Source organism: Lynx canadensis, chromosome B4 (genome assembly GCF_007474595.2).
Source record: "Lynx canadensis isolate LIC74 chromosome B4, mLynCan4.pri.v2, whole genome shotgun sequence".
NCBI lineage: Eukaryota > Metazoa > Chordata > Mammalia > Carnivora > Felidae > Lynx > Lynx canadensis.
In genome coordinates, this window is record NC_044309.1 from 116216440 (window position 1) to 116469273 (window position 252834).

Sequence of the window (252834 nt, forward strand, 5' to 3'; positions counted from 1 at the left end):
TTGGGATTGATCACAGAAGGAAATTTGTATAAATTCACTTTTGAATACTTATGAAGTTACTTCTTCTTTTCATAAAAACCAATGATAATATTAAAGAATGACTTAAACATTTAACTTATTTGCTTATGCTTATAACATTTTATTGAATTAAGACAAAATCTAGTTTTAACATTATTATTAGTCAATCACACTGGGCAAGAGGATTATAATTTTGACTAGTCTCATTATGAATAGTTTTCTCCCTTTTTGTTTAATACTGATGTACATGTAATGTACATTATTTGTACAAAAAGTACTATAAAGTATGCCTTTGTTGTGTTGGTGTGATGGGATGCCAGGAAAAACGAAATTACCTTGGCTCCATTATGAGGGTCAGAAATGCCCATATTATTAAAACAATTTAAGACCCCAGGTTAAAATGCAAATCTGGGGGAGAGGGGGATAATTTGTTAAGTTCCTATTAGTTTGTTGTTGTTGTTGTTTTTCCCCAAGAAAGCTCCACGCCCAACATGGGGCCTGAACCCATGATTTCAAGATCAAGAGTCACATGTTCCCTGATTCTTGAGCCAGCCAGGCACCCCAAGCTCCTAACAGTTTTAGTATCTTATTGCAAATTAGTGAATTAGATAAATTAACAGTGCTGTGAAGATAATGGGAAATAGGTTTTTAAATTTGGGGGATGACAGGGAAAATGGGAAACACGCATAGATATTGTGTTGCCTTGGAGAGGCCTGATTAGGAGTGGAACAGCATCAGGCACTCACTGGGTCTTTGGGGAAATAGAGGAAATCTGAATGAATATAAAATGTTTTATGTTAAGGGGCACCTAGGTGGCTCAGCTGCGTAAGTGTCCAACTCTTGATTTCAGCTCAGGTCATGATCTCCTGGTTGGGGGATCAAGCCCCACTTTTGACTTTGCGCGAGGCATGGAATCTGCTTGAGATTCTCTCTGAAAATGGGAATTACAAAATTGATTCAGCAGATTCATGTCGTTTTGAGGATTATGTAAATGCTTTTATAAACTATGAAGTACTACATGAATTCAAAGTCAAACTTAAGTCCAAAACTTAAGATAAATGATCTTTCTATATAATTTGCAGATTTTTTATTGACACCAGTAAAAATCAGAATTGTGGTATTTCTACTAGCTGCTACTATGCATAACACAAAGATATAACAAAATTTTTAAATGATGATAGTTCCCAATAAATGTGAGGTGCTATCGGGGCGCCTGGGTGGCGCAGTCGGTTAAGCGTCCGACTTCAGCCAGGTCACGATCTCGCGGTCCGTGAGTTCGAGCCCCAGGTCAGGCTCTGGGCTGATGGCTCAGAGCCTGGAGCCTGTTTTCGATTCTGTGTCTCCCTCTCTCTCTGCCCCTCCCCCGTTCATGCTCTGTCTCTCTCTGTCCCAAAAATAAATAAACGTTGAAAAAAAAATTAAAAAAAAAAAATGTGAGGTGCTATTATTATTATTGAATCTTATCCTATCCTAATATGTGAGGTACTTTGTTGCTAAGCTTTTCTGCTTCTTCTAACATTTCTTTGTTCTCTTCCTTTTCACTGGCTCCTAAACCTCTGCTTTTAAACATCCAGTTTTCCACATCTTGAAAGAAATCGCTTGATGATAGCTTCCTGTCTCAACCCCTTAATTTCTCTTCTCCCTTATATCATCAATGAGAGGCTTATATCAGTAGATCTCAAAGGCACAGAGATAGTTGCCATAGTTCCGAACATAAATGATGCCGACTGGTGATGCACTGGTGCAGCTTCTGGGAAACCAAAGTCTTTGGATTTTGGTTGGGCATGGGAGTGGGGGAGGGGCAGGGGGAGAGTATGGTTGCAAAGCTGAAACTTAAAGGAATTGGCAGAAGGTTGCCACCAGGAGTGGAACCTCCTGCTTAATTTGACTCAACACGGGAAACCAAAGTCATGGACAGGATTGACAGATTGATATCTTTCTTGATTCTGTGGGTGGTGGTGCATGGCCGTTCTTAGCTGGTGGAGTGATCTGTCTGGTTAATTCCAATAACGAATGAGACTCCGGCATGCTAACTAGTTACAAAACCCCGAGAATAGTTGCCTTGAAACCATGTTTCATTACAGTCAATAAAAATTCATTTTTCTTCAGTCTCCTGTCTACTTAGAGCTATGGTTTGCCTCCCCCTGCCCCCTTTACCTATCAGTTTTAAATTCATCATCAATGTACTCTTTACCAAATAACCTCGATAGTTTTCTACATTGTCAACCACTAAGAACATTTTGTGAGTTAGAACAATGGCAACAAGACAATCTTAGTAATTATTTTTCTCAATCCTAAAACTCTCTGTAAATGAGAACTATAATAAAAAGCCTAGAAATATAAGTCCTCTGATTTAAAAAAAATCATCATGACTCTATGATAGTAATTGGTGGATGTTGAAAATGCCTGGTTTATACCTGCCATCTCCATTTTCTTTTCATTAGCCACCTACAATCAGGCTTCTCACCTTACTGCTTTGAAAATATTCTTTCATTTCTTTCGTTTACTTATTTTTATTTTTTTTTTATTTTTTTTTAATTTTTTTTTTAATGTTTATTTATTTTTGAAACAGAGAGAGACAGAGCATAAACGGGGGAGGGGTCAGAGAGAGGGAGACACAGAATCTGAAACAGGCTTCAGATTCTGAGCTGTCAGCACAGAGCCCGACACGGGGCTCGAACTCACGGACCACGAGATCATGACCTGAGCCGAAGTCAGCCGCTTAACTGACTGAGCCACCCAGGTGCCCCTCATTTACTTATTTTTAAATGTCTATTTTTGAGAGACAGAATACGAGCAGAGGGGGGCAGTGAAAGAGGGGGACAGAGGATCTAAAGTGGGCTCTGTGCTAACAGCCAAGAGCCCAATGAGGGGCTTAAACTCAGGAACCTTGAGATCATGACCTGAGCTGAAGTCGAATGCTTAACTGGCTGAGCCACCCAGGTAGGTGTCCCTGAAAATATTCTTTTAAAACAAGCTCCCCAGCAATTTCTTCCTGGTCAAATTCAAAAACCATTGATCTTCCTTCACCAAAAATATGCTAACGTTGATCACCTTTTCCTTCTTAAAATACACTCTTAGATTTTATTCTTAGACCTGTACATGATCCCCTATGTATCAGGACAGAATGATAACTATGGCTGCTGCTGCTGCTGCTGCTGCTACTATTATTGCTGCTTTCACTTAATAGTTAGCTTATAGTCACTGCTTACTGTAATTCTCACAATTGTCCTAAGGAGGTCAGTATTATTATCCTCATTTTACAGTTGAGGAGGAAACATGTTCAGGATTTAATCAATTTATTTATATTCACACATCAGACTAGGATCTTCTCTGGAGGTGTTAGATTTAGCAGTGGAGAGGCAGACCTAAACTGGATCACGACATGCTCTGTTCCCTATATTTAGAGAAGGAAAGTTTATTTGTTTTATTCCATTTATTTATATTTTGAGGGAGTACTGTACTTTGTTTGTGAAGGTGGCATTTCAGGTAGTTTTTTTACACAGGCTATTCATCCACAATTTTATCAAGTGTCCTTTGAACTCAGTTTTCACCAAAATCAGAGAAAGTGGATAGAAAGCAAGCTGTGCTAGGTTACTGATATTTTTCTCCTTTTCAACTCAATTGGCTCCAGTAGGAATGGGAATGCAACTTTGGACTTGTTGAGTCTAGGCAATGCTCTAACCACATACACTAAATTGCAGGGTATAGTTATCAGAATTTGATGAATGACAACATAGATTTTAAATTAAGCTATGTAGGGGCGCCTGGGTGGCGCAGTCGGTTAAGCATCCGACTTCAGCCAGGTCACGTTCTCGCGGTCCGGGAGTTCGAGCCCCGCGTCAGGCTCTGGGCTGATGGCTCAGAGCCTGGAGCCTGTTTCCGATTCTGTGTCTCCCTCTCTCTCTGCCCCTCCCCTGTTCATGCTGTCTCTCTCTGTCCCAAAAATAAATAAACGTTGAAAAAAAAATTTTTTTAAATTAAGCTATGTAGTATAATTTGCTCAAATTTTGACCAAGTAGATTTTATTGGAGCCTTTGCAGTGATACAATAGGATTTAGATACATTAGTTATATACATGTTTTAGTTTCTCAAATAAATGCATAACAGTATAATCTAGCTACAAAAGATTTCCTTAAGGTTTTTGTTGGCATTTCAGTGTTAACAATTGGGACTTGAGTATTTTAGATTTCATCTGAAATTAGTGGTTCACATACAAAAATAAATGGTTTTCACAGTTGTCAGCTTTGATTAACGTAATATTAAACCTCTTGAGTATATTACACCACTACTTTTGTTTTTTAACTGACAGATCTGGAAAATAATAAAGACGGAGTATGTCTTACAAACACATTAAATGTATATATAGTCTTTGATTTTTTTCATTTAAGATACCCTTACCTTTTTTTCAGAGGCATTTGGCTTTCTTCTTTTAGCAGGTTTTGTTACTAAATTTTTTACCTGTCTACCAAAGTACTTTCAAAAATTTTTTTTGTTTATTTTTATTTGTGTGTGTGTGTGTGTGTGTGTGTGTGTGAGAGAGAGAGAGGCAGAGAGAGAGAGAGAGAGAGAGAGACAGAGGGAGAGAGCATGAACACGAACCGGGGAGGGGCAGAGAGAGGGAGACACAGAATCCGATGCAGGCTCCAGGCTCTGAGCTGCCAGCACAGAGCCCGACGCAGGGCTTGAACTCATGAGCCATGAGATCATGACCTGAGCCAAAGTCGGACACTCAACCGACTGAGCCAGCCAGGCACCCCATCTACCAAAATACTTTCAATCGTTTGATTAACAAATCTAAGGGAGGGAGGAGAGGATTATGAGTTATCTCAAAGATATATTAAGGACCTCATATCTATATAAATAGATTGAGGAAAGGAGGAATTGTGCATTAGTTATAAAGCCTTTCACTGCAGACAATTTATATCTCAAAGAATTTTCACATTATCTTTCTTGATATTTATCATTATATAGCTGAGGAAATTATTAAGATATTAAGTGACTTGTCTGAAACCACACGGCATTGATCAGACCTGGGATTAGAAAACAAGTCTTCCTATGACCAGCCATTGTTCTTCACAGCATGCGTACCTTATAGATACCATTGTTCTCTGCAGTGTACTTTATAGATACCATGGAAGTGATTTCTTTTGAGAGATAGTTATTAAAGCACTTCCCACCTCTCAACTTGTCTACTTTTGAAAAAAAGTCCTTAAACCTGACTGTCTAAATTAAACAGAAGATAGTGTTAGCATCTCCAAGCAGACTTTGTATAAATATAATGAGAAAAATTGATTTAGAGAATTTTACCTGTAGTTTATTTCCTGCTAGATTGCTTCCTTGCCAAGCTAATTTGATCTACATTTAAAGGTGTCCAAATCAACTGAGATGTCATTCTATCATAATTATAGAAGCTCTTCCACCAAAATGTATTCACTCATAAATAGGTAAACTCATGACCTTGGAGAATGGACAGAAAAACAGATAAGACAGTCTCAAAGAAGAAACAGAAATGTATGTGCTTTCTAAGCTACTCATTGTAAGATGGGTGTAGGGATCAACTGGTTCATAATTAAAACTTTACTCATCTTCCTGATCTGAGCTGTATCCTTATTTACTCCATCTTCATTTTATGTGAAATGCATTGATGGTCACGAATCTGTTTCTTTGGTTATACTCAGTGATACAGGAAGTGTCCTAATAAGCACTAGAATCTGAATAATAAGGATAATGGCTTTGGTCTGAAATTTGCAGATAGGACAGTGGAAGCTGGGGCAAAATGACTGGTCCAGAGTCATACAATGGGATACATAGCTCCCTGGATCCCAAAGGACAGCTGTTTCCTCCAAGATTTGGTGACTCAGAAACCTCATGTTTTTAGAAAATTCTCCCTTAGGGCAAATAAAAATTTCTTTACTTATAATATTTACCATCTGGGACTATTTCTGCCCTGCAGGGCCTCACTGGACAACCTGCTTCTGTACCCTCTCTGCCCCACCTCAGTCTCTCTTTTTTTTTTTTTTTTAATTTTGTTTTTCAACGTTTATTTATTTTCGGGACAGAGAGAGACAGAGCATGAACAGAGGAGGGGCAGAGAGAGAGGGAGACACAGAATCGGAAACAGGCTCCAGGCTCTGAGCCATCAGCCCAGAGCCCGACGCGGGGCTCGAACTCACGGACTGCGAGATCGTGACCTGGCTGAAGTCGGACGCTTAACCAACTGCGCCACCCAGGCGCCCCACACCTCAGTCTCTTTTATATCTTGTACAGCTTAGGTTCAGAAGCTGCTTTATTTCCTGAGGAAATTTCTCCAACCAAGAGTTTTCAGTATTTTAGATCTTTTTCTCTCTCTTTTTATTGACCACTTGTGCCTACTTGCAAAAGATTTAACATGTCTTTAATACCTTTTGTCCTTCCTTCTCCCACTCCCAGTCTCCAATCTCTTCTTTTTATTTTACTCCTTATTTTAGATAATAGAATCATCATCTAGTCAACCATTTATTTTAGATACCTTAGGATCATCTTTTATTCCCCAACCCAGCATTATCCATCACATTGAATGAGGGGCCAAATCTTGCCAGTTCTATCATTTAAGTGTCCCTGAGACCTATTTCTCTTTTCAATGCCACTGCCCCAGCTCTCATTCTTATCATTCCTTGTCAGCGCTATTATAATTAGCCTCTATACTCAATTCTCTGCTTCTATTCTCTCTGTGCTACCCTATTACATATTACATATTACCCTCATTACATAGTCAAAAACCTTACAATTTGATGAGAAAAATGAGATATGTGCATAATAAAAAATTAGAGAATAGCACAAGATAGAATTTATAATCCAATGCTAAAAGTTGTGTATTGGCCACTCAGTATTGTGTGAAGTCAGGAAATAGCGGTTATCACTCAAAATTTCTAGAGAAATCTGCCTGGAAATGGTTTAAAGGACAGGTGGTATGCAGGGAGAAGTTGAAAAAATGCTCCATGTTGTAATGAATGAATTCACTAATTTGTTAATTAACAATAACAACAATAACATAACGACCCTTTAATTGAACACCTATAATATGCTAGTTTGCAGGATAGGTGTTATTACCTGCCCTCTTAGCCTTTCTGATCTGGGTTACAGGTGAAGTAATTGAGCTCTGAAATTTTAAATAATATGCCTGACATCACAATAAATTTCAGAACTGACATCTAAACTCAGGTGTGTTTGGTTTTAAAGCTCAGGGTTATTTCACTGTTTCACTAAAATTCATTCAGATTATCTCTGACAGTGTGGAAATTAGTATAGAAGTGGTGTTAAAGGGGATTGCAAACCCACATATCTGAGTTTGAGGTCACTTTTATGGCACAAAGGACTATATTCATTACCTTCAGCATTTATAATCAAGGGATAGATTAGAGATCAATAAGACATTGTTACTGCCTTCAAGGAGCTCGATGTGCCGGGGAAGACTGGCAATACAGTGTGATCAGTGTTATAATGATAAGAAAAGATCAGGGAAACAAAAAGTTGAGGTTAATAGACCTGTTGTGTTCTAGCCCTGCTTCTGACATTAACTAATTTGTTGTTGTTGTTATTGTTTTTTTAAGTAGGCTCCATGCCCAACATGGGCTCAAACTCATGACTCTAAAATCTAGAGTCATATGCTCTACCAACTGAGCCAGCCAGGTGCCCCTGATAGTAACTAGTTTAGACAAGTCATTTAACTGATAACAAGTTTGTTTTTTCTTTCTTTTTTTTAAAAATAATTTTTAATGTTTTATTTATTTTTGAGAGAGAGAGAGAGAGAGAGAGAGAGAGAGAGAGAATAAGCAGGAGGGGAGGGGCAGAGAGAGAGGGAGACACAGAATCCAAAGCAGGCTGACCTGAGCTGAAGTCAGATACTTTAAACGACTGAGCCACCCAGGTGCCCCACAAGTTTGTTTTTTCTTCTGTAAAATGAAGGGGTATGACTAAATAAAGGAACTTCTTCGTTATTGAAAACTCATTGCTTTGTTTGAAAGTATTTATTTATTTTTTTGTTCGTTTATTTAAGTAATCTGTACACCCAACATGGGGCTTGAGCTCACACCCTGACATTGAGAGTCACATGCTCTTTGGACTGAGCCAGCCAGGTGCCCCCTCATTGTTCTTTTTTTTCCTAACTTTTAGTTCTATTTTTGCTTTTCCATTTCATTCATTCATTGAGTCACTCATCAGTCCTTCATTCCATCCATGTGTTCCAGGCACTACGTGGTACACTGGGAACACAAACATAAGATATGGTAACCCCTTCCCCCACAGGCTTGAGGTATGGATAGGTAAATTCAATGTAGTGTCACAATAGAGGCATTTACAAAGCGCTATGGGAAAATGGTGGAGAGAATGTGGGGTGGGATGAGGATGAGGATGGGGAGCAGAAAATTTGACAAGGAGGTGACATTTACAAAGACTCTCAAAGAGTCAGTAGGAGATTGCTAAAACAAGTGCACATGGGACTTCAAGGCCAACTTTTTTTTGGTGAAGCTGTGCTTGTAGTGTCTGTGATCAGCTGCTTCTAGGATTGATTTAGCTAATTTGGCTGGTTGGACAAGCATCTTTTCCGTGTTTCTCACTTCATGTTTTCTTCCCCCAGAAACTATTCTCTTTCAAAGAGGACTGCCTTCCCAGACACAGTTGTATTTTATAAGTCTTTATCCCTCTAAAAGTCTAATATTCTAGCATGAATCTAAAAGATTGTATTAGAGGGGCACCTGGGTGGCTCAGTTGGTTAAGTGTCTGACTCTTGATTTTGGCTTTGGTCATGATCTCACAGTTGTGGGATGGAGCCCTGAGTCAGACTCTGTGCTGATGGTGTGGAGCCTGCTTGGGACTCTCTCCGTGCCCCAACCCCCCTCTAAATAAATAAATAAACATTAAAAAAAAGATTGTGTTAGAGTATTATGAAATGTTATTGTATCAAAACTCTGGAACGAGGTGTGACCAGGAAAGATTTTCAGAGTATTAATTAGAAAAAAATTTCAGTGATTTTGGAGTCAAAACAGACCTTCATTCAGATTCCCTTTACCTGTGAAATGGGTGATCTCACAGAGTTGTTTTGAGGATTGAATGAGCTAATATATGTAAAAATAGACGTAGCCAATTACTTAGGTGCATGATAAATGGTATGTGTTTGCTGATAGTGGTGATAGTACCTTATTATGGTGATGTATTTTGTTGCTGAAGATAGCAATAGCTATAGTAAGAATGAACTACAGAGTTAAAAGTACTAGATTAGAGGGTTGCCTGGCTGGCTCAGTTGGTAGAACATTCAACTCTTGATTTCAGGGTTTTTAAGTCTGAGTCTCATGTTAGGTATATAGATTACTTAAAAATAAAAAAATATATACATATATTTTTTGAGAGAGTACACACTTGCACACAAGCAAGGCACAGAGGGGCAAAGGGAGAGGTAGAGAGAGAATCTTAAGCAGGCTCCACTCCCAGTACAGAGCCCAATGTGGGGCTCAATCTCATGGCCATGAGATCATGGCCTGAGCCGAAAGGAGTTGGATGCTTAACCAACTAAGCTACCCAGGCACCCCAAAAATAAAATCTTGAAAAAAAAAGGTACTAGATTAGATGGTAGCAGATGATGATTTGTAACTCTGACAACCATTGTGCCTTATTATAGAGTAGAGATCAATTTCTTGATGATCCAATTTAAAGTTATATTGGTCATACATCTTTATTTATTTGTTCTTAAATTTTTTTTAAGTTTATTAATTTTTTTTAGTAATCACTATACCAAATGTGGGGCTTGAACTCATGACCTCGAGATCAAGAGTTGCATGGCCTTCTGACTGAGCCAGCCAGACGCTGCTGTTTGCTATACATCTAATATAGGGACAAATGGGTAATTATTTCTATGAATTTTTGTGTAATTTTCAAAAAATGTTTATTTATTTATTTTGAGAGAGAGAGAGTGCACACGTGTGAGTAGGAGAGGGACACAGAGAGGGAGGGAGAGAGAGAACCCTGATGTGGGGCTTGAACTCAAGAACCATGAGATCATGACCTGCGCTGCAATCAAGAGTCGGATGCTTGGGGCGCCTGGGTGGCTCAGTCGGTTAAGCGTCCGACTTCGGCTCAGGTCATGATCTCACGGTCCGTGAGTTTGAGCCCTACGTCGGGTTCTGTGCTGACAGCTTAGAGCCTGGAGCCTGCTTCAGATTCTGTGTCTCCCTCTCTCTCTGACCCTCCCCCCCTTCATGCTCTGTTTCTCTCTGTCTCAAAAATAAATAAAACATTGAAAAAAAAAAAGAGTCGGATGCTTAACTGAGTCACTCAGGTGCCCCACTTTATGTAATTTTTATAGTTAAAAAATGTTAAAGGAAATCATGGTGGGAAGAAACTCCATTTCTAAACATCTGTCTCCACACAGTCCAGGGGAGGAATTCTTCAGGGCCAGTCTGGCATTGGAGAAAAAGGGAGAAGAGAAGTTTGGGTTACAGAAGTGGGTACCTCACCTCCTGAGGTGCTTATATTTGAAAGTGAGAAAGTTTGCATTAAGAAGCCAGGGAGGGGCACCTGGCTGGCTCAGTTGGTAGAACTAGAGCATGTAACTTTTGATCTTGGGGTTGTTTGAGCCCCATGTTGGATGTAGAGATTACTTACCAATAAAATCTTAAAAAAAAAAAAAAAAAAGTAGCCAGGGATTACAGGGCTATGTCTTTACTATGTAGATAGTAAAGTCCTGGGAAAAAAAGATAATGAAAAAGAGGAAAATATAGTTTTTCATGGTATCTGTCATCTCACCTATCACACTGAAGAAGGTGCAGCTCTAAACCTATTCCTCAGTCTACCAGACTGTGAACATAAGATCCTCAACCATGGAAAAATATACAAGAAAAAAATATTTAGAAGGAATACGCCAAATGTAATAGTTCTTTCTTTAATTGTTAGGATTATGGGTGATTAATATCCTTTTTAAATTCTTTGTAGTCATTTCCACATTCTACAATAAGCATATATTGTTTTTATAAAAAAATTTCATTTAAAAATATTTAACAAGTCTATCACCTATCCAGTGGGAGCTATTGTGTTAATGGTATCTATTATTTCATAAACACTCGCTTTTATGCCCAGGGACTATGCATGCAGCTTTGTAAGTATTTTGTCATTTAATCTTCACACTAAGCCCATGAAGTATATACTGTTATTCCCATTTAGAAATGAAGACACTGAGGTATGGAGATCAAGTAACTTGTTTTAGGTCATGTAGTTAACAGGTAGCAACACCAGGATTTGAATCCAGGAAGACTCCAGAAATTCCTATGTATACTTACTTCTACTATGTACAGTGCTTTGGTCTATACATACACTGAGACAACTGGCAGCTCTCAACTTCGGGTCTGCTTTTAGGTATGCCACACACAACATCTATTTGGTGGCTTATAGCTTATTTTAATGTTAAGAGCCTTCAGATGCTCTGATAATATTTTTGTTTTTCTTACAATTCTTAGGAAAACAGGTGAGTATTTCATTAGGAAGATAAACTAGAGAATTGAATTCAAATATATACATAAAAGTTTGTTTCATTTCTGAACAAGCTGAACAATGCTATAAAATTCTTTTTTTATGTCATTAGTGTAGCTTTTGCTTTTTAAAAACATTTTATTTCACTTATTTTTTTTAAGTTTATTTTTTTAGTACTGTCTACACCCAATGTAGGGCTCCAACCTCAGTTTGAGAGTCACACGTTCCATTGATTGATCCAGCCAGGCCCTCCTATAGCTTTTGTTTTTAAGCCACTGTGTCCTAGAGCTAGGTTTCTAGCTCCTGTGAATGAGTGTTTTTAGGAATACAGTTAAACTTTGGATTGGAATAACTTGTTCTGCAAGTGTTCCTTAAAATGAGCAAATATTTGTAATAAATTTTAACTTGATAAATGAGTGATGTCTTGCAATGCAAGTAGTATGTGATGCTGAATGTCACATGATCACAGTGGGCCAATGGTTCTTGAAATTTGCTTTGATATGCAAGTGCTTTGGATTGCAAGCATGTTTCCAAAACTAAACTATGCTCACAAACCAAAGTTTTACTGTAATTGCAAAGAAGCAGAAAATGTGAACATTTTTTCTTCAGTTAGTGCAACCACTGTAGGAAGATGCTTTTTTGGAAAGTTGAGCAAGAGTAGTAATGTAGATCAAGAGTATGATTTTTTTTTTGTTTTTTTTTGTTTTGTTTTTGTTTTTGTTTTTAAGTAAAGTCTATGCCCAAAGTGAGGCTTGAACACACTACCTGGAGATCAAGAGTCACACACTCTACCAACTGAGCCAGCCAGGTGCCCCATGAGTGTAGTTTTGGTATAGAATATCCTTCTGTAATTGTCTAGCAAACAGTTTTCATACCAAAAACCATAAAGTACCTAGGAATGAACCTAATCAAAGAGGTGAAAAATCGATACACTGAAAACTATAGAAAGCTTATGAAAGAAATTGAAGAAGACCCCCCAAAATAGAAAAACATTCCATGCTCATCGTTTGGAAAAATATTGTTAAAATGTTGATACTATCCAAAGCAATCTACATATTCAGTGCAATCCCTAAAAAATAACACCAGCATTCTTCACGAGCTAGAACAAACAATCCTAAAATTTATATGGAACCACAAAAGACCTCGAATAGCCAAAGCAATCCTGAAAAAGAAAACCAAAGCTGGAGGCATCACAATTCCAGGCTTCAAGCTGTATTACAAAGCTGTAATCATCAAGACAGTATGGTACTGGCACAAAAGCAGACACATACATCAATGGAACAGAAGAGAGAACCTAGAAATGGACCCACAAACATATGGCCAACTAATCTTTGACAAAGCAAGAAAGAATATGCAATGGACAAAAGATAGACTCTTCAGCAAATGTGTTGGGAAAACTGGAGAGCAACATGTAGAAGAATAAAACTGGACCACCTTCTTACACCATACACAAAAATAAATTCAAATGGTGTAAGAAGGTGGTCCAGTTTCATAAGTAAACATAAGACAGGAAGCCATCAAAATCCTACAGAAGAAAACAGGCAACAACTTCTTTGACCTCGGCCACACCAACTTCTTACCTGACATGATTCCACAGGCAAGGCAAAAGCAAAAATGAACTATTGGGACCTCATCAAGATAAAAAGCTTCTGTACAGTGAAGGAAACAATCAGCAAAACTAAAAGGCAACCGATGGAATGGGAGAAGATATTTGCAAATGACATATCAGATAAAGGGTTAGTATCCAAAATCTATAAAGAACTTATCAAACTCAACACCCAAAAAACAAATAATCTGGTGAAGAAATGGGCAAAAGACATGAATAGACACTTCTCCAAGGAAGACATGCAGATGGTTAACAGACACATGAAAAAATGCTCCACATCTCTCATCACCAGGGAAATACAAATCAAAACCACAATGAGATACCACCCCACTCCTGTCAGAATGGCTAACATTAACAACTCAGGTAACAACAGATGTTGGAGAGGATGAGGAGAAAGAGGAATCCTTTTGCACTGCGGTAGGAATGCAAACTGGTGCAGCCACTCTGGAAAACAGTATGGAAGTTCCTCAAAAAATTAAAAATAGAACTACTGTATGACCCAGCAATTGCACTACTAGGTATCCAAAGGATACAGGAGTACTGATTCAAAGGGGCACACGCACCCCAGTGTTTACAGCAGCACTATCGACAATAACCAAAGTATGGAAAGAGCCCAAATGTCCATCGATGAATGAATGGATAAAGAAAATGTGGTATATATATATATATATATACACACAACGGTTATTACTTGGTGATCAAAAAGAATGAAATCTTGCAACAAGGTGGATGGAACTAGAGTGTATTATGCTAAGTAAAATAGGTCAGTCAGAAAAACACCAATATCATGATTTCACTCATGTGGAATTTAAGATACAAAAGAGATGGACATAAGAGAAGGGAAACAAAAATAATATAAAAACAGAAAGGGAGACAAACCATAAGAGACCCTTAATACAGAGAACAAACTGAGGGTTGCTGGTGGGGTGTTAGGTGTGGGGATGGGCTAAATGGGCAAGGGGCATTAAGCAGGACACTTGTTGGAATGAGCACTGGGTGCAACATGTAGGTAAGGGTGAATCACTAAATTCTATTCCTGAAATCATTGTTACACTATATGTTAACTAATATGGATTTAAATTTAAAAAATAATTTTAAATAAAATGCAAATAATTTGAATTCAATAGTATGTAAACCATGAAAAAAAGAGAATCTGACGTTTTAAATATATCTTAAATCAAAAGTAAAAAATCAAAGTTAAAAAAAAAGTTTTCAGCTTTGGAAGAGACCTGATAAAGTCCAGCCAAGTGGTTGACATCTGGACATCTTTGAGTGCCCTCCTCATTTCCCTCCCATCATCTTCCCTTGTCCTATGATTCTAGTAACAAAGGACTCACAGTTTCCAGAGGCAGCCCTTCTGTTTTAGGACTGCTGGTGGTAACTTTTTCTGATGTTGAGTAGAAACAAGTCTTCTGGTAGCTTTTTATTTGTCCTACAAATGATTGAAAGAACAATTTTAATAGATCTGAAACAAATTTTAGTCTATTTTTATTATGTGTGATGGCAGAAGTGAACCCTCAGTATGCTCTGTATCATTATGGATTTATCAGTTAGTGTTCTTTATACGAGACTTTTGTTTCTCCAAGTGTTTTCTGTAGAGTACATTGTATTTTGGCTTACCCTGTCATCTGAGAGGAGGCTGGGATAACTCAAGTACACACACACCTCCTTTCCTAATCCTTACAAAGTAGATCTTATTATTTCCATTTTACAGATAAGGAAACTGAAGTTAAATAATTTCAAAATCACAAAACTAGAAAATAGCTACATTGGCACTTAGATCTTAGGGTTTCCAAGGGATTAATGCCTGGACTCTGAATCCTTATACTTTACATTGTAATTAATATGCTAAATATCAGATCAAGTGGAATATTTGTGGTAGCAAGGTAAAAGACCTGAGAAGGTCACAGAATTTGTTTGGAGTTGGAATCAGTCTTGCAGTATATCTTGGTTTTGTTTCTACTTGTTTGTGTAGTCTACTGGATGTTATTGGCTTGAAAATATAAATTTGGCTCATTTTTTCCTAAGTGCTTGTACACAGAGGTGCCTGTTTGATCCTTTGATTTAAAAAGAACCTGTTTAGTACCTTTAGGACTATACGGATGGCATACTGCTACAAAATTAGACTATGCTTCTATTTTGAGATGATTCCATTCTAGGATTCTGGTTAGATTGCTTTTAAGACATAGTATAAAACTTTCCATAAGTGTGACCATTTCTGAAGAAGCCCAGTGCTGAGACAAGTGAATATGGTCATTTCCCCAGAGGATTAGGGAGAGTATTTTGGTACAAGGATACCTAGCACCATCTTCAAATGGACAGGATTTTTGCTAATAAGTTAATAAGTCAAATTTAATTAATAGATGGGAAGGATAGGAGTAACAGTCAAAAATAAAAGCCTTTATTTTCCAAAATATCCTAAACTCTAAACTCCCCAGAGATGGTTTAAGTATATATCAAAGCGTCTTCCATCCCTAATGGGACAGAAATAAATCACAGTTCTCTGAATTCTCTTTTCTTTCAGGCTCACCTGCCCACACTTCAGAACTTTCTGAATTCTCAGACTTTATACCGATGGCAGACCCCAGCTCCACTCATCCAAAGCTTTCCATTTTGGTCCGTTTGAATCCCTATGAGGCAACTGCTTTCAGAAGGGTAGGTATTATGAGCTCACATAGGGCTGTGGGGGAGGGGTGAGCTGATCTGTGGGGACTCCCCTATTTAGTAGCTGGTCACTCCACTTCAAACAAATCTGCATCACACTGAGGGTTTCCACCCCTTTTTCTAACCCATTTGTCCCTAGTGCCTGGGGTTTTGGGTCCTGGGGAGCCATTCTCATGTTATCTTCTCTTTGTTTTTAGGTTGCATTCTGCCTTAACCATAATTGTCGTTTATTCTGTACCTTTTAGTTTGGTGGGGAATGCTGAAGTTTTGCTAGCCTTTCAGTTGCTACCACTCAGGTCCTTTCTAAAGGACAGAGGCTCAAATATCAATTCCTTGATCTGTCTCTGGCTGGCTGAGAAAATCTTAGTGTTGGAGGGGGTTTCTGAGCCCAAATTTCTCTTTCAATTTTTTTTGGTGAAAAAAAAGCAGCTCTTCCCATTTCTGAGTCTTTCATCTCTTAAACTTCTTTGAGGATCGTTCTATCCTCAGAAAAACACAATTTTAGAGGTTCACAGACCTTCCAATACCTAAGAATATACCATCTCCAAATTAGGAACCCTGCCTGCTCTAGTGTCTTTGTGGAGTCATATGGGTTCTGGTCTAGTATGAAGGAATAAGTGATGAATGTGGCTTTTAGGAAGCAATAAACTGATTTCCTCTCAATTTTTTATAATTTCCATAAGCACTTTCAGCCTCCTGTGTTTGAAATTCTGGGAGCACTCTGCACTGTGGCATGGAAAGACATGGTAATTCCCAAGTTGTTTTCATATTTTCTTAGAACTTTAACATCAACACTTTATTTCATAACCATTTTGGGGGAAATGAAACTGAAATTCCCTATCCATTGCATGTGGCAGTAAAGTGACCTCTAGTGGACTTTTCTGGTAGTTTCCAAGAAATTCTGGAACAAGGAGCTGGAGGGGCAGTCCACCAAAGTTAGATTAGCTATTCAGCTACCTAGTGCCCTGAAGTTCAGTTGGATGCATGGTAAGCTTCAATGCCAAGGCTGAGGCAGGTGAGGGAGGTACTTTTGGATGAAGCAAGGTTCATCACTGGTAAAAGTGGCTGCAAGAGACCTTGAGTTCTTTGGAACTAACATTTCTCTAGAAAAGGAAGGACTGAGGATCACATTATGAACGATGAGTCAGGACGAACCCATTGGATTGATTTTAGAAAAAAAAAGTTGTCTCTTTGAAATAATGAATAGTGAGAATGATATGAAGTCATGATAGACCTTTAGGCAAAGTGAGGGAGGAAGTGTTCCACATTTTATGTTTTGTGTGTTTTTTAAAGACACATGATGAGGCAATTTAACAATCAACAGCATGGGTGCAAAAAAAAAAAAAATCTACCTTAAAACCCTTTGTTGGAATACTTTACATTTTCTACAGAAGAGAAACTAAAATAATCTGTTTACACTTAGTCACAAATACAGTCCTTGAGTTTTTTGCCCATGTGTATGGACGCATGAGTATTGTCTAAAACATGTCTTCTTTGTATACAGCAGCTAGGCCCTGCCACCACTGTTCTTGGCTGAGTTCACAAATCTGTGGTAACCTGTAGCTTCCCTGTCACTTCTCTGGCTTCCCTCTCCTGCTAAGCTTTGTTTCTTGGCAGTAATTAAAACCTTCTGCCACTGCCATAGCTACTGCTGCTGCTGGAACCACCATAGCCACCTTGGTTTCATTGTTTGGCAAAATATTGGCCTTCACCGCCATAGTGGCCAGAGCTTCTGCATCCAAAATTTCTTCCTTTCAAGGGTCCAGAGTTTGAAGACTGATTGTTATAATTGCCCAAATCATTATAGTTTCCATTGCTTCCATCATTACCAAATCCATTATAGCTGTCTCAACTGCCACCATATCCACCACCACCTGGACTTCCACTAAAGCCACCAGCTCACTGAAGTTTCCTCCATGACCAAAGTTGTCATTCCCACCAAAACTACCTCCACAACCACCACCAAAGTTTCCAGAACCACTTCAACCTCTTTGTCTGGATGAAGCACTAGCCACCTCTTGCTTAGATAGGGCTTTTCTTACTTTGCAGTTGTGGCCATTCACAGTATGGTATATATATTTTGAGAGAGAGAGCACACATGAGTGGGAGAGGAGAGAGAGAGAGGGCATGTGCGAGCGTCGGGGAAGGGCAGATATAGAGAGAAAAAGAAAGAATCCAAGAAGGCTCCACACTGTCAGTGCAGAGCCTAACACAGGGCTCCAACTCACAAACCATGAGATCATGACCTGAGCTGAAATCAAGAGTTGGATGCTTAACCCACTGAGCCACCCAGGCGCCCCAAAGTGTGTTACTTTTGAAAGACAATCTTGTCTACGGAGTTATAGTCATCAAATGTTACAAAAGCAAAACTGTTCTTGGCACTGCCTTGGTCAGTCATGATGTCAGTCACTTCAGTTTTCACATACTATTCAAAATCTCTTAGATGGTGTTCTTCATCACCATCTAAGAAGATGGTGTCTTCTCTATTACCACCAACAAAAATCTTTTTCACAATTAAGTGGGCACCAGGTCTTTGAGAATCTTCTCTTGAGGCAGCCCTCTTTGGTTCCACAACTCTTCCATCCACTTTGTGTGGCCTTGCATTTGTGGCTGCATCCACCATAGTGGCGTATGTGACAAACTCAAAGGGTCTGCGGTGCTTGGTGTTTGGATCTCTGATTACCACACAATCCATAAACATTCCCCATTGTTCAAAATAGCCCCTTACACTCTCATTGGTTGTTTCAAAGCTCAAACCCCTGATAAAGAGCTTCTGCAGCTGTTCAGGCTCTTTGGGAGCCTCTGACTTAGACATGATGGTGGTAGGAGGGGAGACTTTAATGATGGTTACTCGGTGGCATCCAGGGGTGGAAAGCTTTATGTTCTATTGTTTTTTTTTTTTAATGTTTATTTATTTTTGAGGGAGAGAGAGTGTGAGCTGGGGAGGGGCAGAGAGAGAAAGGAGGACAGAAGAACTGAAGCTGGCTCTGTGCTGACAGCAGTGAGCCCCATGTGGGACTCGAACTCGTGAACCATGAGATCATGACCTAAACTGAAGTTGGACACTCAACTGACTGAGCTACCCATGTGCCCCTGTTTTGTTTTGTTTTTTTAAAGATTATCTACTTGGGGAGAGAGAGGGAGAGAGAGAATCCCAAGCAGGCTCTGAGCTGTCAGCACAGAGCCTGATGCGGGGCTCCATCCAACAAATCATGAGATCATGACCTGAGCTGAAATCAAGAGTCAGATACTCAACTGACTGAGCCACCCAGGTGTCCTTTTATGTTCTTTTTTGAGTGCTGCGACTTCTTGTTGGGAGGAAGAAAAGGAAGCGAACATTTTAAGAGTTCCAACTTGGAGCTAAACAGTCTGTCGATCTATTAGTCTCTGTCTCTCTGTTTCTGTCTCTCCCACTCTCACCCTGTACCTTTTATCCAGCCCTACACAACAGCCAAAAAATGGGCAAATTCCATATATGGTCATTGCCCAGGGCCTACCCTGGCTCCTTTACTGGCTCTAGATCATGCTTTCTTTCCACTGGACCTGCACTGATCTTGATTACCTGGCTTGCTACTTGGAACTCTTCAAGAACATTTACTGGGACTTACCTCTCAGCATGTACCAACTCTTGGATGTTTTAGGGAGGTTACCCTGCCCCAACTCTGTCAATGAGGATCCAAACCCTGGCGGTAGCTGGCCCACTCTTACACTGGGGAATAGCTGTTTTGGACATTTGGTTTGTTTGGGCCTTCTGTCTAATAATAATCCCCTTGCTCCCTTCTAACCTGGTATTTAGTCTTGTACCTGTGAGCCTATTTCTCAAGTCACTACCCCCTGGGTTTGGTCCTATGTTGAACACTGAGGTCTCATCTAGCTGTAGGACTAAGGCTTCTAAGGACTTAGGGTTGTAGGCCTGACCTTTTTGGAACTCTGTTATGATGGGATTAATATCATGCCCTCAGGATAAGGTGATTATAGATTAATAATGAGGATGTTTTCTCAGAGGGATATAGAAACTCAATATCGAATATTCTTTTGATTAACATTTAAAGATACTGTTAAACCAAATTCTATCATACATTTAAATTTAAATGCTTTTTTTCTAATGTTTAACACAAGAACACAGAGATGTATTCTTAACACATATAGAAAATTTGGAGAATCTAAATAATGAGTTAGAAAACCATAAAAGACTCTTTATGATAGAGAACAACCCAGGGTTGATGGGGAGAAGTGGATGGGGGATGGGCTAAATGGGTGATGGGTATTAAGGAGGGTACTTGTTGTGTTGAGCCCTGGGTATTATACGTAAGTGATGAATCACTAAATTCTACTCCTGAAAACAATATTACGCTATATGTAACTAAGTAGAATTTAAATAAACATTTGAAGAAAAAAATGTATAATGGATTAGAAAAACAGAAGTTATGTATGAATTTCTGGTTGTGCTAAATTATTATAAACATTTGCCTGCTTGGGGCAGAATTATCTCATTTCTTGTCTTTCTAGCTTCAGCAAAAACCCACCAGAGAATCACGCTTATAGCTGCGACAGTTCATGATCTATCTTAACAATAGGACTTAATGATTCTGTTTAGTAAATAACAGCTCATATGGCACTTGTAACATGTATGGGTTATGAAGATGACACCCAAGAGGAATTCAGAGGCTAGTGGGTATGCATGGTTTAGTGAAAGATGGCACTTGACAAAATACTTCAAGTTCAGCTGGTGGTAGAGGAAAGCCATTTGAGAATTAAGTTCAACAGAAGTATAAAAACTGGGTTAATTTAGGTTTGCCATTATTGGGTGAATCTAAAGTATAGGATTCCATGTTCTAGCATGAAAGGAATTATTTTTGAAGTAGTAAATAAATCTATCTATGAAGTGAAATGAGACTGTTCTTTTGAGTGGCAAGATGATTTCTAATTTCCCAACAAAAATAAAGAAAAAGGGGACCTGGCTGTCTCAGTCAGTAGTTCATGTGACTCTTGGTCTTGGGATTGTGAGTTCAAGTCCCACACTGGACATAGAGCTTATATTAAAAAAAAAAAAAAAAAGAGGGGCACGTGGGTGGCTCAGTCGGTTGAGCGTCTGACTTCAGCTCCACTTCGGCTCAGGTCGTGATCTCACAGCTCCTGAGTTCGAGCCCCACGTTGGGCTCTGTGCTGACAGCTCAGAGCCTGGAGCCTGCTTTGGAGTCTGTGTCCCCCTCTCTCTCTGTCCCTAACCCACTCGCATTCTGTCTCTGTCTCTCTCAAAAATAAATAAACATTAAAAAAATTAAAAAAAAAAGAAAAGAAAGAAAAATGAAGAAAAGATCTTACGAGTGGAAAAGCAATATTTACCTCCGTATACTGAAGGTTTGAAACACTTTTTTTTACTTTTCCTACGGAAGCACTTGCATTAGTGTGTTTGCCATAAGGGGGTGCTCTGGGCTAATAATTTTTAGCAAACAGCTATCTTTTCTGCTCCGCTACCTGAAAAAAAAGCAAACATAGATTTGTTAATTCTGTTAATTCTGAGGGTTAGTATAACTAACCCTCAAAAGGTGTCAATTTAAATTAAAAACGTGAAAAGAATGTTGAAAACTGTTTAAAATGTAAATAGCCAGTGTCTGGCTTCAAAGGAAAAGACAGACATTGGAAGATGTATTTTTTTTTTTTTTTTTTTTTTTTTTTTTTGTAGACCCTTGTTACCTTTTAAGGGATTTGATTCACAATAAACCAAAGCTGCACCTGAGTTCTGCTAGGTTGGAAAATGAAAACCATATCTCAGGGATTAGCATTTGCTGTTTCCTTTAGGTTTTTTTTTTTTTTTGTTTTGTTTTTTTTGCAGCATTACTTTCACTATGTCTTTGGCCAATGCTGTGGTGATATAGTTGAAATTGCTTTCTTCCAAAGTTGTGTCAGTGTTTTGTGTTAGTTTATTCTTAAGGCAGGGGGTTAGGAACCAAGAATTTCACAATAGTTTCACTGTCACCCCTGTAGTATTTGTTGATCAATTCTTAGGTTCTATTCTTGCCTCTCTAAGGTTGGTGAGGTGGGGGTTGAGGCAGTGAGGAGGAGACTCCCTTCTGTATTCAGACTGGAAGGGAGAATCAGAGGCAATCATAGTAGCTCTTCCAAGTATAGAATGCTGTGAAGGGGAACTAAAGAGTCAAGGTCACAAACAGGACATTTAGAGAAATGGCTACAACATCTGGTGGCCAGAATGGAGGGTCCTCACTGTTTTGGTCTAAGTAACTCATAGGGTTCTGCTGCAGATGTCTGTTGACATTGGCTCCTTCCTGCCTGGGTGGCAAATGGCCATGGCATATAGCAGAAGGATAAAGAGAAATGTTACATATTTGAATATGAAAGATTATATAGTCCCTAAACTCATCTCCTTAGGCAAAAACAGGAGAGGCCTTTTTAGTCCTGTTTATGACCATTTAACTCTCTATATGCAAAAGGGAAATTTAGCTGAGGATTTGTATAGTATAACTTGGGAGATTTTCTTAAAAGTTTATTTATTTTGAGAGCGAGAAAGAGTGAGTGGGGGAGGGAGAGAGAGAGAGAGAGAGAGAGAACCCCAAACAGATTCCACACTGACAGTGTGGAGTAGGATGTGGGGCTCGAACTCAGCAACTGTGAGATCATGCCCAAGCCAAAACCAAGAAAGAGCTTGCGGCCTAACTGACTGAGACACTCAGGCACACCTTAATTTGGGAGATTTTATTTGAGAATAATGTCCAGACATCAGTCTTTAGTGCACTCTTTATACACTACATTAAGTGAAAAAAAAAATATATATATATATATTCATATCATCTATATTTTTATTTACTTATTTTTAAAAAACATCTATATTTAAAAAATACATTTTCCTTAAACATGTTTTAGGTTCTGCTTTCCAAATTGGTTGCCTTTATGGCTTTTCTTTCTAGAGGTGATGCAGAGGAAAGAGGAAAATGAAGACTTTTGAGTAAAGGAAAATGTACACAAGCTTTCCCCTCCACTTATTTTGATATTTAAAATTATATTTTTCTTGTTCTTTTCTAATCATAGAAAAAATAACCCAATCTTTTCTTAGACTCTTGATTATAATAGAACAGCCTAAGGAAAAGATTTTCTTTAAGAGTCTAATATTAGACACCATCAGAGATTACCAAACGGCCAAGAACTAAAACAGAAGGAAAATGTTCTCCAAGATTTGTTTTTGTTTTTTCATTTTTCTCGTGGCCTTCCCATCTATAAGTTTAAAAGATTTAAGGTTTAAAGTAAGCCATAAACTCCATATGGCTGATAGTTGTCTCATACATTTTGTGAGCTGATGAAGCATCTGAAGGGGGATGTGCAGTCACTAGACTAGCTTCTGACCTGCACACACATTTTTTTTTTCATTAATCCTTTGCACAGAACAGATGCTCTGGGTGCAGTTTTAGGCCAGAAGAATGTCCAAAATATGTGGGTGTGAATTTGGCCAAAGGGTTAGTTGAATGTGGAGCACAGATACCAGCCTGGAAACAGGTCACATTTTAATGAAAAATGCACATTCAGCATGGCATTGTGTTTTTCAAAGAGGTGGTTCCCAGCCATGGAGAACACAAGGGAGAAATAGGCATTCATGTGGAACTGCTTTAAAACAGAATTCTTGTGTATCCTGGCTGGTGGGGCAGGGCTCTAGTACCCCTTGGGAAATGAGATAATGGAATTTTGCTAGGCATAATTGAGTTTTTTGGAGCATCAGTCGTAATTCTTCAAAAAGAAAAAGAAACCTTTATAATTGAATAAAGGAAAGACTTCATAATTATGACTGGCTATGCTAGAAAAAAATCTTTCTGAGAGGGGCAAAGGTGTTGTCCCATTCACATGCTGAGAATGTGACTAAGCAGAGAAACAGAATTTTCCTTGCCTCACTAAAAAAAAAGAATAGTGAAGAAAAAAAGTGGCCAAAAAATCTCTACATGTTAAAGAGTGAAATATAGAACTCACTTAGATATATGTTTTACTAGAAGTGATTTTATTTCCTCTCAAGAAATGTGTGTGTGTGTGTGTGTGTGTGTGTGTGTGTGTGTGTGAATTTTAAACCATTTGAAATGAACTGTAAGTACACAGGCAACATAATTAAGGTTACTTTTAAGAATGAGAGAAATATAGGAATATTAGACTCAATCACTTTTAAAATAGGAACAAAATGCTATTTGCTAGTGTTAACAAATAGATATTTAATTTTATGTCATTATTATGATTAGTTGTGGATGGCATGCAAAAGCAGCAATGAAAAATAGGTTCTCAAAAAACAAATACATTAATGGAGGTATTATATGTGAAGTAAAGAAGGTGATGGTTTATTCTACTTTCTGCTGGTCAGTTAGGATGATGAGGGGATATGAAATTAGGACATCAAGAAGAATGAAAGAATCTTAGTGTTATTTAGTGTGAAGAAGGCAAGATTAGAAAAGTCAACAGGAGGAAGAAGGTTGCTTCTGGGTGGAACTCCAAGTCGAATTTTGTTCAGTAAATGGAAAAAGTACAGAGCAGTCAAATTCAATATTGAGTCTTCAAATTAGTTGACCATTGGGCAATAATGTTGCAGAGAAGATTCAAGTATGAAGGTGCCATGACAATAGGATAGAGTCTATGAGATAGAGATATGGCCTCAATTCTGCCCAAACCTTGAGGGTAAAACACGTCTCAAAACTCTATTTATTTACAAAGATAGCAAAAATAAAGAGTTAAATGTGCATAATCTTTAGGTATAAAATAAATGTTATAAAATATTTTACTTCTTAAGTGTTTGTTGAATTGAATTACATTAAATGTTATAAATCTAGGAATATTTTTTATCCGTTGTTTTATTTTCAATATAGTTTAAGCCTATTTTCTATACTATAAGTTAGGCAAGTTAGATATCTGTTTTAGATAGAAAAACCCATGGGGCACCTGGGTGGCTCGGTCGGTTGGGCGTCCGACTTCGGCTCAGGTCATGATCTCGCGGTCTGTGAGTTCGAGCCCCGCGTCGGGCTCTGTGCTAACAGCTCAGAACCTAGAGCCTGTTTCAGATTCTGTATCTCCCTCTCTCTGACCTTCCCCCATTCATGCTCTGTCTCTCTCTGTCTCAAAAATGAATAAACGTTAAAAAATTTAGATAGAAAAACCCATTTCCACATTTCAGCCTCATATTACTACAACTAACAATTTAAAGAAATCAACTCTTTTGAGTTTTAGCAACTTTTGGAATAAACTGAACCCCTTCTTGTTGCCTTCTCTATGAGCTGAAAGCAATTGAGTTAAGGGCTAGAAGTTTCCTACACCTACATTAAAAGAAAAGAAAGAAACAACTCAGAAGAATTTCTTCTTGCTCTGGAATATTGGTGCTGGAACAATTGGGTATCTATATGAAATAAAAAGAAATTGAGTTCTACTTCATAACATAGACAAAAATCAATACCAGGTAGATTCATGACTTGGGTATGAAAGTCAAAACTATAAAGCTGTTAGGAGATAATATAGCAGAATACCTCAAGGGTAGTAAATGATTTATAAACAAGTCACAGAAGGCATTAAACATAAAGGGAAAATTGACTACCCCCAAATTGTCAAGACAGCCCCAGGAACCTCTTCAGACCTGCTTTCTGCACCCAGCTCTCAGGTGAGCTCAGGAAAACGGCTCCCAGCCCTGCCCTCCAGCTGTGTCATGAAGAGAGTGACTTGGGGCCTTCTCTTCACACTGGCAGGGCTGCCTGCCTTGGATGCCAAAGTCCCTTCTACTATGACAGGGAAAGCCTGCAGGTGGGTGGGATGATTTTTGGAGGGCTCCTGTGCATTGCTGGAATCTTGATCGCCATGAATGGAAAATGCAAATATAAGTACAATCAGAAGCACAGCCCCTTACCTGAGAAAGCCACCCCACTCATCACTCCAGGCTCTGCCAGTACTTGCTGAGCACACGGCCAGCTTCGTGGCACTCTTGGTAGCAGCTCCAATGCTGTTCTCTCCCCACTTGGAGGCTTTACCCTTCATGATGGCCTTTCTCTCCAAGGGTGGGCCTTTAGGCTCCCTTCTGATCAAGAGGCTGTCCTAAAATTTTTTTTTTAAAGTGCCAAAAGACAGTACAAAAAGAAAAGGCACAGAATAGAAGATTTTTGCAACCTGTAACATCAATCAAGTACATACTAGTATCCAGAATAAAGAACTTCTTAAAAAAAAAAAAAGACTACCCTATAGAAAAAAGGGCAAGAAAAGTGAAGGGCATTTCACCATTTCATAATAAGGGATATCTAAATGGTTGATAAAATATATGAAAAAAGTATTCAGCTTCCTTCCTAATTAGGGTGATTTAGACTAGTGGGATACCAATGTATACATACCAAATTTTTGAAAATTAGAAAAATTTGAGGTTGGTCAGGATAAGAAGCAACAGGAGCTCTCATACACTTCTAGTAACAGTGTAAGTTGGCACAACCACTTTGGAACTTAGTTTGCATTATCAATAAAGCTGAGACACTCATATTCTATGACACAACAATTCTCCTAGGAATATATTGTGTGCTTATGTTTACCAGAGTTCATGTTTAACAGTACTTATAATAACAGCATTGTTCATAATGACCCCCAATGGAAACATTACAAATATCCATTAACTGTGCAAGGGAGGAATAAATTGAAGTATACTTATATCCAGAAATTAAAATGAACAAAGTACAGCTATCAGAAACAATATGGAGAAAAAGAGAGTATGTACAGTATGATTCCATTTCTATAAAGTTCAAAAATAGGCAAAACTAAATTCTTTTATTTGAGGATATACATATGGGTGGTAAAACTAAAGGAGAGCAATCCAGGATCATGACAAAAGTTAAGATAATGCTTAGCTCAAGAGGGATGGGAGAATAAAAAAGGATCTATTCTTCAGAGTTAGCAAGTATTGATGATTTCTAGAAGGAACAAGATATAGAAAGTTCATGAGTTAAAAAGAAAATGTGCCTAAGAGAAGTGATATCTATAAGTAAGTCATTCTCTAGACTTATCAGATTGGTATTTTGAAATGTTTTAGAAGATAAGTTAATATATAAACCTGTTAATATGTATTTATATTTCTGATTCATTTATTACCTGAAATGTTATGAAAGTAGACTATTGATAAAATTGAAAAATTGGCAAAAAAATTGTTTTTCTCTTGATTTTATCTCTGCCCAAATCCTGTGTCTCATTTCTAAATTGTTTAATGAAGATGGTAGTTGCTCTCTTGGCTTAAGGGATTAACTATTCCAGGAATTTGTATTTTAAGAGATTTTTTTAGAAGACTGAAAGTCTTTAAAGACTCCAAATAAAATCTCAGATTATGGAATTTAAGCTATTTTCACAAGGTGGTTCACTTTTAAGATTTTGTGAGTAACAAGCAGCCTCTGCTTGTAGATGATCCACCGAAGAAGAGACCTCCCCCTCTTTAGCTTGAAAGAAAGTTGGTTTCTTTTGAAGCTGACAAAGATTTAAAACTTTGCCTGAAGTTTCTGCTATGTGATTCAGAGGTGGAATCTCTACAAAATCTCTACTAAGGACTGTAAATAGAGATACACATTTTAGCTGCTCATGTATGAGATGACTATTCTCCGCTTAGTCAGATGAAATATAACCAACTGCTAATGTATGAAACTTAGAAGTCCTTCATAAAAGAAATTGGAAAAAAATTATACTCTTGGCTGGAATGGAATAAATTTCTTTGATTTATGAAGTATAAATTGTAAGATCACTAGTTTGGCAAAGTTAGAAAAGATATATTATTATGTGGAGGTGTAAGAATAACTTATCTGTTGAATTTGAAGTGAAGCCCTTAATTAATCTTAAGATTGGGCCATCTCTTGGGATGGAAATAATCATCAGAAATACTGAATAGGTAACTGATATACTTGGTAATTTTTGGAAGCAGCCAACAGAAGACTTTTAAATAATTTGTATTATATTCTGACTATTGAATACCCAAAATTTATTCAGTGACAGTACTAAGCCAACTCAAAACTGTAGACAAAAATAATTGCTCTTATATTGGTTTAAATGTTAGTGCAACAGTATTAAGTGGTAAAATATGTACATATACACACATTCTCTCAAGAGTTTCATTAGTTTCTTTTCTGAGTGGTTGGTGGGAGATATTTGTAATAGATTTCAGAATGGTTCTTTGAGCCTCTTGTTCTAGGGTAGCCAATCTAGTTGTCATAGTAGATATCTTATTTTCTATTTGTATTTTAAATTTTTTATGGAAATCTCACAAGTGCACAAGGATATATATATTCATTCATTCTCTGGAACATTTTAAAAGCAAAATAAAAAAAATTGGAGGCAAGCTAAAAACCCATTACAATGGGATAGTTGTTTTATGGTATAAGGATAAAATGGAATACTATCCAGCTGTTAAATGAATGAGCTACACTCATAGTGCAGATATGAAAGTATCCCCATTCCTACTGTATTGCCTTCTCTTTCCCAGCCTGTGCCTCTGGCCTCATGGGGACTTTCCTACAATCAGGTGACAGAGGAAAAGAAATCGTAGGCCTGGTTTATAGGTAGTTCTGTGCGATATGTAGGCACCACTTGAAAATGAACAGCTATAGTACTACAGCTCTTTTCTGGGACATAAAGGACAATGGTGAAGGGAAATTCTCTCACTGGACAGAATGTTAAGCAGTGCACCTGGTTGTTCATTTTTCTTGGAAGTAAAAAATGGCCAGATTAGTGACTATACACTGATTTATGGGTTGTGGCCAGTAGTTTGGCTGGCTGGTCAGAGACTTGGAAGGAACATGATTGGAAAATTGGTAACAAAGAGATTTGGGGAAGAGGTATGTGGATAGACCTTGCTGAAAGGGTAAAAAATGTGAAGATATTTGTGTCTCATGTGAATGATCACCAGAGTATGTCCTCAGTAGAGGAAGATTTTAATAACCAAGTGGATAGGATGACATATTCTATGGATACCAGCTAGTCTCTTTCTCAAGCCACACCTGTCATTGCCCAATGGGCTCATGAACAAAGTGGCCATGGTAGTGGGGATTGAAGTTATTCATGGGCTCAATGACATGGACTTCTACTCACCACAGCTGACCAGGCTAAGGCCACTGCTGACTGCTCAATCTGCTAGAAGCAGAGATTCCCCAGTGTGGCACCATTCCCTGGGGTGATTAGCCACCTACCTGCTAGCAGGTTGATTATATTGGACCATTTCCATCATAGAAGGGGCAGCATTTTGTTCTCACTGGAATAGATACTCTGGATATGGATTTGCCTTCCCTGCATGTAATCCTTCAGCCAAAAGTACCATCCATAGACTTATAGAATGCCTTATCCACCATCACTAGTATTTCACACAGCATTGCTTCTGATCAAGGAACTCACTTCACAGCAAATGAAGTGTGATAGTGGGCCAATGCTCATGAATTCACTGGTCTTACCATATTTCTCATCATCTTGAGGCAGCTAGTTTCATAGAATGCTAGAATGGCCTTTTGAAGACTCAGTTACAATGCCAGCAAGGTGGCAATATCTTGCAGGGCTAGGACAGGATTCTCTGGGAGGCTGTATATGCTCTGTATATTCTGCTGTTCTCCCATAGCCAGGCTTCATGGGTCTAGGAATCAAGGAGTGGCAGTGGCACCACTCACCATTAGCCCTAGTAAACTACTAGTAAAATTTTTTTCCTGTCCTTATGACCTCATGCACTCCTGGCCTCGAGGACTTGGTGGCAAATGGAAGAATGCCTTTACTAGGAGACACAACAATTATTCCACTGAATTGGCAGTTAAGACTGCCACCTGGTCTTTAGGTTCCCCATGCCTCTGAACAGGAAAAGAAAGGAGTTACTGTGCTGGTTGGGGTGATTGATCTTGATTACCAAGGGGAAATTGGGTTGCTACTTCACAGTGGAGGGGAGGAAAGGTATGTCTGGGATTTTAATTACTTATTTATATTTTTTATTTTTTTAAAGTTTATTTATTTATTTTGAGAGAGGGAGAGAGTGCGTGAGCAGGAGAGTGGTAAAGAGGGAGAGAGAGAATCCCAAGCAGGCTCTGCACTGACAGCATGAAGCCCAATGTTGGGGCTTGAACTCCCAAACCGTGAGATCATGACCTGACCCCAAAACAGGAGTTTAATGCACCCTTTTATTATTTTTTAAATTAAATTTGATTTTGTTTTAGTAATATGCACACCCAACATGGGGCTTGAACTCACAACTCCCAGATTAAGAGTTGTGTGTTTTAGGAGTGCTTGGGTGGCTCAGTTGGTTGGGTGGCCAACTTTGGTTCAGGTCATGATCTTGTGGTTCATGAATTTGAGCCTTGCATTGAATTCTGTGCTGACAACTTGGATCCTGGAGCCTGCTTTGGATTCTGTATCTCCCTCTCTCTCTGTCCCTCCTACACTCATGCTCTCTCTCTCTGTCTCTCTCTGTCTCAAAAAAATATATATATTAAAAAAAAAAAAGATTTATGTGTTTTACTGACTGAGCCAGCCAGGTACACCTGGCTATCTTTTATTATTACCACACAGTTGAAATTGATGGAAAACTGCAACCCAATGCAGGCAGGACTAGAGATGACCCAGACCCTTTAGGAATGAAGGTTAAATTACCCCACCTGGTAAAGAACCATGAGCAGATGAGGTGCTTGCTAAGGACAAAGGGAATACAGAATACAGAGTGGAAGAATAATTTTAAATACTAGCTATGACCAGTATTCAGTAATAATGAGGTCTGGAATTATCATGAGTATTTCTTCTTTATTTTGTTATGAATATGTTTATGTGTATGTGTGTGTAGCAAGTATCTTTGTTTTTTTCCCTCTTATCCTCATCTCATATAATATAAATGCTTTGACTTTACATCATAGTATTTAAGTTATATGATATCAAGAAGAGTGAACGTCACCCAAGGACTTTGCATTTTCTTCTGGGGAAAGGGTTAATGTTTTTTAAATTTTATTTATTTATTTTTAATTTTTTCTTTTTTAATGTTTATTTATTTTGAGAGAGAGACAGAGACGAGAGAGAGAGAGAGAGAGAGAGAGAGAGAGAATGAGTGGGAGGGGGGCAGAGAGAGGAGACACAGAATCCAAAGCAGGCTTCAGGCTCTGATCTGTCAGCACAGAGCCCAATGTGGGGCTTGAACCCACAAACCTTGAGATTATGACCTAAGCCGAAGTCTGATGCTTAACTGACTGAGCCACCGAGGCACTCCAGTTTAATGTTTTTTTTAGTTGTATGAAGGATAGTTGTATCATGTTAAGTAGAAGTATAACCACATTGTTATGGACTGAATGTTTGTTTCCCCTGAAAATTCTTATGTTGAAACCCTGTCTCTCTAATGTGATGGTATTAGGAGATGGGCCCTTTGGGAGGTAATTAGGATTAGATGAGGGCATGAGGGTGTAACCCTCATGAATAGCATTAGTGCCTTTATAAAAGTCATAGGAGAGCTTTCTTACCCTCTCTGCTCTCTGCCCTGTGAGGATATAAGAAGCCAGCAGTCTGGGATGCCTGGGCTGGCTCATTTGGTAGAGCATGAGACTCTTGATCTTGGGGTTGTGAGTTCAAGTCCCACATTAGGTGTAGATCTTACTTAAAAAAAAGTCAGCAGTTTGCAACCAGAAGATGGTTCTCATTAGAATTCAACCATGATGGCATCTTGTTCTTAGATTTCCAAACTTCAGAACTTCAGAAATAAATTTCTGTTGTTTATAAGCCACCCAGTCTATGGTACTTTTGTATAGTAGCCCGAAGATGCTTGTCTTAAACATTTAAAAAAATTTTTAAAGTAAACTCTACGCCCAACGTGGGGCTTGAACTCACAACCCCAAGATCAAGAGTCACATATCCTATTGACTGCACCAACCAGGTCCCCTAAGACACTTGTTTTATTTATTTAGATATCAAGTATGGTTTAAAGAGTGCCAAGTTGACAAGAGGTGGTCTTGTGATGATTAATTTTATGTATCAACATCTGTGGTGCCCAGATGTTTGGTCAAACACCAGTCTAGATATTGCTGTGAAGGTAGTTTTTAGATGTTATTGAGATTTTTTGTTAAGTTTATTTTGAGAGAGAGAGTGTGTGAGCAGGGGAGGGGCAAAGAGAGAGAGGGAGAGAGAGAATCCCAAGCAGGTTTCTTGCTGAGAGTGAATAGCCTGATGTGGGGCTTGATCCCACTAACTGTGAGATCATGATCTCAGCAGAAATCAAGAGTCAGACACTCAACTGACTGAGCCACCCAGAGGCCCATATGTGATTGACATTTAAATCAGTGGTTTGAGTAAAGCAGATTACCTTCCATAATGTACGCTGATGAACAATGCATACTTTAAATTCCATTTTTATTTAAAAAATCACATTCAAACATATACACACCTATAATTAAATACTCATGGAAAAGGTTCTGAAATTAATGCACACCAAACCAACAGTGATAACCTCTGGGAAGTGGGACAAGAGTTGAGGTGAAGAAAGAGTATATCTTTCCTTTTTTCTTTTTCCTTTTTAAATTTTTTTTCATGTTTATTTATTTTTGAAAGAGAGAGAGACAGAGAAACAGAGTATAAGCAGGGAGGGGCAGAGAGAGAGAGAATCTGAAGCAGGCTCCAGGCTCTGAGCTGTCAGCACAGAGCCTGATTTGGGGCTTGAACTCACAAACCTTGAGATCATGACCTGAGTGGAAGTCAGATGCTTAACAACTGAGCCACCCAGGTGCCTCTCCTTTTTTCTTTTTTAAGTTTATTTATTTTGAGAGAGAGCAGGCAAGAGAGAGAGAAGAGAGAGGGGGAGAGAGAGAGCAAGAGAGCAAGTGAGTGCACACAAGTGGGGGGGGGAGAGAAAGACAGAGAGAGAGAGAGAGAGAGAGAGAGAGAGAGAATCCCAAGAAGGCTCTGTGCTGTCAGTTCAGAGCCCAACTCCAGGCTCAAACTCACAAACTGATATCATGACCTGAGCCGAAATCAAGAGTCAGACACTGACTGAGCCACCTAGGTGCCCCTTTCCTTTTTAATTTTGTAAAATTTCTATAATTAAAAATTTCCCAATCAGAATGTATTACTTACATTTGTCCTTTATTCCAGAGGAAGACCCTACTTTTCTTTATTTTTATTTTCTTTTGGTTAGAGGATTAGTTATCACCTTCAGTCTGTCAAATTTTGTTTCCCAATGTTCAACTACACTGTATGCTAGAACTATTTCTGTGCTCTGTGTGTCAGAGCATAGCTATCCCATGGCCATCTTCTCTACATCCTGTGGACTATGGAAGTGTGCAGAATAAGACTAAGAATAATATAACTTGTTTGTGATTCCATATTTTACAAGAAGTAAATTAGGAACATGTATTATTAAAGACATAAGATATTTTGTGTGAGTAAAGATAGTCTTTTGTTAGTAGTTGACTTGCAGTGTTGAAAGTTGGGTTTCCCAGGCAGCAGACTCTGAGACAGAGTGAAGGATGTTTATTAGGCAGGGCCCTTGGGATCAAAACTTGTCAAAACATGGGGAAGGAAGCAGAGGGATAAGTCCAGCTGTGATGCGTACCAACCACAATCTCATCTGACCCCACAAAGAGCTCTGAAGCTAGACTAGCCCTTCAGTGGTGTCCTAAGTTGGCCCTAGATAGCCAAGTCTTTATACTCCAGCAGCAACCAGTCATTGGAGATGGGCTACCCTGGAAAAGGCGTGGTTTCCGGCAAAGCTGCTCTCTGCTTCTCAGACAATCTTGGAAGGGGCTGGCTGACAGCTGACGGCTGGCTGATTGAGGCAATTTCTGAAAGGTGTTAACACATGGTAGGGCTGTCTGCCAACAGTTCTCCTAGCAGCTGGAGCAGCAAGTCCTTCAGTGATGAGAGATCTGGGTGGTACATCATAATGTCTATCTCATTCACCCTTCTTATTCTTGGGATCAACTTCTTTTTTTTTTTTTTTTTAATTTTTTTTTCAACGTTTTTTATTTATTTTTGGGACAGAGAGAGACAGAGCATGAACGGGGGAGGGGCAGAGAGAGAGGGAGACACAGAATCGGAAACAGGCTCCAGGCTCTGAGCCATCAGCCCAGAGCCCGACGCGGGACTCGAACTCACGGACCGCGAGATCGTGACCTGGCTGAAGTCGGACGCTTAACCGACTGCGCCACCCAGGCGCCCCGGGATCAACTTCTTAAAACTGTTCATGTATTTTTGTTTTTGTTTTTGTTTTTTTTCGTATATAATATGTATCAGCATGATAATTCAATGAGATAATCATGTGGAATACTTATGGTACTGATTAAGTGCTAACTATCTTTATTACCAATACCATTATTAATATTATTGTTCTCACCTAGTTGGCAGATATCTTGAGAAAAATGTTTTTTTCTAAGCTTCATTTTTTTTTAACGTTTTATTTATTTTTGAGACAGGGAGAGACAGAGCATGAACAGGGGAGGGTCAGAGAGAGGGAGACACAGAATCTGAAACAGGCTCCAGGCTCTGAGCTGTCAGCACAGAGCCCGACGTGGGGCTCGAACTCACGGACCCCGAGATCATGACCTGAGCCGAAGTCGGCTGCTTAACCGACTGAGCCACCTAGGCGCCCCTAAGCTTCATTTTTTAAAGTGTATTAAATTTTATATTCACTTCACATGTATTTCAGCACACAGTATTATTTTGTGCTACAAAGATTTCTTTTTAATTCTTTAAAGTTGCGATTTATAATATTAAATCATTACATTATACACTTGAAACTAATATAACATTGTATGTTAATTATACTTCAATTAAAAGAATTTCACTGCATCTCAGAGATAGCAACTCTGAGACAGAGAGAGACAGAGTGTGAGTGGGGAAGGGGCAGACAGAGAGGGCGACAGAGAATCTGAAGTAGGGTCCAGGCTCTGAGCTGTCAGCACAGAGCCCAACGTGGGGCTCGAACTCATGAGCCATGAAATCATGACCTGAGCCGAAGTCAGACACCCAGCCGCCCCAGCAACTACAGTTTTAAGTGTTTTCCAAATTCATAATCTCTAGGCCTTTAAGAGTTTAAGCTTCATTTTTATTAAGCATGGAGAAGAGTTGGTAGAAGTGGAAATGAATATTATTATAACATTTCTGTTGTGCATACATTATATCAAGTTGATCCTGAAGAAGTTTCAAATTCACAGGTTGTTTTCCTGTAGTATGAGTGCTAATCTCTTTTCACATGATAAAAGGAATTTTATTCTTCCTTTTGCTTTTAAAAGATCTAATTCAGTGTCATTCGATGATTCCTAAGGAACTCTCTTTCCTGGTTTATTAGGGGAAAAGCCAGGCCCAGATTTTAAATTCATTCCCTTGACAAATGTAATCCCATCATAAATCATAACAATAAATGAAAAGCTGGCTTCTGCTCTAGAAAATAATAGTCATATGAGACTGTTGTTTTAATGCTGTTGACATTTGGTTTTGTACATTTGACTGCTGTACTGATGAAAAATATCTGTTAACTAGGGAAAAAAATAATAGAGGCTAACACTTACTGAGCATTCTGCTAAGTATTTCACCTGTATTAGCTCATTTAAGAATTGTATCAGTCTTATGAGGTTGATTGTGTTAGTTTCTCTCTATTATAGATTGTGAAATTTAGACTCAGAGGGCTAAGTTAAAGTAAAACGCAGGAATTAGAACCCAGGATAATCAGACTACAAGATTCACTCTTCTGGCCAGGGGAGCCTGGGTGGTTCAGTCAGTTCAGCCCCCAACTATTGATTTTGGCTCAGGTCATGATCTCACGGGTTTGTGAGTTCGAGCGCTGCATTGGGCTTTGTGTACTGAGGGTGCAGAGCTGCATGAGGTTCTCCCCCTCTCTCTCTCTCCCCCTCCTTCATACCCTCTCTCCCAAAGTAAACAAATAAACTTTATATAAAAAAGATTCATACATCTAGCCATTCCACTTTAGTGACATGAAGGACTTATTTGAGTCCATTTCTCTCAATTAATGAATCATTTATTGAAAACATACTATGAGCCCAGCCCAGTCCAGCTTGGGGATAATATAAAATTATAAAAGCCCTCTCTCCATGTTTACAATCTAGTTGAGGGGCTTCAAGATAATCAAGGGGAGTGTTTCCTGAGCCTTAATTATTCTTTTACTATTTTTCTTTGTTGTCATGTGTGCCACATCAAGTATTATTTCCCTATCTCTGAATGCTCTTACTTCCTGAACTTGTACACTCAAATCTCCTAAAAGTATTTTTTAAAACGCTTAAAAAAAGACTTAAAGATAGTCTTCCCTATATTTTTTATGCCTTCTTCTTCTTTTTTAGATTTTCTTTTCTTTTCTTTTTTTCTTTTTTTGAGAGAGAGAGAGAGAGAGAGAGAGAGAGAGAGAGAGAGAGAGAGAAAGCATGCAAGCAGGGAAGAGGGGCAGAGAGAGAGAGAGAATCTTAAGCAGGCTCCATGCTCAGCTCAGAGCCTGACATGGGGCTTGATCCCATGACCCTGGGATCATGGCCTGAGCCAAAATCAAGAGTCAGGACTCAACCTACTGAGCCACCCAGGTGGTCCTAGATTTTATTTTAAAATAATCCCTACACCCAACATGGAGCTTGAACCCACAACTCCAAGATCAAGAGTCGCTTGCTCTAATGACTCAAAGATGATTCAATACTTTGAGTATTTTTTTTGAGTACTTTTTTTTTTTCTTTTTGAGAGAGAGAGACTGTTCATGCAAACTAGTGGGAGAGGGGCAGAGTGAGGGGGGATAGAGAGAGAATCTTAAGCAGGCTCAATACCCAGCTCAAAGCTCGATATAGGGCTCGATCTCACAATTGTGAGATTATTACCTGAGCTAAAATCAAGAGTTGGAAGCTTAACCAACTGAGTCACCCAGGTGCCCCAAAAGATGATTTAATACTTTGGTCAGTACAATAAGAAACTGAAGAAAAGGAAAATGAAGTGGAAGAATGTTATGCCAGTGGTCATTTTTTCACTATTGCTATAGGTAATTTAATATTTCTTCCATTTTCTTATTATTTTACTCTTTAAAAAAATTTTTTTTAATGTTTATTTTTGAGAAAGACAGTGTGAGTGAGGGAGGGGCAGAGAGAGAAGGAGACACAGACTCCAAAGCAGGCTCCAGGCTCTGAGCTTTGAGCACAGAGCCTGACCTGGGGCTTGAACTCATGAACTGTGAGATCATGACCTGAGCCAAAGTCAGACACTTAACCGGCTGAGCTACTCAGGTGCCCCATTATTTTACTCTTTTTAAAAAATATTTATTTTTGAGAGAGAGAGAGAGATAGAATGAGAGCAGAGGAGGGGCAGAGAGAGGGAGAGAATCCCAAGCAGGCTCCATAGTGTTAGTGTGGAGCCCAAAGAGGGGCTAGATCTCATGAATCATGAGATCTAGACTTGAGCCGAAATGGAGTCAGTAACTTAACCGACTGAGCCACCCAGGTGCCCCTTGGTTTAGTCTTTTTTAAAATCGCAGTTGAGAATAATTGGTTAGCAGTGATGAACTTATTCTAAGGTTGATGAAATAGCAAAGTATTTCAAGATACAAGAAAAATAAGATCACTAAGATTCCATAATTTATCATAGATTTTCAAAGGGTCCAGTGGACCTTTATGGTAATTGCAAAATAGAATGAATTTTAACCTATTAAAAATAAAAAAGCAAAATTTCTCTTTGTTTTTTGAAGACATCTAAGATAAAACAAAAGTCAATATTTGAGGAAGACCTCTATGAAAAATCAATCCTTACAAACAGAACAGCGCAGAAAAGAAAATCAATAACCAAAAACGAGTCCAGTGGACACTGACATTATACCAAGTTGAATTTTATAACAATTTTATGATATTGGTATTATTATTATCCCCATTTACAGATCAAAAAACTTAGTGTTTACATTGTTAAGAAACTTGCAGGGAGTACAACTCTGGAGCCTGTGCTCATAATCACTATTTTATCTCCCAGGTCAGTGGTCCTCCTATTTTAATCTCTCATATCATCCTATAGTTTTTTTCAAAAACTATACATATGTATGTATTTATATTTTCTTACCATACCATAAGGACAAAAGCTATGTTTGTTTTACTGACCTCAGTATGTCATTACGTGTAGTGTAGTGTCTGGCAGAAAGTCAATATACAGTAAATGTCAGTTGAATTGAATAAATGAACAATTATTCAATCATCATGCTTAGCATACAATCAGTTGCCATGGGCAAAAGTATCTAAACACTTTCTGTATTGAGCATATTCCGTTTAGAGCAAGTTGTAGACGCTGGGAAAAGATCAAGACATAATCCTGCCCTCAAGAAATTTGCAGTCTAGATGGGATGTAGGGCAGGGAGCAAGAGCAGGGGCATAATAGGGTTATGCAGGTGGAAAGGTATAGACAAGTGACCTATAGAGAACTTCACTATTCCCTAGTAGTTTCAGTTTCATAGGAGACAGTCATCATGGAGGGTTCCTTTTTTCCAGGGAAGAAAACTTTTTCATATATTTAATTGTAGGATTAATATTTGGATTAAGGATTTTTGGAAAGAAATTTTTATTTCTCATTTTTCTAATCCATCATGTGTTCCAGGAAATTCTTTCAACCTAAATCTTATATGATTGATTTATTAACATTTAAAAAATGTGTATTTATTTTGAGAGAGAGACAGACAGACAGAGAGAGGAGAGAGAGAGAGAGAAAGAGAGAGCAAGCAGGGGAGGGGCAGAGAGAGAGGGAGAGAGAGAATCCCAAGCAAGGTCTACACTCTTAACACAGAATCTCACTGGGGGCTCAATCCCATGAACTGTGAGGTCATGACCTGAGCTGATATCAAGAGTCAGATACTTAACCAATGGAGCCACCCAGGCACCCCTTATATGATCAATTTAAACTGCCATCCTCTTTTTCTGTTCTTGGAGCATAGAAATTGGTGGTGAATGTTGATAGACTGCTTTGAGGATCATTATTCAGTCACTCTCCAGTCTCTTTTCTCCAGGTATATAATTTTATTTTTAAAAGTTTTCATCATAATTTTATTTTCCTATTCTCTAGTCCTAATTACTGCTCTCCTCTGACTTATCTCTAAAATTTTTAGGTTTCTTTTAAGTTGTGAAGCTGCGATTTGACCATGGTCCTTATAATGGGATCATTATTTTACTATTTCTGCCTATTTTCCTTTGTCTTTTTTTTCTTCTTTTTCTGTTCTTTTTCTTCTATGTTGGCCATACAAAACAGTTCTCTCTCTCCCTCTCTCTGTCTCTCTGTCTGTCTGTCTGTCTCTTTCCCCCTATGCTTTATTTTACAGGCTTATTAGCATCAACTTTTCCTCTAATTAATAGTAGCATATAGTTAACTTTGCATAAGTCACATCTCCTCTGTGGTAAACTGAACCATGGCTTCTGTACTCATCACCTGTGTGGTATTCTGTTGGATCTGGGCTGGCTCTACTTTAACCAAGAGAATTTAGAGGAAGTGACACTGTGCTTGTTCCAGGCTTAAGCCTTAGGAAGACCTAGCCTTCTGGGGAAAGCCAGCTGCTGTGTAATATGTTTACCCTGAAACTGCCATCTGTGAGCAGTTGTCTTCCACATGGCCTCTCCATGAGCCCAACCTAGCCACATGGAGAGACCATGAGGAGGAGAACCAAACCCTGGCCAACAGGCCCAGCTGATCTTCTAACCGACAGCTACACCAACTTGCCTGCTTCTGAGTAAGGCCATCTTGGAAGTAGATTATCTAGTCATAGTTGCTCTGCCCTAGCTGACGCCATGTGGAGCAGTGACAAGCTATCTTTGCTGAGGCTTGCCCAACTTACAGAATTGTGAGCAAATAACCAATTTTAAGGCACTATTTTTGGGGGGTAATTTGTTAAGTAGCAAGAAACAATGGAAACATCCTCCCTGGGCAAGACTTTGTTTTTATTTTTATTTATTTATTTTTTTAAATCTGTGCATTAGTTCAAAGTGAATTAGTTGGACAAGATACTCTGTACATACTATAAACTCTCTATTAGAGAGTGTGGTATACTTTGCTCCATTGCTGCTCAACTTCTGCCTACAGCCCTATGTTGGTCCTTATTGATGCTTATTTGATACTAATTTGTTACTGGTCTTGTTGAATTTTTTTTCTTAGATCCAAATCTCTAAATTGCCAGAGTCATTAGAAATAACTTATTTTGTCCTCCAGCATGCTAACACTGCTCTCAGCTTGGTGGCATGTCATTTCATGAGCTTGCCTTTTACTTCATCATTTCCTTCAGCAGTCTCACAGCTGCATTCTCACAGCTGGACTGGCTGATTCATTATCTTTTTTTGGCCCTCAGAAAATCCTACTGGCATAGTTTCTAGGATTCATAAACTTGCCTTTCCCACCATTTTGCTGTTTCTGGCTCAAGCATACCCTAAATGGGTCATTTTTCTAAGACATAGCATGCCCATTCCTGTGAATTTCTTGTGAATAATATGTGCTATTAGAAAGCTAATGAGAAAAGTACTACTCTTTTTTTTGTGGAGTCTTGGCTCAGAATATTTCTGAAGCAATCATCATCAATTAATTATGCCTCAAGACTTCTGTGATAGGGATATGAAACCAGTAATTCTTTTTTTCACATCACTTTGAATTCATGTCTAAGAATATTACAGCACATTTGCTCTCCTTGAGTTGAATTCATTCCAGAAGGAACATATTTCTTAGTAAATACTGTCCACTCATTTTTGAAGGATATTTAAGCTTGGAGAATATTAAAGTAATTGATTCTCAGCATTTTAAAAACTACTTTCAATTTTAGCCACTGCTGGCCATCTGTTTATTCACTTCAGAAAGAGTTCCAAACATAGCCTAGAGTCATCATGAGTAATCTTAACAGGCTCACTGGAGCATATGCTATAACCCCAGTCTTCCCAGGATTTCAGAGTGCTTTAGAGAAGAACTGCATGCCATATTAGGGCCCATTTATCCTGTCTCATACATGATATACTCAGAATAAGAGCTAAACATGTTATCTGAGGTAACAGCAAAATAGAAGAGTTGATCTGTGGAACAAGTAGCCTGTAAGGTTGGCACAATACAAATTCCCATGATGCAAGGTTACTAGTTTTAGGATAGAAGGTTGCTGTTTCCCCTTCCCACCAACCCTCTCAACCTTTGAAGAATACTAATTGTCAAAGGCCCCATATGCAGGTCTAAAAACTTTCTGGGACTATATGTATTACCTGATGTTATGTTTTTCTACTACTGTACTGGACATTAAACTTTTTTTTTTTTAATCCAGCATCTCTTCTTTACAGGAACTCCTCCTCCTCCACTTCCTATGATTCTGATGGGCTATAATTCCAAGGGCCTCACTCATCTGGCCATAGCTGAATGATGGTAGAGAGGATTCCTTCTGCAGAAGTTGCTAGCTTAGGATGTAACATGGAGTCACACATTATAATTTTCTGAAACCTCATGGAGTCTGTCTTATATTAGGAGAAAACTAACAAATGGGAGCAGGGTGGAGACAGAGAAAATAAACGTTGCCAATATTGGTCTGGCCTCAGGATACAGCTGTATTTGAACTTTCAGACAATCTACTCATTTGCTCTTTTGCTTAAACTCATTTAAATTGTGTTAGTCTCATTTGCAATCAAGAGTAATAATTAATAGCAACCTATTCCTTAAGGAAAATTTATGCAACCATAAAAATAGCTTTCTTATCTAGCAATTCCACTTCTGGATATATACCTAAAAGAAATGATGGGGCACCTGGGTGGCTCAGTCGGTTAAGCGTCCGACTTCAGCTCAGGTCACGATCTCGCGGTCCGTGGGTTCGAGCCCCACGTTGGGCTCTGGGCTGATGGCTCAGAGCCTGGAGCCTGCTTCTGATTCTGTGTCTCCCTCTCTCTCTGCCCCTTCCCCATCAATGCTCTGTCTCTCTCTCTGTCTCAAAAATAAATAAACGTTAAAAAAAAAGAAAAAAAAAGAAATGAAACCATTTTCTTGAAGAGATATTTATACTCCCATGTTCACTGCAGCATTATTCACAATAGCTAAGATACTGATTGATCAACAAATGAATGGATCAAGAAAGTTATATATATAGCACCAATATAGATGAACCCTGGGTGGGGTTTTATACTAAGTAAAATAAGCCAGACAGAAAAAGACAAATATTGCCTGGTATCACTTACATGTGGATCCTAAAAAAAAAAAAGGTCAAACGCATAGTAACAGAGTAGAATGGTGATTACCAGAGGCTAGGGGTGGGGGAAAAGGGGAGATAATTGATAAAAGGGTGCAGACTTTCAGTTATAAGATGAATAAGTTCTGGAGACCTAATGTACAGCATGGTGATTATAGCTAATAATAATGTATTGTGTACTTGAAATTTACTGAGAGTAGATCTCAAGTGTTCTTACTACACACACACACACACACACACACACACACATCATAACTATGTGAGGTAATGGATACATTAATTAGCTTGATTGTGCTAATCATTTCATATTTGTAATGTATACTTGTATCAAAACATCATGTTGTACACTTAAATATTACAACTTTTATCAAAAAATGAATGAACAAAATACATTGTTTAAACTGAAAATCACTAATCAAAGTGAGGAGATAAAATTCAAGTCCAAAAGGTGGGAAGGGAAGTAGTAGAAGGAAGGAGGAGATGGTCTTAAACTTTGAAAATTCTGAAGGATTATTTTAGTTTTCTTTGTAAGGATAAAAATATGTAATTTCAAAGCTGGCAGCTAGAGATGCATTAAAAACAAGTTTACTGATCTGGGCTTAGAAGTCTCCTTTTCACTGTTCCTGACACACCCATCAGAAAATAACTCATGCTCAGCACATTCATCACATCATCAACACAACTGAAAATCAATATTGCCTATCTCTACAGGCATTCCTAAGGAGGTACGGTGGCCAGGGTTTGTTAATTCCATTTATTTCTCTAGGTCCTATATTCCTAATATTTCAGGCTAAAATGAAGCTACAACTATATTCCTTGGGCTAAAGCCTCCCAGTGGGTAGCAGTATATTTTTTGGAAAAAAAATTAGGATGCAGATCCTTGTCAAACATGGCTCTACCTGTCTGGATTAAGGCAGTCACTTCCACCTACTGAAAAAGTATGAAATTATATGAAAATTCTGTTCTAAAATGTTAACAACTGTCACTTACATTTCCCAAAAAAAGCCCCTGGCAACAATTTTTCTTTTCTCTGTTTCTATGAGTCCTATATTTTATAATATTGCAATGAAATATATATATATATATATATAATATTCCATGATATCTGTCTTTCCATCACATTGTTTATCCATTCATCTGTCAAAGGGCACTTACGTTGTTTCCACACATTGGCTATTAGGAATAATGCAACAGTAAACATAGGAATGCAGATGTCTCCTCAAGACAGTGATTTTATTTCCTTTGGATATATACCCAGAAGTAGGTTTGCTGGCTCACATGGTAGTTCTGTTTTTAATTTTTTGAGGAATTTCCAAATTGTTTTTTATAATGGAGGCACCAATTTATATTCCCACCAACAGTGCACAAGGGTTCTCTTTTCTCCATGTCCTTTCCCATATTTGTTATCTTTTGACTTTTTGATAATAGCCATTCTAACAGGTATGCGGTGCTATCTCATTGTGGTTTTGCATTTTCGTGATGTTTAGTGATATTGAATGTCTTCTCATATATCTGTTGGCCATTTATATGTTTTCTTTGGAAAAATATCTATTCAGGTATGTCTGTATTAAAAAAAATTTTAATGTTTTTATATTTGAGAGAGAGAGAGAGAGAGAGAGAGAGAGAGCGAGCATGAGTGGGGAAGGGGTAGAGAGAGAAGGAGACACAGAATCCAAAGCAGGCTCCAGCCTCTGAGCTGTCAGCACAGAGCCAAATGCGGGGCTAGAACCCACGAACGGCGAGATCATGACCTGAACTGAAGTCAAATGCCCAACTAACTGAGCCACCCAGGTGCCCCAGGTATGTCTGTATTTTAATTTTCAAGGTACCTTAAACACATTTTGGAAGTACAGCAAATATACACTCATACATTACTAGATAAGGGTGGAGACTTCTATCAAATAGGAAGAAATATTAATGGATATGTGTATTGCATTTGAACTTTTATCCAATAAAAATCATTAGGCACATCAGAGAATCTAGTAAAAATGATTCTTTTGATAAGTATTTAGATTAAATTAACCAAATGTTGAACACCTGTGTACAAGGAGTCATGCCAAATATTGAGAACAAGAAGATTAAAATGATTTGAATCTTAGCCCTTAAGGAATCTAGTGAGGGAGATAGACTTGATTTCCCAGACAAGTAGAACTAATACTTCTTCCATTAGGCTCACATTGTACCTATCTCTATTATAACACGTATCATAATTATTTCTTTTGGGATACCTGCCCTGTTTTAGAATAAAAATTCTACAATGGGCCAATTGGCTGTCTTATTCACTTTTATATTCTCAGTGCTGAATACTGTCCTTGATACAGTAGGCATTTAATAAAAGCTTGAAGTTGATGCAACTCATAGAATATGAAACTCAGACTTTAAAAATGAGGAAGTGTGTTATTTTATATAAAAGGAACTCCAGTGGCAAGTTAGATCCAATGGTCTCAGTAGATCATCAAAACCAGAGGTTCTTCATACTGCTCTGTTCTATTTTAATCCTTAGGCAGTTTCCTCTTATGGTTGGAGGATGGATGATGGAGTGATTAGGCTGCATACTAATTTGGCATGTGACGTGGCAGGAGGCGGTGGGGGGGGGGGTACAGGACTACTGATCTTCTTAGGAGAGATGAAAGTTTTCCCCAAAGCACCTAGAAAACCTTTTCCCATATTTCATGGATTAGAGTTGCACATAATTGTGAAGGGCTATCTGTGCATTGTAGGATATTTAGCAGCATCCCTGTTTTTTTACCCAGTAGCATCTTCCCACCAGTTGTGACAACCAACCAACCAACATTGCCAAATGTCCCTTGGGAAGCAAATCATCCTGACTGCAAGCTATTATTTAGATAATTTAGGATTACTCCCTAAGCTAAGAGTGAGTCAGGTTTGTGTAAGGCAGATGGGGATATATACTTGAACCAATCAGGGTTCTGTCAGGAAGATAATAGATCTGGTTAGGTAGCTAAAATGTCTACATCGCATGCTAAACATAGAGGCAAACAAGTTCAGCATGCAATTTAAAATTTTAGTTTTCCTCCATCTTACATGCCCTCAAATTTCTGTTCAGTGAAATTAGAAGTGAAAAAAATGAGCTTATGTTGAAGGGATTGGTTCTTGTCTCTTAGCAGTTTCTTACAAAGTAATTGGAATCAGGCCACTTTAAGTTGGAAGTTATAGAAACCCAATCCAAACTGCGTATACAAAAATGGAATTCACTGGCTCACGATAATAATCATAGCCAAATTTTATCAAGTGCTTCCCCTGTAACAGGAGTTGTTCAAAATGCTTCCCAAATGTTAACAGATCTTATTCTCATAATAATTCTATGAAATCTTTACTATTATTTCCATAAGGAAAGTAGGTCATAGGGAAATTAACTAGTGATCAGCCATTAAATGGCCATACTTTGTAAGTGCTACGGGAGCCCCGAGGAAGAATTGAATAATTCTGACCTGTACTGAGAAGGTCTCATGGAAAAGGGGCATTTTTACTTTGCTTGGAGGGAGGGTACAATATTTATATAACTGCAAGTTGAGGGATAGAGAGGAGAAAATGGTCCCTCTCTCTGTATAATGCTCTTTCAGGGCTGTACTCTGGCACAAAAAACCTCTCTGGATTCCAAAAGGTAGAGCTCTACTCAACTTATAAGCCCCAAGCCATTTCCCCACAGGTACACTCACAGCTCTGTTGTGACAGGTTCAGGATGGATTCTGATATTACCTACAAAGTACTAGGGGCAGCACTCTGATTTACAACCTTTCTTGAAAACCTTCTAGACTCTTTCTACCTGTCTTCTAATGGGTCTCTTGCCATCCTGTAATTTGACCTTAGTCAGAATCAGGGTCATCACATAACAGCCTTGCAGGTTGTGCACTATACCACTCCAGGGGCATCATTCACAGAAACCTATTAAATGTCTGCAAGAAGCTACACACCTATGATTTTATAACTGCAAATACAACCTCTGGGGCGTCCAAGCCCACACTAGTAGGAAACTTTTTTTTTTTTATGTTTATTTATTTATTTATTTTTGAGAGAGAGAGAGAGAGAGAGAGAGAGAGAAAATCCCAAGCATTCTCCACACTTTCAGTGCAGAACCCAATGAGGAGCTCAATCTCATGAACTGTGAGATCATAACCTGAGCTGAAATCAAGAGTCAGATGCTCAACCAACTGAGCCACACAAGCACCCCCAGGCTGAGAAATTTTTGAATCTCCAAGAAGGACATAGTCTTCATTACTGATTTAAGAGGTGGTTACAGAGGATAATGGGCATGAAAGAACCTCCCAGATAGCAGAATCAGGGTGGATCAGAAGGGCGGGGAATTGGGCAGACTTACTCTCTGTCAGGGCAGGGAATCTGTGCGTTTGCTGTGGACCAGTGACTACTATATATTTCCCATTCTTTCCTTTTCTGACTTGGAGTTTTTATTATGGTTAACATGTCTTTCTCACACACCAGTGCATATTGGGTGCCTTAGTTTATGAGCCACTCTTCCAAAAGGAGCCACATCCAAACTTGATGGAGAGGACTAATTCTCAGAGATCTTGGACTCGGAGATGGGTGTGGTAACTTGGTGGGAGGTCATATTGGTTCTCTTGGGATGGAGGTGAATGTGTTCTTGTATATCAAAAGAGTATATATCAATATTTGGACAGCCAGAGAAGTGGTTTGTAGAAAAGCCTACTAATTGGCCTATGATATCCATTCTCTCAATCTTCCTTTTAGGAATAGAACTTTCAAATTTTAGTTAGACACATGGTTATCAAGCTAGAAACAACATTTTCTAGCTGTATGTAAGTGGGCCATAAAGCTATGTCCTGGCCAATGAGATGTGAAAAGAGATGATCTATGTCCTTAAGAAGATATCATCACTTCTCCTTTTACCCTTTCATACAACCTGCAATGTGGTAGTAAATTATTTGACTATGTGGGTGGGAGCTTCATTTAGTAAATTTTCTTTGCAGGGGCTGGCAAATTTTCTTAAAGGGGCTGATAGGAAATACTTTGACTTAAATGTCATAGAGTCTCTGTCACAACTACTCAAATCTGCCATCATAATTCAAAAGCAGCCACAGATAATACTTATACAATTGGGCATGGTTATGTTCCAATTAAACTTTATTTACAAAAACAGGTGTCCAGCTTACCAACTATAATTTTTCTATCCCTGATTTGATGGAACAATAAGATAGGTGAAATCTAGGTCCCTGGATGACCTCATGGAAGAAAGCAACCCTACATTCCTCCTCATCTACTAGTTCAGACTTTTATGTGGAGAAATAAGTCTTTCTTTCCTTTTCTTTCTTTCTTTCTTTCTTTCTTTCTTTCTTTCTTTCTTTCTTTCTTTCTTTTTAATTTTTTTTAATGTTTATTTATTTTTGAGACAGAGAGAGACAGAGCATGAACGGTGGAGGGGCAGAGAGAGAGGGAGACACAGAATCGGAAGCAGGCTCCAGGGTCTGAGCCATCAGTCCAGAGCCCGACGTGGGGCTCGAACTCATGGACCCTGAGAATAGTGACCTGAGCTGAAGTCAGATGCTTAACCACCCAGGCGCCCCTCTTTCTTTTTTTTATTTCTTTATTTCTCTCTCTCTCTCTCACTCTCTCTCCCTCCCTCCTTCCCTCCTTCCCTCCTTCCTTCATTCCTTCATTCCTTTTTCTCTCTCCTACCTCCTTCCCTCCCTCCTTTTTCTCTCTCTCTTTCTTTCCTTCTTCTTTTGAGTGAGAGGGGAAGGGGCAGGGAGAGAGGGAGAGAGAACAAGCAGGCTCCACACTCAGCACGGAGCCTGACTCAGGACTCAATCCCATGACTATGAGCCGAAATCAAGTTGGATGCTTAACCAACTAAGCCACTCAGGTGCCCCAATAAGTCTTCATTCTTATTTAAGTCACTGTTATGTTGGATTCTATTAAGGTGCTCAAAGCAATATCTTAATACAACTATATCTTACTGGAAGAAATCCCTAAATGATCCACTGTAAGCATTATTACTTTATTTTAATCATTAATCTATTTCTAGAAAAAGAAGTGATGATTGGAAAAGTAACTTTCTCAAAATCCCATGGCAAATCTGTGATGGTATGGGGAAATGCTCCCATTTCCTGTGATTCTGAAGATGTCCGTTAGAAGTAGCAACTAAGATAAAGTTTCTTTGTTTTTGTTTTTAACCCAAAATCATTTCAAAAGTGATTAGAAGATGTTAAATGACTGCTGAACCATGTATTTACGAGTAAAGGTAGAATGAATAACATTTCATTAAATGCATGTTAGTTGCAGGTTCCTACCTGCAATTCTGGTTAAACATAAATATCCTAAAGGCAGCATACTTGTAAAGGAAATTCCAGTATGTTGCATAACATATTCACATTTTACCCATCATTCAAGGCATTGTATGTACTATTATCAACTTCTCTAAGTACATTTTTTTATTCATAATCAATATGAAATTGAGAACACTGCAATACTTCTTTTCATGCTGCTGACAGCCCACTGTTTTCTGAAGAGCAAGATAATCAAAACAAAATAATTGGTCATTTTGAAAAACAAAATTACTAAATGAAGTAGGCAGTTGCGGGATGGCTTATAATTATTTTTGAGAAAGTTTGCATCAGTTGTTCATATTAAAAAGTAGATCTTTGGGGCACCTGTGTGGCTCAGTGGGTTAAGCGGCTGACTTGATTTCGGCTCAGGACATGATCTCATGGTTTGTGGGATTGACTCCTGCATCAGGCTCTGCACTGACAATGAGGAGCCAGCTTGGGATTCTCTCTTTACTTCACTCTCTGCCCCTTCCCCCCACCCCGCCCCCACTCACTCATGGTCTCAAAACAAGTAGATAAACGTGAAAAAGAATTTTTAAGTAGATCTTCAAAGTTGTCTTTCTCTGTTTTGCTTTCTCTCTTTAGTGAAGGTATCTGTGTTTACTCTCTTTATGTTCTTAGTAGTAATTACTTTCATTCATTTGCTTAATTTCATCTTTTGGCTCCATTGTTTTAAAAGTGCAAAGTGATGCATATATTGCCAGCTTTGAGTTTTGTAGCAGTAGATGCGGTGCAAATGTCATGTTTCTTATTTGTGTGTTATTTTCTAAACATATTCAAGGCAGCGCCCCCTGAGACAGCTGTGACAATAATGCCCCACCATGACAACAGAGGAACAGTGCCAAAGCTCAGCAAAACAACATTTACTTGGCAGGGGAGAGAGAAATAGAGGCTTTTCACAGCCTTTTGGAAATGCTAATAAGGTCTCAACCTTGAATCATGTTTGCTTTTTATCTGGGAAACCCTTTCTAGTTATGATACCATCTGTATAAGTAGAAGGAACAGCTTCCAATTTTGAAGCATATATCATAGCAGATTTCTGAGAAGGGCTAGTCCAAAATCCAGGTGCTTCCTTTTCACCTGGGAGAACAGTGCATTTGGGGACATTTAAAGCCCAAGATCTACTTCTTTGGGTCCTTAAACTGAAGACAGTCTGAAGCTTGGCAGGCATCACCACCAGGGGTGGTGTTGTGTTAAAGTGCACGAAATACATTTGCGATGTGTAAACAGTTGACTCAGAGCTCAGATTTTGTTCTCATGAATAGCTCTTTTAAGCTTCCCTGCCCTTTTTGTTCTATGTTGCATAGTTGGAAAAAATATTATTATTATTTGATAGCTCAATTTAAAGACCCACACGAAACCAACTAAACTCAGCCTTCACACTTACATCCTCCCTCTGATATCTGGCAGTAATCTTTTAAACATCTTGTCAGAGGAATACTGTTTTGTGGCTGTATTAAAACAGGTCATGCTGTATGTCCCAACAACACATGAAGGCTTAAATCCGGGTTGTTGGGTGGAAGCTCTCAGCTCCCTTTCTCCGCCTCATCCTCACTGGAATAATTATATGGATGGTGCTTTTCTTCTGTGATTTATCTGTGTTTTCAATGGCATAAATCCCATGAAGAGATGGGCCATTAAGGAGTTCTAAAAGTCAACACTTTAAAATATGTTTGAAAATTTCTATTGCTTCTTTGCTGTTTCTGAAAAACTTAGGAACTTGGGGAGTTATATATAATAAGCTGTAACTCTCTTTTTGATCATTTTTAGAGTTACTAATTTATAGCCCAAAGAATTATATGACACTGTTTACTATAAAGACAGATAATACAGGATCATGGGAAACCCGAGCTGTATTACTGCGTAGCAAAGGCCACCTGTTGGTTATGATTTACTGTCTTAAAATTTATCTTTTCCTATAGAAGAAGCAATATTATTATTAGCCAGCTCCTTTGAATGTTTACTATTATTACTTTTTAGTACTGGATGTCAGAGAATATTTTTCTCTTTATTATTTTCACATATATTCAAATAATAGGAAAGGCAGATAGAATAAAAACAACATAGGAATATTATTTATGTGTATGTAAATGCATGTGGCTTAAATAAACATGATAATTTAGTAATATGAATAATAATATAAATACACTTAGTAGTCTCTGTAAAAAAATGTGGAAAGTTCTGTTTACATGGATTTTCAAATTAAAGTGATTTAGGGACCAAAGAATACTTTAATAATAAAATCATTTCTCAGTGTTTCAACAAACCAAACTATATGTATGTATCTGTATATAAGTAAGAGAATGCTTGTTGTAGAAAATGTGGAAAATTTTCACCTGACATTTTATCAGAGATCATTACAAATATTTTTTTTTATCTTTCCAGTCTTTCTAAAGAAATGCACACAAGCATTTTCTCTCCTACAAAATTTATATCAAAGTCTGTATAAATCCAACAGTGTTTACTATTTGCTTTTCCTGTCACCATATATTTTCAACATTTAATTCTTTCTTAAAATATTATTTGGTAACATGATCTTAAAGCTTAATCAAATGAACATACCACAATTTAATCAAATTACTACTGTTGGACATTTAGATTGGCCTCAATTTTTCCATTTTATAACAACATCTAGCAGTTGAACATAAATCTAGTTGAACATAAATCTTAGATGTATCTTATTTCCTTAGGATAAATTCCTAAATCTAAGATTAATGAGTTCATTGTTATGGTCACCTCAATTTTAATGGGTGAAATAATGAAAAAACTTGTTATTTTCAAGTTTATAGTTCCTTTCAGCTTCTATGTGCGAGAAATGAATTGTCTAACAAAATAGTTTTGTTGTTTCTTTTAAGACAGGAAAGTTTCTTTGGGGTAGTCCAAGAAATGAAACATTATCAGTTTCATTTGTTTGTGATTTTGTAAGCATTGTAAATATATTTGGGTGACAAATTGGCATGGAGTTTTCTCCTGCTGCTGTGAATGCACCATTGCTTCATTCACAGCTACCCACTTGCAGCTATAGACCTGATATTATTACTCATGTCATTTGGGCAAGGGTTTAGAGGGTAGAGAAAGAGACAAAGACTGGTGACCAAAGATAGATAGGAATTAATACCAAGTCAGGCAAGAAAGACATAAGTAAAGGGTAATAACTGATGTTGGTCAGAGTGGGTCTGAGAAATAGAGTAGATACTTTAATCTGTTTTAAATTTTTTTTTAATGTTTATTTATTTTTGAGACAGAGAGAGGCGGAGCATGAACGGAAGAGGGTCAGAGAGAGGGAGACACAGAATCTGAAACAGGCTCCAGGCTCTGAGTTGTCAGCACAGAGCCCGACGTGGGGCTTGAACTCACAGACCGCGAGATCATGATCTGAGCCGAGGTCGGCTGCCCAACCAACTGAGCCACCCAGGCGCCCCTTTAATCTGTTTTAATGAATGCTAATCATCTGGCTTAGTGAAAACATCCTATTGATACGCCAAAACACAATGGCTTATACAAACATTTGATAAGCCATTCTCAAGTGTGGATACAGTTTAGTCATTAAGACAGATTGGATGGTTGTATTCTTCCTCAATCATTTACAGCACGCACACACACACACACGCACACGCACACACACACACACACTGCATGTACACATACCCAAAAATGTAGCTGTGTGAATAAAATTAATTATTAAAAGCATTTATTTTGCTGGGTGGTGCCTGGGTGGTTCAGTTGGTTGAGCCTCTGAGTCTTGATTTCAGCTCAGATCATGATCTTATGGTTCTTGAGTTGGAGCCCCGCATTGGGCTCCATGCTGACAGTGTAGAGCCTACTTAGGATTCTCTCTCCCTCTCTCTCTGCCCCTCTCCTATCCATGTACACACTCTCTCTCTTTCAAAAATAAACTTTGAAAAAATAATAAAAATAAAAACATTTATCTTAGAAGTGGTAGTATTTTGAGCACAAATGTAGTGATAATAATAAAAATAAAAACATTTATCTTAGAAGTGGTAGTATTTTGAGCTCAAAGGTAGTGAACAAGAAATAATCAAAGGCATTCTGCATTGAGCCCAGGGAGATGGTCTAAAAGCTATTTTATTCTTGCATTGCTACTTTGGGAAGAATGGGGAGTTTTTTTTCTTTTTTTAAGAGATAGAGGACCAGCCCACCCAAGAAAGTTGTCTGTTGTTACGTAGGACAGTTTCCCTAGTGGTAAAAATCCCTCTGAAACTATTCTTTTCCATCTGAAACCAGAGAGTAGGCATAAGTAATTTCTCCTCTCTAACACAGAGATCAGAAGGATAATCGAAACATTGTGAGTCAGAGTTTATCAGAGGGATGAGATGGTCAGGGATGAATGCACAGAGAGGGAGAGGTGATAATATTAGGACCAAACAGATGTAATCACTGTTTTCACTGACCCTGTGGCCCTCTGGGCAGGGCTTGGGTCTCTTACTGCAGTGGTTTCCACATCTGAGCATCAGCCACAACTGGGGTGTTAACATGTTCTAAGTTGGAATTTGGGGGAGTGGGACTTGAGATTCTATCTTTTAAAAAAGTTTTTCAACTCAGTCAGATTAGGAGCTGCTGTCTTGGAGTTTTATAACTTTTAAATTGTGAGATTGCTGATGCTGGACATCAGACCTAAGTGAGAGTTTCTTAAAGTGATAGTCTCCAAAGTGGGATGTCAGAAGAAAATATTAGAAGTATTTTATATATTTATATTTAAATTTTTTAAATGTTTATATATTTTTGAGAGACAGAGAGACAGTGTGACAGGGGAGGGGCAGAGAGAGAGAGGGAGACACAGAATCTGAAGCAGTCTCCAGGCTCAGAGCTGTCAGCACAGAGCCTGATGCGGGGGCTCAAACCCAGGAACTGTGAGATTATGATCTGAGCTGAAGTCAGACACTCAATGGACTGAGGCACCTAGGGGCCCCTGTATATTTATATTTTAAAAATCTCATTTAAAATGTTCTACTTTTTCATGTATTATGAAATATATAAGTATGTATTATATAATTTATAAATAAATATGCATATGGTGGGACTTAGGCTCAAATGTTTTACTGATAAGGTTGAGCAGTGAAAACAAAATTTGGAAACCACTGCCTTATAAGGCAGGGAAAATTAAAACTTAGCCTTAAGCCTTAAGCAGGTATCCAAAAAGAAAGTTGGCCTCCAGAAGTAGATGTAATGGACAGTATACTTCTAGAGTCATTGGTATCTTAGAAAATGCCAATCCAGATAGGACAACGGTAAAATGCCAGGAAAAGGAGGAAGTGGATAGGAATTGGGGCTCTGGCTGCTGATAGCTTGAGAGGCAGTATGACATAGCCAAAAGAGAATAGGCTTAAGAGTCAGCAGATCTGATCTTTGAATTCTGCCACCTCACGGCTGTGTTACCCTATCTCTCAGTCCCACTTTCCCCATCTGTAAAACAGGGATAGAGATACTTAACTGGCAGGAATGATTTGAGAATTAGATGAGATAATGTATGTATTTAAAAGAGTTCAGCACATAGTAGGTACACTATAAATGATAGCTATTGTGGAGCACCTGGGTGGCTCAATTGGTTAAGCATCCAACTCTTGATTCTCTCTTTCTCTCTCTCTGTACCTCTCCTGCTTGTTCTCTCTCTTTCCCTCTCAAAATAAATAAATAAACTTAAAAAAATGATAACTATTGTTATTGCAGCTATAGTTGGGAATTGTACCATTTATAGAGGCAATATAAGGCAGTGGTTGATAGTTTGGGCTCTGAAGTCAATTTGCCTGAGTCGGAATCCGGGCATTGCCACTGATTAACTGTTATATTGGGCCGGGTGATGGTAATAATAATAATAATAATAATAATAATAATAATGCCTATCTTCTGGGGTTTTTGTGAGGTTTTAAAGAGATTATATATGTAGGGCATGTAGCATGATGTATGGCTGATAATATATGCTTGATAAATATTAGTTGCTGTCATCATCATGGTCATCACCATCATCGTCATTGTCATCATAATCATCATCATCATCACCATGTTTGCACCAGGTTTTTTTTTTTTTTTGAAGTGAGAAGGTACATGATAATTATACAATTGTAACCATATAGTTACAATTCTGTAATTAATATGTAAGTAAAATGACCAGTAAATCTGTTGGTATGGTTCACATACAACATTGATTCTTAAATGTTTCTATATACTAAAATCATCAGTGGGGCTTATGAAGAATACACCTGAGTCCCACTTTAGATTTCCTGAATCAGATGGAGTCCAGGCAGCTGTATTTGCCACAGGACATATGAGCGCTTCTGATACATAAGAAAGTTCGAGAACCACTGATTACAGCGTTCTCCTTTTAATAGTTTTAGTTCTCAATTACTCAATTTTCCTCAAACCCCAAATAAATCATTCAGGTAGTGTTAAATTAGAAACGCCTCAGGGCACCCGGGTGGCTCAGTGGGTTAAGCGTCCGACTTCGGCTCAGGTCATGATCTCGTGGTTTGTCAGTTCGAGCCCTGCTTTGGGCATTGTGCTGACAGCTCGGAACCTTGAGACTGCTTCAGATTGTGTCTCCTCTCTCTGCCCCTCCCCCACTTGTGCTCTGTCTTTCTCTAGCAAAAATAAATAAATGTAAAAAAAATTAAAAAAAAAAAAGAAATGCCTCCACGATCCAATTGACCATCTGATTATTACTTGGCGCTTAGCAAATTGTACTCTGGATTTAGACTGTTAGGCCACTGGTTGGGAGTTTTAAAACGCTTGCCTTTCATTTGGAGGTTACATTTTACTTTTTATTTTCACTAAATCACCATCTAACTTTACTGCTGGAGATAAATGAAAATATTCTTAATCAGGATTGAGAGAATTTAGGGGTTAACTAATCCAATGTCAAAATTGCACTGATTAAGAGGCTATACTTTTCCCTATATCTAGTTAGTAGCAAAACCATCCTTAAGATTCTGTTTCTTGATTTCTGCCTTTGTGGTCTTTTTGTTACAACATGCTGCTTCCAATATTTTGATGACTTGATTTGGCACTGAAAAAAGGCATTATGTTCACCTTTTGGAACTCTGTTTAAGTCACTAAAAACATCATTTAAAAACATTCTCTCTCCTGCATCTCTGAAGACATGAAATGGCTAGTACTTTCAAAATGAGAAGAGTACTCTTGAAAACCTAATTTCTTTTATTACTTGTTCCCAATTTTTGGCTTCATTGTCAAATGAAAATAATAGAAAATTACTTCCCATTATCATTCAAGTCAGTTGGAGTGATCAATATACTTAAAATACCCACTGACACGTGCTGATTCTTTAAAGTACTATGTCACTGAAAACTTTTGACTTATTTGCATTTAACTACTTGGAGTAACTCTCATCTGACAGTGGGAGTTGGTCCATCAGTTGTCTTTAAGTTCTGTTGTTACTATCTCATAATATAGTCTTTCCCCTTTATAAACTTATAATTTAAGCATATAGAAAAGGTAAAGAAAATCATATGACAAGTAATATATACCCACTGTCCAGCTTTAAAAAGTCTTAGCATCTTACCACAGTTTTTTCGTATCTTTTTGTTTTGTTTTTTTGGAATAAGAGTACCAAAAAGTAAGATATAGTACCTATATATATCTGAAATACCCTGTATAGCCTTCCTCTGCCCCTCTCCTGTGATAACCACTATTGTGAATTTGGTGTTCATCATTCCATGCCTGTTTTTTTGCTTTTGTTTTTATTTTTGCTTATTTTTTTGTTATGCTTCTTTTTATTATATGAGTTATGCACCATAAACAATAGGTAGGATTGTTTGCATGACTTTAAACTTTATATAAACAGTATACTGTACCTAAAGTCTTCCAATTACTTTTCTTTTTTGCTTAACATAAAAAGATTTATCCATGTTGACAGGTGTTGCTCCAATACATTTATTTAAATTGCTGTAATAATGGAACAAAAAACTGCTGTATAGTGTTCTAGTGCTTAAATATACCTTAATTTACTTATCTAGTCTTCTATTGGTGGATATTTAGGTTTTTACTTGATATGCTTCATTGTGCACATGTGTGGGAGTTTTTCTATGGTATAAATCAAGAAATGAGGTGTAGCTTTAATTTTGTTAGTTATTGCCAAATTGCTCTGTTATACAAATTATAGTGCCTTAGAATTCCTATTTTTTCCACCTCTTCAATATCATTGAATATTATCAGATTTCTTAATTTATGCCAATCTTATATCTCATTCATTTTTTAAATTTACATTTCTCTGATAACTAGTAAGAATGAACATCTCTTCATATGTTTACTGATCATTTTAAAAAATCCTATATATTTTTTTCTAAGAGTGTTAAAGTTTTGCTTTTTATATTTAAATTCTTAAACTTCCTGGAACTGATTTGTACTCTGTGTGTGTGTGTGTGTGTGTGTGTGTGTGTGTATGCTGTATTTTTTCTAAATGTAAAACTACTTATACATGTTCTTTGTGTTAAAAAGTAGATCCTTTAGGGGCATTTGGGTGGCTCGGTCGGTTAAGCGTTCGACTTCAGCTCAGGTCATGATGTCGTGGTTCATGAATTTAAGTCCTGCAATGGGCTCTCTGCTGTCAGTGCAGAGCCTGCTTCAGATCTTCTATACCACCCTCTCTCTGCCCCATCCCACTCATTCTCTTTCAAAAATAAATAAACCTTTTAAAAAGCTATAAAAAAGTAGATCCTTTACAGTACCGGTAGAGTTGTATCTTTGCAGTCCCCCACCTTTTATATTTTAGTGATTCTGAAATTGCCAACTACCCATTAGAGCTCTGCATCAAAAATAATTTTTTACATAGTTACCATTTTATATGTAAATGGAAACTTAAGCCATGTATACAAATTTCTATAATCGGATTGTCACTTGGTTGAATTATTTGCATGATACCATAAATATTTAAATTTAAATTTGGGTCCCTTAGTGTCACTTAAAATAATTTTAAAAAGATTACACTTTCATGTAGCATTGAAAAGAAAAGTTAGTGTGTATTTGAAGGGCATGAAAATAGATCTATGGGATATACATTTTTTCAGGGAACAAAAGTTTGTCATTCTAAGATTGGCTTGCTGTCCATAGTTTCTTGGGTTAGCAAAAACCACATGCTTTCCAGGTTCTAAGAAAAGGAGCCACCCACAAATACTTTGTTTTATTTTGTGAGTGATGTGTGCAAAAGAATTATGTATTGTGGGCCTAGCAATGCAATTACAGGCAGTGGAAATTGCTAAATATAGGAAAAACTGGTATGACTGATTCAGATATCATGAAAGACTTGGGCACTAAATATATGTCAAAATCTTCTGGATAATATTCAAGGGAAGCTTGAATTTTCTGGATAACATCCAACTAAGAAAATAAAAACAAATGCAGAGTGCAGAACACATCCTGGTATTCTTTAATTAATCTGCTTTGAAATTATTCTGTTAATCCTAAAAGTGGTAAAGAGGATCAGCAAGTATAATGCCAAATCAAGGTCACTGATGCCATGTATTGTGCATGGCATGATCACTGTAAAAAGTGAATTGGAAGTATATGAATAGGAAAAGTCTTTAACTTTGACTGTAATACTACATAATACAGCATAATGTAATTGTATGGATAAATACATGTTTAGTAAACATTTTTGTGTACATTTAATATACTGGGTTTTTAAGTTTTTAGTTTTTTAAAAATATTTATTTTAGAGAGAGAGCGGGGAAGGGGCAGAAAGAGAGGAGGACAGAGGACCTGAAGTGGGCTCCACACTGACAGCAGAGAGCCCGACATGGGGCTCGAACCCAAGAACCCTGAGATCATGACCTGAGCTGAAGTGTGACACCTGACTGAGCCACCCAGATGCCCCTATATTGGGTTTTTTAAAAAAGTGCATTATTATTGATGGTCTCTCTGATAATTGATGTCATTTATTTATTTATTTATTTACTTACTGTGTTTAATGTTTATATATATTTTTGAGAGAGACAGAGAGACAGAGTGCAAGCAGAGGAGGGGCAGAGAGAGGGAGACACAAAATCTGAAGCAGATTACAGGCTCTGAGCTGTCAGCATAGAGCCCGACACAGGGCTGGAACTCACAAGTAATGAGATCATGAACTGAGCTGAAGTCAGATGCTTAACTGACTGAGCCACCCAGGTGCCCCTGATGCCATTTTAGAATCAAAGAATTTGAAATGCCTCTTTACCAGGTATGGATCAAGACTTCTCTGTCTGCTACCTCTTGCTTTTTCTTGGAGAGAGCTGTTAAGGACCCAGAGAACTACAGGAAAGGGGTATAGGCTTTTTTTTTTTTTTAATGTTTATTTATTTATTTATTTTGAAAGAGAGAAAGGGAGCGAGTAGGGCGAGGCGGGGGGGAGAGAGGGAGAGAGAGAGAGAGAGAGAGAGGGAGAGAGAGAGAATCCCAGGCAGGCTCTGTACTGGCAGCGCAGAGCCTGAGGCAGGGCTCAATCTCACTAATGGTGAGATCATGACCTGAGCTGAAATCAAGAGTTGGACACTTAACCAGTTGAGCCACCCAGGTGCCCCAAGGCCTTGTCTTTATCTTACAACAGAGGAGAGACTATTAAAAAAACTTGCTTGGACTTGGTGATGCCGAGTTTGGACTGTTAATGCCTAAGCTGTGATGTTATTTAGGAAAGGAATGACCCAGACTTTTGAAAATGTATTGAAGTGATTATCCTTGAGACTCTCAGAGCAAGAGCATACCTTTGTGAGTTGGAGTAGTGGTTTCCATGATGACAATGGGAATTCCCTTGTCACTCCTATCAGAAGAAGCATTTCCTGGGACTGGAAAAAAAGGCAGGACATGGGTGAGCCTTAGACTGAAGGCAAGAGAGAGAATTCTTCTCTCACTGGACCTTTTGGCATTTTGCCTAGGCTTTCTTGTATAGATGTGCTAGTACACTGCCAGTGGTGGGGGGTGAGCCAAAGCTTGCCACATTTAGGCAGGTTGAAATCTAGGCAGGGAGATACCCTGAGGGTCCGTGAATGTTGGCTCCCTGTCCAGAAGGTTCTGGGAGAAACCATAGCAGTTGTAAATTACTTCCCATGCCAGTGATTCAGATATTGGTGTGCAAGAGATATCTTGTGGAGCTTTTTATAGACTCAGATATCTGAGACCCACTTCCAGAAATTCTAATTGAATAAGAGTGAAGTGGGGCCCTTAACCTTGTTTATAACAAATATTCCAGATAAATCTAATGCATTTAGTTCACATTTTAGGAAATAATCTTAGGCTGCTTTCCATTTGGCTACTTTTGAACCTTGGTTGAAGTCTTGTTAGAGCTGCTAGTCTGCTGTGATGGAATACCGGAAGGGCCTGTTACATACTTTAAAAGATGTGGCAAAAGGGAGGGTGATGCCTTACCCCCAAGGCCAGAGCAGCAGGAGCAGTGGTGGTGACCAAGCTGAAGAAAGCCATGCTTAGTAGAGTAGCTGTCTCATGAGGGACATCATGGGAGGCAGTGGACTTAGTCAGGCTGCTGGGGAGGTGGCAAGGTTGAAGTCTGCAAGAATTTTTCATGGAAAAAAAATAACAGGAAATGATTTTGTAGTCAGGGTCCACATGGTTTGGGGTTAAAGGGCTTGAGAGCATAGAGTGGCTTCCAAAAGAAGAAATCCTTTTCCTTCCCTATACCACACCCAGATGTTAAATAGCTAGTAAAGACTGACTTCAGTATCCCTCAAGGGTGACAAGTAGGAAGAAAGGACAGAGTGTGACACTGCTGCTCTTCGGAATCATTCCTATCAGCCAGGGCTTCCCTGGTAGCTCCCAGTGGTGCTTCTGGTCTTGGGGACTTTTCTCAGGTTTATGTATTTGGTAACCACCCCTCACGCCCCTCCCCAAACATCCTCAAGCAACACAGTGACTGGAAACCTCAGTGTCACCTCCAGAGGGCGCTTGGGTCTCTACCAAAGTCCTGAATGGCCTTCACCAGTTAGGGATTCCACTTTCTTCCAAGAAATTCCTTTTTTAAAGATTACACAAGAGGAGGGGCGCCTGGGTGGCACAGTCGGTTAAGCGTCCGACTTCAGCCAGGTCACGATCTCACGGTCCGGGAGTTCGAGCCCCGCATCGGGCTCTGGGCTGATGGCTCAGAGCCTGGAGCCTGTTTCTGATTCTGTGTCTCCCTCTCTCTCTGCCCCTCCCCCGTTCATGCTCTGTCTCTCTCTGTCCCAAAAATAAATAAACGTTGAAAAAAAAAATTAAAAAAAAAAAAAAAAAAGATTACACAAGAGGAGTAGGACTGTGGAGTCCTAATCAGTCCTGTGTTCTCTGTATTCTTCAGTGCCAGGCTCAGGGCCAGCTTCCCTTTCTCTCCCTTGGCTCAGGAAACATTCTTGAATTTTCCATGGGTACCCCCTTCCCAGTGTTCTTCCTGCACTGCAGGGTGTTGATAGTAGAACCCATCACTTTCCCTTGGCACATCCTCAGGGATCTGTTGGCTTTGGTAACAGCCCTAATTAGCTCTTTCTGTGTTGCCTCAAGTACAGGACCATAGAGACAGACTGGGCTCAGGTACTAGTCTACGGATGGATCTCAGAGAACCTTAAGGTAGATTTACAGACTAAACCTCAAAAATCATCCCCAGGAAGCACCAAAAATATCAATTTCTAAACAAGAATAAGTAAAAAGAAGTTTTTCTGTGTTAACCTCAAAGAAAGGCAGTTTTGACCTTTTGTTCTCAATAGATTGTTTGCTTGAGTTAAGAAATGTTCACATGGAATAGTTGTCATTAATATGGGTGACCTAAAGGTTAATATAGCTTAGGGAATGCTTTTCACTGTTTTGTATTGTTGGTTTCCCTTTTGTGAAATTCTGTGGCCAGGGAACTGCATAGTTCCAGTGTGCAGTCCAGTAGCACATTACTAATTGCATTCTTTAAAATACAGATTTATGTTGGTTTGTTTGGCCATATCAGGAGAGAAACCAGTGTAGGGGGTTATAAAATGTCAAGGTCATAAACTTCATGGGGCTTTCAGGCAAATGAGGAATTTTTATTAATTCTTTAAATGCAAATGTCCAGTAATATCTCCATTTGTCACACCCCCTGCAGTGCTCCAGGTAGGAAAGGATTTCAACCTGCTCAGTTGGGGGCCAAGTAGAGAAGAAAAAAAAAATCTGATTATTCAGAGGCTCTCTGTTGTCAAATAGTATAGCTAAATATAATAATATAAAACATCCCCCCTTTTCCCCTGACTGTCCTTGGAAGAACGTATATCAAATACAGATGCAAAACTAGAGGAATCACTCTCATTTTGTACCCCCTGGAAGGACATATTTTAGAATGAAATCAGCAAGTACCTTGGCAGGCACCCAAGATATCAGGTAAATTGTTAACCATCTGACTATTCTTTTACAAGAGGAAAATTGAGTGTGATATTAAAGCAAAACCTCTTTATTTTAAACTAGTGGTTCATAGTCCCATTTTAGATGCCCCTAAATACTCCTTCCTAAGACCTTTTAAAAACACTTTAAAAGTGCTTTTTTTTTTTCCTTTTTGTACAATAGGAGCAAAAGTCCAAATCTAGAATGACAAATCATCATGTTATCAATCACCTTCCTATTCTGGTCAAGGGCATATTAGGTTACATGAAAAAGATCCTAAATCTGTCTTCTTGTGACTAATCAGCATGGGATGAAGTTTTCATACTCTACCACATAACCTGTAGCCAAATATTATTCTTGACTTGGGTTTTTGTTTATAGTCACACAGTAGAGAGTTAAAGAAGATTAAAGAAGGAGAATGTTGCTGTATACTAGTAATTTTCAACTTGTGGGCTCAGGACTCCTGAGAAACTGGGGAAACTAGAGACAGGGTTCTCTAATCAGCATGTGAAATAGCACTGTGTGTAGATCAATAAATAGCATGTCTTGCATATATATGTGCTTTCTAAGGTTGGGCGCCATATTGGTTTTCACTCATTTTTGTATCATCAGTGCCCACTTCAGTGCCTGGGACACATTAGACATTCTGTAAATAAATAAATGAATAAGGGAATAATGAATATTATTTTTCTAATATATGTGAATGCTGTCATGATAAATAAAGTACACACTTATTTAAAAAGCACTACTAAAAAGGGGCGCCTGGGTGGCTCAGTCGGTTAAGCCTCCGACTCCAGCTCAGGTCACGATCTCACGGTCCGTGAGTTTGAGCCCCGCGTCGGGCTCTGGGCTGATGGCTCAGAGCCTGGAGCCTGCTTCCGATTCTGTGTCTCCCTCTCTCTCTGCCCCTCCCCCGTTCATGCTCTGTCTCTCTCTGTCTCAAAAATAAATAAACGTTAAAAAAAAATTTTTTTTTAAAAAAATAAAAAGCACTACTAAAAAATAAAAAGCACTACTAAATTAATATTTTGTCATCATGGTTTCTTGTTTTTTACTATGGTAAACCATAAATAACATAAAATGTACCATTTTAATGATTTTTAAATAGACAGATCTGTAGCATTAATCATTATGTTTCTTAATGGATACTAAGAGCATGAATGCTAACCTGAGGGTCATAACTAAACTTCAAAGTGGTCCTCATTGTCTTACCAGGGTTGAAACCACTTATGTTCAGTTTTTCTGATAGGAAGTTATCTATTCTTGACAATTTCCAGTGTCATGCATCTCACCCGTTCAAAGAGTTTCATGATTGGGTTGATAAAAGTGTTAAAAAATGTTCTTGCTTGAGTATTGAGTTGAAATCTATCTTCTTGTACTTTCCCACTGGTCTAAATGATTCTAGTTTGAGGAAACAGAATCAATATATTATGCCTTCTTCCAAGGAACAACCCTTATCAGTTGCCAGGTTTTTAGGGTTTTTTTCTTTTAAAGCAACTTATTATAGAATCTGGATCACATCTAACCAAAATTCTGTCTTTTGAGATTTGAAATTGAAGGATTAAAAATTGTGCTGCTTTCTCTTAGTTCTAGGCCTTAACAAACACTAATAGTTATAAAAAGCATTTGTAGATTGAATGGACTGGGCTTGTCTTGTCCACACCCCAAAGACCAAGACCAATGGAACAGCTCAGCCTTTTGCTTGTGCAGGAAAGGCCTTACCCAAGACAGAGCCTCCTTCACTCCTCCTATCCATATGGATGAAGCACATACTAGGATACCCTTCATCTCTCCCCTCGTCCCCACAATCAACCCAGCATGTAGGAGATTTGGAGCTTCCCACTTCCCCCCACAGTCTTACACGTGCTAACTTTTTTTTTTTAAGTTTATTTATTTTTGAGAGAGAGACAGAGCATGAGTGGGGAGAAGCAGAGAGAGAGAGGGAGACAGAATCTGAAGCAGGCTCCAGGTTCTGAGTTGTCAGCACAGAGCCTGACGTGGGGCTTGAACTCATGAACAGTGAGATCATGACCTGAGCCAAAGTCAGACATTCAACCGACTGAGCCACCCAGGTGTCCCTATATGTGCCAACTTTTAAAAATGTCTTTGAACATAACACAATCACTATAATTTCCTTTCCTTTCTTTCTTCCCTTTCTTCTATTTTCCTTTTTATCAGATATTTGGGATATTTAAAAATAAAGCAAAACAAAAATTTTCTTTCTCCTGTCTGTTTTCTTCTTTTGTCACTCTCTTTTCTCTCCACCATCCTGCCTTGTGTTCAATAGACCACTAATTTCCTTTTGTGGTTTGTTTGCCAACAATAACATCTTTCTGAATTATCCATATTAATTAAAAGTGAATGTCAGTGTTAAAACAGACCCCTGGCTTCACATTTTGATGAAGAATTATTATACTCAGAACACAGTGGGCCTAGCACAAGGTCATACTCTAATGAATGCCCAAGATAGGTTGATTATTGAGTGAAAGACAAAATGACAAAACAAGCTAGTTGGGGTTGCCAGTCCATACTTGGCTGCCTCTTGTGTTTCCCTGATTACCAGAGCCAGAATTAGCTATGAGTGGGAGACCGTGCTTTCTTTTTCCAGTTCCCACTCCATGTTGACTCACATGGACATTTCAAAAGAATCCCCAAGTCCAAAATAATTTGTAATGAATACAAACACCTCATTTATAATTTTGGCCTTTTATTACTGTCTATAAAAAAATGTTATATTTGATGGCTAAATAATGCGTATGGGAACCAATATCTAAATTTAAGTTTTTGACTTGCTTCCAGAAGTCAATTCTTGGTCAAGATCTTGAAAGTTTATCTCCTTGGTAGTTATTTCTTCAAGTGATCCTTTGACAAAACCTATTCATACCATGATATAGAATCAACAGGGGCTACATTACCTTGGTTTTTTTTTTTCCCTCTTATCTCAGAAAATCTCTTATGCTCATTCAGAATTTATCAGTGTCATCCCTTTAACTCTTTTGGGTATTATTCTATTGAATTACCTGAAAGAATTGATGAAAGCCAACTAATTCTAGTTAGGACCTCAGAGTTGAATTTAGCCAAACCCATTTGGGCCATCAGTTTTAAGGGCAGTATAGGCTTTCATAGTAATAACTGACCTGTCTCCTTTCACTAGGTCAAGAAATACTCTTGTCATTTCTTATCAACAAAGAAGAACTTTTTTTTTAGGTTAAAAAAATTTTTTTAATGTTTTTATTATTTATTTATTTGGAGAGACAGAGGGAGAGCTAATGAACAGAGGAGGGGCAGAGAGAGAGAGAGAGGGAGTGAGAGAATCCCAAGCAGGCTCCATGCTGTCAGCACAGAGCCCAATGTGGGGATCCAACCCATGAACTGCGAAATCATGACCTGGACCCAAATCAAGAGCCAGACGCTTAACTGATTGAGCCACGCAGCACCCCAAAGAAGAATTTTTGGTTGCTCTTTAACAGAAAATGGGAAATTCTGTTGGTCATTTTCCTATGGTGAACATCTAAATACCCATCTAATGATAGGTCCCAGAGAAATCTAGGACTGGAAGAAAGCCCTCAGGTCTTATGATCCATTTCATGATAGTCCTTTATGTCCATCCATGTTAAAGAATCTAAGGCCAGCTCCTTACCATATTAAGTGGCATTTTCTCTACAAGAGTTGATAGTGTTAAGTTCCTCTCTTGGAAGCAGAAAACATTCCTCTCCTCTCTGAAAGCACTTGGAATGCTATAGTGCAAAATGTAGATTTGATGTTCTTTGCATATGGAGGGAATATTACTAACCTGCCATTAATAGAACATATCTTTCAAATGCAAATTTCTTCCAAATCCAAAATCATGGGGGGAAAAATAGAAGGAGACACTGTCACAGATAAAAGGGGACTTGAGAGCCTTATCAGCCAAGGGCAATCTATGGACTTGGTTTAGATCCTGATTTGAGCAAAACATTTGTAAAACAGATACTTTAGAGGTAGCTGAAAAATTTGACCATGGACTGGATTCCAGAGGATATTAAGAAATGATTGCTAGTTTCATTAGATATGTTCATTGTATTGGGTTATGTTAAAAAAAATTCTTTTCTGTTAGAGATGCAAACTGAAGTATTTATAGTTGAAAATGATAATATATTTGGGATTTGCTTTAAAATATTCCAGAAAAATAAGGTGAAATAAGATTGGATAAATGCTCAGTATTGAAATCGTATACATGACTTTCATTAGATTACTTGTATTAATTTTGTATATCTTTGAAAGTTTCCAAAAATACAAAGTTTTTAAAAAATTTTCTATTGTTATTATTCTAGAAGCAGAGAAGAAATATTATCCAGTGTAGGTCTTGCCTGTACTATTTTTTTTTTTAATTTTTTTTTCAACGTTTTTATTTATTTTTTGGGACAGAGAGAGAAAGAGCATGAACGGGGGAGGGGCAGAGAGAGAGGGAGACACAGAATCGGAAACATGCTCCAGGCTCTGAGCCATCAGCCCAGAGCCCCACGCGGGGCTCGAACTCACGGACCGCGAGATCGTGACCTGGCTGAAGTCGGACGCTTAACCGACTGCGCCACCCAGGCGCCCCTTGCCTGTACTATTTTTAATAATGATAAAATAATTCAGTAATTAATCACTAAATTAAATACAATGGCTGGTTACTTTTATTTTTAGGACTGTTAAAATATAGTAATATTTTAGGTGCTTCACACATATCTCATATAATTAATAATTGTGGAGTAGGTTATATTATTCTCCTTTTGCAGTTGAGGAAACTGAGGTTCAAAGAGGTTAAGTAACTAGTGCAAGGTTAATAGAACCAGCTAGTGATGGAGGCTGAGGTTTGGACACAGATCTAATTCCAAAGCTCGTGTTCTTTGCACTACTGTTCTACCACTCATTCTGTTTATAGTTTGGGGTCTTGCTGACTAGAGGCATCCAAGTCAACTGGCTAATTAAGAGTGATTTTCTTAAAACATAAGCCAGTATGTCACTGTGCCGCAAACCTCCCAAAGACTTCCCATCTCACATGGAGTAAAACCCAAAATGTTTATAGGATCCAAAGGGCCTTTCATGGTTGTCTCCCTCCTTGCCACCCATTCCACCTCATCTCTTTCAACTCTCTTTGCTAACTCTGCTGCAGCCACGCTGGGATCTTCGGTGCTTTCCCCTAAATGTACGGAGCATCCTGCTTAGTTAGACCCTTCACTTTGTGTTCCCTCTGTCTGAAATGCTCTTTCCCCACATCTGACATGATTCACTTTTTACTCCCTCCCCTCATATCCTTCAGACTTTCCTCAAATGTCATCTTATCAGAGAGCACTTCCCTGACCATCTAACTAGATGGGCACCCCCACTGAAGTTTTCTCTTTTCTCCTATCCTTCTTTTCCTTCATAGTGCTTATCACTTCCTGACGTCATGTACTTGTTTGTCTGTTTCCCCTCAGTAGAATGTAAACTCAGTGAGGAAAGGGATTTTGTCTATTTATTCACTACTATATCTCTAGCATCTAGAACAGTGCCTGACACATAGTAGTTGCTCAGTAATATTTGTGCTGAATCAGTAAATGACTCTCTTCCTCATCAGCCCAGTGATCTGAATCACCTGGTCACATACATCATGCCCAGGCTGGGCAACCTATGGGACTGAAATGGAATCACTGACAAAACCAGCACACTGTCTGATATCCTATGTTATAATGTGGACATTGTAGAAAGGTTAGCATTGCAGATCCAGCATTTCCTAGCTACCCAACTATGAACAAATTTCTTAACTCTTTTTAGTCTTAGTTTCCTTATCTGTAAAATGCAATAATAATTATTAGACAATCAGGATTATTAGATACTTATGTAGAATACTGAGCAATCTGTCCAGTTTAAATCTTTTTATGGTAAGTCAGAAGTTCCTCCTTAAGTTTCCAAAACTTTCTTTGCTTTCATAATTCCAGACATCTGATCAGGCAGCCAAGAGCTCTGAAAGGCCTTTGGCTGGAAACTGAGGATTTATTAAAGCCAATGTGCTCTCCCTCTTGTTTGAGCATGTAGATGACATAGAATAACCCCTCCGATTTATTGAATTAGCTTTTCCAGTGTTGTTTATGCTGCCACATGATCACTTCTCAATTTGACAAAAATTACTTTATAATAGGGATTAGATGGTACAGAAATGACAGTGGTCTCTGCTAGATCTATCACATTCTTTTTTTTTTTTTTAACCAAAAATCTCCAGGATGCCAACTTTGCACAAAGACTTACTGTTGTTATAATTTTACAGGACTTAATAAATTAGCCATTGTTATGAGATAACCTCAAAACATTAAGAGATCCTGGCTTGTAAAAAAAAAATTAATGGAGCAAAAGTATGGACACATTAGTAAAAAAAAAATTTTAATACCAAGTAGTATTTTTTTAAAGTTCGAGTGGAAAGTGGTATAACCACAGGAATGTACATTAACAAAAGCAATACACTAATTAAATAACACACAAATGTTATATTGTCTGGGCATTAATGCTTGAAGGTCATGTCTTAGTTTATAATAGTGAAGGGAATTTATGAAGGGAGGATTATTTGACAGGAATCTTTCTGTCCTACAAGTTATGTGTAGGTTAAGATAATCAACAATTCTTTTTTTTTTTTTTCCATATGAGTAGAACTACAAAGAAGAGAACTGTCTGCATTTATACATTCTTGCTTATTATATGATGATATTTAGCTCACAGGATCTTGGGAAGAAAAAAGAAGAAGGAAGAAGAGAAGAGGAGAGGACTGTACTCATGGGACATTAAGCTGGGGGTTAGTGTTCTAGTTAGTTAGCTATAGTAAGGGACACTGAGACTTGGGCAGGTTGCTGGGGTTTAATACCTAACAGAGCAGGAAGCAAATGAGCACTGAGCCATGTGGCACTTTTTCCCTGCCATCTCTAAACAAACATAGCAATAGTCCAAAAGCACAAAGGTGGGTCTGGCACATGGAACTGGGTTTCCTGGTGACTTTATCTGTGTCTTGGCATTTGGTCTGTGTTTACAGTCTAAGCAACAGATATGAGGTTGCTTGACCTCAACAGATATGAGACACAAAGGAGAAAAGCACAAAATAATGACCATAACATAAAGGTACTGTTTACTCTGAGCTTTTTGGAGGATGCAGGAGGGATGGGGGAATCAGCTCTACTGCATCTGCTTTTGGTTCATCTGTGGCCCAGGCTTGCTCCCTTCAGCAGTCACAGCTACCCAGTGTTGCTCCATAATTACTGGAAGGCAGTGAGGCCTATGAAAAGCATGTGATGTAATCACACTTTCAGGGAAATCTGTTGGGGCTAGTGATAATAACTGGGTGCCAAGATCTCCTTGATATTGGGCATAAAGAAGGTGCTCAATAAATATTTGAAGTCACTTGACTCTGACACAGGCTTTAGTCATGGGCTCCATTCCTTTACCAATATAACCGAGGGTGTCACAGGTCTGTGTTGGAGAAACTAAGAGATATTCAAGGCTGGTTTTCTCATGTGTCCCTGTTCCATCTGGGGGTGGTAGTACAGACAGGTGGGAGTCATGGAAGAAAGGCCAAGAACACATTTCAAGACGTAAGGCCATGTCCTGTCTCAGAGACCCAAATGACAGCATCAAGTGGCAGCTTTGAGTGTGACTCTGCTGTGTTCCTTTAGCTAGCTTCCCTACTGTGATATTTTAGGGCCTTATGCAAGTTAAATTCAAAAGGTTGTTAGGAGAAGCTATGAGATAGGATCTATATGAGCAGTAGGGATCCTCAGTGGAGAAAATGCCATGAACCACTCTTTGACAAAGGTAGTGCAGAGCCACTCTAAGAAGTGTAACTAACTCCTGAGGCAGCAAAGGACATCAGAGTTTATGAGAGCTTTGCCACGAGGGGGTTGCATGGCTGAAGGGAGCAGCATAGATCATCAGCCTTATACTCTGGCCCCTATTAGACAAGAGTAATTCAGTCTAGGTATCACAAACTCTGAAGTAATCAAATCATGAAATATTCTGAGAGCAGAGACCAGAGTTAAAGCTGCTTCTGAAGATGCCTAATGTAATGTGAGAACAAGTCAGCTTTGAGTGGCTCTGTCATCAGGTGGGCAGCATAGTTATTCTTTGCCTTATTTCCAGAGCAAAGACTGAAGAGACCACAAAAGGATTCTATGGCCAGCAGATGCAGCTAGATCCCAGGAGTGGTGCAATTGGAGAGAGTTCACGTGTCACTGCCAATTTCCCAGTGAGCACTATGGCCAGATGAAGTACTACTGAGGTCAGAGAAACAAATTTTTACTAAATGGTAGTGACTGAGAAGAGTTAGCAAATATCCAGTTCTGCCATATTTAGTCTTTCATTAACAGTGCAAATCAGGGTTAAAGCAAATACTTGTTTCCACCTAGTCTTTTGTGATTTGAACACTGATGTCATTGCTTCCTAGTTTCCAGTTTTATGATTTTCTCCATTCCCTGCTAGGACCAGTCAGCTAAAGAATATTTGGCTAGCAGACAACAGGAAAATACTATGCATAGCAATTGAAGAAATATGTGTTAGGGAAAAATATCATGGCCCTATAAAAATAACAGGGGAAATCCTGGCATTTAATCAATAATGACTTCTCATTTTAAACCATAACTCATTTCAAGTAATTCTTGTGTTCTAGAAACAACACCTGTTCATCTTGCTGTAGAAAGGCATGAGAACACGTAGCCCAGGCATGAGAACGTAGGAAAAATTTTCCAAGCCAAATCACTACGAAATACCAATGGTAATATTTCACTATGTGAGATATTTGTTGATATATTTGCCTTTTAGGCTTCTTAGAAAATGGTGCAGAATTGAGCCACATAGTAGACAAAATGGTTGCTTTTCAGGATCATTGCTTGCCTACACCCTATTGCTACCTCACCCCCCTGCTAAGAGTCACTAGAGGCACCAAATGGGAATTTAAGGAAGAAGAGCATTCGCGCAAGGTAGATATCCCTCAGAGACCAAGCCTGAGATGAGGACTAGAGCCTATGCTAGCAAGCTGGAGGCTACCACCGTGTTCTGAACTCCATGAACTAACTTTCAATGTGCTCTGGGAGAATGGACAGGAATGGGCTGGGGGAAGGAAAGCAGCAGGGACTCGGGGAACAAGTCTGAATAGCAACACCCTGGAATTGTGAACAAGTCAGGCTGTGGTTTCATGCTGCCATATGAAGGCCCATTGGTGAAGGAGTTTCCTGCATGGACACAAAAGGAAAGGTGATACTTCTAAATGAGTGAGTGCTGAGATGGAAGGTGAGGCAGAGGGTCAGGACCCAGATTTTGATTAGAAAGTTTACCGTAAGTCAATTAAGGTCAGCCAGGCAAGGAGAAAGCAGACAAGAAGGATTTTAATAGCAACAAGCATCAGAAACTTGATCTTAGGGAATCTAAGTCTCTCTGAGAGGTGAGGGTCTGGGAAAGAGGTCTGAGTAACAGATCTAGGATAACCTGCTTCTTTGTCACTGGTCTCTTCTCTCTCAAATCCATCTTACGCTGCAGTTAGAACCGAAAGTTGGTATTTATCACTCCTCTGTTCCAAAAGCTTTGAATGACTCACGGTTGTTTAAAGAACCAAGTTCCAGCTCCCTAGGCAGGTGTTGAAGAACTTCAGCAGTCTGGCCTTAAACAACCTAATAATTAATCAGTCACCATCCTATTCCCACTGTTCCTGACAGAATGGTGTTTTTAAATTTTCCAAACATAATTTGCTTTTCTGCTGTTGAGAACACAGGATGAGACAGTAGGGTCTTACCCTCTCACCTGTCCCAGTGTCCTGTTATGGAATACCTGGATTGCTGGGCCTTGTTGCCAGTTACCATAAACCTCTCTCTCTGTTCACATCCTATTTGATGTCTCAGCAACATCAAATGGTTTCTTTGAAACACTGTTCTCTCCTACCTCTCTTATTTTCTCTTAATTATTCTCCAACTGCACTTACTCCTCCTAAATCCTTGCTAGTTTTTCCTCTTCTAGCTGAGTGGTAAATGCTGAAGTACCTTGGGAATTTGTCTGAGCCTGGCTGTGTTAACTATCTATGTTCTTACCCTGGCTGATCTCATCTCTGGCAGACTAAATTATGGACCCCAATTTCATACTCTCCCTCCTGACGCCCCCGCCCCTGCCAATTCTTGCATCCAAGTTGTCATCACATACAGTCTTGGATGTGTAACTTGCTTTGGATAATGATATACTGGTGAAGGTCAAGGTGTATCATGTGTCCAGGACTTAAAAAAATATTGAGATGTAATTGACATGTAACATTGTGTTCTAGAGACAACACCTGGACCCCACAGATAGAAGCAGAGATGGTTAAATTGAACCTCTGCCAATCTGCAGATGTGAGCAAAAATAAAGTATTGTTGCTTTATGCCACTGAGTGGTGGGGAGTGGTGGCAGTAGTGACCATATAATCTATTTTTATATGACTTCCAATATAAATATTTAGCTTTTACCTCTCTTCTTCTGTACTCCAGACTTGTGTATCTGGCTGAATACTTGGCATCTCACTTGATGTTAATAGGAATGGGACTCTATATTCATCCCTAAATTTTCCTTTTCCTATATCAGTATATACATCATCCTTCCAGTTGTTCAAGCCAAAAATTTGGGAGTCATTTTTAATTCTCCTTTTCTTCATTTTGACATTTAATCCTTTAGCAATTTCTGCATAGTGTCCTACAGAGTCTGAGTAGAAATATGTCCACTTTCTAATCTTCATCAATATACTATCTTTTGTTTAGAAAAGTTTGGTAAATTTTTAGTTGTTTTTCTGCCTTCACTTTTATCCTTTCTTCACCCATTTCTCACATAACACCAGAGTGATCTTTATTTTTTTTAACGTTTATTTATTTTGAGACAGGGAGAGACAGAGCATGAACGGGGGGAGGGTCAGAGAGAGGGAGACACAGAATCTGAAACAGGCTCCAGGGTCTGGGCTGTCAGCACAGAGCCCGACGCGGGGCTCGAACTCACGGACCGCGAGATCACGACCTGAGCTGAAGTCGGCCGTTTAACCGACTGAGCCACCCAGGCGCCCCCAGAGTGATCTTTTAAAAGAGTAAATCATATGCTTTCCACTTCCTCCAGTGCTACTCATCATTACTTAGAATAAAATCCAAACTCCTGAAGGTTCTCATGTTTCTCATGTTCTGGCCCGTGCCTGCCTCTTCAGACTCACTTTATACCAGTCTCTGGCCTCAATGCTTCTTCCTTTCTGTACTTGGAAACACTCCCAACTTATTCTGACCGAGGGGATGTTATACTGGCTATTTCCTTTAGGAAGAATGCTTTCGCCCATCTATTTATTTGGCTGCTGCCTCCTCACTGTGTAGTTATATCAGCTTAAGTATTACCTCCTCAGAGAGGCCTTCCCTAACCACTTTGTTTTAGGTAGCAACTCACACTTACCTCATGTCTGCTAGGTGGAATGTGTACGGTGTTGTGCTGCCCTATCCTCCCTCATTGGAGGCTCTGCCGCCCCAGCTGCTGTGTGTGCTGTTGGCAGACAGTCTTCAGCTGTCAGCCCTTTTAGGGATTGCTTCAGCTGCAGAGCACAAGGCCACGCCCTTCCCAGGGTGGCCCACCCCCAGTAGGGTAGAGTGGTCAGGACAACTGTGAAGGGTCATTCCTCTTCAGCTTTCCCTGTGGGGTAGGCCGAGGCTGTGGTTGGGCCTGTTTTGCCACCACCTTCTCTCTCTGCCCACCTTCCAGTGTTTCTCCTCTATTACTGATGCTGGTTTTTTTGTTTTGTTTTTTAACATTTATTCATTTTCAAGAGACAGAGTGAGAGCAGGGGAGGGGCAGAGAGAGAGGGAGACACAGAATCCAGAGCCGACTCCAGGCTCTGAGCGGTCAGTACAGAGCCTGATGCGGGGCTCAAACCCACTAACCGTGAGATCGTGACCTGAGTGAAAGTCTAATTAATGCTCAACCGCCCCACTGATACTGGTTTAAAGGACCCTCCTTAGTAAACATTTTGAATGCTAACCTCCACCTGAGGGTCTGCTTCTTAGCACCAGGGAAGCATTATTTTCTTCATGGCGTTTAAAACTATTTGTAATTATTTTATCAAATCATCAGGAGGATGATCGTTTCTCTTACTAGAATGTGAGTTGCAAGCACTCAGAGACCTGCCTTCTTCACTATTATATCCCCAGTGTCCTGAAGCCTGGAACATTATCATCATCATAACATCAAACACCAAGTATTTACTATATGCCAGGAGCTGTTCCAAACACTTTACTTATGGAGCACCTGGGTGTCTCAGTCCTTTAAGTGTCTGACTGTTGATTTTGGCTCAGGTTGTGATTTCATGGTTCCAGAGATCAAGCCTCCCATTGGGCTTTGTGCTGACACCACTGAGCCTGCTTAGGACTCTCTCTTTCCCTCTCTATTTAAAACTATTTAAAAATAGTTTACTTATATTAATTTACTTCATGCTCACAACAACACTGTGAGTTAGTACTATTATTTCCCCCATTTTACCATTGGCTAGCTCAGAGTCACACAGCTGGTGACAGAACCAATATTTGAATCCAGGCAATTAGAGTCTAGATTCTTTGTACTTAATCAATCCATTATGCTATTTTTTTGCAGCAGCTTTCAATAAATGTGAATGATTGAGTAAATAAAGAAAAGGGAGTAGTTGGATATGCTTTTCTAATTTGGGGATATCACCTATTTATTCATTTGACAAATATTTCCTGAGCACCTACTATGTGCCAGGTATTATGGTATGCACAGGAGATACAATGTGAATGAAACAGATATGATCCCTGCCCTCAAAAATCTTGTACAATCTAACACAAGAGAATAGATTAACAAAATGTAAAAATGAGCAAATATATTACTTGCTGTCACTTTCCCTCCTTCTAAGGTGGTGGTCTAGAAGTATAACCAGTACCATTGGTACCCATGATGTCTGGTTTCCCTTTCAGATATATCCTTTCAGGCAATCAGAGTACCACCCATACCTGTTCTATAGGGTATGCTATTAGGTAATGGAGCCTTGATGACATTTCCTACACAGCAACTTTTTAAAAAAGATTAGAAGGCAGTTATCATTTCTTAGTTGTAGTAGGGAGAAGAGAATGGAGATGCTGAAGCTCCTATTGCTGTTGGAGCCTAGCTATAGGAAGAGTTACCAGGTCATTGCCTCAGGACTCAATCCCTGAGTCTTGTCAGCAGAGAACCAAAAGGAAGAGAGAGAGCCATGGAGAAGCAGGGTAGTTGGCTGTCCCTGCCGACTGAAAATGCACACGTGAGGAAGAAGTGCTGTAATATGGTGACTAGAAGCATGGAGTCCGGGGCTCAGACCTGGGCTTGTACTCTCACTCACTTACTGCTTGTAATACAATAGCCTAGTTGCCTACTTGAACTTCCTTTTCCTCATGAGTAAAATGAGTAATAACAGCACCTGCCTCAGAGGTTAGCATCAAGTTGTTGTGAAGATAATGCATCTAAAGCAGATCTCAGTGACAGCAGTATTTGGATTTCAGGAAAGTCTGGGCATCTGAGTCATCACAGTTGTTCTAAAATCACAATGCAGACTCTATCTCTGCCTGGTGAAATTCAAAAGCTCGGAGGTTGCTGATAGATCCAGTTAAAACCATCTTCTCTGTGGGGTTTTCTACAATCTCTTATTCAGGGCTTCCTCAGCACTGTTTATTTGTAGTTCATTAATAGTATTTCTCCCGGGGTGACACACTATTGCTTGTCTGTGTCATTTCCCCAAAACAACCTCTATTTGCTTGTGTTTGAATTGTATTAATCTTCTTCCTCTTCCGCCCCTCAATTTTTGGAATGAGGGCATCTGCCTTCTATATTGAAGGAAATACAGACTGAATCTGTGGCACAGTGAAAAACGGTTTCTCTTGTGGAAAGAGAGACCGTGTTATCTCTGCCATGTTATCAAGGTCAGTGCTTTTGACTCCTAATAACAATAGCCAAATTTGTATCAGTTGAAGATCCTCAGGGCCACTTCTTAATGATGGGAGAATTTTTTTCCTTTGCCTTAAGAAAAATTGGAGCAACTTCTTTTGTTTTTCTGTTTATTTTTCTTCCTTGCTTTGTAGAGGAAGAAAAAAGCAAAGAAGAATTAGGAGGTAAGCAAGAAGACATCTTCCTAAATAGAATCACAGATGAGAATGAAATTTTCAAGGGAGGTTCAATCAGGAGTGATTTGGGGGAAGCAGTTGGGCCTAGAAAAAAAACATTTGGCTTTCTGGACCTTGAAAACAGTGAAGACTTTTTCTATAACAGTCATAAGATGTCATGGATGTGGATTTCCAAAGCTTATGGAATAAAATATTTTGCAAAATTTCCAGGTCACAAACAATTGGCTCAGGGCTCTAGAATAGCAGTGCTTCATGTTGAGAATCTTCAAACTTCTGAAATCTGTTATTGCTTGAGGATTGTCAAAGTCTGAGGATAATTCACCAAATCACAGATTGACCTCCTATAGAATCAGCTTCTGGTTCATGATAAAAAAGGCAGGGAATTGGGGCACATGGGTGGCTCATTTGGTTAAGCATCTGACTCTTGATCTCAGCTCAGATCTTGATTTCAGGGTGGTGAGTTTGAGCCCTGTGTTAGGCTCTGTGCTGGGCATGAAGCCCACTTTTAAAAAAAAGCAGGCAGAGAATTTGCAGTTAATTACTAGGCCTTGGTCTAGTAAATGTACAAAGCACACAATGATGGCACTGGAGTTTTGACATGAGTGGAGGGACTTGAATTCTTTCACAACTGGAATGTGCTGGAACTTCCCAACAGCTTGAAAGAATGCCTAGAATTTCTTTTTCTATTATGGTCACTGTTATTTCTCACAGAAGCAAGTGAATCTCCCCGAGCTGCCCTGGTTCCAGTAGATGAGCCCCTAGCAGCTGTGGGGGAGCAAAGCTGGCCAGTGCACCATGGCTTGGGCACTTGGGGATCCCTATGTTTCTCATGTATAGATGTCAGACAGAGCTGTTGTGAATCTTTAAAGCCAACAAGAAAATTAAGGAGCACAGCACAGAGCAGGACCTTGTTAGCTCCATAATGGGCAGCGGGCAGAAGAATTCTATTTTCCTCTAAACGCTCAGCATAACTCAGAAACAAACAACAACAACAACAACAAACAAACAAACCTCTCCCCCCCCCAACCCCTCCTGCTTTGTGGTCATTATCCAATTACAACAGCTTTTCATTTGAATTTAGTCATTTATTGCTTTCAGTTCACCTGAGGGATAATGGTATTCAATACAATCAGGATAATGGGGTCTATGGCATTGAATTTTCCCTCAGTGATGGTAAAAGAATATTTCACTTAAATCATTCAGGGCAATAAATACCTGAGAGATAAGGCCTACATTGTGAATAGAGAGCAGGGATATTATAGCTATCTTCTGAAGTTCACCCCCCACTAGAATGCGAGCTCTAGGAGAGTAGGGATTTTGTTTTGTTCACTGCTATATGCCCAGGGCCCAGAATAGTGCACAGTGCATAGGAAGGTCATAAGATATCTCTGTGAAATTAATAAATAAAAGTCTGCAATCCAACAAATGATGTTGAAAAGTAAGCTTAGAACTTTCAAGCAGCATTATGCAGTTGAAGGAGCATAGGATTTGGAATAAGACAGACACCTGTTTTGGATACTTGGTTCTGCTTGTTACTGGCAAAAGTAACCTGGGCAAGTTACTTTACTCTTCTTAACCTCATGTTCTTCATCTGTAAAATGAGATAATAACACCTACTTCAAAAGGCTGTTCTGAGGATTAACTGAGATGAAGACTGTGATGGTGTTGGGCACTCCGAAAATGCTGGTGCTACCCCTATCCTTCCATAAATCAAGTAAGATTTTTATATGATGAACTCCCTATGATGGGAGAATAACATAGGCAGGCATCTATTTATTACAATAAAAAGATTATAAAGAACTTTTCTTCATGTTGTATGGCATTTATTATTTTTTTTCACATGTGCTATTTGATTTTTCTGCTTAAAAAGGGAAAACACATTTCATAAATATATTGAATGGGAATCCTGAAAAGTCAACTATGGCTAATATGAGACTTTACACATCACTTCTCAAATAGATTTTATCTAAGCCTAGTAGGATAACATTTGGGGACAAGTGAAACCTTGGAGCGGTCCTTTCCTTTCCTTTCCTTTCCTTTCCTTTCCTTTCCTTTCCTTTCCTTTCCTTTATTCTTATTTTTTTTTAACTTTTATTTTAGAGAGAGAGAGTGAGTTGGAGAGAGGGGCAAAGGAGAGAGAGAGAATCTCAAGCAGGCTCCACTCTCAGCATGGAGCCTATTGCGGGCTCAATCCCACAACCCTGGGATCATGACCTGGCATCCCGAAATCAAGAATCAGACACTCAACCAACTGAGCCACCAAGGCACCCCAAGAGTGGTCTTTTCTAAACTTGGTCTTCTTTCCTGAGACATTTGGTGAAACCTGTAAAATTCTGGAGGATGCTAATTAAGAGTTCTTTTAGATACCTTATTTAAAAAAATGTATTCATTGTGTTTTTCTTCAAACTGCTTAGTATAACATTTATCAAAGGCAGAGCACGTGCTGATAAAAATATCCAGTTGTGCATTCTCAAATGTTATAAAAAGCTCTCTAGGTTGTTGAAGGTCACTGCTGGGCAAGTCTCCATGAGTAAGAGGTTGGAGTGCATGTGTGTATGCAACATGAGTATTTCTGAGGTTAAGGAATTCTATTTGCTGTGATGCAAGTTGTGTGCATTTTCTTGAGTTTTTTCTTCATACCTATCAAGGAAAATGAATCCTGACTTTTATTTCTTATTTACAGGAATGGGAAAGAAACATGTGAAGTCTGTGTAGATTATTATTTTTTTGTGGCTTGAGTCCTCAGTTTTGAGAGAGATTAAGTTAGGCGGTCCCCCATGTTTTCCTTTCCCAATGTCGCTGGTTTTTCATCTTTCTCTTTACTTCATAAGCCTCTGACTGTGGTACAATTGAGTGTGTCAGCAAGACAGGCACTGCCTAAACAGATATTAGGAAGCTGCCTAAGCAGCCTGATTTATGAGGCATTGAAAGGCACATGTGACCAAAAATATCTCTTCCACCCGCCTGCCATCAGTGCTTGAAATTCCCATGATAAGAATCACCCATTAAAAATTTTCTGCAGTCATGCATGGTTTATTTGGGTCAATAAAGCATTGTGTTAGGGAGAAAGAGGGAGGTGGGAAAATAGGAAAGTATCTCATTAGAATGATTTTATCTTCTGAATCTCTCAATCTTTTGGTCAAAGGTAGCATCTTGACAAATCAATATTCTATTTAAGGATGTGGGGGAAATTGGGAATTGGAGTCTTATGTAGTATCTTCTTGTACACTCTGAGCAGTATGAAGCCAATGAGCCCTGAGGAGGAGATTGCCCAAAGTAGATTGAGGAGCAAAGATATCAAAGACACATTTACATATTTCACAGTTCTATTTAAGGCCAGATGAGGAAGTAGGGTACATAATAACTGAAGCGATCTCCTTTTAATTCCCTTTTCTACCACCTTAGTTCTTGGGTAACCATAACAAGAGTAATGATTCTCTTATTCATAAAATAACATTTTGATGAAGGCCAAGTAGATTTATGACCAGAAGGCAATACATTTGTAGAAATAGAACAAATGATTAATTCTATGACTTTGTTCAGACTACTCTATAAAAGTGCCTAGAGAAGTGTTTCTGGTACTTATTAAATTGTCCCTCCCTGGTCCCCACCAGACCTTCTGAAACAGATGTTCAGAGGTAGGAGTCTGGACTCTACATTCTAACAAACATGTCTGGTGATTTTAATGAACATTATTTGAGAGTTATTAGTTGAGAGCATTACTAGATTATAGAGGTTAAAAGTATGAGTCCTAAAGGATAATTAAGGTTCAAGTCCTTGCTCCACTACTTACTTGTTTAGTGACCTTGGACAAATTATTTAACCCTCTGGTTCTCAGTTTCCTCATAATAATAGTAGCAACTTTGCAAGGTTATTAAATGAGGTCTGAGGACATAAGTCATGTGAAGTTTAGCACAGCACCTGGCACCTAATAAGAGCAAAAATGATAATCATTATAATGATGAGTATGTATATTGAAAAAGACTCTAAGGCAATGCTTACTGATGTTAAATATTTTGTGGAATATTTACTTTATAAAAGATAAATTTAAAATTCTGTTTCAAGGTATGTCTGGGTTGCTCAGTTGGTTGAGCATCCGGCTTCGGTTCAGGTCATGATCTCGCAGTTTGTGGGTTGGAGCACTGTGTTGGACTATGTGCTCACAGCTCGGCGTCTGGAGCCTGCTTCGGATTCTGTGTCTCCTTTTCTCTCTGCCTCTCCCCCACTTGTGTTCTGTCTCTCTCTGTTTATCAAAAATAAATAAAATATAAAAAAAATTAAAACTTTTTTTAATGTTTATTTACTTTTGAGGGAGAGAAAGAGAGAGAGAGAGAGAGAGAGAGAGAGAGAGCGTGCGTGCACGAGTGGGGGAGAGGTGGAGAGAGAGGGAGACACAAAATCTGAAGCAGGCTCCAGACTGTGAACTGTCAGCACAGAGCCCAACGTGAGGCTCTAACTCGTGAACTACAAGATCATGACCTGAGCTGAAGTCTGACACTTAACCAACTGAGCCATCCAGGTGCCCCACATCTGATATCAGCTCAGGTCATGATCTCACAGTTCGTGAATTCAAGCCTTGCTTGGGCTCTGCACTGACAGCGTGGAGCCTGCTTAGGATTCTCTCTCTTCCTCTCTCTCTGCTTCTCCTTCTCTCTCTCTCTCTTTCTCTCTCTCTCTCTCTCTCTCTCTCTCTCAATATGAATAAATAAACACTAAAAAAATAAATTCTCTTTCAAAATATGATAAAATCAATTGATTTCCTAATTTCCTAATTATAATTACCTAAAGTTTCTCTGTTGCTTTATCATCCTTAGCTTTTCTGTCTCCTCAAACATAACTAATGGCAACAGACTTGGATGGAAAAATTCTGTAATAAATATTCAGAACTATCTCACATAAATCATGGTTATCTAGCAATGGAAGAATTGGTTAACTGAGTATGTTCTACTTTGAAATATTTCACATATTGTTACTAGAACAGAATACCTGGTTCCTTTCCCAGCTGTTGCTTTCCTTTTTTCTTATATATATATGTTTAATACTCTTTAAAAAACCTTTTATTTTTAAGTAATCTCTCCGCCCAGAGTGGGACTGAAACCCACAACCCCAAGATCAAGAGTTGTATGTTCTTCCCACTGAACAATCTAGGCACCCCTATTCTTTTATATCTTTATGCCTTGTTTCCTGCCTCTTGCTCTCTCTCCTTGGTTGACAAAGTGCCTACATTCTTTTTTTTTTCCTGTTTCCTTGTCTCTCTCTCTGGTGTAATTTCTTCTCATTCATCTTGCAAGCAGAATTACTCGACACAGCACAAGTCAGAGCTGAGAGAATTGATTTGAAATGCTACTGAATTTCATAGCAGCTTATTCAGAGTTGGTACTGATAAATGCAAGAGAAGATCTTATGCCTAAATAGATCTCAGAAAGCCAGACCAAGAGGAAAATAGCAAAGGTAAAAAACAGACATGTACTATTTTATCTTGGTATCAATTATGATAAACAGTATTATCCTAATGGCAATGTAAAAATGAGAAAGTTAGTAGAAAATTATGTAATTGCAGGGTGGAATAATGGGATACACTATAATTTGGAGTATGGAGAAGGAAAACTGGGAGAAATGCTGACTTTCAGGTGTTGTCCCCACATCTACGATCTAAAAGAAATAGCCAATGAGGAAAATGGTGCAGTTGGCATCACCTCACATGAATTCCTTTCTAAATGCCAGAATCCCTTTTCAGTGGTTAAAATATGAACTCTGGGAAGTATAATTCATGGATTCAAATCCAGGCTCCGCAATTATAAGCTGAGTGTTCAATTTAGCCAGTCTCCTTGTGCCTCAGTTTCCTTACTTGGGATATAGAGATAATAATAACACACACTTTAGGTGTGCTTAGGAAGATCAACTGGGAATAACACATGTAAAGCACTTAGAAAAGTACCTACCTTGAAGTAAACTCTCAATTATCAATTATTATCTTTCGTATTTTTTTACTTGCTGAGCTTGAAACCCTTGCTGGTATCCTGACTGAGAAGGAGGTGTCCAGGGAGTTTCTGGGCAGACCAATTTGCTCATACTGTGAGAATTTGCAGACAGTAGTTATTTTTCTTTCTGTGAAGCAAGGTTCTCTGCCTGGCTGATGTCCACCCCTTTATTTAGATAAGTATACTATGATTTGATCATTTCTAGTAAATCTCAGATATTTCTGGTTTTATAAATTAATTCATTGCTAGTGATCACACTTTGGAACATGGTATCCACCTGTGACTACAAATTAAGAAACTAGACATGTATTCACTGTGTACTAAAACCATCCCTTAATGGAACATGCATCTCAATTCTGGAAATATCTATTTGGCCTATGGCATATTTTTTTCTCATGAATAACATTCTGCTATTTTTGTTATTCAGCATATGTAAACTAATAGTAAATCTGGGAATTTGTCATTTAAAATATTGCAGGTCTCAAAACACAGTCAATAATGCTCAAAAAAGTAGAGAAATGTTTGCATCCTTTTGGTGAAAGTGTAGGAAAATAAGGAAAAGGGCATCGTTTTTCAGAAAGTATTCTCAGACAAATCATTCTCTGAGAGACTTAAAAATAATATCAGTCATGCAAGGCACACCCCTTTACTTCTATTCCATTTTTATCATATCAATCTCCCATGAAAATTGAAGTTGTTCATAAATATTTTCCTTCCAAACTGTGGGAAATAAGTCATGAGTAACTTTGGCTCTTTGATAAAGTTAGGTTAGGGGACTGCTTATCATTGAAACAATGAACACAAAAGCAATTCAGTCCTGGGGCCTCTGACAAAACTCCTCAATACCAAGGCAGTGCTCACACTCCTTGTTCTCAGACATTCCAGGGGAGTGGCTAAAAGGACAGCCAGCACAAGGAATTCTCAAAGTTCTTTTTCCCACCCTTCAGAGTTGTTAAGTCTTGATCTAAATGATCAGTTTAGAAAAGGATTTGTTCCGCAAGAACCCAAAGTATCCCAAAGAACTATGTTTACCCTAACAAGCCTTGCTCTCTGTTTAATATAGCCAGATGGATGCTGCTTTTTGGACTCGTGGTCACATCCCCACAGATTTGACCTCACTTGGTGGACACTATTAAAAGATTATCCTGTTATTGAGAATTTCCATTGCATCAAATACTAAATATTAGCAACATTCCTCTACGGAGAAAGTGATGTAATAAGAGGGCATAGTCTGAGTTGACCTCAGGCAAATTATACAGATAGGTATGTGGAGATTATGTAACTAATCTGTTGACTAATAACACCCAGTGGAACAGGGTAAAGCTCTGGGGGCAGAGACTTTCCCAGTAGCTCTTGAAGGAAGTGTTCACATTCATATAAAGCCATAGATGGAAGTTTTGTTTGACTTGGTGCTGTGATGGTTATTTTGAAAGACGCCAAGGAAGAGAAAGTGTATATAGGAAGTGTGGCAGAATGATGGAATAATGGAAAGGGAGTGGGGTCCTGAGGCAGCTTGCTCACACTTTTAAGGATGGGGGACATAGGGTTTCTTTTTTTTCCACTTTGGAAGCCAAATGATGCTCATAAGGAATGAAAACTTCAGTGGAAGGGCTGCAAGTGACCTAAGAATGAGGATATTAAGAAACGATTATAACAATGATCTATTTTTTTTAATGTTGCCAGAAAAGGCGTTGAAAGAGCACATAAGGAAGAAGATTCTAGTCAAAAAGGAATAGGAAGACATTAAGGACCCAATAATTTGGCGAACTACTTAAAACTGAACTTTTAGTTATAACTTTGCTTGAACATACTTTATAAGCAATGGGTTAAATTTTAATTGTCAAATAAATTACAAAAGTGGTACATGATCAATGAAAGAATATAAAGCAATACAGATGTATACAAAATAAAAAGTGAAAATCTCCCTCCTTCTTTCTGTTACAGGGGTAAATACTGCTATAATCTATCTTTCAGGCCTTTTATTTTATTTTATTTTTATTTTTATTTTTTATTTTTGGGACAGAGAGAGACAGAGCATGAACGGGGAGGGGCAGAGAGAGAGGGAGACACAGAATCGGAAACAGGCTCCAGGCTCCGAGCCATCAGCCCAGAGCCTGACGCGGGGCTCGAACTCACGGACCGCGAGATCGTGACCTGGCTGAAGTCGGACGCTTAACCGACTGCGCCACCCAGGCGCCCCTCTTTCAGGCCTTTTAAAACACTGTACATAATATAAATGTGTTTTGGGGGTGGGCTCTGTTACTATAAGTATTGTTATGTAGTTTTTTTAAGCTTAATAATATACTATGGACATTTTTCTACTCTTAAAAAATAGACATTATTTGTAGTCTCTTTTATAGGTAATACTTATTTAAAAAAATTTTTTTTTAATGTTTATTTATTTTTGAGACAGAGAGAGACAGAGCATGAGCAGGGAAGGGGCAGAGAGAGAGGGAGACACAGAATCCGAAGGAGGCTCCAGGCTCTGAGCTGTCAGCAAAGAGCTCCATGTGGGGCTCGAACTCACGGACTGTGAGATCATGACCTGAGCCAAAGTCGGACGCCCAACCCACTGAGCCACCCAGGCACCCCAGGTAAAGTGATATGGAAAACAAGGCTACTTGGCAATTCTGAAACTTAAGAAAATCCTATATTTGATGTACTTAAGATATTTTTCTTTTTTTTTAATTAAAAATATTTATTTATTTTAACAGTTAATTTATTTTGAGAGAGAGAGAGAGAGAGAGCGCGCGCATGAGCAGGAAGGGGGCAGAGAAGGAGGGAGAGACAGAGAATCTCAAGCAGGCTTTGCATTGTCAGCACAGAGCTCGATGGGGAGCTCCAACCCAGGAACTGTGAGATCATGACCTGAGCTGAAACCAAAAGCCGGACGCTTAACCGACTGAGACACCTAGGCGCCCCTGTTTGTTTGTTTGGTTTGGTTGTTTATTTATTTATTTTTTTAATTTTTTGGTAATGTTTTTATTTTTGGGAGACAAAGACAGAAAGCTCACATGAGCAGGGAGGGGCAGAGAGAGAGGGAGACACAGAATCTGAAGCAAGCTGCAGGCTCTGAGCTGTCAGCACAGAGCCCGATGTGGGGCTTGAATTCACAAACTGTGAAGATCATGACCTGAGCTGAAGTCAGATGCTTAATCGACTGAGCCACCCAGGCGCCCCTGTTTATTTATTTTTGAGAGAGAGAGAGACAGAAAGCTCACAAGTGACCAGGGAAGAGGCAGAGAGATGAGGGAGACAGAGAATCCCAAGCAAGCTCCACATTACTAGCTAGGAGCTCAACTCAGGGGCTTGAACCACAAACTGTGAGATCATGACCTGAACCAAAATCAAGAATCGGTTGCCCAACTGACTGAGCCATGTAGGTGACCCTAAAATATTTTTCTTGATGTGATATACTTACCCACATTTTTGATAAGTTGTTTGTAAATGATACCCTACTATATAGCATTCCACCTACCAGGATAAAATAGGAAAAGATAAGAAGCTGAGAGACATGTTACAGGTTATAAAAGCAGATTTCATGAGAGTATGTATAACATAATTCCAATTCTCTAAAAGGTATGTACATGCATAGAAAACAGTCTAGCAGAATAGGCACTCAAATGCTAATGCTGTCATCACAGGATGGTTTAAACATAGGATTTTTTTCCTGATACAATTTTCTGTATTTTCAACAATGAACTTCCATTGCTTTTTATTTTTTTATTTTATTTAAAAAAAAAATTTTTTTAACGTTTATTTATTTTTGAGACAGAGAGAGACAGAGCATGAAGGGGGGAGGGCAGAGAGAGAAGGAGACACAGAATCAGAAGCAGGCTCCAGGCTCTGAGCCATCAGCCCAGAGCCTGACGCGGGGCTCGAACTCACTGACCGCAAGATCGTGACCTGAGCTGAAGTCGGATGCTTAACTGACTGCGCCACCCAGGCGCCCCTTCCATTGCTTTTTAAAAAGGTAAATATAGGGGCGCCTGGGTGGCGCAGTCGGTTAAGCGTCCGACTTCAGCCAGGTCACGATCTCGCGGTCCGTGAGTTCGAGCCCCGCATCGGGCTCTGGGCTGATAGCTCGGAGCCTGGAGCCTGCGTCCAATTCTGTGTCTCCCTCTCTCTCTGCCCCCCCTGTTCATGCTCTGTCTCTCTCTGTCCCAAAAATAAATAAACGTTGAAAAAAAAAAAAAAAAAAAAAAAAAAAGGTAAATATAGTATAAAAATGCATTGCATCTGATAAAAAAAAATTTCATGTGACAGAAACCAAACCTGTAGCTTCTACTCTATCTCCATGCACCAGAGTAAGAGTCAAAATACTGGGCACTTGTTTGATTTTTTTTTAAGTTTATTTATTTATTTTGAGAGAGAGAGTGCAAGTGGGGAAGGAACAGAGAGAGAGGAGAGAGAATCCTAAATAGGCTCCACTGTGCTGTCAGCATAGAGCCCAACATGGGGCTTGATCTCACAAACCGTGAAGTCATGGCCTGAGCTGAAATCAAGAGTCAGACACTTCACTGACTGAGCCACCCACGTGCCCTGATTTTCTTAATTTAAGGAATTAGGTTTGTGTTCCCTCATTAAGAAAAGATAATCTTTAGCATCGTTGAAAGAGTTGATCAGGAAATGAGACAAAAATCAAGAGATCATATTCCTTTATTACATATATGAAATATAAAAAAAATTAACAGAGCAATATAATATATTATATATAATTTTTTTTTTTTTTGCAAGTCCACAGGACCTCAGGAAAAAAAATGTTCTGTATGTGAAGTTAATCTTATGGCACTGTGGTTCATGTTTTGTATATTCAAGTACAGAAGAAACTGTATGTATTGTGGTTATGCATGGGTACAGATGAATAATAATGAAGACTGTAGTTTGGTGAACTATCACATACATTGTGTCAAAAAAGTGAGCAAATATAATGACCATATATTGTTAATAAAGATAAGGAGAAAACTGTCTCAACATTCAGGTTTAAATACTAAACACAAAAATAAAACAAATTCTGTGTCTATAATAATTTTTGCAGTGTTTACAAGTGCATTGCAAATAAATGATCTTTTAAAAATTTAAAGTCAATTTCCTCTTTATCCAAGCATATTTCTACACTTATGATTTCTTCTTCCTCTAATTTTAAAGTCTCATCTTGTTTAGTTTTTAAAAAAATTTTCATCATGGTTGGTATCTGTGGAATCTAACCTCTAGCCTGAAGCTGAGATTTGATATGCAAACATGTTCTTTTAGGTTGTATCTTCACATATTTTTTCCCCAAGTGTTCAGAGTTAAAACGTACAACTTCCTTTTGTCCACATGTAGTGGCAGTGCTTCTGTTTCAGTAGGTTTTCTTACACGCCCTTTATTTTTCTTTCTGTCAACAACGGTTTCCAAATTTTCACAACACAAGTGGTAGGTAGTAAAGTGCTTTATACAAGGAAATACTATATACATGTGGAGAGGTTCCATTTAACACCCCACAGACCAAAGTTCACACACATCACGCAAAGGAAGGCTCTTTTTTAAGAAAACCTTTTTTGATACTAGGGTTGGGGAGTCCTTAAAATCTCCTTAATTGCTTTAAGTAGCACAAATATAAGTAACATATCTGAAGCTGGAAGGAGTCGTTGTTAGATGTACTGCCCTTAATGGATTACTGCTAAATATCACACTGCTGTTAAAAACTCTTAATAGTTACGAATTTCAGAATCAGTCCCATAGAAACCAGGTATCAGCATAGGAGTTTTCATTTGTCTTTATGAAACAAACTGTATTTAAACACGGCCTCCCAAAGAGTCAGGTTAGACAAGGCCTATGCATTGGAACATTTCTATATGTTTTGGCACTTAAAAAATTCCAGTTTCATTTTTGAGGTCTCCTTTCCATGAAGTTTGTGTTTCATACATAGAGAAGTGCCATTATGTGCTATACCTTTATTGCTACTTGCACTCTCTTTTAAAATATCCATCACTTTTCTTCCAAGGGATGCTTCCAGTGCTGGACAAAACTTTCATATTCACGACTAATTGCCTGTTCTTACATCTTCATGTCCTGCCACAAGGTACTCCAAACCTAAAAGGAACAAAGTTAGGGGCTATAGAGTATCATAATTTATTGAAGGAGAGAGATGTGACTCAGTAATTTTATATGCACGGTTCATGCTTTTATATTCATAGTCAAAATAGGGAGTCACAGGTAGTAAGAGCTAACACTTAATAAGCATTTACTATGTGCTAAATGGTTTACATGTATTATTTATTTAATCTTGAAAATAACCCCTAGAACTAAGTCTTGTTTTTTCTTCTTGTTTCACAAATAAGGGGACTGAGGCTCAGCAAGATTACACAGTTGTTCAGTGTCTCCCAGTAAATAGTTAACACTCCTGGACTTAAGCTCAAGTCCGTCTGTAGAACTTTTACTTTATACTGTACCACCCTTCATGGTAAGAAGTGAGGATTCTGTGCGTGCTTAGCACACTGCCATAAATTACTATTTCTTGGAGACTCACTATGTATGGTAGTGTATATTGAGGATTTATAAAAGTGAAAACCATTTGGGAAACATATTGGAAGAGAGTTATAATTATACAAAGTAACACATATTCCTATAGAAAGTCAGTGTTGGGGTGCCTGGGTGGCTCAGTCGGTTAAGCGTCTGATTTCGCTCAAGTCATGATCTCATGGTTCGTGGTTCAAGCCCCGCGTTGGGCTCTGTGCTGGCAGCTCAGAGCCTGGAGCCTGCTTCCGATTCTGTGTCTCCCTCTCTCTCTGCTCCTCCCCTGCTCACAGCTGTCTCTCTCTCAAAAATAATGAAGATTAAAAAAAATAAATAAAAAAAAAAGTCAGTGTGTTTTTGGGATATAGGATGATTTGTTTGTCATATATTAAAAAAAAAAACTTGAGACTTAACTGGACCTAGTGTTGACTTTGTAATTAAAAATTCTTTTCAGACTTCAAATAAAAAATTTTGGGTAACACAGAAACATTAAAGGATGGTCTCATTACCTATACACTATAAAAAGGAAATATGTTAATCTCCTTTAGGAGATGTTTGTAATAATATCAATATTGGTATTTTGAAATAATTTTCTTTAATATTATAGGGTAGAGAAATAAGTAGTTATGTTTATAAGACAGCTTCCAAGATAAAGAGACATATACTTAAACTTAAGGGAAAATAGTAGATGCTAAAATTAAGCTGAAAATACCAATTTAAACCTTGGGGCGCCTGGGTGGCGCAGATCGGTTGAGCATCCGACTTCAGCCAGGTCACGATCTCGCGGTCCGTGAGTTCGAGCCCCGCGTCAGGCTCTGGGCTGATGGCTCGAGCCTGGAGCCTGTTTCTGATTCTGTGTCTCCCTCTCTCTCTGCCCCTCCCCCGTTCATGCTCTGTCTCTCTCTGTCCCAAAAATAAATAAACGTTGAAAAAAAAAATTTAAACTCATGGCTTTATATGTACATATAAAAATTACTATATATTAATAAAATAATAAAGTAAACATGAATATGGTAATATATATATATATATATATAATATATATATATATATAAACACTGTCCACTGAAATGACCTAAAAAAAAGGCATTCAAGTAGCAGTGAACACCTATAATAGATATACTGTAGTCTCTAATTAAACAGATCTCACCCAAAACAAACAAACAAGGCTTCTTGGACAAATGCTATTGCAGGTCCAGGGCGGGAAGATAACAAGCTAGCATGGGACATCCTATTGTGCTAAAAGGCACAGAAGCTTTCAAAGATTAATTGGGATCAATTCAGAAGGACATGGGAGTTATCAAGAAAGGGTTACAACTTTTTAAAGTTGTGATAATCTGAGCACCAAGGGAATATAATAATTTGTACCTATTGGTATCTATCTATTTGAATCAACCAATATACAATAATTCCAATTGTCATCCTTTTTTTTTAATGTTTATTTATTTTTGAGAGAGAGAGTGAGCAGGGGAGGGGCAGAGAGAGAAGGGAGACAGCTCTGTTCGACAGCAGAGAGCCCCGTGCAGGGCTCAAACTCATAGAACCCCTGTGATCAATGACCTGTAGCTGAAGTTGGTTACTTACCCACCGAGTGACCCAGGCACACCCTAATTTGTCATCTTTGAGGAAGCTATTAAAACCATTACTTACTTTGAAAATTGGAAATTATGGGGAAAGAATTTAGCATTTATTCTGCCTTTTACAATAGGAACTATATTGAATGGTAACCTAATAGTTACCCATAGTTGCCCAACTACCCTAATAGTTGCCCAGTTTCAAAGAGACAGTCCCCTTACAGAAGCATCAACTAATAATGAGGAAGTTAGAAAACGTCATTTCTCAAACTCTAATGAAATTGTTGATTCAGGAAGATTACCAATCAATGATAATGTCATTAAATCAATAGGTACTGGGAAAACTGGATGTTTGTATCATGACTAAGTAATACCACACTCATTATTTTCTAGTCTCAAAAGGGAAAACAAACTGCCCAATGGAGAGACCAGACTATACATCACTCTAACTCAAGGATCAGTTGAGCAACCCTGATGGTGAGTGATCCGGGTTACATATTCTTCTGATATGATTTAACATGAAGTACACACACAGCAATATCTCTAATGGATTCTAGTCCAAATATTTATCTTGAATCTATCAAGCTTTTCTTTAGAGATTACATAGGCAGTAGAGGGGACAAGATAAATGACACCACAAGGAACCAACCAGACAATATAGAAGGTAATACGATCTACAGGACACTTGGGCTGGTTTCTTCAAACACTAATATTTTTTCAACAATGAAAAGAGGAACTGTGCTTGAATGAAAGAGACTTGAGAGTCTTAAAAACCAGATACAATGTGTGATCCTGGATTGAACCTGACAAGGACAAATCAGTCCTAAAGGACATTTTGGGACCAGTTGGGAAATTGGCATGTGGTCTGAGTATTATAGTATATTAAAATAAACTATAATTGAAGGCAAAGATCACTAACTGAATAAAGTAGGTTGCAAAACAGAGTATAGTATGAATTTATTTTGGTTAAAAATTATAATATGTACATGCACAGAGGAAGACCTGGAAGGATTTACACTAAGCTGTTAACAGAGAATCTTTGGAGGTAAGAAATGTGACATTTTAAATTTTCCCCTAAAATTTTATAATGTACATGTATAGCTTCTATAGAGGGTTATATATTTATTTTTAAATATTTATTTATTTTTGAGACAGAGAGAGTGAGAGAGTGAGCTGAGGAGGAGCAGAGAGAAGAGAGAGAGAGAGAGAAACAGAATCCTAAGTAGGATCTGTGCTGTCAGCGCTGTCAACACAGAGCGCCATGTGGGGCTGGAACTTAAGAATCATAAGATCATGACCTGAGCCAAGATCAAGAGTCAGACGCTTAACCAACTGAGCCACCCAGGCGCTCCTTAAGATTTTTAAAATTTTTAAAAGTAATCTCTATACCCAATGTGGGGTTCCACTCACAACCCCAAATCAACAGTTGGATGCTTCACCAGCTCAGCCAATCAGGTGCCTCAAGAGGGTTATTAAAAAATTATTAAAAGAATTCAGCACTAAACTTAAAAACAGCTATAATGGTGTTTTCAAAAAAAAAAAAAAAAAAAGAAAAAGAGAAAATAATGATAGAGATTTTAAACACACTGTAGAGCACAAATGTAAGATGGATTATAAAAATATTAAAATTCTTGGAAGAGTAACCTTAGCTTTTGCATGCAAAAAGAATCCCAATATTTAATTAACAGTCTAATTAAAATATAGTGGTCTTGATATAATATCATGTTTGTATCATCCTAAAGTAATAACATCTTCATTTAAAAACACAATACTTCCGATTCTGTGTCTCCCCGCTCTCTCGTGCCCCTCCCCCATTCATGCTCTGTCTCTCTCCTGTCCCAAAAATAAATAACGTTGGAAAAAAAAATTAAAAAAAAAAATAAAAACACAATACATAATTTTACTAGGAAACTTCATTGCTAGTCTAGTATTTAAATGGATTTACTTTGAAACGATAAACAGAACAAATCGATAGGGACTTGCCATTAATTTAAAGTATAAATATAAATTTGGGACACCTGGGTGGTTCCGTTGGTTGAGCATCCACCCTTGGTTTCTGCTCAGGTCATGATCGCAGAGTCATGGGATAGAGCCCTGAATCAAGCTCTGTGCTGAGCATGGAGCCTGCTAAGGATTCTTTCTCTCTCCCTCTGGTGCCCCTCCTTCCCTGCTTGCTCTCTCTCTCTCCTAAAATAAATAAATGAAAAAAATTAAAGTATAAAAATAAACCAATAAAAATGATACTGAATAAATCCATAAATTATGGAGCAGTATCATGCCAAAAATTAGCATGGAAAACAATGTTATCTGTTGCATCACTTACTAGCATTTACATTTTGCTTTCCTATTTTTATGCTTTTGACATCTACTTTTGCTACACATTTGAGGGCACAAGATTTATTTTGTTTCTTTAGAAAAAGAAAATATAATACTTTACTGCTAGTCTTGATATCCTAAATTGATTAATGAATGAGTAAATGTATGTATGAATGTAGGAATGAATGAATTTGCAGGGATGCCAATTAGATTGTTCCTTTTCAAAAAAGTAGCAGAGGAAGCAAGTTGGCGTGTAAGGTTTCCAAATTTTCTTATCAGCTTTCTTTGGCCTTGGCTATTGAACTTGTAAAAATGGAAAAACAAAGTGAAATGAAAGAGTGTCTGGTTTTGCTTTGGCAGGTTCCAGTCTTTCTTCAAAGCAAGTAACAGGTTTTTAAGAATTCTTTGAATAATTGCGCTTATGTTTTTCAATTGTGATGAACTCAGTTGATTCTTTGACTTCTGGCAGAAACCTGATTAGGAAGTATATTTTTACTTCCTGGAGGGTGGCTCAGATGGTCAAAGCTTTTTTTTTCTTTTAGTGGCTTACTAAAAGACTGGGCATATTTTTTTTTCTTTTGCCAAATAGTAAAAAAGTGCTTATAGGAAGAGCCTCTACATACAGATTATTAGGAAATAGAACTTAAATTTATGACCTCTTAGTTTCCTGTATTCAAATCCAAGATTCTAATTACTTCACTTGTTCTTGGAAACATATTATATATTATTTAAAACGTCCCCTTTCCTTTTCCTTATTAAAATTTAAATAACTAAATAAAATACTAAAGGGGTATAAAAGGATGTAAGAGATTAGTCAACGGGTCAAAACGTCAACAGTTTTAATTATTTTAGATTGTTTAGGGGGTAATATTTTATTGACTGATTTTCTCTTTTTCTCTGTCACTCGGTTATCTGTTTCTCTCAAAGTTATTAATCAAAGACTACGGTAATTTCTTATTAACATAACTGGGGTTTCCTGGACTTTTATTTTAAAGGAATAGATCCAGAGCATAAATTATGCACCTGTTTTAGCAGTGCCACTAAAATACAGATGGCAACTACATAAAGTGGAAATTACAGAGGATTTTTTAAAAAAAATATTTGTTTTGATAACTTACTATCTGGGTACTATGTTATTTTTAGGTACTAATGGTAGGTACTAGAGATGTTGTGATCGGAAAATCTAAATCCCATCCTCAAATTTTAATGAAGGAGGACAGAGAAATAAGCAGCTTATGGCACAGTATGAAAGTGTACTTGTAGAGCATAAAGGTAAGAATCCCATGCTTACTTACTTGTCTCTACCACTGTAGTAACATTTTAAAGGTGCAAATTCCCTTAATTTCCAGTTTTCTAAGATTCTACAGTGTTTTGTTTTTGTTTTTGTTTTTTTTTACATTTCTGCTGTTTCTAATTTGGAACCAGAATGATCATTTAATGAAAAACAAGATGATGAGAACTTGAGAGTTGTTTTCTATCCAGGAGGAACAGATGCTTCTCATGCAATCGTAAAAATGAATTCAGTATTATTTGCACAGATGGAATGTTGCATTTGAATTTCCTTTGGGAGAAAATTCTACCCAGGGCACCGTAATAGGACCTAGCTTTCAGATGAAGTATTAGTGGTAACTAAATTATGAAAGTGTTTTCTATGCTACTGGCACATGGAACCAAGCTAAGACTTCTCTTTAGGACAGAAAATATTATATTGCTGGATTTTAAAATGTTTCACTTTTTAGAACATTTGGAAGAGAAACAGTTGTTTGGATGTCAGTTCAAAGAATACCATTTGGATTTTCCCCCAGAATTCAGATGGTGAAAAGGAGACATACTCTTGGTGAGTTGATTTCAGTTGTGGTGTAGAGAATAAGACAAGGAGCAAAGCAGCAGAGACAAAGTAGTTACTAAGCTAGAAAAGTCTAATGCTTACCAGGATTGAGGATTGGACAAGTGCAGCCTCTGTTAGTCCACGATTCTGGATATAATGTTCGTTTTCCTCGTAAAATTTTCAATTTGGTAGATTTTAAGACTTTTTTTATCTTCACATTGACCTCAGCAATGAGATCCTTTGTCATGAGCTGATAAAATCTTTATTTTTAGCACTGTAACCACACAATTCCAAAAGTCAAAATGTATAGGATTTCATGTTACCTGTTGAACTCTGAATAACTTAATAAGCATTTCAGAGTATAATGGAAAAGTTAACTAATGATGATGCAAATGTGGAAATTGCTTTTAAAATCATTAGGTTCATCTTGATGAACAGTGAGTAATATGTAGAATTGTTGAATCACTATAGTATATACCTGAAAGTAATATGAAATGGTATATTAGCTATACTGAAATTTGAAAAAACTAAAAAAAATCATTAGGCTCACTAACTTTTGCATTGGCTTCACCTTATTTATCGATATTAACTATATTCTTCTTTCTTCGACATTTTCATCTGCTTCTGTTACTCCTATCATTATGCTAAGAGAAAATCAGCCATTTGCCTACTGCAAACATATCTTAACACATTCAGCTATCAAATCCAAATAGAAAAAAGATGTATAGGAAGTAGAATTGTTATCCTGGTTTTTATTTAGATTCTGATTATATTTTACTCTGCGGCTCACTGTGTATAAGTTATGACAAAAAACAAACAAATGTTACTGCCAGAATATATTTTACATATTCTAAAGAGATTAAATAATTAAATAATTAAATAATAAAAATAGAGTATTTAATCTTCTTCCCAGACGTAAAATACAAGCCAACTGGGGTTGGAATGGCTGTCCTTCTATATGATGGCAGAGCTTCAATATTCTCTATAACTCATGATTCTATTACGCTATGCTCTTCATCTATGAAATGATGTGGCTAGGGGTTAAGCAGTTGGAATAACTTGGGGTGAGGAAGAAAGTAGATCTATGGAACACTGGATGTATATTCTATACTATTAGAGGAGTTCTTACTGGCTCATCTATATCTTGATGGAAAATTCTGTGTAATGAGAGAACCCTACACTGGCTGGTTCCATTTCCTAAGAATACTGTTGTCAGATATCAGATATCTTTATAGAATCACCAAATTTTAGACTTCTAAGTGGTCTTAAGAGGTCATCTAATCTTGTTTTATGTATGAGGAAGCAAGTTATAAGAAATCAAGTGGGGGCGCCTGGGTGGCTCAGTCGGTTAAGCAGCCGACTTCGGCTCAGGTCATGATCTCGCGGTCCGTGAGTTCGAGCCCCGCGTCTGGCTCTTTGCTGACAGCTCAGAGCCCGGAGCCTGTTTCAGACTCTGTGTCTCCCTCTCTCTGACCCTCCCCTGTTCATGCTCTGTCTCTCCCTGTCTCAAAATAAATAAACGTTAAAAAAAATTTTTTTTTTAAAAAGAAATCAAGTGAACTTCCCAATTTGCATGACCAGTCAGTTAGAGAGGTATCAAATCCAAATAGATAAGATAATGCATGAAGGGTACGTAGTTCCTCACACATGGCTAATGCTCAGTAATGTTCACTGTTATTTTTCCACTAGACTGTATGGTCAAAGAGAACAGGGACCTCATCTATTCATTATTATAACTTAATAAATATTTTCTAAGGAATAAACAAATGAATCAAGTTTCTTTTTTCCACTAATAGAATGGAGAAGGGAAACCATTTTTCCCCCCAAGTCTATAGATGTGTTAATAAGAACAAGGTATTTCAGGATGTCTGGGTGGCTCAGTCAGTTGAGCCTTTGACTTTGACTTCGGCTCGGGTCATGACCTCATGGTTCATGAGTTTGAACCCCGCATCAGGCTCCGTGCTAACAGTGTGGAGCCTGCTTTCAATTCTCTGTCCCCTCTCTCTCCCCCGCGCCTCAAAATAAATAAAAATAAACTTAAGAAAAAAAAAGAACAAAAAAAAAAAAAAAAAAAAAAAACAAGGTAGAGCGTTCAAAGTTTCTTAAGCAAAAAATAGTACAATTGTATTAAAAGATGCCAGTGCAGTTGTTTGTAAATTCAGAGAGCTACCAAATATATGTAATATTGAAAACTAGTTGATATTTCCACTAAACTGACCATCTTTGAACTAAATTGTCCTGTTTTTTGCTTTTGATAGTAAATACAATTTTCTCAAAATGAATTTTTCTTTATTGGGCACTATACATTTCAAAAGTTTTCTTCTGTTATTTAGCCAAGTTGTCAAATGAAAGGAGGGAAATATGCATGTAATTTTAGATACAAATTATGAGGTTTTTTTTTTTTTTAGCATTTATTCATTTTGGAGAGACAGAGAGACAAAGCATGAGTGGGGGAGGGGCAGAGAGAGAGAGAGACACAGAATCTGAAGCAGGCTCCAGGCTCTGAGCTGTCAGCACACAGCCCGATGTGGGGCTCAAACTCAAGAACCGTGAGATCATGACCTGAGTCGAAGTTGGATGCTCAACCAACTGAGCCACCCAGGCGCCCCAAGATTTGTGAGATTTTTAACATTTACTTAAAAAAAAAATCTTTTATGAGATTAAATACAATGTTATCAAGAACCTAGGAGGAAAAAAGAACCTAAACACTTGGTTTCAGAGATCATGACTTAAAATTTTCTCTTCATTGTAATGTGTATTTCAGGCAGTATGAATTATGGAACAATAAAAAGCCTCAGATACTGGTGAAAAATATGTTGGCAAGATAAGGCATCTAGTATATTAATAGTAAGCATAAAGCCATTTAGAGTTTGAAGATAGGAACAGTCTTTACATAGGCAGTAACATTTCCCTTTGTCTGTATTTCCCTGGTATTGAAAAGTAGAGGAGTCTAGAATATACAGAGAGGGCAGGGAAGAGGCTTGAGTGGACAGCTTGTCTCAGTGCTTCCTAAATATATATCCTCTTCCTTCTCCCTACCAGTTACTGAGCATATAGTGTATGCAAGGTAATGTGCTGTGTGCTTTTCAAAACTCTCATTTTATGGGAAAGGTGGCACCATCCAATTTTATAGATGAAGTCTAGAGAGGTGAAGTTACCCAATAAACCAGAAATCCAACCAAGTAGGTCTGAATCCAAAGCTCGAACTCTTAATCACTGTGAAATAGTGTTTAAACTGATTTTTGCTTCATATTACTACATGATAACTGGCACAGGTTATTACTCGAAACTGGTAATACTACATAAAACTGGCACAGGAATCATTTTAGTGGCTAGGGACTTCGTTTTTAGGTTACTAAGACAAGAAGCATCCATAAGAAAGGGTTATGTGTGATGGTTTTCTTCTTTTTGTTTGCCTCTTTTCCTCATAGTAGGATGACTTTGCCTTTGCTCTAGCAGCCTCCTGCCCTCACTAGGACCTTTAACACCATCTCTATTAGGTATTATTATATTAAGACTAATGCTTTGATATTTTGAGAATGTCATAGACTAGACCTCCCATTTCCTAAAAACTCTTTGGATTTAGTTTGAATAGATTCTTAGAAGCATTCAGGATTTCAAACTCACCATATGAATATTTCATTCCACAGAATGCCTTGGGGTTTCCTAACACCTGTTCTTTACATTCACATTTACCTACAAAAAGTAAGTGAAAAATTGTGTCAGTTATTTACAAACAAGGAAGAGAAAAACAACAACAACAACAACAACACAAGTAAATCCAGGTAGCATAACTCATTTAAAAAAAAAACAACATTGAAATATAATTAACATAAAGTGTTATATTAGTTTCAGGTGTCAGGTAGCATAACTCTTTAAGACTTGAGTGATTCACATAATCCATAAATACTAAGAAATCATAACAGTCATTCAAACAAAGTAGAGTCACTTTCTGAATTGAATTAGTTATCATCCAATAAAGTACTGACTTAAGAGAAATATACAAAGGTAGAAACAATGATATATTTTAATGCTTGTAATTGATGTTATGATAGATATAGTCCAGTATGAATATGCCATGCTAATGGAAAAGAAAAACTAAATGAATAAACTATAGAAAAGACACTTTCTTTTTACAATTAATGTTCACTACAGCAGCAAAAGTCAAATAGAGTAAAATAACTGGGCAGTCCTTTGAAGGTAATGCCATCCAATTTAAAAGTATTATTTCACCTATTATGTGCAGGACATGGTGCTATACACTTCAGAGTATATAAAGATGAGCAATATACAATTCTTGCCTGAAGGCTTACAATTCAGTAAGGTGAATAAAGCAAGTGTATAAACAGTGTTCTAAGACATATACAATATGCTTGGGTGAGAGTCACATGTTTGGGAGGATGGAAAAAGGCTACATGGCTGAAGAAGGATTTGAAATGGACCCTGAAGAATAAGTAAGATATTTCCCCAACAGTTTAAAATTTTTTTTTTTTCAACGTTTATTTATTTTTGGGACAGAGAGAGACAGAGCATGAACGGGGGAGGGGCAGAGAGAGAGGGAGACACAGAATCGGAAACAGGCTCCAGGCTCTGAGCCATCAGCCCAGAGCCTGATGCGGGGCTCGAACTCACAGACCGCGAGATCATGACCTGGCTGAAGTCGAACGCTTAACCGACTGCGCCACCCAGGCGCCCCTCCCCAACAGTTTAAATTATGCATTACAATTATTGTGTGTGACACATTTGTCAGGCCCTGTGGAAGACTTTCGACATGCCTTTGTACATAGTCTATATATAGCATTCTTATTTATCTGTTTCCTCTCTAAAGTGTGATCCTTGAGGACAACAGTTATGTCTTATTTATCTTTAAATCCCTAGAAGGAATAGGATTTCCGTTTCTTACATATTTAATATTCGATATAATTTTATCATCCCTCCCCTGCTGCCTTCATGCATTACATTAAATAGGCATTGAGTGGTGTAAACATAGGTAACATTTACTGAGGAAGAGCTACTATGTGCCAGGCACTATTTAAAAAAATTTTTTTTAATGTTTATTTATTTTTGAAGGAGAGAGAGAGAGACAGAGCATGAGTGGGGGAGGAGCAGAGAGAGAGAGGGAGACAGAATCTGAAGCAGGGTCCAGGCTCTGGGCTGTCAGCACAGAGCTTGATGCAGGGCTTGAACTCACAAGCTGTGAGATCATGACCTGAGCCGAAGTCGGACACCCAACCGACGGAGACATGCAGGCGCCCCTGTGCCAGGCACTGTTTTAAGTGTTTTACATTTATTTACTCATCTAAGATTCTAACACATAGAAATTTGACAAGAATATAGAGATAAAAGTGTGAGTAAAGGGGGCGCCTGGGTGGCTCTGCCGGTTAACCATCCGACTTCGGCTCAGGGCATGAACTCATGGCTCATGAGTTTGAGCCCCATGTTGGGCTCTGTGCTGACAGCTCAGAGCCTGGAGCCTGCTTCAGATTCTGTGTCTCCCTCTCTCTCTCTTTCTCCCCCACTTGCACTCTGTCACTCTCTTTCTCTCTCCCTCTCTCTCAAAAAAAAGATTAAAAAAAAATTTAAAAAAAAAAGAGTGAGTAAAGAAATGTAAGAGAGAAAGGCAGAGTGTGTTCATGGAAGAATAAATGTTTCTGTTTTTCCTGGGTACAGATTGAGTTGTGAATAGTAGAAGGCATCATGGAGGACCTTGACTGATAATGCAATTAGGGCCTGAATTTAATTTGTTAGATAAAGGAGAATTTTTTTTAATTTGAGTACAAGTCACATACAATGTTACATTAGTTTCCGGTGTACAGCATAGCAATTCAACAAGTCTATATGTCATGCTGTGTTCACCACAAATGTAGCTACCATCTGTCACCATGCATGCTATTACAGTGTCATTGACTATATTCCCTATGTGGTGGCTTTTATTCCCATGACTTATTCATTACATAACTGGAAGCCTGTATCTCCTGCTCTCCTTCACCCATTTTGCCCATTGATAAAGATGAATTTTTGAAGTTTATCAGATTAAAGAAGTTACATGAATTAAATATATATACGTATATATATATACATATATATACACATGTATATATATGTGTATATATATATATATACATGTATATATATGTGTGTGTATATATATATATATATATATATATATATATATATGAAAATTAACCTGGCATTACCATATCAAAAGTACCGGAAAAGCAGAGAAAATGGAGATGGGGACCAATTAGAAGATGATGATATTGATGGTAACAACAGTAACTGAATTGAGTGCCAACTATAAGCCATAAACTATGTAAAGAACTCTATATGGTCTTGTTTAATATTTATAATAACCTTATGGGACAGGCTTTATTAACAAATGAAAACATAAAGGCTCAAAGAAGTTAATTAGCTTATCCAAGGCAGCAAAGCTAACAAGTAGAAAAGCCAGATTTTAAGCCAGGTCTGGGAGAATCTGAAGCCCCTGATCTTTCCACTGTACTGTCTCCCTAAGTCAGATGAAATGTAGGTCTGAACTAAAGAAATGGCTGTGGGTCTAGAAAAGAAGGAATATTAAGGGAGGATGCAGAGTTAGGGTCTACAAATCTTGTCAATGGATTGGATTACGGCAAGGGAAGAGGAAGCCTAAGGATGAACTTGGAGTTTCAGCTAAGATGACAGAAGACTAAAGTATTACTAACAGAAATAGAGACGTTAGGAGGAGAACACTTCAGGAGTGTGTAACTTATGGTTTTTGGTAGCAACCAATGGTTTAACTTAATTTTTGAAAGGATATGGAGTAGCTCATAGAAAGGAGAAAAAGCTGAAGAACCAGAACTCAGAAAAGACAAGAATCAGGACAGCGCCAGAGATCTAGGTACCAGGAACTGTTATACAGTCTCTTTTATGGCTGTGTCATTGGAATCACGAACTGTGATCACTTTCAGACTTTGTCACTTTCAGCTCACAATTTAAATTCCGGGGAGAGAACATCTGATTGGCCTCACCAAGACTTTACTAAATGGGGGAAGGCTGGTTCCCTAGAGAAAGTTTGGGTTAAGCTGCCACAGAAATAGCAGGAATAAAGAGGGGGAAATGGATCTGGGTAGGCAGAAACAACAGAGGTCTAGTATGAGGAGAATATAATGACTTAGAGTTGCTGACAGAATACGCAGGTGGAAATGGGAGTAGGATTCCGGTGAGATGAGGTTGGGTAGACATGGTAATGTGGCAAATAGTGACATGCTGACTCTGACTAAAGCTGTTAGAAACCAGAGAATGAGATTTTGCCAGTGGAAAATCACAGTGGAATTAAATAGTGGGAATGAGAAATCACAGGTGCTTAAAATTAGCTGTTGTGATTTGTTAAATAATATCGCGTATCAACTAAACATAGCAGAGATGGTTACTCCTTCAGGAATTGTAGTAACCTAAGTAGATAGCCCAGGGCCTTTGATAATTCCACCAAAGCTGGAGAGTATGGTAACCACCATGCTAAAAAAACCAACTGAGCTCCAAAGGGCATGTATTATTCCTTAACTTATGTTCTTTTTAGTCCTTCAGCCAACAAGAATATACAAAGTTCTGTTATTTGAAGATATTCTGTGGCTGCTTTCCAATACTCCCTTTTTCATGTTAAGAAATCAGACATTCAAATTTGTTTTTGAATGAATCTTGTTGATCAGGCTTTATTTAACCCAGAGGTGTTTTTCTTTTTTTAAAATTTTTTAACACTTATTTATATGTGAGCGCAAGAGAGACAGAGTGCAAGCGGGGCATGGTTAGAGAGCAAGTGAGAGAGAATCCAAAGCAGGCTCCAGGCTCCGAGCTGTTAGCACAGAGCCTGACATGGGCTTCAAACTCGTGAACTGTGAGATCATGACCTGAGCCGAAGTTGGGCGCTTAACTGACTGAGCCACCCAGGTGCCCCCAGTTGTGTTTTCTAAAAGGAAATCTGGAAGGGGAGAAAAACCGTTAGTTAATACTGGGTTATGAGAAACATCATTTACAGTTCTGTGGTACCAGGTAAAGCCAGTTGTGTTGAACAAATTCTATAATACTAGTTCAAGCCAGTTTTGTTATATAAGTTCTGTGGTACTAGTTAAAGCCAGATTTGTTGTACAGGAGGTAAAAGTATGTATCTAATGTTCTCTGTCTCACAAGAAGTGGTAGAAATTAAGGGTATCTTGCTGGTATAGTGCATTACACTTCTAGTTATGGAAACTTATGGTAGGTAAATAGGTAGGCAGGCACATGTAATCGAGAATGAACTGTGGTGCTTAGGAAACTGATTATCACTTCTTTGTTGGTAAAGGTGCCCAGGAGCACTATTCTATATCCAGTGGGAACTTTGCTGTTTAGCAGGAACTGAACATGTCTTCCTCAATCTGGAGCCCCTCCAGATGAATTTCAGAGACTCTCTGGGGATATCACAGACCTAACAGCTGTTGTGGATGTGAGTCTGGAGTCATTCTGATGCCAGCAAGTTACGTGCTTAATTGGTGTGTCGCCAGCTCCCTAGTAACTTGATTGGCTTAATGAATGTCCTATCATGCTAAAAAAGTTGATTTTCACAGATTTGGCTTAGCAGACAAAGTTGGATAATTATGAAAATCATTGTGTTAGAGAAATAGAAGAAAACTTTCACAAGTGGTTAAAGTTAAAATTATAGAATTCAGACTATTTAGCATTGAGGCAAAAAATTAATGAGAAAGATTTTTTTCTTTTTCAAATGCTGAAAAGATAAATATGACAACTTTGTGTTTCTTTATCTTTCCCACCTTCTTTCCTGTGTGACCTAAAATGAAAACATTAGGAAAAGGATCGTAAGATCAGGTTAAGTGAAAAAAAAAAATGACACAGAATTGCAAATACCAGTATTTCTCAAATTTGGATTCTTGATTCTTGAAGAGTCCATAAGTTCTCTATGAAAATGAATTAAAATTGTGGTTTCTTGCTCTGCCCCAATCACCCTGGTCTCTTTGCTCACCACAGGGCTTTTGCACTTGCAGTATCTTCTGCCTAAACTCTCTTCCCTCTTTTATCTGTATAGCTCACGCTTACCTTTTTCAGGTGTTCTTCTGCAAACATCACCTTCAAAAGACTTTCCTTGATCACCCTATTTAAAAGTATGCCCTCCCAACCATTTATTATTTCCCTCCTTGCTTTATTTCTCCATTATATTAGATAACATGACACAAAATTTTATTTATTTATTTATTGTCTTCCTCCACAAGAATGTAAACTCCTTGGAGTCTGGGATTTTTGTCTGTTTTGTTCTATTACTATATTTACAGTACTGACACATAGTATGGGTATGCAATAAATATTTGTTGGATAGATGAATGAATTTACAAAGAACTACTAAGTAGTGAGAAAATTACTAATTGGAAATACACAGAATAAGAGACCTGAATGGCCAAGAACCCGTGAAAAGCTACTAAAACTGTTAGTAATCAGGAAAATACAACTTATAATGGCAGGGTCCCATTTCACACTCACCAGATGGGCAAAAGTTGAGAGGTTTGATGAAGTTAACTTCAGAAGTCGGAAAATGTTAAAGGAGTTGAACTGTGCCTGAGTTAGTGAGGTAGAATAGTCCTTGGCCCCTCATATGTGTTACACACAAGTTTGTTACATAAATACGAAGTATCAGTGAGGATGTGGAACAAGCAGCAGGATGTCGTCTCTGGTGGTGGAATGCAAATCTGTACAACTGCTTTTGGAGAGCTACTTGGCAGTATGTGGTAAATCTGATAAAAAGCATACTTGTGACCCAACAGTGGCTAGGTTGTACCCTAGAAGAAGGCTCAGCAAACGTTTTCTATAAAGGGACAGATAACAAATATGTTGGCCTAAGAGACAAAATTAAAGATTTTGATGTAGGTACTTATGTAACTATTTATTTTATGTTTTTAAAGTTTATTTTGAGAGAGAAAGAGAGAGAGCATGCACACACATGAGAGAGTGTGAGAGAGAGAAAGAGGAGGGAGAGGAGAGAGAGAGAGCACAAGTGGGGGAGGGGCAGAGAGAGAGAGAGAGGGAGACACAAAATCTGAAGCAGGCTCCAGGCTCTAGGTTGTCAGCGCAGAGCCCAACACAGGGCTAGAACCCATGAGCCGTGAGACCATGACCTGAGCCAAAGTTGGACCCTTAAACAACTGAGCCACCCAGGTGCCCCACTTATGTAACTATTTAAGCTATAACCATCTAAACCTTAGAGCAGGTAGTTTGTGGGCTGTAGAAAAACCGATGGCAGGCCCAATTTGGTCTGAGGGACAGTTTACCAGCCCCTGCTCTAGTGAAAGTCCTTCTCAAGTGCACAAAGTTACATTTAAGAGGACATTTGTGGTAGCATTACATATAACAGTGGAAAATTAGGAATTGGAAATATCCTAAATGGCAATAATGAGAGAATAAAAAGTGATATATTCAAATAATAGAATGCATAAATCTAAAAAAATACATATTTAGGTCAAAAAAAAGCTTTAAAGGGATAGGTAAGTTATGTACATGCAGTCCTAAAACACTCTATGTATATGTGTAGTAAAATAGTAAAAATATGAAAGTGAATGATAAATACCAAAATTCAGGGTGGCGATTACTCTGTGGAGTAGGGGAGGCTAGTGAAGTTGGAGATTGATACAGGCCTTCAAATGTATGTATAACACTTTAAAATTTAAATGAAATATAAAACAATTATGGCAAAACTTAAAGTTTGATAGGTGTGTGTATATGGGTGTTCATAATACATTTTGGGCATTTGTAATGTTTAATACAAAGAATTTTTTTGGTGACCATTTCACAGTACACACAAATATTGAATCATTATATTGTACACCTAAACTAATATGTTATATGTGAATTATACCCCAATAAAAAAGTTAAAAAACTTATTATAAATTTCATTTGTATCATTTGGGGAGCTCTTTACAACCAAATGCTGACACAAGATCTCCTGCCCACATTTGTGTTTGTGGTGAATAGCACCACTCAACTTTCTACAAGAAAAGAATAGAGGCAGGATGAACACAGAAATCATGTATTCACACCAATATTACGGCATACTCATCAAACGAAGGAACAGATAAACATCATAGGAAAACTGAGAGGAAATAGTAGTATAGACCTGGCAGACTTAAAGAAACCATATTTATTTAGTGAAGAGTGCTTTGGCTTCAGTAAAAATTATTTTTCATCTTGAATTAATGGTGTTAATTTGAATTTTGTTAGTTTTATTGTCTTCTAGTTGTATAAAAGATATAAACATAAGGAGTTCACACCTGCCTTTGTGCATATTAAATTACACTAGGTCTGTAAGAACATTTTTCCTTTAAAAGGATCTCTACATTTCCAAACGTGATATATTCAGTAGCTCTCACCTCTGTAAAAGAGTGTATTTTAGACAGAGAAAGACACACCAAAACAGTAACAGCTTGGGTATGAGATTTGGATTTTTTTTTTTACTGTCATGTTTTGAATTTTCCAGATTTTCTATACTAATTATATATGTTCCTCTAATAATCAGAAAATAAACAGAAGCTTGTTAAAATACTCCTTAACTAAATTGAATAGTTCTATACTTACGGGAGTCACTACTTATTAACCTCAGAGCTAAAGCATCCCCCTCATAGGATACAAGAGTTGTTTCCTGGTTTGTCACAAATCACTGTTACTCAAGACCAGACCTGTAAATATGGTATCTGGTTATATCTATCATCTCACCTGAGTGTCGAAGTGCAGAAAATCCTTGCTCACCCTCCCACTCCCAGGCTGGTTCACTTTTATTGTTCATGGAATGGAGGTCAGGAATTTCATGATACCAGTCCATGTCTGTGCTGCTATAAAATAGAAAATGATGAAGTTAAGGAATTTCTTAGAACTTGAATGAAATGAATGTATTTATGGAGCTGTAAATCTAATCAGGTACTTTCCCATCCCTTTAGTTTTCAGAAATAGTGTTTTAAGGGACTATTGTTAAGATTAATAATTTATTTTGTAAAATGAACCAGACCATCTCGAGAATCTTGCAAGAACAAATTTGACGAAGATTCTTCAAAGAGCTGTGCAAATGCATCTTTGCTCCACTGACAGCATGTAAGACTTTCTAAGTCACTACTAGATCTTCAAAAGAATCCAAAGGACACAGAGACAGAGCAAGAGCCATGTGCACTCACCTGCTGATGCAATCGCCTGTGAGTGGGTCACAGCTCCCTGCACAGTCACAGGGCCTGCAGCCATAGTCTCCGAAGCCCCAGTACCCCACCATACACCTGTCACAATGTGGCCCTGCCACCCCAGGCTTGCAAGGGCAGTCACCATTGCTGGGGTCACAGAAGGTCACTGAGCTGAAAGGAAGGACAGCTGATCCCACTGGATGACAGGAACACTCTACAACAGAGAGGACACACAAGGACTGATGAGTAACGAGGTTATCTGTGAAGATCAGGCCTGGCAATCCTGAAATAGTTTCCCTTTACCACCCAGCGTACCTCTAAGACTCCTCCTTTAGCCAGTTGGTATATGCTGAGAATGAAAGCTAATTAAATTACAGATAAGAAGATATAATCAAGAAGGCAAATTTGCTGAAAAATGAACTACATTATTTATTTTAGATTAGAGGGCATTAAATGTGAATGGCTTTTGCTTGGGGTGTTGAGAATGAACCAGCAAAGGTAACAAAGAAGGAGCAATTAGCGAGAAAGGAAAAAAAGTCATGAGTGTGGTGTTCTGGAAGCTAAACAAGGTTTCCACATCACGTAGGCAACATTTGCTGGGTTAAATGCTGAGAGGCCCAGAAGATGGGGCATGGGGATATATTTTTGCATTTGACAACATGAAGACCATCGGTGTCCTCGATAGGGACAGTTTCACCATAATGATGAGTGGTGAGCCCATCTGAAGAGGATTAAGGAGGTCGGAGTAGAGGAATTTGAGCATGGGAACAGATAACTCTTTTGAGGAGCTTTTCTAGAAAGGCACAGAAATGTGGTGGTAGCTAAAACTGGAGGGGATAGGAATGCAAGTGAAGGTTCTAGTTTTTGCTTTGTTTATGGTAAGATGAAATAGATTACAAATGTTTGACATTGAATGGGAATGATCCAATAGAAAGGGGGAAAGAGGAGGTGTTGGCCTTGGGTAGGAACATGAGCAGTTCATAGTAACAGGATGCAGGGCAGAGCATATGGGCACTGATGCAGGAAAGTGGATAATACAGTAGTGGGAGTTAGTGGAATTGTTCTTCTGATTGCTTTTTTTTCTGATTTTTCTGGATGAAATAGGAAGCAAAGTCACCAGGTCAGAGCGATGAAGAGTGGAAGCAGGAGAGTGAATGAGAGACATAGATAGTGAAGTATAATTGCTGGGCACAGAAAGGCTACACTTGAGGTCAGTAGTCATGAATCTGTAGTGATAGTGATATAGCCAAGAGGGTTCAGGTATGGGATAGGGAGAAAGCTGGATTTTATTCACATGGTGCTGTGGACCCTTCCAGATTCATATGTTGAAGCCTAATCTCCATTGTGATGGTATCTGGAGGTGGGGTCTTTGGGAGGTTTGGATGCAGTCTTGAGGGTGATGAGATTGGTGCCCTTACAAGGGGATGGAAAGCTCAGCACTCTCTTCTCTGTGAAGAATGTGAAGCTATGATGAGAAGTTGGCAGTCTACAACCCAGAAGAGAGCTCTCACCAGAGCCTAGCTGTCCTGAACTTCAGAGGGATATCTGGGTCTCATAGAGATTCAGGAGGATGAAATTATTTTATTTCACTTTATTTATTTTATTTTATTTTATTTTATTTTATTTTATTTTATTTTATTAATGTTTATTTATTTTTGAGAGAGAGAGTGAGTGGGAGAGAGACAGAGAGAGAGGGGGATAGAGGATTTGAAGTGGGCTCTGACGCAAGGCTCATGATCTGAGCTGAAGTTGGACACTTAATCCCCGAGGATGAAATTATTTTAAATGAAATGACTTCAGCAAGGTACATAGCACAGTCTGACACTACTAGGCTAACACTTCCTGCTAAGTCTTCTCAATTAATATTGTAAGATCCCACTCCCTCCTTTATTCCCTTGGAAACATCTTTTTATTGATTATTTCTTTGTCATTAAAATCAGTTTGGCCTCAATCTGGCTTCAGATCTCAACTACTGGCTGTGACCTCTGGCAAGATACCTAGCTTCTAGTTATCCCAGTTTTCTTGTCTTTAAAATGGAAATGAGAACAATATCTACCCTCGTATGGTTGTTGTATGGATAAAAGGAGATCATGCATGTAGCATATGGCTACATTCGTGTAGTGGCTGGCACATGGTTAATTAATTGCAGATTAACTAACAATTTAATTCAAGAAATAATTCTTGTAGAGGTGTAGGATCTATGCTTGTATAAGTAATGGTGCCAGCCTTCCGGGAACTCATAGTCTTGTTGGGGAAACAGAGGAGTAAACAAAAACTTTCCATATGCTGTGACTAGGTACTCTAACAGAAGCCTAGGAGTGCTACAGAGAGCATAGAAAAAGGAAGACAGGCTGAGGGAGCCACATAGGAACTGCAAAGGAGGGGTCATTTAGACATGTGAGCTGATCCTAAAAGATGAGTATGAGTTTGCAAGCTGAGAAGGAGGGAAAGACAGGTTGTTGTTTATCCCAGTCTTTGGATACTCCCCCCACTGCATTTATTTAAATAATGAAAACAAAATTTAATTGTGGCCAAAAACAGATATGACAAATGTAGCATCTTAACCATTTTCAACTGTAAAGTTCATCCCCATTGCATTTTATGTTTTCACATTACATGTGGAAGCTTACTGCTTCCTGAAAATGTGAAGCTCTTTCCTGCCCCGGTGCCCCTTGTTACACCTGCATTGCCTTTCCCACCTTGTCTGTCTGGATCTTGACATGTTTCCTTGTCTGGCTCCCTCCAGACAGTTTACCATGTTCTCCTCTGTGCTGCCTCTGCTTTTAGTATATACTTCTATTTTGTGTGTATCATAGTACATCATTATTTGTTTGTATACATGTTGCCCTTACTACCAGACTTTGGACTCATTGACAGATGTATCTTTATCTTCTTATTTTTGTTTCCAGTCCCCAGAACAGTGTCTGGTATATGGCAGATGCCCACATTAGTATTTGTGGAATTGACCTGAAGGACATTCCAGGCAGTGGGAATCATATGTGAAAGGGCATGGCCTCCTTGGAGAGCATGAGAATTTTAGAATGTCCATTGAGTGGAAAGTAGTTGAAGCTGATGAAGCAGAAGAAAAAGTCAGAGTTAGGGTTGGAGCCAGATTGAGAAGGGCCTAACCCAAGAAGTTGATTTTTGTTCTATGGGTATAAAGAGACATAGGAGTAACTCTTTCTTCCTTTCTTTCTTCTTTAATGTTTATTATTTTTGAGAGAGAGACAGAGTGCAAGTGGGGGAGGGACAGAGAGAGAGGGAGACACAGAATCCAAAGCAGGCTCCAGGCTCTGAGCTGTCAGCCCAGAGCCTGACATGGGGCTCGAACTCATGAACTGTGAGATCGTGACCTGAGCCGAAGTCGGATGCTCAACCAACTGAGCCATCCAGGCACCCCGGAAGTAACACTTTCAAAGAGCAGAATTATGACATGATTATGATTTAATTTTGAAGATACTTTGGTGGCATTGTGTGAAATAGTCTAGAGTAGGGAAAGACTGATAAGAAATGACAGAGAACAAGGAACTGGACTAAGAGAGTAGATTGGGAACAGGAGGAAAGGTTGGGTGTGAAAAATCAATTTTTAGATTGAAATGATAGTATTTGGAGGTCATTTGAGGAGGAAGAAGAAACTGTTGAGCAACAAATAGAAATTGAGGAACATTTTAACATTTCTAGCTTATGAAAGTGGATGACTAATATTTCTCTCATGTTAGCAAGGCATTGTTGATTTGTTATTTGTTCTTAATTAATTAATTACCTAGGAAAGTTATATAATATGTACCACAAAATGTACCAAAATGTATCAAAGTGCTATGTGATGATACTACATGAGATTACATAATCCAATATAAACAGTGCATCATTTTGAGATGACTAAACCAATAGTTACTGCAATATTCAGTTCTAAGCTTGATTCTTCTTTTTTAAGAAAAAAATTTTAAATATTTATTTATTTTTGAGAGAGAGAGAGAGAGAGAGAGAGAGAGAGAGACAGAGTGCGAGAGGCAGAGGGGTAGAGACAGAGGGAGACACAGAATCTGAAGCAGGCTCCAGGCTCTGAGCTGTCAGCACAGAGCCTGATGGGACTCAAACCTGTGAACTGTGAGATCATGACCTGAGCTGAAGTCGGATGCTTAACTGACTGAACTACCCAGACACACCTAAGTCAGCTTGGTTCTTGACAGCAGTTAAGGGAGCCAGAAGAAAGACGTCTTAGACTTCCACCTATTGTAATATATGGTTTTCCACTGTCACCATTATCTTTTACTCTAATAGAAAATTCAAGCCTTTTTAGGATTGACCTCTGTGTACTACCATATACTTTAAAACTTACACATATTTCATGTGATTCTATCACATGTGCTGTGGATTTCTGTCAATGTGACTTTTTGCATAATTACAAGATAAAAATACCATTTGGAAACTATGCAGAACTAGCTCCAGGCAGATGGCACTGACACCTTTCACAGCATATTTTTCAAACTGCACACCAAGGCTTGCCTTGCATACCTCTCTCCTGAGTTTGTGAAACAGTCAATATTTGACACATAATCTACATTTCTTATTTTCTTCCAAAATGGAAATGTATTTTCATCTTGCTTGGGGGAAAAAAAGGTTCTGCTTAAATTCTGGTTGAGGTTCTGATTCTTCAACATATATTTCTCATTGGCTGTTGATTCTAAAGTGCAACCCAAGCACTTAACCTTTTACATATTCATTACGATGAATGTCAGTTACAACCCAGTTGGCATACCTAAATCCTTCCATCAGCTTTGTCTTCTTGTTGGAAGACAATAGAATAGTAAAGATTAAACTATTATCATATACTGTCATTCTGAACTTATTTTTCTTTCATTATAATTTTTGGTGTGTACAGCTATGGTGAATTGTCCTTAAAAGCCAAAATGGTGGGGCGCATGGGTGGCTCAGTTGTTCCAGTCTTCGACTCTTGGTTTTGGCTCAGGTCATGATCTCACAGTTTGTGGATTTGAGCCCTGTGTCAGGTTCTGTGCTGACAGCATAGAGCCTGCTTTGGATCCCCTGTCTCCCTCTGTCTCTCTACTTCTCCCCATCTCGTGCTCTCTTTCTCTTAAAAATAAACATTAAAAAAAAAAAAAAGCTAAAATGGTGCTTTGAGTGGCAGCCAGATGGCCTGTCTAGGTATTAAATGATTCATTATTGGAATAATTTTCATCCCTCCCAAACCTTTTCCCCAAACCACTTGCCCACTGCTGCTCTCTCAACCAAATTGACAGAATAAAGTTATTAAAAATGTCATTTTAAATTCCTAAATAATGTCACAAGGTTTCTTTAATAATGCAAATGACTACTTTTAAATAATACATTCTGTACTGATGTGTCCTGTTATAAGAAAACCTAAAATAATAATACAAAATATTCAAAACAGGTGAGGGAAATGGGTACTTTTACAAAAGATTTCATGACAGGTTCTTTTCAAATAACGAATATAAAATTGCTAAATATTATCCAAATTTTATTTACAGATATTTGTTTGCAGAAGTACATCTATTATGTGAAACACTGGCTCTCTATGAGCATTTGCAGAAAAGAGTTAGGACATGAGGCTGTTCTGGAGTAACTTCTACCAGAAAACATACTGTTCATGAAATAATGGATGAACACATTTTTAAATAACCTTGTTTATGTGTATGGCTCTGATATTAATAATTGTTTTAATCACAATACAGCTTGATTGGAATTTGCCTGTAAGATCTTTTAGGAAGACAGAAAATAAAACAAAGGTGGTGTAATACATTTGTAAGGGCACAAACTTAAAAGTCAGGCTCATGAGTCCAAGTTCTGGTTTACGAGGGTGATTCTTTACAGGATTTTGTGAAATTAACTTCTTCAAGTTTCCCTTTTCTTATTGATGGAGCAAGATTAATAATACATATGCCATAGGGTTCCTGTATGAGGACTGAATGAGATATTGTATATATTTAGCAATGTATCAGGCAGTTAGTACATCAAATGCCCAGAGAATGACTGTTATTATCTGGCTGAAACATACTGGTTAAAAATTTTTTTTTTATTAAGTAATCTCTGTGCCCAACGTGGGGCTCAAACTCATGACCCTGAGATCAAGAGTCATATACTCTACCAACTGAGCCAGTCAGGCATCATCAACATACTAGTTTTTAAAAGTCCACCATTCATTCACTAATTCACATCATTCATTCATTCATTCACGACCTTTGCCAAAGAGTTTTTGAAGTTTAGTGTTAACATGAGCTTTGCTAGAACCTGAAGATATAAAGAGGACTACAGAGTCATAACTAGCTCTTCAGTGAATCAAGAGAGATATGCAAATAAATGCACCGCCCCGGGGTGCATGGGAACACAGAGGAAACAGCAACAACTACCTTATTGCAGATATGGATTGTTTTAAAAGAAATTTTAATAATTGATTGGTTTCCAAAATATCCTGAAATTCCTCACTTTGCATCTGGGAGGAATTTGGTGGCAAACAGCTTTCTTGCCTACTTTGTCTTACAGAATTAGGTTAGCCTCCTATTGCATGTTCCTTTCTTTGGATAAAATAAATTCATCTGCTCTTACTCTCCTTTGTGGGTGAGAGCATATTGAAAAAGAGTAGGTCATGAGTCCATGATCCTGCTGCTTATAGGGAGATATTGCACCATGTAATTTAGGACTAGAGTCCCAGCTGTGAATCTACATGAACATAATAAGTATGTAAACATGAGTACAAGATGCCAGGGACAAAATGCGAGAGTTATGGCTTCCTTTATTCTGATGAAGTTGCTAAAGCTTTCACTGCCTTCCTCTCTTTATTTCCACCTTCACCACAACTCCAGAAGTCATTTGCACATCTTTCATTCAGAGAGTGGTCCACGATGCCAAGCTTACTGCAGAAACAACCAGTTGAGTTTCAGCATCGTACACCTTTTAAAAATTGCCAGGACTCCTTACTATTACCTGACGGCTGTAGCTTTTGCTATTCTGCTAGTAAAAGCTACGCTGGGAGCAAAACACCCTCAAAGTATTTGCTCCTGATTTAGCTTTTCTAAAACGAACTCAAAGTTCAGGCCCTCAGCTGGGAAACATGCAGCTTGTCAGGCTTTCACCACTGCCCAGTAGCCACTCCTTCATCAGAGCCTCCAGCCTCCCAAGCACCATCTTCCCCTGAAAAGGCCAGGTCCTACATAATTTCTGATGGGGAATTTTAAATCTCAAAATCATTTCAAAAGCTGCCCAGCTGCCTGCCGATTCTTAGAGGGAACTGGAGCTATGACCAAGACAATGACTGAGAGGTAGCTCTAACAGAAAAGATGCCAGTAGATTTGTTACTACTGTATCAAGTGTGTAGTTAAATTAATATAAAGTGTCTTGCTACCTTTTTGGGGACTGTTTTCTCCTTCTACTATCAATTATTTTTGCTAGTGTACAACACTATAGGAAAATAAAGAAAAGTTATAAACAAAGTAATTGCCCCATTTTTAAATTCTCCTTTATATATGATAGCATTGTGTTCAAATATAGCTATTTACCAATTCAGATGAATATTAATTTGAATAAATTATATGCTAGAATAAATCTAATAAGAAAAATAATTAAGACTTGCCTTTCACTTACTGAAATGCAATGTCTCTTGAGTTATTGTACTCACACAGTGAAAAGTAATCCCATGCTTTAAGAAAAATAAGGTATTTAAGTATATTTCCCGTGTTTTTCTATATACTTTAAATGAGTAATGCAAATAAATACAAAAGACATACCCTTTATTTTAATGCTTTAACTATGTGACCACTACTCAGACCCTCAATTTGTTCTGTATCATTCTTTCCCTGTTTACTAGTTGTAACTGAGCCAGTTACTATTTATTCCTGGGTATATCTAAAGATCTTAGATGGCTAAATAGCTAATTTATTTCCTGGGTTGCTACTTCAGTTAACTGGCAGAAAGTACTTTGTAGTGTAGAGATACATTTTGTTACAGGAAGACTTAAGTCAAGTATAATTTTAGACAACGGTATTTTGCTTTGAGGAATTTGTTATATCAAACATCTTATCTTTTTGTTGAGAAAGTCTTCTGTATTTCCATTCTACTCAGCCACCATCTACCAAGTGCCTCGCCAGGAACTGTAGTGCTCCCTAACTCCTTTTCTTTTGGATAAAGAATGCTTACTGACCCCATCTGTCTTCTCCTTCAACTGATGTGGTTCATCCCTGCTACATCTATCATGGTACCCTTTTCTTCTAACACTTATACAGTTTTAAATTACATATTTACTTGGATAAATTTATTATAGTCTGTTTCCATGGAATTAGGGACTCTGTTTTATTGTATATATACAGTGAATAGGATGGGACTGGCCACCTAGTAAGATTTAACTGGTTAAGTAAATCTGTTTGATTTTTAAAAATGGATGATTAATAGTCACAATGACTATTTGTTAATGATTGATGGTCTTTTGGCCTCCAGTTTAATCTCTTTAGATTTTTTTCACCTCCTGCTATCTATAGTACAACTGTGAAGGCCCAGAAGGTAGAAACCACATCTTTTCATCTCTGTATCCAAAGAGATGAATGGCCTAGGACCATGCTGAACCATTTTAGTGATTCAATCTTTGTTGAATGAATGTGCCTTGGAATGAGTGACAGCCATGAAATATGTTTTGATGAATCTCCTAAAAGGGTCATATTATTTCTTTTATAGGTTTTTAGTATTTTAGCACCACAGCATTGCAATCCTAAGATACTAGAAATAGAACACACACACACACACACCACACATACACACACCCCAAATCCAGAGAAAACTGAAATGGTTAAACAGAACAGATTATTCTGAATTTTCCTAGTGCAAGACGGTTCCCTACATTTAATGCTTCACTCAGTCAAATTTTATTATTTATTATTTGTGATAAAAGTTCTTTATTCCAACTCTGTAGGGGACATTCCCCACCCATAAATGCCTTTCACTGGCAGTGAATTTTTTTTTTCACATTAATCAATCTTTTTTCCTCACTTTCATCTAATTATATCTAATTACAACTCTTTGTTCTAGGGCAGTAAATTACGTTTTGCTGCTCCCTATGTCCCCTTACACCCTTTGAGTGTTTGAAGAAAGTTGTTGTATTCTTCTTGAGCAGTTTCCTAGTTGAGTTGAGACTATTTAGCCTCTTTCATATTTGTTCATTAGTATCTCTGTTTTCTTGATTGTTGTGTTGGCCCATGTGGAACACTCTTCAGTTAGCTCCATCTTTCCTGTACGAAGATTCCTTAAGATAAATGCAGCTCCTGAAGTTCAAACTTTACACGGCAATGTAGGATAATACATTTTTTCAAGAGGTTAAGGCCTTTAAAAACTATATTTGGTTCTAATACATATGTTCACTCATTTCTGCATTTAAAAACTCATTTTGTTTTCATCCACCAGACCACAGTGTAGAATCAAGTTCTTGAGATCTCTGTGTGTATTTGGATCAGTCTTTAAGGTCAGACAAACCTGGGTTCAAATCCCAGCCCTGCCTCTGACCAGCTGTGTGAAGTTGAACAAATTATATAATTAATTTAAGCCTCAGTGTCCTCATTTGTAAAATATAAAAGTCACCACCTAACTCCTAAAGATTGCTAAATGAGGTAAGTTATGTAAATTGCCCAGCACAGTGTCTGGCCCATAGTAGCCATTCAACAAATGCTACTTCTCTTCTTTGTACCCTATCTAATTTTGTCCAGGCTTTCTGAGAGTTTTGATATTTCATAATTATTTGCCTGATTATTTATTGCTTGTCCTCATGAAACACAGAATGGTGTATTGTTTATTTATTCAGTGAATTACACTTTCTGTTTTGGAAACATGGTAGAGAATCTCATGATCTCTCCCACTTCTCTTCCCAAATTTGACTGACTTTTATTATTCATCAGTTCATAAAATTTCTCCTTTTGAGGGGTGATTTTAATTTATGTCATTTGATCTTTTTAAGGGATAGTCCCAGTATGATTACTACAGTATGATATATGTATTTTTCTCTATCTTTTCCATTTCTTAACCCTCTGGTTTTACATCCTAGATTTTTTTAAAGCTGACATTAAAGTTTCCCAACTATGATTGCCAAGTGACTGGTTCTATTTAAAGTTTTCAAAAACAGTTACTTCATATTGATTCTATGCTGAAATCATTCACAGTTGCTTTCAGCATAAAACAGGAATGTCTAAGTTGTTTATATGACATAAATGGACTCATGTGGTTTTGCTGAAACTGTAATTTGAAAGAAAAAGCCCACCAAGCTACTATAGGAAGAGACTTTAATGACCCTTGGGAAACAATCCTTTTCTGATACGGACTGGAACATAGGTACAACAATGAAAAGTGGGGAAGTGCTGTGGGCTCCTAAATGTGGTAAGGTATCTGGATTTAATTATTTAAAAATTTTTACTTCTGATACAATTTGAAGGGAAAGTATAACCATCCTAGAGGTAGAATGAAATAATTAATAAATAGAGGTACAAGGAAGCAGACAAACACAGAAATTCTTCTTGGGAGCATGATGAGAGGGTGATATTTGAGTTGACTGTGAAGAATGGAAAGACAGTCTGCAGCAAGAGAGTCACCCATTCTAGACACTGTGTTTCCATCAGTTGAGCAGTTTTCACCTAAGACAGAAAGAAGAAAAGAAGAAGAAAAAAAGCAAGAAGGAAAAAAAGATAGATTTGGATGGATGACTGAGCTCTTTACAGAGATAGCTGGCTAGTCAGGGTAACGGTAACCAAGTAACAAAATGGTATCTTGGTAAACAGTTGGTTTGGGTTTTAGGGCAGAAGGACCAAGTTTATTTTTGTTCACTCTTTGCTGAAAGGCAACAGACTACATTTATTTTGGACCGCCAGAGAGGAAGGAAGGGCATGTCAGTTTTTCAAGAGGTTGTTTACTTTGATGGGGAATAAATTCTGCTTTCTTTTCCATTTGCTGATTTTTCTTTATGGAGAGAGACGATGCAATAGTTAAAAATATGTCATAACATAAAAGCCAAAAATTTATTGTAAAGGAACTAACTGGCTGTTTCCTAAAACAAAGAGCTATCCTATTCTTTAAAAAAATTTTTTTTAATGTTTATTTATTTATTTATTTATTTTTTTTTTTTTTTAAAAATTTTTTTTTTCAACGTTTATTTATTTTTGGGACAGACAGAGACAGAGCATGAACGGGGGAGCAGAGAGAGAGGGAGACACAGAATCGGAAACAGGCTCCAGGCTCTGAGCCATCAGCCCAGAGCCGACGCGGGGCTCGAACTCACGGACCGCGAGATCGTGACCTGGCTGAAGTCAGACGCTTAACCGACTGCGCCACCCAGGCGCCCCAATGTTTATTTATTTTTGAGAGAGAGAGACAGAGTGTGAGCAGGGAAGGGGGAGAGAGAGGGAGACAGAATCCGAAGCAGGCTCCAGGCTCTGAGCTGTCAGCACAGAGCCTGACACAGGGCTTGAACTCACAGACCAGCTCATGACCTGAGCTAAAGTTAGGCGCTTAACTTACTGAGCCACCCAGGTGCCCCAAGAGCTATCCTATTCTATAAGTCATTTCTTCAAACATCTATTTCAAACCATGTGTTGTATGGGAACATGTGTGTGTATGCAAGGGAAATTTTCTGTAGAGAGGTGTCATAGAATAGCTGTCAATATTTCACACCCAATTTCCCATGAATCTAACATTTAAGATATTCTTTGGTGTTAAAAGGTGGGGGGGAGAATGGGGCTTCATGAAGAACTACATTCAACGATTATTTAAATCCAACACAATAACATAGTAGTTTAGTGCACGTTCTGAAATATGTAAATACAGAAGTAAAAGTAAATTGTCAATGTAGTGGTAAGTTAATTTTATTATAAATTCCAGTCTTATTACACAATAATGAACTCTAAAATATGAAGTACTTATGGTAAATCAATGTATATACTATGAACAAGAGGGAGTTCTCTGAATGGAATTGCTAGATATTTATTTTGAAACTGTTACATGAAAAACAGGTATCTTAGAAATCTGCCATAATTTTTTTTTTTTTTTTTGAGAAAAGCAGAGGTTCTAAGTTAGACATTCTTTGTGCAGGGGCCATGCTAATCTTCTCTGTATCGTTCCAATTTTAGTATATGTGCTGCCGAAGCGAGCACCCTAAGTTAGACATTCTTAAGAGGGAAAGATAAGTGACATGAAAGCTTTTGAGCATTTATATCTATCACTGAGTCAGGAAAAATGTCTAGTCAAGAGTTTTAGTAATCCTTTAGGATTTTCTGTCAGAGTTATGGCTAATTCAGTGAGCAGATTGAGTTATAGATGATTATTAGCTCAAAATCTTTCATTCAAGGATGGAAGTGAACAGAGCGCACATTAGAAACAATGGTATATGTAATGGTTCTCAGTTGCTGGCCAGGAAACCAAAAGGCTGAATCAGAATCACCAACCTTGCTTTTAAAGACAAAAACAAAAACAAAAACAAAAACAAAAAACAGATATCTGCCCCGGATCCCTGTTGGAGATTTTGATTCAGAAGATCTAGGGAAAGGCTCTGAGAGTTTATATTTTCAGTAAGTGCTCCCAAGTGATTCTGATGCATACACGGGTTGGGGAACCAATGACTAGATTGGAGTAGTGCTTGAGATCAGAGAAAGAAGCTGTGAAGGTGGAGAGGCAAGACTTCTTTCAAAGGAGGGAAACCATTCCACTTGTGGTATAGAGTATGAGTCTGTTTGGGTTCCTGATTTGAAAATGATCTGATAGCTTGAAATTGGCCTTGGGGGAAATACTTAAACCATAGAAATTGGCCAATGCTATAAATCTGGGCATTTTCCCTCCCTAGAAAGCTAGCACACCACAGTTCAGTGAGGTCATTCTCATATTTTTAATATGTGTGCCAAAGGAAAATCTACTTAGGTGATAGGATACAACAGGTACATAAGTGACATTCAATATTTCAAGTGAGTTACTCTAAAAGAGACTGCTCTTTTAAAACATAGAGACAGTGTTCTTCAAAGTATCTTAGTACACAGTGATAATTATATTTTCCATTTTACTTCTGTACTTTAGCAACCAGCTGGTCTGAGCCTCCATTCTCCTCTCAACTCTAGATTCAGCTGGAGAGATTCACATTTTCCCTTGTGTTTACAGACCTTAAATGCACTGTCCTTTACATTTTTTTTTTCTGAGTTGTAGAAATAAATTTAGTTCCAATGATCTCCACTAGTCTTAAAAAAACAAACATCTCTAGAATCCTCAAAGTGCTTTCTTGGCTATGGAAATGTGTTGTTGATTGTTTGTGTCCCACAGTTGACCCTACTTAAGATTGTAATAAAGAGGAAGCGAGAACAGAGATGATTTAATTATAAATCTATTGGCCAGTAGATTTGGTTTAGAGCTCTTTTTATTCAGGTCTGATGAATTTATTACCATCAACTAAAAAATGTATATGTAAGGACAATAGCATTCAGCATAGAGCTTGTCAGGAGAGTGGAAGGGAAAAATAGCCTGGAACATCAATGGAGCCAATAAATCCTTGGCTTATTTGGCAGAGAGTTAGCTACCTAACTGTGAACAGTCTCAAGATTAATGTCACCAGTATTTGTTGGATGGAAAAATGTGTCCAGGTAAGTATTCTGTTAAATGTATATATGTAATCTGTGAGGAAGAATAACATCAGTTCATTTTATTTTCTAGATCAACTCATTAAAGTCAACAAAGGCAATCATTGATTAGAAAGTAGTACAAATATTGTGTTTCAGTACTTTTAGAGGAAAAAATAAAAACAGCCACCAAAGAAGTATCAGAGGCATCTCTTCAAGGAAGTCTTCCCTTAATTGCTTTCACCCTACCCTACACTCTCTCTAAGAAGCTTGATGTATCCCTTTCATTGCATTTGCTCATATAGTGGGGATAATAGTACCAACATCAAATAGCTTTTGTGGAAGTTAATACATATACAAAGGCTAATACATATACAGCCTTTTGAACAGTAAACAGAGAATAGTAGGCACTCAATAAATGTCAACTATTATTTATTATCATCACCATCACCACAGTATATTGAAATAATCTGTTACTTAAATTTCTCCCCATTTAGAATTAAAGATCTCTTAGGGAAGACCTTTTATCTTTACAGACCTAGTGCTTACCGCAATGCCTGGCATAGAGGAGGCACTCTGTGTTTCCTGAGCTAAACTGAGGTATAATTTATATACTTCTAGTAAATTTTGTCTGGGCTGCTGCCTCAGGTTTTCAGTGGTTCCAGCTCCTGAGAAGATAACTAGGAAATAAGGGAGAGATGTTTTCATAAATCATCTCTGGAAGTCCAACAGACTATATTGCCCTGCCTTACTTAATATTCTGTTTGTGATTATTTCACTGACGGAAATAGAGGTTTACTATTTCCTTGATATACAGTTGTAGGCTCTAGCACTTAGAAATGAGGAAGAAATATACAGAAGGAATATTCTAGGATATATCTTCCCAAGTGAAGTCTTTCCATAGATATGTCACTATATAATAGCGGTATTTTCCAGCATTTTCCAATATGAGGCATAGCTTGAGCATAGCACAGTAACAAAAAGAAAACAAAACAAAAATTTTAAAAGGTATTTATCTTGGCTCCTTAGACGCTCTGTAAGAAAAGCATTCTTTGGTTAAATCTGAGAGACACACCTCCAAGTTTTATAGGAGGTTTATAATGAACATTATTAGCATATGAAATGCTTGGAGAAATCCTGAATAAGTACTTGATTAATTCACCATTTCTTAAATTTTGAAAGTCATAGAAAAAATTTTCCTTATCTAATTCCTATTGACATCTCATGGAGTTAGTGTTGCATGAATCAAACTTTGGAAAATGCTGCACTATGGAAAAATATTCATCCAGATATCTATTTTTTAATCAGTACATCTCTATGTAATTCATTTTTATAAATTCTAAGTTCATATGCATACAAATAGAAATGCAAATCTTGGCTAACTTGGATGTTCTGGGAATGGTAGGATGTTCTAGCCGACTTAATTGTAGAGTAAGTGCTAAGATGCATTTAACCTTTGTTGAAAAGCATTCTGAGTGTGCCTGGCTGGCTCAGTCGGTAGAGACTCATGTTCTTGGGGTTGTGAGTTCAAGCCCCACATTGGATGTAGAGATTACTTAAGAATAAAATCTTAAAAAGACAGAGAGAGAGAGAGAGAGAAGCATTCTGAAGCAATCTTAAACTTTAGTATGATACAGTCATCTGGGAATTTTGTTAAAGTGCATATTTGGTTCATTAGGTCTGGGATGGGATAAGAAGTTCTGTATTTTCTAATCAGCAACTGAATGATGCCAACGGGGCTGGCCTGTGGACCACACACTGAGTTGCAGGTTACTTTTCCGCCTTGGTAAGCACAGTAGAATAAATATAATAAAATTGTTATTTTGAATAACATTGTACATGTTGATATAAGCACACACTGAGATAGTTTAAATTTTTTAATATCATATCATAATATTGACTTGTTTTCTTGATACGATCTTCCTCAGAAAAGTAGGAACTAATGGGGGGAAAGTTCTAGTTACAGCAATATCTCTATCAGCATCTAGCATGAAATCTGGTACGCTGTAACGTTAGTAAATGTTATCATATTAGTAAATTTATCATAAACTTTGTCAAAGTTAATAACTCTGAAGGTGGTACATAGACACATCTGTTAAGGAGATAGTCGATGATATGAAAATATTACTAGATAAAAAAATGAAAACTCTGCCAAACATGTTGACAATCAAACAATATATTACGGAGAGTATGAAGGTAGAGAAAAGAACTGGATGTACGAATAAGTATTGGGAGTTCCCCCTGGTTCAGAAAAGTTGAGAGAAGAACAGAAAGAATAATATTCTGGAAGAAGGTGCCAGTAAAGAAATCCATGCTAGGGAAGTTGACACAGATATCTTGTCCCAAACATATGCCAGAATAGCCATAAAATGAATGGAGATATGCTTTCCTCAGCTGTCTAATCAGTGGATCAGGGGGCTGTCCGGAGAAGGAAAGAAGGAAATATGGATCTTCCCTACTAATCCATCTACCACCTACAATTACGCTAGCAGGACTAAATTGGTATCAGTTATTTTCATAACTTCCTTACTTGGTGCATTAAATACTATGAAGGTATTTGTTTAGGAGTGATTAGCAATTTCACTTAGCAGTAGTATTTTCTATCTTTCAGTCTTTCAGAATCTCATGACAACTTAAAGAGTTGAGTAAGTCAGGCAAATATGTTCTAAATACCTCATAATATTTCAGGTTTTTTTAAATGTATTAATGTGGTCTTGATGGCGTTTTCACTGAAATGGCTTTGGTGCTTTATTTAGGTCTTCTAATACTTAGATAATGCCTATAAATATCAACTTGGTAGGGCCCAGGAAAAATTATGCTAAATGATATTTATTGGTTGACTTTCAACCACTTGTGGGTAGTGCAGTCAGCTCCATCTCACTGTCAAAGATGAGGACACCAGGCAACCACCCATATTTTCTACTATTATCATTCCCTTTTGTGTTGTTGCCTTCCCCCCTCTTTCTTGCCTTAATGGCCATTCTGAATTTTTTTCAGTTCTCAAAGTATGTTATGTTCTTTGTCCTTCTGTTCCATTTTGGCTCTGGTTGTTTTCTCTACTAGGAATAAACTTAACCGTGCTATGTTGATTCCTATTAAACTTCAGGCCTCAGGTTTTATCAAAACTCAAAACATTCAACTTGTTTTTTTAATTAATTGTTTAAAGTTTATTTGTTATGTAAGAGAGAGAAAGTACAAGCAGAGAAGGAACAGAAAGAGAGGGAGAGATTCCCAAGCAGGCTGCACACTGTCAGCATAGCCTGAGGCAGGCTTGAACTCACGAACCGTGAGATCTTGACATGAACCAAAACCAAGAGTCAGATGCTTAACCAACTGAGCCACTCAGGCACCCCAAAACATTCAACTCTTGTTAAATGCTCCTCCTATGAGCTCCCTCCACACTCTCTAACACAATACTGAGCATACTTACGTGATCTAACATACATGTGCACACATACATACCACTATTTGCTTACATACACACCTATAAAACAGACATATATACTTTTACACAAATTCTCACATAAATAAACACTGTGAAAAGACTGTGTCTCTCTTATGTGTTGTTAGTTTTAGCTACATTCTCACATTTTGCTTATGTTTTTATAGAACTTGTAGTTTGGGGACCAAAACCTGTAAATTCTTTTTTTTTTGTATGAGTCTCTAAAAGAGTTGTATAAGTAAAGTAGTGATCATTAACAAGGAGTCACTTTTTAACTAATCTCCTTTTTCATGATCTTTTTTGTAAAATTCTGAATTTAAAATTCTAGGATTTAAAAAGCTCTCTAGGATTTAAAAAGCTAGAGCTGGCAACCTTTTTATATTTTGTAAGAATGAGCCATAGCTTGAACATAACACAGTAACAAAAAGAAACAAAACAAAAATTTTAAAAGGTATTTATCTTGGCTCCAGGTCTGCCAATAAACCTTTTATATTTCTTTAAAAAAAATTTTAATGTTTATTTATTTTTGAGAGAGAGAGAGAGAAAGAGCGCGTGCGTGCAAGCTGGGGAAGGGTAGAGAGAGAGGGAGACACAGAATCCAAAGCAGGCTCCAGGCTCTGAGCTGTCAGCACTGAGCCTAATGAGAGGCTTGACTCACAGACTGCGAGATCATGTCCTGAGCGCAAGTCCAATGCCTAACTGACTGACCCACTCAGGTGCCCCAAACCTTTTCTATTTCTATTTTTAATGGTTAAAGAACTTTGTTTAGTTCCCTGATGTGTCCCTAGCTCTTGGCACTCAATAGGCACTCAATATATACATTGAATGTTTGAATGAACAAATATATGTTAGGTACATTGTACAACATAGTGTTTCAAGTCAATGCTATTTAATAGTATCTTTGAAAACGTATTTGAAAATGTTCCCCATTGGGGTGCCTGGGTGGCTCAGTTAGTTAAGCATCCAACTCTTGATTTCAGCTCAGGTCATGATGTCAGGTTTGTGAGTTCAAGCCCCATGTCAGGCTCTGAGCTGAGTGTGGAGTCTGCTTGGGATTCTCTTCCCCCCTCTCTCTCTGCCCCTCCCTTGCTTTCTCTCTTTCTTTCTCTCTCAAAATGAGTAAATAAACTTTTTTAAAAAGCAATAAAAAAGGAAAAATGTTGCCTGTTGTCCAACAAGAGAGTTACCTTATCTAAGTTACTCAATGATAAATTCCTTTTCTATATTATTTGCTTAGTAGCTAGTATATTCTCATTTTTAGACATTTCTACTAGTGGTCTGAGGATATGCAATACACATATATACATATCTATCTATTATAATTTTTAAATATATCTTTTCTTTTTAAACTTTTATTTTAAGTAATTTCTATACCCAACGTGGGGCTTGAACTAACTCATGACCCTGAGATCAAAAGTAGCATGTTCAGGGCACCTGGGTGGCTCAGTGGGTTAAGTGTTCAATTTCAGTTCAAGTCATGATCTCACAGTTCATGGGTTCGAGCCCCACATCGGGCTCTGTGCTGACAGTTCAGAGCCTGGAGCCTGCTTCAGATTCTGTCTCCCTGTCTCTCTGCCCCTCCCCTGCTTGCTCTCTCTCTCTCTCTCTCTGTCAAAAAAGTGAATAAACATTAAGAAAAAAAAAAAAGAGTCGCATGTTCTAGAGACTAAGCCAGCAAGGCACTGCTCTATCTATTTAAATATATCCTGTAGAAAATGGTATTAGGACTGAATATATTGTGAGTCTAAGCAATTTTATAAGCAGACCCTTCATTGAGCACTTGGGGCTGGGTCTTTATTTTATTTCCCAAGGTACTGTGGATTTTAAAGATGTAATTATCTTTGACATAAAGTGTTTTAAATCAACAAAGAGTAGAAATTCTGTAGCATTATTTCCCACCTTCTATCTTATAGGACAATAATAGCTATTATAATGCTAGTTTCCATTTCTTGAGAGCTTTCTATAAAGGCAATGTGCTAAATAGTTTACATACTTTATTTTATATAATTCTCATTACCACCCTATGGGGAGAAAAAAAATCAAAATCCAAACAGCTTTAATAGCTGGCATAAGATCACATAACCATAAGGATCAGGGAAAGCTTCTATTCCAGATCTGTTCAAAACCTATTCAAATGAAAGGAGCAGGAGTGAAATGGAATTCTCAGAGAAATATTAAGATGCAAATCTAAATTTTGGGCTCAATGTTGAAAGTGAGCTGTGCCACCTTCTGTCTTCTACAATTTAAGAGAGAAAGCTTGTAACAAGCAAGAGCACTCAAATTTCATGTAGATATCTCCTGTCTGATGTTAAAAATATGTATTTTTCAAGAGCAATAGAATTTTTTTTCCTTTAAATTAAAAAAAAGGCAAGATTTTAAATGATTCTTTCCCATTGTATTGCTCCCTTCCTGTCACTGTTTTTGAGCCAGAACATGGAGTCCTTGGTGGGGAAAGGAAATGCCTGATCATCAATCTCCATTAACAGTCTTGAGTGGTTTTTGTCGTCTAATAATTTCTGAGTTGATAGATGTATAGTTACTCATGTAGTTAGATGAGCTATTCATCCACATTGGACATCTCCTTAAGCTCTGACTGTGCCCTTCAGAGTCACATGTTTCAGATAATATCTCATTAATTGAGCAGGTCTTTTAAATTCTACTCTTTTTTCATATAAACGTCTTCTTGGAATTATGCTAACAAAAAAGCAAAATCCATTTTATGGTGTTTTGGGGAAGAGTAGGGGATTATTGTTATGTTCTAAATTAGTCTGTAATACAGGGGTACATTAAGGCAGTGTCAACCAAAGTATATTCATAATGATATGAAAACCTGTGGTTTTTCAGGTTTCACATTTGCTGTAGAGATGAAGCTAGAATAACCCAAGTGCAGATAATAACTCTTTATTTCATCAGTTTGAGTTCACTTATTGTCTAAGTCCTACTCATATATTTAGTCTTAAGATAATTTTACAAGAAAAGAAAACACTTTTCTTGGTAATCTCTGCACCAAATGTGGGGCTTGAACTCATGATCCCAAGATCAAGAGTCACATACTTTACAAACTAAGCCAGCCAGCATCCCCTTAAAAAATTTTTAAAGGGCACCTGAGTGGCTGGGTCAGTTGAGTGTCAGACTTCGACTCCGGTCATGATCTCACAGTTCCTGAGTTCAAGCCCCACATCAGGCTCACTGCTGTAAGCACAGAGCCCTTTTCAGATCTTCTGTCCCTCCCCCACTGATGCTCTTTCAAAAATAAGTAAAACATTTAAAAATTTATTGTAAATATATCTTTCTTTCAGCATCCTTTTTTTTTTTTTTTTTTATCTTGGGTCATCTAGTTTTCCAAAATGTGATGCTATGGGAAAAAATTTTACTTCATGCAGAGTGATAAAGGAGATTATTTTTATGAAGTTGAAAGTTCATGCCTTTTATCAATGAAGAAATGAACTAGTGCATGTCAGTGTATTGTCTGAGAATTTCATGACCTCTCTCCCATGGATCAGCATATAAAAGATGGAAAGATTCATCTCTTTTGTACAAAGCAAGTTTTTTTTTTTTTTTTTTTTTTTCAGTAACCACTAGTTGACTTACTTTTGCAAGCATCTGGAGCAGAAAAAGGTCTCCGGAGGTCCCGGTAGAAGCCTGGCTTACATCGCTGGCAATGCTGACCTTCTGTGTTGTGCTGACAGTCATTGCAGACACCCCCACTACGATTACCTGATGCCTCCCACACCTTAATGTCAAAGTGACAGGCATCAGCATGCCCATTGCACTTGCAGGCTGAGGGGGGAAAAAGGCATGGGAGGAAACCAAATAATTAAAAATAAAACAACAGGTTCTCTAATATTCAGGCAGTTAAAAATAGGGTAAGCTGATTGCTAATTTTTTAATTCAAATATAATTAACATATAGTGTTCTTTTTAAAAATTTATTTTTAGTTTTTTAAATAGTGTATATTTTCACAGTACATGCTCAAAACATATAAAGTATATAAAAGGCAGACAATGAGAACTCTAGTATCCCTATCCCTGTGTATCCTGTCCTCCCTATTTTTAACAGGTTACTACTTTTTTTTTTTCAGTTTCTTGTGTATCCTTCCAGTGTTTCTTTGTAATTTTTAATTAAAAAATAATTAAGTTTTGGGATATGCCTGAAAGTCAGCAAGGCATAGATCCATCTCCTTAGGCAGAGATGTTACTGTTTCCTTAGCAACTGGGGTTGACATTTATTGTGGAAAAACTATTTGAGTGGCTACCCATTTCCTCCCCGCCAAGGACCAGAGTCATCACTGTGGGTCCCCTGACCATGCTTAGAAAACTCCACATTGTCAGGCATTATTTGAAAATGAAAATTCATATTGCAGATACAGGTCTGAATTCATGCTCACTGAGAAGCCTAGAAGGAACCTTATGGGGACAGGGATTAGGAATTTGTCAGGTAGATTGATTTGTCTTTCATGAAGTACTATTCCTTAGCTATTGATGTACTGGTGAGTACAAGATAGTTTCCTATAGAAGCCTGAATTTTTTTTAGAGAAGAGACCCACATTGTTTCTTTTGTAACAATTTCTCTAAGTCATTTATAATATCAATAGCACCACGTGACAAGTCTCTGTGTTCTACAGGTCTTTAGATACGCAGTTGGTGTCTGTGGAAAGGACCAGGAATGGCACTCTAGGAATTTAGGAGAAATTCTTTAGATTCTTTTGATGAGTGATTTAGAATAAGAATGCAGACATTTTCGTGGACGTCAACCCGTGTTTGTGCTATTGTTTTTTCATTGTTTCCTTGATGTGTTGTTATGATATTTTGACCAGATTCATAATCTTTAAAAAGCATAAGATAATTCAGGATTTATGCCTAGAGGAAATCCTTTACTTTTCCTAGAAACTAAAATAAATCAATTATGATTCCAAATTATGTATGGGAAGAGACTTCCCACAATGTTACCCACGGTGCTTGCCTTTTAAATCCTTGTAAAATTGAAGTTTGTGAGTATAAACATTGTTATGGGTATGTGTATGTGTCTGAACATTTTGAACTGCAAAGAAAAAAATGGTTTTTATTCCCATATTTTTTACCCTTTTATCTAATCTTGAAACTCCCAAGTTAGCCTTGGTAATGTAGTCCAATTCTTGACTAACTGGCTTAATTTCAAATTTGATCTGTCATTTCAAGTATCATAAGTGAAAAGAAAGGCATTATGGCATTATTGAAAAAAAAAACACAAACATTTAATTTGGAGTCTGAAGAGCTGTGATCAAGTCCTGACAATCATTTACTAACTTTGGCAAGTTACTTAATCTTACTGAGCCTCAATTTTCTGATCTCTAAAATGGGATTAACACCATCTGCTTTATAGGTTTGTTTTGAGAACCAAACTGGAGATAGCTATTTTCATGGTTATAATTCAATATTTCAGCTGTGAGGGTAATTGTATGCCATAATCCTCCTGTTGCTCTTGTGTCTAGCTATGTTTTTATTATGTCAACTTCTCAAGAAGGGTGCTTAGATTCTGCAAAGCATCCAAGCATTGGGCAACACATTGTTGGTAAAATAGTCATATTGGCAACTTTGCAAGCAGCAATTGTTTCCAATGGTGGAGGTTTTAGTGGGCAGTGATATGGGCTATATTTGTGTAGGTTACAGTGCCTGTCATCTACCACTTTATATTGTATTTCTAGAGACCAAGGAGTCCAGAGATAAGTTTACTTTACAAAGAAGGCTTTTAGTCTTGTGGGCTTGGTACTCACTTCTGCACTCTTTAGGAGATCCTGTTTTGCCATCAGCTGCCTCCCAGGGGCGGTCATTGTATAATGGTGCACAGTGTTGGCAGTGGGTGCCTGCTGTGTTGTGCTTACACATACACTTCCCATGGACCTACAAAGAAAAATAAATAAGAGCTGTGAGGCACAAACAATGCTGGGAAGGAATATTCTTCCCATAGTCTTATCTCATTGGTTGGCTTTAGCAATATGATATTCATATACTTCCCTAAAAAAGCCATCAAGATGGGAGATCCTTTCTTTAGTTTGTCTTGTGATTAATTCAAAAGGTTACATAATATATTTTTCTTGGCTGTAAATTATGTGACCCTAATGAGCAATTCTTAGGTACTGGCTAGATATTTATTTAAATTTTTAATGCCTTAACGTTTTTAAAATTCTTTACACAAGAGTACTACATCCTCACTATAGAAAATTTGGAAATCTGTAAATATGATTATCTCATATCATAATCATAATCAACATTTGAAGTTTATATTTCTAGTACTTTAAAATATAATTATATAATTCTTTTTTCATATAACAATATGTTGACATCATCTTTCCATTTCATTAAATATTCTTGTACAACACACATTTTAATGGCTCCCTTGTATGGTGTACAACTTATTTTACCAATCACCTATTTTTGGTTAATTAGGTTTTTAATTATTTTTACATATATTTTAATTCTATAATGAATATCCTTGTAGCTAACTATTTGTGTACATCTTTGTTTGGAATGTGTTTTCTAGAAGTAAAATTGATCAATCAAAAATGTATATATTTTTGAGGCAGCTGGGTGGCTCAGTCAGTTGAGTGTCTGACTCTTGATTTCAGCTCAGGTCATGATCCCAGGATTGTGGGATTGAGCCCTGAGTTGGGCCCCACGCTGAGTGTGGAGCCTGTTTAGGACTCTCTCTCCCTCTGTTCATCTCTCCCGTTTGTGTGCTCTCTCTCTCTAAAATAAAAATAAATAAATAAAATAAAAAACTTTATAAAAAACAGACATATATATGTGTGTGTGTGTGTGTGTGTGTGTGTATAGTTGTTTAAGACTTTGAATATATTTTGTCATAATTACCATAAAATTTTCTTTTCATCCTACAATTCAGAGTAGTTGAGGATTAAAATAGTGTTTCTCACAGGGAGGAATACTTTAGTAGAATTCTTTAGGATCTGAGAGTTTTATGAGGATTTTAATATTTTTTGTATAATCTCACCAATAATTTCTAAAAATTAATATCTTGGATCATTTTGAATACTCCCTAGTAACTGTTGCCATGAATTCTAGTACCAGCATGCACTTACTGACATGTGATGTCATGACTGTACAAATGAGAGTTTTGTAAAGTAGCTCAGAATGGGGTTTCCAAATTTGGATCTATAAGGGTTTTTTTTCTTGAGAAACAGTAGAAAAGGTAAATTACCATGAAAGTAATAAATTATACCAACCAGTCAACAAATATAACTACCAAAATAGGCAATATGTTAGGCAATGTTTGGTACACAAAGCATTACAAAACATAATTTGTGTTTCAGAATAGTGTAATGTAGGTGGATAAAATATTTACATATAAAAATATTATAGATAAATAAGACAATAAATACCTAAGAAAACAAAATGATATGAGAATTTAAAAGATGCAGAAGTCATCAGAGATTAGCAGTTGTGGGGGCTTTAGAAGGGGGTTGAATTTTAAGCTGGTCCTTAAACATGGGCAGTATTTCTGACAGGCAGAAGGGAAGAGACTTTCCAGGAAGAGGAAACAAAATGAATCAAGTTGTGGTGCTAGGAGGCTACGGAGAATCTCTGAACAAAGTTTATTTCAGTACAGCTAAAATATTTTGATGGCAATGATAAAGGAACTACTAAAAATGACATGAAATGACATGTACTTGGGGTGGGCAGAATCAAAATGAGTCCCTAGAGTTCAACAAATCTGGAAATAGCTACACCAATACATTGATGAACTATGCCTGACCTAATTTAACCCTAGAGTAAGTTGTGTTTTCTTACCCAGGAGCCCCTTTGTCTTTTAATTCTCTTAGTGCCTCTTCACTAGTAGAGGCATTCTGGATTATGCATTATCCAAGTGTGTGATATGATTACTACAGACATTATGCTCACAAAAAGTTCAAGGAATTATATAGGCATGGAGGACTGAAGACTCCTTGTGAATGATCTGTATGAAACCTAAGTGTTATAGTCTGGAAAATTTAATAAATAATGATTTTGATGGCCATCTTGCTAAATTTCATTTCTTTGTATTATAATGTAAGTTTTTTTAGTTAATGAAAATTAATTATAGCTGCTCTTTTAGTTCTTAGGGATTAATTAAAGAATATAACTTTTTTTAAGAGGGTGGGATTAGCTCCTTAGAGTATGATGATGCAAAAATTTTTGTTGATTTTCCTTATAGAAATGGAACTAGTGTTATAGATTCAATTTACTGATTTGGGTACTGGAAAGCCCAAGTGTGAGCTGAGTTACAGTCACCTATTTCTTGGGCTTCTCTTTGTGACTATCTCTGCTAGGAGCTGTTTACATGTGAAGTTCCATGGAGTTGTAAGATACATCTCCATTTACACATTCAGGTAAATTCTAAAGACAAATTTGCACTTCAATTTGGAATCTGTAGGAATTCAATTTTTACTGCTCTATAAGAGTGTGGTCTTTTTATCCTAGCTCTTGGAAATCTGGTTTTTCATATATTCTGATAGAAATCCTCCAGTCTTACTGTTTTTATTAAATCTTTTAAATTCAACCTTCCTTAGTATGATGAAAAACAGAAACTCTATTATATAACTTTGGTGTGGTAAGATTCTCTAAAGGCTCTTAGTAAACCTGGACAGTTCTTTGTTTACTTGTGCTAGATGTTGATTTCAAGCAAAATGGAGTCTTTGGAAAAACTGAGAAAGAAAAATCTCTCAAAGTTGAAGAGTTTGGTAAAGTGAAGATACACTTATATAGCTGGCAGAAGTCGGTAGCATAATGAAAATAACGAGAAGAGTAGTTTTTTAATTAATTCCCTAAGTTCTATAACCTATTTTAAAAAAATACTACACACAAAACATCTAGGATACAAATATTTAATGGCATTAGAGTCAGAATTCCTAGAATAAGCCATCCCTAATTCACCACTGCTGTTATATGGAGTACTATCTGAGGGGGGCATTTTAGAAAATGTTAAGTCTAACTAACATAAATATGGTAAAGACCAACATCAACAAATGCTATTTGCGTAAAACTTCTTAGTCCTTGAGGCTGTGTCTTAAAGAACACATAGGATTTTCCTTAGAGACAAGGACAAGAAGATAAGAATCCCAAAGGAATATTCTAGAAAAAAAGTCAGTAAATAAAGAGGGCATGTGTTGGGGGATTGGTTCTATATAGATCATGAAGCACATTAAATATTAGCTTAGGATGCTGGAATTTACCCTGTAGGTACTGAAGATCTATGAAAATTTTTGTGTAAGGAAATGATTAAAAGGTATATTAAATACACTTCTTTTCTTCTTTTAAAAAAAAACTTTCTACCTCATTCTTATCTTGTCTGTTGTGTTCTTTCTTCCCCTTCCTCTTTTACTATTTTTTATAGTATATATATATTTTTATATATATAGTATATATATTTATATATATATATAGTATATATTTTTTATAGTATATATATATATACATATATATATATAGTCATTTTATACATATATATACAGTAAAACCTTGGTTTGAGAGCATAATTTGTTCCAGAAACATGCTTGTAATCCAAAGCACTTGTATATCAAAGCAACTTTCAAGAACCATTGGCTCAGTTGTGATCATGTGATGTTCGGCATCATGTACTACTCATACTGCAAGACATTGCTCGTTTATCAAGTTAAAATTTCTTAGAAATGTTTGCTCCTCTTGCAGAACACTCACAAAACAAGTTACTCACAATCCAAGGTTTTACTGTATATTTTTTTACCCCAGCTTATGCTTTCCAACAGTCAGTGGCACTCACAACTCACATATCTTTTCTGATAATGTTCAAAATTTTTCAAGGTTGTTAATTCTTACATTATTGCTTTTTAGCATCCTTTCTACTTTCAAACAACCACTTACTAAGTACTATATAAAGATAGATGCTACAAAGTATTGTTCATTCTCTTTGGAGGAACCAAACTATCATTATAGGTCAATTTATCAGGTTTGATCTTGGAATGCCCCAGACTTATAAGTAATTTCACCCAGCTGATAGGTTAGCCCTGGCCCACAAATTCCAGGCCTCAGGAGGCCACAGACATATAGGGAAACTTCATCAAACATTCACATGTATTACAAGATAATGGGGGCAGGTCAATTCCCTCTGGAGTAAGGATTTCAGAGCATTCCCTTGCTCCCACATGCTGAGAATTGGGATGAACCTCCCAGGGTCTGAAAAATGCCAGCTTAGCAAATTTTTCTGCACACAGAAAAATTCAAGGGAGCTGTCATTTTGAGAATTACCAAAAATAGCTGTAAATCAGTACCTAGACCATCTGAAACAAGAGTCCTTCCTCAGCAATACAACTGTTACTGTTCAAGCTTGAAAGATCACCCACTATTTGATGCTGTGGAAAAATGTGCAAGTAAAACTAGGTCTTTATTGAAAGAAAAGAAAAAAACAAAAGGAATCTTTAGTAACAAGTTAAACATGGCTCTTGTTTGGTCACCAAACATGAATTAGATAAAGGGCAGGAAAATGGGATTATGTACTTAAGGTTTAGTTGAAGAAGAGTGATGTCTGGCTGTCTAATTGGAAAAGGAGAAATTGACTTTTAATAACAAATTTATAACTCCTAATTATATAAGAAATTCCTTGGCATTTTGGATATTCTATGCATTTCATAACTTCCTCCCTTATACTAAGTACTTTATTCTATTAATGTCAAAATTTTTCCTACTGGGACGCCTGGGTGGTTCAGTCAGGTTAAGCATCCAACTCTTTATTTCAGCTCAGGTTATGATCCCAAGGATCGAGCCCCACTGTTAGTGCAGAGCCTGCTTGGGGTTCCTTCTCTCCTTCTCTCTCTGCCCCTTCCTCATGTTCTCTCTCTCTAAAGAAAACAAACATTAAAAAATTTCCTACTTGTATCTAATATTACTTATTTGTTACTAATATTAATCTATTTGCAAGTAATTTTTAGCATACTTATAGGGAAGGACTCATGCAAACTTTGAACCAGTAATTTGAGCAATTATTGGAACAGAATGCTCATTATAGCTATGCACTTCAGTGACAAATATATATTAGAGCCAAAAAGATAAGGAGGAGAAAATACAGTTTCTACATATTTGAGGCTCAAAATATAGGAATCTGGGTGGGGGCAAAATGAGGAAATTATTATCTTTCAAATCCATCCCTATAAGACAGATAGTCTTGCTTAGAAAAAGCTGCCTTCTTCATTGTTGCTTTTGAGGCAGAAAGCCTTCTAGTAGTCTGCAGCCATGGAATTGAGGAAGTTGGCCACAGCAAGAGGTTGTGAGAACTGGATATGACTGGTAGTGTCAGGCAAATGGGCTGGACAATCACTTATCAAGATGTCGTAAAACATTTAAACATTAGATGGGAGATTGCCTTAGACAACTTTTAGGGTCCTACCAGACTTAGGGTTCTATGATTTTTAAAAAAAATTATTTTTAACGTTTATTTATTTTTGATACAGAGAGAGGACAGAGCATGAAACGGTGGGAGGGCAGAGAGAGAGGGAGACACAGAATCGGAAGCAGGCTCCAGGCTCTGAGCCATCAGCCCAGAGCCCGACGCGGGGGCTCGAACTCATCACAGACCGCGAGATCATGACCTGAACTGAAGTCGGACGCTTAACCGACTGAGCCACCCAGGCGCCCCATGGGTTCTGTGATTTTAAGGCCTGCTTCTCTGTGTTCAGAATACTGAACTACTAAAGAAGACTCATGTGGCTGGGTCTTATTATCTCACCAATGCAGAACATTTCCAGATCATCTGAAAACCAAACAAGGGAGAGCAAAGAAAGTATGTATGTCTTCATTCCTGCAGCACTTCTTGTGACACAAAGGAAAAGGTAAATAAATGTTAATAATCTCTGAAGACAGACTTTCATTTGTTGATACTGACTATACCTAAGCTAACATAAATTCTGTTCTTTTTATTTTTCCTCCTCCTGTTCTCCTCCCCTGCCTCATTTCCCCCATTGCTTGTGACTAAAGATATCATAGACTAAATATCATCCTAGCTCCTGCCTTTTAAATAAAGATATATTTCATCATCTAGTATGCTTACTATAGACATTCACCATAATGGAAATACCCAGCAAAAAAATCAATCTGGTTAATTCTTTAGAGGAATCATATTAATTGAATTCTTTTAGGAATGCCTGATAAAATTGCTTCCCAACTGCTTTCCAAGAAAGAAAGGAACATGCTGTTGTTCGTGTCCTGCTAAAAATTACAAATGAAAGTTAGTGGACGGGAGGAGGAGGAGACTTTACAGCTAAGTATTCAGAATTCTTGAATTTCATAAATTAAGTAATTTCCTTTGTGCTATTTGTGCCATTATTGTTTACATATACATGATTTTATTTTCATTTTACCATTCAATTTTGAATTTTGATGGAAAAATGAGTCTTCTATTATACTGTCATTGGGACTTTAAAAATGTTTGTGAAAAGAGAATGCAAACAGTGCCTACTACTCTATGAACCAAAGGAAAATGCCCACTTAAAGGCAGCTGCAGCAATTCATGAACTCCATTTAGCTATGACAAATGATTTAGAAGTGGAATAATGCTATGCAGCAAGTTAGACAAATGTGAAGGCAAAACTGATTAATTTATAAAGAGATAGTATGTCCCTTTTAAAGAAAAGGTTAACTTTGAAAGAATGAAGTCTTATGCATGAAAGAGATAAATTCTAATAATGGGCTAGGCCTGTTAGAACCTGCTCCTCTAATACAGGACAAAAACATGGGCAACATGCTACAGCACAACCTTTGAATAGAGAGTATTGTCAGGAAACATGTCTTTTCATTACAAATAAAATATTCCTTTTCCCCATTAAAGGTTTGCATGTTTTAATTTAACAGAAGATGTGGAGTTCTATGGTGAATATGAAGCTAATAATTGAATTTGGTGGAAAAGGGGGCTTGAAACATTCTGTCGAATGGGGCAAAAAGAGGTTGAAGGCTGTTCCAAACCCTTGCCCAATATACATATAGCAAGAATGCAACCGAATTGAAAAAGTTTTACAAGGGCACCTTTTGGGATGAGCACTGGGTGTGTATGGAAACCAATTTGACAATAAATTTCATATATTAAAAAAAAATACAAAAAAAAAAAAAAGAAAAAGTTTTACAATCTATTCATTGGTCCGAAGTTGGACACTAGAGAAAACAGCTCTTGTGAGAAAGTATGGGCAATAAAATAAAGATAGGTATAGAGCAGAAAAAAATACGTTTAAAGAATGAAATTGGCCAGTACTTGAGACTTCTCTCTTTTCAGTTAGTCAGTTGCCTGCAATTTCTTAGCTTTTATATGGGGTTGTAGGTCCAGGAGCCCATACACAATGTACTTATGCTCAGAAGGGCAAATCCTTAAGTATTAGTAATAACAATCAGCTGGGATTATAACCATTGGTTCTCAATCCAAGAACTGGACTCAGAGTTGCGTAGATAGAGAACGAACTGGCTTCCTGATGGAGGGAAAGGGAATGTCTTAAGGGAAGGAGCTAAGACAAACTATGCTATATTCACTATCTTGCCAAGAATCTTGTTCTGGTTGATAGAACTGGAAAAAAAGCATGAATGGAGCCAATGTAATTTCACAGAAAATTGCATTTAGTACACTGCATGGTAATCATGTGTTTATCTGCCTCTCTCCACTAGATTGTAAGCCCTTGCAGGAAAAGAACCAGTGGGTTAAATTTCTTTGAATCTCTAGTAACTGGCATAAAATATGTTTTCAATAAATATGTGTTAATTTTTTCCATTCAGGAAATATATTTTAAGGGCACATTGAGACCTTAGTTATTGAATTTACTTCCATTTCATAAACTTGCCAAGAAAAGCAGGGTACCAATTATGCATTTAAAGTGGGAATGGGAAGGGTCACCTGGGTTGCTCAGTCCAGTTAAGCGTTCGGCTTCAGCTCAGGTCATAATCTGTGCTGGACAGCTCAGAGCCTGAAGCCTGCTTCAGATCCTGTGTCTCCCTCTCTCTCTGCCCCGTCCCCCCCACTCTCTCTCTCTCTCTCTCCCTCTCTCTCTCTCTCTCTCTCTCTCTCTCTCCCCCCCTCAAAAAAATAAACATTAAAAAAAAATTTGTAGAGTGGGAACGGGATACTTTCAGTTGTTGTCACAAAACAGTATTTGTGTAGAGTAGGATTGAAACACATTCAGGTTTGTCTAGAGTGCTTCCTATAAGGTATATAGTAGTTCACAACGGGGCAAGGCATGTTCGTAAATATGTTTTATCTATAGTAGTCCATCAATAGTGCTCTGGGAGATATGTAAGCTTAAGGAACCCGGGTCAGTCATGGAGGGAAATGAGAGTAATAATAACAATAATGATGATGAGGATAAATAATAACAAGATAATAACAACAATAGTAGTAGTAGAAGCTAATATTGAATAGCACTATGTACTGGGCACTGCTCTGGTTCATATATAAGCATTAACTCAAGGATGTACACAAGAACCCTATAAGGTGAGTACATTATCATTGCCATTCACAAAGGAAACTGAAGTTTGAAGAGTTTAGATGACTTGCCTAAGGTTACAAAAGCAGGAAGTGGTGGAGCTGTTGTATTTGAATTCTGGCAGTCCGTTATGAGTCTTCATCTTAATCCCTAACCTATGCTAGGATAAAACCCTGGGGAATAGGATTTTGAGAGATCTGCTTTGGCCAAGTCCCTTGAGGGTGTTACCTAAATAAAATAGCTGTGTTCCAGGGCGCGCCTGGGTGGCTCAGTCGGCGTCCGACTTCAGCTCTGGTCTGTGAACTTCTTCAGCTCTGGTCGTGAACTTGCGGTTTGTGAGTTTGAGCCCCGCAACAGGCTCTGTGCTGACAGCTCAGAGCCTGGAGCCTGCTTCAGAGTCTGTGTCTTCCATTCTCTCTGCCCCTCCCCTGCTCATGCTCTGTCTCTCTCTGTCTCTCAAAAATAATTAAATGTTAAAAAAAAATTAAAAACATAAAATAAAATAGCTGTGTTCCAAATCAATTTGTCCTTGAAGAGCTCTTCAGGACAGAAGCTGTTTTGGACTCAAAGTGAGCCATTTCATGGGTGTTCTGGCCTTGAGTGGATTATTAGTCCTATTCCTCTGGGAGAAGCCTCGCAGTTTTGGAGATAGGGGAATACAGGAAGATTGGCCCCCCATTTCCCTCACCTGGCTTGAAAAAGTTTAGGGTATGTTGAGATGGAGAATACTTTTAAAATCTCCTTGGTTCAATGTAAAACCTATCTGAGCACTGAAAATTCTGATGCCTCCTAGGGGCATCTCTGGGCCACTGCAAGTTTTACTTATCAAACTCCAGTGAATAAATTTACAAATGGAGATGATAACAGGAATGTAAATGAAGTCTAATTAAACATTTGCTCTTTGTGGATAGCACCTCTTTTATGTTATTTACTCTATTAGATGTGATGTGGTAGGGATAGTAATAACACATAGTGTGATGGTTTTTATAGTCAGTATTAATTTAGGTTATGGAGAATGGTTAAGGAGAACACTGCATAACCTGATTCAGATACATTTGAGATTCAGGTTGCTGGGTTATTTCCATTTTTTCATGCACAAAATTCCATAAGCCCCCAAACTGTGATTTGTATATCTAAGTGGCAGTTTATTTGTGCCATTGTGCATGCTCTTTACCATAAAAAATCAGGAGTATTCAGAAACATACATATAAGACACATAAATTTCCAAATGCTACCAACTTTGTGTACTCCAAATTATGGGCATTTATTCCAAGATTACTCAAAGATGTGGTTCAGCAGATCTTTTTTTAATAGTATTACAGCTAGAACTAAGAACTAAAAATCAAGTTTTGTGGGTTATCTTTCAACGTACCAAGACAAAGAAAGCAAAAAAAACCCAAAAAACAAAAAAAACAACAACAACAACAACAACAAAAAAACCAACCTCCCAAACCTACCTATCTGCATAAAAGAATGCAGAAACTGCTTCAGGGCAGAGAAAAGCATAATCTGGGTCTTTCAAATAATTGCAAAACACTTTTGTATTTAAAATATTGCTAATAAGTAACCTCATTTTAAAAGCCAAGTGAAAGAAGGTCTTAAAATATTCCCATTATTTTAAAATGTACTATTGTTACAATAGTGTTTTGTTTTTGTTGTAAGTGAGCACTTTAGTTTAAATTTTGGGTCCTTGAGTAATTTTAGGTAGGATTCTCTCTCACCTTTCTGAGTAATGCTTTTCTAGAACAAAGAGAAAAATCTCTTCTTTTTGCAAGTCCAGGAATAGGGACTACTTTTCTTTATTTCCAGGGGCTTAAGAGCTCTTCAGGACAGAGGCTGGTTTGGACTCAAAGTGAGCCATTTCATGGTGTCCTGGCCTTGAGTGGATTATAGTCCTGTTCCTCTGGGAGAAGCCCAAGGGTATCATCTTTTGAGACAGATGCTTTGCATCTATTTGTAAGTATATTCAATATTCTTGTCTGATATATGGTTCTTTGAATTTTCCTTTGAACAAGTTGTAACGTCTTCGCTAATTAATGAGTTAAATAAAATTGTTGACCTATGTTTATTTATATCTGTATGAGAGTCATGGCTTCACTTTTGAAAAACTTACCCTTTAACACTGCCATTTCTTATCCCACATGTGTTTCATCTATCCTAAAGTTCTTCTATCAAGACTGCTTAAGCATGTACTTCTAAAAGTGGAATTTCAACTTGCTTTGTATAGCTAAATGGGTTTTGAATGTCTTATATTTTCAAAGATTAATTCTACTAGCTTCCTCTTTTCAGTATCATCAGGTACTTCCTCTGGGGACTGTAATAAATATTTCTGCCTTAAAATTACAAATAGCATTGAACTAAATATTGTGATGCCCAGGAGGCTTATGAAGATTACATTTAGATAAGATCATTCTATTGTGTACGTATGCAATTTTTTCCCCACCATTACTTCATTGCATAGAACTGTTATTTATTCTCTGTTTCCAATGGATTTTAAGAATTACTTCTGACTACTGGGCTTTGAAAAATGATGTCTAATAGACATGTTATTGGATAATCCTATAAGTGAACAGAGCTAGATTATATGCATAATTTGGTTTGAGATTTGCATGTGTACAATGACAATAAAGTCAGACACTATGATTTTAAGACATTTATTTCAGTGTATCTAAGGCTTTCTTGCCTTATAATATCAAATTAGCTTCTCTATAACAGCCACAATTTGTTCAGCTGTAAGATATAGAACAAGAGAAGATTGGCAAATATTATTAGATTCTTGCTATACTTCTTGTCCTTAGGCAAAGTTTGAGTTTTCTATAAAACTGTATGAGAAACTATATCAGTGTATAGCTAAGTAATTTGAAATTTCTTTCAAGCCAAATTGCTATGTGGTCACTGTATTTGGTTTCTAGGATGGTTGTTACATAGCCATTTGAGCCACTTCATCTCTGTTCTTCATTTGATCTTAGTTAAGTCTTGTTTTTGTAACTTCACTTTGCACTTGTCTTTATACACTGAAACTTTCCCAAGGTGACAATGCAAATCAGTGATAAGATAGGGAACAGATGGGAATGCAAGGTGGTGCAGCCACTCTGGAAAACAGTATGGAGGTTCCTCAAAAAACTAAAAATGGAACTACCCTACGACCCAGCAATTGCACTACTAGGCATTTATCCACGGGATACAGGTGTGCTGTTTCGAAGGGACACATGCACCCCCATGTTTATAGCAGCACTATCAACAGTAGCCAAAGTATGGAAAGAGCCCAAATGTCCATTGATGGATGAATGGTTAAAGATGTGGTATATCTATACAATGGAGTATTACTCGGAATCAAAAAGAATGAAATCTTGCCATTTGCAACTACATGGATGGAACTGGAGGGTATTACGCTAAGTGAAATTAGAGAAAAAAATCATATGACTTCACTCATATGAGGACTTTAAGAGACAAAACAGATGAATGTATGGGAAGGGAAACAAAAATAATATAAAAACGGGGAGGGGACAAAACAGAAGAGACTCATAAATATGGAGAACAAACCAAGTGTTACGGGGGGGGGGGGTTGTGGGAGGGGGGATGGGCTAAATGGGTAAGGGGCACTAAGGAATCTACTCCTGAAATCATTGTAACACTATATGCTAACTAATTTGGATGTAAATTAAAAAAAAATAATAATAAAATTAAAAAAAAAATACAGGGGACAGAACTCCCAAGACAGTCCTAAAATATTAGAGGCTCCATCTTAGAACAGTGATGTAATCATGAGGATTCTTTTCCTTCCCACCAACACCTAAAATAACTTCTCATGATAAACTCTTTGAGGGGAAAAGGGATATCACTTCCAATTTCTTAGTACCTATTTAATTTTAATAATTTTAGAAAAAGATGGTGGAATTAACAATAATGACTTCTAATATGCTGTTAAAACTATTAACACATAACTATGAGACAAGAACCTGGGAAATTAAGTGAAGGTAAAAACTAGTGGAACTCATTTTGTAAGTAACTTATCTGTCAAGCAGTGTTTGACATGAGAATGAAGGAAGGATTTGTGAGGATTTATTCAATGTCTTTTTGGATTTAGATGGTTTTTATAATTAGTTGGGGGCCAGGTAAATTCTATTAGAAATGCTGTGGGGGATTAATAAGTACTTTTCATCCCATTGACATTCACTTGCTCAATGTGTTCACATAGCTTCTGGTTATATAAAGGAAAATTCCTTGTCACAGACTATTTTGCATTTTCTTACAAAGTTTTTTTTTTTCTTTTTTTTTTTTTAATTTAATTCACTCTAGTTCACATTTCCCACTGTTTTCCTTCTTTCTTGACAGCTCTGTTTGACTGTCACTCAGTATTCTATACAGTACAGAGGGTGTTACAAAAGTTGACTTGTTTAAGATAAATGAGCCCCTGATTGTAGTACAAGAAGCCAGTTGCTAGAGCATGTTTTCTTCCATAGTCTTTTGTTGTTGAATTAATTAATTCATTCAGATGCTTTTCATATTGGAAAAGTGCTTGTTTCTAGGTGAATCTTATAAAATGTAGTTTCATTATTGAGTATTCTCATATAAAAAAAAATATGCTTGTTTGGCAACTCTGTCAGAATGCAGAGTCATTAAAGAAACCTGTGATCATCTGTATATGGCCAGAAAATGATAGCCACAGCATTTAGAAGAATTAGTTTTCTTTAACACCCACCCATTCAAAGCTATTGCTTTTAAAAACAGTCAGCTTAATGACCAGGACTTTAAAAGAAATTCTGCAAAATTCCTATGTAACCAGCCATGGAGTTTTTCGTTTGTGTTTAGCTATTAATTTTTCTTATTATAATTATATTCATGTGACAAAAAAATTATCATTTTAACCATTTTTAAAGTATACAATTCAGTGGTCTTTAGTATATCAAAATGTTGTGCAGTAATTACCGTCGTCTAATTCCAGAGCATTTTCATCACACACCAAATAAACCTCATGCCCATTAAACAGTCACTCCCCATTTCTCCCTGACTCCTGGCAACCATTACTGTCCTTATGGATATGCCTATTCTGGACATTTCCTACAAAAGGCATAATGCAATATGTGGTCTTTCGTGGTCTTGCTTCTTTCACTTAGCATCTTTTCAAGGTTCATTCATGCTGTAGCATCAGTACTTCATTCCTTTTTATGGTTGAATAATACTCCTTTTTAAAAAAATACATAGCTTTCTTTGTGTGTGTGTATTTATTTGTTTGTTTGCTTATTATGTTTAATGTTTTTATTTAAATTCTAGTTAGTTAACATATAGTGTAATATTAATTTCAGGAGTAGAATTTAGTAATTTATCACTTAATCACCCATTTAGCCCATCCCCCTACCCACCTCCCCTCCAGCAACTCAGTTTGTTCTCTATAGTTTAGAGTTTCTTTTATGGTTTGCCTCTCTTTTTCCTTTCTCCTATGTTCATCTGTTTTGTTTCTTAAATTCCACATATGAGTGAAATCGTAGTATTTGTCTTTCTCTGAATGACTTATTTAACTTGGCATAATATACTCTAGCTCGAGCCACATCATTGCAAATGGTAAGATTTCATTCTTTTTTGGGGCTAAGTTATATTCCATTATATATCCATTCTTTATCCATTTATCAGTCTGAACATTTGGGCTCCTTCCATAATTTCACTATTTTTGATAAGGTAATATTCCATTATACAGATAAACCACATTTTGTTTATTCATCAGTTGAAGAATATTGGGGTTGTTTCCACTTTTTGGCTATTATAAATAATGCTGCTATGAATATTCATGTCCACAGTTTTATGTAGATATATGTTTTCAGTTCACTTGGGTATACACCGAGGAGCAGAATTCCTGGGTCATATGGTAACTCTATGTTAAACATTTTGAGGAACTGCCAGACTGTCTTCCACAGCAGCAGCAGCAGCAGCAGCATTTTACATTCTCATCAGCCATGTATTAGTGTTCCAAATTTCTCTATATCCTAGTCAACATTTATTACTATCTATCTTTTTTATTACAGTCATCCTAGTGAGTGTGAAGTGGTATCTCATTGTGGTTTTGATTTGCATTTCCCTAGTGACTAAGGATGTTGAGCATCTTTTCATGTGCAAATTGTCCATTTGCATATCTTCCTAAGAGAAATGTGTATTCAAACCTTGCCAATTTTTAAGTTAGGTTATTTGTCTTTTTATTTTTGAGTCATAAGACCTATTCATATATTCTAGATATTAGACTCTTATCAGATATATATGATTTGCAAATATTTTCTCCCATTGTGTGGATTGTCTCTTCATTTTTTTTTCTTTTAGACATTAAAAATTTATTTGAAATCTTTCTGCTTGAAATATGGTTGTTTCTCATACAGTCATCTTTCCTTTTTTTTTTATTTTAGGTTTTTATTTTAATTCCGGTATAGTTAACATATGGTGTCATTTTAGTTTCAGATGTATAATATAGTGATTCAACAATTGCATACATCACTTGGTGCTCTTCACAACGAGTGCACCCCTTAATACCCATCACCTATTTCACCCGTTCCCCCCTCTGGTAACCATCAGTTTGTTCTCTATGGTTAAGAATCTGTTTCTTGGTTTGTCTCTCTCTTTTCTCGTTGCTCATTTGTTTTGTTTCTTAAATTCCACATATGAGTGAAATCATATGGTATTTGTCTTTCTCTGATTGACTTATTTCACTTAGCATAATACATTCTAGCTCCATCCACATCGTTGCAAACGGCAAGATTTCATTCTTTTTTATGGCTGAATATTTCATTGTATATATATATGCCACATCTTCTTTATCCATTCTTCTATCAGTGGACACTTGGACTGCTTCCAGATCTTGGCTATTGTAAATAATACTGCTGTAAACATAGGGGTGCATGTATCTCTCTGAATTAGTGTTTTTATATTTTGGGGGGTAAATACCCAGTAGTGCCATTGCTGGATAGTAGGGTAGTTCTATTTTTAACTTTTTGAGGAAACTCCATACTGTTTTCCAGAGTGGCTGCACCAGTTTGCATTCCCACCAGCAGGGCCAGAGGGTTCCTTTTTCGCCACATCCTCACCAACACCTGTTGATTTTAACCATTGTGATAGGTATGCAGTGATATCTCAGTGTGATTTTGATTTGCATTTCCCTGATGATGAGTGATGTTGAGCATCTTTTCATGTGTTTATTTGCCATCTGTTTGTTTTCTTTGGAGAAATGTCTGTTAATATCTTTTGCCCATTTTCAAATTGGGTTATTTGTGTTGGGGGAGTTGAGTTGTATAAGTTCTTTATATATTTTGGATACTCATCCTTTATTGGATATGTCATTTGTAAATATCTTCTCCCATTCTGTAGATTGCCTTTTAGAGTTCTTGTTTCCTTCACTGTACATAAGCTTTTTATTTTGATGTATTCCTAATAGTTTGTTTTTGCATTTGTTTCCCTTGTCCCATGGGACCTATTTAGAAAAAAAGTTGCTACATTTGATGCCAGAGAAGTTACTGCCTGTGCTCTCTTCTAGGATTTTTATGGTTTCAGGTCTCACATTTAGGTCTTTAATCCATTTTGAATTTATTTTTGTGTATGATGTGAGAAAGTGGTCCAGTTTCATTCTTTTCCATGTTACTGTCCAGTTTTCCTAACACCATTTATTGAAGAGACTCTTTCCCATTGTATATTGATTCTTCTTTTGTCAAAGATTAATTGACCATATAATTATGGGTTTATTTCTAGGTTTTTTATTCTGTTCTATTGATCTATGTGTCTATTTTTGTGCCAGTACCATACTGTTTTGATTATTATAGCTTTGTAGGATAACTTGAAGTCTGGAATTGTGATGCCTCTGGTTTTGCTTTTCTTTTTCAAGATTGCTCTGGCTATTCAGGGTCTTTTGTGGTTCCATACAAATTTTTAGGATGATTTGTTGTAGTTCTGTGAAAATTAATTCTGCATTAAATGTGTAGATTGCTTTGGGTAGCATAGACATTTTAACGTGTATTTGTTCTTCCAGTCCATGAGTGTGGAAGTCTTTCCATTTCTTTGTGTTGTCTTCAATTTCTTTTATCAGTGTTTTATCATTTTCAGGGTACAGTCTTTTCACCTCTTTGGTTAGGTTTATTCCTAAATATGTTATCTTCAGTATAATTGCAAATGGAATTGTTTTCCAAGTTTCTCTTTTGGCAGCTTTATTATTGGTGTGTAGAAAAGCAACAGATTTCTGTACATTGATTTTGAATACTATGACTTCACTGAATTCATTTATTGGTTCTAGCAGTTTTTTGGTGGAGTCTTCTGGGTTTTCTATATAAAGTATCATGTCATCTGCAAATAGTGAAAGTTTGACGTCTTCTTTCCAATTTGTTGTCTGATTGCTGTGGCTATGATTTCAGGTACTATATTGAGTAAAAGTGGTGAGAGTGGACATCCTTGTCATGTTCCTGACCTTACAGGAAAAGCTCTCAGTTTTTCCCTATGAAGGACGATGTTAGCTGTGGGTTTTCATATATGGCCTTTATTATGTTGAGATATGTCCCTCTAAACCTACTTTATTGAGGGGTTTTATCATGAATAGATATTGTACTTTGTCAAATGCTTTTTCTGCATCCACTGAAATGATCATATGTTTCTTATCCTTTCTCTTACTGATGTGATGTATCACGTTGGTTGATTTGTGAATATTGAACCACCCTTGAAACCCAGGAATAAATCCCACTTGATCATGGTGAATGACTTTTTAAAATGTATTGTTGGATTCAGTTTGCTAGTATTTTGTTGAAGATTTTTGCATCTATATTCATCAGGGATGTTGGCCTGTATCTCTCTCTCTCTCTCTCTCTCTCTCGTATCTTTATGGTAATACTTGTCTCATAAATGAATTTGAAAGCTTTTCTTCTTTTTCTATTTTCTGGACTAGTTTGAGAAGAATAGGTATTAATTCTTCTTTAAATGTTTGGTAGAATTTGCCTATGAAGACATCTGGTCTTGGATTTTCATATGTTGGGACTTTTTTTTTTTATCACTGATTCAATTTCTTTGCTGGTAATCAGTCTCTTCAAATTTTCTATTTCTTTTTGTTTCAGTTTTGGTAGGTTACATGTTTCTAGGAATTTATCCATTTCTTCTAGATTGTCCAATTTCTTGGCATATAATTTTTCATATTTTCTTATAATTGTTTGTACTTCTGTGGTGTTGATTGTTATTTCTCCTCTCTCACTTGTAATTGTATTTATTTGGGTCCTTTCCTTTTTTCTCTTTAAAAAAAATTTTTTTTAATGTTTATTTTTGAGAGAGAGAGAGAGCACGAGCAGAGGAGGGGCAGAGGGAGAGGAAGACACAGAAATCTGAAGCAGGCTCCAGGCTCTGAGCTGTAAGCACAGAGCCCAACATGGGACTTGAACTCATGAACCATGACATCATGACCTGAGCCAAAGTCGGACACTTAACTGACTGAGCCACCCAGGTGCCCCACTCTCTCTTTTTCTTGATAGGTCTTATCAATTTATTGACTTTTTCCAAAGAACCAGCTCCTGGTTTCATTGATCTATTCTATTGTCCATTGTTTTCCTGGTTTCTGTATCATTTATTTCTGCTCTAATGGTAATTATTTCATTCCTTTTGCTCGTTTCAGGTTTTGTTTGTTCTTCTTTTTCTAGCTCCTTTAGGTGTAAGGTCAGATTGTTTATTTGATATTTTCTTATTTCTTGAGGTAGGCCTGTATTGCTATAAACTTCCCTCTTAGAACCACTTTTGACGCATCCCAAGTTTTGAACCATTGAGTTTTCATTTTTGTTTGGTTCCATGTATTTTTTATTTCTTTTATTTCCTGGTTGACCCTTCCATTGTTTAGTGGCATGTTATGTAACCTCCATGTATTTGTGGACTTCCTAGATATTTTCTTATGGTTGACTTCTAATTTTATAGTGCTGTGGTCAGAAAAAGTGCATGTTATGACTTCGATTTTCTTGAATTTGTTGAGGTTTGTTTTGTGGCAAAATATATGATCCATTCTGGAGAATTCTCCATGTGCACTTCAAAAGAATGTGTATTCTGCTGCTGTAGAATGCTGTAGAATATTCTGAATATCTCTTCATCCGTCTGGTCCAATATGTCATACAAAGCCATTGTTTCCTTATTGATTTTCTGTTTAGATGATCTGTCCATTGATATAAGTGGGTGTTAAAGTCCCCTTCTATTGGGGCACCTGAATGGCTCCGTTGGTTAAGTGTCTGACTTTGGCTCAGGTCATGATCTCATGGTTCACGAGCTCGAGCCCCACATCAGGCTCTGTGCTGACAGCATGGAACGTGGAGCTCACTTTGAGTTCCGTGCCTCCCTCTTTCTCTGCCCCTCCCCCACTCACACTCTGTCTCTGTATCTCAAAAATAAACATTAAAAATTAAAAAATTAAAAAAATAAAAATAAATAAATAAATAAATAAAGTCCCCTACTATTGTATTATTACCGGTTAGGTCCTTTATGTTTGTTATTAACTGTTTTAGGCATTTGATGCCTCCATGTTGGGTGGAGGCCAACTGTTATATCTTCTTGTATTGTCTTGTCTTGTATTGTATTGTCTTCTATATCTTCTTGTATTGTCCCTTTTATATTATATAGTGTCCTTTTTTGTTAATAGTCTTTGTTTTAAAGTCCATTTTGTCTGATATAAGTATTGTTACTCCACCTTTCTTTTGACATCCATTTGCAAGATAAATGTTTTTATATCCCGTCATTTTCAATCTGCAGGTATCTTTAGGTCTAAAATGAGTCTCTTGTAGGCTGTATGTAGATGGTTCCTTTTTTAAAAAAAAAATACATTCTGTCACCTTGGCTTTGATTGGAGCATTTAGTCCATTTACATTCAAAGTAATTATTGATAACTATGTATTTATTGCCATTTTATTACTTGTTTTGTGGTCACTTCTGAAGATTTTCTCTGATTCTTTCTTGTCTTTCTCTCTTTCATGGTTTGCTGGTTTTCTTTAGTCATATATTTGGATTTCTTTTCCTTTATTTATTTGCATTTGTATTAGTGGTTTTTATTGTGGTTATCATTAGGTTTGTATACAATATCTTTTGCATATAGCAGTCTATATTAAGTTGGTGGTCATTTAATTTTGAATCCATTCTTCACTCCTCTCCTCATTTTTAGGTATATTTTATTATATTTTACATCCTTTTATTTTGTGAGTTCCTTGACTGATTTTTTTTAGAAATATTTATTCTTATTCCTTATGTGTTTCCTACCCTCATACTGTCACTTTTGATCTTTTCTTTCCACTCACAGAGTCCCCTTTAATATTTTTTGCTGGGTTGGTTTAGTGGTCATAAACTCCTTTAGGTTTTTTTGTTTTTGTTTTTGTTTTGTCTAGGAAACTCTTTATTTCTCCTTCTATTCTGAATGATAGCCTTGCTGGATACTGTATTCTTGGCTGTAAATTTTTTCCATTCAGTACTTTGAATATATCATGCCAGTCTCTTCTGGCTTGGAAAGCTTCAGCTGAAAAATCCACTGATAGCCTTTTGGGGTTTCCCTTGTATGTTACTGTCTTCTTTGGTCTTGCTGCTTTAAAGATTTTTTTCTTTATCACTATGTTTTGCTATTTTAATTACAATACACCTTGGTATGCATCTGCCTTTGTTGATTTTGCTGAGGGTTCCCCGTGCCTCCTGAATCTGGATTTCTGTTTCCTTCCCCAGACTAGGGAAGTTTTCAGTTACTATTTCTTCAAAAAATTTTTTTGCCCTCTTTTCTCTCTCTTCTTCTGGGACTTCTATAATACAAATGTTATTACATTTGATGGAGTCACTGAGTTCTTTAAGTATATTCTCATTTTGCATAATTCTTTTTGCTCTCTTTCGTTCAGCTTGATTACTTTCCCTTACTTTGTCTTCTAGGTCATTAATTCGTTTTTCTGCTTCTTCTAGCCTACTGTTCATTCCATCAAATGTTTCTGACTTTGTCTATTGAGCTCTTTATTTATGCTATGTTATTCCTTATCTCTGTGTTAAGGGTCTCACTGGTGTTTTCCATTCTTTTCTCAAGTTCAGTGAGTATCTTTATGGTCATTACTTTAAATTCTGTATAAGGCATGTTACTTATATCTGTTTCACTTAGATCTCTGGCCATGGCCTTTTCCTATTCTTTCATTTGAGACAAATTCCTTTGTTTTCTTATTTTGTCTGAGTCTCTGTGCCTGCTTCTCTGTGTTAGAAAAGCCAGCTATGTCTCCTCTTCTTGACCTTATGAAGAAGAGGTTCTGTAGTGCCCTGTCCCCCAGGTCTGTCACTTCAGGGAGTATCTCGATATGTGCTCTGCTGTTGTGTTCTGGCCACTTTATCCTTCAGGCCAGTTGTCTGCAGAGTCTCTCTTTGCCTGTTGTGGTCAGTGTTTGATCCCTGGCCTGAATGTGGTGGATTTTAACTAGATGTGCTCTGGTCTGCTTGTGAAATGAGATCTATTGCCACTGCTGCAGGAACCTGCAAAATTCCCAGATTTTGAGACAGTGTGGGTGGGAGTTTGGTCTGGTCTGGGGGAGAGAGCCTGTTGCACTGGTACTAAGGCAAGTATGACTTGGAAGGGCAGTTCCACCAGAGCACTGTGGGGCAGGGCTGGATGTAAGCAAGTTAGGTAGTGACTACTGTACTGGTTCTCACAAACGGCCCTGTGCTTATGCTGCAGGGTGGGGGAGAAATGGCACCTGCCAGTTCCTTTGTTCCTGGAAAGGTGTCTTTGTGAACATTGCCCCTCTGGGACATGCTGGGAGATGAGTAAATAACCTGCCCACTGTGTGCCTAAGGGGTTCTTTAGATCGCTGTTTCCATGCTGTATGTCCAAGGGCTGTTTGCTCTGTCTTCTCTCCAAGAGCAGCCCCAATGCCCTAGGGGCTTTCCCTGAGCCAAGCCTACTGACCTTTAAAACTCCAGGCTTTAAGCCCTGCTGGTTGCAAGAACTCATGAAATTCAGTCCCTCTCATTTTTCAAGCAAATTACTGTGAGGCTTCTTCTTCCCTGTTCACTCCCCTGTCCATCTCTTACCCTTCTCCATGACCATGGCTCCCTCCCCACTGCAGTGGCCATGATCTCTTTCTCTCCTGAACCAAGTCTCCATACTTCCTACTTTCTTCATTATTGCCTCTTCTCTACCTTTAATTATGGAGTTTGTTCTGCCAGTCTTTGGGTCAATCTCTGGGGTATTTAGGATAATTTGATAATTACCTAGTTGTATTCGTGGGACTAGGTGAACCTAGGGTCCTTCTAGTTGGCCACCATCTTGCCCTCTCTGTCTTTTTACTTTTTTATTTATTTATTTATTTATTTATTTATTTAATTTTTGGGACAGAGAGAGACAGAGCATGAACGGGGGAGGGGCAGAGAGAGAGGGAGACACAGAATCGGAAACAGGCTCCAGGCCCTGAGCCATCAGCCCAGAGCCCGACGCGGGGCTCGAACCCACGACCGCGAGATCGTGACCCGGCTGAAGTCGGACGCTTAACCAACTGCGCCACCCAGGCGCCCCTGTCTTTTCACTTTTTTTTTTTTTAATTTTTTTTAATTTTTTTTTTTTTAACGTTTATTTATTTTTGGGACAGAGAGAGACAGAGCATGAATGGGGGAGGGGCAGAGAGAGAGGGACACAGAATCGGAAACAGGCTCCAGGCTCTGAGCCATCAGCCCAGAGCCTGACGCGGGGCTCGAACTCCCGGACCGCGAGATCGTGACCTGGCTGAAGTCTGACGCTTAACCGACTGCGCCACCCAGGCGCCCCTGTCTTTTCACTTTTAAGTGAATCTCCAAACCCAGTGTGAAGCTTGAACTTATAACTCCAGGATCAAAAGTTGCATGCTCTACCAACTGAGCTAGCCAGGAACCCCAATAGCATCTTTTGATGCACAAAAATTTTTACTTTTGATGAAGTCCAATTTATTTATTTTTTCTTTTGTTGTTCTGTGCTTTTGGTGTCAAATCTAAGAAACCATTTCCTAATCCAAGGTCACAGAGACTTACATTTGTTTCCCTCTAAGAGTTTTATAATTTTAGGTTTACATTTAAGTCTTTGATCCCTTATAAGTTAATTTTTGTATGTGGTGTAAGAAAGGGGTCCAAATTCTTTTGCATGTGGTTATTCTCTTGTCCCTGTACCATTTATTGAAAAGACTCTTTCCATTGAATAATCTGGACATCTTTGTTAAAAATCAATTTACCACAGATGTATGGATTTATTTCTGGAGTCTTTATCTTATCAATTTTTGTGTCTACCTTTATGCCAGTAGCATACTGTTTTGTTATTATTGTAGCTTTGTGGTAAGTTTTGAAATTGGAAAGTGTGAGCCCTCCAACTTCATTGTTCTTCAAAATTGTTTTGACTGTTTAAGGTCCCTTTCCTTTCCATATGAATTCAGATTGTCCATTTCTGCAAAGAAGGCATTTAGAATTTTGATGGGGTTTCATTGAACCTGTATATTGATTTGGGGACTATTTCCATCTTAGCAATATTAAACCTTCCTATCCATGAACACAGACAGGATGATTTTCCTTTTATTTAGATCTTTAATTTCTTTCAAGAATATTTCAGAGTTTTCAGTGTACAGGTCTTACATTTACTTGGTTAAATTTATGCCAAAGTATTTTATTCTTTTTTTGATGCTATTGTAAACAGAATTGTTTTCTTAATTTTATTTTTGGATTATTCATCACTAGTGTATAGAAACACAACTGGCTTTTATGTATTCTTTTATATCCAACTTTGCTGAACTTGTTTATGAGCTCTAACAGTTGTTTTGGCTGTTGCTGTTGTTTTGTTATTTTTTTTTCTTTTTGTGGATTCTTAGGGGTTTTCTACATATAAGATCATGTCATCTGTGAACATACATAGTTTTACTTCTTCCTTCCAATCTGGATGCCTTTTATTTCTTTTCCTTTTATTTTTTCTTTCTTTCTTTTTTTTTTTTTTCCTAATTGCCCTGGCTAGAACTTCTAGTACAATAATAAGTAGAAGTTGTGAGAACAGGCATCCTTGCCTTATTCCTGATCTTTGTAGGGAAAGCATTCAGTCTTTCACCTTTAAGTATGATGTTAACTGGGATTTTCATAGATGCCTTTACTCATGTTGAGTAAGTTCATTTCTATATATACTTTGTCGATTTTTTTCCCTTTTTAGTCAAGAAAGAATGTTGAATTTTGTCAGAATCCATTGAGATGAGCATGTGGTTTTTATCCACTGTTTTATTATTATGGTGTATTATATTGGTTGATTTTCTGATATTAAACTAATCCTGAATCTTAAAATATATAGTCATCTATATTTTTACTGCAATAAAATACTATAGCCAAGAATATGCTGCTCTTCTCTTTCCTTACTAGGGAAGTATAACTGCTCCTTCTAATACTTACAGTCACAGCTAGGTTAACAATGTCTAGACAAAAATATTTTAAGATTTTATTTTGATTAAAAAGCAAAATTAAACTTTCATAGTATAAAGGTGTTGGAGGATTTGAAAAGCAATCTTTCTGAATATCTAGTATAATAAATTAAGTGTTAATATTGTACTATTTATTATGTTGGGGGACAGCTGATATGTCACGGCAGTTTGTCTCTTAATATTTATAAATGTTATTATTCTGTTCTTCAAGTCATACAATTTATGCAAAATGGCTATAAAAGTTGTTGAAATTAAAAAAAAAAACTGTTATAAGATACCTTCATGCTATAGAAGCTCTTTGGTCTCTGAGCATTCCATTAAAGCAGGTATTACTGTGTTAGACTGATATAATTAATTCCTAAAAGTTGAACATTTTAAACTTTATAATTACCTATTATTTAATATCTAAACCACTGTGAGCAGGATCTTGCTTTCCATATATTGAATGATAACAGTTTAATTTTCTGGCAAAGCCATCTCAATCCCATTGTAATCTGAAGAACCAGATGGATTCACAGATCTCTTGTGACTTCAGGTCTTTTAGTAACAAAATGTAGCAGGTTAACTTAGTGGCATAGGTTAGTTACTTTGTAAATGGTTTTTTTGGTTGCTATATTATTTATAAACCAATGTTTTATGATTGGATAATTAAAGTTTTTTATATTAAGAAAAAAGGAAATTAAGATTGGAATGACATTTTAAAAATTAAAATTTAATATAGATGATATAACTGTGAATTTCTATTACAATTTTTTTCTGTATAACCAAGAAAATCATGTTAAAAATGTCCCAAAGCATTTTATGTCATCTATATTCTGAAAAGATTTTAAGAAAAACAATGGCAATATTGGAAATGGTCTCACTATGTGCTTCTCTTTTGCCTCAATTTTAAGAAATAAATAATTAAAAAGAAATACTGAAGATAATTTAGTTATTCTCTGAGGAAATGTGAGTCTGGATCAAAGATACAGTAATCCATCTGACACTCCTAGTATTTGTATGATTATGTTTATTACAAAGCTTGTTTGACAGGATTTCCTTTTCTCTAGATGATCTTAAAAGTCTTTATCTTATTGCCTTAATAAGACCACAATAATTATCAGTGAAAACAATAAGCACCTTAATATAGATGAAACTCTACTGAAGAGTTCTGAGATTTTTTTCCTTAGCATTATGAGGGTAAATGTGACATAAAGAGAATAAATTTTGGAATTAGATACATGGGGTTCCTAATCACTGCTCTCAATAATTTTGGACAAATTCCTTAAAGCAAGACCTAATTTCCTACCTATAAAATAAGGTAATAATAACAGCTCCATGTATTTGTTTGAGGATTTAAAGAAAAAATCGGGGCGCCTGGGTGGTGCAGTCGGTTAAGCGTCCGACTTCAGCCAGGTCACGATCTCGCGGTCCGTGAGTTCGAGCCCCGCCTCAGGCTCTGGGCTGATGGCTCAGAGCCTGGAGCCTGTTTCCGATTCTGTGTCTCCCTCTCTCTCTGCCCCTCCCCCGTTCATGCTCTGTCTCTCTCTGTCCCAAAAAATAAATAAACGTTGAAAAAAAAAATTAAAAAAAAGAAAAAATGTGTGTAGAAATGTGACACAATCAAGAACAGTCATTACTGTTAATATTATTGACATTATTAACTGAAGTGAATCTCTTAACTTTAAAATGCCATTGATTAATTAATTCACTTAGCAATTCAGGACTTTTTGAACTTATGTTAGACATTGTGAATGTTCCAGTATGTGCCATTAAAGAAGAAAGTAGCTTAGCAGATAGGGAAAGTTGGATATGTAAGAAAATAATTACAATACGGTGAAGTAAGTATTTTAATCAGGAGTAGTACAGGGGAGGGACGACGCCTGGATGGCTCAGTCAGTTGAGCATACTCAACTTCAGCTCGGGTCACGATCTCACGGTATCTGACTTTGGTTCAGGTCATGATCTCACGGTTTGTGAGTTCAAACCCGGTGTCGGACTCTGTGCTGACAGCTCAGAGCCTGGAGCTTGCTTCAGATGCTGTGTCTCCCTCCTCTCTGCCCTCCCCCACTCACACTCTGTCTTTCCCTCTCTCTCAAAAATAAATAAATGTAAAAAAAAATAAAAGAGTAGTACAGGGGACTGTGAGAGGCCTGAAGAATGATTTGAGTTTTGTTTTCAAGGCCACTAATGACCTAATTGCTTGATAGCATAAGCTATAATTCCTCATCTTTTATGTTAGTGAAATTGGGTGGCACAGTTTGGAGCACATTCCTCTTCAGTGCTCCTATGCCTGTGTAATCTCACAGAGTTAAGTGCCCACCCCCCCCCCTTTTTTTTACACATGAGAATTGAATTAAATGGCAAATAAGAATTAAAAGATAAATATGTTATAACTACAATATTTAATCTCTTTTCAGAATACTATGCTATGGAAATACTATGATTCCACCTTCTCTTTAATTTTAATACCTACCAGAGCCTTATCTGGGAACCAAAGAAACCTCTACCCTTCAGGAATTCTGAGAGCTGACTGAGCCAGCCAAATTACATGCCTGGTAGTGGTGGCCTTAGAAATGCAAAAATAAAAGGCAAAGGACGTCTGATCAGTGTTTACTCTTACAAACTTCATAACTGTTTGTATTATATATAAAATATTTAATAGTGGAACAAATGCAATCATTTTCCCATTTCTAATATGTGAACTCCTTTAAAGCTAAAAATATATTTTAGTTTTTGAAACCATAATTTTCTCTGTTTTTAATTTCTATCTAAAAAGCTAAAGTGCTAAAGAGGTATCAGAATTCCATATGGCTAAAAAAAAATCTTATTATGAGTTAATAAATACTACAGTCCTTTCATATCCCCACACATGTAATATTTTATTCCATTAACATATTTACATTGCTAAGATATAACACAATTGTAGTTTCAATTATAGCTTTAAGGCTTTTAATGCCAAAATTAGAAGACCTTGTTTTCCTCACTATTTGAAATAGCTATGAATTTTCTGTCTTGTGGAATCATTAGGACACTGTGTGTGCGCGTGTGTGTGTGTTTGTATTTTAACTTTGTGTGTCTGGTGACTAAAAATTCTTGTAAGAGGGAATAAGGACTTAAATTACAGCTTATCTTCTACTGAATGTAATTGTTTTAGGACAAATTGAAGTACATTTCCAGCTCTTACAGAATTGGCAAGACGCAAATGAAATACCACAGAGATATGAGTTCTGGGGTTGTGAACCAGAAGTGAGATATCTATCTGTAACCTCAGCTTTTCTCTTTCCATGTAGCTCCCCCCCACCACCACCACCTCCTCGTCATTATATTAGCAGTGAAACGGCAAGACTAGGCCTTGCAGACCCAGAGATCTCCCAGATATCTGCAGAATGGATCCAAAAATGCTACACTGAAAAAGAAATATTTATAAGAAAAATTTTCAAAGAGAGATATACCTTGAATATCTGACAAGTACTTACAGTAGGAAAAATGTCAAATTTAAGTTGTCTCTTCCCAAATTTCTACTAGTTGCTCAAACTTGTTAAAGAAACTTATTTTTGTATCTGAAAAATGCTCCAATTTTGACATAAATATAGATGTTTCACTTTCTGCAAAGCATGTTCATGAAAAGTTGAATTGTATATATATTATATTTTGGAGAACCAATTTCACGTTTCTATTGACTTATATTTTACTTTCAGAAATGTCAGCTCTGACACCAACAATTTAGTTTTCAGTTGTTTTTTCATTTAACCTTTCTGTGAAATAGTCAAAGGCCTGCAAATAAATATTTAAACATTCCGGGAAAACCTTTGAAAGGAACCCCATAGGTAATTCTTTCATGAGTGCAAAAATCGTTTTGTAATGAATGAAGTCTTCTGGTTTCCTGATCTTCAAATAAAAAGAATATACTTAGGCCACTTTTGCCACTAAGAGAAAAAGTATATCTTGCTGTCTTAAGCGAAAATAAAGCTAGATTACTTGGGAAGTTTTACAATCAAAACACTAACAATTTCCAGCCATGAACATGTTTTACTAGCTTGCCCTTCTACTAGAAAACACAAGGTAGTAAATGAAGTATAATCAACATTCTGTACACCTTCTATGGTATCTGTAGTTACTCATTGCCAAGGGACTAATGACAAAGCTATAACATAGTAACACTCAGGAACATTAAAATAAGAAGGTCAAGACCTTGAAATGGATTAAGGATAATCTCACACTAACTGTATCAAATTGGCAGGCTTTATAATAAGTTTGTTAATATTTGGAACACAACACTGTGCACCATTTTGGTGATAGGATTACCCTTTCCTCCAGATCCTAATGTGACAAATGAAATGATTGGATTGCTGCTGCCTTCATTACTGTTTTCAAGCCCTTGTTCTTTTCTTTAATTCCTTGAAGAGTTAAGAGGTTTCTAATTATTATTTTTGGCTTATTCCACAGCACATTTAAAATTTTTTTGAAGATGAAAAATGTAGTCTTAAACCTGTTCTGACAATATAAAACTTGATATATGAGATGTGCAAACATAAATATATAACGTATTCAGATTCAGATGAGAAAAATGTTTGTAATGAAACTATATGAGTAATTCTAACACTTGCCTTACAGAGTTAGGTAGCTAAGTGACATTTTCCTCAAACCCCACTATATGGTTCTGCATATGGTTTCAATGTTTACTCTTAGTTTTAGAATACACCAGTTAAAATATTGATACTCTTTTATAATGAGTTTCTGATTACAAAGGAAAAATCCACCTTAACAAGTATAGAGCAAGGTATTTAAACAATTCTTCACAGTATTCTAAGGCTTCTGTGGTATCCAATGAATGATATGTTACTAAAACAATGAAATGTTCCATGTTCCTTATTACCATCCATCATCCAACAGCTGTAAAATCACCAGCTGCTAGGAAAAAGAGAACTACATCAGTCCTTTCCAGCTGCAAAGAGAAAAAGCTTAAGATCTCCTTTTTGCATAACATCTGGGATCCAAGCAGGCTGGAGTCAAAGTTTCCTTGTCACAAACCCCCAACCTTGTGAACATGTCAAACAGCACATAAGCTACAATTTATTTTTGTTGTTATGGGAAGAAGTGTATGTGGGAGAAGAAGTAGAAGTGGCTGGGGTAATACAATATAGTAATAGCAAAGTCAGTAGTGGCTACTATATGCCAGGCACAGGCTATCATAATTTTAAAACTCACAATAACTATATAAGGTAGATCTTACTTTCTTGGGAAACTGAGGTTCAGTGAGACTGAGTAACTTAGCAAATGGTGTGGTGAATCAAATCCAGATCTGACTCCAAAGCTAGGGTCTTAATTACTTCACTGTTCTGCCTTCCAGTAAAATGAACAGATGAGAAAAATCTGAACTGGTAAAGAATAAATGAAATGTATTTGAGAATGTATCTGGGAAGAAGGGGAAGCATGAAGGTGGTAGTAAAAGACATAGGAGGAGTGTTTCAAAGTAAATGAGGGTGCCAACTTGCACTTTGTGCCTTTTTCTGCTCCCCTCTCTCACAGGGAGAAAATGACCCTAACATCTTAGATAACTTGAGAAATAGATTAAGTATCATTTCCATTAACTTCCTTAATTGTCATCGGCCATCAAAAATTCTAGCTCATAAAATCAGACTTCATTAATTAATTACTCATCCTGACAACAATATGAGCTGTAGATGAATTGGCACAGTCTATTAAGCAGCAGCTCTCAAACTTTAGCAAGCACTGAAATCACCTAGGCCCCATCTCTAGAGTTTCTGATTGAGAACTGATAATTCTAACAAGTTCCCAGGTAATGCTCCCAGTGCCACTGGTTCAGGACCACCAACTATAAGAAAAACTGTGCTACACAATGTTATATTTATACACACATACCTATGACAAACTGACTAGTAAAAGAATAATGTTTTTCAAGAGGCTACCTTCCATTGTACAGGCACAATTTATGAATCCAGTTATTTATACCTGCATATGTAAAATGAATAGTGTTCATACAAATGTGGGAGGACAACTGACCTTATGGCCATGTTATTAATTAATTACACAAGAGCATGCTTTGAATGTGCAATTTGCTCACCTAAGCAGTTATGGAAATAAAAATATCACATTTAAAAGAGGCAATCATTCCCAAATTTAATACCAACTCTTTATAATCCAGAAAAAAATACATAAAAATAAAATGCACTTAAGCTTAGGGATGGGAAAAATCTGAAACTAGAACTATTCCTATTTCCAATCATAAGCGTCTGCTGGTCCAATTGCTTATGGCTTAAAAAACAAAAATAACTTTTTTTAAGCAAGTAGAGACAAGGATTTTCATAGAACTGGATCCTGGAAGCCAACATACCATTGGCCACTTAGCCTGTTTCTTCTCCCTTACCCTGCCCTGGCTCTAAGTTTGACTTGATCTTGCCTGGTTTTGGCACATGCTGTAGTTATAGTACTAGGGGCTACCACCACTGCTGCTGAAATCAATATGAAAATTGGGGAGCAGCATGGCACAAAACCAGTATTATTTTTTTTTAAGTAGGTTTCATGTCCAGTATAGAGCCCAATGCAGGGCTTGAATTCATGACTCTGAGATCAAGACCTGAGCTGAGATCAAAGGTCAGACACTTAACCAACTGAGCCACCTAGGCGCCCCCAAACTAGTATTATTTTAAAAGGAAGTTGCTTCCAATTTCAGAGTGACCTGAGATTAGTAAGGAAGTGAAGTTTCAATCCCCTAAAGTCTTCTAGGATGGAGACTTCTCATTCCAACATCCTTTTAAAATGAAAAACACTTACTAAATAATCCCCTTTACTTGGTTATCCAGATCCTTTCTATAGGCTACCAGTTTTCTTTTTGGGGATGGGAAAGGTCATCCTACAGTAACTTTATTATGACAGAGAACCCAGGCTGCAATAAGTCTACATGATTAGACAGATGGTTGTTATCTTTCCAAAGGGTGAAGCCTGAGCCCAGCTGGCAGCACACAAGGTTAAAACCAAGGTCCAGAATATCCTCTTTCCTAGTATTACCCTGCATTACCCAACTCATGATGTGAGATGCAAGACTGTACAACCACACTGAACAGAAGTATGAGGTCCCACCGTGCAGAGGCAAAACCCAGTGGGAGAAAATTGAACATTCAATCATCGAAAAGGATGCTGAAATAAAGTGCAGTTGCCTACTCTTCCACTATTCATTGCTGAGAAAGACGAGGGTATGGGATGAATAGCAAATTATGTCCTTTACTCTTTAAATAAATAAATCCTGAGAAAATGGGGTTGATGGCCAATCAGGCAGTAGAACAGGATGAAAATCTAGGCTAGTTAGAGATCTTTGTTCCGTAGGCAAAGAACAGCAGGGATAAGGGAAAAGAGAGGAACATTAAAATGCCTGGAAACAGGGGCGCCTGGGTGGCGCAGTCGGTTAAGCGTCCGACTTCAGCCAGGTCACGATCTCGCGGTCCGTGAGTTCGAGCCCCGCGTCGGGCTCTGGGCTGATGGCTCAGAGCCTGGAGCCTGTTTCCGATTCTGTGTCTCCCTCTCTCTCTGCCCCTCCCCCGTTCATGCTCTGTCTCTCTCTGTCCCAAAAATAAATAAACGTTGAAAAAAAAAATGCCTGGAAACATTAAAAAGGGAGAAACTTCGTTCTCTTTTCTTAAACAAGATAGGAAACAGCATTTTTAATTTTCCTTGCTGCAGTGGCAGTAGATTCTGGTTTTCATAAAACACGATTTCAGTAACATGGTCTATTGATAAGATTGCTCAGTCATGGGAAGATAAACAGGCTGACCATTAACGTTAGGACTAGGTCTTCTCACAAAGCCTTTAACAAGGGCTATGTCTCACGCTGGGTCCACAGAGGAACTCTTAACACTATAAGGTGCTTCAGTTAAAGCTTCTGCGATATTACAATGGCATGATTGATGGTTTTCTTTTAAGAATGTGACTCTCTTATACATGTAAACTACTTTAGAAAAGTTACAGATAAAAAGCTGAGGGAGAGTTTGGTTTCAAGCCACACAGTTCCAGACACCAGCCACAGATGCCCCTGTCCTGTTTAACTACATGTTATTTTCTGAGCAACATTCATTCACTGAGTGGTTGAAAGAAATGATCTGCCAGTCACCTTCACCCTCCCTCACCCTGTGAATCTCACAAATACAGAGGCTGAAGACAGGACAGTTGACTCTGTTCCCTCTCATCAGGAAAATCATTTGGTGACTGAGTAGATGTCATGAGCAAGATAGCCCAGTTGTCCAAGATGATCCTTGCTACAAAGATGAGGCTGACCTTTGTCATGTAGATGAGAACTCCTTGGTCAGCTGCTCCACCTGTTTGGGCTTTAGCCCTGTGAAACAAAATATGCCAGTCTGGTCAGGGATGTGCTGCCCATTGTGGGAGAAGTCCTCCTTCTTGAGGTTGGAGACCAGCCGAATCTGCATGCTAATGATGCAGCTGGCCATGACTTGCGCTTAACAACCATTGTTTTTGAAAATCTAGATGGTCAGAGTGGTCGAGGCAACTCGGGCTCCATTGAGAGGAGGGTTGGAATACACGGGATGGATCAGTGTCTTCATCTGTGATTCCACCCCTCTGACTTCATCAGCATCTTTGCAGACCACAGTGAAGTCTCCCACACACTTACCATATAAGCCCATGTTCTTGGTATAGGATTGGCAGAGACAAACATTAATGCCCTCTTTAGTGAAGTGGTGTACAGCCTAGGCATCCTTGGTACCATCACTACTGGCAAAGTCTTGGTAGGCCATGTCAAAGAATGTAGAGAGATTCTTTTTGTCACTGCTGTTGCTATTTCCTTCTATTTCTCAGAATGAGGGTCCACTTCCACGGGATTGTGGGCATAGGTGTGCAGAAGAACACCTTGCTGTGGCATTTTTGAAATGTCCTCCATAGTGCTTGTGAAGTCAAAGCCACAAGTCTTGGCAGGCGGTGGGGGGGGGGGGGGCGGTCATAGTATTGTTAACCTTGCAGCTGCATGCCAGTGTGTCTGATGGTTTGGGTAGAAAAGACATCTTGGCTGATCTTAAAAAATCTATGCAGAAAACCAGTTTGATACCCAGGGCCTTAATTCCAGAAATGGTCTGCACAGTGATAATACTGGCCAATTTTCAACTCTTTGCTGTCCTCCACCGGGGTCTGTCCTATAGATGTCTTGCAAAATTCAGCCAGTCCTGCAATGGGCAGATATTCTTTGTCCATATTTTTTACACCAGTCTGGGCCTCTGCCTTCCAGATGCTAGAGAGGACATAAGGCTCTCCTATACTGGTAGACACCTCCTACCAGATTCTTTCTGCTACTGGTGTCTCTCTTACAGTATTTTGTGACTCTCGGGATGGGATCTGGAGGCCCCATCTCCACATGGGCCCACCAGGAGCTGACTCTTGCAGAGACCAGGTGGTGAGGCTGAGGTGGAAGACTGTGGTGATTTTGGAGAGGATGCTGTCAGAGTGCAGCAGTACCAGGTGGCAACAAGAGGTTCAGTGGGTAGTGGCAGAATGGAGTGGAGGGCCAGTGGTGCAAACATGGAGGCTCAGGCTCATTGCCTGACAGTTTTCTTGCTGGCAGAAGACTGTATAGAATAGTTCTATTTTGAGACTTTTATAGAAGTTTCTCATAACTCTGTATTTATCTCTTTTCAAGTTTAGCAAAGTTAATAGAATTCTCTCTCCCTTTTTTTTAAGTCAGAAAGCCATTTTTTAATTTCTAAAGCTCTAGCATATATTTCTAGGGTGTGCCGATGGTCACCTGCCACACCTGTACCAGGTTGTCTGGGTAGCCAGCAAACAGTCTGGCTATCAGAAGACCAGGTTGGGGAGGTACACTGGGGTGGCTCTGCCTTGCTGCTAACACTGATAACTTCTTGTTTCGGCTAATCTACAATGATCTTGACCTTAAAGTTCCAGATCTTAATGCTGTGGCGTGTGGCAACACAGAGCCACAGTGGTGGGGCCTGAATCACAGGGTATTGATGACATCCTTGCCATCTAGTGCATGAAGGTACTTGCCTTTGTTGAGGACCCACAGCATGACCTGGCCATCTCTGCCTCCAGAAGCACAGAGGAATCCATCCGGAGAGACAGTCACTACATTCAGGTAGCCTATGTGGCCAGTGTAGTTGGTCTTCAGCTTGTAGTTTTCCAGATTTTATCCCTTGACCAGCTTGTGGCTTATGAACAAAAGAAATTTACTTCTCACAGTTCTGGAGACTGGAAGTCTAAGATCAGGGTGCCAGCATAGTCGGGTTCTCATAAAGACCCTCTTCCAGGTTACAGACTGCTGACTGCTCTCTGTATCCTCACGTGGCAGAAAGAGAGCTAGCTAGCTCTCTCAGCTCTTAAGGCCACTAATCCCATTCATGAGGGCTCTACTCTCATGACCTACTTACCTCCCAAAGGCCCCACCTCCACATACCATCACACTGTGATTAGGTTTTCAACATATGAATTTTGGAGGGACACAAACATTCAGTCCATTGCAGCCTGCATGCTCTCCTTTCACTAATTCACTTAGTGGCAGAAATTTATTGGTGCTCTACTTCACATAAACTTTCTAGTTACAGTCTAGTAGATTGACATGTGTCTAGAATGTCTGGGTTTTTTTTTTTTTTTTTTTTTTTTTTTTTGTTATGTTTGCTTAGTTAGGAGAGGAGGGGCAGAGAGAGGGAGAGAGAATCCCAAGCAGGCTCCACACTGTTAGCATGGCGCCCCACCTGGGGCACGACCTCACGAACCAATGTGAGATCATGACCTGAGCTGAAATCAAAAGTCAGATGCTTAACCAACTGAGCCCCCAAGGTGCCCCTGGGTTATTTTCTATTTCAATCATACTTGAACCCAATTATCTTAGGTATTACAAATTAGTCCATCCTTTATTTGAAGCAATGTGAGTTCAGAGATCCATTAGTGTTTGCAAACTAGTTTGTTGGGTGAATGTTTCATTTTCTCCAACTTGGGAGCCCCAGTTTCATTTCTAGAGTGATAGCATTGTTTCTGTTTTTGAAACTCTGGCTGATTCCCTAGTCATTTTTGTTACCCCAATGTTGTCCTGCACCCCAGGGACTTAGCCCAGCAAACACAAACTGTCCTGCTGGCTAACTGGTTCATGCTCCCTTATGGCCCTTTCCTCTATCAGGGCTGGGAGAAAGATGACACATGTGGAAGTCTACTCTACAAAATGAAATAAGGATACTTTGAGATCTTCAAATTTTTATTTATTTATTTTTGCTTTGATCTGAGGTATCAGAGAAAAATATAAAATTTAAAAATTGAAGTGCTCTCCTACCTGTCTTACCCTTGCCTAATCCGCATTGCTTTGGGTGCATCCCAACAAGGCACTTGCTGTCTGAGCCACTCTGTAACCTTGTTTTTTGGAAGAAGGTGATGTGAGGACAACGACAATAGGTTTTGATTATCTTTTTATTCCTATGTTGCTATCACTCAACCAAACACCTAATTCTGGCTCCAGTAACATACCAGACTAAGGCAACAGAGATCACACAGTCCCTGTCATCAGGAGTTTGTGATCTCCTGGGAGATGCAGACAAGCAGAAGTTGAGAGGAAAGCCCAAGGAGATATGTGAATACAGAGGAAAGGGAGTTTAACCATGGTTTAGGGTGAGAGGGGGTCAGGCCAACTCTTCACAGAGGAGAATTATTATTTATTCTATTGGCTGAACAGCAAAAGATACCAGGCATTAAACTGAAGTTCTTATTTTTTCCACTTTAAAATGTCTTCAACAATGGTTCCCATTTACTGTCAAAGCTGGCTTCTGAGTGATAATGCCACTAATATGATTATGCCAACCTCTCTTACTGCTCACCTTACACTTCATATCTGAAGGTCATGGCACTAAAAATTGGCATGGATGTATTCCAAGGAATCTGGTTATCATACTTGACTATTTATAATTCTAAAATTGAAGACTAAACCACAAGTTAATTGGCACTTTAAAAGATGGGTATGGAGTCGGAGGAGTGAATCAGCAGAGGAAGAAACAGGGAGGACTATGGGAGCACAGACCAACTCTAAGGGAACTTCGATTACCAATGTCCAAAGCTGAAAGTAACTTATGGTTTGTTTTTCACAGGTGAGGAATTGTTTTACATACCACATGGAATGCTCCTGGGGCTTTGACAGGTCTGAAGCCATCAACTGGAACGCATTGATCCGCATGGCCGTTACAGAAGCAGCTGCCCTTGACAATGAAATCATAGATTGCATAATGTGTAAAATGTTGAGGCTTTGTGGTCAGGTCATTTCTCTGACAGGGGCAAGACTGTCGTTTTAGCAACTGCACACGGAGGTTGGTGATCTTCAATTGCTCCTGCACTTTGGCACTGTAAGGGTTCTCTGCATCATATGGTGGTGACAAAGCTCTGAAAATAACCTGTAAAGAAAGAAAAAAATACCATGAGTATATACGACTGTGTGCAAACCCCAAATTGTTTGCCTCATACGGTCTTGGTTTGATTTACACCTTTTGTCATCTGCAAGTGATAAGATAAGAGATTTTTAGACCTTGATCACACAGGTGTGCTGCCTGTTCAGATGCAGAAGTATAAATTGAGTAACCAGCAGAGACCTTACTCTTGAGATGAAGGCAGCCATGCAAAGATCTTGGGGGAAGAGCATTCTGGGCAGAAGGAACAGCAAGTTTAAAGGCCTTGAAGCTGAATCAAGCTTGGCTTATTAAAGGAAGAACAACAAGGCCAGTGTGCCTGAAGTTCAGGAAACAAGGGGACAGTTTTTAGAGAAGAGGACGGAGCCAGTGCATAACAGATCATGAATAGAGAGTCCTTTAACGGCCATGGTAGTTATTCTAACTGTAGTGGGAAGGCACTGGAGGGTCATATGCAGAGAGCTGATATCATCTGATTTACATTTTTTAAAAAGATAACTCCCACTTCTATAAGGAGAATGGATTAAAAAGGGGGAAGAAGAGAAGCACCAAAATCAAGATCCAGACATTTCTATTTCCAAATGAGGTGTGACCCTTCAAAGACTAATCAGTTATTAATTGGGGCCACTGTTGCTACAAATACCTTTGGTTCTCCTTTTCTGGATCTGCCTTCCAAGCTTGTGGTACATTCTTGGAATATTCTTATGAGTAGTAAATATATAGTCATTTCAGGGTGGATTTGATATCTGAAATCAGTTAAAAGTCCTTTAAATCCAAATGTAGAAAATAAAATGGCTGATCAAGTTAGTTAACAGTGTTTTGGTTAAATGAAAGTATAAGTAATAAAACTTTTTATTGTGTATGTTACAGATAGACTTGAAAGGCAATTTAAAACTTTAGTTCTGAGGAGGAAACCAGAGGGAGGAAGACTCAGAAGGGACGGACTTTGGGCATGTGTGTGTGTCCATATGTTATATGGGGGTAATAAAAGGGCCCCTGGGGTGGAGGGGTACAAACTTCTCTAATGGATGTCTTAACTTTCGGGGAGTAAGGCTGGTGGGAGAGAAAATCACTGCCAGTAGAAAGCAATGAATATAAAAAAAGGAATTCCAAACTATCTCACAACATAAAACAGTATCATAAGGAGACCAATACCAAGTTATACCTTATTATGCAGGTTAAAAAAAAAAAAAAAAACAGAACAAAACCTTAAGCAATCTTGTTAATTTATGTAATAAGAGACACAAAGCTCCCCTGAAAAAAATTTTAGGCATCTCTTGGCTTTTTAAAGATATGTTAAAACTCTACTCACAAGAAATCCAGAAATATTTTGATAACCGAGTAGTATGAAAGTAAAGTAATTATTAAAACGTAGGCTTTGGATAAACTCCCATTTAGAGAGAATGTATCTAAAAGTAGCTTTCCAGGAAAAAAATTCCTTAAGGAATACTTCAGATATAAAAATTTCATTTTAAGAATTGATTTTGCAATGAAAGGATGAAAAGGCAAGAATCAACTGTGCAGGATCACATCTCCAGCCATACTTAGGTGCAGAACTGTCCTAAATGAAATATAACTTAAGGAGGAGTGATAATTCAATGGATACTTGGCCTTCACGGCCAATTCTCCATCCAGCAGCTATAGTGATTCTCTATAAATAGAAGTTGGATCATGTCACTGCTTAAATCTGCCCCCACCCAAGGACCTCCCATTTCTCTCAGAATAAAATACAAAGTCCTTATAGCAGCCTGCCTCATTTTTGTTCTTAGCGCTTATTTACCAATTGATACATTGTAGTTGTACTTTAATGCTTTACTGTCTTCCTGGTCTAGAAAGTAAACTTCTTGAGGATAATTGCTGATCCCAGGACAGTGCCTAGCACAGGGGAAGTATTCAATAAATTCTTAGTAAATGAATTGATTGATCATAACATTGTTCTTGGCATTTAAGTAATAGGTGAGAATTTTAAATAACTTAATTTCCTTTTCTAAGGTCCTAAACAGATTCACACACTGAATTCATATTATAGCACTAGAAGGGAAGAGGTAGGAAATTATAAAAACAGTTAGAAATAACTGAATCATTAACCAACCTCTGCATCTCTAGCTATTTTTGAACTTGCAAACCTTGGAAAAAGTTGTATCCTAAACTTTAACAATGTTCTGCCCCATTTATTCACATGTAAAGTGGTGGAAAGCAACATATGGAATACTGTTTTCCAACAATACTATGTCACCTACTTGAAAGTCAATATGGAAGTAATGTCTCTTTTAATGATAGCCTATATCACAGCATGTTTTTACATTTTGAATCATTAAAAAAATTAAAAAATTGAACCCATTGTGAGTTTTATGTGACACTTATTTTTCAAATAACACCCCCAATACTGGCATTCTGTTAGACATTCGTGAAGGACACTTGCTCTAAATAAAATCAGTAATGTGGCCACCTCCTGGTTTATCAACCACAGTAATACAAGGACATGGAAAAGGGTCACAGTGCTTACCAAATAAGTATTCCACTGAAAAGCATATGGCATCCTTCTCTAAACCGTGGCCCACCCTTCCTTTTCCTCAACATTGGTGGTACTGTTTGCTCTCTCTGTTCCTATCACGTATTTATCCTTGACATTTACCCTAGTTCCCTCTCCCCCACTCCTTATAACCCCTGTCCTCTGAGAATTGTTTAGCATATGCAAGGCTAGAGGAAGATCTGTCAAGGTTTGTAGGAACTAGAAGCTCTTTTGCTTCCTGAACCCAGACTGTGGAAGCTGAATGGCGGCTCTGTGCTTAGTGTGCATGACACCACAGTTGGCACGCTGATATCAGCAGGGAAGGGACATCATGACCCCTGAGGCTGCGTGCTGGAAAGGAGACAGCAGAGTGCCACAGACACAAAGTGAACGGGAATTTAAACCATGAAATCTTTTTTCCAGAAAGGAGACGCCTTAATCTGATACTCTGGGAAATGGATCTACCCTGCGTCAGGAAACAAAGAGTGCGCCAATCCAGATGCTTCAAACTTCTGGCAGGTCGCCCTTTGGGTCCCACCCAGTTTTTCTTCAAACATCTCCAGAAGAAGCCCGCATGGCACTACTAAAATGAAGTAAGAAAAAGTGTAGAAGCCCTCATATATCAGCCTCTTCTGTTTTTGTCCCCATCAGGAACAGGATGTATCTATGGGCCCACCACTGTTCCTCTGTCTATGAGTGCGTCTGAAGGTACACTCCTGCAAGACATAGTTAACAAGCCAGAGGAGAACTAGGATCGAGCCTATTTCAGTGTTTCCAGCTTGTTAGTGCTATTGGCCAGGACTTCCTGATACTATTTTTCAAATTAAGAAAGTGGGTTATATTTCAGTGATTAATACTATGCTCATTACAGAGAAATCTGTCACTCAAAAATGTAGAAGACATTAAGAATCTACAGTGCAGTCCCAAGGACAGCCAGGAATACCGACTCCACAATATTTTCCCATCTAATCTTCTGTATATATACATATAGAATATAATGTAAACCGCTTTGTTTCAGCTTAACAATACCTTGTGAATTTTTTCCAATTCAGTGAAAATAATTCTACATCAGTGGTTCTCAAAATGTGGCTCCCAGACCAACAGCATCAGTGTCAACCTGGGAACTAGTTAGAAATGCAAATTCTTGGGGCGCCTGGGTGGCGCAGTCGGTTAAGCGTCCGACTTCAGCCAGGTCACGATCTCGCGGTCCGTGAGTTTGAGCCCCGCGTCGGGCTCTGGGCTGATGGCTCAGAGCCTGGAGCCTGTTTCCGATTCTGTGTCTCCCTCTCTCTCTGCCCCTCCCCCATTCATGCTCTGTCTCTCTCTGTCCCAAAAATAAATAAACGTTGAAAAAAAAAAAATTAAAAAAAAAAAAAAAAAAAAAAAGAAATGCAAATTCTTGAGCCCTTATACCAGGCTGACTGAATCAGAAACTCTGGGGATGGAGCCCAGCAATCTGGGTTTCAACAAGCCTTCCAGATGATTCTGATGCACAATAAAGTTTGAGAAACACTCTTTCATAATTAAAAAATCTGGTTAGGATTCTATTGTGCGGATATGACATAACTTATTTAACCAGGTTGCTGTTGTTAGGCATCTAGATTGTTTTCAACTTTTCGGTATAACCAACTACAGTGAACAATCTTATAGCTAAAATGCAGAAGTTTATAATAATATCCTGAAGATACATTTCCAAATGTGAAATCAATGGTTTAAATGAAATACATAATTTTAAAACCTATCTGAGCTTCTGAGTGAATCACAAACCCTTTCCTACTTAATCTTTGGAATTTTCACATTTCTCCGGTCTTGGCCTGCTTTCTAAGCCTGGAATCCCTTAAACTTTGCCTAAGGATCTGGACTTTTGGCTTAGGCTCTGCCATTTCTTATGCCTTAGTATAACAAAGAGATCCTTAAAAAGTTCTGAGCAGGTTAGAATTACCTATATGTTCTTTTCTAACTCTCAATAATAGTGAGAATTAGTTAAAATAGAATTCCATATGTCCTATTTTTACTGAGATGAAACTTTCAACAGAGTTTAACACAATGTGAACAGAATAAGAAGTAAATATTAGGTACATAATAGACAGGAAGTCTTTTGAGTACCAAACTCATATTTACATATTGCTCCATAATTAAAATTTTATTGCCTATGTTAGATCACAATAATTCAAGAAACTTAGTTATCACATTTTAAAATTTTTGTTTAGCTACTAGCTTGAGAAATATTTCAGGTCCGAGGTGATTGCCCATCTTGTGGACTCTGTTGGCACTTGTGTTTCCATGAAAGCACTTTCATGCTAGTACATTGTATTTTATTTTTATTTTTATTTTTATTTTTGAGAGAAAGAGCATGAGTAGGGGAGAGGGGCAGAGGGAGAGAGAGAGAATTTTAAGCAGGCTCCATGCCCAGCACAGAGCCCAATGTGGGGCTCGATCCTATGACCCTGGGATCATGACCTGAGTTGAAATCAAGAGTTGGACACTCAACCGACTGAGCCACCCAGGTGCCCGGATCATGCTAGTACATTGTTATTGCCTATTTACTTGTCTGTATTGCAAAACAGACTGCTCAGTAGGTTTGTCTGGTTAACAGCTGTGTCCCCCAGCCCGTCCCTGGCATATTATAGCATTTCATAATTACATTGAATGAATAAATAAATGAACTATTTTTCCAAATAGCATTTTTAAAAAGGAGAAGCCAAATAAGTAATAGGATTTAGAAAAATAAAAAAGGAAAAATGTTCTTACAATTATGTACTCTTGATGAGAAAGTGTATGAATACATACATATATGTATAAATACCTACATAAAAATATGTAATATATTTCAAATGGTTTTATGGATTCCTTCTCTTCAATAGTACACACGGTCTTTCACATTCTTAAGAAAAGGGATCAAGCAGGCATGATCAAGCACCCAAACACATACAAATATTACACCTTTTCCATGGTTTGTGGTCTAGTTTTCTTATTTACCAAAAATGGAAGCTTTAAGATCCTAACTGCAATTATTCTTTAGTGGTTTTTAAAATTCCCATATCTTTATGTTATCAAAACAGCAGCTTTTGCTTTCAATGATTTCTCTCCTGTTTTTCTATTTCATTTTTGCTTTTATTTTTATTACTTACTTTCTTCTACTTCCTTTGGGCTTAATTTTCTCTTCTTTATTTACTAGTTTGTTTACCAGTTTTTTCTCCCAAGTTTTTATTTAAATTAAGGTTAGTCAATATATACTGTAGTATTGGTTTCAGGAGTAGGATTTAGTGACTCATCACTTACATATAACACCAATGCTCATCACAATAAGTGCCCTTCTTAATGCTCATCACCCATTTAGCCCATGCCCCCACCCACCTCTTCTCCATCAATGCTCAGAGTTCTTTTGATTTGCCTCCCTCTCTATTTATATATTTTATTTTTCCTTCCCTTCCCCTATGTTCATCTGTTTTGTTTCTTGAATTACACATATGAGTGAAATCATATAGTATTTGCCTTTCTCTGACTTATTTTGCTTAGCATAATACACTCTAGTTCCATCTACCTCATTGCAAGTGGCAAGATTTCATTCTTTTTGATGGCTGAGTAATATTCCATTATGTAATACCAAACTTCTTTATCCAATCATCAGTTGATGAACATTTGGGCTCTTTCCATACTTTGGCTATTGTGGATAATGCTGCTATAAACATTGGGGTACATGTGCCCCTTCGAATCAGTACATTTGTATACTTTGGATTAATACCCAGTAGTATAATTGTTGGGTAGGGTAGTTCTATTTTTAACTTTTTAAGGAACCCCCATACTGTTTTCTAGAGTGGCTGTACCAGTTTGCATTCCCACCAGCTGTATAAGAGGGTTCCCCTTTCTCCACATCCTCACCAACATCTGTTGTTTCCTGAGTTGTTACTTTAGCCATTTTGACAGGTGTGAGATGGTATCTCATTGTGGTTTTGATTTTTATTTCCCCAATGATAAGTGATGTCGAGCACTTTCTCCTGTGTTTGTTAGCCATTTTTATGTCTTCTTTGGAGAAATGTCTGTTCATGTCTTCTGCCCATTTCCTAACTGGGTTATTTATTTTTGGGGTGTTGAGTTTGATAAGTTCTTTATAGATTTTTGAATATTACCCCTTTATCTGATGTGTCACTTGCAAATATCTTCTCCCGTTCCATAGGTTGTCTTTTAGTTTTGTTGATTGTTTCCTTCGTTGTGCAGAAGCTTTTTAACTTGATGAAATCACAATAGTTCATTTTTGCGTTTGTTTCCCTTGCCTCCAGTGACATGTCTTATAAGTTGCTACAGCTGAAATCAAAGAGGTTGCTGCCTGTGTCCTCTAGAATTTTTATGGTTTCCTGTCTCACATTTAGGCTTTCATCTGGTTTGAATTTATTTTTGTGTATGGTGTAAGAAAGTGGTCCAGGTTCATTCTTCTGCATGCTGCCGTCCAGTTTTCCCAGCAATATTTGCTGAAGAGACTATTTTCCAATTGGACATTCTTTCCTGCTTTGTCAAAGATGAGTTGGTCATACATTTGTGGGTCCATATCTGGGTTTTCTATTCTGTTCCATTTCTCTATGTGTCTGTTTTATGCCAGTACCATACTGTCTTGGTGATTACAGCTTTGTAATATCGCTTGGAATCTGGAATTGTGATACCTCCAGCTTTGGTTTTTCTTTTTCAATATTACTTTGGCTATTCAGGGTCTTTTCTGGTTCCATATAAATTTTAGAATTGTTTGTTCTAGCTCTATAAAAAAATGCTGGTGTTATTTTGAGAGAGATTGCATTGAATATGTAGATTGCTTTCAGTAGTATACACATTTTAACAATATTTGCTCTTCCAGTCCATGAACATGGAATGTTTTTTCATTTCTTTGTGTCTTCTTCAATTTGTTTCATAAGTGTTACATAGTTTTCAGAGGACAGTTCTTTTACCTCTTTGGTTACGTTTATTCCTAGGTATCTTATGGTTTTTAGTGCAGTTGTAAATGGGATTGATTCCTTGATTTCTCTTTCTGCAACTTTGTTATTGGTGTATAGAAATGCAACAAATTTCTGTACATTAATATTATATCCTTTAGCTTTGCTGAATTCATTTATCAGTTGTAGCAATTTTTTGGTGGAGTCTTTCAAGTTTTCTACATAGAGTATCATGTCTGCAAAGACTGAAAGTTTGGCTTCTTCCTTGCTGATTTGGATGCCTTTTATTTCTTTTTGTTGTCTGGTTGCTGAAGCTAGGACTTCCAGTACTATGTTGAACAACAGTGGTGAGAGTGAACATCCCTGTTGTGTTCCTGACCTTAAGGGAAAAGCTCTCAGGTTTTTCCAACTGAGGATGATATTAACTGTGGATCTTTTGTATATGGCCTTTATCATGTTGAGGTATGTTCCTTCTACCCTTACTTTCTTGAGGGTTTTTTATCAAGAAAGGGATGCTGCATTTTGTCAAGTGCTTTTTCTGCATCTATTGAGAGGATCATATGGTTCTTATCCTTTCTTTTATTAATGTGGTATATCAGGTAGATTGAATTCTGGATATTGAACCACCTTTGCAGACCAGGAATAAATCCTACTTGATTGTGGTGAATAATTCCTTTAATGTCCTGTTGTATTTGATTTGCTAGAATCTTGTTGAGAATTTTTGTATCCATGTTCATCAGGGATATTGGTCTATCATTCTCCTTAGCTGGTTTTGGAATCAAGGTAATTCTGGCCTCATAGAATAAGTTTGGAAAATTTCCTTCTATTTCTATTTTTTGGAACAGCTTCAAAAGAATAGGTATTAACTCTTTTTTAAATGTTTGCTAGAAACCCCTTGGGAAGCCATCCAGCTCTGGACTCTTATTTTTTGGGACATTTTTGATAGCCAATTGAATTTCTTTGCTGGTTATGGATCTGTTCAAGTTTTCTATTTCTTTCTGTTTCAGTTTTGGTAGTTTACATGTTTCTAGGAATTTATCCATTTCTTCTAGATTGCCCAGTTTGTTGGCATATAATTGCTCATAATATTCTCTTATAATTGTTTGTCTTTCTGCAGTGTTGGTTGTGATCTCCTCTTTCATTCGTGATTTTATTTATTTGAATTCTTTCTCTTTTCTTTTTGAAAAGTCTGGCTAGGGGGTTATCAATTTTGTTTATTCTTTCAAAGAACCAGCTCCTAGTTTCATTGACCTCCTTTCTATATCATTTATTTCTCCTCTAATCTTCATCATTTCCCTTCTTCTGCTGGTTTTAGGATTTATTTGCTGTTCTTTTTCCAGCTTTATTTGCTGTTCTTTTTCCAGCTCATTTAGGTGTAAGATTAGGTTGTGTATTTGCGACTTTTCTTGCTTCTTGAGGAAGGCCCGTATTGCTATGTGTTTCCCTCTTACAACCACCTTTGCTGCATCCCAAAGGTTTTGAACTGCCATGTTTTCATTTTCACTTGCTTTCATGTATTTTTTAATTTTTCTTTAATTTCTTGGTTCCATTCATTCTTTAGTAGGATGTTCTTTAACCTCCTTGTATTTGTGGTCTTTCCAAATTTTTTCTTGTGGTTGACTTAAACTTTCATAGTGTTGTGGTCTGAAAATATGCATGGTTTGATCTCAATCTTTTTGTACTGGTTGAAGCCTGATTTGTGACCCAGTATGTGATCTATTCCTGAGAATGTTCCCTGGGCACTTGAAAAGAATGTGTACTCTGTTGTTCTAGGATGAAATGCTCTGACTGTATCTGTTAAGTTCATTTGGTCCAGTGTGTCATTCAAAGCCATTGTTTTCTTGTTGATGTTCTGCTTAGATGACCTGTTCATTGTTGTAACTGGGTGTTAAAGTCCCCCACTATTATTATGTTATTACCAATGAGTTTCTTTGTTTGTTATCATATGACTTATATATTTGGCTGTTCCAAGTTGAGGACATAAATATTTACAATTGTTAGATCTTCTTGTTGGATAGACCCCTTTATTGTGATATAGTGCCCTTCTTCACCTCTTGTTATAGTTTTGGTTTTAAAAGCTAGTTTATCTGATATAGTATGGCTACTCTGGCTTTCTTTTGACATCCATTAGCATGATAAATGGTTCTCCATTCCCTCACTTTAAATCTTCAGGTGTTACTGGGTCTGAAATGAGTCTCTTATAAGCAGCATATGGATGGGTCTAGTTTTTTTTTTTTTTTTTTAATCCGTTCTGATATCCTATATCTTTTGATTGGAGCATTTAGTCCATTTACATTCAGAGTAATTATTGATAGATATGAATTTAGTGCCATTATATTACCTGTAAAGTTGCTGTTCCTGTAGACTGTCTCTGTTCTTTCTAGTCTTGGGTGCTTTTGGTCTCTTCCCCGCTCAAAGAATGCCCTTTAATATTTCTTGCAGAGCTGGTTTAGTGTTCACAAACTCCTTTAGTTTTTGCTTGTCTTGGAAATTCTTTATCTCTCCATCTATTCTGAATGACAGCCTTGTTGGATAAAGTATTCTTGGTTGCCTATTTTTCCCATTTAGCACGTTGACTATATCATGCCACTCCCTTCTGGTCTGCCAAGTTTCTATGGACAGGTCTGTAGCTAACCTTATGTGTCTACCCATGTAGGTTAATGGACTTTTGTCCCTAGCTGCTTTCAGAATTCTCTATCTTCGTATTTTTCAAGTTTCACTATGATATGTCTTGGTGTTGACCTGTTTTTGTTGATTTTGAATGGAGTTCTCTGTGGACTTCAATGCCTATTTCCTTCCCCAGATTAGGGAAGTTCTCAGCTATAGTTTGTTCAAATAAACCCTCTGCCCCCTTTTCCTGCTCTTCTTATGGTACTCCTAGGATATGGATATTACTGTGTTTTATGGAGTTTCTGAGTTCCATAAGTCTATATTCATGATCTAATAGTTTTCTTTCCTTTCCCTCTTCTTTTCTGCTCCGTTATTTTCCATAATTTTATCTTCTATGTCACCTATTCATTCCTCTGCTTCTTCCATCCTTATTGTGATTACACTCAGTTGGTTTTGCATCTTAGTTATAGCATTTTTTAATTTCAGACTGACTATTTTTTAGGTCTTTTATCTCTGTAGGAAGGGTTTCTCTGGTGTTTTCTCTGCTTCTTTCAAGTCCAGCTAGTATTCTTATGACTATTGTCTAAATTCTTGATCAGATATATTGCTGATAACTATTTTGAGTAAATCCTTGGCTGTGAGTTCTTCTTGATCTTTCTTTTGGGGAGAGTTCCTCCATCTTTTAGGTTTCTGTCTTTTGCGTGTTATGAAAGCTTGTTATGTTTTTTGTTGCTGAGAGTAATCCTATGTTAAGGAGGGGTTGTACACTGTCCAGAGACTGATGCTTCAGGAAGTATTTCTAGTGTATGTTTTGTACACTCTGCTGTTGTGTTTTGGCTACTCTTTACCACAGGTCAGTCCTCTGCAGAGTTCCCCCTTTCTTGCAGTGAGGAGTATTGCAGTGGACCTTTAACTAGAATGCTTTGATTTGTTTGTTAAAATGAGCCTGATTAAAAAAACATCCTGATCTGAGAGAGAGAGAGAGAGAGAGAGAGAGGGAGAGAGAGAAAGGGAGAAAAGGAAAAGGAACAAAAACAGACAAACAAAAAACTATAAGCCTGATTCCAAAGGAAAAAAAGAAGAAAGCCTGGTCCTATTTCCACCAGAACTGAAGCTGACACTTTGGAGCACTCTATAATCAGTAGACTTGGTGCATGCAGGGGGCCTGTGCTGATCCTCTGGGGGAGAGGCCCAGTGTGCTGGCCCATAGTCAGACCTGCCTTAGTAACAACACAACTGCAGGGGTGTAGGGGGGCAGGATTTGATGTAAACAGCTTCAGCCTCCACTGGGAGTGCTGTGTTGCTCACTGAAGTCTGACTGTGCTGGTGGGGGGGGGGGGAAGATGGCATCACTCTGTCACCCCGCTGTCTCATCCCCAGAGAGGGGACCTCACACCCACCACTGTTCAGGAAACCCTCACAGAAAAGTGAACAATCTCCCTCCTGTGTCTCAGGCTTACATCAGATCCCTGCCCCCTCACCCTCTCTGTGCTGAGCCATTGGCACACCTGATGCCATAGTTCCTCTATGTTTTATCTCTGGCACACAGCCAGGATTCAAAACTCCAAATCTTAAAGGACCAGGCACAGTGTGGACCACCTCCCTTCCTCCGGAGGAGAGCCTCACTGTGCTGTGTCTGGTGCTGTCTTGTGTGCCTGGTGCAAAGCAGCCATACTGCCATGCAGGTGGTTGGCATTTATGGTGAAGCACAGCCAGTAAAAAGTAGCAACCAGATTACCTGCCATCTGCATGCGGTCCTGTCCCTTGCTGATGAATGGCCACTCAATGGTGCCTGCTGTGTCTTTTGTCCTTATGGAGGCAATATACCCTCTTCCACGTGTACTTCAGGAAAGGGAACATTCTTTCCCAGTGCAACCCAGGGAATCCCTACACCATGCTGTCTACTCTTGGGTCTCTCTTGGGTCTACTCTTAGGTTTCCCCAGGAGCACTGCTGCCATCCCAGCTTGAATCAAGCAAATGGCAGGGACTTCTAAAATCTCAGATTTTGAGCTCTGCTATTTGTAAAAACTTGGTGATAGTTCCTCTCGATTCCCCAGTCAATGGTTTGGGGCAGTGTTGTTCATGTACAAACCCAACACACTTCTCTCTCTACCCCTCTCTCTTTTTGTCTTTCTCCTCTCTCCATGAAAAGGGCTCCCTTCCCTCCATGGCACTGCAGCTTTTCTCTTCCCCCAATTCAGGTCTCTGCACCTTGTACCTGACTTATTCTCAACCTCTAATTGTGCAGATTGTTCTCTTAATCCTCGGATCAATTTCCTAGGTATTCAAAATGATTTGCTGTTATTCTAGCTGTGTGCAAGGGATGAGGAAGCCCAGGGTCCCCCTACTACTCCACCATCTTAACCTATCAATCTACTAGTTTCTTAAAGTAGAACTGTAGATGATTGATTTAAGGACTTTCCCTCCCCACCAAATACTTCTTTAATTGCATCCCATAAATTTTGATATGTTGTGTTTTAATTTTTAATTCAGTTCAAAATCCATTCTAATTTCCCTTTTCATTTCTTCTTTGACTCATGAGTTATTCAAAAGTATGTTATTTAATTTCCAAATATTTGTGGATTTCCCTGATACCTCTTGTTATTGATTTCTAATTTAATTCCTTTGTGGTCACAGAACATAGCTTGTATGATTTGAGTTCTTCTACATTTATCAGTATCTGCTTTATGGTCTGTCTTGATAAATGCTCCTTGCGCCCTTGAGAAGATTGTGTATGCTACTGTTTTTGATGAAGTGTTATATAAATGTTAATTAGGTCAAGTTGGTTGACAGTGTTATTCAAATCTTCTGTATCCTTACTGATTTTCTCTACTTTTCTCCAATTTTATCAATTATAGAGAGAAAGGTCTGGAAAACCCAACTATATTTATCGACTTGTCTATTTTTTTTGCAGTTTTTGCTTCATGGGTTTTGAAGCCTGGCTATTAGGTGCATAAACATTCAAGACTGTTATATCCTCTTGATGAATTGGCTCCTTTATCAATATGAAATGTCCATCCTTATCTCTGGTAATATTCTTTGATCTGAAATCTACTTTGTCTAATAATATATCCACTATCAAAAGCTTTCTTTTGATTAGTGTTAGCATGGTATATCTTTTTCTATTCTTCTACCTTTGACTTAGTTATGTCTTTGTATTTAAAGTGAATTTCTTACAGTTGCATCTTTTAAGAATTTTTATCCAATTTGATAATCCATGCTTTTAATTGGAGTGTTTAGACCTTTTACATTTAATGTTATTATTGATATTGTTGTGTTTAAATCTGCCATCTTGGTTTTTGTTTTATGTTCTATTCCTCTTCTTTTTCTATCTGTTGAATTGACTAGTTTAGGGTCCCTTTTATTTCCTTTTTTTTTTTTATTAGTTGTAACTTTTTCTTTAAGTTGTTTTAGAATTTGTAGTATTGTTGCTTTAGAGTTTATAATATACATCTTTAACTTAATGCAGTCTACCTTTAGGTAATATTTATCACTTCACATATAGCATAAGAAACTTAGAACACTGTACTCCTTTTTCCTCCTCTTGACCTTTGCTCCATTGTTGTCATGCATTTGACTTCTATATGTAATATAAACTTCACAACACATTGTTAATATTTTTGCTCTAAAAAGTCAATTATCTTTTATTTATTGTTATTTTTATTTTTTTAAGTAAACTCTATTCTCAACGTGAGGCTCAAACTCATGACCCAGAGATCAAGGGTCTCATGCTCTACTGATTGAGCCAGCAAGGCTCCCCTCAATTATCTTTTAAAGAGATTTTAAAAATAAGAAAAAAAGTACTTTGTATCTGTCCACCTATTTTCCATTTTTGATGATCTTCATTCCTTTATGTAGCTCCAGATATCCATCTGGCATCATTTTTCTTCTGCCTGAAAGACTTCTTTCAATATTTCCTATAATGCAAGTCTGCTGGTAATGAATTTATTTTCTTTTGGCCTTTCTATGTCTGAAAAACTATTTCATTGTAGTTTTTTGAAAGATATTTTTATTGGGTATAGAATTGTAGGTTGACAATTCTTTTCTATCAATAATTTCAGGATCATGCCCCACAATCTTTTGCCTTGCATTCTGTCAAAAAGCTTTCATTCTTATATTTGTTCTTCTGTTCATAATGAGTTACTTTTTTTTCTCTTTAAGAGATTTGTCTCTTTATTATTGTTTGTTATGCAATTTGATTATAATATGCCTTGGGGTAGTTTTCTTCTTGTTTCAGTACTTAAGGTTTGTTGTACTTCTTGGATCTGTGGATTTATAGTTATAATCAAATTTAGAAAAATTACAGTTTTTCTTTCTTTCTTTCTTTCTTTCTTTCTTTCTTTCTTTCTTTCTTTCTTTCTTCCTTTTTTCTTTCTTTCCCTGTTCCCTTCCTTTCTCCTCTCTCCTTTGTGGACTTCAACAACACGTATATTAGACTGCTTGAAATTGTTCCTCAGCTCACTGATTTATTTATTTAAATAACTGATTTATTTATTTTACTGTCTCCCCCCCATTTCATATTGAATCATTTCTTTTAGTGTGTATCGAGCCTCACAAATCTTCTCTTCTGTAGTGTCTGATCTACTGATCCCATTCAATCAATGTATTTTTCATCTCAGACGTTGTATTTTTCAACAGTAGAAGTTCAGTTTGGATTTTTGCCACATTTTTCATGCTCTGCTTAACATGATCAATCTTTCCTCTACACTCCTGAACATAAGGAACATAGTTATAATAACTGTTTTAATGTTCTTGGCTAGTAATTCCATCATTCGTGTCACTTTTGGATCTATTTCTATTAATTTTTATATTTATTATGGATTCTATTTTCCTGCTTTTTTTGCATGACTTGATGGGCTGCAAGATACTGTGAATTTTATCTTGTTGAGTGCTAGGTATTTTTGTATTCTTGAGCTTCTTTCTGGAATGCAGTTAAATTACTTGAAAATAGCTCAGTCCTTTTGAAGCTTGCTTTTAAGTTTTGTTAGGTGGGACCAACGTATTCTTTAGTATAGGCCTAATTCTGCCCTTGTGCTGAAACAATACCCTTCTAATTACTGATGCATTACGAGGTTGAATTACAAGATTTTCCACTCTGGCTGACTACTCCTGATCCTACGTGACCTCTGAGGGTTTGCTCCCTTTCTCCTTTAGGGTAGTTCTTTCTCTGGTCTCAGGTAATTTTCTCATATAAATGTATTGATCAGTACTCAGCTGAAGACTTGAGGGGGACCATCTGTAGATCTCTGGAAGTCTCTTCCAGTGTACTGCTCTCCTCTCTGGTACTCTGCCTGCAAACTATAGCCATCTTTACTTCCCAGACTCTGAGCTCTTAAATTTAAAAAATCCATTAGACTCCTCCTAGGTTCCTGCTCCCAGAACTAGCCTGGAAGATGTCTCCACGTAATAAGCTGGGACCATCAAGGAGCTCACCTCATTTGCTTCTCATCTCTGCTGCCTGATGTCCAAAACCTGAAAACAGTTGTTTCATATATTTTGTCCATTTGTTTAGTTGTTTCAGGAGTCAGGGTTAGTCTGGTACTTGTTACTACATGTTGGCTAAGAGCTGAAGTCTAAAACATCAAGGCAGATTAACTTTACTGAAGTACAATTTATAAAACTGTAACTGGATTAAGCCCTTATTTTTGCATAAAAATATCATAGAAGTGACATATTGGAAGTTTTATAATGAAGCTAGTAGTTAGATTTAGTAGATAAAAAGTCCAGAAAAATGAATTCGTTTTCTTTTTTTTTAAGTTTATTTATTTATTTTGAGAGAGAGAAAGCAAGCAGGGGAGGGGGAGAGAAAGAGGGAGAGACAGAATCTCAAGTAGGCTTCATGCTGTCAGTACAGAATCCGACATGGGGCTCGATCCCATGAACTGTGAGATCATGACCTGAGTCAAAATCAAGAGTCATATGCTTAACTGACTGAACCACCCAGGTGCCCCAACAAATTAGTTTTCTTACTGGGCATTTCAAACTAAGAAATGTGAAAAATAATTTAAAATATAAACATCTAAACTGTGTAAGTTTATTCAAGCATTCTATTGTATCTTTTTTTTTATTTTTATTTTTAAAAAAAAATTTTTTTTAACGTTTATTTATTTTTGAGACAGAGAGAGACAAAGCATGAACGAGGGAGGGTCAGAGAAAGGGAGACACAGAATCTGAAACAGGCTCCAGGCTCTGAGCTGTCAGCACAGAGCCTGACGCGGGGCTCGAACTCACGGACCGCGAGATCATGACCTGAGCCGAAGTCGGCCACCCAACTGACTGAGCCACCCAGGCGCCCCTGTAATTTGTATCTTTTTAAAAAGTTTATTTATTTATTTATTTATTTATTTATTTATTTATTTTGAGGTGGGGAGGGGCAGAGAGAGAGGGAGAGAGAGAATCCCAAGCAGGCTCCACGCTGTCAGCATGGAGCCCAACACTGGGCTGAATCTCATGAACTGTGAGATCATGACCTGAGCCAAAAATCAAGAGTTGGAACACTTCACTGACTGAGCTGCTCACATGCCCCAGTAACTTGTTTCTTTTTAAGATGGGTAAACCCTCACTGTAACTTTCTTTATAATTTATAGTACCTATTATATTCTTCTATCTTACATTTTTTATGTTTATGCCATGTTTTGATTCATGTTTGTATTCCCATCTAATACCATGTCTTATAGATTCTCAATAATATGCATCAAAGGAGTGAATCACTATAGAATTATGTTAAGACAGCTTTATAATTTTCTGATATAAGAATAGCAATATAAATATAATAAAATTTATTTATATAATGTGCATTTTATTCACAAGAGAATATACTAGGTACATAGCATTTCATAACAAACTTTATCATCTTACAAAATATCTTATGACTAGTAAAATTTTACCTTATAGAAAAAATGAATATTAGTAAATATTAAAATGCTTTTTGAGTGCCAAATTTAATAACGCATTTTTAGTAACAAACTTACACAAACTTTAAGAATGACAGCAACACATTTAAAGAGGAATCCCTGGAACTTTGGCCTAATATAATCTAATGAAAAGACAAGTCACCTCAATGTTACAAATGATTCTATAGAACAAAAATAATCACACTTCTTCCTTACTCTGTGTAAGCCTAGTTAGAATAACATTTATTTTGAGGAACATTTTTAATTGTAGTCATTTGTTTTATGTGGTTGTTTACTAGTTGTTTACAAAAATAACATCTAGTTAATTCAGTGGAATCTTGTTCCACATTGACAACTGTTCTGTTTATTGTTAGGTAGGTGCTATACCGAAGACCTAGGCATGGAAACTGATACATTTGTCTCCATTTCTACTGTTTATTTAATATCAAAGTTGATATTAAATATCAAGCTCCTGAATTTAGTAGGATTCATGCATTCTAGTTTTGTACTGTCACCCCACCAACAAGGAAGGTTTTATGTTAATTGACTTCTGAAGCCAGTTGATGGCACCCCTTAAGTTGAAGTTGTAGGTATTTGAGATGAAAGAGCATAGATTCTTTGAATGAGTACATGTACCCTAATATGTTCTTGAAACAGGCTTCCTGCTTTTTTGATAGGCACCTGTGGGAAAACATGTGATGTTTCAGGCTTTTAAAGGATTGCAGCCAGTGGCAGTTTTGGGCTTCATGGAGAAAGAAGATTGGACAAGGAGAAGGTAGCATAATTGACAGGTGGGCGTCTGCGGCTGAGCAGCTGGTTGGTTTAATTTTAGAACACTCGCCCTTGACTGTGCCACTTTAAGTGGAGCACCTACTTGTCTTGAGAAGTGTGTCTGTCTTTTGGACAGGACCAAAATCCTTTTTGCTTACACTCTGGAGCATTAGGCACCCTGTTTCATCAGATAGCCCACCTTTTAAAGTGGGAGAGTCTTATCTGCTCAACTAGTCCTTCTAAGATAGGACAATATAATCTAATAAAGCTCTCAATGGAGCAAGCTGAGGAATGCAGTGCACTCAAGTGACTTGCTTGTACGATAATAACCTCGATTTGGAAGTACACAAAAGCCTCTTTGCATGTTTCAAGGGCATATTTACAGTTCTAAAGTGATGAAAGGCAGCTTCTTAAATATCTTTAGGGGCAAGGGAAGTGACAGAACTGCAAGGAGGAACAAGATACAAGACAGAAGACCAAAATAAAAATAAAGATTGAGGCTAAAAATAAAATTTAAAAATTCTCTAATATTTGGAATCCTAAGCTTTTCCTTTTCCCTCAGCACTTGGAGTCATAGGATTTGAGTGTCAAAAAAGTCCTTACCAATCAATGGTCTGGCCCAACTAGAAGAAACTGAGGCACAGAGTACTTAAAGTGACTTGCCAAAGGTCAACCTACAGGTTTGTGACAGAGCTACGACTAGAAGCCAGTCCCCAATATCCCACTCTATACTTGTCAGCTAGCCATTCCTGGATTAAAGTTAAATTTAAAATGTAGGACTAAACAAAATATAACATATGATTGATCACACCTCCATTCATCATCTTAATAATGGATAGGACTAACAGTGCCTCCTTTATTCTAGTAATGGAGAGACTAACAGGTAAAAGTAATGATACCTGCTCCCACTTGGCTCACAGGGATGCAGTGAAGATTTTTAATAAGGTATCAGATGTAGAAATGCCTTGAAAAATCACTGCTCTTTATAAATACAATTGAATGAAGAATAGCCTTTTACTAGGGATTTGCCTTGTTTTTTTGCCAATATTCCTTCTTTGGGCACTATCAGTGAATGCAGCCCAGTGGTTAGGATTCATCAACTGGCCTCCAAGATGCTAACTGTCTGTCTACCTGGGTAACTTCCCAATACTGATCACCTCTGTTTCTTATCATTATGATTGGCCCACAGTACAGAATACCCTTTTCATCTTGGATCACCAATACCTTCTGCTTGCCTGACCAGTGCTGGAAATTGCATGCATGATCTCTCTGCTTTCACTGCCCACTCTTGCTCCCTCTCTTTGTACTCAACTTTATATTCCAAGTATACTGAACTCCTTTCTGTTCCAAGAAAGCTCCATGGTCTCTCTCCCTTCCTGGTCTTTGCCCGTGCTATTCCCCCTGCCTGTAATACTTTTCACACCTCTTTGTCAATGACACCCACTGCTCCACCCCCTTACTTGGCCCACTCTTGCCTATCTTTTAGGTGTCATCTTAGAGGTCACTTTATTCAGGAAGCTTTCTTCACCATTCCACTCCACTGCAAGCTTAGATGAGATCTTCTTCCTATGTGCTACTTCAAACACTTATTATTTCTTTCACACTTAGAAGTTACCGGGGCTCCTGGATGGCTCAGTCAGTTAAGTGTCAGACTCTTGGTTTTGGCTCAGGTAATGATCTCACGGTTTGTGAGTCTGAGCCCCACATCAGGCTCTGTGTTGACATTGAGTAGCTTGGGATTCATTCTCTCCCCCCCCCCCCCAAATAAGTAAATAAACTTAAAAAAAAAAAAAAAGAACTTACCACATCTATTTTAATTGCTATATTCCTTTCTGGACTGTCAGCTCCCAGTGCAGAGGGCTTTGTCTGCCCGCCCATTGCTGTAGAGTCAATTCTGGCCACATATAAGAGTTAACACATGTTTGTTGAAAGATCATGGTTAATAATGATTTATATTTTATGAACTGCCTTCATTTTTATTTATCTCATTTCATCCTTTAAAAAAAATGTTTATTTTTGAGAGAGAGAATATGTGCAGAGGAGAGGCAGAGAGAGAGAGAAGGAGACAGAAAATCCCAAGTAGGCTCTGTGCTGTCAGCATAGAGCCTGACACAGGGCTCCACCTCACGAACCATGAGATCATGACTTGAGCCGAAATCAAGAGTGTGACGCTTAACCAACTGGGCCACCCAGGCACCCCTATCTCATTTCATCCTAACAGTAAAACTACTGTGTAGTGTTACTCATTCCCATTTTTCAGATACCAAAACACTCAGAAGGTGTTCATTGACTTGTCCAAGGTTACCTAGCTAGTGAGTGACAGAGCTAGTGTTTCAACTCAGGTTATTGGAGTCCAAGTTCCATATTATTATCATAATATCACAGCTGACTTTGTTTGGTTATAGAATAATTGAAGGTCTTAATCAGGTGATCAGAGGGTTGAAATGATCAGAGCTTCCCTTCAGGAGAATAAATCTCATGAACCATGAGTGGAAGCAGTGAGGGCAGGGTCGGCAGAACAGCCACGTGTGAGAGGCAAAGAAATGAATATCAGAACAAACACTAAGGACTAAATGCTAAGCTTTAGGGGCCACTCATAGTTAGAGTCAGGAGGAAAGAGACAAGCCAGAAATAATAATAAAAAAAAAAAATCAGTGAGAAATGTAGGAAAATAATGAAAATTATTTCAGAAACCAAAGGAAGTAAGAATGTAAAGAAAAAAATGTAATTAATAGTGGCAAAAGCAATTGGGGAACCAAGAAAGAAGAGAAAATATTTGGGAGGTTGGCTGGTTCACAGAAGACTTTTGAAAGCCTAGATGGAATAAAGGACAGTTTGTAGAGCTTTCAAGAAAGAATAGGGGACAAGGAAATGAAAGCAAGAAAGAAGTGATTGAAGAATTTTGGCAGTTTGTTTATTCATTCATCAGTTGATAGACATTTGGGCTGTTTGCAGATTTCAGCTATTATGAATAAAAGTGCTATGGACATTCACACAGAAGTCATTGTGAGAACATAAGTTATTTCTCATGGGTATTTAGGAGAGGAATTGCGAGGTGGTATGGTAAGAGCATGTTTAACTTTATCAGAAACTGCAAGACTGTTTTCTAAGGTGATTGTACTATTTTGCATCTCTACTAGCAACGTATGATGAAAGTATTAGTTGTTATACATCCTCACCAATACTTGGTATTGTCAGTCTTCTTAATTTTATATTTGATAATGAATGTAAGCAGCGTCTCATTGCGGTTTTAATGTGCATTTCCCTGTTGTCTAATGGTGTTGAGCATCTTTTATCTGTTTATTTGACATACATCTTTGGTGAAGTGTCTGTTCAAATCCTTTGCCCATATTTTTTCTTGTTGTTTTCTTCTTATCGAGTTATAAGAGTTCTATATAAATTCTGATATATAAATACATATTCAGAGACACGATTTGCAAATATTTTCTCCCAATCTGTGGCTTGTCTTTTCATTTTCTTAATAGTGTCTTAAAAGCAAAAGTTTTATATTTTTATGAAATTCAGTTTATCAATATTTTACTTTTATGATTAGTACCTTTTGTGTGCCATCTAAGAAACGTTTGCTTAACTCAAAGTCAAAAATATTTTATTCTGTGTTTTCTTCTAGAAGTTTTATATTTTCTGCTTTTACATTTAGGTCTATAGTCTACTTCAAGTTAATTTTTCTGTATGATGTGAACTAAGTGTTGAGGTCTCTTTTTTTTCTTTTTTCTTTTGTGCCTATAGATGTCCAATTATTCTAGCACCAATTTGTTAAAAAAAACTATCTTTTCTTCATTGAATCACCTTGACAACTTTTTTGATATTGTTTTCTTTATCATTCTTTTGTTTGAGGTAGAGCTTCTTAGATCTGTAGATTTATAGTTTCTATCAAGTTTGGAGAAATTTTGCCTCCTATCTCTCTCCTTAAAGATTTTTTTTGGTCCCTTGTTTCTCCTTTTAGACTTTAGTTACATGAATGTTAGACCCCTCAATATTGCCCCACGGTTTACCAATGCTCTTTTTCTTCAATTATCTTTTCTTTGTGTGCTTCACAAATATGCAATTTCTATTTCTCTGCCTAATCTTTTCTTCTGCACTATCTAATCTGCTGTTAATCCCTCATAGTACATTTTCATTTCAGATATTGCATTTTTCATCTTTGGAAGTTCCACTTGGGTCTTTTTTATATCCTCTATTTCTGCTTTCAACATATTTGCTGAACATATGGAGTATATTTATAATAGTTGCTTTAATGCCCTTGTCTGTTCAACCTACAAGCTATGTTATTTCTGGGTGTGTTTCTATTAAATGAGTTTTCTTCTAGTCAGGAGTCATATATTCATGCCTGTTAATTTTTGATTGAACATTAGACATTGTGAATTTTATGTTGTTGGTTGCTGGATTTTGATGCATTTCTCTAAGAAGGATTAGACTTTGTTCTGACATGCAGTTAATTTACTTGGGGTCAGTTTAATATTTTTGAGGGTTGTTTTTAATTTTTGTTAGGGTGAATCCAGTCTAGCTTTTATTCTACAGCTAATGTAATCCCACTACTAAGGTCATCTGAGGACTCTAACAGTGCCTGTGAATTATGAGATCTGTCCACTTTGGATGGTAGGAACATGAACTATTCCCTGTCTTGTGGGAATACTAGGAATTGTTCAGCTAGCTACTACTTTCTGGAGGTTCTTTCCCCACTCTCATAGACTTTTAGCTCATGCATATGCGGTTCATTATTTAGCCAAAGATTTGAGGAGATCTTTGTACAGGACCTGGACTTCTTTCTTTATGCTTCACCTTCTTCTCCAGTATTCTGCCCCACAGATCCTAGCTGCTTTGGCCTCCTAGAGCACTGATCTCTGTCTCCCAACTCAGTGAGACCATTCCACTCTGGTTTCCCTTCCTGTGCTGTGGCTTGGAAATGTCCCATTAGTAAGCTGGGCAATCAAACAGCTTGCCATGCTTGTTCTCCCTCTCTCAGAGATCAGTCTTATGCTGCCTGTTGTCCAAAGTCTAAAACAATTGTAACAGATGTCTTTTCTGGTTTTCTAGTTTTTTAATGTGGGAAGGTAATTACCATAGCAGTTAATCCTTCATGAATAGAAGGAGAAATCTCATTTCAAGCTGATAACGTCTAAGATGTTGCAACTTCTGAGATGCCAGAAATGAGAGAAAAGGAAAAACTTAATCTGATTTTAAGGAGATCAGTTTGAATACTTAACTTTCTTATTCCTTCTCTACCCATGTCCTTTTCCTTTCTACAAGGTAGAGGATCCTACTTGAGATTTTTCCCTTGAGCAAATGAAACTGCCTTTGATATAATCTGTTGCATTTGGAGGTGTAGTGGAGTATTTAAGTAGCAAAAACTATAGTGTTGCAGATATCCTTTTTGTCCAAAGTAGATGAAATTACAACAGCTCTGGGTGGTTATTTCACTTACTGAATTAACATTTCCTAGGATTTCATTTTGTCCTTGATATCATTCAACATGATCAGAACAAAGCTATTTATACTCTTCTGTGCTTGAGTCACTTAATTGTAATATCAAGATAATTTAATGCAGAATGTAAAATTATGCATATAGTAAAAAAGCCAAAAGATGAAAAAAAAAAGCCAAAAAAAGTAAATTTTCCTGCAGCAGGATAACAGAGATATTCCTTTAAATGAAGTGCACTAAAAGAGTCATCCTTGAATCTCCAGTTTACTTCTAAAATCTAGTCACATTAGAAAAAAAGATAAACCATAAACACTCAGTTATTAGTATCCAGAAATTCTCTGAGTCTACCTAACTATATCTACATTTCTATGAACACACAGTTCTTTTCTTCTTTTCTCTTAAGAGTAAGATAACTCTTAAACTCTAACAAGACCAAATGCGAATGAAATTATCCATTGGGGCAAAAGCATTCAGCCATTTTTCTCATGTTAAAGGCTTTAAAATAGTTTTTCCCCTTCTGTTTATTCCCTCAATTAATTTTTCTTATTAAAATGCATATATGTATACATTAAAAATAAACACTTTGTTAAAATATTATAATGTTACAAATAAACACCTTTTCTAACTGGATGCCATAGAAAACCACAGTTGGCAATTAGTTTGACTTCAAAACTAGCTTTCTGGTTGAACATGTGTGTGCCTATTGGGGGATTTCCATAATGCAAACCTACCCTACACTGTGCTTTCAACTTTTCATCCAAGACAACCAAAATGTCCTGATTAAGATTTAAAAAAATATAAAACTTTAAACACTATTACCCTGGTGGGTAGATCCTGGCTACCAAACAAATAGACTTCAAAGGGACCTCCCAACCTTCTGTAAACCACAGACAAATGTTTGCTATTACTATTGTTCCAGGTAGCCTTGGGCCACCTTGTCCTTCACTGGTAGGAGACCTTGAAGACAGGGTTAATCACTACCATGAAAAGTTTTTCCAGTAGAGATGAATCTCATATACCTTTTCCCATAAATTCCAGTCTGACATACAAAGATTAGTTGCAAGAGTTAAATTAAGGAAGAGAACCAAAAGCTGGATTAGAAGGAGAGACTTGCAGAAATAAACACCAGTAATTGGGTAAAAAGTAAAAAACATATATTATTTTCTTTACTTTGACCTATATGTAGTGAGTTACCATCAGTTCAACTAAAAGACTTGTGGCCTAATTTATGTGATTCATAAAATAGGAAACAATAAATTCTTTTTTTTTTAATTTTTTTTTCAACATTTATTTATTTTTTGGGACAGAGAGAGACAGAGCATGAACGGGGGAGGGGCATAGAGAGAGGGAGACACAGAATCGGAAACAGGCTCCAGGCTCTGAGCCATCAGCCCAGAGCCCGACGCGGGGCTCGAACTCACGGACCGTGAGATCGTGACCTGGCTGAAGTCGGACGCTTAACCGACTGCGCCACCCAGGCGCCCCAAAAACAATAAATTCTTTAAAATTAGTCTACGTTTCCTTCTGCTGAGGAGTAGGGTAGAGAAGAGCTAGAAAAACAGAGGTTTTTCAGGATGTTTAAACCATTGGGCTTACAGAGCAAAAAGCCCACAACAGAAATTCTGACATTCAAGGCAAAACAGGACAACAAATTAAATCTAACTTCAGTTTTTAAGGATTTCTTTGTTAAACATTAGATAAGAAAAGGGCATTTCCAACCTGGATAGACTGCAAGCTTGTTAATATAAATCCTAATTGTGTCTCTCATCATCAGTGTCATTTTTGTTTCTATATGATGACAAAGCCATGATTAAATAAGATAAAATTCCAGGTCTCTGTGACATTAAGCCTTTTGATAAAAGACTCACATTTATTAATTCACCATTGCTTAGCTGAGGGAACACTTTCTATCAGGCATTGTGCTAGGTACTCTGGATACAAAACTGAATAAGAAAATCAAGAATGCATAGGATGTCAGTTGTCCCCTAATTCTTAAAAATTGAGCTCTGTCAAAAGTGGTGCTAGAAGGGGCACCTAGGTGGCTCAGTTGTTAAGCTTCTGACTTGGGTCAGGCCATGACCTCACGGTTCATGAGTTTGAGTCCCACATCGGGTGAGATTGAGCCCTGCTTCTGGTGAGCACAAGCCCCCCTTTGAGTGAGCTTCTCTCTCTCTCTCTCTTTCTCTCTCTCTGCCACTCCTGGGATTCTCTCTCTCTGCCCCCCTCTCACTTGCACCCTCTTTCATTCTCTCTCTCTCTTTCTCTGTCTCTCAAAAAAAAAAAAAAGTGGTGCTAGAAGATAGCTTGACATTTTTAAAAATCAGAAGAGAACATACGGCTATTTAACCCAAATTTCTCAATGCAGGACATTCCTCTAGAATAGCTGATACCTGTCCATTCTCTGCTAGACCCCACACCCTCATAGAGCAGCATGTTTCATTTTTTAATGGTTCTAATTATTAAAAAGTTCCTCTGTGTTAAGCTAGGGTCTATTCTCTGTAACTTCTAACACTGGTCTTGGGCCTATACAAAAATAAGTCTATTTTATCTTCAATAAGGAAGTCCTTCAAATATTTAAGGCCAGCCATCAACTTAACTTTCATTCTCCAGGTAAAATATTTGCAGTGTCTCATATCACACAGTTTCTAAACTATGGCTGAGTAGCAAATGACCTTTGTTTTATTTACATGTGTAAGGTACATGACAATATTTTCCTCTCTGAGATGTTAAACTCTTAATTTCTGAGGATTTTTTTTCTAATTTTATTTTGTTTAATCCAAATGCATTTCAAAGGTTTTTTTCTGTAATCTAAGGGATATTCAGATTTTAAAAGATTTATAGTATTTACAATACAGCAGTTTGGGAAGAAATGGGATTGATGAGTGAAGACAGTGGTATGAGAGTAAGTAAATGAATTCTTAATGAGAATATTGTATATGTAACCTCTCGAGCCCCCGTCTCCAATCATGGTAAAACAGGGAGGCAAGATTGCAGTTCCAGTTCATTATTTTGGGGGATGGGGAAAGGGAAGAAAGAATCACGTTTACATCTGAATAGAACATTGTGATATCTGCATATTTCCATAGCATCTGTCATTGTATTAATTAGTTCATGAAAAAATATTTCTGGTTACATGCCAACTAAACTGACAGGCAAACTGACAGGTAAGGCTGAGGTTAAAAGGGTTGTGGGAGGCTGCAGCACTCTAAATGTTCAGTAGCTCCTAGCAAAGGAGAATCCCTTCTCCTTGTCATCAGAGAGAGGGAGTGAGGAGAGGTGGAGGGCGGGGCAGAGAGAGAGAGAGAGAGAGAGAGAGAAGCATTTGAAGGGATGAAGGTGACTGGCTGGAAACTGACCAGGGGATTAAAATGGCTTTTGAGGGGGCGCCTGGGTGGCTCAGTCGGTTGGGCGTCCGACTTCGGCTCAGGTCATGATCTCATGGTCCGTGAGTTCGAGCCCCGCGTCGGGCTCTGTGCTGACAGCTCAGAGCCTGGAGCCTGCTTCCGATTCTGTGTCTCCCTCTCTCTCTGACCCTCCCCCATTCATGCTCTGTCTCTCTCTGTCTCAAAAATAAATAAACATTAAAAAAAAATTTTTTTTAAATGGCTTTTGAGGACGATAGTACCAGGGGCCAGACCTGTAGATAACATATCCTCCTGATTACACTCACATCACCTCTAGACCATCTAGAAGTAGCTAAATGCTTTATCGAGTGGACTTTTTAAAAAGGAGAACTAAACAGGAGCAGAAATAATTTATCACTGAACTCTTGACTGTGAATTTCCATGTGCACCTGGTGCATGTTTTATAAAGTCCTAGGTAAACAGGTGTGTGTGAGTTCTGGCTATAAAATTTAAATTGATAATCCTTTAAATATAACTTCTTAACTTGAACAGGACCTCAAGAGAGACTTTTTAAAACATATTGTTTTAAGATCATTAATCTTAACAACAAACCTGCCACACAAAATCACAAGTATATGTTCTTAACAACAACAAAAAATAAAGGCAAGTTCAAATAGGGAATCTAGACAAGAGCCAGGAACCTAACTGCTTGCTCATTCTGAGTCTGCTACCAAGCAACCTCTTACTAGAATCACTTGGAAATTCCTCCTTGAGTCTGAAATACCAACAAGGTGTAGGTGGATACATATTTCTCAGTTTTGATAAGAAATTTTAAGCTCATACTTATGTCTTACTGTAACACTGCCATCTAAAAATATCTTTAAAAACTTAGTTCCTTATCTTGTACTTGACGTTCATAATATAGTTTTAAAAGAATTTATAGTGTCACAATAGATATATAAGACTAAATATGGAATGGAGAGACATGAAGGGTCCTTTGTACATCTGATTAGTTCATTTTTCTCTAAATCTAACTCCTTCCAGTTAATTTTGCCTGTCTATGAAGATGACTTGGCCACTGCTTTAATAAAAAGCATATAATTCTTTATATTCACTTTATGTACTATTAAATGACCAAGGCTGATGTTCTCTCCAAAAGCATTAAGCAAAAGTGTAGACTTTCAGTGCTTTTGGAAACATTGACAGTTGACCAGTGTTAATATGTGAAGTCCCTAACTTACAGGTGGTTTGCATTCTAAATTTTTTGTGTAAGTCATTGCCTAGGCTTAAGAATGCATTTTGTCTATTTTTGCTTACTACTCTATCCCCAGAGCTTATTCCAGTGTTAGACACACAGTAGGAACCCCAATATTTGCCAAATGACTAGATAAACTGTCCTAAAATCCCACTTCACTACCAAAGTAATTGAATTATATTATTATTAATAATTAGTATTTATATAGTACTTAGCTATTTGTAAAACACATTTATGTATGCCTTATCTTACTCTTTCTCACACTGATTCAGTTTGCAAATGAAGAATCTAAGGCCCCTAACTTAATGAGAGAGGCTATTGAGAGGTTCGAGCATGAGATAAGGGAGCTTGAACTAAAGGGGTGACTGCAGGTGAGAACCAGCTTAGAGATGGAAGCAGCAGAGCCTGGTGACAGACTAGACCTGGGACTCCATCTCCTGTATTTGTGCTACCACCTTGCATCTTGTAATATTATAAACTACAGATAAAATGTCATCTCTGAATATAAAATAGAGACTCAGGGAGTACGGGCTCATTTCTTTTCCCCTTGCCTCCCTTTTCTTAACAGTTAAGTGACTTCCTTTTGCTCAGTGATTAAGAAGGACCATCCACTTTGCAAAAAATGAGACCTCCCCAAAAAGATGACACCAAAATTGAGGGCTCCCACCCAGCTAGCAGGAAGACTGATGTGACTAGCTAAGTAGTGCCCATCCAGGGATCCTTGCTATCAGAGTAGTTAGGATGTAAAGGATTTTCTTAGTCATTTACTCACTCTATGGCATAATCTATGTGTTCAGAGGTGGATGAAACTCTAAGAGTAATGAAACAAAACTTCAAATCTGTACATGAATCTTCCCTGTAACATCTCTCACTGGGGATCACTCAGCCTTTGCTGAAACATTTCATGGGATGAGAAACTCAAGGTAACTCTCTTTGCCTCCTGGATATATCCAGTTTTTAAGAAAGTCTTTCCTTGGCCATATTCTTGCCTTCTGAAAGCATCAAAGTCCATTTAATCCCTCTTCAAACATCTGAAGAATGCTAGCAATTCCTGAACATCCATAAATCCTCTCTCATAAGCAAAATATCCTAAGTTAATTGTTCATTATATAATGAGATTTCTAATTGCTCTTACCAGTTCTGCTCAGCTTTCTCTAAATAGGAGTATCTTGACCTCAACATAATATTCTAGGTATGCTTTGATGAGAAAACACAATAGAAGGACTATTCTCTCCTTTGTTTGAAACTTATTCTATTAATGTAGCCTAGGATTGCATTAGCTTTTATGGCAGTCAATGATATATTGTTGACTCACATTGAGATTACAGTCAACTGAAACCCTGAGGTCTTTTTCACATGAACGCTGAGAAGTCACACCTCTCTGGTGGCAGTAGAGTTGATTTTTTGAAAAGAGGAATTTATATTTATCACTATTAAGTTTAGTCTCATAAGTTTTGCCCAAGAATGTTTCACACTGCTCCTTGAGTTGTCTTTCGTAAACAGTTCTGATTAGGCCATCCCTACCCAGAAGAGGTGTTGATTGGTATCCACTACTCACATGATCGAGTCTAAAATATTGACATACTAGACCATGTAAATCTGACCTGACCCTCCAGGGCCAGCCTCCTCTTTCCCCCATGCCTCACTTTCCCCATTCCCCACCCTACCACATACTCTAACCATTCTGAGGATTGGCTTTCCTTATACATGTGCACTTTTCCATGGGACTCCTTTCTCTGCCTTTCAATTGTTATTCATCTTTTAAAAGAGAGCTATTCAGAAGTCCCAATTAGACTGTAAACTCTTTCAATGTGGGAATATACTAACTACAATGAAATTCAAGCAACTAGAAAGAGACATAGCTTCCACATTTTATTTTTTTTAAGCATTTTTGTATTGTCAAAGAAAATATTTAAACTTTCTTCAAAGCTAGTTTCTCATCCCAACTCTAGAAATGCAAGTGAGTTGGATTTGACCTACTTGAAATAGCAATTCTTAGGGAAAAGAAGTAACAAGCTTTTCAGTTTCCCAAGAGAACCAAATACCTACACAGTTTGTCCAGAGGCAGTGCCGTGAGGTGATTGTTTTCTAGAATCACGAAACAACCACCCTTGTACCCATTATAGCATTGTGAGAAGAAGCCCATTTGGAAACACAGCAGAAGCATAATTAGGAGGCCCTCTATGCAATCATTTCCAATGATACTGATGAAAAATTAAACAAAATCTCCAAGTTAACCTTAGATGCACCTTTCACTGTTTTCCAAGAGGTGGTGGCAGATTTGTACCTTTCCATTTGTGCCAGGCCTTCACAGATAGGAACACAGCCTCTGGTTTGAGTTTGGAAAGACATGGTACCTGTGACATTATCCTTACTGAGAAATTGTAACAATCAACTGCCTTAGGATCTGTCATCCTAAATAGCAACTTCGGAGACATGTAACAAGTCATCTCTCATACTGTTTAGTGTGTCTGCACACCAGATACTTTGCACACAAATGTTTTAAGCCACAGAAAGCAATAAATAGTTATCACTGATAATAATAACAATACTAATGCCTCAGAGTCTGTTTACTTGAAAAATAGCAATTTAATATGTCAGGCAGCATGTTAGATGCTAAATAGTTGGTCTCAAAGTACGATCTGAGCTGATTTAAGGGGTTCACAAAACAATGTGATAAATGCTGTCATAGAGGTAAACATGTGCTATGGGTGCACCTGTGTGACACATACGTGTAGTGCACTTAACCCAGAATTTTAGGAAGAGGTGAAGTTTAAGCAGCTCTTAAGGATGGATCAAACCATGCATCCAAAAAATATTTGGCCGACAGTTTGGTTAAATGAATGAGAGGTAGGACTGGGGGAGGGGAACAGAAGAGAAGAACATCAGGACAAGGAAGCATGTGTGCAAGGGTCAGAGGGTAGGAGAGAGCCTGGCACCTTGGAGTAATATAAGTAGTTCAGTAGATACAGTTGGAAGCTAGGGCAGAAGAGGCAGTGATGAGAGATAAGGCCGGGGCATTTGGAAAGAGCCTAGTGTGTCACATTAAAGAATGTGGACTATGGTATGGGGGAACTGGGGAGTCACAAAAGACTCCTTAAGCAGGGAAGTGACATTTTGGATTTCAAAAAGCCCCTGTAGAGTGTGGCATACAGAACAGATTGGAGAGCAAGCAAGACAGAACAGCAAGAACAATTGGAGGAATATTGCAATAATGTACATGATGAGAAATCATGGCAGTTTGCACCAGGATGGTTGTGTATAGATGAAGAGAAGCATGCATACTCAAGACAGACTACAGGAGCAGAACTGGACCTGGTAAATGACTGCTACTGGCTGAGGGAGAGAAAGGAATCGAGAATGAATCTCAGCTTTCGCCTTGATGGGCCTTTGTGGGTTAACCTGTGATGCCATACACACACTTTAATTTTCTCAGTGAGGTAGGAGGCAAGCTCTGTACCTGAGAGCCAGCGGGGGTTGGGGGTGGTGGTAATGTGGGTGAGGAGTGGTCTCAGAGACAGGAGACAAGCTCTGCAAGATTCACTACAGGAATGAAAGAGGGCTGAAGAAAAGAGGATTTTGAGATAAATTTGAGGGCCAAATTAGACTAGAAAACAAATTTGTAGAGCCATCTCTCAGTATAATTATGTTTTTATTTTTCCCAGTAGAGTTCAACTGTCTAGCTGAAGGACAAGAAAGTGAACAATAGAATTGGAATGTGATGGGGGAGCACAAGGGGGCAATGGAGTTGGGAGAAGTGATAGAAGATTCCAGAGAGAAAATCATGGGGGCAGGCTAGATGTCATGCTCATTTTCACAAATTCATATTTGGAGCCAGAGAATACATAAAAGAAGTGGTCTAATGTGACAAAACAAGGTGCTTTGAGGAAAGAAATGAACATTTTGAAAGAAAAATGGCCACAAGTTACAAATCAGAATTGATAGCACACATGGGAAGAAAAGAAGTTGGGGAGTGGGAGTTGACAGTCACCTTGCAATTTTGTTTTTGTTTTTGTTTTTGCAAACTATACCTCTTCACTACCCTGTGTCCCAAGGAACCCCAGTGGGCTTACGTTCTCCTGAACTTTGAGAATCATCAGAGAGGAAGCTACTGTTACAGAGGGGTGAGTGTTGCTCCCCTTTGAGTGTGCCAGGATGGGAAACAACAAAGATGAGGATTCCTGGGGAGTGAGGTGCCTGGGTTCTTCTGATAGATCACTGGTGTTAAGTGTCCTCCACTGACCTTTGCTTTCATATGGAGATAGGGACAGAGGTCATTTGTTGGGACATAGGATATGAGAGAAAGATAGCATTGACTGACAAGAGGAATTGATGTAAAACCTCAAAGATTTCAGAAGGATCAGATTGGCTAGAATAAAAGGAAACAATAATTCTTAATGGAGATTAAACAATATAAAAGAGTGACTACATTTTCTCCAATCTAATTTTAAATCTAGAAGCCCTGTTTAGTGGCAGCCAAAAGATACAGTGTTAGCACAAATGAACATGATGTCATGTAGAAAGGATGTGAATATTTCTCACAATTATTTTATTGTTTTAGAAACTGTAATTATGAAGTGTAAAGTAACATCAGCAAACATAGCTGATGCCTAGAAAGGCATCATTTGCAGGAAGGTTAGGGAGAGAACAGAAATATGATATAGAAAGAGGGTTGGTGTTTTGTTTTGTTTGTTCCTTAACAAGCCAAACCAGCCAAGCCAAAAGAGCTTGTTCCTTAGAGATAAAGAAAGATATATGCAAAATGCCTGGTCCAGAAACTGGCACATTCTACTATAATCTCTAAATGTTGTCTTTCTCTTTTCCTTCTTAACAAAAAATTAAACATTAATTAAAACATTAATGACACATTTTAAAAACTGTGACAATGTAAACATATGTACTTAAATGGGAATAATTGTATAGCTCCCATGCCTTGGGTAGATGACCTCCATCACATTCTGCAAACCAAATCTCACAACACCCTAAGTAGAAAAAAAAATGTGTACAGTGCTAAATTTTAATTTCATTTCCAAAACTGTGATGGCCCAGGGGCATTCAAAAAATATTTTTTTATAATCATTCCAAAAAGTCACTCTGGTAGCTGCAATTTTTTTTTTTTTTCAACGTTTATTTATTTTTGGGACAGAGAGAGACAGAGCATGAACGGGGGAGGGGCAGAGAGAGGGAGACACAGAATCAGAAACAGGCTCTAGGCTCTGAGCCATCAGCCCAGAGCCCGATGCAGGGCTCGAACTCACGGACCTCGAGATCGTGACCTGGCTGAAGTCGGACGCTTAACCGACTGCGCCACCCAGGCGCCCCTGGTAGCTGCAATTTTGAGTCAGAAAAGGGTGAAGAGTTGGATAAGCCAAGATGCAATGGAATATGAGGCCCTTAAAATCTGAAGGTCGCTAAGATCAACATTTCTCTTTTAGCATGGTACTTTCAAAGGTATCTTTCTCCGTTAGTATTCTTCTCTCTCCCTTTTCCATCATTACTCATTATCCAGCCAGCACTTTCCCTTTTCCCTATGCATTTTGGTCTTTTGATAACCCAGAGTTGCAGCTCATATGCCTTCCCTCACACTAGTCATTTTAGAATTTGCACCCACCGTTCTGATTGTGGAAAGTCAACGTTATTCGACGCATGCTGTTTCTTAGTTAAACAACCATTGGGCCCCTAGACTGGCAAGACTGGTCTTCATATAAACCTCGGGTTTGGCAACAGTGGTTTGTTTTTTGGTAATGGCAGCATCAGTTGGACTGAGTTTGATCCTCCCCTGTACAGTTCTTGGATTTTCCTCTTTTCCAACCACACCCACTTCCCCTGACAATCTCATCCAGTTTCATGGTTTTAAATATCATCTCTATATTGATGAGTCCCAAGTTTATACATTTAGTCCAGACCTCTGAACTCTAAACTCACAGATCCAGCTGCCTACTGAGTATCTTCTCTACTTGGATGTCTCATACGTAATGTGTACAGAAATGAGCTCCAGGCACTCCTCTCCAGATCTGCTCCCCAAGAGTCTTCTCCACCTCAGTAAATGGCTATTCTATTCTTCTAGGTGATCAGGCTAAAAACATCCTTAATTCTCTCTTTTTCCCACACACTACATCCAATTTCTCAGCAAATGCTGTTGGCTGTAGCCATAAAATCAATTCAGAACTCAACTACCTTTCATCATTCCCATTGCTCTCCTCTGTCCATGCACTGTCAGATCCAGCCTGAATTATTTTTAATCTTTATTTATCTTTGAGAGAGAAAGACAGAGTGTGAGCAGGGGAGAAGCAGAGAGAGAGGGAGACACAGAATCCGAAGCAGGCTCCAGGCTCTAAGCTGTCAGCACAGAGCCCGACGTGGGCCCGAACCCACAAACCATGAGATCATGACCTGAGCCGAAGTCGGACGCTCAACCGACTGAGCCACCCAGGTGCCCCAGCCTGAATTATGACAACAGCATTCTAGCCAGTCTCCTTGCATCCCTCTTTGGTCTTTCTTAATACACAAGCAAAGCAAAACAAAACATCAGCAATAAGAACAACAACAAAAAAAAAACCACACAAACAAAACCCCCCACAAATCCACATAAGCCAAAGTGATCCTATTAAAAATAAATTGATCATTTTTTCCCTCTGCTTAAAACCTCCAACGGCTTCCAATATCATTCAAAGTAAAAACCAATGACTTTATAATAATGACTTAAAATAATTTATAGTCCAAACTGGGATTACTTAGAGAATTAAAGGGGATACCAAAAATAATTAACAGGCTTTAACTGATCTAGGTGTAAATTTGGGCCATCCTGACACCTACTTCAAGGCCCCACATTCTAATTATCTCTCTGACCTCTGACCTCTGATACTATACTGCACCTCCATCCCTCTGCTTCAGTGTCAGCCTCCTCACTGTCCTGATGGCATTGGGCACACTTCTTTGGGGCCTTTGCTCTTTCCCTGGATATGTCCACTGCTCACTTCTGCTTTCCTTCAGGTCCTTATTCAAAAGTCTCAGTGAGGCTCTCCCCGGGAGTTCTTTCTAAACATTAAAAACCTCCTCCCCACTTTCTAGCCCCTTCCCCTGGTTTATTTTTTTTCTTTCCTTTAAATGATCACTGTCTAACATTCTATATACTTTACCTTGTTTAGCACCTTACATTTGTAATGTAAGCTCAATGACAGGAAATTTTGACTTTTTGCTCTGTATTCCCAACTCCTAAAATAGTGCCTGGCACATAGGAGACACTTTATAAATACTCATAGAAAGAATGAATGAATCATGACTACTTTGAAAAGATCAGGACTTAGTAGATATGTAGTATCCAACATAGTTAATAAATGGTATTATTATTTTATATATAGTTATTTTCGTATGATTCAATTCAATAAATGTGTTTTGGACAGTTAGGCCTTGCAGAGACATGTGCCAGGTACAGAGGTTGGGGGACTGGGAGCCACAGGGCATATACAGTGATAGATGGGACAAAGTTCCTCAAGAAGTGAACACTAGAGGAGTAGAAGAGATAGGGGACATGATATTATAGTTACATATGAGTGACACAGAGTGCATGGGTGGGGAAGCGGAAGGAGAGGATACATTTATTACTGAGTTTTCAGATACTTCTAATTACTGATCAGAAGCAATAACTTCTTTATTCTCTGTCATGATGCACGTTCCTCATCTTCCAGAAGGCCCAGTCCCTAATACAACCATTCTGGTTTCTAGGGTTCTCCATTCCTTGGTCAGAAGCACCTCTTGTGTGCCCAGATATACCTGACCTCCAGGTGCCTATTCCTCTGCTCTTCATTGTCTGGCCTTAATTTTTCGGTGTGAATCCTTCATTACTAACTCAGCATTTTATATTCTGATTTCTCAAAATTTCCAGAATATTCTAATGAAACATTGGCAAAGCTAAGCCATCTAATTGAACAAATGCAAAGCAAACAGATACTAACAGATTTTCTTAATAGCTAGAAAGGAGGTATTTTTGGAGGAAAAGTCTACTCTTTGAAATCAATAAATCAAAGTTTATTGATTTGATCTCTGGGTTTGTTTTAATTTTTATGTAGCTTCTTTAAATAATTCTAATTAACAACTACTCTCTGGATTTTCTTTAAACTAAAGGCATTATTTTTTTGAAGAGTGCTATTAATCTCTAGCCCCACCCCTACAGGAAGGGAGTACCCCCAGGGTATGGATAATCAAAGCACTCTAGACAAATATATACAACATTTTATTTTCAAGGAAGTTCAACAAAATTATAGCTAAGAATATACTTCAGAGCGAAACATTAATACATTGGATGACTAACTTTAGTTAGAAAAATTACTTAAAGCAGTTACTAGCTAGGTAAAAACAAACCACCCAAAACCAACCAATCAAATAAAAAGTATATTAAATGGTACTGAAAAAAACTATGGTACTCATTCCCATATAGCTTATTTTATTTAATTTATTTATTTTTTTAGAGTTTATTTATTTTGAGAGAGGCAGAGAGTGAGCATGAGTGGGAAGGGGCAGAGAAAGAGACAGGGAGAGAAAGAGAATCCCAAGCAGGCTCCACACTCATAGCTTGAACTCACGAACCATGAGATCATGACCTGAGCCAAAACCAAGAGTCTGATGCTTAACCAACTGAGCCACCCAGGCTTAAACACCTTTTTGCACCTAAATAAATAAATAAATATTTTTTAAAATGATCTTAGGTAACCTTAAGTGCAGACAGTCTGCTTGTTATATGTAATTTTTCTATCTAATGTAAAAAAATAATTGTTATGCAAAGTTCATGGTACCATATTACAAATTATCAATCACACTGTAAGTTGTATATCATACCTAATAATTACTAGAGCAATTTAGTTTTAGTTTACTTAAAAAATTTTTTTTAGTTATAATAAAACCTAATCATTTAAATAATTTTGAGGTAAGCTAATAATCCCAGCTCTGGCATGGGCTGGTTCACTTCTTATTTGAGTCTGACCAAGTTACGCTAACTCACTAAGTCTCAATTTCTTTGTCTGCAAAATGGGGTTAATACTAGTACCCAACTAACAGGGTTCTTGTGAGATTAAGGGATATGGTGCATTCTGCAGAATGCCTGGCACATGGAAAGGCATCAGTAGACATTCGCTGCGACCATGACTCATAACCATTGCTGCTGCAAAACTGTCACATGCAGATTTCAGTGACTGAAGAAAACAAGTAAAGTAGCTAACCAAAGAGTAGTGATTAGCAAGCATTCCAACTCATGTATTACTTTCTCTTTTCAGCTAAAAATCTAAATATTGCTTAGCATATTATAAATGTAAATACCTGTAAAAACCTGATTAAGCAATTTGCCATCTTCTGCACCCTTGTGCCATACTGACTTTACCATAAGGTATTGAAGTAGAATCTTTTCAATGGCCAAAGAGACATCCTTCAAAGAGATAAATGAATACTCAGATTTTGAAAGGCATATTATTTGCACAACGTATCTGGGAATTAATCATGCACTATCTCATACTATTTAGTAAATCAGTCCATTAATGATCATGTTTGATCTCTTACTCAGTGGATTGTAAGGACTGTGAAGGAAATGAATGTATATCATTTTTGTATCTTTCACACTACCTAACTCAGGACAAAGTAATTTCAAACTAGTATAGTGGAAACAGCACAGGGCTAAAAGTCAGGAAACACAGATTTCAGCTGAGTAATTACAGACAAGTCATGTAACTCTTTAGGCTTCAGATTACTCATCAGTCATGTGTTTTTCCATTGATGACATTTAGGTTCCTTTCCAAATGCTCTCATTCTAAGAAACACTAGCAAGAGGGATGCTTGCCAATGTTTGTCATTTTAATACACAACTTCATCTGTCCATATCTACAGATTGAAAGAAATGGGACCTTTAATTACAGATTTTGTTCACTCAGGAAAACTTGCCAGGAGCTCAGAGTTCTTGTCATTGACTATTCCATCAAACATGAATCCTTCAGCCTGTTTCAAAAAGAGCAGGCCTTCCAGGTTAGCACTCCCCATCCTCTACCCTGTTTTATCTTCTCCTTGGTACTTATCACACTCTGACATACTGTGTATTTTACTTAAGTATTTGTTCTCCATCCTCCCTCCATCCCCCTCCCCCAACACCTAAGCTTCATGGGGACCAGGACTTTTATCTCTTTGGTCCACCACCATACCCCAGCACTTGGAATGGCATCAGACATATAATAGCCCCCAATTGTTTGATGAACAAATGGGTGAAAAAATATTATTGAAGGTCCTTCATTAATTGCCTTTCTCCAACCACAACTTAATCTCATATTTTTACCAATTGAACTTTTCCATGTTAACCAGGGTTTCTGAATCTTATCCCCTACGCAAGGCTTGTATTCATTCCTCCCTTAAATTCCTGCCATTTAAGGATATTCTCCTAGTCATATCACTCATTTGTTCCTGCTCATTTATGCAGTCACAGATTTACTGAATGCCTACTATGATCCAAGCAATGTGCTAAATGCTGGGGATACAGAGGCAAGTAAGATTGACACAATCCTTCCGTAGTGCTTCACCAGTCTTCTTCTGCTCTGTACCACTGCCTCCCTTTGAATGTTTTATATTCATAATGCCCTGGAGGAAAAAAAAAAATCTGTGTGGCTTGGTTGGTTGCTATCCAATTTTGAATAGAGCTCTTCTATCAGTGAGTTAAAAGAGTAGAGGGCAGCAATGCTCACTTCTAAGGAGATAATAACTCCATCACTTTAGAGGTACTTTGGGTCACTTGGAATTTCCTAAACAGTGATAACTGAAATTCCAGTTCCAAGAGGCCTCATTGTTTGGAACCTAAAATGACTTGCTACATCTCCTCACTTCCCTCCATTTTCTGTACCCAGAGGGGATCCGAGGCTGCTTCTTTGAATCCCAAAAAAGCGTAATTAACCTCTCATCTTTAGCTTCAATGTTATTATTACCTGCTGCTACAACTAAATAGGAGATTAAACCCCCAATAGACATACAGCCTTGATGTCAAACCATGCCAAGCATCAGGCCTCTCTGTGCCTTTTTAAAAATTATCAAGGCATACTTGAAAATTGAGAATTGTGTGTATTTAAGAAGTATGATTTGGGGCGCCTGGGTGGCTCAGTCGGTTAAGCGGCCGACTTCGGCTCAGGTCACGATCTCACAGTCTGTGAGTTCGAGCCCCGTGTCGGGCTCTGTGCTGACAGCTCAGAGCCTGGAGCCTGCTTCAAATTCTGTGTCTCCCTCTCTCTCTGACATCCCTCGTTCATGCTCTGTCTCTCTCTGTCTCAAAAATAAATAAACAGGGGCGCCTGGGTGGCGCAGTCGGTTAAGCGTCCGACTTCAGCCAGGTCACGATCTCGCGGTCCGTGAGTTCGAGCCCTGCGTCAGGCTCTGGGCTGATGGCTCAGAGCCTGGAGCCTGTTTCCGATTCTGTGTCTCCCTCTCTCTCTGCCCCTCCCCCGTTCATGCTCTGTCTCTCTCTGTCCCAAAAATAAATAAACGTTGAAAAAAAAAAATAAATAAACATTAAAAAAAATTAAAAAAAAAAAAAGAAGTATGATTTTATGATTTGATATACCCATACATTGTGAAATAATCACCATGTTCAAGCTAATTAACATACCCATCACCTCAGTTACCACTTTTTTGCATGTGTATGGTGAGAACACTTAAGATACACCCTCTTAGCGAATTACAAGCACACAACTAAGTATTGTTAACTATAGTCATGTTGCTATACAGTGTATCTCCAGAATTTATTCATCTTGCATAACTGAAACTTTGTACCCCTTGAACAACATCTCCCCCATCTGTGCCTTTTACTGGGATTTTGGGAGCACTTAATACCTCCAAACCAGCATTTTCCAACTTGTGCTCTGTGGATCTCTGGGGTTCCAAAAGCTAGTAATTGGAGTTCTGCAGAAAGAGGGTTCCATGGACAGATAAGTTTGGGAATGTCACATCCTACATTTCCCACTTGAGGATACAGAACACTAATGAGAACATTTATGTATTTATAGATGTTAATTTTGTTAAACCCAATGTTTCCCAACCTAGTTTACTCATGGAACCTTTTTATTCCCAAAACACTGCTGACATCTCAGAGGACATTCCTGCTCAGGAGAAAGCTGTTTGGCAATGCCTTTTTAACCTTCATGTCACATCCAAATGAATAACAAATGGTTGTGAGAGAGTGCGAGAGAAGAGAGATATGCATACATCTCTCTGCAAGCAGTTCTTGGGGGTCAATAATGAAGAGAAAACAGTTTTGTGGAACAAACACTAGACTTACAGTCAGAAGACTCATGATGTAGTCCTGCCTCTGCCATATAACTAACTATGCACTGTTGTTGAGTAAATCACCTCCGAGCCTTAATCTCCTCTCCTGAAAAGGACACACATTTTCAGATAATCAGTCATTGTAACTGCTGACCAACTTAGGAAGTTGCTGTGTAGCAGATTTAACTTTGATTTAACTTGAATTAAAGAGTATTCTTCTGGGTGGCTTTTGGGGCCTATATTTTTAAAAGCCCTCTTTCAGATGACTGGTGCCTTCAACTCCAAAGATGGAGGTATCTGATATCTTAAACATGAAGCTACAGGTCTAAGGCCCTAAAAGCCCAAGGAAGTATTTTGGAATGAGTAATAGAAAAAAATGAAGTCTGGGATATATTTATGTTAGTTTGAGTAGTAGGAAAATACCTAGAGAAGTCCTCAGAAGTCTTATATTGATTGGAGGAAGATCCAGGTCTATAATAATATTATAAATAAGCAATAAATGAAATTTAAGACTACTTATTTGACCCCACGTTAATTGGCTTATTTTTCTGATCAGCCAGTTTCCAAAGATAGAGATTGGGGATGTAGAGCTGTACTGCAAAATTAATTTGTAGCTCAGTACTAACATATTCCAAAGCAACACAGGAGAAGTAGGCAGTAATCAGTCCCAGGCAAGCATCCTCTGATCCTTGTCTTTGAAGAAGACTCTCTTCTACTCTCTAACTCAGGAGGCAAAGATTCATTCCCAAACCTGTGCTCTGAAAGGAAGAAATTCTATGATGGTTTAGAGTATATATGCAAAAACACTCTAGAGGGAACCAGATGGTCCTTGATTTTTTTTCTTGCCATTGAATTATAAGTCTGCTGAAATAACAGCTACAATGAAAAACAACTTTAAGAAGTTTTTTAATGTTTATTTATTTATTTTGAGAGAGAGGAAGAGAGAGCATGCCAAGGAGGGACAGAGAAAGAGGGAGAGAGAGAGAATCTCAAGCAGGATCTGAGCTGTCAGCACAGAGCCCCATGTGCAGCTTGATCCCATGAACCGTGAGATCATGACTTCAGCTGAAATAAGGTTGGACACTTAACCAAATGAGCCACGCAAGTGCCCCGACCCCCCAATTTTTAACTGGATATAAAGGTGACTAAAACTGGAGATCAAAGGTGAAATATCTAATGTAAATTTTAGTCTCTCTCTGCTTGAAATTTGATGTAATAACCATTGATGACAATAAGTAGTTTGGCTTTAAAGAAGATTTTGCTTCCACTGTAAGTTAAATAAATGTTACTTTAGTCATCGCTAAGTAATTGCTGGGCCATTATAATACGGTTAATGTGATATTTGCTAAGCAAGCATGCCTGCCATCTGGTTACTGAAACCGTATTTTTGCTACTTCCTAGCTACACATGGCCCAGTAGCACTGAGATGTAGGGAACCGATATGAGCATGTGGATCATTTCCAAAGCCATTCATTTGTTTGCAACACAAAGTGTTCTCCACATAAGAAAACAATGAGTCTAACTTATCTGTTTCTTTCCTGTCTGGTATCTTTAAAAATGTCCATCATGACAGGGTGCACACGAGTTTACAATATGAAGCCAGCTTTAGAGACCGAGAAGAAGAATGAAACACAGTCTGTAGGCTATTTGTGCCACATCCCACTTGGTTCCCCTGCCAGCAGCACGGGGCCTGGTCTGCAGGGATCACACAGAAGAAGGAGGTGGATAATAAGGCAAAAGTCCATAGGTGTCTATGGTAGTAGGAAGAAGAAATTCTCAAACCTGCTTTTTCATTAGGCCCCTCACAAGCAACCCTTTCCCCAAACCAAAGGCAGGATTACTGACACTGACTACAGTGCCTGGCACATAGTAGGGGCTCGAAAAATGTTCACTAAGTGCAATCATCTGGGAAGTCTGTGAATAGTAATACAAAGCACTGCTAGAAGGCAGCTTATCTTAGTATTTGTAGCCATTAGTACTACAGGCATGGGACATATGCCTCACACCCAGTCCAGGCTTCCTCAGCCTTGGTGCTATTAACATTTTGGGCTAAGAATTCTTTGTCAGGAGTGGGAGTGGGGTGCTATCTTGTGCACTATAGGAGGTGTAGCAGCATCCCTTTCCTTCACCCACTACATGCCAGTAAGTGTCCCTCCCTGCAGCAAAAATGTCTTCAGACATTGCCAAATGTCCCCTGGGAGGGGGCTTGGTGGTGGGGGGGGGGTTGGTGGAAAAATCACCCCTAGTTGAGAACCACTTATTTAGTCTGTGTGTTCATGATATGTACCAGAATTATAAAGATTATATTCTCTCTTCTCTTTTTTCTGAATCAATATTTTAAAAATTAAATTAAATTTTATTTTATTTTAATTTTAGTTTTTAAGTAAACTTTACACCCAATGTGAGGCTTGAACTCATGACCCTGAGTGAGTGCTACCTACTGAACCAGCCAGATACCAGTCTGAATCAATATTTCTTTCTTTTTTTTAAAAAAAAAAGAAGCATCATGGGTTTTTTTTTTAAGGTTTTTTTTTTTTTTAATTAAGGGGGGGAGGGGCAGGGAGAGAGGGAGAGGGAGAATCCTAAGCAAGCTCGGCAGTGTCAGCACAGAGTGCAATGTGAGGCTAGAACCCAGGAACTGACAGACCATGCCCTGAACTGAAATCAAGAGTTAAGAGTCGATGCTCAACTGAATAAGCCATCCAGGTGCCCCTGAATCAATATTTCTTGATCTCATGAAGGTATTTTATGCTCTTAATTTGTTTTCACTTAACTTAGTGTTCTCTAAATGTTTTCATAATGCTCTGGGGAACGGGGGAGGGAAACTTCCCAGGTATATCCATATATTCCTAGGTATATCTTATTAAAAAGACTTGTTTCCCCTTTAGGGAAGGGGAAATATGAAAAAAGGAGAAAACATTCTATACAGAAATTGGACTAGTAGCTAAGGAAGCTGTTTTGCAAAATGAGACTGAGACGGTTTTGAGTCCAAAAAGAACTTTTATATCTCAAAAGAAACTACCTTCATTTGTTTACTATACACTCTTGTAATCTTACCAATAAAACCCTTGTTATACAAAAGTATCCTGACAAACAGATTTTTTTTCTCCCTTGGCTTTATTTTTATTTACTTCCTATTTATGTTAACAGTTTCAGGAAGATACCAGCATGTGTGGACTCCAGGAACAGGCAGTCTCAGTAACTCTTGCCCCTTCGGAAGCACAGTAAGTAGACCCGCTAACTGAAGAAATTATTAGCCTTTCAAACCTCTAAGATCGAGTGAGGATGTTGTGTGTCTACGCTTTCTTCAAATTAAAAAAAAAATTAAAACCTTAGAATTCCACCTTAAACCCAGCCAGTGGCCAACCTGCTTGAAAATGACTACACGTCCATATCTAAGGGTGAGAAATAATTTATGACAAATAAAGCTCATGAAAAATTCTAATTTCATTCATGTTGCTACAAGTATACCTTCATGCTTTAAAAAAAATGTGGGCTGGTAACATTTTTCTACCTTACTTACAGTGTAGAGTTAAACGTGTGCTCTTACCTCTCCTCCAGTGCACGGAAAGGGATTGGAGTATCTCGAAGTGCAAATCGCTCCCTTCTTGACAACATCATCTTCCAAGCCAAACGTAGCCGAGCAGTTCGTTGCAAAGTACTTGTAAGGCTTCCACGTCTTCCCAAAGTCCTGGGAGCGGTCCAGCACCATGGCTGCTGGCCTGGGGGACTTGAACACCATAATGAGATGAGTGAAGTAGAATTCGGCTTCCAGGTCTAACTGGATTTTTTCTCTGTGCACATCCTCAGCGGACTGCCACCACGTGCGAGGGAACCTGAAGGATGAGTCTGCCATGGCAGCTGGCAGGTGAGCCACGTGAGGCTGGGCGGCATTGCATTTGTCACATTTGGGCTGCCGACAAGTCAGATCAGCGTTCTCACTGTAGGAGCAGTACAGCTCAGTGGCGTTCTGACCGCAGGTGGTGTCTGCCCAGAGTTTTCTCCCTAAAGCCAAATTTCCCATCCGAGGGTTGCAGGCTTTTTCACAGCGGGAACTCACTCCAGCTACTCCACTCAGTCCTAGGGAAGGGAAAGCATATGTTATTCAAGACAAACCCATCTGGAAAGCTCTTCTGTCACCCTAGTCTGTCTTCGACAGTCAAGTTACCCCCAAAGAGCTTAAGACTTTTGGTAAAGAGGAAATTCTACCAAATTTGGGCATGGATACGGTTCTGGATTGATACATACAAGCATGTGAGTGTGCATGTGTGTGTGCACACATTTCATGTTTGGTTATAAAATTCACATAAAAGGGAAAAATCATTTCAGATAAAGGGCGAAGGGAAGAGAAATGGAAACACTGGGGGAAAAAAATGGGCCTCAACCTTTTAAGTACTTTGCTTTCTAAATGTTCTCTATATTCGAAACACACTTCTTTGTTTTGAAGCCATGACTTAAATAATACCAAAAAACAATAGTGTGTTTAAGATCACCCAATTTAGTCTTTCAAATATAATTTAAGTCCTTAGCATTATCTAACATGCTTATTAGAAGACATTAAGGAGGAAATATGGAATCCTATTATATTTTTAAGCCAAAAATGTGAGGGAGCCAATTCCCTAGGAAAAGCAATAGGAGATACTTAATCCATATCCAACGGGATCTCACTTCAGGTAGCAAAGCTAGACATCACTGAAGCTCAGATGCATAATATCTATTTTTAATATTTAGTAAATATAACTAAGGGAAAAAAAAACCTCTCTCAACTGCCAAATGGCAGAAAGGCCTATTTGACATGCTCTCTGCCTCTTGAGTGCTGCAACCTATGACAGGTTATATAGTCGTTGCCTGTTTGCTTAACAGGAGAATGTGTACAGTCTGGCCGCCACTAACAGCACCTTTAAACATTATCTGTGAACTAAAACACCTTCTTAAAGAAACATGTGCTTCCACCCAAACAAAGGTCCAACAGACTTTAATGTTTCAAAATTACTTAAAATGATAAACATTATCCACTTATTAACATCCTGACTACATATTTTAATCCTTTAATTTGGGTTTGTCATTTTAATTATGACTACCTTAAGCAAAATCATCTATTTTAAAAGTTAAAACAGAGAAGGAAAGAAGGAAAAGGGCGTTAAACCCTAAATTCTGGCTAATTGAATGTTTCTGCTACTTAAGAGAGAGCACCTCCGAACTATTGTCACTGTACTGTTGGAGAAGCCAAATGACAGCTTAGACTAAAACAGAGACATTGCACACGCTGACTGACAACCACCAGCCCCACATAACCTCTGCAACCAAAGGAAAGGGCTTCCTTAGGCATATGTTTTAAATGTCAAATTCAAATGTGCATTATGCCTAGACTCTGCTTGCCACTGTTCTGATTAGCTGGGCAACAGTTGCTTGTGGCCAGGATCACCCAAACACACAGTGTGCTATGACTCACCTGTAAAGCATTTCGGGGAAAATCATATACTGCCCGTACAAGTATTTTTGACTTGAAACACTTGCCTTGTGATATTTATTTACAACCTCTTGATTGCTTGCATGTTTTTGCCATAACATGGTTTGAAAAGGGAAAGGTTCAATAAAGTTCACTTTGTGGTCGGGGGAGCACGTGTTAAGTGCAGGCAGGGGTGCACGCGTACTCCTGTACTCCTAAGAATTCAAGTAAAACCTTAGACCTTTAATGGCTCCTCGGGGAAGTACTGAATACTTTTAAACGCCTCGGAACTAATAAGTACAGAAAAGATTGGAGCCAGATATTGGGTGGACAAAAACACTTTGATATCCCTAAAGAAATGACTATTCAAGTATAGCAAGGATGCTCCTATGAGTCACACTGATTTGGGGTGAAGATTCTAAAACTTTTTTTTTTTTTTAACTGTGTGCCAGCGTCTCTGGGGGCAGAGGGGAAGAAGCCTTAGGGAAGGTACAAGTGCGCCGATGCTCTCTACCCACCAGTCGGTCCCTCCAGCCCACACTCCCCTTTCTAGAGCGAATGAGAAACGTTTGAGAGACTGGATGGCTGAAGAGTCCCTCACTTTCTTTCCTCCTCACACCCTGGGCTGCGCTAACCCCTAACTGGAAACCAGGTGACCCGTACGGGGGAGGGAGAGGAACGGAAGAGGCTCCCGAATTTAGAAACGGCGCGCTAGGAACCGGTGGCCAAGGGCAGCCCAGGAAAGCCGGGATGGAAGTAGGAGAGAGCCTCTGACGACGCCTCTGCAGGTCATCCAGTTACCGAGACTGGGAGCAGACCCGCCTCCGACCTCCCACGGAGCCTCAGCCAGGGTACCAATTCCCCAGGGGCGGCCAGCCAGCTCCGTTCAACCCAGGGCGGTCACCACCTATCTCCCCAGCCCGGCGTCTCAGTGCGTTCCAGCCACTGCCACTGTGAAAGGGCACACACCCCGCCCAGGTGTCCCTACCTGGTTCCTTAGTGCCCAGCGTGAGGCCAGGGACCTCAGGGTTAGCTCTCACCCAGAGGGCGGCCGCGGCCCACGCGCGCCCAGGGTCGCTGGGCCATCCCTCCCCATCATTCCTCAGGCCATGAAGTGCCGGGGGATGGCGAGCTTGGTCCTTTGTTCCCTCACAAAGTGGAAAGGCAGTTTTTTACAAGCCCAAACCGAGAAAGAAACCAAGGCCGTGGTATCTCCGGCAGGGCGTACCCAGGATATCGGGTTAGCCAAGGGCATGTGTATCGCAGTTGCAAAAAAATCAATAGTATTTTAAACTGTGGAGACCCAGGGAAAAGAGGCGGAACATGGCCACTCATTTCATCCTCGGGAGCCGAGCTTGGCGCTCCCAGCCCGCACTACCCTGCACCCCCGAGTCCCGAGGTGGGGAACAGAAAGAGCGAGGGAAGGAGGGTGGGGGCCCTGCAGCGTCACCACCCACCTGCGGCCACCGCGGAGCAGCCCCAGAGCAGCAGCAGCCGCGCGCAGCTCCCCATGGCCGGGAGGAGCCGGGAGGACCGGGGCCGGGCGGGTGCGGGAGGGAGCTGAGCCCTCTCGGCTGTGGGATGAAGCGCCAACAGTCCTCAGGAAGAACTGGGGCTCTTTATTTCTTCCCCCTCCTGGGGCGCCAGGCTCGGTCAGCGGGCGCCGGCGGCTGGGAGCCGCGGGCCGGGGCCGCGCCAGGCGGTAGGGTGACCCTCGCACACCGGCCTGGAGGGGCCCGGGCACCTCGGGGGCGACGGGAGCCCCCGGACCATAGCCGGCCTGGCCGCGCTGCCCCTGCGGAGCGGTCCCGCGGGCTCCTCCGCCGCTAGCCCGGGGCTCAGCACCCGCAGCAGCCGCTGAACTTTGCGAGACCTTTCACTTCCCGGCCGCCGCCGCCGCCGCCGCCGCCGCCGCCGCTGCCGCTGCCGCCGCCGCCGCCGCTGCTGCTGCCTCCCGGCCGTCCTCCGCCGCTTTTACCACCTCCTCTTGCTGCTGCGCCTCGGTCCCGTCCTTCTCCATGGGCAGTTCCATGGGATGCATTTTTATTGCACCGACACCGCGGCGCTCCGGTGCCAGCCCTCCTCCCCTTGCACCTCCACCCCTTCCTCCTGCCCGCCCCCCGCGCTCGCTTGACAGCCGGGGCGGTGCAGCCTGCGCTGCCGGGTCGCCGCCGCCGCCGCCGCCGCCGCCGCCGCCGCCGCCCGGGGAGGGATCCCCCGGCCCAACGGGCCGCCCCCGCAGCCTCCTACCAGCTCATCCCGCCCGCCTTAGCCCCCACGCGCACGGGTCACCTCGGCCCCCAGCTTTCCTCGTACCCCTCCCGGCGCTCTCCCTGTAGCTCCCTGCGTGACCCCCCTGGTGCCCTCCAGCACCCACAGGCCTCTTCTGGGAAGCAGTCTCCCACCTTCTCCCGGAACATTCCAGAGAGCAGTTGACTCCCTCTTGATCAGGTCAGGGCATGCCAAGGGGCTTAAAAAACCGCGAAACAGGCTAGCGCCTACTTCCCACATCCCCCAGCAAAACAAACCCTGCTCTCCACTCCCCATCTCCGCCACCCCTTCTCCTGGAGTCTCACGATCCAGGAAGGGAACCCCACCAGCCCTGCACCGGGCTATGGGCTTTGGAGAGCGCACTAACTGCTAAGTGGCCTTCGCTGCTTCTCTGCTGCCTTTGGGGGGCGGGGGAGGGCATCTCGACTAAACAATCAATGCTTGCTTTATCCGAGGTGTATCCATTTTGATGTAAAAATGTGCCCTCTAACTCAAACTCAAGGTGCCAAAAGAAAAGGGTCAGAGGATTAGCTAATGGGCAGTTTAAAACATCCTTGTCTAGAGGCAAGGGCAATTCAAAGAGAAAACTGGTCTTTCCAAATACTCTCACTCCATATACGCTGTGTTGTGGTGTGTGTGAAACGACGATGTGAATTAAGTTAAGGCAAGCAATTTAGCAGCAACCAGAAGCAGCTAAATGTGGATAGGATTGCTCAGGACTGCTGCTTATGGAAGGAGATTACATCGCACTGGAGTCTGGGACATTTGCAAGCACTATGAAAATACCATTCTATGCACACATCCAGGGGGCTAGGCAAACGTTGAGCAGAAAACCATGTTTTATTGCTGTGTTCATTTTGTGTCTTTGAATATTTTCCAGAAAATTAACTACGTTACAGAGACCATTCAGTTGTGTGTTACTGATGATGACAATTCAGTTTTGGGTCTCATGCACATATTTTTCAAGACTCACCTGGGGATATATAAGAAGTTTGTATCTCCTAGGAAGAAATGGGATGAGATCAGCTTCATCCACTTGGGAGGCATTACAATTATTCTTCTGACCAATACTGGGGAGTGGCAAAAGGTATGGGGCAGCAATTTGTATAACACTTTAGAAAATAAGCCTTTTGAGTTTTCAAATATTGGCAACGTTGGGACTTTCTTCACGTCTTATGGCTATGCTCCCATTGGAGTCACTGAAACACCTCTCTAAATTATTCTTTTTACCAAATAAATGATAGGAAATTATAACAGTCAAGGCATTGTGGCACCAATATTAACCTAATAGCCAAAGCAAATGAAGGAAAGAAAGAAAGAAAGAAAGAAAGAAAGAAAGAAAGAAAGAAAGAAAGAAGAGAAAGAAGCACATTTATCATTAACCTGAGTCTGCTGTATTGAGGCAGAACTTCTCATTACAAATTTCAGAAACATTTACTATATGCACCAATCCTGCCTTGAAAATATACTTCCTTGATTGCTCTATAACTGATTCTTGTTCCCTTTAACAAGACAATGGCAAAGCAGTCTTTCATATTTAGTCCATACAAAACATTATTGTGTTTTTCTTATATTCATTATACTTAACTGAGGGCACCTGCTAGATATAACAAATTTTCATTAAATATTTTTTATTGAGTTATGTTAAAATTATTGCTATATACTAAGAACAGGGCTAAGATGAAAACTAATGAAACCAGAATGATTCCTCATATTCTAAAGGAACCTGTACCCTTTATACCAATACCTTCCATACAAAGCAGCTCAGGAGAGAAAAGTAATTAGCATTCTAATCAATTTCATTTGGTTATACAGTCTAGCTATAAATTTTATTTCCATTTTGAAGAAGCTGTCCAGGGGAAGTTTAACTACATAAGAAAAATTGGGGTGCCTGGTGGCTTAGTCCATTAAGCTTTCAACTTTGGCTCAGGTCATGATCTCGAGGTTCAGTGAATTAGAGCCCTAGGTAGGGCTCTGTGCTGACAGCTCAGAGCCTGGAGCCTGCTTTCAGTTCTGTAACTCCCTCCCTCTCTGCCCCTCTCCTGCTTGCACTCTTTCTCCAAAACAAATAAGCATTAACATTTAAAAAAAAAATAAGGAAAATCATGCTCAGTAATGAGTTGTATGTCATTGCTTATGATTATTTTATAAAATTTCAGTAATGTTTTCAGAATTTTCTTTTTTAATTTTATGAATTAGTAGGAAGCTTAGAAAACCTATGAAATTTCAATAACAAGTTTCCAGAAGCCACATATTTGACAAATTAAATCTAGAATACTCCCAGGAATTTGGAAGAAAGCTAAAAGGGTTGTTAAGAACTAAAATAGATGGCAAAAAGTCCATGCACTAAAGACCTTATTCATGGGAGAGCTCTTCAGATGTTCACTTAAATTATTCATGCAATGTTAATAAGTTTGGTTATGCTGTTTTCTTAGACCACAACATATTAGAAGTAACAAATTAGAATGAAGTGGGATGACATTAAAACAAGGAATGAGTTGAGGCAAGCTGGTAATAAGGAGAATGAGAGAACTATAAAAAGTAACCATAAGGACAAAAAAATACACAGCAGTCTAAGTGAGGCCTTTCAGTGCAGAAGCAAAGCACCAAAAGGCTGAAAAGGTATCACCCTGTTATAACTTATCACAATGAGTCAGGTTCCTAATGGAATCTAGAATATTCAACATCAGAGAAGACCTTGGGGATCTTTGAGCCTAAGCTTACCCCATAGGAACCCTTTGAGCCTATGCTTACCCCATAGGAACCCTCTTCACAAAATCTCTGTCCAATAGTCATCTAGCTTCTGTTCTAGAAACCTCAGTAAACAAAAGCCTAAAAAGCAGTCCTTTTCATTTTTGGTAGTGTTCTATATAACCATGACATCTCTCTTCTTAAAATTCTACTATGTTCAGGGGTGCCTGGGTGACTCAGTCAGTTAACCAGTCGACTTCAGCTTGGGTCATGATCTCAGTTTGTGAGTTCGAGCCCCGCATCAGGCTCTGTGCTGACAGCTCAGAGCCTGGAACTTACTTTGGATTCTGTGTGTCTCTCTCTGCCCCTCCCCTTGCTCACTCCCTCTCTCTCTCTCTCTCAAAAATAAATAATAAACATTACAATTTTTTTTTAAAAAAGCTCTACTTATGTTCATAGTTTAGCTTTCTGCAATTATACAGAATAGGCCCAATTTCTTTTCTGATAGATATTCAGAGACTTGAAGTCAAATTTATACACACACACACACACACACATATATACATATATATATATATATATATATATAATTTATTGTCATGTTAGCTAACATACTGTGTATACAGTGTGCTCTTGGTTTTGGGGGGGTAGATTCCCATGATGAAGTCAAATTTTATTGCTCCTCTTAACTATTCTTTTCTCCAGGTGTTTAATAGTCCATTTGGCATGATTTTCAAAACTTTCACCATCCTAATCCCCCCTTTCAGATATACTACAATTTGTCAATGTTGTTCTTATATTGTGCATCTAGGACTCAACTCCGGGTTTATCTGTACTGGTGTAGAATAAAACAGAACTGGGGTCCCTTAACTTAGGTCTAGGGCTTACGTTTCTGTAGCCTAAAAATGCATTAGCAGCGTTGTGGTGTCAGCTGATATTATCCTTGAAGCAAATTAAAATCCCCTTTTCAAGGCAAGGGAATTAAAAGCAAAAATGAACTACTGGGACCTTATGAAGATAAAAAGCTTCTTCACAGCAAAGAAAACAACCAAAAAAACTAAACGGCAACCAACGGAATGGGAAAAGATATTTGCAAATGACATATCGGACAAAGGGCTAGTATCCAAAATCTATAAAGAGCTCACCAAACTCCACACCCGAAAAACAAATAACCCAGTGAAGAAATGGGCAGAAAGCATGAATAGACACTTCTCTAAAGAAGACATCCGGATAGCCAACAGGCACATGAAAAGATGCTCAACGTCGCTCCTCATCAGGGAAATACAAATCAAAACCACACTCAGATATCACCTCACGCCAGTCAGAGTGGCCAAAATGAACAAATCAGGAGACTATAGATGCTAGAGAGGATGTGGAGAAACGGGAAGCCTCTTGCACTGTTGGTGGGAATGCAAATTGGTGCAGCCACTCTGGAAAACAGTGTGGAGGTTCCTCAAAAAATTAAAAATAGACCTACCCTATGACCCAGCAATAGCACTGCTAGGAATTTACCCAAGGGATACAGGAGTACTGATGCATAGGGGCACTTGTACCCCAATGTTTATAGCAGCACTCTCAACAATAGCCAAATTATGGAAAGAGCCTAAATGTCCATCAACTGATGAATGGATAAAGAAATTGTGGTTTATATACACAATGGAGTACTACGTGGCAATGAGAAAGAATGAAATATGGCCCTTTGTAGCAACGTGGATGGAACTGGAGAGTGTGATGCTAAGTGAAATAACCCATATAGAGAAAGACAGATACCATATGTTTTCACTCTTATGTGGATCCTGAGAAACTTAACAGAAACCCATGGGGGAGGGGAAGGAAAAAAAAAAAAAAAGAGGTTAGAGTGGGAGAAAGCCAAAGCATAAGAGACTCTTAAAAACTGAGAACAAACTGAGGGTTGATGGGGGGTGGGAGGGAGGGGAGGGTGGGTGATGGTATTGAGGAGGGCACCTTTTGGGATGAGCACTGGGTGTTGTATGGAAACCAATTTGACAATAAATTTCATATATTTAAAAAAAAACAAAACCCTTTTCAGGGGCACCTGGGTGGTTCAGTCAGTTGAGCGACCAACTTTGGCTCAGGTCATGATCTCACAGTTTGTGAGTTCTAGCCCCGCATCAGGCTCTGTGTTGACAGCTCAGAGCCTGGAGCCTGCTTCTGATTCTGTGTCTCCCTCTCTCTCTGCCCCTCCCCCATTCATGCTCTGTCTCTCTCTGTCTCAGAAATAAATAAACATTAAAAACAAATCTCTTTTTCATATATTGATGTCTTAAAGAGTTATTGATAAAAGATAAAATACATTTGTCTAATCAGAAGAGTTCTATTAAAATACATTGAAGGTGGTAAGCATTCAATAAATATGAGTTTAAAGAAAAAAATCAACAAACTCAAATTGGAAAATTGGAAAAATGGTGAAAACTTCTAAAAACAACTGTTGGTCCTGAATGGGATAAGTATCTATTTTCTGAAAAAAAAAATCACTTCTATGGAAAATTTGACACTTCAACAACACTGTATACATGTGGTATTACTATACATTTGCAAAGAAAGGAAGAACTTGGCAATAGTGATATTTTTAGTGTACCTAGTATCTTTCCTCTGTGAAACTGTAAACATGATCTCATGTATCCTTGAAGCATCAGTGTGAGGGATGGAACAGAAATAGTTGCGTGCATTTACAGAGAGAGAAAGTGATGTGAAAGATATAAGTGCCAAATTTAGATCATCCAATAAATATACACTGGAGATAGAACATGGTTTCCAGATTGGGAAAAAAAAATCATTGTTTATCCATCAATTTTCCATGAATACTATCTTATCTCTCTTGGAACAAGAAGACTACTGGGAGAAAATTAAATGGAGAATTCTTCCCATTGAAATAATCCTATATTTTGTTTCCTACCTGGTCTATGCCTTTTAAAAGCATCATCTTGGGAATTTCCTTAAGCTTTAATCTAAGCCTCCTGCCACTGGCACTGTTTCTTATTTCATGTGCTTCCTGGCTACAGCTGCTCATTCCTAGGAAGGGAGTGAGAGCCTTTGAAACTACATGTACTCTTCCAGGAAGGTAAGCAGTACTTTTCTTAAAAAAAAAAAAAAAATGCACGCATGCTCTCTCACGTTTAAATTAATTATATGGAGCCTAGAAAGTTCGAACAAACAAGAGCAGTTTTGTTGTTGCAGAGATAGCTACTCTGGACAGTACTGTATTGACACAAATTTTAAACGCTTTCTCCTGTAAGTGGCTCTTAACTAGAACTTTCCGTACATACTGCTATTTCTGACACTGATGAAAAGATGTCAGAGACAAATTATTACTCTTTTAAACATAAGAAAATAGACAAAGAAACAATTACTAAAGGCCCCGTGAGGATCCAATAAACAATATGGATGAATCCTTCCATCCATTCGTGTCTTTTACGTAATAGTGTTGTGGTTAGGAGCATGGACTGGTCTGACTCCCCAGGTTTGATCTTGGCCCTGCCACCTACTAGCTGTGTGACTGTGGGCAATTTATTTAACCTGTATGTGCAACTATTTCCACAGCTGCCATATGGCAATCATAATAGCACCTAATTAATAAGGCTATTGTTAATATTGAATGAGTGAGTATTTATGAAGTAGTAGGCAAGAGCAAGACACAAGAAGCACTTTAAGTTTTGTTAAATACACACAATAGTAAAATACAAATCCATCACGTGCATACACTCTCTTTTGACCTGCTCTGGAATTTCATCTTCAAGTTATATAGAAATATTTAATAGGCAGAAGCTAAACCATTGTCCTGGCTTAATTTTAAACTTCCTTTCTTCCTTTCTTTTTTTAAAGGGAGAGAGTGTGACAGTACATTAGTGAATGTGGAGGTGGGGCAGAAGGAGAGAGAGAGAGAGAGAGAGAGAGAGAGAGAGAGAGAGAGAGAGAGAGAAAATCTTAAGCAGACTCAATGCCCAGCTCAGAGCCTAACCTGGGGCTTGATCTCACGACCTGACCATGAATGACATCATGCCTGAGCCAAAATCAAGAGTCAGACGCTTAACTGTCTGAGCCACCTGGGCACCCCTACCCTGGCTTCATTTTAAATGTTACACTACATCTATGAAAGCATCACACAGGAAATGAAAGTATGAAGCAATAAATCTTCTCTAGCTAGAGGGAGAGGGAAATTAACACTGGTGGAGCAGCTATAACTTCCAGGCACTTTACAATTCTCACAACTATCCAAGGTTAGGTCATCAACTCTTTGATGAAGAAACTGAATGAAGCTCAGGGAAAGCTAGATACCTGAGCCAGGTTGTAGAGCTAAGTAAGCAGACAAGTTAGGATTTGAACTCTGGTGTGTCTGATTTTATTTAATTTTTACAATTTTTTAAAATTCGTTTCAAATGTTTATTTAAATTCTAGTTAATTAACATGTAGTATAATATTGGTTTCAGGAGTAGAATTTAGTAACTCATCACTTATATACAATACCCAGTGCTCATCATATCCAGTGTGTCTAATTTTAAGTGGAATCTTCTTCATTTCCTTTTACAAGAGAGGTAGCATGACGAGGCAGTTAGAGGAAGATTTCAACAGTAAACTGCCAATGTCTTCATTGGTTAAAAACACTCCTAGAATGTTTTCTACTTTGACAATACAGTTTATTAACCGCATCTTCCTGCTTATTACCCAATCTCACTTATGAGATTTAGGGATGAATATCCAACTGTCAATGAACAGCTCTACTTAGACACCTCAAATTCAACACATTCAAAACTAAACTCATCATCTTTCTTCCCTAACATGTCATTCCTCCCATATTCCCTATCCTGTGAAATGTCACAACTACCCATCTACTAGATCAACACAAAAAGAGTCACATTTTCCAAACTTCTGCAGAACACTCTTGTACAGTGAGATACACGAAGTGTTCTGAGGAAAAAGAGTTCTGTAGTCAAATAATCTTAACGTTAAGTTAAAGTTAAACAGACTTCTCAGAATCTTTAACACTAAGTTCATTTCAAACCCCCAAGAAATGGATATGATATTAGACAGGATTACAGTCAGTTGCATGAACCCAACTCAATAGCTTAACCAAACAGATTGATTTTCTTCTCATGATAAAAGGTGTACAGGAGGCATAGAATCTGGTACTAGTGCAGCTGCGTGAGAAGGTCATCAGGACTTGTGTGGTTTTCTTCCTCATGGTGAAAATACGGCTGCTCTACCTCTAAGACATGTGTTCCCATTCTAGGCAAAAGAAATGGAAAAAAAGAGAAGGGAAAAAGATATATTCCAGGTTAGTCTTAAAAAGCTTTCCCAGCAGCCTTATACACCTTCTTATATCTAATTGTCCAGAACTGGGTTCTGTGGCTTCTGCAGGCCAAAAGGAAATCTGGGGAGGCGAGTATTTTATTTTCAAATGTTTATCTATTATGAGAGAGGGAGAGAGAGAATTCCAAGCAGGCTCTGCACTTGCTGTGTGGAACTTGATCCCACAAACCGCGAGATCATGACCTGAGCTGAAATCAAGAGTCGGATGCTCAACCGACTCAGCCACTCAGGAGCCCCATAGGGAGGTGTATATATATTTTTTTTTAATTTTTTTTTCAACGTTTATTTATTTTTGGGACAGAGAGAGACAGAGCATGAACGGGGGAGGGGCAGAGAGAGAGGGAGACACAGAATCGGAAACAGGCTCCAGGCTCCGAGCCATCAGCCCAGAGCCTGACGCGGGGCTCGAACTCACGGACCGCGAGATCGTGACCTGGCTGAAGTCGGACGCTTAACCGACTGCGCCACCCAGGCGCCCCATGGGAGGTGTGTATTTTAATTGGGCTTGTTGCCACTCTGAACAAAACCAGGCTCCTACTGGAAAGAAAAGGAGGTTGAATATTGAGTAGACAGCTGTATATGTCATCAAAAGTTAGCAATTTCATCAGTGTATTTGGCCCAAGCACCTATTAGCATATTTCGTGGCTCCCCATCATTGACAGATGGAATTCATGCTGCTTGCTTGGCGCTCAGACCTTCTGTGATGTATCAATCAGCTCCCTGCCACAGGCTCTCTAGCCCCACCCACAGTGAGCTACCTGTGGTCTTTGAGATGGACTATGGTACTTCATGCCCCTTCTCTCCTCCTTCTGGCTAACTCTGGCAAATCCTCAAAACTTCAGTTAAACTGATGTGACACCTTCTCCCCCTCCAACTGGGTTAGTAGTCCTTCTATCCTCCTTTGTATTACTATATTATTCTCAACTATGTTGTTTTTCCCCTTATGTACTGAGTGGGGGGGTGGGGAGGGGAATCCAGGAAGCACAATTGTATTTATACTATATTATCCTCAACTATAGTTTTTTTTTTTCTTATCCATTGAGTGGGGAAAAAGACAACAACCAGGAAACACAATTATATTTTTGTTTCAATTATAACTATGGAAAATATACATATGAAAAAGGCATGGAATATATCAATATGTTAGAGATGATTGTTTTTCTGGCTTCTAAAATTTTAGCAATACCATATAATTGTTATGGTTGCATTTTTATTTCAAAAATAGAACAGCTTAAGGCAGAATATAATAAAGCAGGACCCGAAGAGTGGCAATATAAAGTAGGCAATTAGCAGCAGGTTGAACACCATGGGCTTGGGAGGTGAGAAGAGCTATGTGAAAGATGTGGACCAAACTCGGTCCTAAGATTGGGTAGGTTTGGATGGCTGTGGTGGCGGATATAGGCAAGCCTTGCTGGTGCTGGTCAGACAAATGCTCAGGCCACACCTATATGTTCACAATATACAAAGTGCCTCTAGGAGAATGAGTAGCATCCATTAGAAGGGAATCCATGGGATCAGGAGGAGATGGGGAGGAAAAAGTATACTAAGACCAGTTAAAGGCTTTGGTGAGTCAGGCTGATTTGTGTTGGGAAATTACATTATTATAGTTGTCATTATCTGGAAATGGCATATAACAGATAAGAGAGGATCTAGAAGAGAAGTGAAGGGCTAGTCTATGACAAGAGCTGAGTCCAAACCAAGGTGGTGATAGGGAAAATGGAAAAACAGAGAGCAATTGAGAAAAAGAAAAAAACAAAAACAAAAACAAAGGATTGACAGGACTTTGTAATCGTTTGATGGTGGGATTGGCCAAAGAAGTTAAGAATGACTTGGTGGCTCTGAATCTGGTTAGTTGAAAAAAATGATAGTTTCTTTTTCAGAAATAGGAGAACCAGGAAATTTCAGAATAGGAGAACCAGGAGAACCAGCTAGTCTGGGAGGTGGACCAATAGAAAATGGCCGATTGCATTTAGAAAAAGTTGATTTAGATAGAATAGCAGTCTAGTCACCTCCAGCAGACAGTTAATCTGGCTTCGGAGTTTAGCAGAGCAGTGAAGTCTCCAGATACAGGTTTAGGAATCATTTACACAAGGTTACAGTTGAAACAATAAACAGAAAGGAAATCCCCAAGAGAAGCAGGATATTTTAAAGAACACTTACCATCAGTATTGTAACTTTAGATAATTTGTAATTATCATGATAAAACATTAGTGTAGGAAAGACCTTGGAAGTTATTTAGGCCAGTCTCCTTTTTCAATATGAAAAAAAAAAAAAAAACCCCAACAACTGAGGACCATTGAGATTATACATTTAAAACCTAAAGCCTATCTATTGTAGGCTCGAGGGTATTCAAAGTTAGACAGCTTGTTAGGGTTAGTGACTGAATTGGGATTGAGCTTTCTCTGTGTCCAGTGACTCTTACATCTGCAATCAAGAATACAAATGTTTTGCTAAAGTTTTCTGGCTCTTTAGTTTAAAATCAAAGAAACTATTCTCAAAATATTAGAAAAACAGTGTTTAAAAGACCACAATTTCCTAAAGAAACAATTTGATTTAAAAAAAAAAAAAAAACCTTTGTCTATAGGTAGGATTTCAAAATAAATAATATAGGACAATGTATTCAAGCTACTTATTAAGCTAGCTATACTTCAGGTCTAACTTTAACATGATAGATCTTAATTTCCCTGGATATTTCCCTTAATTTCCCTGAAAAATTGCACTGCAATTTCAAATGTAAACATGTTTCTGAAAATTTTTAATTTAAACCTCACAAGGTTACAATGCAATTTAGAGGGCAAATCTCTGACACCATTTGCTTTAACCCTAAATTCAGTATGATGGACCTCACCATAGAAAAGAGATTCAGTTACTAGGAATATCAGAAGAACTTCATTACACAATGCTTACAGCTCAAGTAATAGCTTCAGGGTATCAATGCATTTTAAAGACCTGCACGTTAGGGGCAACTGTGTGGCTCAGTTGGTTGAGCATCCCATTTCGGCTCAGGTCATGATCTCCAGGTTGGTGGGTTCTAGCCTAGTGTCAGGCTCTGTGCTGATAGCTCACAGCCTGGAGCCTGCTTTGGATTCTGTGTCTCCCACTCTCTCTGCCCCTCCCCTACTTGCTCTCTGTCTCTCTCTTTCTCTCTCTCTTTCTCTCTCTAATCCCTTCTTGGCCTTTTGGCTAAGATCAAGTGTCTCACAGGTAAATAAACATTAATTAAAAAAAAAACCCTGCAAATGAGTGGTAAAAGACATTGGAAGTCCATAGACATAGACATCCAAGGCTATAATAAAAAGTTCATTTATGTTCGTGCAAAATTCAAAATAACACCTTCAATTTTCTACCTTAAACCTTCTCTACTTATAAATGCTATTTACTCACAGAAATATTCCCTATGAAATTTGAGGAATTAAAACCTCAAAGCCAAAGTTAACACAAAATCAATACAAAAATATTCATTGTTTTGGTGAAGTCCAAGCACTTTTTCGTGCATGCAGTTGGTCTCTGTAACATAACTATAGAACATTTCTTCATCATAAAGGGACATCATTTTCCCACTTTCTTCCCTCTTTCAGGAATCTTTGAGTAAATGCAAGTTTTATTGCAAGCAGAGAAGGAATCTTCTTTAAAATTACTAATAATTGGTTAGAATACATGATATTCCTATTATCGACAGAATTCCATTTTTGGTGACAAAAATATGGAGAATTGTATTAACACTGTTTAAACAACATTGAAATTTTTATTAAAAAGAATCCTGAGGCATCAGGGGATTTCTTAGTCTACTAATGACCCTATAGGAAATTTGTTCTGTGAAACTATCATTTCTCTGGCCTCACATCCAGCCAGCAGGGGAAAAGAAGGAAGTACAGATTACTATCTCTTACTCTGAAAAAACAAAACAAAACAAAACCTGCACACTTGAGGTAATAAGTAGCTAAAGCCAGTAGCTTCAAATTCTTTTCTCCGTCTCACTGGTGTGGTCCTGGATATAGTACTTTTAAATACACACAGAGAGTTCAGTACACTTACGGTTTCCTAGCATATGTTTTCTTTTCTTTTTTCTTTTCTTTTCTTTTCTCTTCTCTTCTTTCTTTCTTTCTTTCTTTCTTTCTTTCTTTCTTTCTTTCTTTCTTTTTTGTACACAAAAGGATATTCAATTGCCCCTTTGTGGACTCAAAATATCCTTCAATCAGTAAATAAATGTCTTGAATATGTATATCATCCAAAGGGATAAGTAAATAGAGTCGTATATAGAAGTAAAAACTCCCCTGTGCAAATGTGAATGAACTTGAAATTTTGATAGGGCTTTTTTCCCCCTTATTATAACCAATAATGATAGCTAGCATTTACTGGGGACTCAATGTATGGCAGGCCCTGTGCTAAACACTCTACATACATTATCTTCAATCCTTGCAGTCACCTAGGAGGAGAACTTTAGTCATCATCCTCACTTTAACAAATGAGAATTGAGACTAGCAGCAGAGCTGAGACTATAATGCAAGCCATGTATCTCCAAAACTCATGAGCAAATCCATCATGTCCTTCAAGGGTCTTTGGGAAATGTAGAAAAACGGCAAGAAGGGCAAACTCATCATCCCTAGAAACTAGTTTTCATTTTGGCACATTTCTTTCTGATCTTATTTGTATTCATACAATTTTTGTTCCATACTCTTTTTCACTTACTATTATTATTATTACAAATTCTCCCAAAACATCAATTTTCATGACCACATACTGTTCCAGCAAGTGCATATACTTTGTTCTACTTAATGCCACATTTATTTGGACACTTGGGCTATTTTCAAATTTTTGCTGTTATAAATAATACTTTTATGAATATCTTTGTGATTTAAATATTTTCTTAATCTGGGATTATTTCTTTGTAATCATTAAAATGGAAACACCAGGACAAGGAAAAGTTACATTAAAGCCACATTGCCAAATTTCTTTTTCAAAAGGGTTGCACTAATATGTGGTGCCTGTTTACCTCACTCCTACCAGCACTAGGTATTATATTTTAGAAATATAAACTTCTTGGGGCGCCTGGGTGGCGCAGTCGGTTAAGCGTCCGACTTCAGCTCAGGTCACGATCTTGCGGTCCGTGAGTTCGAGCCCCGCGTCAGGCTCTGGGCTGATGACTCAGAGCCTGGAGCCTGCTTCCCATTCTGTGTCTCCTTCTCTCTCTGCCCCTCCCCCCTTCATGCTCTGTCTCTCTCTGTCTCAAAAATAAATAAACGTTAAAAAAAACTTTTTTTTTAAAGAAATATAAATTTCTTAATTCACTATGTGGAAAGTGATATTTTAAAATTTGCATTTCTTTGATTGGATTGTATGTAAATTGAAATTTTTTTCTGTGCTTGCTAATCAGTTTTATTTCACTCTTTTCACTAGTTTCCTAAGGTGGGAACTTAGCTTTTGATTTTAGATCTTTCTTCTTCTTTTTTTTTTAAATTAATTTTTATATTTTGAGAGAGAGAGTGAGAGTGCACAGACAAGGGAGAGGAGCAGAGGGAGAAAGAGAGAATCAAAGCAGGCTCCGTGCTCATTATGGAGCCTGATGTGGGGCTCAGTCCCACTACCCTGGGATCTTGACCTGAGCTGAAATCAAGAGTCGATTGCTCAACTGACTGGGCCACCCAGGTGCCCCAGATCTTTCTTCTTTTCTAGCATATGCATTTAATGCTGTAAATTTCCCTCTAAGCAGACTGGTTTTGCTTTGTTCCACAAATTTTGGTAAACTGTGTTTTTATTTTTTAAATTCAAAACATTTGAAATTTCTCTGGAGATTTCTTCTTTGACTCATGGGTTATTTAGAGGTATGTTGTTTAATTTCCAAATATTTGGGGGTTTTCTAGCTATCCTTCTGTTATTTATTTTTTAGCCTAATTCCATTATGGTTTCCATTTCATTCCATTTGAGAAAATGCATATTCTGCTGTGGTTGGATAGAGTATTCTATAAATGTTAACTCAATTAAATTGATCTCTTCAAGTCATCTATATCATTACTGTTTTCACCCTTTTCAAGTTCTACTTACTTTTAGCAACTAGCGAGCAAGACAACAGAAAAGTAAATAGAAAGCTAAATTACACTTAAAGCTTATATTGTAGGAAACAGATTTCCATATGTGCTTTCCATGAAGTTTTTAGTTTTTGTCTATTACCTCTTTCTAACAATGAAAAGGATGTATGAGAGGAAAAGCTGGGTAAGAGGGTGAGCCAGAAACACAGAAGAAAATGTTGAAAGGAAACACCAATCACGTCACTAGTCTGAGATTTTTCCATATTCTGAATGATGCCTATTTGAAAAAAAAGAAAACTTATTGCCCAAGGATTTTATCTTTATCAGTCTTCTTTAGAATTTATAATTTTAATGAAAAAAAGCAATAATATGACACTTAAAAAGAGCATCTATAATCTTGTGTTTTGAACTGAGCCTGTTTTCACTGTAAAATATCACAAACTCATGGGTATAGAGTTGGAAAGGTAATAGCCAGTAGAGAAAGTTTGGTTGATTACATAGTATTATAGTTTTAAAAGCTGCTTCAAAAGCAATAAGACTATTTGGGAAATCTTTTTCATAATAAATGTGTTCTTCCTTTAAAATGTAAACACTGAGCCAATCTTAGAAGCAAACATTGACTGCATACTTATGTTAAGTCAGTTGTTGTATTTTAGTTACAACAATGCAAAAACGTGAAGCATAGGTTTACTTTTTAACTCCAATGCTGTTCAAAGATCACCTATTGGCCTCTGAAGGACAGGTGGCATGTCTGTTATAGTTTAACAAGTGGCCTTTGGGTGAAGTATAGTCATTCAGATACCTCTGGATGCTTTCGATGCTCTCATGTGTGGCAGGGTGCACTTGCTAAAAACATTCTCCTCTCTAGATCTGGAAACATAGATTCTAGATCTTAGGCATGGAGCATGTATTCCAGACTTCCCTTTTGAGTCACAAATGAAAAATGCCATCTTGCAAATGAGACAGCAATTCCTTTGCCAAGAAATCATTCTTCCTTTCTTAATATTGACATAAGTATTCCAGTTCTTGGTAAATAAAATAGCTTCCTGTTTGCAGTACATATCTGAGCATTTCATCCTTTCGATAATACAGTTTACAGGTTTTATTTTTTAGAAGTACAGGTTTTATTTTAGAAGTACTGGTAACTCTACCAGGCTCCCCAAAGAATTTCAGATTCACCTCAAATACCAGCAACTCAATTCTGTTCTACTACTCACATTTGTTTGGTTGGGTTGAATTGGAATTATATTATGTTTATAGTTAATTTTAGGAATGTTTACATCTTTAGGAAATTGAATTTATTTTTTTATGGACATGGTATAACTCTCCATGTATCTAGGTCCTCTTTTAGACATTTCAATAGATTTTTATAATTTTCTTCATAAAAATCTTGCCAGTCTTTTATTAGACTTGCTTCTAGACATTATTTTTGGTTTTTTTATAAATTATATCTTTTTAAAAATAATATTTTTTAAGTTTCTGTTGTTGGTATATTGGAATGTGACTTTTTTTTGTATATTGATCTTTTATCTAACAACCTTATTAGATTCTTGGTTCTAATAATTTGTAGTCTTTTGGATTCTTCTCTATAAACAACCATACAATATGCACAATAGTCCATTCGTTTCTTTGTTTACAATCCTTATAACTTTTATTTGTTTTTCTTTGCTAATTACAATGGCTAGAACATTCAGTACATTTTGAATAGTCACAATATTGGAAGGCTGGTCCTCTTCTTTATTATCTCATGAGGTAAGCAGTGTGTTTAAAAGATATTTTTCTTCTTTTTTACCCAGCACTAGGTGTTTTGTGCTAAGAGAATTCAAGTTATCTTCACTATTGCCAGATTCATATCTTATCTTTAATTATTTCCCATATCTTTACCTTTTCTACTAGTTGAATCGTTCTGTATATACTTTCTAAGTCCATGTTCTAAATTAACTTTTCTCATTTCCAATGGTATATTTTTGTGAAACTGAATACTGATTGTGAAATCAATTCCTTACTGAGAAATTATCTCTCTTTTTATTCAAATTACTTCTTAACACTCATGGCTTCCAGGAAAAACTTAATTTAAAAATAAAATTTCTTTGAGATGACTATGGGTCTATCTAACACTTTTAGTGAAGTGCTCTTTATTTCTTCCTAGAATGTTTCCAGTACTTCCAAACGTGCAGATTGCTTTGTTGTACAACATCAGAGGCATCACTCGCATCACCGTCTCTGTGAATGGCATGCTCTGGAATTGTGCAGTGCACAACCTGCAAGGCTAATGTGGTAACCTCGTCTATGTATTTTACTTTTCTGTCTAATTAGGACTGTGAGTTATCTCTCAAGTAAGTAGTGATAGTCTACAAATATCTGATTCTAAAATAACCCTAAGTGGGTTTCAAAAAGACTGTATGGCTATAAGCAGAAAAATATTCTGTTTGGAAGACATGTTACTATAATATAACTTTAGTATGGCAGTCTCCTTCTCCTATCCCAAATCAGTATTTATTCAATGTTCTTTACTTTAGTATTGTGTAATTAAGTAAATCGTCACTCTATTTATATAAATACAATTAGGATGAGAAAAAAATGGGAAGAGTTGGGGAGGAATTCTTTGGGGGGAAGAATCAACATAAAACTAATATAATTATTATTAGTAATAATAATATTTGTGATGAGATAAGGATAATGGTAAGATGGTGATAATAATAATGAATGCTTAGTTCCAGATTTAGGCTACACTGGAACATAGTTTCTGACATTAAAAAGTCTTTTAAAAAGAGAGAGAAAGGTTTACATAGCATAGTTGTTACTTTCTCACTAAGAAATGTCAGTGATAATGAAGTACGCCAAACATACAATGACACCAGATTTTCAATTGCAACCTTTTGAACTCTCATTGGAGTATGCCCAAGCAAGGTCAAAATTAATTTTATCTGATTGAAACCATAAAGTTCTCTTTAGAAAGGTAGGTCTTAATTTTAGAGAAAAAAGATCAGAGATTATACCCAGTTCATCTTTGTAGCTGCACATCTAGAGCTGTAAATAATATATACATATATATGTGTTTTTTCACTCACTCATTCATTCAGTATTGGATATCACAGGTCAAGACCTCTCAGAGGGGTAATGCCACAAAGGAAATAACATATGTTAGGTACTTTGGTAAGCACATGCAACTTTCACTATCAAAAAAAAAAAAAAAAGCATCTGTCAGATGGAGCCAAAATAAGTGTAAATCAATCATGACCTTGATAGAAAAGGATAAATTTGGGTGCTGTAATGTATTGGCAGATAATGATGCTAACATAGGAGTTAAAGCGAAGGCAAAAATCTAGACTACAGGTTATAAGAAAATGTTGTGAATAGTCAAGAGTTGGGAAGCAACTTAAGTTTTAAAAATAAAATAATTTGTCCTGGGAATGTATAAGGCATATTAGGCTTGATGCTACTATGAGGAGACCAGGGGCAGCAACTGTGATGAATTCATATTTATATCACTGGTGCTGGGCAAAAATAAGTTCTCAATAAATATCTGTTGAAAATGGAGGAAGGATGATCTATTAGATAGCTATGTGACCTAGTTAAAAATATTCCAACTCACCAATGTCACATGCGGCTAAAGCAAATCTGTTTCTGAGTTGTTTCTGTGGGTGTGGTTCTCAGCCAGGATTGGTGACACATCAGAAAAGATGGCAAACAGACTGAGAACAAGTGCTGCAAAAAGTGATCTCACTATAACAGCATGGGTGGGCCTGGTAGGTCAGTTCTCATACAAGCACATTCGTTCTAGAAAATTCTCATACGACTAAGAAGAAGCTGACAGAAATTGAACAGATTTCATCATTAAACAAATAGAGAACATCAAATAGGTAATGGAAAATGTTGAATGACGGTAGGAAGAAACATTTTTAGATACTTGCATAACCTCCTGCCTCTTTCATTCCCTTTCACATTCAGTTTTCTCCTCCCATTCCTACACCCCTACTGTCCCTTCCCTACAAGGCAGAGATGCTTCCCTATAATCAATTCAAGAGCACTGTCTTTGGAGGTTAAGTAACTTCCACAAAACCACCTAAGAGACAGAGTCAGGGTTTTGAAAAGTTCCTCGTCATTACCATTCTACAAAACTAGATTTGCAGTAGTTACATAGCAAGTAGAAAGTAAAATGCCTTAAAGGATCCCCTGCCCCCTACATTCTGTCATTAACCAGCAATTATCCTTCAACTCAAAGATTCCAAACTTCCTTACCAGAAAAATCCATCTAAAAGTTTCTAAATTAGGGGCACCTGTGTGGCTCATTTTGGTTGAGCATCTGATTCTTGACTCTTGATTTCGGCTCAGGTCATGATCTTGGAGTCAAGGGATTGATCCCCACATTGGGATTCACACTGGGTGTGGAGTCTGCTTGGGATTCTCTCTCTCTACCTCCCTCTGCCCTTCACCCCGGCTGCGCACTCTCTCTCTCTCTAAAAAAATATAATACAATACAATACAATACAATACAATACAATACACTTTCTAAATTACCCACCAAAATAAAACAAGAAAACACCAAAGATCCAGAAATCTCCAGGAATAAAGAATAGAGGTGGGCGAGGACAGGGTGAGCATGTTACCTTTCACTTAACCTCTTTCATAAAGTGGGAATAGTAGTAATATGTATCTTATATGTTTTGATAGGATTAAATAAGTTAATTAAAGAACATAGAAAAATGCTTGGCACTTAGTAAGCATTTAATAAAAGCTAACTATTATTTATCTTTTTCCTATCAGGTGCAGTGGACATTTTTTTTTCCTAATTAGCCTAAAGAAAATTTCAGTATCACTCTGTGTCTTCAGTTTCTGTAGCCCAAGATGTGATTTCTAGCATATGCTCATGTTTTTAAAAACTCTGTGTAACCTATTTGGATATTCTGTGTTGTAATGTGATACAGCATACCATGAGTTACCATTTTCATCAAACACATATTGCTTTAACACAAGTGAATTAACAGATTATTGATCATCCTGCAAAGGCAGAATGGTGAAATGGTTAAGAACCCAGACTCTGACATTTTCACTGTAGTTTAGAACCCCAGATATTCTTCTCACTAGCAGACTGACTTTGAGTGAATTATCTATCCTCTGTATGCCTAAGTTTCCTCATCTGTAAATTGGGATAGTAATAATATCTTCTTAATAGGTTTGCTATGAGGATTACATGAATCAATATATAGACAGTCCTAGGAATAGTGCCTTGCACATACTATGCACTTATGTGAGTTATTTCTTTTATACTTTGTCCATCTACTTGCAAAATTATATTTTGTTAATTGATTTTTTAAAATTTATCAATAAAATGTTCATAGGGAAACAAATATCTCCACTCTAAATGCCTAAATATATTTAACATATGATTGAAATTCAAGCCCTTCTGCCCATCTGCCTAATTTTATTATATTGTAATCATTGCTTTAATCCTATTTTGAACTTCAGATACTTAGTTGGAAGTTGTTGTCTTTTATTATCTGAGCCTGTAACTTTTCCCCAAATCCATGCATATGTTTAAACTACAATATTTATATAATTTCCTGACAAATTCCCTAACAAATCAAACTGTTAGAATATAGTAAATGTGATAAACACTTAGAATATTTTATCTTTTTATACAGATCCTGCTAAACATCACAAGTCTTAGGGCTCAAAGATAAAATAAAACACACGGACATATTTTTAATCTTTATGTGTAACTACTGTTTATGAAGAATTGAAATGAACAACAGGCTCAAATCAAGCAGGGAAATATGCTAGTGACTCATCACATTTTAATGCTGCTTAATTTTCAGGCTTCCTGTGTGAATTAGCTAAGAGATACAGCAATTTAAAGAATAATGACTAAAACCTTTTCTATTTCCTGCTTAATTTCCTTCTGAAGGAAAGTATTCATTTTTAAATATTTTTCAGACATTCTCTATGTAAAGAAAAACCAGTGAATTAGAATTTTATTAACACGCACATCTTTTAGAAAGAAGAATTTCAGATGAAGGAACAAGTGAATAGAATAAAAGTATTTTTGCAAGTTCAGAAAGAAGGGGTCTATGTAGATCTAGATAAAAAATTCAATCAAATATCATCTGTGTCATGTCGACGTGATTTGTATTGTTGTTATTCTGCGAATCTTCCAATCTTGTCCCAATGTCTGGCATCATTCACATACCTGCACACCAGGTGTAAGTGAATTAGGGCAGCCCAGTAGAAATAACCTCCCTTAGGGAAAAAGGATAAATAAAGAAGGTTTGCCATTTGGGTCACTCCTTGGAAAATGCCAGAGGTATAGTACAAAAAAGAACTAAAACCACAAAGACATTAAGAAGGTAACTTACAAAGAAACCAAAGTGATTAGCTTTCTTATTTGTAATTATGGAAAAACATTACATTCACATTACTAAGGGTGTAGATGAGATTTTCTTCAACTACAGCTAAGTCCTCTCAGAACTGGATTTTTTTTAAATATTATGTACAAAAGTTAAAACTCTACTTATTTAAAATCAATTGGCTATCCAAAAATTTGTGTCTTCCTCTGCTTCCATTTCATGAATTTTAAGGAATTAGCTTTAGCATTTTTTAGAGCATAGGTTGAAAAGGCATTTTAATTTCCACCTCAGAGTAATTTTAAAACCACATCAATTATTTCTCATGTGCAGCTGTTTTTTATCCACAAATTATTGCTCTAGGCATTTTTACTTTACCACACATTTCAGAAGAGAAGGAATGAAGGGGAACCAGCTAATCTACAAATGTTTCACCAACAGTAGATCAGACCCAAAAAAAAGTGTGTGGGGGGGATTATGAACCAAAACTTCTTTAGTAATAAGAACTGCTCATTAATTGTCTAAACATTGAACATACACTCCACCTAACTTGCATTTAATTATCACCAGAAGGTGGATTCCCAGTTTATCCCCCCCCCCCATTTATTCATCCAACAAATACTTACTTATGTGCCGGGAAACATTAAGTGAGGTGTCAGACTATTCTCAAGAGACTTACAATCTGATTGGAAAGACAATAATTGCACATTAAACAATGAGAGAATCATATATAGCAATGAAACACTCTATAGAGACTGCGCTGCCCAGAAGAAGAAAAGTGGAATGGAGAGGATGATAGGTATGGATAAACTAGAGAAAGGCAGGCAGGTCCATTCTCCAAAGGCACAAGTGAAGGTTTAAAGTGAATGGAGAATGTTTGGGATGCACTGGGTAGGCATGTTTTAGAGGAGCAGGGTACACAGAGGTGAGCAAAACAGCAGAATTTAGCACTGGCAGGGAATTTAGAGGTTATCTTTCTGAACATGCAAAAATCTCTTTTATAACATCTCTGGGGGCACCTGGGTGGCTTAGTTGGTGAGGCATTTGACTCTCTATTTCAGCTCAGGTCATGATCTCATAGTTCGTGAGTTCCAGAACCCCTCATCTAACAGTCTGGAGCTTGCTTGGGATTTTCTGTCTCCCTCTCTCTCTGCCCCTCCCCTGCTCCTGCTCTCTCTCAAAATAAATAAATAAACTTAAAAAAAAAAAATCTCTGGATGAAAGCCATTTAGCATCAACTATTATGCATTTCTTGTTTGTTTGTTTGTTTGTTTAGCAGAACACTTATGTTCCAGTTACTGTTCTAAAGCTTCTAAAACATGAATTCCGGCAGTCTCATAACAAGCCTATGAGAGTGGTATGACAATCGTGCCCACTTTACAGATGAGAAAGGAAGGCAAGGAAAGGACAAGTAATTTGCTGGTGAGTGACTTGTCTGGGGTCCTCTCACACATACTCTGGCTGCAGAGTTCATGCTCTGACCAGGTGTTCACCCTTTCCCAGGATAGATGGCCTTTCCGCCGTTGACAGGCTCAAATGATTAGACACGAGTCGAAAAGCTTCTAAAATTTCCCAGAATTATTGGTGATGTAGATTTTCCTCATAAAAATCCAGATTTCAAGCAAAGAACACTTTGGAACTCTAACGATTTGAGTCTAAGTGAGTTAAAACAGCCATGAAGTACAGCTGTCTAGTACTTGTTTAATACTAAACCCAGTGATTTTTGAAAAATTCTCTTAAAATATATAAAGTGAACCTAATTTGAAAAATTTAGTGATTCTGTACATAAAAATAAATGTAGCTGATGTATTCACTTGTGAGGGTCTTTAACAACTTAGCAGCTCAGAATACTATAAAATATATAAAGGCCATGGGATCACTTCAGAGTAGAATTTTCCCTGTGAATTTGAAGAATGTTTATAATTAAGAATCTTCTTAGTAATCTTTAAGAACCTCGATGCTACTTGGGAACTTAGGCTTCTTATCCTAAAGCCAGATTCATATAATCCTAAATACTGGATTCGTTCACTCATTCAGCCAGTTCTGGCTGAGTTCCGTCCATGTGCCAGACATTGTTTCAAGCATTGAGGATTCCGTAGGGAACAGAACAGGCCATATTCCCGCTCTCATGACACTTAACACCCTTTGGGGTGAGGGGCACAGCTAGTATTTAATCAGGAGTGTAACATATTTTCTGCTTTGCCAAAATTATACTATATCGGATTCCCATCTGCCCCCAATTACTTCTCCTAAGAAGGAGAAAAGACTGTAAGACCTTGAGATATATAACTCAATAAAAGGAAGATATAACTTGAGCCAGAAAGTAAGTCCGTTTTTCCACGGAGCAGCATAAGGAAGTGGAGCCAGCTTTCAGGAACACCTGGGTCTAATGCTATCTCCCAGCGATCCTCCCTGAACTTCTCCCCAAGCTGAGAAATTCTAATTTTTAAAAAATGCTAATAAGTTTTAAATGGTCAAGAATGATGATAAAATAAGCACTTAAATTCAGCACCTGGCATTAGCATATAAAAACAAAACATTTTATCATAGAACCAGAAATTGACAGTATGATCACATGTCATTATTGGATTGGAGCTTGGAGCTTGGCTGTAGAAATGGAAATATAAGTGTATTGATTAAGTCTACTGTGATTCACAGAGGGTGATTTCCTCCACGGAAAAGGCTGGTCATTCAGTTACACGCTTATGATGAAGCGTTTATAAAGAGAAGTCACGTGTTTCTAAGTTCTAAGGCCAGCGAGAGAGAGTTAAACCAATAACTGAAAATGTACAGATTTTATTGGATAAATGGTTAAATATTTAGTTGTGAAAATATAAGCTTTTCTCCATAGACTTAAAATGTTTATAATGATCACTTTATTTAGGAAAAACATCCTAGAGACATTGTTAATTATAAACAAAGAAGGATCAGTACTCAAGCTCTTTGGTTTAAGGAAGCAGAACTCTGAATCTTTGTTTAATTGCCTAAATAAAACTACTGCATGGAGCCTTTTTTGCCTCTGATAAAAGCCACATGTTCCTGTATATCTGTGAGAAAGGGTTGTGGAAGTTTTTGGTGGTCATGTAGTCATCCAACTAGATTCTGTTCTTTTGTAGATGCTTTTATTTTCCACGTGTAATTTCACAATGGGTGCTATAACCAGCTATTTGGTCACTGCAACAAACCAGGTCTCCAGAATACTCTTGTTTTACTTTACCAAGCCCTAGCACACGTGGCAGAATTGCACAGTACTAAACTGGTACCATTTGATACCATTCTCACGGCATTAACAATTTTTAAAAAGTGATCCATTTCATCTATTGTAACTATAGCTTAAGTAGTTCAAACAAAAGGGTTGTCATGATAAAGAAGAATCCTGCTTGTTATTTAACACCTGATACTGGTAGTTTGACAATGTGACTAACAAACAGAGCCATGAGTCCCTGGAAAGAGGAGGCCTTTTGAATAAGGAAAGAATCTGGAACAAAGAAGATAAAGAGGTTTCAAGCTTAGCTGATTTTGAGTATCTTCACACTATGTAGTGAAACTTCATAAACTTGTATTCATAAAATCGATTACCATCACCTAGTTTGGGCTAAAGATTCCTTTAGAAATATTTATGATACATGGCACCTGGATGGCTCAGTCAGTTAAACATCTGACTTTGACTCTGGTCATGGTCTCACGGTTTGTGAGTTCGAGCCCTGCATTGGGCTCTATGCTGACAGCCCAGAACCTGGAGCCTGCTTCAGATTCTGTCTCCCTCTCTCTGCCCCTCCCCTGCTCACACTCTGTGTCTCTCTCTACCTCAAAAATAAATTTAAAAACATTAAAAAATTTTTAAAGAAATATTTATGATGCAAAAGAATCAATAAAATTGTAAAGTAGTTCTTTCCAGTTAGGATGTGTACAGTGAAAACAGTTGGAAAAATAGGCACAAGGAAATATTTTTAATTTGTGGAGCAAATCTGGAAATTTAGTTTGCTCCCCATGGAATATCAAGCTTCCAAGTAAATATCTTAGGAAACAAATGTATTATTATATATTTTTTCTTTTCTTAAATATTCTGGTAGAAAAAATATACAAGTACTTTGATTAGTATCTATTACCCAAATATTTCTAAAATAGATATTGCCTATTTTTGGTCAATACCTGAATTTACAGGGTTAGTTTCCATTCTATTTATTCACACAATCAAACTGTGTAGCTACATCATGTGTACAGGCCTCAACCACACTTTCTCAGTTATTGTCAGAGTAAAAGCAGAGTTTAAGAAGTTTGGGGGAAGGGGCACCTGAGTGGCTCAGTTGGTTGAGTGTCTGACTTTGGCCCAGGTGGTGATCTCATGGTTTGAGGGTTCAAGCCCCACATGGGGCTTGCTGCTATCAGCCTAGAACCTGCTTCAAGTCCTCTGTCCCCCTCTCTGTCTGCCCCTTCCCTGCTTGTGCTCTTTCTCTCAAAAATAAATAAACCTTAAAAAAAAAAAGAAGAATTTGGGGGAAGTAGGGCAAGTGCTTTTGCCTGTCTCAAGGATTCCAATCTGGCATCCATGCTTGAGCTTTAAGGAGGTCTGCAAATCTGCAGAATTAGCCTGAGACAATTTTTATGTGTTTATATACAATTTTTCATAAAGTCCATGTTTTTCATGATTATCAAAGGTCTTTATCCCCCTAAAAGAGTAACAATTATTGATTTAAGGAGTCCTTGTTTGTGGAAAATGTAGTGCTCCCTGCAATAAACTGCAATACAACTTTGAATTAAAGGATCTAAGATGTTGTCCTTTCCCCATTGACTACAAATTGGGCTTTGAAATTAGAGTCACAATATTTCCCTAGCAAGTCTTCCACACCTTCCTGCCATTTGAAAGAAAAACAGTTCCAAATGTAACTTTATACATTTTGGTGATATTAAACATTTCTTCTGTTAAAGTTTCTTGTATCTTTTTTCTGTTGAGCCAACAGTATTTCTACAATCCTGTTTATGTGCAGTAGATATTGAAGAAAAGATGATGAACTACAACAGACATGTCCCTAGCCTTCCGGGATGGATATATAGCAGATAGCACTCTTACTTTTCCTCATTCTCTATATCAACTGGAAAAAAAAACATTATAAAACATATCCAAGTTCATCTAATTTCAGCTAGAAAGTGCTCTTATTAAACTAAATACATGAAGTAAAGTGACATCTAGTGTTGGTTAAGTGGAATTGAACCATAAGTCAGGACACTGAGTAGTTAACTTATTCTTCCGAAACAATGTTTAACTTGGCTTAACCTACTGGTGAAAGCATGGTTTTGTCTCCTTAAAAAAAATATTTTAGAGTAAAATTTAATAATCTGAATTGAAATGTTAATAATATTGTTTTTTTTCTTTCTTAAAAAATAAAGTACTCAAAGTGTAGAGAAAAGTATAAAGAACAAAATAACACTCATGTTCTATAAGCCAATTTTGGCAAATCTTAAATTTTGCTATATTTGCTTTAGGTAGTTTAAAAGTAAAAGATAGTAGACATATGTGATGCCGTATGAAACTCCTTCCTGATTTTATTTCCATCATTTTCTCCTCAGAGGTAACCACTCTCTGGTTTATTATCTTCATGATTGTTTTTATACTTTCATCATGTATTTTTGTACCTATAAAGTTTATAATACTGCATTTTTTACACTTGATATAAAAAATAACATATTTTATAAATCCTGGTGCAGCTTGCTTTTTCTAGTTCAGTAGTATGTTTTTCACATTTATTCATATTGGTCATTAGCTCTACTGATTTATTTTAACAAATTGGCTGGATTATACCATAATTTATTTTACAGTTGATGGACATCTGAGTTCTTTCCAGTCTCCTGCTCTTATAAACCATGGTACAATGAATACTCTTGTATGTTATCTCTTGTGTGCACATTTGAGAGTTTCTCTAGTCTGTAGGCCTAGAACATGGTGCTCAGGTATATACTTTTAAAAACATCTGTAGATATTGAGAATTTGCTCTCCTAAAGAGTTGTACCAATTTACATCCTCACCAGCAGTGTAAGAGAATTTCTATTGCTTCTCACCAACAGTATTCTCAGGCTTTTAAGGTTTGAAAATCTGCTGGGTGTACAATGTTATTTCATTGTTATTCAGTTTGTATTTCTCTGATTTGTAATAAACTGAGCTTCCTAAAAAATATGTTTTTCCCACTCAAGCTTTTGTGAATTGCTTATTCCTCTCATGTGTTCACTGGATTCCTGACATTTTCCTTACTGAATTGTTAAGGTTTTAACATATTCTTGATATAAGTACCTTGTAGGTTTGATGCATTGCAAGTATTGTTCCCCTGTTTATGGCTTGGCTTTTCATTATGTTCATGGGATCTTTCCATTTTAGTGTAATCAACGTTATCAGTATTTCCCTTTTGGTAGCTTATTTTAAAAATCTTTCATTAAGCTTTTCTCCTTTATTTTCTTCTAAAATGTTTAAAGTTTTGATTTGCATGATAGGCTTCTGTGTTGTTAACTGTTGTGTATTTTATGAGGTAGGGAATTGTTCCCTCCCATGGGATAATTGTTCCAACATTACTCCCTAAAAAGACTCTCTTTTCCTCATTGTTTACTTTTGTCTTACCATCACAGTCACTCAAGAATTTAGTTGGTAAAATTTCTCTTGTATAGTAGAACCTTGAGTTTTCCTCAATTGAGTCAAATGTTTCTACTGACCTCCACCCGAGGCTTTATGCCTACTCGTACTCCAAACCTGGTTTGCCATCTGTCTGAGAAATATGAATTGTGGGTGCTTGGGTGGTTCAGTCCGTTGAGCGTCCAACTTCAGCTCAGGTCCCCGTGTCAGGTTCTCTGCTGTCAGTGCAGAGCCTGCTTTGGATCCACTATCTCCCTCTCTTTCTGCCCCTCCCCCACTTGTGCTCTCTCTGTCTCAAAAATAAATACACATTAAAAAATAATTTTAGGGGTACCTGGGTGGCTCAGTCAGTTAAGCGTCTGACTTCGGCTCAGGTCATGATCTCATGGTTTGTGAGTTCTTTGAGCCCTGCGTCGGGCTCTGTGCCGACAGCTCAGAGCCTGGAGCCTGCTTTGGATTCTGTCTCCTTCTCTCTCTGCCCCTCCCCACTTGTGCTCTCTCTGTCTCTCAAAAATAAATAAATGTAAAAAAATTTTTTTAATAATTTTAAAAACTTATAAAAAAAGGAAATATTAGTCAATCTCAGGACCATTCTTCCTAATATTCTCAGACTTTGTGTCTGTGTTCTGGCCACTAGCATTTTCTTCTTAGTTGTTCGCACTTCTTTTCTGGGTTATTCTGTTCTATTCTCAGTTAGGGTGAGCAACCACCCCAGTTTGCCAAGGACTAAGGGGTTTCTCCAATGCAGAACTCTGTGTGTTAAAACAGAGACAGTCCCTGGCAAACTGGGATAGGACGGTTGGTCACTGTAGTTCCTACTTGCAGTTTCAGCTTCCTTCTCCTTGACTCCTTGACTCTAACCAGGGTGCTATATCTTGCTTACCAATCATCTTTACATGGAACTTATATTTGTTGAGGTCCTAGTCTATATTAAAGACTGAAGCATTTTCACATCACATAGTATCTCATTGAACAGTTGCAACAGCTCTGTGTGCCTTTCTTTTACCCATGAGAAGAATTGCATTTAATTGGCAAGGATCACAAAATTAGTGACATAAAACAATGAACCCATGCCTAAAACATATTTTTGACTAAAAATATTTTCTTTCTACATAACTTGCTGTCTTCCTAACCTGAGGAAAACACAGCTGTAGTTGCATACATGGGTCGACACCTATCCAAATGGAACTTCTGGGGGAACCCTATCATACCTAGTCTCGCTGTCTATTCGTTTTGGTCTAATATGATTCCTGCCACATTTGACACTACATGAAATCACCATCATATGTTATAAAGCACCAGCCACAATTCCATTTGGCATGCAGCAGGACAAACATCTCAAATGTTGCATTAAGATAAAAACTAAGAAGAAAGATAAACATGAATAGTATCACATGGCACCTCACATTGCCACAGTAGAGTATCAAAATGTCACTGCATGGCCATGGGATCTTTCCATTTTAATGCATCTATTTTATCAATCTTTTCCTTTTTAGAGATTTTTAAAGAAATCTTGCAATAAGTTTTTCTCCTTTACTTAATCCAAACCCCAAATGTTATTTATATGTTAATGCAAAATCATATACAAAATACAAAATAGTATTATTTGTATTAAATTAGTCCCCCCAAATATTAACAAGAGTTTGGCAGGAGAGCAAATGATCCAATTTGTTTGGGAAACAAATTTTTTCTAGAACTTCTCAATCTTTATTTTGTTAATTTGCTTTGTGATGTCCCTACACAGAGATAGTGTAGCATTTTCCAAATGATTTGACCATGAAGCCTTTTTGTTTTGTTTCATGACTTCTCAATGACTTTGAAATATACGTGGGGAAATGCTGTTGTCATCTGTAACAGCACAATACCCTCCAGGGGGCAGCAGATTCCCTTGGCATATGGCCAATCATCTGTTCATTGAACAGAATGACAAAGGTTTTAGAACATGGTCTATTATTTCTGGTAATGGACGTAAAAGTTTTAGTTCCTGTGGCAGAAATAGGCATTGAAATTTAACTTATGGTTAATAATAAAATAAATGTATGGCACTGAGATATAATAATCAAAAATAAACCAGGCGAGTCTCTGATCACAATTACATCATTGGACTGTAAAGTTCAGATCACAGGTCCAATCTTTTCCATCTTATCTTCAAACAACAAATATTAATTGAATGTTTCATAAGCAATAAAATGAAGTATTAGAATCAGTTCTTTTCCCAAGGAACTTACTAAGAGATGGGGCAAGGGGGGCAGTAATATTTAGATAAGACAACAGCCTGGCTGCAAATTAGAAACACCTAGGGGACTTTTAAACAACAATAATGCCCAGGTCCCACCTCAGAACAATTAAATTGGAATCTCTGTGGTTTTAGGCATGGCATTTAAAAAAATGTTCTCTGATAATTTAATGAGTAGTCAGGATTGAGAACCACTGTATTAAAATGATAAAATAATGTTTTAGGTAAGCAGTTTCTGATGTTTTCAAAGAGGAGGAGAAATTTAGGCTTTTTTTCCCCCAGATGGAATGTTTTAAATGTAGAAGTTGGTAAAGCATGTGACGTTTGATTTCAGGGTTGTAGTTCGAGCCCCACATTGGGTGTAGGTATTACTTAAAAATAAAATCTTAAATTCCACATAGGAGTGAAATAATATGGTATTTGTCTCTCTCTGACCAACTTATTTCACTTAGCTCCATCCACATTGTTCCAAATAGCAAGATTTCATTCTTTTTTTTATGGCTGAGTAATATTCCATTGTGTACATACTGCATCTTCTTTATCCATTCATCAGTCGATGGACATTTGAGTTATTTCCATAATTTGTTGATAATGCTGCTATAAACATCGGGGTGCATGTATCCCTTTGAATCAGTATTTCTGTATCCCTTGGGTAAACTAGTAATGCAATTGCTGGATGGTAAGGTAATTCTATTTTTAACTTTTTGAGGAACCTCCATACTGTTTTTCAGAGTGGCTGCATCAGTTTGCATTCCCATTAACAGAGTAAAAGGGCTCCCCTTTCTCTGCCTCCTCACTAACATCTGTTGTTTCCTGTGTTGTTAATTTTGGCCATTCTGACAGATGTGACGTGATATTATAGTTTTGTATTTCCCTGATGATGAGTGATGTTGAACATCTTTTCATGTGTCTGTTAGCCATCTGTAAGTCTTCTTTGGAAAAATGTCTATTCATGTTTTCTGCCCATTTTTAACTGAATTATTTATTTTTTGCATGTTCAGTTTTATAAGTTCTTTATATATTTTGAATACTAACCCTTTATCAGATGTGGAATTTAAGAAACAAAACAGATGAGGGGCTCTTGGGTGGCCTAGTCGGTTAAGCGCTCAACTTTGGCTCAGGTCACGATCTCATGGTTTGTGGGTTCAAGCCCCATGCCAGGCTCTGTGCTGACACCTCAGAGACTGGAGCCTGCTTTGGATTCTGTGTCTCCCTCTCTCTCTGCTTCTTTCCCACTTGCGCGCTCTCTCTCTCTCAAATAAGAAAAACATTAAAAAAAAAAAAAAGAAACAGATGAACACAGTGGGGTGGGGTGGGGTGGGGGATGAGAAGCAAGCCAGGAAACAGACTCTTAAATATAGAGAATAAACTGAGGGTTGATAGAGGGAAGGTGGGCCGGGATGGGTTAAATAGGTGATGGGTATTAAATAAGGCACTTGTGATGAACACTGGGTGTTGTTATGTAAGTGATGAATCACTAAATTCTACACCTCAAACTAATATTACACTGCATGTTAACAAACTGGAATTTAAATAAAAACTTGAAATAAAAAATATAAAATCTTTATTTAAAAAAGATAACCTTTGAAAATAAAATGCAGGCAGAAATAAGGGCTCGGGAAATAAAGCAACTGAGAGATTTTTTTTCTTTAAGTGTTTCTGTGACTATGTAAGTAATATATACACTGATTTCTGAACATTTGGGGGAAAAAACAGAAAAAAAATCAAAATAACCCATAATCATATCACCCATGAGAGCCACCATTAACATTTTGACATATTTCTTTTGAGAAAGAGGAAAAGAGAATTGAGACAAGTTAGGAATGGAGTATAACCAGGTGTATAGATAAAATCAACCAATAGGAGAATACTTACTAGTACTTAATTAAACTAAAACAAGACATGAATGGTTCCTAAGAAAATATAAATAACATCAGTTGACTCAAGAATAAATAGCAGAAAACCTGAATAGATCTCTAACTATGAAAAACACTGCAAACATTTGCATAAACTTAATTCCATGAGATAAATATCACTACAATCCCCATTTTTTTTTTATTTTTTTTTTCAACGTTTATTTATTTTTGGGTCAGAGAGAGACAGAGCATGAACGGGGGAGGGGCAGAGAGAGAGGGAGACACAGAATCGGAAACAGGCTCCAGGCTCCGAGCCATCAGCCCAGAGCCTGACGCGGGGCTCGAACTCACGGACCGCGAGATCGTGACCTGGCTGAAGTCGGACGCTTAACCGACTGCGCCACCCAGGCGCCCCACTACAATCCCCATTTTACAAAATGGGGAAATTCGAAAGGCTACATGTCAAGAAATTAGCAGAGCTGGAACTTGTCAATAGCTCCCATTATTGCAATCACCATACTCTAAGAGGTCTGGACCCCAACAAGAAAAAGCTCATCCTATGGTAGGGAAGTCATTTAACCATCAGTAACCCAGCACCTAATCTGTGCTAGGCACTGTTCTGAGTGTAGGCAATGCGAAGATGAATAAGCATGCTATGGTCCCTGTGCTCAAGAAGTTTCCAGTTGAGTCCAGACAGACAAATAATTATACAGACTACACTGCAACATGCTAATTGTTACAATAGAGATAGAAAAAAAAAAAAGTGTGGTCAGAGCTCAGAAGCAGTGATGCCATGGGAGACAGGGAAGAGCTCCTATTGAAAGTGCCATTTGAACTGGCCCTAGAAAGGTAGGCAGAGAAAGGAGAGAAAGAAGGCATTCCATACAGAGGGAGCAGCAGTTGCAGAGGTAAAATGCTATAGATAGTTGACTTCTTCATGAAATCTTTCTTTCAAAAACAACGCAAAGAGACACTGGGCTGCTTTTGACAGAGGGCAGCATCCTTTCCCTAGTCCATCATGATAAAAACTGCTGTTAGTTCATGTTAAAATGGTAGTGATATTTGGCAAAAATCTACTATATTCTTCCTTAATGAGTTGTCAGAGATTCTGCCATGCCATTTGTCTTCTAAGCAACGTATTATGAAGGCTGTCAGTAAAGAGTAAAGATGAGGATAAACAATGTATTCAGCAGTCAGCAGGGGGCTGAGAATCTGTTCATTCAGAATCAGCAGGGGGCTGTGGGAAAATGTCTATTCTTTAAGCAAGCCTATGAAGGACTACCATTCAAAAGAGACGGTAGGTTTGTAAGAAGCTAAGAAAGTCTTCCTCTAATTTAAACTCCCAGGAGCTTTCTGTGGCCCTCTGCTTACAGACGGAGGATGAAATGAAGCATAGCAGACATTCTGATATAAGAGTGATCTTAATTTGACCACTCACCAAAACCTAATTCAGAGACTGACAGATGAATCTGATACTATACAGAAGGTTATGTGTATGGGTAATTAAGTTGACAGTCACATATGTCAAAATAATTCACACTCAGTCTGCAGTATAGGGATTTCACTGTCTTAGTGAGGCTATTAACTATGCAGGTAATTAAGAATTAAAATTGCTTGTTTGTTTTTCCTGAAGTTCTTACAGTTTGGGTTAGAAAAGCAAAGGAACAAAGTTTAGAAAATGACAGATTTGGGCTCTGAGACTTATTCCTTGTGGGACTTTGAATAGGTTGCTTAGCAACTCTAGCTAATAATACCTACTTCACAGACTTGCTGTAAGGATTAAATGAGATAATATATGTAAAGGGTTGGCATGTAAGTATTCAATAAATTGCAGTCATAATGATGCTGCTGCTGGCTTAAATATTATTATTACATAGATTCAAGGACAGTCTAAACTTTTCTCTGAACACAGTATGTTCTGATAGGAAGAAGAAAATTTGTATTAAACATAACTATTGATAAATTAATTATATTATGAATAAAAATTATTGTGCTGATAAATTTTATCTCGTACTGTCACTAATATGATCTAACCTGTTATCTATAATCAAGCAGAAACAGAACCAGTTTTAGTTCCCCTTCTTAATTTATCACATTTCTAATTGTTCTACTACACTTTAAGAATCTAGGTGTAAGTATTAGCAGCATTGAAAAATATCATTTTTCAGTTTATCATTTTTAAAACAATCATAGTTTACTGCTGAATGTTCTCAACATACATGGTAAACTGAAAGGTTTAACCTACTAGAAACTTATTGTTACTTAAACTGAAAAGTGATTCTGTCCTTTATTTGAGAGGATAAAGGGTTACTCTCCTGTGATTGAAACAATAGTTACCACCCAAGGGATATTATTTATTATAATGTTCATTTTCTCCCGTTATTAATTTAAACTATCAGAGAAAAACAGTAATGTATTGAAGCTGACAATGTCCTTAAAATGACCTATTTCAATTCCTCAATTTGATGCAAAACTAAGCCTGGCATTTAACCAAATACTAAGTGTGATACTTTTAACATTTTTGTTTTCAGAATTGCAGCATCTATAAATAATATACCCTATAATTGCTAGAAGTAAATAATATAACTAATCTGGTATGAAATAAACCTGACTTCTAACTTGACTGGTTCTCACACCTAAGGATAAATATCAGCTATTTGGAACATTGTAAATAACATTCAGTGCTTCATTTCTACAGTTCTTTAAATAACAGCCCACATTATTTTGGTAATACATGGAAACATTGTCTAATGCCTGAAAAGTTACAAGTGGTACTCAAAATCCCTCATTTTAGGTGTTGGATAGATAGCATCGGATGCAGAATATTTGACTTTGGGAAATTTTACACGTTTCCTGGAATACAATTAATATTTTTCTCAAATACTTGTCTATATTGTCTTGTTCACAGTAACTACATTACATATTGGTCAACAAGATCAAATAATTTTTTAACAGGAGATACTCTTTCAGTCTGAGAATAACACAGAATGGGTTTTTCCTGCAAAAACAGTTGATGTCTATCTATAAAACTTGCAGTAATTATCACAAAAAACTAAAATAGACTTTTTAACCCTATACTTCAACAATTTTTCACCCATACACATTCAGTCATGCATGTAAAGCTGTCATTTCCAATCTAGACCTTTTCTGATTAGTCTTAGCTATTCTGAAGCAATGCAAATGAGAGTGATTATGTTATTGCTGTTGGGGCAATTAAATGCTCTATTTGTTTACTACTGAAAGCCCAACTGATCTGACACACAGTCAAGTTACAAATAGTTCTGTGTCTGATATTAATGAATGCCCATAATGCATTTTTCCAAAGTTATTTCTTCACAGTTAAAATGACAGAACTTTCTATGAAAATCCTTCCCCTCTAAATCAGTGGTTCTCAACTAGGGGGAACTTTGCCTTCCAGAAGACATTTGGAAATGTCCAACCACATTTTTGATTGTCACAACCAGGAGAAGAGGAACGATACTATTATCTAACGGATAGAGGCCAGGGATGCTGCTAAACATCATACAATGTACAGGTCAGGACATCCTCCCACCCCCCCCCCACCCTGCTACCACCCCAGTGAAGAATTATCTGATCCAAAATATCAATAGTTTAAAAGTTCTGGGGGTGGATGATGGCGATGGTTGTACAACAATGTGAGTGCACTTAATGCCAATTAACTCTACACTTAAAAATAGTTAACATGGTAAATTTTATGTTTTGTATATTTTACCGCAGTTAAAAAAAAATCAATAGCGCTGAGACTAAGAGCAAACAGGAGAAGGGATTTCTAGATGGAGAGAATATCAAGTGTAAGTACATGGAGTTGTAAAAAAAAAGCGTGGCCTGTGATTCAAAGGCAAGTGTTGTGGTTTGTGGGACAGAATGGAAAGAGATGAAGTTGGAGAGAAACTTTGGAAAGGAGTTTGTTTTAGGCTGCTAGTAATCGGGAACCATCCAAGGTTGGCTAGCAACAGAATAGTATGTCCAGACTTTCATTTTGTTTGGGAGGATGGAGCTTAGAGATACCTCTGGCAAAAGGTGGGTAACAGATAAAAAGGTAGAATAGCAAGTTTTGTTTTTAAAAATTTGAGTCAGTGTAGGGGCACCTGGATGGCTCAGTCGATTAAGCATCTGACTCTTGGTTTCAGCTCAGATCATGATCTCATGGTTAGTGAGTTCAAGCACTGTCATCGCAGAGCCTGCTGGGGATTCTCTCTCTCTCTCTCAATCTCTCTCTCTCTCTCAAAATAAATAAATAAACCTAAAAAAATTTAAAAAAATGATTCAGTGTAAACCTTCAGGCTATGAGGAAAGGTGGGAGAGATTGTATGGAACAGGAGACTGTAGGAGAAATTCCATGAGATTTTGTTTTGTTTCCTCTGTGTTCTGCAAACACTGAAGTTTCCATTTGGACACATTAACTTGTTAATGCTTGTGTGTCCATTAGGAATTTTACTTGAAACTCACCACTGCCACCCCATGGAAGTATGGCAAAGAACAGCAGTATGTTTAAAGTCAATATTTAATGTTGATCATCTAGTTGAGGGCTCCCAGTTTTTTTTACCCCCAAAGTCTTTTATTATTTACCTTTCACCACCCCATAACTTGATGCTATGATTTATGAAACTAAAAGACATCATTTACTGACCAATTGTTTTCCCATTTTTATAAATTAGATACATATATAAATGCCAATCAGAGCTTCTGATCCATGATAATCGACCAGTATTTAGAGTTGATTTCATTCTAATCAAAATCAAAGAAGCATGACATTTCAGTCTTATACAGTCTCCATTAGCTAGATGTACAATTGTTTGACTATACTTCATTAGTTGTTTTGTTTTTTGATAATAAAAATAGTTTGCAAAATCTCAATACTACCTACAAAGTGATCCAAGTCTCTAAAAACAAAACAAAAGAAAACAAAACAAAACAAAAACAAAGTGATCCAAGTCTAGGGTTGTGTGTTTATAAACCACTGATCTAATCCACTGATTTTCATCAGGGGGTGACTGTGCCCCCCTGGAGGACTTTGGGCAATGTCTGGAGACAGTTTTGGTTGTCACAACTTGGGGGGGGGGCAGAATTGCAACTGGCATCTAGTTGGTAGAGGCCAGGGATGCTGCTAAAATACATACATTCTACAATATAGGGACAGACCCCCAACAAGAATTGTTTGGCCCAAAATGTCAATAGTACCAAGGTTGAAAACTCTGGTCTAGTTTAGTCCCTCTATTGTATAAATTAAAAAAATGAGACCCAGAATTGTTAAATTCTTCCTTTTATTTCAGAAACCTTACTTTTTTGAGGGGGAGAGAGAGAGAGAGAGAGAATAAGCACATGTGGGGGAGGGGCAAAGAGAGAGGAGAGAGAGAGAATCTTAAGTAGGTTCCACGCTCAGTGCAGAGCCCTACAGGGGGCTCGATCTGACAACTTTGAGATCATGACCTGAGCCAAAATCGAGAGGCAGAGGCTCAAATGAATGAGCCACCCAGGCACCCCTTGTTTAATCTTTAATTAGACAATGCATTCAAGGATTCCAAAAATAGTACATATATAAAGGTATTTAGGACTTGAACAGACATTTCACCGAAGATATACTAGTGGCCAATAAGCACATGAAAAGATGCTCAACATCATTAGTCATTAGGAAAATGCAAATCAAAACCACAATAAGAAGGTTTTTAAAAATTATTATTAGGATTACTAGAAAGGCTATAGTATAACTTTTTAAAAATTGAAAATAACAGGTGTTGGTGAGAATGTGTAGAAGTTGGGACTCTTGTACATTGCTTATGGGAATGTAAAATGGTGCATTATTGGAAAATGTTGAGTAGTTCTTCAAAAAGTTAAGCATAGAATTACCATATGACCCAACAATTCTTCTTGTAGGCCGATATCCAAAAGAATTTAAATACAGGTTCTCAAACAAATACTTGTGCATGGATGTCCATAGCAGTATTACCCACAATAGCCAAAAGTAGAAATAACTCAAATGTCCATCAACAGATGCATGGATAAGCAAAATGAGGTTATATATACACAGTGGAATATTACTCAGCTATTAAAAATAATAAAGCAGTGCTATGTGATACAATGTGCACTTGAAAATATTATAGGAAGTGAAAGAAGCCAGATACAAAAGGTTGCATACTGAATTATACCATTTACTTGTATAAGTTTATTTATTTTGAGAAAGAGCATGATTGGGGTAGAGGCAGAAAGAGAGGAAGAGAGAGAATCCCAAGCAGGCCCTTGTGCTGTCAGCGGGGAGCCCGACTCAGGGCTCAATGCAGAGCTTAAACTCATGAACCATGAGATCATGACCTGAGCCATATCAACAGTCAGATGCCCAGCCAACTGAGCCATCCAGGTGCCCCTATGTGATTCCATTTATGTGAAACATCGAAACTAGGTAAATCTAGAGAGACAGAAAGCAGATTGGTGGTTGCCAGTGCCTAGGGGGAGGGAGAAATAAGAGGTGACCACTTAATGGGTACAGGATTTTCTTTTGAGGTATTGAAAATGTTTTGGAACTAGATAGATGTGGTGATTGCAACAACTTTGTGAATATACTGAATGCCACTGAACTGTATAATTTAAAATAGTAAATTTCATGTTATGTGAATATCAGCTTAATAAAAGGAAGTTAAATATATATATAGTGAATATATATATATATATATATATATATATATATAGTGAAAAGCTTATCTTTGTCTGTTTTCAGCCGAGTTCCTACCCATAGGTAACCAGTTTTCTTAGTATCTGAGGAATCTTCCAGTATATTGATGCACAAAGAAACAAATGGATAGATTATCTCCCTCTTTTCTTTCATACAGAGGTAGCACATTATGTAAGTTATTCTATGCAGGATTTTCTCAGTAATTTACCTCTGACATGGACACTCTTGAACATCACAGGCCAGTTTATTTAGTGAAATGTTCCTAAAACTGGTTCCTCTGATATTTCCTGATGATTAGATTCTGATTGTGTGTCTTTTGTAAGAATAGCACAAAAGTGCATCTTCTCATTGCATCTTATCAGGTGGCACACTATTTTGATTTGTCCCATGGCTAACAATGGTCATTTGATCATTGGATTAAGGTGGTGCCTGAAAGGCTTTTACCATAAAAGCAATCAATCATATAACATGTGCTATTAAATCTACCGTGTTTTCAAAGACATTTTCTGCTATCTTATATATTGACTTTTTTTATATAACCTCACGTATATAAATAACTTTTATGTGTCAACTCAGATTTTCTCAGTGTTGTCTGTGCCTGGGGTCCTGTCTCTATAGTTACAGACTACTTCATGAGGTCCCAGGTTCCTCCACCTGTGGCTCCTCCCATCACGCTAAACTGTGAAGCCAGGAGGTTGATTTCCTCAGCTCCGCTCTGCCAGGAGATAAGATTGAAGTGGTAGGTAAATTCCCTCTCAGTGCCTCCCTTTGTTGAACTGTTTCAAAGCATAATATTTCAATATACTTGTCCAGAGACAGCCTGCATGGCCAACCGAGAGTTTCTGTGAAGGAGCTGTGGCCAGCTCATTAATGTAAAACCTAGCAGCTGTTTCTCCTTCCGCGTCTTACCTTTTTTCTTTTATGCTTACTGCCCTGGGATTGTGCCTGCCAATAAAGCATTCACACTTAAATTTTTTCTTGGGGTCCATTTACAAGGATCATGGGACTGACGCCATGGGAGAAATTTCTTTTCAACCAGAGTAATGGAAACAAGTGTGCTTTTCCTGAATTATTTTTTTAAAAAATATTATGGAAATTGGATTATGTAACCAATCATATTTCTCTTTGCTAGGACGCCATAAAGTTTAGAGACAAATGTACAGCCCACCTCTAGCCAGTGCATAAGGCAATATGGTGTAAATGTCTGTATTCCAATCTTTTTTTTTTTTTTAAGTTTATTTATTTTGAGAGAGTACGCACACACACGTGCGAGTAGGGAAGGGGCAGAGAGGGAGAGAGAACATCCCAAGCAGACTCCGTGCTGTCAGCACAGAGCCCAAGGCGGGCTCAATCTCACAAACCTTGAGATTATGATCTGAGCTGAAATCAAGAGTCAGAGGCTCAACCCCCTGGGCCACATCCAAAGTCTTACGCATTACTACAAATGCCTCCCTACACATTTAAACCTCAATTCCAACTCCATTTTCTTAAGGCCGCAAAAACAAAAAAAAACAAAAACAAAACCCATCAATGCTCAAAGTGCTTACTCTCCAAGAGCCGCATTTAGTATTTCAGATCAGAGAAAGGTAAAAGTCTGCATCTGGAAAAAACAAATGAGATTCTGATCAATACTGTTACATCAGAAGGATAAAAGACTGCGACTGCTCCAGGTTTCTGGTGGCAATGCAAAAGAAATAGATCTATAGGGAGGCCACCACACCATATCCTAGACTCAATTTGACCTCATCTTAACTATATTCTGTACTTCACTTTCTTTGGTGAGTTTCACCTTGGTCTAGTCTTGCTTCTCGCATTCCCTTTAAAGTGGGTTGAAATGAGCATTACAGAACAGAGAAGGAGACTGTGGCAGAGGGGCGCCCAAATCACAGAATCTGTGGGAAAG

At 37.9% G+C, this 252834-nt stretch overlaps 1 protein-coding gene and 4 pseudogenes across 1 annotated transcript; 1 reads left to right on the forward strand and 4 right to left on the reverse strand.

Moving 5' to 3' along the window:
- Positions 1-17289: 17289 nt before the first annotated feature.
- Positions 17290-18602, reverse strand: LOC115518510 (annotated as a pseudogene).
- A 6864-nt stretch (positions 18603-25466) lies between these two features.
- Positions 25467-25714, forward strand: LOC115518511 (annotated as a pseudogene).
- Positions 25715-86722: 61008 nt separating this feature from the next.
- NTN4 (netrin 4) lies at positions 86723-212456 on the reverse strand. Its single transcript, XM_030323432.1, is given in 13 exon segments — positions 86723-87677; positions 87680-87717; positions 87719-87761; positions 94005-94131; positions 94133-94176; positions 97530-97598; positions 105627-105742; positions 106079-106292; positions 126713-126901; positions 128874-129000; positions 165103-165381; positions 208974-209503; positions 212330-212456. Coding segments are annotated over 13 exon segments (1989 nt in total). The 5' UTR covers positions 212385-212456; the 3' UTR covers positions 86723-87519.
- LOC115519544 lies at positions 118133-118233 on the reverse strand (annotated as a pseudogene).
- Positions 161116-163409, reverse strand: LOC115518041 (annotated as a pseudogene).
- Positions 212457-252834: the final 40378 nt, after the last annotated feature.